This window comes from Homo sapiens, chromosome 3 (genome assembly GCF_000001405.40).
Source record: "Homo sapiens chromosome 3, GRCh38.p14 Primary Assembly".
NCBI classification, from domain to species: domain Eukaryota; kingdom Metazoa; phylum Chordata; class Mammalia; order Primates; family Hominidae; genus Homo; species Homo sapiens.
This window is the reverse complement of record NC_000003.12, coordinates 135939434-136148672: the sequence shown is the minus strand read 5'-3', so window position 1 is coordinate 136148672 and position 209239 is coordinate 135939434. Positions and strand designations below refer to the sequence as shown.

At 38.9% G+C, this 209239-nt stretch overlaps 1 protein-coding gene and 2 pseudogenes across 9 annotated transcripts, besides 8 other annotated features; 1 reads left to right on the top strand and 2 right to left on the bottom strand.

Annotated features, from left to right (window-relative positions):
• Positions 779 to 182945, bottom strand: PPP2R3A (protein phosphatase 2 regulatory subunit B''alpha). Of its 9 annotated transcripts, none has more exons than NM_002718.5 (14): positions 182824 to 182945; positions 145180 to 147614; positions 121575 to 121841; positions 107711 to 107814; positions 99312 to 99414; positions 78121 to 78195; positions 70220 to 70306; positions 66252 to 66408; positions 60742 to 60790; positions 58006 to 58095; positions 46491 to 46666; positions 45297 to 45415; positions 42351 to 42457; positions 779 to 3630 (listed from the first exon to the last, which is right to left on the bottom strand). In NM_002718.5, exons 2-14 carry the CDS (start codon positions 147172 to 147174, stop codon positions 3507 to 3509), a joined length of 3453 nt encoding a protein of 1150 aa, NP_002709.2. In that variant the 5' UTR covers positions 147175 to 147614; positions 182824 to 182945; the 3' UTR covers positions 779 to 3506. The 9 variants fall into 9 exon arrangements, 8 of the variants coding, with proteins under 8 accessions (NP_002709.2, XP_006713749.1, XP_011511258.1 ...); XM_006713686.5 differs by lacking the exon at positions 182824 to 182945 and adding an exon at positions 182045 to 182675; XM_011512956.4 differs by lacking the exon at positions 182824 to 182945 and adding an exon at positions 182252 to 182675.
• Positions 77558 to 78757: an enhancer, noted in NCBI's record as "MED14-independent group 3 enhancer chr3:135788758-135789957 (GRCh37/hg19 assembly coordinates)". NCBI's record gives its function as "activates an origin of replication core promoter dependent on BRD2, BRD4, P300/CBP and CDK7 cofactors, and independent of MED14, by STARR-seq in HCT116 cells {active_cell/tissue: HCT116}" and the evidence as "EXISTENCE:reporter gene assay evidence [ECO:0000049][PMID:35650434]".
• Positions 92909 to 93486, bottom strand: DONSONP1 (DONSON pseudogene 1; annotated as a pseudogene).
• Positions 141172 to 141466: a silencer, noted in NCBI's record as "tiled region #9179; K562 Repressive non-DNase unmatched - State 24:Quies". NCBI's record gives its function as "represses a minimal TATA promoter and a strong SV40 promoter by Sharpr-MPRA in K562 cells {active_cell/tissue: K562}" and the evidence as "EXISTENCE:reporter gene assay evidence [ECO:0000049][PMID:27701403]".
• Positions 162489 to 163124: an enhancer, noted in NCBI's record as "H3K27ac-H3K4me1 hESC enhancer chr3:135704391-135705026 (GRCh37/hg19 assembly coordinates)". NCBI's record gives its function as "activates a minimal SCP1, AML or CMV promoter by ChIP-STARR-seq in naive and primed H9 embryonic stem cells {active_cell/tissue: H9 hESC(naive and primed)}" and the evidence as "EXISTENCE:reporter gene assay evidence [ECO:0000049][PMID:30033119]".
• Positions 163125 to 163762: an enhancer, noted in NCBI's record as "H3K27ac-H3K4me1 hESC enhancer chr3:135703753-135704390 (GRCh37/hg19 assembly coordinates)". NCBI's record gives its function as "activates a minimal SCP1, AML or CMV promoter by ChIP-STARR-seq in primed H9 embryonic stem cells {active_cell/tissue: H9 hESC(primed)}" and the evidence as "EXISTENCE:reporter gene assay evidence [ECO:0000049][PMID:30033119]".
• Positions 182469 to 182748: a silencer, noted in NCBI's record as "silent region_14756". NCBI's record gives its function as "represses an Ori minimal core promoter by ATAC-STARR-seq in GM12878 lymphoblastoid cells {active_cell/tissue: GM12878}" and the evidence as "EXISTENCE:reporter gene assay evidence [ECO:0000049][PMID:35858748]".
• Positions 182469 to 183371: a biological region, named in NCBI's record as "H3K27ac hESC enhancer GRCh37_chr3:135684144-135684962".
• Positions 182553 to 183371: an enhancer, noted in NCBI's record as "H3K27ac hESC enhancer chr3:135684144-135684962 (GRCh37/hg19 assembly coordinates)". NCBI's record gives its function as "activates a minimal SCP1, AML or CMV promoter by ChIP-STARR-seq in naive H9 embryonic stem cells {active_cell/tissue: H9 hESC(naive)}" and the evidence as "EXISTENCE:reporter gene assay evidence [ECO:0000049][PMID:30033119]".
• Positions 182879 to 183108: a silencer, noted in NCBI's record as "silent region_14755". NCBI's record gives its function as "represses an Ori minimal core promoter by ATAC-STARR-seq in GM12878 lymphoblastoid cells {active_cell/tissue: GM12878}" and the evidence as "EXISTENCE:reporter gene assay evidence [ECO:0000049][PMID:35858748]".
• On the top strand, positions 189083 to 189398 carry NDUFS6P1 (NADH:ubiquinone oxidoreductase subunit S6 pseudogene 1; annotated as a pseudogene).

Below are 209239 nucleotides of genomic sequence, written 5' to 3'. Positions count from 1 at the left end.
AATTGTTGAGTCCTTGTTATTAATATAAATGATCAAATGATCTTTTACCTTAGGTAATAGTTTTAGAGCTGACAATTTTATCTTTTTGGTTAGCCTTATTAAGTCTGCATTTCCGGGAGGAGGTGTAGTATGGTCCTAGGGATAAAGAATTCCTTTTATTTCATTGTATTCTTAGTTAAAACAATTTATTGGTGACCTTGTTGAAGAAGAGTAAAAGTTTTATGGGAATCAGATGAAAAATAAATTGTCCATAACCATATCATAGATAAAAAACAGAAATGCTTTAGAAAATACTAAGTTCAAAGTATGGTATTTTATACTTTTCTCTTTTTAAAAAAATTAAAAGCTAGGCACAGTGGTGTGTGCCTGTAATCTCAGCTACTTAGGAGGCTGAGGTGGGAGGATCACTTAAGCTCAGGAGTTCGAACTCAGCCTGGGCAACATAGACCTTGCCTCTGAAATAAAATTTAGGTACCCCAAAACATGCCGTTACACATTCTTTTAAAATAATGCATTATAGATGAGGCTAAAGTCTACCTTGATTCCTGTGAACTCCGCCTCATTCACAAACCCTGGTCCTCTTCCCTATCCCCTGAAGAAATCATTTCTCAGTATATTGTCATTACTACAAAGACCTTTCTTTGTAGTTTTCACATGGGCTCAAAGAGTTATTCTCTGACATTCAAGCTTGTTTACAGTGTTACTCTTGCAGACAAAAAAATGAGGTGCAAATATGATTAAAAGCACAAGTGTGTAGTAATTACCTTAATGAACATGATTCATATTTGACAACTTTATTTAGTTTTGCTAAAAGGGAAAAACAAAGTCATGCAGCCTTCTCCAAACACATCTTAACATTTCAAAAAGCTGAGCAAATCTCATTTGATGAATCTAGAGTTTTATAAACACTTTGAATGGTACACAGTGACAAGATGCAGGGAAGATATATGGAATTTTATTAGTTTGATTACCTTGGTAATGTTATGCTATTAAACTCATTTCTCATTGAATTAGCATTAAGGTCATGATAACCCTCAGCTTTTATCAAGGGGCCTGGGATATTATAATAACTTGAAAATTCCAGTTTGGCAGTAATGATTATACTTAACCATGATCTTTACCAGAAAGTCAAATATATTCTACCTTAATTCCTCAGAATTCACATTCCTTGCATTCAGCTCCAAGGAAGGAGTACAATAAAACACATTCTTATAATTCCTGAAAATGTGATAATGTGGGTAAATTACAATAGCCCATTTTAAATGGAATGGTATTGATGGATGTACTTTTATAATAGAGACTTTGTAAGAGAATGGGGTCTTGCTCTGTCGCCTAGGCTGGAGTGCAGTGTCGTAATCATAGCTCACTGCAGCCTCGAAGCCTGGGGCTCAAGCGATTCTCCTGCCTCAGCCTCCCAAGTTGGTAGGACTACAGATGTGCACCACCATGCCCAGCTAAATTTATTTTTTGTAGAGACGGAGTCTCACTATGTTGCCCAGGCTGGTCTTTACTCCTGGGCTCAAGTGATCACCTCCCTTGGCCTCCCAAAGTGCCGGGATTACAGGCATGAGTCACCATGCCCAGCCAATAATTAAGAGACTTCAAAAACCAGATCAAAGTGAAAGCAAGAGGACTTCAGTAAGGAGAACCAAGGTAAAAAGGTAAAGCCAAATAGTTAAAAAAAAAAATGTATATTGTAAAATTGAATTTTTACTTTTTGGTGAATCTTATTAGTTTAGATCATTATGGATAATAAAACATTTAAACCATATCTGGCTTCTAAGAAAAGTATTTTTTTTTTTTTTGTATTTCTATCTGAAATGAAATAATTGCTTTTCTTCCCTGGTAAAGGCTGGATGGATTGGTAGGAGATTTCATTTATCACATAAATAATCTTAATCTTAATAATTTATCAGTGTGTTTAGATTTTGAATATTGTGTTTCCTAAAAATTATTTTTAAGCTTTTAATTCTTTTGTGTGAACTATTAGATAGTTGCAATAGTTACTGCTTTCTGTAATAGTTAAATGGAAGATCAGTTCTAATCATGAAGATAAAATGACAGGGAACTGGGAGCTTGTGACAGGCAGGATTCCTAGGATTGTTAACTCTCACTGTACTGTACCTTGTTTATAGCATATTTATTTCCTAAATTCTCCTTTTCTTTTTGCCTACCATAACTCTAACCCAAGGTTCATTTCACTGCTTGGCCTTTATGCCAGCAAGGAGGGAACCTAGGTAGGGTGGAAAGGGAAGCTATTCTTGACACTTTCAGAACTAGTTAAAAAAAAAATCTAGGGGAAAAGTTGATGACTGACAGATGGATATTAAGTTGCTTGGGGGTTTTACTTACATCAGAAATGTCTATCCTTTTTAATAGTTTCTTTTCAAGGATATTATAGGATTTGGCTGGACTGTGGCCTGCTGAAAAATGTAGGATTCTGTAGTGAATACATCTACAACTACAGTAAATAACAGCTTTCTTTTATAGCTGTATCATTTTCCATTTCCTTGATAAATACTGAGGTGGATGAAATATCTGTAGTAATTGTTTTCAACATGAAGTAAAGAATAACGTTGAGGCCTTTACTATTAGCTAGTCTAATACTCCTGGGAGGAAGGAATATATCTATCTAGTAAGAATTTTAATGTATCATTATTCCTTTATGTCTTCAAGCAGGCCTTCTGATAGGAAGTGAAAACAGTTATCAACTAATTTGGATATTAAATACATCATTCAATAGTTCAATGAATAAAAGATAAAAGTTAAAAGGGCTTTTTCCAAGTATGAGTCAAATTCTATACTTCATTTAAGAAGTGTTTTTTTATCTTGAGATTTTATATAAGATCCACAGTCAGGGAGGTTACCAGAGCTTGCCAGCAAAGTTGGAAGGCCCAGTGGTTACAATACCTGAGGATGTAAAGTGACTAGTAGTTTGGCAGGTAACTGTGAAATTACATTAAGCCAGGTAAGTTAAAGATCTTTGAACTCCAGTATACATAAAAGAAGTCTCTGAGATGTTTTGGCAGTGCTTTTATTACTAGGGCTAAGTCAATTCTGGAGGCCCTTACTACTTTTTCAAGTTCCAGAATTTTCTGACTCAAGTTTTCTGCAAGTGAAGGTTTCTTCTAGGCTCCATAGGAGCCCGGAGGGGACTCAGGGATGCCAGCCAACACAGAGGCAACTTCAGTCACCTGTGTAGAGAACCGTGCTTGGTACTGTCGCCAAGAGATCCTTGGTACATTCAAGAGTGTAGAGTGCTGACTTTGGAAGGCGATGGTACCACTTCTGAGGAGAAGCTCCGTAAGAGGTTTGAGGCAAATTGGAGGAGCCTCCTAAGTTAAATGTGTATCCAGACCTATTGCTTAAAAACAAAGTTCCTAGTGCAGATGATACACACTTGGAGAAATCAAAGTCTTTAAAAAGCAGTATGCAAACGAGAACATCTCTTCACAAGAAAGAAACATTTAAAATACACATCTTCGTTTCATTGTAGACACCGGCAGCTATTCTTCATCCACTGATTGAAGCTTTCCACATTTCTCTGGAAGGCTTGCACTTAATATTTTATTGCTTTTGTTTCCAAATTCAGAGGGAGAGGCAGGTTCATCTGTTTCATAATCTTCAAAGCTGAAATAACAAAGCAAAAGTGAATTAACTGATTGATTGATTAAAGTTTGGGTAGAAATCAATATGGCAAATCCGAGCCTCAAGACCAGCCCACAAAGGTACCTTGAATTGCTAAATGGAGGCCGTGAGCAACTCAACTGCCGTGAAGGAGGCAACACTCTAGAGCAGAAAACACATTCTTCTCCCTGTTCCTTAAAGCTTAAGTCCATGTCAGAATTTGTTGAAAATGTTCCGTATCAAGCTTTCCCTAGGGTGGTTGGTGGGAGTGAGAGAATTACAGATGGTGCTAGGTAAAGAAAAATTTGAGGTCCATGAAGTATGAGCATTACTTGACCTTATTAAAAGTGGTTTCCACTCAGAGTGGCAAACCTTTTTTTTTTTTGAGACGGAGCCTTGCTCTGTCACCCAGTCTGGAGTGAAGTGGCACGATCTTGGCTCACTGCAACCTCTGCCTCCCAGGTTCAGGCGATTCTCCTGCCTCAGCCTCCTCAGTAGCTGGGACTACATGCATGCGCCACCACACCTGGCTAAGTTTTGTATTTTTAGTAGAGATGGGGTTTCACCATGTTGGCCAGGCTGGTCTGGAACTCCTGACCTCAGGTGATCTGCCCACTTTGGCCTCTCAAAGTGCTGGGATTACAGGCTTGAGCCACTGGTCGGCCAGAGTGGCAAACTTTCTCAACTCTCAGATTGCTTTATAGCTTCCCTCCGTGGCTTCCAAGCAACACAAAAAGATGTTCAAGTATGTAGGTTGAACTGACTAAAGTGCATTTATGGATTTCCCATCATTCTACTTTTTAGGTCTCTATAGCATACCTGGACCTGGATACTCATCCTGGGAAGATGTCCTTCTGCTAAACCTTTTAGGTGTTGCTGGTATCCCCTGAATTCTGTATCCTCCAGGCTACCCCTAAGGTTGGCTTTAGGCAGAGATGAAATATTTTCTCTTGGAAATGATGTGGCTGCCTGAAATATTGATAAATATTCTGAGGCTATATCTCTGAGCCTCATATGTAGATATGTACATCAGAAAAATGTACATCAGCAATGTCTATTATAGTATTTGACATCACTGGCTTAGCCCTTGCAGGGATCTCCCACAATATTTAAGCAGGAATTTGTGGACATACAGTCCCTTCATCAAAAAGGTACCAATTGGGGCCAATTAGTGAGGGAAAATATGCTGAGGTAGGTATATACAGTAAGTGGCACCTATTCAAGTTCCTAAAACATTGTGTGTGTTTTTTCTTTTGAGATGGAGTCTCGCTGTGTCGCCCAGGCTGGAGTACAGTGGGGCCATCTTGGCTCATTGCAACCTCTGCCTCCCAAGTTCAAGTGATTCTCCTGCCTCAGCCTCCCGAGTAGCTGGGATTTACAGGCATGTGCCACCATGCCCGGGTAATTTTTGTATTTTCAGTAGAGACAGGGTTTCACCATGTTTGCCAGACTGGTCTTGAACTCCTAACCTCAAGTGATCCACCTGTCTCGGCCTCCCAAAATGCTGGGATTACAGGCATGAGCCACTGCGCCCAGTCAACATCTTTTTGTTTTTGAGATGGAGTCTTGCTCTGTTGCCCAGGCTGGAGTGCAGTGGCATGATCTTGGTTCACTGCAACCTCTGCTTTCTGGGTTCAAGCAATTCTCCTGCCTCAGCCTCCCAAGAAGCAGGGATTACGGACGTATATCACCACTCCTGGCTGGTTTTTGTGTTTTCTTAGTAGCAACAGGGTTTCGCCATGTTGGCCAGGCTGGTCTTCAACTCCTGACCTCAGGTGATCCACCCCCATCAGCCTCCCAAAGTGCTGGGATTAAAGGTGTGAGCCACTGCACCCAGCCTAGGCCAACATTTTTGAATAGAGGTTAGAGGTTTAAACCTTTTAAAAAGCTTACTTGATAGAAAATTGTTCCCTATGACTACCAGTTTATGATACTGTCAAAAGTTATAATTTGTTCATTTAATAAAAATATTCCATTCCATTCTTGTTTCCACTCCTCTTCCCCCATCTCCTTGAGGCCTCAATGCGGCATGGGATGTGCTGGATAAGGAGGCAATAGGAGAGGAACTTTCCGCTAATGCAAGTGAAATGGTTGATGGCAGAGCCTCTGTTCTGGGGAACAAAATTCTCAAAACCAATGCTGCTGATTTCTTGTCAGGATGGGAGCATCTTCCCCTTGGTGCCCTAACGTGTTGTCTGTAAGCTATCAGTGTTAAATACCTCAGTGTAGGTCTATGAATAACGCATATTTTCAGAGTTAAGTGTGAAGTGTGACTCATTCAGTAAATATTTGAACTCCTGTTGCTAAGTGTCAGAGCCAAATGCTAGGATTATAATGATGAAAAAGACTGAATCAGCCCTCTCCTCACAGCACTTGAAGCCTAATGGAGACCTTATGGAGTTAGGGGTTAAGTGATTTAGGCTTAGAGCACAGGCTTTGGAGTCAGACTATAAAAGTCAGGTTCCAATCTGGGTTTGATCACTTAATGTGATTTTGGGCATGTTGGTGAGTGACACCTAATCCTATATTGGGGGAGGGATTATACATTTTTGTGTATGTCATTTTTGAATAAAACATTTGCAAAAGGAAGTTCATTCAATAACCCTCCTTTGTCAGCATCCTGGAGACTCCTCTTAATTTTGGTGGTTCTCAACTAGGGTGATTTTGTCCCCCGCCGCCAGGGGACATTTGGGCATGTCTGGAGACATGTCTGTGTCTTGACTGTCACCACTGAGTGGGTCCTACTGGCATCTAGTGGGTAGAGTGCAGGGATGGTGCTAAACATCCTACAATGTGCCGTATGTCTCACAATAAAATTACCCATCTTAGAACTCTTGCTCCTTCAATGCCAGTGCGTCCCAGGTTCTGGACTAATAAGCTCTTCTCGTTTTGTACTTCCCTGGTAAGCTTAGTCTTTCCCATGGCTTTACTCACTGCCTACTCACCTGTGGTTTCCAAACTATGTCCAGCCTCAGCCTCTTTCTAAGCTGGAGAACTCCATATATCCAGCTGCCTACTATATAGATGGCTCTTTCAGAACAGCAGCATGTATAAACTTGAACTCATCTTTCCCACTGCCCTGGTTCTCCCTATTTTAGTCAATGGCACTGTCATCTGCCCACTCAAAGCCAGAAACTCGGTTATCCCAAGTTCCTCTTTCCTCACCTCACTACAGTTGACCATATGGATACAACCCTGCCTCTTCCTCCCTACCACCACTGGCTTAAGTTCAGGGTACCATACTTTCTTGTTTGGATTACACTCTTGCCACATATCCTTTGCTACTGCCATACCAGGCTGTTTATAGTGTTGGAATAGGTTATGGTCTTGGGACCTAATGCCACTGTACATGTTTTTCAATTGCCTGAAATGCCCTTCCCTCTTTGGCTAGCTTGTGTTCATCTTTTAATCTGAGATGTCATGTACAGGTTTTCTGATTATTCACTCCTGAATTAATTAACCACATCTCTGATTCAGATGTATGTAATGGCTTCCTTATTTGTCTCCCTACTTCTGTTCTTGCACTTCCACTAATCTGGCAGAATAATCTTCAGAAAACCTAAGGGGTAGGGATTATATCACTCCCTTGCTTAACAATTTTCAGTGGCTTCCCTAGGCCCTGCATGATCTGGCCCCTGCTAGACTTTGTAACCACATCTCCCTCTGTTGCTCACTATATTCTGGCCATACTAGGCTTTAAAAATCTCCCCAACATGCTGTTTCCTGCCTCAAAATCACTGCACACAGTCACATATTTTACTCCCTGCCTAGGACATTTTTGCTGTTTTTTCTTTTCAACCTTTTAGGTGTTATCAACTACTCAGAAAATTCTTCCCTCAGCACCATAAGTTGCAACTCCTTGTCCATTACTGGTTCATCTTATTTATTTGTCTCCTTCATATTTACATAATTAAATCTGTTCCTCACTTGATTGTAAAGTGTCCGTTTTGTAACTCACTAATTTCCTTGGGCTATAGTACAGTGATTGGCACTAGGTGCTCAAAATGAATTGCTGAATGGAAAGTGATGTCCTAATGCTCTTGTGAAACAATGTGTAGAGTTGCCGGGACAGGATTGGAGTCAGTAAAATGGTAAGAGTGCAGAATTCATTCATGATCATTCATTCATTCATTTATTTTTGAGACAGAGTCTCGCTCTGTCGCCCAGGAGGGCAACGGCGTGATCTCGGCTCACTGCACCCTCCGCCTCCCAGGTTCAAGCAATTATCCTGCCTCAGCCTCCTGAGTAGCTGGGATTATAGGCGTGTGCCACCACAACCGGCTTTTTTTTTTTTTTTGAGACTGAGTTTTGTTCTTGTTGCCCAGGCTGGAGTGCAGTGGCGCGATCTCGGCTCACTGCAAACTCTGCCTCCGGGGTTCAAGCGATTCTCCTGCCTCAGCCTCCCAAGTAGCTGCGATTACAGGCATGTGCCACCACACCTGGCTAATTTTGTATTTTTAGTAGAGACAGGGTTTCTCCATGTTGGTCAGGCTGGTCTCAAACTCCCGACCTCAGGTGATCCGCCCGCCTCGGTCTCCCAAAGTGCTGACATTATTACAGGCGTGAGCCACTGAGCCCGGGTTTTTTTTTTTTTTTTTTTTTTAAAGAGTCTCACTCTGTCACCCAGGCTGGAGTACAGTGGCATGATCTTAGCCTCAAACTCCTAGGCTCAAGGAATCCTCCTGCCTTGGCCTCCCAAAGTGCTGGGAATTATAGGTGTCAGCTACTGAGCTTGGCCTCACAATTCATCTTGAGTCAGATCTGTTAGAACCTTAATCTTTATCCTGCTCTCCAGGAATTCTTGAGAACGTGGAGAACAAAGTATGTTAACTGACTCCTTCTGCATGGCCACTTCTGGGTTCAGTGGTATTCCCCGGGGCTCAAATGAAGATTATTTTATTAGGTGTTTTCTGTTAACTGGCCATTTTTGAATGAACAGAGGGGTCAGAGGATTAAAGCAGAACTCACAGGGTTCACAAACAATTTACTAGAAATCATAGGTATCAAATTGAGAACATATTCTTTTTTTTTTTTTTTTTTGAGACAGAGTCTCGCTCTGTTGCTCAGACTGGAGTGCAGTGGCACTATCTCAGCTCACTGCAACCTCCACCTCCTGGGTTCAAGCGATTCTCCTGCCTCAGCCTCCTGAGTAGCTGGGATTACAGGCATGCACCACCACACCTAGCTAATTTTTTTTATTTTTAGTAGAGATAGGGTTTTCACCATGTTGGCCAGGCTAGTCTTGAACTCCCAACCTCAGGTGATCCGCCTGCCTCGGCCTCCAAAAATGTTGGGATTACAGGCTTGAGCCACCATGCCCAGCTGAGAACAAACTCTTTTTTTTTTTTTTTTTTGAGATGGAGTCTCGCTCTGTCACCAGGCTGGAGGGCAGTGGCGTGATCTCGGCTCACTGCAACCTCTGCCTCCGAGGTTCAAGCGATTCTCCTGCCTCAGCCACGTGAGTAGTTGGGATTACAGGCACATAACACCATGCCCAGCTAACTTTTGTATTTTTAGTAGAGATGGGGTTTCACCATGTTGGCTAGGATGGCCTCGATCTCCTGACCTCATGATCCCCCCCCTCGGCCTCCCAAAGGGCTGGGAGTACAGGTGTGAACCACCGCACCTAGCCTGAGAACAAATTCTCTAACATAGTTTTGTTAGCATGAGGGGATATGGTGGTTCATGTAATTTGGCCAGCAACACCACTGCCTTTAGAAACTTACTTCCCTAAGTAAGTCTTCCCTTTCAGATGAGCAGTTTCTGGGCAAAAGCATTAAGGCGGGCTCTGCAGATTCCTGGGATGGAAATATAAAAGTTGGAATGAGCAGAGATAATGACTGGGACATAAATTGTTTGACAAAGGATTGTATGCAGTTTCAGGGTGTTGTCTGGGAGTTATGTTTTGATTCCAGTTTCCAGGATTCTGACTATTTACAGGGACAAAGGAATAGAATATTTGATTCAGGGATTATCTGGGCATATCTAAGACACATGGTACCTATAGGCATAGAATAAAATGTTCAATATTTTGGCCTGGCATGGTGACTCATGCCTGTAATCCCAGCACTTTGGGGGAGGCCAATGTGGGCAGATCACCTGAGGTTGGGAGTTCGAGACCAGCCTGACCAACATGGAGAAACCCTGTCTCTACTAAAAATACAAAATTAGCTGGGCGTGGTGGTGCATGCCTGTAATCCCAGCTACTCGGGAGGCTGAGGCAGGAGAATCGCTTGAACCTGGGAGGTGGAGGTTGCTGTGAGCTGAGATTGTGCCACTGCACTCCAGCCTGGATGACAAGAGCGAAACTGTCTCAAAAAAAAAAAAAAAAAAAAAAAAAAAAAAAAAAATTCAATATTTCTCTAGTTTGGAGTCTATAATGCTTCAGAAATACAAGTGTGTGATTTATCTTTATACTTTTAAGTTAAAAATAGATATCCTAAGCCACTTATATAAAATGGATTAGCTGAAATTTTGGAAGTTGGATATTTGGTTCACTGAATTTCCTTAACCCATCCAGTGACCAGAAAATCTTTAGTTTCAACTCTTGTTGAAGTTTCCTAATATGTACCACTTGCTTTCCTGTCCCAGGAAGTAGATTTCACTTCAGTTTTGATGGTTAAAGGAACTCTTGCAGTTCTTCAGAATCATGAGCTATCAACTGTTAATTCTTACTCATTGTGGATGTAGACAGCATAAAAATGTGGGCTAAATATATTCTAATTATGAACTGGAAGGACGCGGTCTGAATTCATGTTTATTACCAAGCACAGTGCCTGGCATAGAGTAGGTACCAGTAAATATCTGTTGAAATAAATTAAAATTGGGCTTTGATATGGTTCGTTCAATGTGGAAAAAAATAAAACATTAACTTCAGGCCCACGTAGAGGCTCTGTTTATTAAGCATTAAAAAATAATTCTAAACTCATATATCTGTAATATTATAACTCATGTTTTAGAATATTAATTCATGTCATTCCTTCTTTTTCTTTCCCTATACCCTAATATATACACACAAGCCTCCATTCTCCCTGTTTCCCTGTTCCTCTCCTACATTCTCCCACCTCACTGAGGAGAGTTGGGCTTCATACTTCTCACTAGTTACATTCCTGGACGATTGCTCTAATGGGTTTCTGGCTGGCTTTCTTTACCTATAGTGCCTTAGTTTCCAGTGCTGATGGATGTAAATGTAGATCTCTGACAGAGGCCGGGCGCGGTGGCTCACGCCTGTAATCCCAGCACTTTGGGAGGCCCAGGTGGGCGGATCACGAGGTCAGGAGATCGAGATCGTCCTGGCTAACACGGTGAAACCCCGTCTCTACTAAAAATACAAAAAATTAGCCGGGTGTGCTTGCAGGCGCCTGTAGTCCCAGCTACTCGGTAGGCTGAGCCAGGAGAATGGCCTGAACCTGGGAGGCGGAGCTTGCAGTGAGCGGAGATCGCGCTACTGCACTCCAGCCTAGGCGACAGAGCGAGCCTCCATCTCAAAAAAAAAAAAAAAAAAAAAAAAATCTCTGACAGAGTAATTCATATATTTTTAATATAAAGGAAAAAGCTGCCTTTAAAAACATTCAATAGAAAACAGTTCTAATCTGCCCAAATGTCCAATAATAGGGAAATGGATGTGAGTTACTGCTTGAGAACACTGAAGCACTAAAATTCCTGTTTTTGAACACATTAGTAACAAGTGTTAAAAAGAAATATACCAAGTATAAAATAATGGTTATCCCTGGATCATTGAACCAAGAGTGATTTTAATCTCTTTATATTTTCCATTTTTTCAAGTATTAGTCAAATTGGCAGAAAAGCTTGTTTCTGATTATTGAGGGTCTCAGTTTCTTAGGATAGTAACATGGAAGACCCTTTAGCCTTCTTTACATAATTTCTGTGGTGTTTTTAATGTACTCCATTGCATAAACCATAAGAATGTTAATTATAAATATGGTATCATAACCTGTTATCTTCATATAGGTAACACATTTAGTTGACTTGGATTAAGTAACTGGTACCCTGTCTTTCTGGCTTCTCTTACGAGGGTTGAGTTTATATAAATGCTGTTGTATGCTGTGATCACTTTGTGTGCTAGACATGTTAATTTGCAATGTTTACAGCCTCATACTTACGGAAGCTTTGGTCTTGCTTCACCTCACTGAGACCTGCAGTGATTACGAGGTTACTTACTGAAGACATTACATAAGTACCAGTCTTGAAATCAGGAGGTACAGATGCTTAGCACAATGGCTACCTGTGATTGTTGTTAGATGGTAAAGTAGGTGGAGGATTTTAAGTTGTTTTTGGAGGGCCAAATCATCTGGACTACTGTAGATATCCTTGTAGTGAGGGTGGCTGCTGTATTGCTGTGGTCTGTGCCTTTCAGTAAACATTTGCTGAGGACCTCCTACGTAACAGTTTGCCAGGTGCTGGGACTACAAGACTAAGAAAACGTTCTTGGCCCCTGAGGAGCTCACAATCTAATGGTAAAACAAATAGCTCCATTTTTTTTTAGCATTAATATACCAGACACTGTTAGATTCATTATATACATTATCTCTTAATTCTCAGTACAATCCTGCTGTTCATGCAACAGATATTTACTGTGTCAAGCAGTAAAATGTGCCCTAGGAGTGAAGGGAACAAGATAAGGGATAGAATGCTAATGTTACAGCTGAATAAACTCTACTTCAGAGAGGTTAGGTAATGTGATCACAAAAGTGGTAGCAATAAATAGCCATTGTTTATTGATTACACAGACACTATGCCTAAGGGCCTTATATTATATACACTGTCTTATTTAATCCTTAAAACAGCTCAGTGTGCCAAGTCGTACCCTTATTTTTATAGAGGATGCTGAGGCTTGGATGCCTGAGATTACACAGCTTGTGTGATAAAGCAAGGATTTGAAGTTAGGTTCGTCTAACTTCAAATTTCATGCTCTTAACCATGATGTTTTTTATATATATATATATATATAATTTTTTTTTTTTTTTTTTTTTTTTTTTTGAGACGGAGTCTTGCTCTGTTGCCCAGGCTGGAGTGCAATGGCATGATCACAGCTCACTGCAACCTCCACCTCCTTCCTAGGTTCATTCAAATGATCCTCCCGCCCCAGCCTCCCAAGTAGCTGGGATTATAGGCACACATCACCACGCCCAGCTAACTTTTAGTAGAGATGGGGTTTTGCCATGTTGGCCAGGCAGGTCTCGAACTCCTGGCCTCATCTGCCTGCCTCGGCCTCCCAAAGTGTTGAGATTACAGGCGTGAGCCACTGCAGTGGGCCCATGATGTTACATTGTATTTCTCCTATATGGAGTAGTAATAGCTACTATTTATCATGAGCCATGTGCCAGGTGTTTACATATAATATCTTAGATTCTCACAACCACCTCAGGAAGTGGATGCTGATGCCTTCTGAAACTGAGCCTCAGGAGTCAAGTAACCTGCCCAGCTGGTGAGTGGACCAGATCTGTCTGGCTCCTAAGCCTCTGGTCTTTCTGTGGTACTAACATTCCTCCCTTTCTGATACCTGAGTCTGGCAATTTCTGTTTGACAATTAGACTCTCCCTGACATATCTGTGATTCTTTCTTGAGATGAAACCCTAGTTGATTTAGCCTTGGGAATTTAGGTCTGGCCTTGCTTTTGCACGAGTTGGTCAGTTGTTATTCCTGTAAACGGGCTTTTTCCTTTCCTTTCCTTTGTTCACATTCTAGTGCTTGCTCTATAGACTGTGGCTGTTGTAAGCCTCCTTGCCCCTTGGGACCTCATAACCCACATGTGTTCTGTGTAGGCCTTATCTTATCTCCCACAACAGAAGTGGGGTATCCAGCAAGCAGCAAGAGCCTCTCATATACAACGGTTGAATTTCACTCCAGCTGGTCTCTGCGTCTCCTCTTGTGACCCCTCCTCACCTGTGCTTCTGTCTGCAACCCCCTGCCTCCTCTTTCTTCCTTCCACTGGCACGTTCTCTCAGTGCTACCACAACTTGAAAAAAACTTTCGCTTGAGCCAATTATTTATTCTCTTTAGATGCCACTAGTTTCTCTTTTCAGATGAACATGTCTATTTGTTTAGATCTGCTATCTATTTCTTCTTCCTTTAAAGCAGGTTATAAAACAATAGTAATATTTTTTGTAAAATACATGATCTAGTTGCACAGAAATGTATAGAAGGGTATACTCCAAAGTGATAAAACAGCCTGTCTTTGGGTGGTGAATTTTAGGTGTAGATTTTTGTTTATATTCTAACTCTTCTGCAATGAACATGTATTACCTATATAAACAGATAAAGGAGAAAAATAATTTTTTCCCATTTGTTAAAGTAATACAGTACACGCTCATTACATGAACCTTTATAAATTATAGAACAGTATAAAAAACCAAATTACTTGCAATTCCACAGCCCAGAGTTAATGACTGTTAATATTTTGGGGTGTTATCTTTTAGCTTGTGTATATACATACACACATTTTAAGTACTGAGATTATATCACAATTTTGTAATCTGGATTTTTCTATGAAATTAAAAATTTTCAAGTACATTTCAATAGCTGCATGTTATGACACAGATACCATGACTTATTTAACCATTCTATATTGAACATTTGTGTTGCTTTGAATTTATTTTAGAATTACCTGTGACCAGTGCCAATTGTTTAGATTACACAATTCTATCCAAATTTCTGATTATTTACAATAGATACTCAGAATTACTATCAGGGAGTCAAAGGGCATAAATTCAAGTTGTTGCTACATATTGTCAAATTACTTTCCAGGGACACTGGGGCAATATGCTTTTACCAGCAATGTTTGAAAGTGCGTGTCTTCCTGCAGTAAGCCTAGAGTGAGGTGTTTCTGCAATTTGTTTCTTCTATGAGACAGCAGTGAAGACACTATATTTTAACTGCATCTGTCTGTCTTCCCATCCTGTCTTGCATTTGCCAGTATCCAATAATGCTTAATATACAGTAGTAATGCAAACATTTATTGAATATTATCCTTAAAACTTATGTTTTAAAAATTGCTGCCAATTTAATAAGCTGAAGTTTTTTGGCTCTTGCTTTTTTAAAAACAGCTTTATTTAGGTTAATTTACATACCATAGATTTTACCAATTTTAAGTGTTCAGTGCATTTTAGTAAATTTCTTTTTTTTTTTTTTTTTTGAGATGGAGTTTCACTCTTGTTCCCCAGGCTGGAGTGCAATGGCACAATCTCAGCTCACCATCATATGGTGGAATGTTATAAAAAATACATATATTTAAAAATATATATATATACATATTTATTTTTGTCCTTGCTTGAAAGTCTCTCATGAAAAGATGTATTTTGCTTTATCAGTTCACCAGTTTGATGGACATGTGGATTATTTCCAGTTTTGAGCTACTAGGAATAATGCTGTTATGAACACTGGGTGAGCTTTTCTCTTAGGTAGATTTCTAGGAGTGAGATTATTGATTCATAAGCCAAATGTATGTTTAACTTTTTAAGAAACTGCCAAACTTTTCTAAAGAAGCTGTATAGTTTTACATCCTTACCAGCCCAATGTATGAGAGTTTTGGTTTCTCCACATTACTGCCAACTGGTGATTTTAGTTGTTCAAGTGGCTGTGTAGTATATCTCACTGAGGTTTTAATTTGCAATTTCCTAATGTCTAATAATACAGAACATCTTTTCATACACTTATTTACTGTTTGTACCTCCTTTTTAGTGTGTATTCACATGTTCTATTTAAAAAATTGAGATATTAGTCTTTTTGTTATTTAGAGTTCTTTACATATTCTGGATATGAGTTCTTTATCAGAATGTTTTGGAAATATTTTCTCCTGGTCTGTTTTTTCATTTTCTTAATGGTGTCTTCTGAAGAGCAATCGTTTTTAATTTTGAAGGAAGTCCAATGTATCAATTTTTAAAAATTACTCTTGCCCAACCCAAGGTCACAAAGATTTTCCTTTGTTTTATTCCAGAAGCTTTGTAGTTTTAGCCCTTACAGTTAGTTCTATGATTCCTTTTTAATTATTTTTATATTTAGCACAAGATATGGATTGGGGTTCTTTTTGGCACATGGATATCCAATTATTTTAGCATCATTTTTGAAAAGACTATCTTTTCTCTTTTGGTTGAAAATTAGTTGGAGTGTTACACTGATCTCTGTGTATATATATACCAGTGCTACAATGTCTTGATGATTGGTTTACAGTACATTTTGAAATCAGGTAATCTAGTCCTTCAACTTTGTTCTTTTAAAAAAGTGTTTTGGCTATTCTAGATATTTTTCATTTTCTATACAAGTTTTAGGATTAGTTTACTAATTTCTACACCAAAAGTCTGCCGGGATTTTGATAGGGATTATGTTAAATCCGTACATCGATTTGGGGATAATTGACATTTTAACAACGCTGAGCCTTCTAATCTTTCCAGTTATTTAGGTCTTCTTTAATTTCTCTCAGCATTGTTTTTTTAGTTTCATTGTACAAGTATTATTATTTTATTATATTTATTCCTATTTTTCATATTCTTTTTGATATGACTGTGAATAGAATTATTCTTTTTATTTCAATTTCATCACTGGAGGGGCTCATTGCTAGTATATAGAAATACTGTACTACTGATTTTTGTGTATTGAGCTTGTATTCTGAGATTGTGCTAATTCACTTAATAGCACTGGTATCTTTTATGTAGATTCCTTAGTTTTCAATTTGTAGGTCACATCATCTGTGAATATACAGTTTTACATCTTCCTTTCCAATCTGAATGCCTTTAAAAAGTTTTTTTCTTGCCTTACTGCCCTGGCTAGGACCCCCCAGTTACAATTGTTGAGTAGAAACAGTGAGGAATAGAAACATCCTTGCCTGGTTCTTGATCTCAGGAAAAAGGCATTCGTTTTTTTTTTATTATACTTAAAGTTCTAGGGTACATGTGCACAACGTGCAGATTTGATACATAGGTATACATGTGCCATGGTGGTTTGCTGCAGCCATCAACTCATCATTTACATTAGGTATCTCTCCCAATGCTATCCCTCCCCCAGCCCCCCCCACCCCCTGACAGGCCCTGGTGTGTGATGTTCCCCGCCCTGTGTCCATATGTTCTCATTGTTCAATTCCCACCTATGAGTGAGAACATGCGGTGTTTGGTTTTCTGTCCTTGTGGCAGTTTGCTGAGAATGATGGTTTTCGGCTTCATCCATGTCCCTGCAAAGGACATGAACTCATCCTTTTTTATGGCTGCATAGTATTCCATGGTGTATATGTACCACATTTTCTTAATCCAGTCTATCACTGATGGACATTTGGGTTGGTTCCAAGTCTTTGCTATTGCAAATAGTGCCACAATATGTTTATATGTGTGTATGTGTCTAAGCAGCATGATGTATAATCCTTTGGGTATATACCCAGTAATGGGATTGTTGGGTCAAATGGTAATTCTAGTTCTAGATCGTTGAGGAATCGCCACACCGTCTTCCACAATGGTTCAACTAATTTACACTCCCACCAACAGTGTAAAAGCATTCCTATTTCTCCACATCCTCTCCAGCATCTGTTGTTTCCTGACGTTTTAATGATTGCCATTCTAACTGGCATGAGATGATATCTCATTGTGGTTTTGATTTGCATTTCTCTGATGACCAGTGATGATGAGCATTTTTTCATGTGTCTGTTGGCTGCATAGGTGTCTTCTTTTGAGAAGTGTCTGTTCATATCCTTTGCCTACTTTTTGATGGGGTTGTTTTTTTCTTGTAAATTTGTTTGAGTTCTTTGTAGATTTTGGATATTAGCCCTTTGTCAGGTGGGTAGATTGCAAAAATTTTCTCCCATTCTGTAGGTTGCCTGTTCACTCTGATGGTGATGGTAGTTTCTTTTGCTGTGCAGAAGCTCTTTAGTTTAATTAGATCCCATTTGTCAATTTTGGCTTTTGTTGCCATTGCTTTTGGTGTTTTAATCATGAAGTCCTTGCCCATGCCTATGTCCTGAATGGTATTGCCTAGGTTTTCTTCTAGGGTTTTTATGGTTTTAGGTCTAACTTAATTAAGTCTTTAATCCATCTTGAATTAACTTTTGTATAAGGTGTAAGGAAGGGATCCAGTTTCAGCTTTCTGCATATGGCTAGCCAATTTTCCCAGCACCATTTATTAAATAGGGAATCCTTTCCCCATTTCTTGTTTTTGTCAGGTTTGTCAAAGATCAGATGGTTGTAGATGTGTGGTGTTATTTCTGAGGACTCTGTTGTTTCATTGGTCTATACATCTGTTTTGGTACCAGTATCATGCTGTTTTTGTTACTGAAGCCTTGTAGTATAGTTTGAAGTCAGGTAGCATGATGCCTCCTGCTTTGTTCTTTTTGCTTAGGATTGTCTTGGCAATGCAGGCTCTTTTTTGGTTCCATATGAATTTTAAAGTAGTTTTTTCCAATTTTGTGAAGAAAGTCATTGGTAGCTTGAAGGGGATGGCACTGCATCTATAAATTACTTTGGGCAGTATGGCCATTTTCATGATATTGATTCTTCCTATCCATGAGCATGGAATATTCTTCCATTTGTTTGTGTTCTCTTTTATTTCATTGAGCAGTGATTTGTAGTTCTCCTTGAAGAGGTCCTTCACATCCCTTGTAAGTGGGATTCCTAGGTATTTTATTCTCTTTATAGCAATGGTGAATGGGAGTTCACTCATTATTTGGCTGTTTGTTATTGGTAGATAGGAATGCCTGTGATTTTTGCACAATTGATTTTGTATCCTGAGACTTTGCTGAAGTTGCTTATCAGCTTAAGGAGATTTTTGGCTGAGACGATGGGGTTTTCTCAATATACAATCATGGCATCTGCAAACAGGGACAATTTGACTTCCTCTTTTCCTATCTGAATACCCTTTATTTCTTTCTCTTGCCTGACTGCCCTGGACAGAACTTCCAATACTATGTTGAATAGGAGTGGTTAGAGAGGGCATCCTTGTCTCGTGCCGGTTTTCAAAGGGAATGCTTCCAGTTTTTGCCCATTCAGTATGATACTGGTTGTGGGTCTGTCATAAAGAGCTCTTATTATTTTGAGATTATGTTCCATCAATACCTAGTTTATTGAGAGTGTTTAGCATGAAGGGCTGTTGAATTTTGTTGAAGGCCTTTTCTGCATCTATTGAGATAATCGTGTGGTTTTTGTCATTGGTTCTGTTTATGTGATGGATTACATTTATTGATTTGCGTATGTTGAACCAGGCTTGCATCCCAGGGATGAAGCTGACTTGATCATAGTGGATAAGCTTTTTGATGTACTGCTGGGTTCGGCCTGCCAGTATTTTGAGGATTTTTGCATCGATGTTCATCAGGGATACTGGCCGGAAATTCTCATTTTTTGTTGTGTCTCTGGTAGGCTTTGGCATCAGGATGATGCTGGCCTCATAAAATGAGTTAGAAAGGATTCCCTCTTTTTCTATTGATTGGAGTAGTTTCAGAAGGAATGGTACCAGCTCCTCTTTGTACCTCTGGTAGAATTTGGCTGTGAATCTGTCTGGTCCTGGACTTTTTTTGGTTGGTGGGCTATTAATTATTGCCTCAATTTCAGAGCCTGTTATTGGTCTATTCAGAGACTCAACTTCTTCCTGGTTTAGTCTTGGGAGGATGTATCTGTCCAGGAATTTATCCATTTCTTCTAGATATTCTAGTTTATTTGCATAGAGGTGTTTATAGTATTCTCTGATGGTAGTTTGTATTTCTGTGGGATCGGTGGTGATATCCCCTTTATCATTTTTTATTGCATCTATTTGATTCTTCTCTCCTTTCTTATTAGTCTTGGTAGAGGTGTATCAATTTTGTTGATTTTTTCAAAAAACCACCTCCTGGATTCATTGATTTTTTGAAGGTTTTTTTTTTTGTCTCTATCTCTTTCAGTTCTGCTCTAATCTTAGTTATTTCTTGGCTTCTGCTAGCTTTTCAATTTGTTTGCTCTTGCTTCTCTAGTTCTTTTAATTGTGATGTTAGGGTGTCGATTTTAGATCTTTCCTGCTTTCTCTTGTGGGCATTTAGCGCTATAAATTTCCCTCCATACACTGCTTTAAATGTGTCCCAGAGATTCTGGTAGGTTGTGCCTTTGTTCTCATTGGTTTCAAACAACATCTTTATTTCTGCCTTCATTTCGTTATGTACCCAGTAGTCATTCAGGAGCAGGTTGTTTAGTTTCCATGTAGTTGAGCGGTTTTGAGTGAGTTTCTTAATCCTGAGTTCTAGTTTGATTGCACTGTGGTCTGAGAGACAGTTTGTTATAATTTCTGTTCTTTTACATTTGCTGAGGAGTGCTTTACTTCCAACTATGTGGTCAATTTTGGAATAAGTGTGATGTGGTGCTGAGAAGAATGTATATTCTGTTGATTTGGGGTGGAGAGTTCTGTAGATGTCTATTAGGTCGCTTGTTGCAGAGCTGAGTTCAAGTCCTGGATATTCTTGTTAACTTTCTGTCTCATTGATCTGTCTAATATTGACAGTGGGGTGTTAAAGTGTCCCACTATTATTGTGTGGGAGTCTAAGTCTCTTTGTAGGTCTCTGAGAACTTGCTTTATGAATCTGGGTGCTCCTGTATTGGGTGCATATATATTTAGGATAGTTAGCTCTTCTTGTTGAATTGATCCCTTTACCATTATGTAATGGCCTTCTTTGTCTCTTTTGATCTTTGTTGGTTTAAAGTCTGTTTTATCAGAGACTATGATGCAACCCCTCCTTTTTTTTTTTTTTGCTTTCCATTTGCTTGGTAGATCTTCCTTCATCCCTTTATTTTGAGCCTATGTGTGTCTTTGCACATGAGATGGGTCTCCTGAATACAGCACACCAGTGGGTCTTGACTCTTTATCCAATTTGCCAGTCTGTGTCTTTTAATTGGGGCATTTAGCCCATTTATATTTAAGGTTAATACTGTTATGTGTGAATTTGATCCTGTCATTATGATGTTCACTGGTTATTTTGCCTGTTAATTGATACAGTTTCTTCATAGCATCGATGGTCTTTAAAATTTGGCATGTTTTTGCAGTGGGTCGTTCCGGTTGCTTCTTTCCATGTTTAGTGCTTCCTTCAGGAGCTCTTATAAGGCAGGCCTGGTGGTGACAAAATCTCTCAGCATTTGCTTGGCTGTAAAGGATTTTCTTTCTCCTTCACTTATGAAGCTTAGTTTGGCTGGATATGAAATTCTGGGTTGAAAATTCTTTTCTTTAAGAATGTTGAATATTGGCCCCCACTCTCTTCTGGCTTGTAGTGTTTCTGCCAAGAGATCTGCTTTTAGTCTGATGGGCTTCCCTTTGTGGGTAACCCGACCTTTCTCTCTGGCTGCCCTTAGCACTTTCTCCTTCATTTCAACCTTGGTGAATCTGACAATTATGTGTCTTGGGCTTGCTCTTCTTGAGGAGTATCTTTGTGGTGTTCTCTGTATTTCCTGAATTTGAATGTTGGCCTGCCTTGCTTGGTTGGGGAAATTCTCCTGGATAATATCCTGAAGAGTGTTTTCCAACTTGGTTCCATTCTCCCCATCAGTTTCAGGTACACCAATCAGATGTCGATTTGGTTTTTTCGCATAGTCCCATATTTCTTGGAGGCTTTGTTTGTTTCTTTTTACTCTTTTTTCTCTAACCTTGTCTTCTCACTTCATTTCATTAGTTTGATCTTCAATCACTGATACCCTTTCTTCCACCTGATCGAATCAGCTGTTGAAGCTTGTATGTCAGGAAGTTCTTGTGCCATGGTTTTCAGCTCCATCAGGTCATTTAAGGTCTTCTCTACACTGTTTATTCTAGTTAGCCATTCGTCTGATCTTTTTCCATGGTTTTTAGCTTCCTTGCAATGGGTTCGAACATCCTCCTTTAGCTTGGTGAAGTTTGTTATTACCAAACTTCTGAAGCCTACTTCTGTCAACTCGTCAAAGTCATTCTCTGTCCAGCTTTGTTCCGTTGCTGGCGAGAAGCTGTGATCCTTTGGAGGAGAAGAGGTGCTCTGATTTGTAGAATTTTCAGCTTTTCTGATCTGGTTTCTCCCCATCTTTGTGGTTTTATCTACCTTTGGTCTTTGATGTTGGTGACCTACAGATGGGGTTTTGGTGTAGATGACCTTTTTGTTGATGTTGATGCTATTCCTTTCTGTTTGTTAGTTTTCCTTCTAACAGTCAGGTCCCTCAGCTGCAGGTCTGTTGGAATTTGCTGGAGGTCCACTCCAGACTCTGTTTGCCGGGGTATCACCAGCGGAGGCTGCAGAACAGCAAATATTACAGATTGGCAAATATTGCTGCCTGATCCTTCCTCTGGAAGCTTCGTTCTAGAGGGGCAGCCGCTTATATGAGGTATCTGTCGGCCCCTACTAGGAGGTGTCTCCCCGTTAGGCTACACAGGGGTCAGGGACTCACTTGAGGAGGCAGTCTGTCCATTCTTAGAGCTCAAATGCTGTGCTGGGAGAACTACTGCTCTCTTCAGAGCTGTCAGACAGGGACGTTTAAGTCTGCAGAAGTTGTCTGCTGTCTTTTGTTCAGGTATGCCCTGCCCATAGAGGTGGAGTCTAGAGGCAGTAGGCATTGTTGAGTTGCAGTAGGCATTGTTGAGCTGTGGTGGGCTCTGCCCAGTTCGAGCTTCCTGGCTGCTTTGTCTACCTACTCAAGCCTCAGGAATGGCGGATAACCCTCCCCCAGCCCAGCTACCACCTCACAGTTCAATCTCAGACTGCTGCGCTAGCAGTGAGCAAGGCTCCATGGGCATGGGACCTGCCGAGCCAGGCACGGGAGAGAATCTCCTTGTCTGCCAGTTGCTAAGACCTTGAGCAAAGCGCAGTATTTAGGTGTGAGTGTCCCGTTTTTCCAGGTAGTCTGTCACGGCTTCCCTTGGTTAGGAAAGGGAAATCCCCCAACCCCTTGTGCTTCCTGGGTGAGGTGCTTGCCCTCTGTGGGCTGCACCCACTGTCCAACCAGTCCCAATGAGATGAACCAAGTACCTCAGTTGGAAATGCGGAAATCACCCATCTTCTGCATCGATCATGCTGGGAGCTGCAGACCAGAGCTGTTCCTATTCGGCCATCTTGGAACGCCCCTCCTTTTTTTTCTTTTAACCATAACTGTGATGTTAACTACAGATGTCCTTTATCAGGCTTAGCAACTTCCCCTCTATCCTTACTTGGGTGAGAATTATTGTCAATGGATGTTGGGTTTTGTCAATGATAATGTGCTTTTTGTCATTTTTTCTATTAATATGGTTGTATTACATTGATTTTTGAATAAGCCAACCTTTCATTTCTGGAATAAACTGCACTTAGTTATGGTATATAATCTTTTTTATGTCATTGGATTTGATATGTTAATATTTTATAAGAAGTTTTATATTGATGTTCATAGGGGACATTGCTTTGTTTTCTTTCTTTTTTTAATAGGGATGGGGTCTCACTATGTTACCCAGGCTGGTCTCAAACTCCTGGGCTCAAGCGATCCTCCCACCTTGGCCTCCCAAAGTGCCAGGATTACAGGCGTGAGCCACCACGGGTGGCTGGAATATTGATTTGTAGTTTTAATTCTTTGTGATATTCAATACACAAGACAAGATGTCTTTGTCTGGCTTTGATATTAGGGTGATACTGGCTTTACAGAGTGATTTTGGAAGTATTCCCTCCTACTATTATTTTCTGGAAGTACTTGTGAAAGATTGGTATTTTTTTCCCTTAAATATTGGACAGAATTAATCAGTGAAGTCATCTGGACTTGGACTTCTCCTTTTTTAAATTTTTTATTTTTTGAGATGGAGTTTCACTCTTGTTGCCCAGGCTGGAGTGCAATGGCACGATCTCAGCTCACCACAACCTCTGCCTCTTGAGTTCAAGCAATTCTCCTGCCTCAGCCTCCCAAGTAGTTGAGACTACAGGCATGCGCTACCATGCCCAGCTAATTTTGTATTTTTAGTACAGACAAGGTTTCTCCATGTTGGTCAGGCTGGTCTCGAACTCCCGACCTCTGGTGAACTGCCCACCTTGGCCTCCCAAACTGTTGGGATTACAGGTGTGAGCCACCATGCCTGGCCTGGACTTGGACTTTTCTTATGGGGAAGACTTTTAATAACAAATTCAGTATCTTTATTTGATATAGGCCTATTCTGATTTTTCAATTTCTTCTTGAGTCAGTTTTTGTAATTTGAGTTTTTCTAGCATTTTTTCCCCATTTCATCCAAGGTGTGAAATTTGGATAAAGTTGTTCATAATATTCCCGTATAATTCTTTTAACTTCTGTAGTACCTACTGTGATGTTTCCTCTTCCATTCCTGATACTGTTAATTTATACCTTTTCTCTTTTTTTGTTGGTTTAGCTGAACCTTTATCTTTTAAAAAAATCTTTCTAAGGAACCAGGTTTTGGTTTAATTAATTATAATTTTATATTTTTTCCTGTTTTCTATTTCATTGATTTCTATTCTGATTTTATTATATCCTTTTTTCTATTTTTGGTCTTGTTTGCTCTTTTTTTTCTAGCTGAAGGTGGAAGCTTATATTGTTGATATTAGACCTTTCTAAGTGATAACTGTCCCTCTAAGCACTGCTTTAGGGTGCTTAGAAAACATCCCATATGTTTTCTTTCTTTTTTGAGACAAGGTCTCAGTTTGTCACTTGGGCTGGAGTGCAGTGGTGTGGATCGTAGCTCACTGTAACCTCAAACTTCTGGGTTCAAGCAATCCTCTTGCTTCAGCCTCTCAGGCAGCTAGAACTATAGGTGTATGCCATCCCCATGCCCGGCTAATTCTGTAGAAGTGGGGTCTCGCTGTGCTGCCCAGTCTGATCTTGAACTCCTGGCCCCACGCAATCTTCCCAACTTGTCCTCCCAGAGTGCTCAGATTACTGGCATGAGCCACTGTGCCCAGTCCATCCCATATATTTTCACATGTTCTTTTCATTCATTTAAAGATAATTTTGAATTTCCCTGTGGTTTTTTCTTTGACCTATGCATCTTAAGAGTGTGTCATTTAATTTCCAAATATTTTGGTGTTCCCAGATCTGTTTTCTAATTTAATTCAATTTTTAATCAAACAACATATTTATATTATTGTAATCATTTGAATTTATCAAGTCTTATTTTATCTGCCAAAGATGTGGTCTGGAAAAGTTCTGTGTACACCTGGATGAAACAGTGTATATATATTTTTGTTGTTTTGTGGAGTGTGCCCTAATAATGATTAAATCAAATGTGTTGACTATTAAGTCTTCTGTATCCTTGAGTGTCTGCAATCGTTCTATCAATTACTGAATGAGAAGTGTTGAAATCTCCAACTGTAATTGTTGACTTATCTATTTCTCCTTTCAAGTCTGGAAATTTTTATTTAATGTATTTTGTGGCTGTGTTGTTTGATACACATACATTTAAAATGATCACATCTGGCTACTGCATTTTAACACTAGTGAAGCAGGAATATTTATGTTTGTTTCCTGGGTAAAATGTCTGTCTTTTGAACTGGACAATATTTATGTTCTTACTATTGATTTTGAAGAACCCTATTTATAAAACAAAATATTGGTCATATGATGCAACCCAGTTTGCCCTTTGATTGTGATGCAGAATTTTGTCACTTTTTTGGGTTACTTTTAAAATTTACTCAAATCTATAAATAATTTCCTTATACATTTCTTCCATTACTTTTATGCTTTTAAAGTCTTTATTTTCATGCAGACATTAGTTTAATATGCATTTATTTTGCCCCACCATGGAGAACCAACATTTTACTGACTAGCCTTTTCCTGACACATTTAACATGCTATCTTTATCATATGCTACCCATTGCTATGCATAATTTTTCTGTTTTGACGTGAATAATATACTTGCTTTAATTATTACTATGGTTTTATATAGTCCATCTCTCCTGTACCCCACCATACCTTTGTTTCTTTTCATAACTCATTGCTATTCTGTGTCCTTATTATGCCATGGGAACTTTAAAACTAGCTTACTAAGTTCCACAACGTATTTTGGGGGATAAATTATATTAAATTAATAAATTAACACAGCAACTGGTCATTTTTAACTGGTTATTTCTGGGATATGGAACTAAAACCCTTTATCCATTAAAGAGTTACTTATCTTAGTTTGCTTAGTTTTAAGATTTTTTCCCCCAAACTACAAAATATATTAAATTTTATGAGATGCCTTCAAAGAATCAATTTAAATTTTTATAATTTTGTCTCCTTTAATCGCTAATGACAGATTTTGTAAGGATAAACTAATGTTCCAGTCCTGGGATAACACCCATTTACTTCTGATGTATTCTTTTATACATTGAGAGATTTGACAATTTACATAATCTTCTGTGGTTCAGTTTTCGTTAACTGTAACATAACAGTATCCAACACATAGGGCTCTGTGAGCACAATGAATTAAAATATGTAGAACAGTGCTTGTTACATAGTATGCTCTCTGTGTGTATGTATAAATAGATTTTTTTGTTGTTGTTTACGTAGAAGTGTTTGATTTCTTCCTAATATATACAGTTGACCCTTGAATAATATCGGTCTGAACTTCATGGGTCTTCTTATACATGGATTTCCAACAAAATGCAGGTAAAAATACAGTATTCAAGGGATGCAAAACTCATATATATTTAACTGCAGGAGGGTAAACTTTCATATATGTGGGTTTTTGCAAGGCTGACTGTGGGACTTGACTATATGCAAATTTGGGTACACACAGGCAGTCCTGGAATCAATCCTTCACATATATGGAGGGAGAGTTGTACTTTATTTTGTCATCCTGTTTCTTTTCAAGTCTGAGGCTCACTTTGTCACCCAGGATGGAGTGCAGTGGTGTGATCATAGTTCACCATAACGTTAAACTTCTGGGCTCAAGTGATCCTTCCGCCTCAGCTTCCCAGAGTGTTGGGGTTACAGGTGTGAGTCACCGTGCCCAGCTATGTCATCCTTTTTCATGCATCTTGAATGGATTGCCTAATTCATTTATTTCAGTATACAGGCTACAAATTTCTTCCTGTCCATATCCCACAGGTTGTAATAAATAGAATACTTTCATTGTCTGGTTCTAAAAAGATCGTAATTTGTATTTTTTTGATTTTTTAAGCAAAAGATTTCCTTTTTTGCTTAAAGGTTATCTTAAAATATATTTTTAAACCTTCAGAATTTTATGTTTTGAGAATTCTCAGGTATTGCATTGGAAGGGAACATTGGGAAAAAAATCAGCTAGACTTCTGTTAGATAATCAAGTGAAAACCTAGCATGTTGAGATTTGGAATTACAGTTTAGTGAAAATATTCTCAATTTCATCTTCCAAATCTTCTGCTGAGTTTCCATTTTTACTAATATATTTTTAATTTTCAGAAGCTCTCATTCCCTGACTTTTCATTAAAAAAACCATTCAAAATTTATTAATATAATCTCTTCTCTTTCCGAGAATATTAGTTACAATTCAGTTAGTTATTAAAGCTTTCATCTCTTAGAAATTGTTTTTGTTCCCTATGAAGTTCTTTTTTCTTTTTCAACTTTTATTTTAGATTCAAGGGGTACCTATGCAGGTTTGTTACATGGGTAAATTGCATGTTGCTGGGTTGTGGTGTACACATGATTTCACCACCCAGGTAGTAGCACAGTACTTGATAGGTAGCTTTTTGACTATCACCCTCCTCCTATCCTCTACCCTCAAGCAGGCCCTGGTGTCTACTGTTCCCTTCTTTGTGTGCATGTGTATTCAATGTTTAGCTCCCACCTATAAGTGAGAACATAAGGTATTTGGTTTTCTGTTCCTGCTTTAATTTGCTTAGGAAAATGGCCTCCAGCTGCATCCATGTTGCTGCAAAGGACATGATTTCATTCCTTTTCTTTTAATGACTGCATAGTATTCCATGGTGTATAGGTACCATGTTTTCTTTATTCAGTCCACCACTGATAGGCATCTAGGTTGATTCCATGTCTTTGCTATTGTGAATATGATGGACGTATAAGTGCATGTGTCTTTTTGGTAGAATCATTTATTTTCCTTTGGGTATATATACCCAGCAGTGGGATTGCTGGGTTGAATGTAGTTCTAAGTTCCTTGAAAAATATCCAAACTGCTCCCCACAGTGTGGCTGAACTAATTTACATTCCCATCCACCAGCAGTGTATGTGCATTCCCTTTTCTCTGGAACCCTGCCAACATCTGTGATTTTTTTTTAACTTTTTAAGAATAGCCCTTCTGACTGGTGTGAGATAGTATCTCATTGTGGTTTTGATTTGCATTTCTCTAATGATTAGTGATGTTGAACATTTTTTCATATGCTTGTTGCCTGCTTGTATGTCTCACTTTTGAGAAGTGTCTGTTCATGTCCTATGGGCATTTTTTAATGGGGCTGTTTTTCCCTTGTTGATTTTTTTAAGTTCCTTATAGATGCTGAATATTAGACCTCTGTGAAATGCACAGTTTGAGAATATTTTCTCCCATTCTGCAGGTTGTCTGTTTACCCTGTTAATAATTTCTTCTATTGTGCAGAAGCACTTTTTTTTTTGAGACAAGAGTCTCACTCTGTCTCTCAGGCTGGAGTGCAGTGGCACGGTATCGGCTCACTGCAACCTCCGCCTCCCAAGCTCAAGTGATTCTCCTGCCTCGGCCTCCTTAATAGCTGGGACTACAGGCGCACACCACCCTGCCCGGCTAATTTTTGTGTTTTTAGTAGAGATGAGGTTTCACCATGTTGTTCAGGCTGGTCTCGAGCTCCTGACCTCAAGTGATCTGTCTGCCTTGGCCTCCCAAAGTGCTGAGATTACAGGTGTGACCCACTGCACCCGACCAGAGGCTTTTTTTTAAAAAATTATACTTTAAGTTCTGGGGTACATGTACAGAATGTGCAGTTTTGCTACATAGGTATACACATGCCATGGTGGTTTGTTGCACCCATCAAACCCGTCATCCACATTAGGTGTTTCTCCTAATGCTATCACTCCCCTAGCCCCCACCCCCCCCGGACAGGCCTGGATATGTTAAGGTCCCTCTCCCTGTGTTAGTTTGCTGAGAATGATGGTTTCCAGCTTCATCCATGTCCCTGCAAAGGACGTGAACTCATCCTTTTTTATGGCTGCATAGTATTCCATGGCATATATGTGCCACATTTTCTTTATCCAGTCTATCACTGATGGACATTTGGGTTGGTTCCAAGTCTTTGCTATTGTGAATAGTGCCGCAATAAACGTATGTGTGCATGTGTCTTTCAGAATGATTTATAACCCTTTGGGTACATACTCAGTAATGGAATTGCTGGGTCAAACGGTATTTCTAGTTCTAGATCCTTGAGGAATTGTCATACTGTCTTCCACAATGGTTGAACTAACTTATACTCCCACAAACAGTGTAAAAGCATTCCTATTCTCCACACCCTCTCCAGCATCTGTTGTTTCCTGACTTTTTAATGATTGCCATTCTAACTGGTGTGAGATGGTATCTCATTGTGATTTTGATTTGCATTTCTCTAATGACCAGTGATGATGAGCTTTTTTTCATATGTTTGTTGGCTGCATAAATGTCTTCTTTTGAGAAGTGTCTGTTCATATCCTTCACCCGCTTTTTGATGAGGTTGCTTTTTTCTTAATTTGTTTAAGTTCTTTGTAGATTTTGGATATTAGCCCTGTCAGATGGATAGATTGCAAAAATTTTCTCCCATTCTGTAGGTTGCCTGTTCACTCTCATAGTTTCTTTTGCTGTGTAGAAACTCTTTAGTTTAATTAGATCCCATTTGTCAATTTTGGCTTTTGTTGCCATTGCTTTTGGTGTTTTAGACATGAAGTCTTTGCCCATGCCTATGTCTTGAATGGTACTGCCTAGGTTTTCTTCTAGGATTTTTATGTTTTAGGTCTTACGTTTAAGTCTTTAATCTGTCTTGAGTTAATTTTTGTATAAGGTGTAAGGAAGGGATCCAGTTTCAGTTTTCTGCATATGGCTAGCCAGTTTTCCCAACACCATTTATTAAATAGGGAATCCTTTTCCCATTGCTTGTTTTTGTCAGGTTTGTCAAAGATCAGATGGTTGTAGATGTGTGGTGTTATTTCTGAGGCCTCTGTTCTGTTCCATTGGTTTATATATCTGTTTTGGTACCAGTATCATGCTGTTTTTGTTACTGTAGCCTTGTAGTATAGTTTGAAGTCAGGTAGCATGATGCCTCCTGCTTTGTTCTTTTTGCTTAGGATTGGCTTGGCAATGTGGGCTCTTTTTTGGTTCCATATGAAGTTTAAAGTAGTTTTTTCCAATTTTGTGAAGAAAGTCAGTGGTAGCTTGATGGGGATAGCATTGAATCTATAAATTACTTTGGTCAGTATGGCCATTTTCACAATATTTATTCTTCCTATCCATGGGCATGGAATATTTTCCCATTTGTGTCCTCTCTTATTTCATTGAGCAGTGGTTTGTAGTTCTTGAAGAGGTCCTTCACATCCCTTGTAAGCTGGATTCCCAGGAATTTTATTCTCTTTGAAGCTATTGTGAATGGGAGTTCACTCATGATTTGGTTCTCTGTTTGTCTGTTATTGGTGTATAGGAATGCTTGTGATTTCTGCACACTGATTTTGTATCCTGAGACTTTGCTGAAGTTGCTCATCAGCTTAAGGAGATTTTGGGCTGAGATGATGGGGTTTTCTAAATATACAATCATGTCATCTGCAAACAGGGACAATTTGACTTCCTCTTTTCCTATTTGAATACCATTTATTTCTTTCTGTTGCCTGATTGCCCTGGGCAGAACTTCAAATACTATGTTGAATACGAGTGGTGAGAGGACATCCTTGTCTCGTGCTGGTTATCAAAGGGAATGTTTCCAGTTTTTGCCCATTCAGTATGATACTGGCTGTGGGTTTGTCATAAATAGCTCTTATTATTTTGAGACTGTGTTCCATCAATACCTAGTTTATTGAGAGCATTTAGCATGAAGGGCTGTTGAATTTTGTCGAAGGCCTTTTCTACATCTATTGAGATAACCATGCGGTTTTTGTCACTGGTTCTGTTTATGTGATGGAATTACATTTACTGTTTTGCATATGTTGAACCAGCCTTGCATCCCAGGGATGAGGCCCACTTGATCATGGTGGATAAGCTTTCTGATGTGCTGCTGGATTCAGTTTGCCAGTATTTTATTGAGGATTTTCGCATCGATGTTCATCAGGAATACTGGCCTGAGATTCTCTTTTTTTGTTGTGTCTCTGGCAGGCTTTGGTATCAGGATGATGCTGGCCTCATAAAATCAGTTAAGGAGGATTCCCTCTTTTTCTATTGATTGGAATAGTTTCAGAAGGAACGGTACCAGCTCCTCTTTGTACCTCTGGTAGAATTCGGCTGTTAATCTGTCTGGTCCTGGACATTTTTTGGTTTGTAGGGTATTAATTACTGCCTCAATTTCAGAAGTTATTGGTCTATTCAGGGATTCAACTTCTTCCTGGTTTAGACTTGGGAGGGTGTATGTGTCCAGGAATTTATCCATTTCTTCTAGATTTTCTAGTTTATTTGCATAGAGGTGTTTATACTATTCTCTGACAGTAGTTTGTATTTCTGTGGGATCGGTGGTGATATCCCCTTTATCATTTTTTATTGCATCTATTTGACTCTTCTCTCTTTTCTTCTTTATTAGTCTGGCTAGAGGTCTATTTTGTTGATTTTTTCAAAAAACCAGCTCCTGGATTCATTGATTTTTCGAAGGGCTTTTCATGTCTCTATCTCTTTCAGTTCTGCTCTGATCTTACTTATTTCTTGGCTTCTGCTAGCTTTTTGTTTGCTCTTGCTTCTCTAGTTCTTTTAATTGTGATGTTAGGGTGTCGATTTTGGATCTTTCCTGCTTTCTCTTGTGGGCATTTAGTGCTATGAATTTCCCTCTATACACTGCTTTAAATGTGTCCCAGAGATTCTGGTACTTTGTGTCTTTGTTCTCATTGGTTTCAAAGAACATCTTTATTTCTGCCTTCATTTCGTTATTTACCCAGTAGTCATTCAGGAGAAGGTTGTTTAGTTTCCATGTAGTTGTGAGGTTTGAGTGAGTTTCTTAATCCCGAGTTCTAATTTGATTGCACTGTGGTCTGAGAGATAGTTTGTTGTGATTTCTGTTCTTTTACATTTGCTGAGGAGTGCTTTACTTCCAATTATGTGGTCAATTGTAGAATAAGTGCGATGTGGTGTTGAGGAGAATGTATATTCTGTTGATTTGGGGTGGAGAGTTCCGTAGATGTTGCTTAGGTCCACTTGGTCCAGAGCTGAGTTCAAGTCCTGAATATCCTTGTTAATTTTTGGTCTTGTTGATCTAATACTGACATTGGGGTGTTAAAGTGTCCCACTATTATTGTGTGGGAGTCTAAGTCTCTTTGTAGGTCTCTGAGAACTTGCTTAATGAATCTGGGTGCTCCTGTATTGGGTGCATATATATTTACGACAGTCAGCTCTTCTTGTTGCACTGATCCCTTTACCATCATGTAATGACCTTCTTTGTCTCTTTTGATCTTTGTTGGTTTAAAGTCTGTTTTATCAGAGACTAGGATTGGAACTCCTGCTTCTTTCTGCTTTCCATTTGCTTGGTAAATATTCCTCCATCCTTTTACTTTTGAGCCTATATGTGTCTTTGCACATGAGATGGGTCTCCTGAATACAGCATACCAATGGGTCTTGACTCTATCCAATTTGCCAGTCTGTGTCTTTTAACTGGGGCATTTAGCCCATTTACATTTAAGGTTAATATTGTTATGTGTGAATCTGATCCTGTCATTATGATGCTAGCTAGTTATTTTGTCCGTTAGTTGATGCAGTTTCTTTGTAGTGTCGATGGTCTTTACAATTTGGTATGTTTTTGCAGTGGCTGGTACCGGTTGTTCCTCTCCATGTTTAGTGCTTCCTTCAGGAGCTCTTTTAGGGCAGGCCTGGTGGTGACAAAATCTCTCAGCATTTGCTTGTCTGTAAAGGATTTTATTTCTCTTTCGCTTGTGAAGCTCAGTTTGGCTGGATATGAAATTCTGGGTTGAAAATTCGTTAAGAATGTTGAATATCAGTCCCCACTTTCTTCTTCTGGCTTGTAGGGTTTCTGCAGAGATCTGCTGTTGGTTTGATGGGCTTCCCTTTGTGGGTAACCAGACTTTTCTCTCTGGCTGCCCTTAACATTTTTTCCTTCATTTCAGCCTTGGTGAATTTGACGCTTACAAGTCTCGGGGTTGCTCTTCTCAAGGGGTATCTTTGTGGTGTTCTCTGTATTTCCTGAATTTGAATGTTGGCCTGTCTTGCTAGGTTTGGAAAGTTCTCCTGGATAATATCCTGAAGAGTGTTTTCCAACTTGGTTCCATTCTCCCCGTCACTTTCAGGTTCACCAATCAAACGTAGATCTGGTCTTTTCACATAGTCCCATATTTCTTGGAGACTTTGTTCGTTCCTTTTCATTCTTTTTTTCTCTAATCTTCTTGTTTTATTTCATTAAGCTGATCTTCAATGTCTGATATCCTTTCTTCTGCTTGGTCGATTTGGCTACTGATAGTTGTATATGCTTCACGAGGTTCTTGTGCTGTGTGTTTCAGCTCCATCAGGTCATTTATGTTGTTCTTTAGGCTGGTTATTCTAGTTAGCAATTCATCTACCCTTTTTTAAAGGTTCTTAGCTTCCTTGCATTGGGTTAGAACAAGTTCCTTTGGTTTGGAGCAGTTTGTTATTACCCACCTTCTGAAGCCTACTTCTGTCAGTTCGTCAAACTAATTCTCTGTCCAGTTTTGTTCCCTTGCTGGCAAGGAGTTGTGATCCTTTGGAGGAGAAGAGGCCTTCTGGTTTTTGGAATTTTCAGCCTCTTTGCACTAGTTTCTCCCCATCTTTGTGGATTTATCTACCTTTGGTCTTTGGTGTTGGTGACCTTTGGATGGGGTCTCTGAGTAGACATGCTATTCTTTTCTGTTTGTTAGTTTTCCTTCTAACAGTCAGGCCCCTCTGCTGCAGGTGTGCTGGAGTTTGCTGGAGGTCCACTCTAGACTCTTTGCTTGGGTATCATCAGCGGAGGCTGCAGAACAGCAAAGATTGCTGCCTATTCTTTCCTCTGGAAGCTTCGTCCCAGATGGACACCCGCCAGATGCCAGCCAGAACTCTCCTGTATGAGGTGTCTGTTGGCCCCTACTGGGAGGTGTCTCCCAGTCAGGATACCTGGAGGTCAGGGACCCACTTGAGGAGGCAGTCTCAAACGTTGTGCTGGGAGGTCTGCTGCTCTCTTCAGAGCCATCAGGCAGGGATGTTTAAGTCTTTTGAAGCTGCGCCCACAGTTGCCCCTTCCCCCACATGCTCTATCCCAGGGAAATGGGAGTTTCATCTCTAAGTCCCTGACTGTAGTTGCTGCCTTTTTTTCCAGAGATGCCCTGCCCAGAGAGGAGCAATCTAGAGAGGCAGTCTGGCCACAGCAGCCTTGGTGAGCTGCGGTGCGCTCCCACTTCAAACTTCCCAGTGCTTTGTTTACACTGTGAGGGTAAAACCACATACTCAAGCCTCAGCAATGCTGGACCCCCCTCCCTGCATCAAGCTGGAGTGTTCCAGGTTGACCTCAGACTGTTGTGCTGGCAGCAAGAATTTCAAGCCAGTGGATCTTAGTTTGCTGGGTTCTGTGGGGGTGGGACCCACTGAGCCAGACCACTTGGCTCCCTGGGTTGAGCCCCCTTCCAGGGGAGTGAATGGTTTTGTCTTGCTGGCATTCCAAGCACCACTGGGGTATGGGGAAAAACAAAACAAAACAAAAAAAACAACAACTCCTGAAGCTCGGTGTCTGCCTGAATGGCTGCCCAGTTTTGTGCTTGAAACTCAGGGCCCTGGTGGTGTAGGCACTGGAGAGAATCTCCTGGTCTGTGGGTAGTGAAGACTGTGGGAAAAGCACAGTATCTGGCCGGAGTGTACCATTCCTCAGGCACAATCCCTCATGACTTCCCTTGGGTAGGGGAGAGAATTCCCTGATCCCTTCTGCTTCCTGGGTGAGGCGATGCCCCACCCTGCTTCGGGTCACCCTCCATGGGCTGCACCTACTGTCCAACCAGTCCCAATGAGATGAACTGGGTACCTCAGCGGGGAATGCAGAAATCACCTGCCTTCTGTGTCGATCTGGCTGGGAGCTGCAGACTGGAGCTACTCCTATTTGGCCATCTTGCCAGCAATTCCAGAAGCTCTTTAATTAGGCCCCACTTGTCTACTTTTGTTTTTGTTGCAGATGCTTTTGGAGACTTCATCATGAAATCTTTGCCAAGGCCTATGTCGAGAATGTTATTTCCCAGGTTTTCTTCTAGTTTTAGGTCTTACATTTAAGTCTCTCTCTTTTTTTTTTTTTCTGACACAGGGTCTTGCTCTGTTGCCCAGGCTGGAGTGCAGTGGTGCGATCTCAACTCACTGCAACCTTCACTTCCCAGGTTCAAGTGCTTCTTGTGCCTCAGCCTCCTGAGTAGCTGAGATTACAGGCAAGTGCTACCACACTGTTTTGTTTTTGTTTGGTATTTTTAGTAGAGATAGGGTTTTGCCATGTTGACCAGGCTAGTCTCGAACTCCTAGCCTCAAGTGATCCTCCCGCCTTGGCCTCCCAAAAAGTGCTGGGATTACAAGCATGAGTCACCATGGCCAGCCTTACATTTAAGTCTTTATTCTATCTTGCATTGACTTTTGTATATGGTGAAAGGAAGGGGTCCAGTTTCAATCTAATGCATATGATTAGCCAGCACCATTTATTGAATAGGGAGTTCTTTCCTCATTGCTTACTATCAACTTTGTCAAAAAACAGGTGGTTGTAGGTGTGCTTCATTTTTGAGTTCTCTAATCTGTTCCACTGGTGTTCCATATAATCTTGTTCCACGCAGTCTGTGTGTCTGTTTTTGTATCAGCACCATGCTGTTTTGGTTACTGCAGCCTTGTAGTATAGTTTGAATTGGGTAGTGTGATGCTCCTGGCTTTGTTGTTTTGCTTTGGGTTGCTCTGGCTATTCGGGCTTTTTTTGTTTCATATGATTTTTTTTTTCTTTTGTTGCCCAGGTTGGAGTGCAGTGGTGTGATCCCAGCTCACTGCAACCTCCACCTCCTGGGCTCAAGCGATTTTCCTGCCTCAGCCTCCCGAGTAGCTGGCATTACAGGTGTCTGCCACCACACCTGGCTCATTTTTGTAGTTTTAGTAGAGACGGGGTTTTATCATGTTGGCCAGGCTGGTCTTGAACTCCTGACCTCAGGTGATCCACCTGCCTCAGCCTCCCAAAGTGCTGGGATTACAGGCATGAGCCACCGCGCCCAGCTTCATATGAATTTTGTAATAGTTTTTTTCAAATTCTTTGAAAAATGATGTTGGTAGTATGATAGGAATAGCACTGAATCTGTAGATTGCTTTGGGTAGTATGCCCATGTTAACAATATTGATTCTTCCTGTCCACGAGCACAATGGGCAGCATGGTCATTTTAACAATATTGATTCTTGCTATCCATGAGCATAGAATGTTTTTCCATTTTTTAATGTTGTCTGTGATTTCTTTTGGCAGTGATTTGTAATTACTGTTGTAGAGAGATCTTTCACATCCCTTATTCCCAGGTATCTTATTCTTTTTGTGGCTATTGCAAATGGGATTGTGCTCTTCATTTGGCTCTCAGCTTGAATGCTGTTGGTGTATAGAAATGCTGCTGATTTTTGTACACTGATTTTGTATCCTGAAACCTTACTGAAGTCGTTTATCAGATCTAGGAGCCTTTGGGTAGATACTATGGGTTTTCTAGGTATAGAATTATATCATCTGCAAAGACGGATAGCTTGACTTTCTCTCTTCCTATTTTGATGAGTTTTCTTTCTGTTCCCTGATTGCTCTGGATAGGACTTCCATCACTATGTTGAATAGCAGTGGTGAGAATGGGCATATTTATCTTCTTCTGGGTCTCAAGGGGAATGCTTCCAGCTTTTGCCCATTCATTGTGACGCTGGCTGTGGGTTTGTCATAGATGGCCCTTATTATTTTGAGGTATGTTCCTTAGATGCCAGTTTGTTGAGGGTTTTTAACATGAAGGGGTGCTGAATTTTATCAAAAGCCTTTTCTGTGTCCATTAAGATGACCATGTGGTTTTTGTTTTTTGTTCTATTCATGTGACGAATTGCATTTATTGGTTTGCATATGTTGAACCAACCTCGTATCCCAGGAATAAAGCCTACATGATTGTGGTGGATTAGCTTTTTGATGTGCTGCTGAATTTAATTTGCTACTATTTTGTTGTGGGTTTTTGTGTGTATGTTCATCAAGGATATTGGCCTGAAGTTTTTTTTATTGTGTCTGCCAGGTTTTAGTATCAGAATGATGCTATCCTCACAGAATGAGTTAGAGAGGAGTCCCTCCTTGATTTTTTGAAATAATTTCAGCAGGATTGGTACCAGCTCTTCTTTATACATCTGGAAGAATTTGGCTGTGAATCTGTCTAGTCCAGGGTTTTATCTGATTGGTAGTTTTTTTTTTTTAATTACTGATCAAGTTCAGAACTCATTACTGGTCTGTTCAGTGTTTCGGTTTATTCCTGGTTCAATCTTAGGAGGTTGTATGTTTTCAGGAATTTATCAATTTCTTCTAAGTTTTCTAGTTTGTATGTATGAAGAAGTTTGGCTTATTGCTACTTTGAGCGGAGTTTAGGTAACTTGCCACCAGAAGAATGCTGATTAATGTACTTTCAAGTAGTTTGAGTTTTTACTCAATTTTTTTCAGTTAATAACCTTTTTCTGAAACTGATATGAAAGTTTTCCATTTTATTTTTATTCTTCTAGTGAAAATATCTTAAATTTTTAACAGACATACTTTAACCATTGTTGGAGAAATACAACTTTATCAATGTCTATATTTCTCTACTCTTATACAAATAAGAACCATAGGATATTACTCCAATTCCTTTTTCTCTCTTATATATCTGTGATCAATACTTATTTAGTCCTAAGAATAATTTTTACTATTTTTATTGCTCACAATTGCTTCTTTCCTCCCACTGTTTCCTCTAGGATCCATTTACCTTCTTGCTGAAGAATATCATTTAATATTTGTTTCAGAGATATTCTGTGGTATACTTTTTGCACCTCTTTTTACAAGCCTGAAAATGTCTTTATTTGTCCCTCACATTTGAGTAAGAACAGAATTTTAGGTTTGTAGTTATTTTTTTTGCAGTACTTGAATAATTTTGTTCCATTTCTTTTTGTGTACACTTTATGGATAATGTTTTTTTCTTTCTGGTAGATCTTCAGACCTTTCCTATCTTTCGTATTCTGAAATTTCACTCACAGAGGTTGACAACTATAGTCTGTGGGCCAAACCTATCTTGCCATCTGCTTTGGTACAGCCTGTGAGCTAAAAATAGTTTTACATTTTTAAGTTTGAAAAACAAAAGAATATTTGTGACATGAAAATAATATGAAATGAATAGCTCAGTGTCTGTTACTAAAGTTTTATTGGAACATAGCCACATACACTTGCTTACATATTATCAATGGCTGCTTAGTTGTGGCAGAGGCCCACAAAGCCTCAAGTATTTATAACTGGTTAGAAAAAAATTGCTGATTCCTTCTCCTGTGTATCTTTTTATTTGCTCAAACAACTAAAATTCTCGGAATTATTAAGCTATTATTTCTATTGCTTCCAAAGAGGATTTCTTACGCCAGTATCCCAAATCAAAAACTTTTCAGTTTTTTCCATTCTATTATTCAGTCCAATGGCTGCATTTTTTTTTTAATAAAACTTTCATTTCTAAGAAACTGGTTCTAGTGTTGGTTTAGGAGTGTGATATTCTCTCTTATTCCTTTGAAAATAGTAAATATGCTCATTTTGATGTCTTGTTCTGATTGTGTCTCCTTCCAAGGGTATAAGTTCTTCCATTTGTTGAGTATTTCATTGATATTTCTTAACTGTTTGATATTTGTCCACCTTTTAAGTAGTTGAGAACAGACTGCTGCTTCTGTTCTCACTGGCTGCTTAGGAAGGGGCGGTGGGGTTGTTGGGGTTTTTAATGAGAACAGGGATATGAGTTGGGGACAGAATGAGATGGGATGTGATATGTTGCTGAGGTGTAGCTATTTCAGTGACTGGGCTTTCTCTGTTCCAAGCTCCATAGTCAGGGCTTTTGTCTTTCCTTTAGGGGTAGGGTGGGATATACAGGAGTTGACCTACCTAGACACATCTTCTTCTGGTCTTCTTCTTGCTATTGGTTTCAGTCAAATTCAGGTAGAGATCATTAAGTGCTACTCCCATTACCTGTCTAATTATTTTATACATTCTACTATGAAGAATCTAAGCTGCTGGCTCCTTCATTTTGATCCCATCTGCTTTCCTTCTTTTAGTGGCCCGCTGAAAGTTTCTCTTCTAAGTGATATTCTGTATTTCTTACTTTTATGTGGTTTGAAACTGAAAACTATAGCATACTTTCAGTTTAACTCAGATGCTGAGTCTAATGCTGGTCTATATTACTATATTAATGCTAGTTTTTAGAAGTCCACTGAAGTGTTGTTTGTGGCCTAATATGTATTTTGTAAATGATCTATGAACATAAACCACAAAGGTATTTTTATCTATCTTAAGGGAATACTTTACTGTGTCTTCAAGTAATAGGTTTCAATTTCTCCTTTTTTGTTTTTGCTTTAAAAATCTGATGTTATCAAGACAGTTTTTTTGGGGGTCTTAATTATTTTTATATTCAACCTTTGTTGTTGTCATTCAATAATTGAATCTTTTTATTTTGATAAGTGACTTTATTCCTTTTACATTCACTGATCTAGAAATATTTGCGTTAGTTCTGGCATCTTTAGTTTATGCCGCATGGTCTGTGTTTTTCTTTTGTGTGTACATGTTTTCTGATTTAATTAGAATAGTTAGTCTGGCTTTAGTTTTGTAACAGCTTATTATAATTTTCTTAAACCCCAACTTATCAGCTTTTGAGAGCATCTGTTGAGACCCTGCTAATGAAACTTACACATATATTTACTTCCTCATTTTTACATCTTCAGTTACACTATTTTTTTCTTATGGAATATTATGTTCTGCTCTCTTTTAATGCCCATAGTTGTTTAGCCTCATTTCTACATTTAAATGGATTGAATGCTCACTATTATTTCTTTTCTACCATGGCTGCTCATTTCCGGCTTTTTATTTTGGCTTGTCTCTTGGTTTTATGATTATGTACTTTTTAAAGAAGAGCTCCTGGGTACTATATAATCTCTAGTTCTCGTATGTTTGACAATATCTATCAGCATCTTTATGCTTGAATACCATCTTGGCTTGGTCTAAAATTCTTGGGTATAGAGCTTCTTTCTCTGAGGAAGTTGCAAACATTGTTTCATGGTCTTTCAGTATTCAATTTTACTGAGGCATGCTGATTTATTTATTTATTTATTTACCAGTTGTCTGGTGACTTGAATTTTTAAAACTGGAAAAAAAAAACCCAATGATAAACCTTTATTCATCCTTGAGTTCTAGTAAATTCACAATGCAAATCTGGGGTCCATCACTATTCATTATCAGTATTTCCTGGATATGGCGTGATTTCTGACCTTTCCTATTCAGGTTTTCTTTTATTTCAAAAAAGCTTTCCTATTGTCTTTTAATATACTTTACTATTTCATATATTCTTTTGTCTAAAACACATAAATAAGATCCCATTTGCTTTCCTTACCTATACCTAATTTTCTTTTGGATACTTTTTTTGTTTCTTTTCTATTACATTTTACTTGATCTTTCATAGTCTTCTTCCTCATCCCGTTTTTCCTAATTAAAGTCCAGAAGTACACATCCACAAAATGATTTTAATGCTTAATGGAACTGTACTGGGTACATGTAGTATAATTTTATTAATCTTCCCATTAGATACCTAGATTGCCTCCAAATTTTCACTATTATAAACATCCACACTTGCTGTGTGTGTGTGTGTCAGGGTCTAGCTAGCTCTGCAGGCCAGGCTGGAGTGCAATGGCATAATCTCAGCTCACTGCAGCCTCTGCCTCCCATACTCAAGTGATCCTCCCACCTCAGCCTCCTGAGTAGCTGGGACTACAGGCACACACCATCACACCTGGCTAACTTTTGTATTTTTTGTAGAGATGGGGTTTCGCCACATTGCCCAGGCTGGTCTCGAACTCCTGGGCTCAAGTGATCTGTTTGCCTCAGCCTCCCAAAGTGCTGGGATTACAGCCATGAGTGACTGCGCCTGGCCAATCCACACATATTCTTAACTGCAGCATTGTTGCTTCTTAAGATTGGTATGCTAACCCTAATTCCTAGTATGGAAGCTCAATGCCAAAAAAACCTTTAAATCATGCTTGTGAATCCATTTTCCTATATTCTGATGCAGTCAGGCTTAAGATACTGAGTGCACGATGAATGATTTTAAGGGTTTCCAGGTCACTGCCATAAAAATGAAATCCTAGTTTTGTGGCTAAGCAGGTTAAAGAAATCTCTCAGTGAAAGAAAGCTCTTTGCTGATGGCTTGTTCAGCACCCTCAAAAAAGATAATATTTAATGAATGGTAGAGGTATAAAATGGTACAATCTATATTGAGGACTATTTGACTTTATCTATGGGGCTGGATAGTTTCTGTTTATCCCTCTAGACCTGCTCTTCCTCTATCTCTATGCCTCAGGAGGCTGACCTGAATGGACCACATCAGAGACCACATTTGAGACTGTCTCAAAAAAAAAAAAAAAAAAAAAAAAGAATTCATGTATCTTTCTAAATATACATAGATAGGTGGAGAGAGAGGCTCTTTGGAAGAGTAAGCAAGAACATGATGACACTTGTTGCTTCTGGGGAGGAGAAGTGGGTAGTAGGAAACTTTTTACTATTTCTTTTGTTTCTTTGAATATTATATGAATAGTGCCTGTTCAAAAAGTACACTACATTAATGAGAAAGATTAATTGAGGCCTTTACAGAAGCTATGACTAAGGAAGAATTAGAAGAATTACAAAAGGAGTTACTAGAAGATGATGGAAAAAACCAGCAAATTATAAAGTTGCTGAAGTGATCCAAGGAGTCAAATTCTTGGATAATTAAATTTCTTAACATGGTCCCTTTATGGAATTATGCCCTGACTAGTAGAAATACATGTAGAAGTTACTTCCTGCACAAAACCATGTATAATAAAGATTTGTTCTAAACATGATCATCTTTATTATTATTGAAGGAGCTTTAGTTTTTTTTTTTTTTTTTTTTTTTTTTTTGGAGACGGAGTTTTGCTCTTGTTGCCCAAGCTGGAGTGCAATGGCATGATCTCGGCTCACTGCAACCTCTGCCTCCCGGGTAAAAGCCGATTCTCCTGCCTCAGCCTTCCAAGTAGCTGGGATTACAGGCATGCACCACCATACCCGGCTAATTTTTTTGTATTTTTAGTGGAGACAGGGTTTCTCCATGTTGGTCAGGCTGGTTTCAAACTCCCGACCTCTGGTTATCCACCCGCCTCGGCCTCCCAAAGTGCTGAGATTACAGGCGTGAGCCACCGTGCCCGGCCAGAGCTTTAGTTCTTTTAGCCTCCTCCTTTATGTACAGGGTTTATCAATATCACTAAAACAGTAGTTTGATTGTTCAGTGATCTCGGTTTCCAGTGAAAGATGAGACTCATTAAAGGAAATGGACATGAGAAGACTCTGTCAGGAAATGAGTGAAGATTGCTGGAAAAAATAATCATTTAACTAAAGTTGGCTAAATCACATTTTTATGCTATTCAAAAATGGAAAAAACAGAAAAGGATTTTGTAAGGGGGTTTTAATACTCTGGACATGCGCATTCCTGTTAAAAATTCTATAAGACATAGGGAAACTTACTCACCCTTCCTGGAATTGTGCTTGGGCAGATTCCTCTGCAACAAGCGTCTCATACTCCTCAGCGGCAAACCGGTCCCAGTCTGAGGGCTCAGGCCCATCGTTCTCAACATCCTGATTGGAAAGAAGACAGCCACGAGAAATAAAAAAAATCAAAGACAAAGAATTGGAGATAGATCATCACACAAATGTATACTGCTGAAAAAATCCTACCTGAAAAATGTTTCATTTCAACAGGTTTAAAAGAGGTGCTAAGGTAAAACTCCTAAGGTAATTTTCTACACCTCAAATGGCAAAATTATAACTGTTTAGCAGCCAGGTTTTTTAGGTATAGATTCCATTTTTTTCTTTTTTCTTTTTTTTTCTTTTTGAGATAGAATCTCACTCTGTCACCCAGGCTGGAGTATAGTGGCACGATCTCGGCTCACTGCAGCCTCTGCCTCCTGGGTTCAAGCAATTCTCCTGCCTCAGCCTCCCAAGTAGCTGGGACTACAGGCAAGTACCACCACGTCCAGCTAATTTTTGTATTTTGTAGAGACAGGGTTTCGCCATGTTGGCCAGGCTGGTCTCGAACTCCTGACCTCAGGTGATCTGCCCGCCTCAGCGTCCCAAAGTGCTGGGATTACAGGTGTGAGCCACCGTGGCTGGCTGATTCCAACTCTTTTTTTTAAAAGAGATAGGGTCTCACTCTGTTGCCTAGTCTGGAGTGCAGTGGTGCACCAATAGCTTACTGCTAACCTCAGAATCTGGGCTCAAGTGATTCTCCTGCCTCAGCCTACTGAGTAGCTGAGACTACAGGCATTCCACCTACTAAGTAGTTGAGAATGCAGGCATACCACCATGCCCTGCTAATTTTAAAATTTTTTTGTAGACACAGGGGCTCACTATGTTGCCCAGGCTGGTCTTGAACCCCTGGCCTCAAGTGATCCTCCCGTCTTAGCTTCCTAAGTAGCTGGGATTACAAGCACAAGCCATAGCACCTGGTAAGTCTACTCTTTAGCCTTGTAATCAGAGACATTTCTCTGGTCCCCTCTCCTCTGGCACTTTGCACAGCAGCCACCTGGAGTGACTTGTGGTTTGCCACAGGCCCGCCTGAAATGTACCTTCCCCAAGCCCCCATTCGCTGGCAAATTTTTGTTCTTTAAAAGCCAACTCAGATACCACGCTGTCTGTGATAGCTTCCTGGAAACAGCCCTTCTCTCCATATCACTTCCTTTTTCCTAATGTAGATACTTTGGTTGCCACCTTTTGTTCTTGTATCTCTGCCATCTCCATATATCCAGTATCTCTTCAACACAGTGCCCAGAATTTATTAAGCACTGACTAATAATGTTCTTTGTAGATCAGAACAAATATCAATAATTATACCATTTATTAAAAAAAGTAAAATTTAAAGGTAATTTTTTTAGAGTAAAAATGGTAACACAAAGAAAATAAGTGAAGAGGGAAAAGACCACACACTTTTGTGAATTTTCTTGAAATTTTATGTTTCAGATAAAATGTCTTTCCAAGCCGAACATGAGTTAGTATTGCCCTAGGGTCTAGAGTTAGTTATGCCAAGAATAATGTTAAGTTCCTAAACAATGACCACTATTAATTACTATATTTAACTCCTTTTAAGACCCCATCTCTATCCTTCTAACATTTATAAAATTGCAATGCATTATAGGCTTACAACTGGCAATGTTTGGGGTTTTGTTTTTGCTTAGAGAACTATAAAACAGGCTGGGCACAGCCAGCTCACGCCTGTAATCCCAGCACTTTGGGAGGCCTAGGTGGGCAGATCACCTAAGGTCGGGAGTTCGAGACCAGCCTGACCAATATGGAGAAACCTTGTCTGTACAAAAAATACAAAATTAGCTGGGTGTGGTGGTGCATGCCTGTAATCCCAGTTACTCAGGAGACTGAGGCAGGAGAATCACTTGAACCCGGGAGGCGGAGGTTGCGGTGAGCCGAGATCACACCATTGCACTCCAGCCTGGGCAACAAGAGCGAAACTCTGTCACACACACACACACACACACACACACAAAGAAAGAAACAAATATAAAATTATGGAGCATGTTAAATTCAATGAACCATAACAGACTTTAAGCCAGCGATAATGCAACTTGATATGCTGAGGTCAGCTGCAGAATATTTGTTTTTGGAAGGCGATAAATTCTTATTTATCTTATTTAGAAGGTGATCATATTCTTACTACTATTTAGGTCAAACAGTTATGGAACATGCAGAAGAAAAAAGAATGCAAAAGCTTCTTATAGTTTACTGTTACTCAACTGCAACAGTCTGTTCTTAACATAATTTTTACTTCTTAGAGGAATGGTAAGAACAAGGGGTGACATTGTTTTTATTTTTAACATGGATCGTATGTATAGGGTTTTCTGAGGGTCCACAGGTTTGTGTGTCTGGGGAAGGATATTCAGCTTTATTCAGATGTAGAATGCATTCAAAACTGATAGCCATGAACGGCAATCATTAACACGTGAAAAGGCGTTATATTATTTGAAGGTTTTCTATCATGGAGAACTCTAGTTTTTACCGTGATGGGGAAAGCTACTTACCATGGAATCCTGGAAATGAATGGTACAAGTGAATCAAGGCCAATATAGTTTCTAATACAGATGTGCCTATTGATATATTTTTAAAAGTTAGAAGGACAATTTTTTTTTCAAAACTACTCTTTTGTTTCCAGTGTGTGTATCAGTAGATGAGCTATAGAGTCCGCTCAGTGGAAAGTGCTTACACAGATGCAGGTTACTTAGACCTGACGATCGGCTGTGGAGAGACATGTGCTCTAGAGGTCCTTTATTGTCTCTTTTTAGTCTTTAATGAAATGTTACAAATGTTACCTCTTTACCGAAATTCCAGCATGCAGAGACCATGTTAATATGTAGCACACACAGCCCCTGACACTGCAGCCCTCAAATAAAAGTTAAAATTATACTGTTACCTTCTGGACCGCAAAGGGATCTCTCTGTTCATGGTCTAAGTATTTCTCCAGATTAAAGAAAGTGTCATAGAAGATGTGAGCCATTCTGCACCTCTTCAGATCTCTTAGAGTTATTTTGCCTACATAAAAATAAACAAATCTGGTAAATTTCATCAAGAGCTGTTTTGGCAAGAGGAAAAAACTTTCCCTGACATCTAAAAGTATAGGTATATGTTTATTATAAAAGTCCTATTTTCAGAATAAAAAAATTTAAATCTCATTTCTTTTTTCAAGGGTATCAATTTCTCAAACCCATTTCTTTTATTGAGGTAAAATTCACTAATAAAGTTCACCATTTAAACAATTTTAAAGTGCATAATTCAGTGGCTTTTAGTACACTCACAATGTTGTACAACCATTACCACTATCTAGTTCTGTAATAATATCATCACCCCAAAAGGAAACTCTGTGCCCATCAAGCAGTCCCTCCCATCTCTCCTCATGTGCTTTCTGTGTCTAAGGAAAAATCTTCTTTCATCCCCCAAACCCCGCTTTCATTTTCTTTTTAAAAAAGAGATACAGTCTCGCTGTGTTGCCTAGGCTGGAGTGCAGTGGCTACTCACAGGAACAATCATAATGCAATCCTCCCACCTCAGCATCCTTAGTAGCAGGGACTACAGGCATACACCACTGTGCCTGGTGTAAAATCCTATTTCTTAAATAGCAGACTTGCCATCAATTGCTACACTAAGCCTGGGCATGGTGACTCACGCCTGTAACCCCAGCACTTTGGGAGACCGAGGTGGGTGGATCACCTGAGGTCAGGAGTTCGAGACCAGCCTGGCCAACATGGTGAAACCCCATCTCTACTAAAAATACAAAAATTAGCTGGGCATGGTGGTGGTTGCCTGTAGTCCCAGCTACTTGGGAGGCTGAGGCAGGAGAATCACTTGAACCCAGGAGGCGGAGGTTGCAGTGAGCTGAGATCACACCATTGTACTCCAGCCTGGCAGACAAAGCGAGACTGCATCTCAAAAAAAAAAAAAAAAAAAAAAGTTGCTACACTAATAGTCAAGGAGAAACTTTAAACACTTCTGTCCTAGGAAGTCTTCTATCAAGACTCTGAAATGTTAAATAATTTAGGACAATCTAGGATTCTTTGCCCTCCTCTGATACATAGGTGAACAGTGCATCTGTCCCATTGCTTGGTCTCACCATCAACAGCTGGCTTCACTAGGTCAAGCATCTGGCACAGTAAATCATGGAATGGCAAGGGCTCAATTCCCATGGCTTCCATCCGTTCACACTGCTCCTCATAGAAGTACTCCAGCTCATACATGGAGAGTACACCGTCTCCATCCACATCCATGCAGCGGAACCAATACTCAATGCTAGATGATAAGGACAATCATTATCATGGGCCTGGTAAAGACCTTTTATTTATCCAGATTTAGTATGTTTCTTTTAAAGTAAAAGTTACATATTACATACACTTCAGGCTTAGATATAGTTTTACAAAGTTTGTTAGAGAAAATGGCGGACCCCTTCTTCCCTTTATTTTTCCACCCAGAATCAACCGTGTTCAACCCCATTTTGCTTTTTACCTTCCTATTTTCAGATAACACGTCTATATCGCTCCTTTCTTGTATTTATTTTCAGAACTATTATTAGAGGCTGGGCACGGTGGCTCATGCCTGTAATCCCAGCACTTTGGGAGACTGAGGTGGGCAGATCACTTCAGGTCAGGAGTTTGAGATCAGCCTGGCCAACATGGTGAAACCCTATCTCTACTAAAAATACAAAAAACTAGCTGCGCATGGTGGTGCATGCCTGTAATCTCAGCTACTTGGGCGGCTGAGGTGGGAGGATTGTTTGAACCTGGGAGGTGGAGGGTGCAGTGAGCCAAGACTGCGCTGCTGCACTCCAGCCTGGGTGAAAGAACGAGACTCCCGCCTCAAGATAAAAACCAACTAAACAACCAACCAACCAAACAAAAAGTAGATTTCACATTATGAAAGTTGAACTTTAGTTCTTCTGTAATTTGTCACCACTTTACCTACACGCCCTTCTCATCCTCTTAACACAGTTAACTTGCTCAACATTCAGAATTTATAATTTTATATTTTTCTTTTATCTATTTGCTTAGTTTTCTGTGTACTTGCTACTAATTCAACCCCCAAATTCTGCCAGTTGTCTAAATCCACACTCAGTTCCATGAGGTGCTCTGTCAATTGCATGTTCTTGATGAAGTCTTCCTTGGTTGCTTCTGACCTACTCTAATCTGGGCTGCTTAGTCTCTAGGCCTCGCTCAGTTTCATCCAGGGATTCCTTTCGCCTTTCTCCTAATTCTTGTTTCTTGCATTTTCCTCATTCTTTGTTTCCTCATTATTTTGTTACTCTGCGCATTCTCTAGTAGCTTCTTGAATGAAAGAGCATGGCAGGTACATTTTTTGAGATCTTGGGTCTTTGAAAATGCCTTTTTTCTACCCTCTAATATGGTTGGTATTTTGGCTAGTTATAGAATTAGAGGTTTGTGGTGTTTTGCCTTCAGATTTTTTGTTTTAACTTTAGAGATGGGGTCTCACTCTGCTGCCCAGGCTGGAGTAGAGGCACAACATGGCTCACTGCAGCCTTGAACTCCTGGCCTCAAGCAATCTTCCCAAGTAGCTGGAACTACAGGTGCATGCCACGATGCCTAGCTAAATTTTTTTTTCAGATGGCATCTCACTCTATCACTCTATTGCCCAGGCTGGAGTGCAGTGGTGTGATCTTGGCACCGCAACCTCTGCCTCCCGGGTTCAAGTGATTCTTCTGCCTCAGCCTCCTAAGTAGCTGGGATGACAGGTGCCTGCCGCCATGCTCAACTAATTTTTTTTTTTTTTTTAAGGAGAGACGGGGTTTCACCATATTGACCAGGCTGGTCTCGAATTTCTGACCTCAGGTGATCTGCCCGCCTAGGCCTCCCAAAGTGCTGGGATTACAGGCGTGAGCCACGGCGCCTAGCCTGGCTAATTTTTAATAATAATAATAATAAAAGTTCTTTTTTTTTTGGTAGAGACAGGGTCTCACTATATTGCCCACACTGGTCTCGAACTCCTGGCCTCAAGGGATCCTCCTGTCTTGGCCTCCCAAAGTGCTGGAATTTTAGTTGTGAGCTCCTGCGCCTGGCCTTTTCCCTCATACTTTAAAAAGTATTGATCCATTGTTTATCCAGTATTGATGAGAAGTCTAAAGCTTTATTGGTATCTATTCCTTTGACTGTAACCCATTTTGTTTTTTGCCTCTTAGAAGCCCGCAGAGGTTTCTCTGAGTCCTTAGTAGTTTGAAATATCATGATGGCCTTGGTTGAGATCTAGCTCATCTATTTGGCTGGGCTTTTCTGAGAGCCTATTCAGTTTGGAAACTGAATCCTTCAGTCCTTGAAAATGTTTGTATCTCTCTTCCCTGCCCTTTCCCTCCTTCTCTTTTTTTTTTTTTTTTAAGAACTGTTATTGAGATCTACATAGCCCAGTAATGGTATAGCTACTAGCCGCATGTGGCCTTTTGAGCATCTGAAATGTGGCTAATCAAATTTGAGATGTTTTCTCAGTGCAAATACAAAACAGATATACAACAAAATTAATTTTACCTATTTTTAAATTTTTCCATTGTGGCTAAATTTTAAAATTACCTATGTGGCCTGTACCATATTTCATTTTCCAGTTATATTAAAATTTTTTTGATCTGTTTCTCCAATTTTCGTATCTTGTCTCTATTTCCTATTGTTTCATCTTTTTTGGGGGAGGGGGTTTCTTTCTGGGAGGGTTACACAGCTTTATCTTCTAAACATTGTTTTTTTATTTCTGCTATTGTAGTTTTGATTACTCAAAGAGCTTTTTGGTTTCCTGAATGTTCCTTTCATAGAAAGTATCATTCTGTTCATGTCCTGTACTCTAATTTCTTCTCATAGTCTCTCTGAGGATATTAATCACTGTGTTTTTTTTCTTGTAATGTTTTATTTTCTCTGAAAGTCTGTTTCATCCAAGTTATCTTTCCCCCTCTATTTGTCTGGCCTTTATCTTTTGTGCAAGAGGCTTTACTCAGGTATCTAGTGATCCTCTGTTCTCTGCTCATATTTGAGAGTAGGTGCTAAAAAGCTGATTGGAGGTTCTGATCTGTGGGTTTGTTGACTCTGGGCTTTACTGTAAAATGAATGGGCTGGTTTTTTTCCTTGGGGATGACCCAGTGTCGAATCTTCAGGTCTTTATTCTTGGGCAGGTCAGTTCCCCAGAAAAGCATTTCAGTTTCTTGCTTGGAGGTTCAGGGCAGGTAGGCAGCATTCTGTTAGCTGAGTGAGGAATGAAGACTGGGCGTCTCAGCATTCAGTATGCATACACTCATTTTATCTGTTTTCAAGATCACATTCACATCTCAACTGTGCCCAATGCTCCCCAGTCCGGAGACCCTCTGTTTTATGTTCTCCAGGGAATAAAGCACCAGTTTTATGCTAGGGTAGAGGACATGACCTGAAGATCAACTGTTCATTTAAACAAACTTTCTATAAACTCTCCTGTTTTGGCTTTACCTTTACCCCACCCCCACTTCCAAGGTTCCTAGTATCCCCAAATCCTGAATGTCTGCAGGTTTTGCTGGGTATATCTGGTTGCTTCTTGGTTTTTCCCTCAGCTGGCTTAGGATTCAGGCAGTCTGCTATGTTTATTTGCTTTCCAGTTTCCAATACTTTGTTATTATTTCTCATTTCCTTTATGAAGCCAACAACATTAATTGGTAATAGGGAACAATGTTTTTCTAAAGAACCACAAATTCATGGCAAAGTAAAACTTTTCAAGAGAAGGTTCTAGGAGACCGCTGTTCAAATTCCCACTTGTAGGCCTGAAACCATATTAAGAACCACACCTTTAATGGTTAAAAGAAAATCTCCTTTGGGGAGAGAAAAGTGAAAATAACTAAGTTGTAACTGTTGACTGTTTTCAAGTAAGTCACATTAAGATCTGTGTGTACCTTTTCTGAGAAAGATATAGTTTACATTATTGCAAAAAATTGAACATGTAATACTTGAAAAGTTTTTTACTATTTGTTTTTGAGATAGGCTCTCATTCTGTTACCCAGGCTGGAGTGCAGTACTGCAATCATGGCTCACTGCAGCCTCAACCTCTTGGGCTCAAGTGAGACTCTTGCCTCAGCCTCCAGACTAGCTGGGACCAGAGGCATGTACCACCACACCTGGCTAATTTTTTAAAAACTTTTTGTAGAGATCAGGTCTTCCTATGTTGCCCAGAGTGGGCAAAGTCTTTTTGAGAAATATATTTTAAAAATTGTACCAACTTGATGTTTAACATTATTATTAAAGAACAAAGGGGGACATTCATTGAACCTAATGAATGTGAGGTAATAGGTTGGCTATGGTGAGGTTCAGTCATATCATATCTACTCTCAGAATATAAAAGGGGCAGAATGCTGCCCCACTGTCAAACTATTCCTGATTGTGGGGAAAACCTTGAAGAGTTACATCTCATAAGCAGAGGGCTGCAATACATGTAATAATATCTGGTTGTTACACTGTTGGGACTTTTTTTTTTAAGTAATAATGGTTTCAGTACAAAAGGGGCAGGGGAGTGGCCTCTGGCCTCTAAGATCTCTTTGTGTCTTGAAATTCCTCATTAATTATCTTAAGAGAACCAAAATCAGGCAAAAGGGAATAAAGTAAATCTTGATTTTGACCAAGGATTTAACAGGACTGAAGTGAAAGACAACTTATTTTACTGTGAAATAGAAACTGAAATAATTTAATTACTTGCATTTTCAATTAAGAACTAAGACAATCTTCTCTTTACAATAAATAAAGCTAAAGCATACCCTTCAGTTCTTTGTTAATAGCCCGTAAGAGAGAAAGAAAGCTAGAATGCAAAGATAGATATACTGCCTGAATATTTGCCAAAAGCACATAACTGCTTTTAAATATCTGAAAGATGTGGTAGATCAAACAGATATAATTCTCTGAATATTGGAGACTATAAGGATCAATGAACGAAAGAGAAAAATGAACAGGCTGCCTCAGTGGATAGTTACTTGTCCCTGAAAAGTTTAGCAGCAGGGGCTGGATGGATAATACATGCAGGACATGTTCAGAGGGTATTTTCTTATTGAAAGTACTGGATACTCTCTAAAGTTTCTTTCATTGCAGATTCTTTTTTTTTTTTTCTTACCAAAGGTAACTGATCTTCTCAGAGCCTAAAAGTATTGACTATTTATTGTAGGAAAATTGGAAAACAGAAAACACAGAAGGAATAACTGACCAGAGAGCACTAGTGTTAGATTTCTGCTATATTTACCACCAATATTTGGTTTTTCAAAGCATAATGATATTAATGACAAATTATATTTCTAATATTGTAGACATAAACAAAATTACATTTTTTGTGTGTGTGTGAGACAAAGTCTCGCTCTGTCACCCAGGCTGGAGTGCAGTGACATGATCGCAGCTCACTGCAACCTTCCTCACCTCCTCCCCAACCCCCGGGTTCAAGCGATTCTTGTGCCTCAGCCTCCCAAGTAGCTGGGACTACAGCCATGAGCTAAGATTACTTCTTGTCCTTTCCTTGGACTGAATGAAATTAAGTGCTGAGCAAGTGATTTCTTACCCCTAATATAAACTCCTGTATGCTACTCAAGAAGAAAGTTACTGGAAACTCCATTATTGCTTAGGCAGTAATTAAATGTATATTCTGTTGCATATTCAATATACATATTTTATTATTTACTACTGTGAAAAGCACTGGCCTAGTGCCCTTAGGCATAACAAAGGTGAATGAAATAGCTCCTGGAGATGATATCTAGCCAGATGACTAAGGTAGAAGCAGAATATGATAAAAACCAGGACAGAGAGATTAAAGGACATACTAAAAGAGGGTTTGCAAGAGTTTGTCCACAGAAAACAATCTACCCAGATTCTTCCCATATCTACCTCTGTTACCAGGCATAGGAAAGACTCTAGATCCTAATTTCGTACGCAGCATTTCACGCAGGATTAATCACACCTTAGTGAATGTATTACTTTTTTTAGGAAATTCATTTTTTCAACCCATGTAATTCATAAGCCAGAAACCCCATTTCTGCAAAGTGGTGCCTGTTCCATTTTCTTAAATAAGAGTTTGATTTTCATTCTATAGACAGTCCCTGACTTATGATGGTTTGACTTAGAATTTTTTGACTTTACAATGGGGTGAAAGCCACATGCACTCATTAGAAACTGCACTTTAAGTACCAATACAATCATTCTGTTTTCACTTTCAGTACAGTATTCAATAAATTATATGAGATACTCAATACTTTATTATAAAGTAGGCTTTGTGCTAGATGATTTTGCCCAAATGTAGGCTAAGATGTGTTCTGAGCATATTTAAGGCTGGCTAGACTAAGGTATAATGTTCAGTAGGTTAGGTGTATTAAATAATTTTTGACTTATATTTTCAAGTGATGCTGAGTTTACCAGGATGTAGCCCTACTGTAAGTGGAGGAGCATCTGTACTGACATTTTTGCCAAAATGGTGGACACTATTTTCTGCTCACACTCTGCTTTAGTAAAGCAATGTGAACCACTGAGAATAACATGCAGGGTACCTAGTAAGTGCCACTAGAAACCAAGGAAACAAGTATCAATGGGCAAAATCAGTAGTTATTTTCTTATATAATTGGCCTAATTTTGATTCTCTTAAGCAACAAGCAATTTCATGACACAAAAAGAACTCTCTTTTAGGGAGTCTACAGCCTACTTGGAAAGAAGGTAGACATGCAAATGAATGGCATCTGGATGACAGGCCATATAGTGGTAGAGTCCAGGTTTGGGAGAGATACAAACCTGAGTCTGAATCCAAGCTAGGACACTTACTAGCTGCACAGTCTCTTAGAGCTTCTGTTTCATCAACTGAAAAATGGGACCACTGACACCTCAACTCATAGTGATATGAGGATTAAATAAGCCATTACATATAAAATACTAGTCACTGGCAAAGAATGGAATCTCAATATGTGAGCTGTTAGGAGAAAGGCAACATGCAAGGTAGAAAAGGAGCACCAAAGGAGGTCTAAGAAAGCTTTTGACTCAAAAAACCTTTGTTGGTAACATTCTATGAGAATCCAGTTATGGATCTCATGATGTGAAAAACTGATCTGAAGAGCTCCACTTCTGCTAATGATTACCTAAGTGGGATCATGCCTTCCACTGAGGAAACTGAGGGGACCTCCCCCCATAGAAAAAAAAAACAGTTCAAAGATGCTGGAGAATTAACAGGGCAGTGAAGAATTATGGTATCCAGATCTAGAAGAAAATCCAGAGAGGGGCACCTAGCATTTGGGACCATCTTTCCCTTGGGGCATCTGCAGATTCTGGAAGAGGGACCTGAAAGTTTGAGGAACTAAGCCTTGACTTACTAGTATTTTGTTACTGATTTTGGGTCTATATTCAAGAGGGATGTCAGTCTGTAGTTTTATTCTCTGGTATGTGTTTGTCTGGTTTTGTTTATAAAATGAGTTGGGAATTATTCCTTCCCTTTCTGTTTTCTGGAAAATGTGGTGCAGAATTCAGTATTATTTCTTCTTCAAATGACTGTAAGAATACAATTAAATTATCAGGGCTGGGAGATTTCTTTTTCAGGAGGTTCTAAACTGTGAATTCAATTTTCTTTAATAGACATCTGACTATTCAGGTTATGTATTTCTTTTTAGGTGAGTTTTATTAATTTGTGACTTTAAAGGAAATTGGTCCATTTCATTGAGGTCACCATATCTGTGTATGTATACGTTATTTGTAGCATTCCTTTATTACTTCGTGAATATCTAATTCCCCTTGAGTCATCCTTTTTAATCCATAGATTATTTAGAAGTGTGTTGTTTAATACCCAAGTGTGTGGAGATTTTCCAGTTGTCTTTCTCATATTGATTTCTACATTAATTCCATTTTGTTTACAGAACATACTTTCTAGTATTCTAAGTCTTTTTTTTAAACAGGCTTACCAAAATATATTTCACATATCATATAATTGTTCCTTTTAAAATGTACAATTCAAGGGTTTTTAACATTCACAGAGTTGTATAACCATCACTACAATTAATATAGGGACACTTTCATCACCTACAAAAAGAGACTCCATACCCATTAGCACTCATTCCTCATTTCACCACAGGCTCTCCACGGATTAGGCATCCATTAACCTATTTCCTGTTTCTATACATTTGTCTATTCTGGACAACTCATATAAATGAATTCATACAGTATGTGGTGTCTTGTGACTGGCATCTTTTACTTTACATAAGGTTTTCAAGATCCAGTCGTGTGTAGTATGTATCAGTATTTCATTTCTCTTTACTGCTGTATAATACTTGGTTATATGAATAGATCACATTTGTTTATCTTGGGCTGATCCCAACTTTTGGCTATTGTGAATGACGCTGCTATGAAAATGGGTGTACAAGTTTTTGTGTGGACATGTTTTCATATATCTTGAGTATATACCTAAGGAGTGGAATTGCTAGGTCATATGATATGTTTAACCATTTGAGGAAATGTCAGACTTTTCTGTAACGGCTGCACCATTTTACATTCCTATTGTAATGTATGAGGGTTCCGATTTTTCCACCTGCTTGGCAGCACCTGTTATTATCTGACTCTTTGATAACTATCCTAGTGTGAAGTGGTATCTCATTGTGGTTTTGATTTGCACTTCTCTGATGACTAATGATGTCAAGCATCTTTTCATGTGCTTATTGGCCATGCATATATCTTCTTTGGAGAAACATCTAATCAGATCCTTTGTCCATTTTTTAAACTGGTCAGTCTATTATTGAGTTGTAAGTGTTGTTTATATGTTCTAGATACAAGTTCCTTATCATATATATCATCTGCAAATATCTTCTTCCATGCTGTGGGTTGTCTTTTTACTTTCTTGATCATATCTTTTGATGCACAAAAGTATTAATTTTTTCTTTTTTTTGAGATGAGGTCTTACTCTGTCACCCAGGTTGGAGTACAGTGACGTGATCTCAACTCACTGCAACCTCTGCCTCCCAGGCTCAAGTGATCCTCCCACCTCAGCCTCCCAAGTAGCTGGGACCACAGGCGCGTGCCGCTGTGCCTGGTTACATTTCGTATTTCTGGTAGAGACGGGGTTTCACCATGTTGCCCAGGCTGGTATTGAATTCCTGAGCTTGGGCAATCCACCTGCCTTGGCCTCCCAAAGTACTGGGAATACTGGCATGAGTCATCACATCCAGCCAAAAATTTAAAATTTTGATGAAGTCCAATTCATTGACTTTTTCTTTTGATACTTATGCTTTTGGTGTCACATCTAAGAAACTGCCTAGCCAAGGTCGTGAAAATTTACTCCTCTATTTTCTTCTGAATTTTTTATAGCATTAGCTCATACATTTTGGGCTGTGATCCATTTGACTTAATTTTTGTAGTATGTGAACTAGGGGTCCAAAGGTAAGGTTGGTACAAAAGTAATTGCAGTTTTGGCCACCAAAAGAAATTGCAAAAACCACAATTACTTTTGCACCAACCTAATATTATTTTGTATGATATCCAGTTGTTCCGGCACTATTTATTAAAAACACTGTTTTTTTTCCCCATTGGATCGTCCTGGCATCCAGCATCCTTGTTGCAAATCAATTAGCCCTAAATGTGAGGATATATTTCTGAACTCTCAATTCAATTTTGTTTATTTTTATGTCCATCATGATACGAGTACCACACAGAGTTGTTTACTTTCACTTTGTAGTGAAATATTTTGGAATAGGGAAATATGAGTCCTACATTTTTTCTGTACTTTTTCAGCATTGTTTTGGTTACTGTGGTCCCTTTGTATTTCCATAGGAATTTAATATTCAGCTTTTCCATTTCTGGAAAAAAAATAAAAACCATCGAAAAACAAAAAAAGCTTTTGACTCAAACTAACTAATATTTTGTTAGGAATCTGTAGATCAGTTTGGGAATTACTGCCATCTTAACAATGATCCATGAACATGGGATGTCTTCATTTCATTTAGATCTTTAATATATATATTTTTTTGGTGATGGAGTTTTGCTCTTGTCACCCAGGCTGTAGTGCAATGGTGCGATCTCAGCTCACTGCAACCTCTGCCTCCTGGGTTCAAGCAATTCTCCTGCCTCAGCCTCCCATGTAGCTGGGATTATAGGCATGTATCACCACGCCTGGCTAATTTTTTACATTTTTAGTAGAGACAGGGTTTCATCATGTTGGCCAGGCTGGTCTCAAACTCCTGATCTCAGGTGATCTGCCCACCTCGGCCTCCCAAAGTGCTGAAATTACAGGTGTGAGCCACTGCAACCCAGCTGAAAATCCAAAACTTTTTGAGTACCAACAAGACACTCAAAACTCATACTCAAAGGAAATACTCACTGGAGAATTTTGGATTTCAGATTTGGGATGCTCACTGGTAAGTGTAACAAACAGTTCAAAATCTGAAAAAAATCCAAAATCTGAAACACTTCTGATCTCAAGAATTTCAGATAAGAGATACTCTACTCTGCTGGTATATGAAAAAGAGTAGCATATATATGAACTTTTAATATTTTTTTCTGGGTATTAAAATTACTGGTATTAAAATTTATTTTTCTTCTGCTCATTCATGTTTTCTAAATAAATTATTACTTTTGAAATGGAAAACAAAGTTATTTAAAAATAATCTAACAAGCTCTCCAAGAAATGGCTTATTTTTATTTCAACATCTTCTAAACAATATATTCAACATTTATTTTTTTAGAGTTGGTGTCCTGCTCACTATACCCAGGATGGAGTATAATGGCATGATCCTAGCTCACTACAGCCTCAAACTCCTGCCCTCAAGTGATCCTCCTGCCTCAGCTTCTCGAGTAGCTAGGACTACAGGTGTGCATCACCATTCCCAGCTATTTAAAACATTTATCTGTAGAGATGGAGTCTCGTTATGTTTCCCAGGCTGATTTCAAACTCCAGGCCTCAAGCAATCCCTCCTGCCTTGGCTTCCCAAAGTTCTGGCATTACAGATGTGAGCCACCATACCTGGACATATACAACATTTAGATAACTTTTCGAATCAATATTAAGATAGTTGAGTTAGCTGTACCTGCAAGTACCATCAAGGTCTATAACCCCTCCATCCCTTGGTACTGAGCACAAACTACAGTGCGTTGTGTTACACAAAGTAGGGATAAGAAGCGAGGCATCTAGATTTTTTGCCTAAACAAGACATGGAAAGAAAGAAATGTGTAAATTAATAACTCCAATCAAGCTATGTCTGGGAGTGCCAAGGAAAAGCATAGATGATTTCAACTGGCAGACTGAGGATGTGTTCTTATATACTAGTCATCCACAATTTGCTTTCCCTCTCTAATAGTAATGGTTTACCATTCAACCAGTAAGATGATAAAACAAGTAATTCATAGCATCTATTCCCATATTCCACATGAATGCTTACTAGCCCTACTTGTCATCAGCTTACATGTCACTTCACCTTTGTTTCTGTGGGTAACAGCACTTCTCTTGATATGCCATGAACATGGATTCAGTGCCAATCTCCTGAGACGGAGAGCTCCGAGACGGCAGAAACTAAGTCTAATTCATCTTAGTATTGCCACGTTGAGTTGGCCTCACTAGGTATAATATACACCATGACTTTTTCAAGCTTTGTGCATGTGTTTAACATCTTGGCAAAGGAAACTTAGAAATCATACCTGGTAGGATTCCTTTTGTCTTCTTCAGAGATCAAAAACCAAACAAAATCTGCATAGCTCATTCTTCCCTCTTTCTGTATTGTTTTTCCCCTAAAGAAAACACATGGTTATAAAATTTCCTGAGCAATTACTCAGAACCATTTATCAGGATGATAGGCTAAGAAATAAAGTAGTATGTCAGTTAAAATTTTTTAAATTATAATGCTAAATGCCTCATAAAGGGCAACCCTTCCACAGCCTATCTTATTTTCAAAGGTCTAGAGGGTGAAACCAGAAGGCATTTGCAAATATGAAGAAAAGAAATCTGGCTTTTAATATGAATGCAAATAATCACTGGGATAAAATGCTGTTACCTGTATTTAGATATAGGATTAATACTCATGTTAGGCATCAATGGAAGATACCTCAAAATAATAAGAGCCGTTATGACAAACACATAGCTAGCATTATACTGAATGGACAAAAGCTAGAAGCAATCCCCTTAAGAACAAGAACAAGACAAGGATGACCACTCTCACCACTCTATTCAACATAGTACTGGAAGTCTTAGCCAGAGCAATCAAGCAAGAGAAAGAAATAAAACACATCCAAATAGGAAAAGTCAAATTATCTCTCTTTGCTGACAACATGATTCTATACCTAGAAAAGCCTGAAAACTAAGCCAAAACGCTTTCAGAACTAATAATAATTTCATTAAAGTTTCGGGATACAAAATCAATGTATAAAAATCAGTAACATTTCAATACACCAATAGCATTCAAGCTGAAAGCCAAATCAAGAATGCAATCCCATTTACAATAGCCACACACACACAAAATAAAATACCTAGGAATACAGCTAACCAAGGAGGTGAAAAATCTCTACAGGGAGGACTACAACACTCTGCTGAAAGAAATCAGAGATAACACAAACCAATGGAAAAACATTCCATGGTCATGGATAGGAAGATTCAATATCGTTAAAATAGCCATACTCCCCAAAGCAATCTACAGATTCAATGTTATTCTTATTAAACTAATGTCGTTTTTCACAGACTAGTTTTTTTTTAAGAAAAAAAAAAAAACAACACCATTCTAAAATTCATATGGAACCAAAAACAAAGTCCCAATAGCTAAAGCAATCTTAAGCAAAAACAACCAAGCGAGAGGTATCATAGTACCTGACTTCAAACTACACTATAAGGCTACTGTATCCAAAACAGCATGGTACTGGTACAAAAACAGACACACAGACCAATGGAGCAGAAGAGAGAGCCCAGAAATAAAGCTGCACACCTACAACCATCTGATATTTGACAAAGTCGATAAAAACAAACAACGGGAAAAAGACTCCCTATTCAATAAACAGTGCTGGGATAATTGATTAGCTATATGCAGAAGAATGAAACCAGACCCTTACTTTTTACCATATAAAAAATTAATTCACAATGGATTAAAGACTTAAATATCAGACCTGAAACTATAACAATTCTAGAAAAAACCCTAGGAAATACCCTTCTTGACATTAGCCTAGGCAAATAATTTATGGCTAAGTCCTCAAAAGCAACTGCAACACAACCAAAAATTGATGATTGGGACCTAATTAAACTAAAGAGCTTTTGCACAGCAAAAGAAACTATCAACAGATTTAACTACCTACCTACAGAATGGGAGAAAATATTCTTAAACTATGTATCCAACAGAGGTCTAATATCCAGACTCTATATCGAACTTAAATCAACAAGCAAAAAACAACCCCATTTAAAAATGGGCAAAGGACATGAACGGACACTTCTCAAAAGAAGACATACAGGCAGCCAACAAACATGAAACAATCTCAACATCATTCATCATTAGAGAAATGCAAATCAAAACCACAACAAGATACCATCTCACAACAGCCAGAATGTCAACTACTAAAACGTCAAAATGTAACACATGCTGGTGAGGCTGTGGAGAAAAGGGAATACTTATACACTGTTAGTGGGAATGTAAATGGGTCCAGCTGTGGTGGAGAGCAGTTGATTTCTCAGAGAACTTAAAACAGAACTACCATTCGACCCAGCAATCCCATTACTGGGTATATACCCAAAGGAAAATAAATCATTCTACCACAAAGATACAGGTACTTGTATGTTTATCCAGCACTATTCACAATAGCAAAGACATGGAATCAACCTAGATGCCTACCAACAGTAGACTGGATAAAGAAAATGTGGTACATATATACCATTGAATACTATGCAGCCATAAAAATTATGAAATCATGTCCCTGCAGCAACATGGAGGCAGCTGAAGGCCATCATCCTAAGCGAATTAACACAGGAACAGAAAACCAAATACCGTATGTTCTCACTTGTAAGTGGAAGCTAATACTGAGTACACATGGACATAAAGATGGGAACAATGGACACTGGGGACTGCTGAAGTGGGTAGGGAGTGAGCACAGTGAGGGCTGAGGGACTGCCTGTTGGGTGTTGTGCTCACTGCCTGTGTGACAGGATCCTCCATACACCAAATCTCATCATCACCCAGTGTTCCCATGTGACAGACCTGCACGTGTACCCCCTGAATCAGAAAAGTTGAAATTATTTTTTTAAAAAAGAATTACTGTCTTGTATTAAGCCATAACTATGTTTTATAGGATATTATTTGGTCCAATAGCACTGCCAAATTATTCAGGAAGCTTTGCTAAAATGAGATGGTTATGGTATTACTTGTAGTTCATTTTTAAACACAGCATTAAACGTTTTCTTACCTTGTTACTGCACCAGAGAATATCCTTTCAATAATCCTGCTTGATGAAGCTAAATGTAGATAAAAAAAAAATTGCAAAGCTAGTTAGAAACATGCTCCATAAAGGCAATACTTTTCACAAATTTGCTTTTCACTAGCTACAAGCTAAACCGTAACCATCGTCCATGATGAGAATGTGAGTACATTTTTATTTACGCATAATTTTAATATAATTTTAAAAAATAACAGGCAAATGAATGTGGCTGACATCTGGGAAGTATTAATATAGTTGAATGCTAAGTTAGGTCTGAACATCCTGACAGCTAGGACAAAAATATATAGGATTTGTTTTGATCTTATCCAATGAGACCAATTTTCCTATAAACAAGACAAGTTTTATCCTTAAATTCAAGGGAGAACTGATTGTGTAAGCTCCTAAAACAATGTAAAATAAAACAAAACGAAGTTAAAACAATGGAGAATGCTTTCAAGTAGTTTTTTTAAAAGCTACTCAAACACACTACAAACATACTTTTCTTATATTCCCATTTTATAAAAGCCCAGGGTTTAACATGATATAACATAAGATTTTTAGAAATTCCATCAGGAAGTTTTATTCACATAGATAATCGTGGCTTAAGTTAGCATGTTGGTGAGAGAGAGAGAGAGAGAGAGAGAGAGAGAGAGAGAGAGAGAGAGAGAGAGAGACACGACTAGAGACCTGTTCTTTCATTTATTTATTTATTTTTGAGACAGAGTTTTGCTCCTGTTGCCCAGGCTGGAGTGCAATGGCGTGATCTCGGCTCACTGCAACCTCCGCCTCCCGGATTCAAGTGATTCTCCTGCCTCAGCTTCCCAAGTAGCTGGGATTACAGGCATGCGCCACCATACCTGGCTAATTTTTTTGTATTTTTATTAGCGATGGGGTTTCTCCATGTTGGGCAGGCTGGTCTTGAACTCACAACCTCAGGTGATCTGCCCACCTCAGCCTCCCAAAGTGCTAGGAATACAGGCGTGAGCCACCATGCCCAGCCTGTTCTTTAACAGATGCCCCAGGCAATGGCATGCACACTAAAATTTCAGGATCATCAATAAGGTCATTAGGGACTTAGCAGCTATCAGCATCGAATTCTTCTGCACATAGTTAGGTACAGTTAGCATAAAGGTAAATTGGTTTGGCCAAAGAAAGTTGGGAATATGTGTATTGGAACAGCCGTGCCTGGCCACACACCAAAGCTTATATAAAGACCTTCTATATTTTGCTGAACATTGGTTTATGGGGTTAATTTGTACTAGATAGAAAAAAAGAGGGCTATATAGGAAAGGCAAGGATATTTAATTGTAAAGCCAAAATCTTTTTTTAAAGGCATTTTTTAGCTTGGGAAGGTTTAGCTTCCTAAAATTGAAGATCATGTTATTCTATGTTGTCTCATTAGGGACAGTCTGGTGAGTGGATAATTATGGAGTATTCAGTGGCCCCTTCTCGCTCTGTCGCCCAGGCTGGAGTACAGTGGTGTGATCTCGGCTTACTGCAACCTCTGCCTCCTGGGTTCAAGCGGTTCTCCTGCCTCAGCCTCCCGAGTAGCTAGGATTACAGGCACGCACCACCACACCCGGCTAATTTTTGTATTTTTAGTAGAGATGGGGTTTCACCATGTTGTTCAGGCTGGTCTTGAACTCCTGACCTAGTAATCCACCTGCCTTGGCCTCCCAAAGTGCTGGGATTACAGGCGTGAGCCACCGCGCCTGGCCAACTTTATTTCTTAAATACGCAAAGCTCTATGAAACCTGACATCATATACAACAAACCTTTTTTTTTTTCTTTGAGACAGGGTCTCCCTGTCGCTCAGGCTGGAGTGTAGCAGCACCATCATGGCTCACTGCATCCTCAACTTCCCCAGGTTCAGGAGATCCTCCCATCTCAGCCTCCTGAGTAGCTGGGACTACAGGCATGTGCTACCACATCTGACTAATATTTGTATTTTTGTCATTTGAAAGACATTTTTTAATTTTTAATTTTTGTATTTTTTGTAGAGACAGGGTTTCACCATGTTGCCCAGGCTGGTCTCGAACTCTTGGGTTCAAGTGATCCACTCGCTTTGGCCTCCCAAAGTGCTGGTATTGCAGGCATGAGCCACTGCCCCCTGCCTGATGAGCCTTTTCTTAAGATGCATACCATTAGTAACAGCCATACCAAAAAACAAAAACAAAATTCAATGCATTTATTTAAGATTCATACTCTGCTATATCTAATAAGCTAAAGTATCATTTAAAAATCAACAGTGCCTGAGAAGGCATTTAAGGACAGAACAGGGACAATCTTATGAGAGAAGAATGAATCAATGTATCTTAGTGCTTAGTTAATATTAAATCAGGCCAGGTGTGGTGGATCATGCCTGTAATCCTAGCACTTTGGCAGGCCAAAGCGAGTGGATCACTTGAACCCAAGAGTTCGAGACCAGCCTGGGCAACAAGGCGAAACCCCATCTGTATTAGTCTGTTCTCACGCTGCTAATAACGACATACCTGAGACTGGGTAATTTATAAAGGAAAGAGGTTTAATGGACTCACAGTTCCACATGGCTGGGGAGGCCTCACAATCATGGTGGAAGGCAAAGGAGAAGCAAAGGCACATCTTACATGGCAGCAGGGGTGTGTGTGGGGGAACTCCCCTTTCTAAAACCATGAGCTCTCATGAGACTTACTCACTATCATGAGAGCAGCACAGGAAAGACCCGCCCCCATGACTCAATTAACTCCTACCTGGTCCCTCCCATTTCACTTGGGGATTATGGGAGCTACAATTCAATAAGAGATTTGGGTGGGGACACAGCCAAACCATATTGTTCCAACCATGGCTCCTCCCATATCTCAGATCCCCACACTTCAAAACCAATCATGCCTTCGCAACAGTCCCCCCAAAGTCTTAACTCATTTTAGCATTAACTCAAAAGTCCACAGTCCAAAGTCTCATCTGAGACAACCCAACTTCCTTCCACCTATGAGCCTGTAAAATCAAAAGCAAGTTAGTTACTTCCTAGATACAACAGGGATACAGGCATTGGGTAAATACACCTGTTCCAAATGGGAGAAATCAGTCAAAACAAAGGGGCTACAGGCCCGATGCAAGTCTGAAATCCAATACTGCAGTCATTAAACCTTAAAGTTCCAAAATGATCTCCTTTGACTCTGTCTCATATCCATGGCACACTGATGCAAGAGGCAGGTTCCCATGGCCTTGGGCAGGTCCACCCCTGTGCCTTTGTAGGGTACAGCTCCCTTCCTTGCTGCTTTCATGGGCTGGCATTGAGTATCTGTGGCTTTTCCAGGTGCATGGTGCAAACTATTGGTGGATCTACCATTCTGGGGCCTGGAGCATTGTGGCCCTCTTCTCATAGCTCCACTAGGCAGTGTCCCAGTAGGGACTCTGTGGGGGCTTCAACCCCACATTTCCCTTCCACACTGCCCTAGCAGAGGTTCTCCATGAGGGCTCTGCCCCTGCAGCAAATTTCTGCCTGGACATCCAGGTGTTTTTATACATCCTCTGAAATCTAGGTGGAGGTTCCCAAATCTCAATACTTGACTTCTGTGTACCCACAGAACCAACACCACGTGGACGCCACCAAGGGCTGGGGTTTGCATTCTCTGAAGCAACGGCCTGAGCTGTATGTTGGCCCCTTTAAGCCATGGCTGGAGCTGAAACAGCTGGGATGCAGGTCACCATGTTCAGAGGCTGCATAGAGCAGGGGGGGCCCCAGGCCTGGCCCAGAAAACCATTTTTCCCTCCTAGGCCTCCAGGCCTGTGATGGGAGGGGCTGTCATGATGGTCTCTGACATGCCCTGGAGACATTTTCCCCATTGTTTTGGTGATTAGCATTTGACTCCCCATTATTTATGCAAATTTCTGCAGTGGGCTTGAATTTCTCCCCGGAAAATGGGTTTTTATTTTCTACTGCATTATCAGGCAGCAAATTTTCCAAACTTTTATGCACTGTCACTTCTTGAATGCTTTGCTGCTTAGGAATTTCTTCCACCACATACCCCAAATCATCTCTTTCAAGTTCAAAGTTCCACAGATCTCTAGGGCAGGGGCAAAATGCCAAGTCTCTTTGCATAGCAAGAGTGACCTTTACTCCAGTTCCCAACAAGTTCCTCATCTCCACCTGAGATCACTTCAGCCTGGATTTTATTGTCCATATCACTATCAGCATTTTGGTTAAAGCCATTCAAGTCTCTAGGAAGTTCCAAACTTTCCCACATGTTCCTGTCTTTATCTGAGCCCTCCAAACTGTTCCAACCTCTGCCTATTACCTAGTTCCAAAGTCCCTTCCACATTTTCGGGTATCTTTACAGCAGCGCCCCATGCTACTGGTACCAATTTACTATATTAGTCTGTTCTCATGCTGCTAGTAAAGACATACCTGAGACTGGGTAATTTATAATGGGAAGAGTTTAATGGACTCATAGTTCCACATGGCTGAGAAGGCCTCACAATCATGGCGGAAGGCAAAGGAGAAGCAACAGCACATGTTACAGGGTGGCAGGCAAGAGAGCATGTGCAGAGGAACTCCCCTTTATAAAACCATCAGCTCTCATGAGACTTATTCACTATCATGAGAACTACATGGGAAAGACCCACTCCCATGATTCAATTACCTGCCACCAGGTCCCTGCCACAACAGGTGGGGATTATGGGAGCTACAATTCAAGATGAGATTTGGGTGGGAACATAGCCAAACCATACCACCATCTTTACAAAAAAATACAAAAAAATTAGCCAGGTATGGTGGCATGTGCCTGTAGTCCCAGCTACTTAGGGGCTGAGGTGGTAGGATGGCTTGAGCCCAGGAGGTTGAGGTTACAGTGAGCCGTGTTCATGCTTCTGCATTCCAGCCTAGGTGACAAAGTGAGACGCTGTCTCAAAAAAACCAAGGATATTAAATCAGTAGGCAACAGGTTCTAGATTTACCGCTGGCAAAAATGAAGTAAAAAGGGTATTATCATGTGATATGTAATTTTTTGTTTTCTGACAAAAGAAAGCACGCAAAATTCATCTGCAGAGACGTATCTTTCTGGAACAAAATTTCCAAAAGTAAATTTTTGTGAGTCCTTGAAAATAAAACTTGGCAAGTTAAAAACATTATTTTCATGCTTGGCTTTTTACAGAAATATTGTTAAGTGGGAAGGGTTATAAAGGTGTATACATATTCTCTTTCAAACAGATTTAAACAGGTGTGGATCTTATTCAATTCATCATCAGAAAATACACACCAGTATAAAGACTCATCGCTTTATCAAAACTAAGACTGTGATTGGTTACTTACTTCCAAACTCCTTCTCCTACATCTGGCCTTTTATTAATTTAATAAAAAATTATATTATCTTCACTCATCCCCTCTTAAAAATTATTGGCCTGTAAAGAGGACTTGATTAGGTTTAGAATTTAGCAAACGGGAATTTCTCATAATGAGTAGTGATAATTTATATAACTCTTTAAAATGGTTAAGTCTTAGCATCTACAGAATCACTTACCCTGGTCATTGTATCGAGACAGATCGGCCTGGCTGATGTAGAGGTCGTGATCAGTATCTAGTTCCCAGAATTTACAATAAATAACATAGAAATGTTCATAGGAGAAGTAATCTGTAATTTGGTTTATATCTTCCTCTTCTTCCAAAAGTGCTAGGGTCTGAAATTATATGAAAAGAAGAATTTAAACATTATGAAAAAGCAGCTTTGGCCACTGTGCAGAGTCTAGCGAATTTCTGTTTTAAACTGAATTTAAAATTTTTTTCTGGTACCAAATCAGAAACCCTTTAATAGGCAACCTCATCCTACCTTTAATCAACCAATCAATCTATAAGCATTTACTGAGCTCTGTAATATGCTCAGTGAAGGGCTGGATGCTGTGGAGGATGTAAAAGCAGGGGAAGGGAAGTACCATTACCTTGGGGACTATAGTTGGTCAGAGGTCAGAGACTGGCATGAAAAGAACAATTAGATCATAGTCTTAATTATTTGGCCAGAAACAAATACTGTTTTTAATTTTCAAAGTTATGTGAGCAACATTAAGAGGGGTAGGCATCAACATATAGGGTTTCATTTTGTAATAAAATTAAGTTTATATCACAAAGGTTACTCATATATACAATAGTGATGATACATGGTGGCCTGGCATAGGCATGGCAGGTAGAGATGCAGGGCCCTGAGCTGGAAGTAAACCTGGGTCTTCCCTGACTCACTGTACTCCCCTACGGCAAAATCCAGAATCAATGATACTGAACCCACAATTCTGTTGTCAGCCAAATTATTATGTAAGTGGGCAGATAAATAAAGACATATTCAGAAGTGAAAGATTCAGAAAGAAAAATAAAAGCACAAAAGAATGTAAGAAATATAAAAAAATGAAATGGCAGAAATAAAATCAGATATATGAATAGTCACAATAAAGATAAGTGATACATCTCCCTATTAAAATATTTTTTTGATTAAGTATCAAAACCATGCCCCCAAAACAGATCTACCTATATGCATCTATAAGGGATACATCTAAAAAAAATAAGGAAGGTTAAAAAAAAGATGGACAAACATACACGGTTAAATGTTAACAAAAATAAACAGGTATCAATATTAATATGGAATGCAAGGTGAAAAACATAAGCGGGCTGGGTGTGGTTGCTCATGCCTGTAATCCCAGCACTTTGGGAGGCTGAGGCAGGTGGATCATGAGGTCAGGAGTTCAAGACCAGCCTGGCCAAGATGGTGAAACCCCGTCTCTACTATAAATACAAATATTAGCTGGGTGTGGTGGCAGGCGCCTGTAATCCCAGCTACTTGGGAGGCTGAGGCAGAAAATTGCTTGAAACCGGGAGGCAGAGGTTGCAGTGAGCCGAGATCGCGCCACTGTGCTCCAACCTGGGCGACAGGGCAAAACTCCGTCTCAAAGAAAAAAAAAAGAAAAAAGAAACACATGAGGGACAAAGAGGACTATTTCATAACACAAATGTTAGTATTCTGACAAAAAATTATTTTTTAAAATATAAACACTGGAAAACCAAAGTGCTCTGGCAAACTAACAACAACATAAATTATTATTAAGTTATGGTAAATCTGCTGGATAGAAAATTATGCAGCTAGTAAAAATTATAAAGTTTACACTGAAGACCATGATATGGTAAGTACAAAATATAGGATACAAGATTGTACCCACTAAGAACTACATAAAATCCTAAAAATGCATATATACATATGAATAAGACTAGATGAATACAGACAAAAATGATACTAGTTGTATAAGGGTGATAAAATATGGTTTTTCTTCTGTCTTCCAAACTTGCTCATATTACTTTGTTTTATAAAATGTCCTTTGATATGTAAGAAGCAGAACACTTTCAATAAAGCACATATTTAGAAGCAAAGCGCTATTATTTTTACCCACTGGATTGGCATAAAATGAAGACGACAGCAACTTTTGTTGGTGAGTATATAAGTGAAAGTAGTGCAGGCTTTTTGGAGGGTAACTTGGCAGAATCCACCAAATTAAAAATGCACATACTATTTGATCCAGGATTTTCCCTCCAGTGGTCTATTCTACAGACATTCTTACTCATACCCCATACAAGGATGTTCACTGCATCACTGTAATAGAGGAAATCTGAAAACGATTTGGACATCAATAGAGGAATATGTAATTAATTACACTTTAGCCATGGAATTGATTATGCAGTAGTTGAAAGAATGAGATAGACTTATATGAATGGAAATGAAAAAAACCCTGAGACACTGTTAAGTGAAAAAACCAAGTTAAGAGAATAGTATGAACCCATATATTTTTTGAAAACCCTCAAAATAGCAGCCATACAAAACAAAACTATATACTACATGTATATAAGAGAATAAAACCACAGATGATATGGGTCCCCCTCTGGGGAAAGGGGGTAAAATGGTAGAGTGAAGAATAGTGACTTCTGTTTATTACTCTAGATGTGCTCATATTATTTGAATGTTTTATGAGTATTGTTTAAGTACGAAGAGGAAGACTAAGGAAAGGGGCAGGGAAGGAAAGCGAGGAGAAAATAAATCATGCTCTAGGAAGCAGAACACTTGAGTTCTTTTTCCAGTTCAGCAACTTACTTTTGTGTGATCTTATACAAATCATTTAAGTATATTTGGGCCTCAAATTTTATCACTGGTAAAAAAAAAAAAAAGGATTAATTTTAAAAGCCAAAAAAGAAAAAATATGGATTAGGCCAGGCATGGTGGCTCACGCTTGTAATCCCAGGACTTCGGGAGGCTGAGGCAGGTGGATCATGAGGTCAGGAGTTGGAGACCAGCCTGGCCAACACAGTGAAATCCCATTTCTACTAAAAATACAAAAATGAGCTGGGCATGGTGGCACACGCCTGTAGTCCCAGCTACTCAGGAGGCTAAGGCAGAAGAATCACTTGAATCCAGAAGGCGGACATTGTGGTGAACCCAGATCGCACCACTGCACTCCAGCCTGGGCAAGAGAGCAAGACTCTGTCTCAAAAAAAAAAAAAAAAAAAATTATGGATTATAAAAATGATTCAGAAACTACAACCTATAATGTGCTTCAGGAAAGTGGGGGATTATCATCATTACTCTTGAGGTATTATGGAATTACTGCCATTTTAACCCATCCCATATTACCTACTGAGAGCCCAGGCAGGCATCAGGTGTTCAATAAATATCAACACTGACTGTGATGATGACTGTTCATTTTAGAATAAAAAAATGTTTGTATATCCATCATGGACTGCTAATTTTGCCAAGTCTTCATTACTCTGTCTCAGATGAAGATAGGAAAAAATAAAGAGTAAGTAAGGTTGTATTATTAGCCTAAATTCCATTTAGTATGATTCTTAAAAATAAAACATTTCATTTTCTTCCAAGTGTGAACAATTTCACTTTATGTTTACAGAAGCTTAAACAATCAGGCATGAAGATTACTTCGGTAAAAGGCTCCCACTAGTGGTCAATACTTTCTCTCTCATTTGGTAATATGAATAAAATAATTGAATGAAATGTATTCTTTCTTAAAAGGAATTTTTAGTACTTTTCTCTAGCAGGTGCTGGATACAGAGTCATTGCTGAAAGGATCAAGTTTAAAATCTTCCAAGGCCTTTCCAAGACCCTTCCCAACCTAGCCCCAGCCCACCCCTCCAGGCTTATCTATTGTGAAGCCGCCTCTGTACGTTTTATCCATGTCTATGGAATTTATCAAGTCAGGTTTAGTGTCTGTACACTTCACTCTTTTGCTCCAGAGTGCATGCCTTCAGGCAGAGATCCCTTATTATTCTCTTCATTTTTACCCCCTCACCCAAAACATTCCAGCATCCCACGACAGGTATTTGATAAATGCTTAATGACTGAAAGTAGTGACAGTGCTTTGAATAGAGTAAGCGCTCAAATATTTGTTAAATAAAGTAAGAAAATTATCTAAATTGCTCATTACACATGAATTCTAATGAAAGGCATACTTGCAAAAAGTTGCTTTTTCTTATCTCTGTCGAAGTAATTTTTCCACTCCAAGATCTGTTGACTGTGTAGAATATTCTCTGAATAACCTGGTTCCAAAAGGAAAATAAAACCAAATAAAAACATTAAAGATCTCCACTACTTTCTCAAAGGCCATTTTATGAACATACTTGGGACCAATTTAACTTTTAGCTTTTTGATTATGTTAAGTGTAATTCCTAGTAAAAATCAGCACTGTATTTTTAAATCTACATCTATATATTTTGGATTTGCCTCTGTACTTCCAAGAAGAATAAAAAAAATTCTCTGCTCACAAGTCTTCACTTCCCAACTGCCTTCACATCACTTCTTTTGTTTACCTCTAATTTATACAGTGATGCCTGATTCAAGTAATGCTTATGGGGCTCAATGTTTTGGGAAGGCATATGAGGTGGGAAGTATCTCCTGGGTTGGCCTAATGATTGATTAACTGGTCAGAAGGGTGGCTATCAAGGTGGTATGATTCAAGAGGGCCTTATTCTGGTTATTATAGCCTTATTCACTTGAGTCTTGAAGACTCTCGGTCTTCTAGACTCTATGGAAATTCAAATACATCTGGGATAATTTATATCCTAACTTTTATTTGGGCATGAACATCTTTGTTATTAGCTGGTGTTTTAATGGGTTTAGCAGAATTGCAACTCTGGAGAAAACCTTGGATAGAATGGGAGAAGAGGAGATAAGAAGCAAATGTGTCTAGATTGAGGATGTGTGTGCTGTGGTGTAGGAGAAGACCAGAGAAGGAAGATGGAAGCTGCAATCCTGGAGGTAGGAGGTCACAGTGCATTCTTAACAATTTTACCTGCAGTCATTCCTACCCACTTCATTTCCCTTTCACTGATTATTTTTCTTCTCCCAAAGGAAGCAGTGGTAAAAAGAGCAATTTGAGCAGCTTTATTTTTTTGGGTGGGTGGGGGGGTGCATTCTGCTTTTATTTTGATAGTCTAATAATACAGAAATCCTGTATCTTTGGTGGTTTTATCATGGAAGAAATTAGATCTCTTTTTCAAGATATTTTGGTGCGAGAAGAACAAATAAGGCAAGATATTTGGACATCTTTCTCAATAGTAGGCCTAATGAGGGACTAAACCACCTTTCTTTTCTGGATTCTTCAGCAGAGAGAGTGATTCTTCAACTGTTCTAAACAGGGAAAAACTAGCATCAGGATGAAGGTCTAGATTTCAGCTGTCCAGCGCTCACTACCCCACCCCTGCTATCAGTGCTAACCCCTCTGACCCTACAGAATTGAGCTCAAGTGCCACGCTCCATGGGAGGCCCCAGGACAGGGACTGACTAGAGCTCTGCCTTCTGTGCTCCCACTGCCACCTGAGCCTCCTTTAGCTGTCCCTGTGGTTACATTCCAAACGCTGGTGCACCTGACCATCATCACCTCCAAACACTAAGAGACCAGGTCTTTCTTGACTTGTATTCCAGTAACTTATATGGTGCTTTTTTTTTTTTTTTCTTTCTGAGACGGAGTCTCACCCTGTCGCCCAGGCTGGAGTGCAGTGGCACAATCTCGGCTCACTGCAAGCTCCACCTCCCGGGTTCACGCCATTCTCCTGCCTCAGCCTCCCAAGTAGCTGGCACTACAGGTGCCCGCCACCATGCCCGGCTAATTTTTTGTTTTTTAGTTGAGACGGGGTTTCACTGTGTTAGCCAGGATGGTCTCCATCTCCTGACCTTGTGATCCACCCGCCTCGGCCTCCCAAAGTGCTGGGATTACAGGCGTGAGCCACCGCGCCCAGCCACGGTGCTTTCTATATATCAGGTGGTCCATAACTGCTTGATAAAATAATGAGGTTTGAAAGTTACATAACAAAGATTTTTGTATTATCTTTGTGTTAGAGAAATACGGGTTGGCTTCATAACTATTTGAAGAACTCTACTCAGAGTTTTGCATAGCAGATGAATGTCAACCCAAGAAAGGTCTCTAATTAGTATTTCACATATATCAGTATTTTTGTCTATTATTTATAGATAGAATCATATATAATGTGCAAAAACCACAAAACAGGTAAGTGTAACTATATTCAAAATGATTGTGAAAGATGCTACTAATGTAGTAATGTTTAATCTTGAGAAAAAATAAGACTAGAGTGTAGATGTGATCAAGATCTGAGTGGCTATTGGGCGGAAGAAGAAGCTGACTTGTTCTGTGTTTCACCAAAGGGAAGAATTACAACTGCTAGACAGAAATGCATTTATACTGAAATGCTTCAATATAAGGAAGACTTTCCTAAAATTAGCCCTATAAAGCAATGAGTTTGTATGAAGTGGCTGGGTTTCTTTTCATCTTTTCACCACAAGTATTTAGGAAGAAGTTGACAGGATTCCTGAATTAGGTGGGAGCTGGGACTAGGCAGTGCCTAATTTCTCTACTGGCCCCAACCACTCAGACTCTGAGGTCACTGAGGACAGAGAACATGTCTTACTCAATACTGTATTCTTAGCACTAGCTTGGCGGAAGTTCATGTAAAAACGATGGAGGATTTTTAGCACAGAAAATTTATGTACGAAAATAAACATTAAGAATTTGATTTATCATAATTCCATGTCCCCTCTCTCAAGTTAAAGTCAATTTCAATATATATTATTAAACCACATTTTTCTATTGAAGATTTTTGTCCTTATTTCTTGATTCTGAATGTAAATTTATCTTAAAGTATGAGTTTTCTATCTAAAATTTATATTTATATACTCAAATACTTTATATTATTTATGAAATTACTGTGTTAAAAATTATAAAACTTTATAATCTGTATCCATTCGTGCTTATTTTTCTCCTCTTCTTTTTGAATTTTTAAAATCTGCAAACAGTTTGACTGTTAGGCATTTCCTATTTTTAGCCTGTGCTAACCTACTTATCTAATACTATAAGACAATGTATTTGTATTCCATTTTTCCATAGCCTAAATCTCCTTATTCAGTGGCCACACTTCATCAGCACATTTGTTGGTTTCCACATCACTGATTCAGCACTTTAGATGGCTGAGGCAGGAGCACCATCTAGTGGTGAAGCATGTAGCTGCTGACTCTACACTAATTATTGTTTTTCTAACTGCTCTCTTCTAGGTAAATAAAATTCATCATCATTTAAAATATCAAATAAAATTTTACAATAAATCATAATTAGAATAACTATTTTCTGCTAGTGAAATAAATGAAATCTGACCATTTTTCACCAAGGGATCTTTAGTCAACTTGATATATAAGTTAAATTGTAAGTCAGTTTCCTTTCTTCTTGGTATCTATTGAATTAGAAATCTCTAATTCACAAGTATAGGTCACCAGGAATGGAAATGTTTGATGGCTCTGTCATATAGTTTTTGAAAAATGAATTAAATACAGACATAGAAGTTACAAATAATTTTTACTATGTATGTGTACAGAAGAACAAACTCCAATGCTGGAAGCCTGGCTCTCACTTGGCAGGAGTGGTGAACAGATTTCTAATTCACTCTTTGGTTAACATGGCTCAGAAAAGTATTTCCTTATGGTCTTCTGTAGAGTTAGGACTTTAAAAAATATATCTAACAAAAATTTTTTTTTCTCTCTTAAGAGGAAAAGTTTTCAAGGGGGAAGAGTTGGTAAGCTCTTAGTGTGAGCAGTCTCCACTATAGCTTAGTCATCTTAGGAAAATCAGTACCTTGCCCTCCACAAGGAAAATCCTGGCATTTCAGCCTACAGTGGTGGATTCTGGCCAATCAAGATACTGAATATATCACTAAGACACACCATTGGAGCAAGCCACAGAAATATCTCTACTGCCAGCACCAGTGTCATAAAGAAGTATTTTAAATCTCATCGCTTATTTTAAAAACTCAAGTTAGCACTTCTTTCCTCAAAAGTTGGCATATGTTGGTTTGGATAAGCAAAACCTTTTATTCACTGGCAATTTTTGCACAGCATGCAAAACTGCACTCAACGGCTATGATTTGCTGGTATTTCTAATCTTCATTTTCATTCAATATCAAAGGCTTATTTCTCAACTTCTAAATCTTTTTGGAAATAAGAATACAGACTGACTTTAGGTTCAATCTCTTTTTTTGGGTAATGATGTCCTTCTTTGCTGTACAAATAGCTGATGGTCTGTCTTTCCAGTCTAAAAACAGCTGACAAAATAATTAACTAAACAAACAGCCTTTCCTGTAACATAGATTTTCAATGATACATAGAAAATAAAAGTTTTCTAACTTTCCTTCATCATATATGTACCTCACATAAGCTAATACTTGGATCACACTCTATGTCAGTGGTTTCTTCCAAATGCAAACTGAAAGAACTGAGTAACACTAGCATGCAAACATATTAATTGTTCTTCTATACTGTATGCCACGAAGATTATATAACATTCAATAGAGTCACATGGTAACTGATTTTGCTTTTTCTGAGATATCTGTCATTAATTCTGAGGCTGATCTTTATATGTTTCTTAGAAATAGTGTGATCTTAACTGTTTTTGCTGTGAGCAGGGTAGAGAACGATGTCTTTTTAATTTGGTCACTTTTATGTCTAACAACAAAATTAATTTCATACTAGAAGGCCTTATTTTACATTTGTTCTAGAAAAACTCACTGTACTCTGAAATAATGCAACAGTTTCAATGACTTCATGCCATTATTTGACCAAGTTTCATAACAGAAAAGGCACTGAGGAGAAGATAACCAGTCTAATACAATTCTATTTCCAGATAATCGTTTTTATACTTTTTATTTGCCCTTTTTGTGAGTTTATCACAATGGCAGTTATTCACTTATCTCAGTACATATTCACGTGAAATGTTCCCAATTAGGTCTTGTTTACTATTTATGTTATGGTGCTGTTTTGAGTTGCCATATTATCATCATTTTATCACAAGTATTTTATACTTAAATGGCTAGTTCTGAGTAATGGATTCACTTTTGTGCATTGGAGATAAAGCAGCACAATGTTAATAACAAAGTGAAATTTAACAAATGTAAAGTTACATACAAATGCCATGAAAATATTACAGCAGAGATAATTAACTGTACTCTATTAATTCGCCAGTGTAGTTCATTTTGTTCAACTATTATTAACATGACGCTATTTCTCAGAAAATGTGAATTATATGTGAACAAAATGGTTTCATGGCTTTTCACTCTAAAATCATAAAACTTCCTGGGGATGGCTGGGTGCGGTGGCTCATGCCTGTAATCCCAGCACTTTGGGAGGCCGTGGCAGGCGGATCATGAGGTCAGGAGATCGAGACCATCCTGGCTAACATGGTGAAACCCCGTCTCTACTAAAAATACAAAAAATTAGCCGGGCGTGGTGGTGGGCGCCTGTAGTCCCAGCTACTTGGGAGGCTGAGGCAGGAGAATGGCGTGAACCCGAGAGGTGGAGCTTGCAGTGAGCCGAGACCGTGCCACTGCACTGCAGCCTGAGTGACAGAGTGAGACTCCGTCTCAAAAAAAACCCAAACAAACAAAAACCAAAAAACTTCCTAAGGACTACTTGCTAGGTGACCAAATACCATCGAATGTCCAAGTACTTCAAAAAATATCAAACTATGCGTTCATTAAGATCATGAAAGAAAAAAAAGAAATATCAAACTAGAACCATAAAGAAAACTTATTTCCATTTTACTCTTTTGTTCTTTAATATCTAAGAATACATGCCAACAGTTTGGACTAGTTTAATTCCAACAGTTTGGACTAGTTTATTTCTAAGATCTTTTCTAACTCTTAAGAATCTAAATTATGCTGTTAATATGCCCTGAGTTTTCAGAATAGTCAATATTCAGAACCCAATAATTCTCTTTGGGACTGCAGCCAGAGCTAGCGTAGAATTCTTTTCTTTTGAGACAGATCCTTGCTCTGCCTCCCAGGCTGGAGTGCAGGGGCAAGAATCTCAGCTCACTGCAACCTCCACCTCCTGGGTTCAAGTGATTCCCGTGCCTCAGCCTCCTGAGTAGCTGGGACTACAGGTGTGCACCACCACACCTGGCTAATTTTTATATTTTTAGTAGAGACGGGGTTTCACCATGTTGGCCAAGCTGGTCTTGAATGTCTCGCCTCAAGTAATCTGTCTGCCTCGGGCTCCCAAAGTGCTGGGATTACAGGTATGAGTCACTGTGCCTGGCCTAGAATTCTTAAACATGGATAATTTCATGTATTCACTCAGTACATATTGACTGTCTATTATATGCCAGGGAATATTCTAGGTACTGAGGACATAGACAAAGTTCCTGCTTGTATGGAGCTTATATTATAGAGACGGAGATGGACAAACAAAAAATTAAATATCAGATGACAGGAGATGGACAAACAAAAAATTAAATTTTATCAGATGATAGGAGATGGACAAACAAAAAATTAAATATCAGATGATAGGAGCTAAGAAGAAAAATGAAGCAGGACAAAGGAATAGAGTGTAGGGGGAGGGGGCAGAGGAAGAAGGGTTACAAAAACAGAGAGTGATCAGGGAGGGCCTCACTAAATAAGGGAACCGAGCAGATATCTGGATGAAGTGAGGGAGTGACAATGTGGAAATCTGTAGGAAGAACATTCCAAGCAAAGGAAAGAGGAAGAACAAAGCATGTGAGGCAGAAGTGGGTTTGGTTTGCTCATGGTGGCTGAAGCAGAGTAAGAAAATGAGTGGGAGGTAGGAGATAAGATGAGAGAATAGGGGTTGCCAGGGTATGGGAGGATTATGGAGAATCTTGGCAAGGACTTGGCTTTTATTCTATGTGAGCTGGGAAACTACTGCAGGGTTTGAGCAGAGGAGTGACATGATCTGGCTGATTTTTTAAAAGGACAATTGTTTGCTCTGTGGAGGCTAGACTATGGGGCAATTAGAGTGGTAACAGGGAGACCAATTAAAAATAAACCAAGTTTGATATCAGGGCGACAGGCCAGGTTGATTGTGGTAGAGGTAATTTAGTAGAGTGTCACGGTTAACAGGAAAAAATAACTTCTGAGATTGTCTTAGATAACAGTGACACCTTCTGGCTCAAATAAAATCTTACAAAGTTTTATACTGACATAAGAGAGCCAATGCAAAAGCACTGAATGAAAAATAAAGTTCCTACAGGAGAAAAAGAAAACAGTAGTATTTTGTAACTCGGCAGGACCTAACATATCTTTGGCTAACAAACTGTACCCTAAGTATAGGAGGGTGGTCCTCAGAGGAGACGGCCCTGTTTAGCTGAGGAATCTGAGCTACATGCCAGGGCCATCTCACTTGAGAATGTGTCTGGTGAATGGCCCTGGGGCTGGTCGGTGGAATGTCTCCAAAGATAATGTGGGAGCTAGAGCAGAGTGCATGAAATGGCTACTCCGTGCCCTGTGGGCCTGTGTGTGCTCACTTATAATTCCTGACCTAACTGGGACTGACCAAATGAGGCTGTGCCTGAGAAACAGGGAGTGCGAGCTCCTCACAAAATGAGATTGTGATCATGTTGTTTTAAATTCTTACATCGTTTTCTGATTACACACAAGCTATTTTCTCATTATCATGTCCAGTTCTAACTTTGAGGTACTAGAGACCAATCTTTTTTTCTGGGACAGGGACAGACTGTTGAAAATTCTTTTCAGTCTTATTTGGAAATGCTAAATATCAACTGGATATCAATATTCATAACACAGAAAAAGATATGCCTCATAAGACCAGATAGAAGGAATATATTACTTTAATTTTGTAAGTATTGGGCACAAACAAGAAGGAAAATAGATAAAAATGAAGAAATTATGAATTCAATTTTATTTTAGCTTCCTTCCACTTGAAATAATCATTATAACCCATGTTACCTTTTGCATAGATACTTGAAATTCTGGATAGCAGATGGTAATAAAAAGGTGACTTATGGAGTTATATTAAGAAAAAAGATGACTCAGCCTACCGTGGTGATGTAGCGGGAGTGGAATTCTGGAGCATCTTTCAGGAACGTGAGACCAGGGTGGGTATCCACCACATCCTGAAAAAGATCAAAACCAAAACTAAATTAACAAACATACAAAAATTATGCCTATGGAAGTTTTTCCTTCCTGTATGTTGCCAGTTGAGCAAACTTGCTATTTTACAATAATGAATAATGCACTTAAAATTTAATTCTTTATTAAATTCGTTTCATTATAAGCATACTTATGTGTGCTTTTCTGTATACACAGCATACTTCAAAAAAAGTTGAAGTTTGATTTTAGCTACGTTAGGTAATTTGTGAATCAAATGTCTCCGAGGTATGTACTGTAATTCTAACACATCAACAGCACATCAAGGCAATTCATCCCACAGATTATTGTCGAGGTATTATGTAAAGTGTATTTACACAGAAAGGATGTCGTGGACAGTAGATGCAAGCCAATGAAAATGATCCTCTTTCATAATCTAAAAACATGGAAAATTCTTTTTGGAAAAAAAAAGCAGCCATGTAGTCAAGTAGTTTGAATCTTTGTTAAGCTGTGCAAGCCAGTTAATGCCCATCAGATTTTATCATAATTGTGTGGATAAATCATTTCTCACATTAGAATTTTATTTATTTTTAAATCTTTAATCTTGTTCTCATTGAAGACTATTGGAATATTAAAACCTGAAAATACTGTTTTTATTTTCTAATTAGATTTTTAAAGCATTCTGAATGAGCCCAGAGGATCTAATAGAGATAATCACAATATTAATTAACCAGAGGAAATAGCTATGCCATTACAGATATAGTCTATTAACTGGCTTGTCATCAACAGACAGACATCAAGTATATCTCTTCTGTTTCTTCAGAGCAGTTAGCTATAATACCAATACATAGTCTCAAACCAATGGACTTATTTCTTTAACTTTTTTTAGGCTTATTATTATACATATTACATAATTTTTATTTTTTGAGACAGAGTCTCGCTCCGCCTCCCAGGCTGGAGTACAGTGCTACGATCTCAGCTTATGACAACCTCTGCCTCTCCAAGTTCAAGGGATTCTCATCCCTCAGCCTCTTGAGTAGCTGGGACTACAGGTATGTCGCACCACACCAGGTTAATTTTTGTATTTTTAGTAGAGACAAGGTTTCACCATGCTGGCCAGGCTGGTCTTGAACTACTGGTGTCAAGTGATCCACTCCCCTAGGCCTCCCAAAGTGCTGGGATTACAGGCATGAGCCACCATGCCTGGCTAACTTTTTATTTGGAAATAATCTTATACTTACAAAAATTATTATAGAAAAATTTCCTATGCTCCTCTCCCAGCTTCCCTTAATGGTAACAAGTCACAAACAATAGTATAGTGATAAAAACCAGAAAATGAACATGGATAAGATATGAAACTACTCAAATCTCACTAGTTTTTCCACTAATGTCTTTTTCTGTTCCAGGATCTTACACTGCATTTAGCTTTTGTGTCTCACTGGTCTCTTCCAATCTGTGAAAGTTCGTTAGTCTTTCCTTACGATTTTGATGCTTTTAATGAGTTTTGGTCAGTTATTCTGTAGACTGTCTCTCCATTTGGTTTTGTTTGATGTCTGGTCATGATTAAGGTTACACATTTTTGGCAGGAGAACCACAGAAGTGATGAGTCCTTTTCAGTGCATCACTGGGCATACGTAATACAGAGGGTATGTGATGTTGGTATGTCTTCATTTGGTGATGTTAACTTTAATCACACTTAGTTCAAGTGGTGTCTGCTGCGTTCTCCACTGTAAAGTTGCTATTTTCTCTTAATAATAGATAAATATCATGGAGGCAGACGCTTTTGAGAGTGTCAATATCCTATTTCTCCTCAAAAGTTCTCTCATTCATTTTAGCATCTATTGTTAGATTATGCCTGCAACATTTACACTGTAGTGTTTACTTAATAGTGATTTTGTTTCTATTCTGTCTACATTTCTTAACTGGAAATCTTCTATAAGGAAGAGCTGTCTCTTCTCTCCTATTTATTTCTTTTATTTTTTTGAGACGGAGTCTTGCTCTGTCATCCAGGCTGGAGGGCAGCAGTGGTGCGATCTCAGCTCACTACAACCTCCACCTCCTGGGTTCATGCAGTTCTCCTGCCTCAGCCTTCCGAGTAGCTGGGATTACAGGCGTGTGCCACCATGCCCGGCCTATTTACTTTTTTTTAACAGCGCAGACTCATGGGTATTTATTTCATTCTATGGGTTATAATCCTATACTATCATCATTTTGTTGCTCAAATTGATGTAGCTTTGGCCATTAGGAGCTCCTTCAGGTTGGCTCCTGTGTTCTCTTTTTATAAATGAGACAGGGTCTTACTCTGTCACCCAGAATGGAGTGTAGTGACTCCATCTTGGCTCACTGAAACCTCTACCTTCCAGGTTCAAGTGATCCTCCTTCCTCAGCCCCCTGAGTAGCTGGAACTACAGGTGTGTGCCACCATGCCGTTTTTGTTTTTTAGTAGAGATGGGGTTTCACCATGTTGCCCTGGCTGGTCTCGAACTCCTGGGCTCAAGCGATCTGCCTGCCTTCGCCTCCCAAAATGTTGGGATCACAGGCATGAGCCTGGCCACCTGTGTTCTCTTGATATGCCCCTGTGTTTTTATGGGGACTTTCATATTTTCTGGCATAAGATGACCCATGTTTATCTTGTATTTTCCTTGCCCCAGCTCTGGTATACGAACCTTTTGTCTAAGAAGCCCTGGCTCCTTTCATTGGAAAATGGTATTTGAAACCAAATCTGGGTGTGAAAGGTGCCCATTACTACTAGAATAGTATTTCATTGTGTACATTTTCTTTATGCCTTCATTCACTAATACTTAGGTTGATTCCATATATTGTTCAGCTTTGGTTAGTTTCCTCATCTATTTGCTGATCAGTACTCTGCTGAATACTCATGGAGGAACTTCTGAAGATCTCTGAGGATTGTTCTCCATGCAGTTCTCTCCTCTTTGGTACTCTGTCCAGAGAATTCTAGTCACCTTGGTTCTCTTAGACCCTTAGGCTCTGTCTCCTAAACTCAAGGAGTCCACTTAACTCAGCCTGGGTTTCCCATTCTTGCACTATGACTAGAAAACTTTCTCAAGGTGGTACGCTCTCTCAATCCTAAGACTCACTTTGTTTCTGTCTCTCAGGAATGAATCACTCGTTTGTTGCCTGATGTGCACCATCTTGAAAACCCATTGTTTTATATTTCCTGTCTGTTACTTTCCATTTGTTGCAAGTGGAAGGTAAATCCAGTCCCTGTTAGTCCTTCTTGGTCAGAAGTGGCAAATCTATTGATTTTTCTGTTAATTTTATTTCCTCCTACTTTAATATTTTATTGAGTTAGTTTTATTACTAATTTTTCTGAATTTTCAAACTTTACTGTCATCTGCAACAAGATACTTTTACTTCTTTAACCAATCTTATGCTTCTAATTGTTTTCTCTTATACAATTACTACAGTAAAATGCTGAATAGTAGTGGAGATAGTGGGCATCCTTGCCTTGTTCCTGATCTTTGTTGAAGTGCCTCTAGTGTTTTCCCATTAAATAAGATATTGGCTTTAACACTAAGGTATATGTATTTCATCATGTTAAGAAAGTATCTAAAATACAGAGAAATTTTTTTTCCTTAGATATAACATACGACATTAATAAATGATATGGTTTGGATCTATTTCCCTGGCAAATCTTATGTTGAATTGTAATCCTCAGTGTTGCAAATGGGGGCCTGGTGGAAGGTGACTGGATCATAGGGTGGATTTCTCTTGAACGATCTAGCATTGTCCTCTTGGTGCGGTCCTCGAGATAGTGAGTTCTCATGAGATCTGGTTGTTTAAAAGTGTGCAGCAACTCCCCCACACCTTGCTCCTGCTCTCGCCAAGTGAGATGCTGGCTTCCCCCTTGTCCTTCTGCCATGATTGAAAACTCCGAGGCTTCACCGTAGGCCAAGCAGATGCCAGCACCGTACTTCCTGTAAAGCCTGCAGAACTGTAAGCCACTTAAACCTCTTCTCTTTATAAATTACCTAGTATCTGTTATTTCTTTACAGCAATGCAAGAACAGCTTAACACAATAAATATCCTAATATTAAAACAATCTTGCCTTCCTGGAATAAATCCCACTTGGTCATGGTATATTGTTTGGTAATGTTTTATTACCTTTTATCATTCATCTTGAAGCTATATTTGTTTGCAGTTTTATTCTCTGGATGGTCTTTTCCTGATTTAGGTATCAGTGTTATACTTGCTTCATAAAAGGAGTTTGAAATTTTCCTTCCTTTTCAATACTCTGAAATAATTTATGGAGCATTTGAACTACCTGGTTGTTGAAGGTTTGGCAGAATTCCCCTGTAAAACTACCTGGGCTTTGTGCTTTTTTGTGCAGTTTTGTAATAAATATCTGTATTTATTCTATAAAAGCTAGTCTGTTTACCTTTCTAAATCAAATGGAGTCAATTTGGGTCCTATGTATTTTCCTAGGAAACTGTCCATTTCATCTAGGATTTCACATTTATTTTCCTAGGTGTCTGCAAAGTAGCCTTTTCTGATTTTAAAAGTTTCTTCTGGCTAGGTGCAGTGATTCACCTGCAATTCCAGCACTTACAAGGCCAAGGTGGGAGGGTCACTTGAGCCCAGGAGTTCAAGACCAGCCTAGGCAACATAGCAAGACCTTGTCTCTATAAAAAATGTAAAAATTAGCTGGGTGTGGTGGTGCACATCTGTTGTCCCAACTACTTGGGAGGCTAAGGTGGGAGAATTGCTTGAGCCCACATAGTTGAGGCTGCACTGAGCTGTGATGGTGCCACTGCATTCCAGCTGGGAAACAGAGCGAGATCCTCCTTGTTATTTCTTATTTTGCATATTAGTGTATTCTCCCTTTTTTCTTAATCAAATTAGTCAGCTGTTGGTTTTTGTTAATATTTTCCCATAACCAAAATTTCAATTTATTAAAAGTGCTATTGGTTTTTTATTCTCTGCCTTCTTAATTTCTGATCATTACTGGGACTAGGTGAGGGGTACATAAGGCTTTGCTATACCAGTATGTATGCATTTCAAAATTCTCCATAATAAAAACGTAAAAAATTTATATATACACACAGTATAAAAGCAAAAGCATATACAAGCATTTATATAAACAAACATTCTACTAACCTACCCCACCCTTCCATCTTTAGCCCCACTTCTTTCCAATCATTTACACTTTTAGGTCTTTTGCTGGTTATCTCTATAACTAAACATATATTTAATAAAAATGTAATTAAAAACTACATTATAATTAGTACTTTATCAACTTTAGAAAATATTGATTCTTTGCTAGGAAACATGTGGATTTAGCTCATTTGTACTGTCCTACTTTACTCCCCTATCCCAATATTTGAGGTTATGATGTTCAGTTCTTTGGTTGATTATCTTTGTAAGCTGCAAAACTTGTATTTATCCATCTAATTTTCATTCATCATAGTTCCTTACTTTCCTTTTACATAGGATAATATCAACCCATCCTTATTCTCTCTTCTCCCTTTTACCTTCATATTTTATTGGCAATATTTTGACTTTTATGTTGTGCAGGTTTTTTTCATACTGTTCTACAACCACAATAAAATTTTCTATAGATTATCCACACAGTGATTTTAGATGCTATAAACTAAAATGTTTTTGTGATATTTTGATTATATAAATATGGTTGAATGTCAGGTCAGGCAATCTATGAGGAACGTATTTCATTATGTGTAGGTCCAGCATCAGGGTCTTGGAATGTTCAAAGGAGATTGTTTCTGACATTGAGGTTAAACTGTCTTTTCTAACTGCATCAGCTGTTCATAATCATACCATATTTTATTCTGCTTCTTGTTTAGATCGTGGCTGTCTTATATAGTTTTTTCATTCTTCCTGGCATTTCTAATTGTTTTTAATTTACTTTTTTTCATGAAATTAGAAATCATTTTTATTTACACAAAAATTATGGAAACAATTTTCATTAGCTTTGACGAGTTTCCTTAAGCTGGAAAGGTGAACACAACCATTTCCTGACATATCCACAACAAGAGAAACACCCTGAAACACATTTGAAAAACACATTAGTATAGAACCCATGCACCCCTCCAGAGTCTTATTTTTTTTTTATACTTTAAGTTTTAGGGTACATGTGCGCAACGTGCAGGTTAGTTACATATGTATACATGTGCCATGCTGGTGTGCTGCACCCAGTAACTCGTCATTTAGCATTAGGTGTATCTCCAAATGCTATCCCTCCCCCCTCCCCCCACCCCACAACAGTCCCCAGAGTGTGATGTTCCCCTTCCTGTGTCCATGTGTTCTCATTGTTCAATTCCCACCTATGAGTGAGAACATGCGGTGTTTGGTTTTTTGTCCTTTTGATAGTTTGCTCAGAATGATGGTTTCCAGCTTCATCCATGTCCCTACAAAGGACATGAACTCATCATTTTTTATGGCTGCATAGTATTCCATGGTGTATATGTGCCACATTTTCTTAATCCAGTCTATCGTTGCTGGACATTTGGGTTGGTTCCAAGTCTTTGCTATTGTGAATAGTGCCGCAATAAACATACATGTGCGTGTGTCTTTATAGCAGCATGATTTATAATCCTTTGGGTATATACCCAGTAATGGGATGGCTGGGTCAAATGGTATTTCTAGTTCTAGATCCCTGAGGAATCGCCACACTGACTTCCACAATGGTTGAACTAGTTTACAGTCCCACCAACAGTGTAAAAGTGTTCCTATTTCTCCACATCCTCTCCAGCACCTGTTGTTTCCTGACTTTTTAATGATTGCCATTCTAACTGGTGTGAGATGGTATCTCATTGTGGTTTTGATTTGCATTTCTCTGATGGCCAGTGATGATGAGCATTTTTTCATGTGTCTTTTGGCTGCATAAATGTCTTCTTTCGAGAAGTGTCTGTTCATATCCTTCGTCCACTTTTTGATGGGGTTGTTTTTCTTGTAAATTTGTTGGAGTTCATTGTAGATTCTAGATATTAGCCCTTTGTCAGATGAGTAGGTTGCAAAAATTTTCTCCCATTCTATAGGTTGCCTGTTCACTCTGATGGTAGTTTCTTTTGCTGTGCAGAAGCTCTTTACTTTAAAAAGATCCCATTTGTCAATTTTGGCTTTTGTTGCCATTGCTTTTGGTGTTTTAATCATGAAGTCCTTGCCCATGCCTATGTCCTGAATGGTATTGCCTAGGTTTTCTTCTAAGGTTTTTATGGTTTTAGGTCTAACATTGAAGTCTTTAATCCATCTTGAATTAATTTTTGGTATAAGGTGTAAGGAAGGGATCCAGTTTCAGCTTTCTACATATGGCTAGCCAGTTTTCCCAGCACCATTTATTAAATAGGGAATCCTTTCCCCATTGCTTGTTTTTGTCAAGTTTGTCAAAGATCAGATGGTTGTAGATATGCGGCATTATTTCTGAGGGCTCTGTTCTATTCCATTGGTCTATATCTCTGTTTTGGTACCAGCACCATGCTGTTTTGGTTATTGTAGCCTTGTAGTATAGTTTGAAGTCAGGTAGCGTGATGCCTCCAGCTTTGTTCTTTTGGCTTAGGATTGACTTGGCAATGCTAGCTCTTTTTTGGTTCCATACGAACTTTAAAGTAGTTGTTTCCAGTTCTGTGAAGAAAGTCATTGGCAGCTTGATGGGGATGTCATTGAATCTATAAATTACCATGGGCAATATGGCCATTTTCATGATATTGATTCTTCCTACCCATGAGCATGGAATGTTCTTCCATTTGTTTAACTTATTGACACAGGCTTCATCATAGCCTTGTTTCCTTATTCTTTTTTTTTTTTTTTTGAGATGGAGTCTCACTCTGTCACCCAGGCTGGAGTGCAGTGGCATGATCTTGGCTCACTGCAAGCTCCGCCTCCCAGGTTCACGCCATTCTCCTGCCCTAGCCTCCTGAGTAGCTGGGACTATAGGCGCCCACCACCACGCCTGGCTAATTTTTTGTATTTTTAGTGGAGACGGGGTTTCACAGTGTTAGCCAGGATGGTCTCGATCTCCTCATGATCTGCACACCTTGGCCTCCCAAAGTGCTAGGATTACAGGCGTGAGCCACTGTGCCCAGCCCCCTTATTCTCAAATGTAACTGTATTGCATGGAGTTGCTCCTTGCCTCCCTCTCCCCCATCATGGAGAAGACCTGCTTGGAGGAATTTTACCACCTTCTCTCTTCTGAACTGGCTGCTCTTCAGTTATCCTGATGCTGCCCTTCATTACTTCTCTGGATTGAATCCACTGTGTCTTAGGTCTCATGTATTCCTCTTTCTTGGTTTACTTACTTTGCTGCAGTATATATGCAAGTAACCATTTAAGAAGCAAAGAGGTAACTTATAAAGGAGATAAACTTTCTCAGTCCATGAATGTCCAGGAATCAGGTTTATGTGAACCTCATTCCTAATTACTAGGTTAGCAAGATACAGAAATCTAAGTTCAAATCCATTTCCTGAGGGATGCCAATGAGAATCTAATACCATCCTAGTCTCTTTATCTACATTTTTCCAAAACTTCAAGGACATGTTTATGCATGTGTCTTAAAGAAATTCATAATTGTCAGGACTCAGTGTTTTTTTTTTTTTTTTTTTTGAGATAGAGTCTTGCTCTGTCGCCCAGGCTGGAGTGCAGTGGCGTGATCTCGGCTCACTGCAAGCTCCACCTCCCAGGTCCCGGGTTCATGCCATTCTCCTGCCTCAGCTTCCCGAGTAGCTGGGACTATAGGCACCCGCCACCACGCCTGGCAATGTTTTTGTATTTTTAGTAGAGACAGGGTTTCACTGTGTTAGCCAGGATGGTCTCGATCTCCTGACCTCGTGAGCCACCTGCCTCAGCCTCCCAAAGCACTGGGATTACAGGCGTGAGCCACTGTGCCCGGCCTCGCTTGCTTTTTGAGAAAGTCTTGCTCTGTCACCCAGGGTGGAGTGCACTGGCGCAATCTCAGCTCACGGCAACCTCTGCCTCCCAAGTTCAAGCAATTCTTCTGCCTCAGCCTCCCGATTAGCTGGGACTGTAGGTACGTGCCACCACACCCGGCTAATTTTTGTACTGTTAGTAGAGATGTGGTTTCACCATGTTGGCCAGGCTGGTCTCAAACTCCTGACCTCAAGTGATCCGCCCGCCTTGGCTTCCCAAAGTGTTGGGATTACAGGTGTGAGCCACTGTGCCTGGCCTCAGTGGCTCTTTTTAACCAAAGACTTATATATTTTAGCTCTGCAAAATGATTCTGTATTATTTTATTTGATGATTTCTCTCCACTTTTCCCCTTCTTTCTTCCCCACTCTCCAATTAGTTAGATATTAAAATTCCTGAAGTGGTCCTCTATATCCATCTTCTTTTTCTCTCTCTCTTTCTCTCTGAAAGATATCCTCAACTTTAGTTTCCAGGTCTTATGCTGAGCTTTTGGTACCTACATTTTAAAATTCTAACAGCTTTTTCTTGTATCAGCATTCTGTTTTCATACAGTTTATTCTTGTTTTTTTATTCTTTTTTACATTTATTTAAATTGACAAATAAAATTGTACAATTTATCATTTACAGTGTGTTGTTTCAAAATATGTATTTATTGTGGAATGGCTAAATTGAGTTATTAACATATGTATTACCTCATTATTTTGTAGTGAAAACACAAAATCTACTGTCTTAGCAATTTTCAAGAATAGGATACATTGTTATTAACAGTAGTAACCATGTTGTATGATAGATCTCTTGAAATTATTCCTATTTAGCTGAAATTTTGTATCCTTTGATTGACATCCTCCCAGCTTTGGTTATTAGTCCAGTCTCACATTGCTCTAAAGAACTACCTGAGACTGGGTAATTTATGAAGAAAACAGGTTTAATTGACCCACAGTTCTGCAGACTGTACAGGAGGCATGCCTGGGGAGCCCTCAGGAAACTTACAATCATGGCGAAAGGCGAAGGGGAAGCAAGCATATCTTCACATAGCAAGCAGGGGAGAGACAGAGAACAAGGGGGAGGTGCTACACACTTTCAAACAATCAGATCTCATGAGAACTGTATGAGACAGCACTAGGAGGATGGTGCTAAACCATTAGAAACCACCCCCATAATCCAATCATCTCCCACCAGGCCCCACCTTCAACACTGGGAATTACAATTCAACATGAGATTTGGGTGGGGACACAGAGCTAAACCATATTATTTGGTAATTACCATTCTATTCTTTACTTCTATGAGTTTACCATTTTTAGATTTACATATAAGTGAGATCACGTAGTATTTGTCTTTCTGTGCCTGGCTTCCTTCACTTAACATAATGTCATCCAAATTCATCCATGTTGCTGCAAATAACAGAGTTTCCTTCTTTGTTTAAAGCTGACTGGTATTTCATTGTGTATATATACCGTATTATCTTTTTAAGTTTTAAGTTCGGGTGCTCATGTGCTGACTTGTTACATAGGTAAACTTGCGTCAAGAGGGTTTGGTTGTACAGATTATTTCATCACCCAGGTATTAGGCCCATTAACTATTAGTTATTTTTCCTGATCCTCTCCTTCCTCCTACCCCCTCCAACCTTCAACAGGACCCAGTGTCTGTTGTTTCCCTCTATGTGTCCATGTGTTCTCATCATTTAGCTCCCACTTATAAGTGAGAACATGTGGTATTTGGTTTTCTGTTTTTGTGTTAGGTTTGCTAAGGGTAACAGCCTCCAGCTCCATCCATGTACCTGCAAAGGCATGATCTCTTTCTTTTTTATGGCTGCATAGTATTCCATAGGGTATATATATCACATTTTCTTTATCTGGTCTATCATTGATGGGCATTTAGGTTGATTCCACCATGTCTTTGCTATTGTGAACAGTGCTGCAATGAACATACATGGCATGTCTCTTCATAAGAGAATGATTTATATTCCTTTGTATACATACCCAGTAATGGGGCTGCTGGGTCAAATGGTATTTCTATCTTTAGGTCTTTGAGGAATTGCCACACTGTCTTCCATAATGATTGAACTAATTTACACTCCCACCAACAATGTATAAGCATTCCCTTTTGTTCACAACCTTGCCGGTATCTTATCTTTTGACTTTTTACCAACAGACATTCTGACTGGTGTGAGATGGTATCTCATTGTGATTTTGACTTGCATTTCTCTAATCATCAGTGATGTCGAGTTTTTTTTCATATGATCGTTGGCCACATGCACGTCTTCTTTTGAAAAATATTTGTTCATGTATTTTGCTCACTTTTTTATGTTTTTTTTTCTTGTAAATTATTTAAGTTCCTTATAGATGCTGGATATTAGACCTTTGTTGGATGCATAGTTTGTAAAAATTTTCTCCCATTCTGTAGGCTGTCTGTTTAGTCTGTTGATAGTTTCTTTTGCTGTGCAGAAGCTCTTTAGTTTAATTAGATCCCATTTGTCAATTTTTGCCCGTTACAATTGCTCTTGGTGTCTTTGTCATGAAAGCTTTGCCTGTGCCTACGTCCTGAATGGTATTGCCTAGGTTGTCTTCCAGGGATTTTATAGTTTTGCGTTTTACATTTACGTTTTAATCCATCTTGAGTTAATTTTTGTATATGGTATAAGAAAGGCATCTAGTTTTAATCTGCATGTGGCTAGCCAGTTATCCCAGCACCATTTATTGAATAGGGAATCCTTTCCCAATTGCTTTTGTCAGGTTTGTCAAAGATCAGACAGTTGTAGCTGTGCAGTCTTATTTCTGGGTTCTCTATTCTGTTCCATTGGTCTATGTATCTGTTTTTGTACTGGTACCACACTGTGTAGCCTTGTAGCATTGTTCGAAGATGGGTAGCATGATGCCTTCAGCTTTGTTCTTTTTGCTTAGGATTGCCTTGGCTATTATGGCTCTTTTTTCGTTCCATATTAATTTTAAAGTAGTCTATTTCCTATTTCTGTAAAGAATGTCAATGGTAGTTTAACACTGAATCTATAAATTGCTTTGGACAATATGGCCATTTTAGTGATATTAATTCTTGCTACCCATGAGCATGGAATGTTTTTCCATTTGTCTGTGTCATCTCTGATTTATTTGAGCAGTGGTTTGTAGTTCTCCTTGTAGAGATCTTTCACCTCCCTAGTTAGCTATTCCTAGATATTTTATTCTTTTTGTGGCAATTGTGAATGGGAGTTCATTCCTGATTTGGCTCTCGGCTTGTTTTTGGCATACAAGAATGCTAGTGATTTCTACACACTGATTTTGTATCCTGAGACTTTGCTGAAGTTGTTTATCAGCTTAAGAAGCTTTTGGGCTGAGACTGGGGGGTTTTTGAAATATAGGATCATGTCGTCTCCCAACAGGGATAGTGTGACTTCCTGATGCCCTTTATTTCTTTCTCTTGCCTGACTGCCCTGACTAGAACTTCCAATACCATTGTAGTTGATCATTCAGTATGATGCTTGTCATATATGGCTCTTATGATTTCGAGGTATGTTCCTTCAATACCTAGTTCACATTTTTGTTATGCCTCCATTCACTGATACTTAGGTTGATTCTGTATTTTGGCTATTGTGAATAATGCTGCAATGAACCTGGCAGTGTAGATATTTCTTCAACATACTGATTTCATTTCCTTTGGATATACACCCAGTAGTAGGACTGTAGGATCATATGGTAGTTCTCTTTTTAATTTTTTGAGGAAACTCCAAACTGTTCTTCATAATGGCTATACTAATTTACATTCTCACCATCAGTGTGCAAGGATTCCCTTTTCTCTACATCCTCTCCAACACTTGTTATCTTTCGTCTTTTTGATAATAACCATTCTAACAGGTGTGACATGATCTTTCATTGTGGTTTTAATTTGCTTTTCTCTGATAGTGATTTTGAGCATTTTTCATATACTTTTTGGCCATTGTTTGTCTCCTTTTATGCAATGTCTATTCAGATTCTTCACCATTTAAAAATGTATTGAGGTAAAATATAAATATAAAATTTACCACATTTACCATTTTAAGTGTACAGTTCAGTGGTAATAAATACATTTATATTCTCTTTTTCCCTTCATCTTCTCCCTCCCCTTTCCCCCTTCCTGGTCTCTGTTAACCACCAATCTACTTTCTATCTTCACAAGATCCATTTTTTAAACTCCTGCATATGAATGAGAACATGTGATATTTATCTTTCTGTGCTTTGCTCATTTAACATAATGGCCTCCAGTTCTATCCATATTGCTGCAAATGACAGGATTTCATTCTTTTTTATGACTAATATTCCATTGTGTATATATACACTGTATTTTCTTCATCCATTGATTGGCACTTGGGGGGTTCCATATTCTGGCTATTGTGAATAGTGTTGCAATAAACACAGAGTGCAGATATACTTATTTCCTTTCTTTTGGATATTTCCGGATCATATGGAAGTTCTATTTTTAGTTTTTTTGAGTAGCATGATGCCTCCAGCTATTCTCCATAGTAGCTGTATTAATTTACATTCCCACCAACGGTGTGTGTGGGGGGGGTCCTCTTTCTCTGCATCCTCACCAGCATGTTATTGCCTGTCTTTTTAATACAAGCCATTTTAACTGGGGAGAAGGTGAAATGATATCACTTTATGGCTTTAATTTTCATTTCTCTGATGATTAGTGATGCTGAGTATTTTTTCATATACCTGTTGCCTTTGCCCATTTTTAAATAAGGTTATTTTCTTGCTATTGAGTTGTTTTGAGTTCCTTACAAATTTTGGATATTAACACCTTGCCAGATATATGGTTTGCAAATATTTTCTACCATTCTGTAGATTTTCTTTTCACTCTGTTGATTATTTCCTTGACTGTGCAGAAGTTTTTTACTTTGATGCAATTCCATTTGTCTATTTTTTCCTTTGTGCTTTTGGGTTCATATCCAAAAAAAAAATCAATGCTAAGACGAGTGTCACGCAGCCTTACCCCTATGTTTTCTTTACAGTTTCAGGTATTACATTTAAGTCTTTAACCCATTTTCAGTTGATTTTTATATACGGTGTAAGATAAAGGTTTTGTTTTACGGTTCTTATTGTATATAACCTTCCTTAATATAGTACTTTTTAAAATAACTGGTTTTTTTTTTTTAGAATAGTTTTAGGTTTATAAAAAAATTAAGAAAACAGCACTGAGAGTTCCCATATACCCTGCGCCCAGATTCCTCAATTATTAACACCTTACACTTACTATATGGTCCACTTGTTAAAATTAAACTGATATTGACACATTATTTTTAAAGTCCATACTTTATTCACATTTCCTTAATTTTTACCTGATGTCTTCTTTCTATTCCAGTGTTCTATCCAGGTCATCATATTCTATTTAGTTATGTCTCCTTAGACTTCTTTTGGCTGTGACAGTTTCTTAGACTTTCCTTACTTTTGATGACCTTGACAGTTCTGATGAGTACTACTCAGGTATTATGTAGGATATTTCATTACTGGAATCTGCCTGATGTTTTCCTCATGATTAGACTGGGTTTATGGATTTTTGGGAGAAAGGCCAGAGAAGTAACATGTCCTTTGCACCATATCTTGCCAAAGGTACATACTAACAACGTGATTGATGACTGCTGATGTTGGCCTTGATCATCAGACTGAGGTAGTATCTGTCAGGCTCCTCCACTGTAAAGTTACTCCCCACACCCTGAAATCACTATGCATAGCCTACTCTTAAGGAATGGTGATTTACGCTCCCCTCTTTAAGACTGCAGTGTCTACTAAACTGTTTGCAATTCTGCATAGATTTGTTTCTTCTCCCCAATCATTTATTTATATCAGTATGTGCAATTTGTTTTTAAAAAATTCTCATCACCACATTCCATAAAGATGATTTCCCAAGTAGTGGTATTTCTCTAAGTTGCTCCAGAGTCTTAGGGTGCAAACCACAGTTAGTAAGCTCCTTATGAACAACCTCTGTATCAAGTACTTTGTCCATTGGCAGGCAGGTGTTAAATACAGCAGTTGGCTCGTGTGGATACAGTACTGCAGAGAAAGACCCGCTCTGTGAAGATTTGAGCAGCATGGTCAGTGAATGCAGAGAATGAGGCACGATAGAACCTGTAATCTCCAAACTAAACTGGTCTCTGTATCCAGAAAGAGCTGTGTCTTCACATTTACACTTTGTGCCTTAAGCATTTGCATTATGGCACCTCGGAGAGCAACAGGGGATAAGAGGGTCAGAGGAAGTCCTACCTGTGGACCTGAGGTAGCAACTAAACTCTTAGAGTTGATCAAAAAATTGAGCAATGTAAAGATGTTGATTCCTTTCACCAACACAACAGACTCAGGTCTGTGATCCATTTGTACTTCATGTTTCTTTTTACGCAGCTTGATAGAAAGTATGTCTGGCTTTTTAATTTTATCTTGCACAGTCATCTCTTCTATATTTATAACTGGAGATCCTGAACACCAAAGTAAGCCTAAAAGGAATCTTTGAGGAAAAAAGCCTTGTAGCAAGCAAAGTCAAAATTCTTGAAGTTAAGGAAATATACTTTAAAATATTGAAATGTTTATAAACATTAACTTTTATTACATGCACTGAGCAGTAGCATTTTAAGGTTTTAAATCAGTGTTTTCTGCTTTTACTATTTTCAGATTAAATTTTTAGATATAAAGATAAAAAACTCAGAGAACTCAAATGAGATATCTATATCCCTACAACCGAATTATATAGTGAGTAGAAAACTGAATTAATGCATTTCTTTGCAAACAGGAAATTGAGACTAAACACACAGCAGCTATCTCATGGCATTCTGACCAATGGCATCAGGGCAAAAATATGTTACTTTACCATTTACCTAAGACTGTTAGCAGGTTCTTGTTTTACAAAGGTAGAAAATAAATGTAGACAACATCTACTGAGCTGACTGATGATGCCTTTACCTGAACATCTTTCCTACTGATTTATAATTCCTTTATTTTCACATATACTAAATATTTTTAAATGCATGTTAATTCAGATAAAAAGGCATTTTGTATTCCACATAGAATAGCGTTAAGAATTGTGAAGTAGGCTGGACGCGGTGGCTCATGCCTGTAATCTCAGCACTTTGGGAGGCCGAGGTGGGCGGATCACGAGGTCAAGAGATCCAGACCATCCTGGCCAACATGATGAAACCCCATCTCTACTAATAATACAAAAATTAGCTGGGTGTGGTGGCGCGTGCCTGTAATCCCAGCTACCTGGGAGGCTGAGGAAGGAGAATTGCTTGAACCCGGGAGGCGGAGGTTGCAGTGAGCCAAGATCGTGCCACTGCACTCCAGCCTGGCGACAGGGCGAGCCTCCAACTCAAAAAAAAAAAAAAAAAAAAAAAAGAATTGTGAAGTATACCGAGCTGTCATGGCAAAGTAGTATTTAATGTGCTTATAGGTGTATGTGTATGTGTGTAGGGGGAATTATATAATTCACATTTTTAAAATAAAAGTGCTTAGAAATAAAAAGCACTGGGTAAAGAAATAATAGTATTTAAGTATTTGTTCACTTTATAATCCAGAAAATAAAACACCACGTTTATTTCCCCCCCAAAAAAATTCTCATTTCTTCTGTTTCCTGAATTAGTTTTGTTTCTTTTCTGGGCTACTTTTTCTGTGTATGTGTTTTTTTAACCTTTATTTTTCTTTAATGATGATCATTTTCCTCATATACCTGGTTGTCCATTCATGTTTAAGAAGGACAAGGTAGTTGATATAATTTGATATAATTTTCCTCTGTGGAAATATAAGTAGGTCTATTTTTCAACAGGTATCTTTCTTGAGTACCAAATCTGCCTCGGGGTTCTGTGCATTTAGGGTGGGTGTGTTGATTGACAGGCATTATTTTAGAGTAAACTGGTGAGACCTCCCGGGATCTCCAACTGCCAGAATAAAGAGAAATAAGGAGAATTTTAATCTGTGGCTGTCACATTAGAAGCCTTAGCATGCTTTATTGTCTTGTTAGTGTGTTTATGCTTGTGAATAAATGTCAGGCTGCACTTTATATTTGTGAACCAGGAAAGGAGTCAACTAGTGATTGTTGTGTATACCGACCTTCAGTGAATCCCCATTTCCAGTATCTCTCATTGGGTCAGTCAGTCCTGAATTTACAACTGCTCTGGGCCTTGATGAGCACAGGAGCTCACTTCACCACTTGAGCCCACACACAGCTCCTGATTCTGGGTTGTGGTTTTCTTAGCCTACTTCTGGTCACTTATTTTTTTTTCTTTTTTTTTGATCCATATAAATCCATTTATTATTAAACTATTTATTTACAATTTTAAGATCACAGAATCTTTTTTAAACTTTTATTTTAGGTTTGGGAGTAAATGTGAAGGTTTGTTACATGGGTAAACTCATGTCACAGGGCTTTGTGGTACAGATTATTTCACTACAGGTACAGGTATTAAGCCCAGTACCCAATAGTTATCTTTTCTGCTCCTCTCCCTCTTTCCACCTTCCACCCTCAAGTAGACCGCAGTGTCTGTTGTCTCCTTGTTTGTTTTCATAAGTTCTCACCATTTAGCTCCCACTTATAAGTGAGAACATGTGGTATTTGGTTTTCTGTTCCTGCATTAGTTTGCTAAGGATAATGGCCTCCAGCTCCATCCACAGTCCCACAAGACATGTGGTCACTTTCTATCTTAAAGAAATATGTTAAGATTTCTTGTACGTTGATTTTCTCTACCATTTCATTGGCTTCCGTGGATTTATTCCTTTTTAATTTCTACACTTTAACTTCAGAAGGGCTTGGGAAAGAATGGGAGGATAATGTCTCTATTTAGTTTGTCTCTTTTACCAGAAGACTCCACAAGTCCACTTCTTAAATACAAATAAGATTTCTCCTTAGATTTAAGGGAAGTATAAATGTCTGTTAACTCATAATTATGATTTTGTTGTTGTCTGTTTCTAATTTTCTTAGTCTAAACTTAATTTACATTCCTGTCAAAGCTTTTATTAAAGCTCTGATAAAATTCAGAACTGCATCAGTCAGCATAGGGTCCCCACAGGAAAAAGAATTCACTGTATGAAGCTTTCACGAAAAGATTACATGTGGAGTTGTGAGCAGGATGAAGGGAGCAAACAAGGGAATAATGAGGCACCCAGAGACTACTGACAGGAGGATACTGTTATAGTCCTGAGGGCCAAAGGAACAAGGGGAGGAGGAGAGCCTAGTAGGCACTAGGACCACAGACAAGGGGCTGTCCAGCAGAAGCTGTATTGTAGAGAGACATAGTTACTGTGCCGAGGCAGAGAGCAGGGAAGAAATGCCAGCTTTTCTTTCCTCTGTCCTCCCATTTACTGGCAATGCTTCCCACTGCCCAGATCCAACCAAAAGCTAGTCAGCAAGAGAGCCCCAAAGACGCACTTTGTAGGGTCAGAGCAAGGCCAAGAATGGATTGAGAGAGTGAGGATGGAGAGCAGTAGAGAACTGGTAATAAAACCTAATGTTTTATTACAATGCAGTTCAAATATTGAAGATTTGAGATTTCACAAAACATAGGAATATTTAATGTTGGATATTATCAGGTAAAATGGTCTTAATTAAATGCCAAAAACTATTAAGAATCTTCATTCTCATGAGTATTTTTTTTAGGGGAACAAAACCATGTAGCAGGTGAGTCTAAGGATAATCAAAGCCATTATGCAAATTAGACAAGCCCAAGGGCCCTGAGCATAAAATAAAATCAGAACCAAACTTCACATTTTAAACATGGAAGATTGTTACTATAATTAAAAGTCTATGTACTATGGTGTTATTAGTCAGGGTAGTGGTTATTGTTGGGTGGCAGTGACTGGGATGGAGCATGACAGGCTTTGCAGGTGCTGGTAATACTGTTTTTGGATCTGTGTGCTAGTTATACGGATATGCCCACATTGTGAAAATTCATTGACTAGGACACCTGTGATTTGGGTGTTTTGTGTGATTATATTTCAGCAAAAATCTTTTTAAAAAATCATGGCATGGCCAGGTGTGGTGGCTCATGCCTGTAATCCCAGCACTTTGGGAGGCTGAGGCAGGTGGATCACCGGAGGTCAGGAGTTCGAGACCAACCTGGCCAACATGGTGAAACCCAGTCTCTACTAAAAACACAAAAATTACCCGGGTGTGGTGGTGGGTGCCTGTAATCCCTGCTACTTGGGAGGCTGAGGCAGGACAATCAATTGAACCCAGGAGGCGGAGGCTGCAGTGAGCCAAGATCGCACCATTGCACTCCAGCCTGGGCGACAAGAGCGAGACTCCGTCTCCAAAAAAACAAACAACAACAAAACATGGCAGCCATGAATACAACTTAAAAAAACCTCAACTATTTCCATGTATTTTATGCCCTTCTTTAGGTATCCATACTAAGAGCTAACAAGGATTTACTGTAACACCTAAAATAATGATGCACATTCAACAGGCAGGAAAAGCTTATCTTAGCTTCAAAGAATTTGTGATCTGCTTAGAAAAACCAAATATTTAGATACGAAAACAAGAATATTAACAAGCAATATCTCAGGCTATGAAGAATGCTATAGTAGAAACAGGTGCAATACTGATATGTAACTGATTCCCATGGGAAGGCCTAGATAGAAACACTCCCCAGGTGGGCTCTTTCTGTTAGACATCTCTCTCTCTCTAAAACCTTAACAAAGGTCAACTAGGCCAAATGACTGTGGACCCTGCATTTAAGCCTACAATACGCACAGTGCCATAAAAGCCATGAAGATTTTGAGGTCACTTCTCTTCTCTGCCCTGAAGTAGTGAGTAGGGAGCTCACCCCTACTTGAAAGGGAAGCAGACAATACAAGCAAGGAGAATTGAAGGCAGAGATAGGAAAGCATAAGGGAACATGGCAGCAGGAGATTTCTGCAGAGTAGAAGACCTCTTAGTGTCAGGAAAAAGAAAGAGAAGTCTGTGGGTGATAGGAGCAAAGGGACCCTGCTGCCTGGCAACACCCTAGGGGTGCAGCTAAAACCTTAAAAGAAAACAGCTGTGTGTGCATCTAGGCAGACGGGCCATGGGTATCTTCACCAAAGGTTCTGGGGCTTGACACGTGGCACAGAAGCAGCAAAGACCTCTGGATCTGAAGGGAATCTGCTAGCCAAAGATGGCTGATGTCTCAGCAGTAACTCCCAACCCTAATGCTTTGGTACCGTGTAAGACCTCAGAACTGTGGCACAGCTCCAGGCTGAGAAACCTCAGGAAGGTCTGAGGTTAAAAATATCCGCCAACCTGGTAAACGAAGGCTAAAGTTAGAAATTCAAATCCAGAAACTTATACTTCTGATAGATCTGACGTTTATTCAGGTCTGAGACTTATCCTTTTTTTACATGTATAATATATGGATATACAACACACAGAGTTTAAAATTTCATACACAGAAAAGGAAAAATGAGAAGTACAGTGCCATTGTTTTATCTGGTTCCATCAGTGAAAGCTGCTCCCTATAAATGAGTTTTCTAGATAAGTACATATAGAGTCTATGCTACTAAAATAAATTACTAATCTCAGCTGAAATCTGGTAATGGGATTGGGACTACTGCCATTATCCTAAATTACTCCCACACTAGAGTACATTTAGAGCTTCTGGGTCTTTTTTTTCTCTTAGTGTTTCTTACTCTCCTCACTACCTTTGTAGTCTGGTGGTGTAGTCTGTTTTTTGCAGCTCTCCATGCACTTGATTCTAGTTATCCTCTTTCCCTTCTCCTATTCTAATTTTCTGTTTCAAATATATCTTGGGTTGAAGAATCAGGAAACCAAGCATTTAAAAACTGTACTTAAATAATGGGTCAGGAGGCAGTGAGTGAAGACCCCAGAGTTCGTGAGAGTGATCCTGGTTACATCATGACCTTTTCTTTCTTTCTACCAGGTTCTTAGCTATGTTCTACGCTAACAGAGAAGTTATCTTCTTGCATTCTATCATTTCAGAAGGTGCTTCAGTGATTGCTGTGGGTGGGCAAGGGGGAGGATGAGTGGCCCCTCTCCTCTGCTTCAGTGGGAGTAGCCCTGAAGGAGTAGCTCTTTTACTACTATGGGTTCTGTTTTAGATTTCATTTAACGAGATTTCATTTAACGAGATTTCATTTAACGAGAGGATCTTACTGCTAAAACAAGTTTGAAAACCACTCTTCTAGAATCTGATATCTAGATCTGTGTAGCTCAATTGACATGTTATAGTTGTAAATTTTAAACAAAACTGCTGAAACTCCAAAATTAGAACCCATTTTCAAAAGGAGATGAAAATTACCTGAAGTAGAGGGATGAAATCCTCCTGTTCTAGAGAGCTGCAGTTGGGCTTTGCTAGAAGACAGATGAATTTAGAGGCATCATCATGATGGTTATTCAGCAACCTATAAAAGAAACAACTGCTTAGGAAGATTAGTTCCTCTGAACAAACAATGACAATAACATCAATAGTTAGTAATTTCAGTTTGATCTGAAGGCCACTCAGATCAACAATCAAGTAAGGAATTTACATAATCAAAGGATGTTTTAGAATGATGAGCTGTCTATAAGGTTGGATGAGTACTGAAGTCTATTAGACCCTCTTCCCTTCCAGGGGTCTCAGCATGAAGTAATAAGGCCTTGACCTTGATGGTAAAACGGAAACAGGAAGGAACAGCTGTCTAAAGCATTTTCAGGAAACATTCCTCAGGACTCCAGTAACCTCATCTAGTATTCCAAGCACCCAATGGTTCAAGCTAGAAACTTGGGAGTCGTCATGAACTTCTCCCTTCCTTTTACCCCGACACCTATCAACTACCATGTTGTTTCATTTCTACCAAATTTGCCTCTTTCTGTCTCCCACTGCCAATATCCATGCTTAGGCTCTTGTTTGTTGCTTGATATTTCTGAGTAACATATTTGATCACGTCATTGTCCAAATTAAAATTCTTCTGTCAAGTAGGCTAAAGTCCCAGCTTTTTTTTTTTTTTTGAGACGGAGTTTTGCTCTTTTCACCCAGGCTGGAGTGCAGTGGCACAATCTCAGCTCACTGCAGCCTCCACCTCCTGGGTTCAACCAATTCTCCTGCCTCAGCCTCCAGAGTAGCTGGGACTATAGGCGCATGCCACCACGCCTGGCTAGTTTTTGTATTTTTAGTAGAGACGGGGGTTTCACCATGTTGGCCAGGATGTTCTTGATCTCCTGACCTTGTGATCCGCCTGCCTCGGCTTCCCAAAGTGCTGGGATTACAGGCGTGAGCCACGGCGCCTGGCCTAAAGTCCTAGCTTCTTGACCTGACATAGAAGGGCCTCCAGAATCTGATCCTACCTGCTCATGTCCCCTTCTCTTACCATTCCTGCACTTGTGGTTGCACAAATGTTCCATGCCTTCTCACACCAGGCATTTGTAAATGCTACCGTCCTTACCACAATACCCTTTTCCCTTACTTCACCTTCCAGGAACTCTTGCTGGCCTCCTGTGTCCTTCCATGTGCTTATTATTTCTGTCATGGCTGTTCCACAATAGCATAACCTTATTGGAATAACTTTTTTTTTTCAACTTTTATTATAGGTACAGGGGTACATGTACGGGTTTGTTACAAAGGTATACTCAGTGATGTAGAGGTCTGGAGTATGAACGAATCCATCTCTCAGGTAGTGAGCATAGTACCAATAGCTAGTTTTTCAGCCCTTGCTCCCTCCATCCCTACCCTTTCTTGTATTCCCCAGTGTCTACTGTTCTCATCTTTTTTTTTTTTTTGAGACGGAGTCTCGCTCTGTTGCCTACGCTGGAGTGCAGTGGCGCAATCTCAGCTCACTGCAAGCTCTGCCTTCTGGGTTCACGCCATTCTCCTGCCTCAGCCTCCCAAGTAGCTGGGACTACAGGCACCCGCCACCACACCTGCCTAAATTTTTTTTTGTATTTTTAGTAGAGACGGGGTTTCACTGTGTTAGCCAGGATGGTATCGATCTCCTGACCTCGTGATCCACTCACCTCGGCCTCCGAAAGTGCTGGGATTACAGGCGTGAGCCACCACGCCCGGCCTGTTCTCATCTTTATGTCCATGTGTACTTGATGTTTAGCTCCCACTTACAAGTGAGAACATATGGTATTTGGTTTTCTGTTTCTGCGAATTTGCTTAGGATAATGGTCTCCAGCTGCATCCATGTTGCTACAAAGAACAAGACTTCATTCTTTTTTACGGCTGCTTAGTAGTCCATGGTGTACCTGTACCACATTTTCTTTATCCAGTCCACCATTGATGGGCATGTATGTTGATTCCATGTCTTTGCAATTGTGAACAGTGCTTCATTGAACATATGGGTGCATAAGTCTTTTTGGCAGAATGACTTATTTTTCTTTGGGTATATACCCAGTAATAGAACTACTGGATTGAAATGTAAACTCTGTTCTTTGAGAAATCTCCAAACTGCTCCATGGAGTTCAGCCATGTCCACCTCTTTAGTGAGACTGGGGAAATTTCCGTGGACTATATCCTCATACGTTTTCCAAGTTGCGTACTCTCGCTCCTTCTCTCTCAGGAATGCCAATGAGTTATAGGTTTGGTCTCTTTACATAATCCCATATTTCTGAGAGTTTTCATTTTTTAAAATTCTTTTTTATTTTTGTCTGCCTGCATTGATTCAAAGGAGTGGTCTTTGAGCTCTGAGACTCTTTCCTCAGATTGATCTGTTGTTATTAATGCTTCTAGTTGTATTATGGAATTCCCGTAGTAAATTTTTCAATTCTAGAAGTTCAGTTTGGTTCTTTCTTAAAATGGCTGTGTCATCTTTCAACTCTTGGATCATTTTACTGTTTTCCCTGGATTGAGTTTCAACTTTCTCCTGTATTTCATTGAGCTTTCTTACCATCCAGATTCTGAATTCTGTCATTTCAGCTGCTTTAATTTGATTAACAACCATTGCTGGGGAGCTAGTGAGATCATTTGGAGGTAAGAACACACTCTGGGTTTTAGAATTGTCAGAGTTCTTGTGCTGGTTCCTTCTCATCTGTGAGGGCAGGTGTTCCTTTATCTTTTGATGTTGCTGTCCTTTGTCCTTTGGATGGAGCTTTTTTGTTTTTACTTTATTTCCCTTGAGGGTTTGACTGTGGTGCAAGCTGAGTATAGCCAATTGGCTTTATTTCTGCATGCTTTCAGAGGGCCAAGGCTCTGTATGGAATCTCTTCTGGATTTCTTTTTTTTTTTTTTGAGATGGAGTTTCACTCTTGTTGCCTAGGCTGGAGTGCAACAGCGCAACCTCGGCTCACTGCAACCTCTGCCTCCCAGGTTCAAATGATTCTCCCGCTTCAGCCTCCGGAGTAGCTGGGATTATAGGTGCCCATCACTATGCCCGGCTAATTTTTTGTATTTTTAGTAGAGATGGGGTTTCACCATGTTGGCCAGGCTGGTCTCAAACTCCTGACCCTCAGGTGATCCACCTGCCTCGGCCTCCCAACGTGCTGGGATTACAGTTTTCTGTCTTTCTTGAGACAAAGCCTGGCTCTGTCACCAAGGCTGGAGTACAATGGCGTGAACACAGCTCACTGCAGCCTCAACCTTCTGGGCTCAAGTGATCCTCCTGCCTCAGCCTCCCAAGCAGCTGGAACCACAGGTTCATACCATCATGCCTGGCTAATTTTTTTGTAGAGACAGAGTCTTGCCATGTTACCTAGGCTGGTCTTGAACTCCTAGGCTCATGCAATCTTACTGCCTCGGCCTCCCAAAGTGCTGGGATTACAGGTATGAGTCACTGTGCCTGGCCTGTATGGGATCTTTATTTGTGGCCAGAATCCTGTACTGGGTTTTCTCAGGCAATTCATGCTGGAATTTTTTGGTGCTGTAATTCAAGCTGTAACCTGGGAGATGGCATTTAATAGTAAGGGCTACCAGGTAGACTGCAGGTTAGGGGTATGTCTGTGGGTGGTCTGTTCATGCAGTAGGTCAAGGGTGAGGGATCCCTGGGTAGGGTGATGCTGCCTTGGCCGTGCAGCTGGTGTGGTGCCCACAGCCTAGGTTTTTTTGGCCAGCAGATAGCAGTGAGAACTTCCCAGCTTGTGCTTCCTTGACAGGTCTCCTGGTTACTGCCCAGAATTTGGCCCAACCAGCTAGTTTGTCACAAGACTTCTGCACCCAGATCACTGGGCTATTAGGTGTTCCAGACTGCCAGGCTCCCTTGGGTAGAGGTTGTGGCCCAGTTCCTGTGCCAGCCCATTAATCCATACCTCACTTTTCCCAGTGCTCTGAGAGTAAGGGCTCTTCCGCCACTTGAGTTCCAACCACAAGTCTCAGCTTGGCACTCCTGGACTGTGTGCTCTAACCCTGGGGGCCTGGGACCAGGCCTGTAGCTTAGTTCTCTGGCTCCCTGAGGTCGAGCACCAGCTGTGCTGGGTGAGCCAAGGTGCTCCCAGGCCACCAGTAAAAGCGCTCCACTGGGGGCCACTGGCAAAAGCGCTCTCGCAGGGGAGTGGAGGCTGTGCTGTGTGCCTGCTCCTATGGGAGAAGCCAGACAGGAGCCCTGGGAGGGGCTGGTGGACAGGGGAGTGCATGGATCAGATACGCCCTGGTCCTGTGGGAAAGACAGCCCTGCTCTCTCCAGGTCTGGCAGTCAACAAAGGTTAGAGCCTCTTAGAGGAATATGGAGAGCCTTGGGGGATAGGTGCCTATGGTTGTGTTTTGTTGCAGCTGTTCCCATGCAAAACCCCATGGGCTCTGTGTAGCCTCGAGCTCTGTCTCTGCCAGCTCTCCAAGCAGTTTTCCCTGCCAACTCAAACGTCCATGGTGGCTGTGGGATCTCTTGCAGCTAGAATCCCAGATGTCCACAGTGACAGTGGCCTGCTCTGCAGTTACTTCTTTCACCCCTTCCTTAGGAGCCATTCAGAGCCCATGCAGGGTTCTCAGTTTCCTCCCTCTTCAGCCTCAGTGACTGCATCATCTCTCCACTGACTCTCAGTGCTTTCTCTTAAAAGGTCTGTTCAAAGTATGCTGGTTTACTCAATATTTTGGTTTCTCTTGGTAGGAAAGAGAAGCTCTCCCTGGCTGTGTCTTCTTGGCCATCTTAACATCCTTGTCTTTTTTTTTTTTTTTTTTTTTTTTGAGACAGGGTCTCATTCTGTTGTCAAGGCTGTGGTGCAGTCTCATGATCATAGCTTACTGCAGCCTCAAACTCCTAGGCTCAAGCGATCCTCCCAAGTAGCTAGGATTACAGGTGCAAGCCAGCACACATGGCTTGGTGTAACTCTTTCACTAGACTGTAAGCTCCTTACAGGGTATAAAACTGTCTTACTTTCTTTGTATCCCAACCGCCCTCAAGACCAGACACAATACCTGGCATATAGTTAGCATTCAACAAGTGATTAAGGAAGAAAAATAAGAAAATGTTTTTGATCAAACAGATGTATACTTCATTTGTGCTTATTAGAGCTATACTATGATTTTTATACTTATTCTCCATAACATTCCTCAACATGCTTAAGGCTCCTAAAGTTAAATAAACACATGTTTCAGAAAAAGATTCACGCAATAGATGCTAATAGGAGCCACCTCTCAGGATTAGAAAATGGGTGGGATGATCACAATAGAAAAACAGTGAGGTCTTTCAAAAGAACTACTTATATATATAAAACAGAATAGTAAGATATAAAAACAGCAGAGACATGACAGATGAGAGCTACTCTGAGAGGACAAAGTGAAATCAGAAATGGTCTTTTGCTGTGAAATAGAAAGAAAAGGTGAATTACAATTTTCTGCCAGTGTTACTGGCTGGTCAACTCTATGGCAGGAGAAAAGATGATAAAAGTCATGAAAGCTAAAGAATGAAGGTAAGCATAGCTATTCTAAACTAGCATCTTTCAGAACTTTTAGGACAAAATGTTATTTTGTTAATGGACAAATGATACATTGATATGAAAAGGTAAAAGAAAGTAAAGCATAATAAAGCTGAAGCAATATTATTGATTCCATTTGAGATGAGTTCTGCCCAAAAGCTGATACTCTAGGACCTCAAAAAGAAATGCTATGGAGCAATGTCTTTCTCCTAAAAATGTCCTGACTATAAGAAGAATATATGTCAGAGTATAGACATGAAATGGGCAGCGGCACAGGGAAAGGAAGTGGAACAGAGCCCTTTGGAGGAGAGATACTGAGGCCTCCACCCCATGAGCAGTCTGACATGAGAGAAATTATTTCCCTATATTCTGTTTTTTTTTGAGATGGAGTCTCGTTCTGTCACCCAGGCTGGAGTGCAGAGGCGCGATCTCGGCTCACTGCAAGCTCCGCCTCCTGGGTTCCCGCGATTCTCCTGCCTCAGCCTCCTGAGTAGCTGGGACTACAGGTGCCCGCCATCTTGCCTGGCTAATTTTTTGCATTTTTAGTAGAGATGGGGTTTCACTGTGTTAGCCAGGATGGTCTCGATCTCCTGACCTCGGGATCTGCCCACCTTGGCCTCCCAGAGTGCTGGGATTACAGGCGTGAGCCACCACGCCCGGCCATTTCCCTATATTCTTATGACTTTTATATTTGACTCTTTTTTTTTTTAAGATTATGTAGAGCTACTGGAGCAAATCAGCATATATATGTATTTTCCAAAATGTTTTAATTCTGTATAATTACCTGTTAGCAATTTTTTTATTTGAAAGTTTTAATATACTATACTTGAGCCCACATTGCTTTATGCAAATGTTACAAAAAAAAAAAATTACAAAACTAAACACGTCTTCTCCAAGGTCAACGTGGTAACTCACACCACCATGTTTAGCTGCTTAGTCTCCCAAAATAGCCACACTTGGGGCTCCCTTCAAGCACCCTGGCTTTTAAAAGACATTTTAAGAGCTCAAAGAGGAGTTTCCACTAGAGGGCACTCAAACCATTTTAATATCTGACTGTAAAATAACACTTTAATTTAGAGACACACTTATCTATTCATAGAATTTTTCTGATGAAAAAAAGACAGGGATAGTTGCTCATGCTATATAACTTCATAAGCAATTTTCCTGCAGTTAACCAAAATGGAGACTTGTACTTCATGTCTTTCCCCCGCTTTTTGCGTTTTGCAGAAATGTCTTCCTTACAGATAAAATTTAAACAATTCATCTGAATAAAATACAGCTATTGTGGTGGTGGCTATGATCTATCCACCAACATACACTCTTTTTAAAAAAATTTTTTTATTTTTAAGTTCCAAGGTACATGCGCAGGATGTGCACGTCTGTTACATAGATAAACACGTGCTGTGGCGGTGTGCTGCACCTATCAACCCATCACCTAGGTATTAAGCCCAATATGCATTAGCTATTTTTCCTAATGCTCTCCCTTCCCTCACCCCACCCCAACAGGCCCCAGTGTGTGCTGTTCCCCTCCCTGTGTCCATGTGTTCTCATTGTTCAGTTCTCACTTATGAGAATACCCTCCACCAACATAGACTCTTTAGTTCTAATGTGATGTATGAAGAACTTGAACTTGACCTGCTGCTAGATTTTTAAAAATAAGAATACATTTATTAATCACCTACTATATTCTCAAGCATTATCCTATTAAGGGCTTTTAGCTGAAATGAAGAAATTAGAAAGAATCTGTCTGTTCAATCTGCTGCTATTATAGGTTGATGTTAAATAATAATAACAATAGGTGAGTAGCATTTCCCAATAGTTTACCAGGAAGGATATTTAGCTCAGAAAAGGCGAGAAGAACATGCATAACAAGGGTGCTGATCAGTTAAAAGAGGCAGAAGGGGCAAGCTGTGATACTTAGCTAAGATGTATAAATATACCAAAAAATAACTCCTAAAGAAGAAAGAAGGGAGAAAAAAGAGATAAAGAAGAAAGATGTTGGGTTTGAATTCAAGAAAATTTGTCAGAATGTTAGAATCCAGGAAAAGCTTGATAAATATACTAGTCCTTCAGTTCCTTAACTGGAGCTTTCAAAAGGTAATGATTAAAATCTATTAGAATTCAGTATTTCTAACAAATCAACTATATATAATTCTAAATTGGATCTATGGGAATGAAAATGTATTTCCCATGTGACACATCTGATTTGCCCCCCATAAAGGGGAGTTCCTTTTTGCTTATTTCACTGCTGCCAGATTCAAATCCTGAGACCCAAATTTAACAAGTAAAAGTGGCTGGGTGTGGGGTTCACACCTATAATCTCAGCACTTTGGGCAGCCGAGCTGGGAGGATTGCTTAAGGCCAGGAGTTTATGACCAGCCTGGGCAACAGAGTGAGATCCAGTCTCTATAAAAATTAGCCAGGTGTGGTGGTGCCTGCCTGTAGTCCCAGCTACTTAGGAGGCTGAGGTAGGATTATCACTTGAGCCCAAGAGTTTGGGGCTGCAGTGAGCTATGATTAGGTCTCTGCACACTAGCCTGGGCAAAAAAGTGACATTCTGTCTCAAAAAAAAAAAAACAAAAAAAAAAACAAAAAAAAAAACAAGAAAAACCAAGTAAAACTAATAAACTATCAAATAGTTTTTAAAGAAAGATTTCTGCAGATCTGCTTTACTGTTTTTTAAAGAGGTTAGATAAAGGCTTGTGGCAAAGAACTTGTATGTGAGTATAAATGGTTGTAAATCATTGAATTTTCCTTGTTGATATAAAGAGTAAAGGGAAAATGTATAAATGAGTAAAATAGGTGACCTTTAGAAAGCATGTCATGAGGGTCACACAATTCTTTGCCTAGCTCCAGAGAGACTGCTCACATACTTACTTTCTCCACATGGCAATGAATGACTGTGCTGTCACAAATCCTGTCTTCTCTCCCCCTGCAGCCCTGAACATGGGGGCTTTCCAATAGAGAGGACAGCCACAGACCTGCAAATAGAAAACACATACAGGGTAAGCCAACAGGGAATGAAGAGATGACACGGCCAAAGAAAAGATCTTTGTGGCTTTTACCCTTCATGCCACAGTGGATGGAAGAGCCCTCAGGAGAACAAAACTGGAGCATAGGAAAATATATCAACTAGGGTAGATTCAGAGAGAGGCAGAGGGGAAACAAAATAAGAGAACATGTTCAATGAAGAAAACGGAAATTCATTTATGTTTTCTCCAAGTCCATTTAAAGTGATTCCCTCCTCCAACCTGACAGTTAAAGCAAACAGCATCCCTTCCCACCACTTTCTTCTTTTTTGAGACGGAGTCATGCTCTGTTGCCCAGGCTGGAGTGCAGTGACACAATCTCAGCTCACTGCAACCTCTGCCTCCTAGGTTTAAGCAATTCTCCTGACTCAGCCTCCTGAGTAGCTGGGATTACAAGTGCCCACCACCACACCTGGCAAATTTTTGTATTTTTAGTAGAGATGGAATTTCACCATGTTGGCCAGGCTGGTCTTGACCTTCCGATCTCAAATGATTCACCTGCCTCAGCCTCCCAAAGTGCTGGGATTACAGGCGTGAGCCATTATACTTGGCTTACCACTCTTATAAATTTACTACCTTCTAGAAAGAAAAAGAAATGACTGAATGTCACAGTTGTAATATATGTCCTTCATTCATTCCTTAAGCAGAAAATAACTTCGTGTTAATATTCCACTACCTATCTCCTTCTCTCTCCTTTGCCTATTATGTTATTAAGTCCCAGGTTCAAGAAGAACCAGAAAATCCTAGACTGCTCAAGAAAACAGCTATCATATCTATTTAAATGGTTATAATTCAGGTAAAAGATGAAAGGTAAAATGCTATAATTTATTTATATATTAGAGGCTACCACAAATGATTACAAAGCCTTAGGAAAGACTGGAAATGAATATAAAACAATTTTAGTACCCTAAAAGGTATTGATTTTTCTCGATAAAAAGCTCTTCCTTTCAATTAAAAAAAACCTGAAGGAGAAAAAATTCTCTATGAAAAGGGAGGTAAATTTAGTAAGAACTCTCTTTCTCATGAGAGTAAAAGGACAATTTATTTTTAATTGAAAGGAAGAGGTCCCCAAGTCCCAGGCCATGGACACATGGAGAGGTAACAGTCCGTGGCCTGTTAGGTACTGGGCCACACAGCAGGAGGTGAAGGGCAGGTGAGCGAGCAGTACCACCTGAGCTCCACCTCCTGTCAGATCAGTGGCAGCATCAGATTGTTATAGGAGAGTGAACCCTATCGTGAACTGTGCATGCAAGGGATCTAGGTTGTGCACTCTATCTAACGCATGCCTGAGGATCTGAGGCAGAACAGTTTCATCCTGAAACTACCCCCACTCTACCCCCATCCATGGAAAAACTGTCTTCCACAAAGCTAGTCCCTGGTGCCAAAAAGGTTGGGGACCGCTGCTGTAAGTAATAATACAATCGTTACTATTAGCAAAGAAATAGTCTCCAAATCATCTCAATTTCTACACACACAGAAAACATATCCCAAATGTGGAACTCTTCAACAAGTCACATTTTGTTATGAGATAAATATGTTATTATTCACATTAGACCCAGGATCTGTTGCGCCCTCATCATTCTACAGAGGAAAAGCCTCTCCTCTAGAGGAAGACTAGATGTGCATCCACCTTAGGCTTAGGTGAAGCTGCTCCTGGTGTGAGACTTCAGTGCACAGGGGACCCCCACAGGAGCCTGAAGAGTACCTAGTCTGACATTAGTTATCCTGAAAGAACATCCAGGCTGCTGGGTTCATGGAGATATGGAAGGCAAGATTCAAGCCAAGGGAGGTAAGGACAGGGCAGAAATAAGAGGCTGCTACTGCCAGGGCCACTAAAGCATGTCTGCAAGCAGAGCAGAATTTAAGATTTTTTAAGTCCAGAGGTCGAATATCTCATACCTCCACTGGGGTCAAGAATGAGGGAAAGGTGTTGCTTAGCAACCATGTGATTTTGTTTATTGTATACATAATTATTACCAAGGTGCAAAGCTCACAATTAATATACTCTGGCTGTATAAGCTGTTGAATCCACTTTCCCCAATCCTAGACTCTCCTTTCATGCAGAATGGTGGTTTGCCAAGAAAATGCTCTTAGACAGTCTTAGTGATGGGCTAGTGGCAACTACTGGGAAAGAATCGTCTGTATCATGGAGGCAGGGTGAATGGAGCCACAAACAGACGGTGTGCGGAGACGCTGGAACTGGCTTACCAAAGTGCTTCAAACTCCCACCATTAGAGTCACTCATGAATTTTTCAGAACTGGAAGGGATCAGGAATCTTTTAACTTCCTGATCAGAAACACTTCCAGGGGCTGTGTGCTTACCACCTTCTGTGGGGTAACTTCCACTAACTAAGCAAATTTCATTCTCTTACAGTCTTTTCTCCAGAAGACTCCTATTAAAATGGATATACACCAGCTCATAAGGAGGATTAAGTCTCTGAAGATTAATAAACTTATTATGACCCAGAGGCAAAATCCTCAGAGACAGGGTACAGAACAAAGATGTTCTGAAGTAGACTGGAAAAGGTCAGCCTATTGTTCTCATAGTGGGGTACCCTGAGTAGCCAAGTGTTATACAGCAGGAGGGTATTATGCCCTTGGAAAAATGACAAAGGGAAAAAATGGGAAAGGCAGAATGGTAAGGGCTATGGACATTACACTCTATTAAAAAAAGTATGCTAGCCTGCATCTGCTTAAAAATCAAAGATTTAAGGTAAAAGGAGCCAGGAGATCAATAAGAACCTAAACAGTAAATGGTATTAATCTGAAGGCAAGAAAATAGCACTTTTATTAATAGAAGAGAGAACAAGCTTTTTCTTGTTGAAGTGTGAAGTGTGAATACTGACATTTTGTTTTTGTTTTTTTTTTTACAAAGGAAGAGTGGATAGCAAGTGGGTATACACAGAGATACAGAAAATAGATTTAGGAAACTTATTTTTAGAGGGGGAGGCGAGTCAATATATGGTAATCAAAGTTCTGGAGCAAAGAAAACTTGATCAACACCTACGATTTGATCTAAGAATGGCCAACAAAACAAATAATCCAAAGCAAGGTTGTCTAATGATACACATAGGAGAGGATGATTACCCAATGTTTGTAATCTTCTTTCAACATTTAAAGATGTCTCAGGCTTGTAATTTCATTTGGCCTTCACGTGATCCTCACATAGATGAGGGCAGTGATTTTTTTAATCCCATTTTACAGATGAAGAAATTCAGGTACAGAGAGGCTACCTTCCAGGCCACAGGTGTGATGGGTAAAGATGGTGCTATGTCAGCCAGAAGACAGGAGCTGCGGGGCTTTGTATGGTTCAGAAAAGAGTCTTATTCCTTTTCCTCAACTTTCTGCTAGAAGTTAAAACTCCATGATGAATCCTTTGGCCCAGTCTCTGAAAAATGCATTTCTTACTGTTTCTCTGTTTCTGTTCCTAAGTTGCTTTCATTTCTCTGAGATTCATTCTCTATTCTTTTCTTCTCTATCATTACTTAAAGCTGTGGAAAAACGTACAAACTACACACTGAGAATTTAACCAGATGTAAGCATTAAGTTCTTCAGGGCTGTTTGAGGTCTAAGATGAATGAGCTAAACTTCACCAACAGATGCAGATTCCATAAACACAGAGTTTTCTAGGCACTTAAAAACAGATCCCAGTCTTTACAGCTACACTTGAGTGCCACTAAGAGTAAGCGGCAAACTCAAGCTGGTCTTCCAAATAACTTTATAAACTACAAGAATCCATAAGAACATTCATTTATTGCTCTAACAAACTCTCTCCTCCTTACTCCTTAAAGGTTGCCTCTCTTCTCCTCTTTCCTATGCCAACCTATCATAAGAATATGAACAGTAAGTGCTGGAGACACAGAGCTCACTGCCTGGTACCAGAAAAGACTTGCATGCATAGTAAAGAACTGTCGAAAATAAGGATGACTTAGTGAGTACTAATAGACTGCAATAGCCAAGTAAAAGCTAAATTAAAAGAGAATTAGGAGTAATAAAAAGTCTCTGAGGACTGAGGGGATCATGGTGGACGGGAGGCAGGACTAGACTGCAGCTCCAACTTGGGACAGACAGAGCAGTGTGTGGAGGCTTGCAGTGAGAATTTTCGCTCCAGAACAACTGCAGGAATAAATCAGGAAACCTGAGAAGACCCACAGACCCCCTGAAGGAAGCGGACTGTTCCTGTGGGACCCAAGAGGCACCCCAAATACTGTGCTGGTATACACAGCTGAGAGACCCACAGAGGGTTCACATCACAGGACGCTGTGCAGACAACCCCCAGTAGCAGTCCAGAGCCTGGACTTGCTGGGCGGCTAGATCCAGAAGAGAGATAACAATCACTACAGCTTGGCTCTCAAGAAGCCACATCCATAGGAAAAGGGGGAGAGTACTAAATCAAGGGAACACCCTGTGGGACAAAAGAATCTGACTAACAGCCTTCAGCCCTAGACCTTTCCTCTGACAGAGCCTACCCATATGAGAAGGAACCAGAAAACCAACTCTGGTTATATGACAAAACAATGTTCTTTAATACCTTCAAAAAATCACACTAGCTTATCAGCAATGGACCCAAACCAAGAAGAAATCCCTGATTTACCTGAAAAAGAATTCAGAAGGTTAGTTATTAAGCTAATCAGGGAGGCACCAGAGAAAGGCAAAGCCCAATGTAAGGAAATCCAAAAAATGATACAAGTGAAGGGAAAAATATTCAAGGAAATAGCATAAATAAAAAACAATCAAAACTTCAGGAAACAATGGACACACTTATAGAAACGCAAAATGCTCTGGAAAGTCTCAGCAATGGAACTGAACAAGCAGAAGAAAGAAATTCAGAGCTCAAAGACAAGGTCTTCAAATTAACCCAATCCAACAAAGACAAAGAAAAAAAAAAGAAAATATGAACAAAGCCTCTAAGGAGTCAAGAATTATGTTAAACGACCAAACCTAAGATTGATTGGTGTTCCTGAGGAAGAAGAGAAATTTAAAGTTTGGAAAACATACTTGGGAGAATAATTGAGGAAAACTTCCCCAGCCTTGCTAGAGACCTAGACATCCAAATACAAGAAGCACAAAGAACATCTGGGAAATTCATCACACAAAGATCACTGCCTAGGCACACTCTCATCAGGTAATCTAAAGTTAAGATAAAGGAAAGAATCTTAAGAGTGGTGACACCAAAGTACTACGTAACCTAAAAAGGAAAACCTATCAGATTAACAGCAGATTTCTCAGCAGAGCCCTACAAGCTAGAAGGAATTGCGGCCCTATCTTCAGCCTCCTCAAACAAAACAATTATCAGCCAAAATTTTGTATCCAGCAAAACTAAGCTTCATATGTAAAGAAAAGATAGTCTTTTTCCGAAAAACAAATGCTGAGAGAATTCGCCACTACCAAGCCACCACTACAAGAACTGATAAAAGGAGCTCTAAATCTTGAAACAAATCCTGGAAACACCCAAAACAGAACCTCTTTAAAGCATAAATCCCACAGGACCTATAAAACAAAAATGCAATTTAAAAAACAAAAACAAAAAACCAAGATATACAGGAAACAAATAGCATGATGAATGGAATGGTACCTCATATCTCACTACTAATGTTGAATGTAAATGGCCTAAATACTCCACTTAAAGATACAGAATTGAAGAATTGATAAGAATTCACCAACCAATTATCTGCTGCCTTCAAGAGACTCACCTAACACATAAGGACTTGCACAAACTTAAGGTAAAGGAGTGGAAAAAGACATTTCAGGCAAATGGACACCAAAAGTGAGGAGTGGCTATTCTTATATCAGACAAACTTTAAAGGAACAACAGTTAAAAAAGAAAAAGAGGGACATTACATAATGATAAAAGGCCTTTTCCAACAGGAAAATACCACAATCCTAAACATATATGCACTAACACTGGAGCTCCCAAATTTATAAAACAATTACTAATAGACCTAAGAAATGAGACAGACAGTTTAACACAACAAGAGTGGGGGACTTCAGTACTCCACTGACAGCACTAAACAGGTCAAGACAGAAAGTCAATAAACAAACAATGGATTTAAACTATACCCTGGAACAAATGGACTTAATAGACATATACAGAACATTCCATCTAACAACTGCAGAATATGCATTCTATTCAACAGCACATGGAACTTTCTCCAAGATAGACCATAGAAGAGGCCACAAAACGAGCCTCAATACATTTAAGAAAGTTGAAATTATATCAAGCACTCTCTCAGACTACAGTGGAATAAAACCTGAAATCAACTCCAAAAGGAACCCTCAAAACCATGCAAATACATGGAAATTAAATAACCTGCTCCTGAATGATCACTGGGTCAAAAATGAAATCAAGATGGAAATTAAAACATTCTTCAAACTGAATGACAATAGTGACACAACCTATCAAACCCTCTGGGACACAGCAAAGGCAATGCTAAGAGAAAAGTTCATAGCCCTAAACGCCTACATCAAAAAGTCTGGGCTGGGCGCAGTGGCTCACGCCCATCATCCCAGCACTTTGGGAGGCCGAGGTCGGTGGTTCATGAGGTCAAGAGGTCGAGACCATCCTGGCAAACATGGTGAAACCCTGTCTCTACTAAAAAATACAAAAATTAGCTGGGTGTAGTAGTGCGCACCTGTAGTCACACCTACTCAGGAGGCTGAGGCAGGAGAATCACTTGAACCCAGGAGGTGCTGGCTGCAGTGAGCCAAGATCACGCCACTGCACTCCGGCCTGGCAACAGAGAGAGATTCTGTCTCAAAAAAAAAAAAAAAGAAAAAGAAAAAGAAAAAAAGTCTGAAAGAGCACAAACAGACAATCTAAGGTCACACCTCAAGGAATTAGAGAAACAAGAATGGAACAAACCAAACCCAAACCCAGCAGGAGAAAGGAAATGACCAGGATCAGAGCAGAACTAAATGAAATTGAAAAAAATAATACAAAAGAAAAAAAATACAAAAAATAAATGAAACAAAAAGCTAGTTCTTTGAAAAGATAAATAAAATTGATAGACCATTAGCAAGACTAACTAAGAAAAGAAGAGAGAAAATCCAAATAAGCTCAATAAGAAACAAAACAGGAGATATTACAACTGACACCACAGAAATACAGAAGATCATTCAAGGTTACTATGAACACCTTTACACACATAAACTAGAAAACCTAGAAGAGATGAATAAATTCCTGGAAAGATACAACCCTTCTAGCTTAAATCAGGAAGAATTAGATACCCTGAACAGACCAGCAACAAGCAGTGATATTGAAATGGTAGTTTAAAAATTACCAACAAAAAAAGTCAAGGACAGACGGATTCACAGCCGAATTCTACCAGACATTCAAAGAAGAATTGGTACCAATCCTATTGACACTATTCCACAAGACAGAGAAACAGGGAACCCTCCCTAATTCATTCTATGAAGCCGGCATCACCCTAATACCAAAACCAGGAAAGGAGGACATAACCAACCAAACAAACAAAAACCTACAGACCAATATCCCTGATGAACACAGATGCTAAAATCCTTAACAAAATACTAGCTAACTGAATCTAACAACATATCAAACAGATAATCCACCATGATTAAGTGGGTTTCATATCAGGGATGCAGGGATGGTTTAACATATGCAAGTCAATAGATGTGATACACCACAAAAACAGAATTAAAAACCAAAATCACATGATCATCTCAATAAATGGAGAAAAAGCATTTGATAAAATCCAGCATCCCTTTATGATGAAAACTCTCAGCAAAATTGGCATACAAGGGACATACCTCAATGTAATAAAAGCCATCTATGACAAGCCCACAGCCAACATAATACTGAATTGGGAAAAGTGGAAAGCATTCCCTCTGAGAACTGGAACAAGACAAGGATGCCCACTCTTACTACTCTTCTTCAACATAGTACTGGAAGTCCTAGTCAGAGCAATCAAACAAGAGAAAGAAATAAAGGGCACCCAAATCAATAAAGAGGAAGTCGGCCGGGTGTGGTGGCTCACGCCTATAATCCCAGCACTTTGGAAGGCCGAGGCGGGCAGATCACGAGGTCAGGAGATCGAGACCATCCTGGCTAACATGGTGAAACCCCGTCTCTACTAAAAACACAAAAAATTAGCTGGGCATGGTGGTGGGTGCCTGTAGTCCCAGCTACTTGGGAGGCTGAGGCAGGAGAATGGTGTCAACCCGGGAGGCAGAGCTTGCAGTCTGCAGTGAGCTGAGATTGAGCCACTGCACTCCAGCCTGGGCGACAGAGCGAGACTCCGTCTCAGGAAAAAAAAAAAATAAATAAATAAATTAATTAATTAAAAAAAAAAAGAGAAAGTCAAATTCTCGCTGTTTGCTGATGATATGATCGTTTACCCAGAAGATCCTAAAAACTCCTCCAGAAAACTCCTGGAACTGATAAAATAATTCAGCAAAGTTTTCGAAGACAAAATTAATGTACACGAATCAGTAGCTCTTCTATACACCAACAACGAGCAAGCTGAGTATCAAATCAAGAACTCGACCCCTTTTACAACAGCTGCAAAAAACAAACAAACAAACAAAAAACATACTTAGCAATATACCTAACCAAGGAGGTGAAAGACCTCTACAAGTAAAACCACAAACCACTGCTGAAAGAAATCACAGATGACACAAACAAATGGAAACACATCCCATGCTCATGGATGGGTAGAATCAATATTGTGAAAATGACCATTCTGCCAAAAGCAATCTACAGACTCAATGCAATTCCCACCACAATTCCTATAAAAATACCATCAACATTTTTCACAGAATTAGAAAAAACAATTCTAAAATTCATATAGAACCAAAAAAGAGCCCGCATGGCCAACGCAAGACTAAGCAAAAAGAATAAATCTAGAGGTGTCACATTACCTGATTTCAAACTATACTATAAGGCCATAGTCACCAAAACAGCATGGTACTGTTATAAAAATAGGCACATAGACCAGTGGAACAGAATAGAGAACACAGAGATAAAGCCCAATACTTACAGCCAACTGATCTTTGACAAGGTAAACAAAAACATAAAGCAGGGAAAGCATACTCTTTTCAAACAAATGGTGCTGGGATAATTGGCTAGTCACATGTAGGAGAATGAAACTGATCCTCGTCTGTCACCTTTTACAAAAATCAACTCAAGATGGACTAAGGACTTAAATCTAAGACCTGAAACTATAAAAATTCTAGAAGATAACAATGGGAAAACCCTTCTAGACATTGGCTTAGGCAAAGATTTCATGACCAAGAACCCAAAAGCAAATGTAACAAAAACAAAGATAAATTGCTAGGACTTAATTAAAATAAAGAGGTTTTGCATGGTGAAAGGAACAGTCAGCAAGTAAACAGACAACCCACAGAGTGGGAAAAAGTCTTCAAGATCTATACATCTGACAAAGGACTAATATCCAGAATCTACAATGAACTCATATCAACAAGAAAAAAATAATCCCATCAAAAAGTGGGCTAATGACATGAATAGGCAATTCTCAAAAGAAGATATACAAATGGCCAATAAACATATAAAAAATGTTCAATGTCACTAATGATCAGGGAAATGCAAATCAAAACCACAATGCGATACCACCTTACCCCTCCAAGAAGAACCTTAACCCCTGCAAAACCACAATGTGATACCACCTTACCCCTGAAAAAACAAAACAAAATAAAACAGTAGATGTTGGCATGGCTGCAGTGAACAGGGAACATTTCTACACTGCTGGTGGGAATGTAAACTAGTATAACCACTATGGAAAACAGTGTGGAGATTCTTTAAAGAACTAAAAGTAGAACTACCATTTTATCCAGCAATCCCACTACTGGGTATCTACTCAGAGGAAAAGAAGTCACTGTAAAAAAAGATACTTGTACATGCATGTTTATAGCAGCACAATTCGCAATTGCAAAAATGTGAAACCAACCCAATGCCCATCAATCAACAAATGGATAAACTGGGGCATGTGTGTGTGTGTGTGTGTGTATACATACATACATACATACATACATACATACATACATACATACATATATATATATATATATATGTGATGGAATACTACTCAGCCATAAAAAGGAATGAATTAATGGCATTCGCAGTGACCAGGATGAGATTGGAGACTATTCCATGTGAAGTAACTCAGGAATGGAAAACCAAACATCATATGTTCTCACTCATAAGTGGGAGCTAAGCTATGAGGATGCAAAGGCATAAGAATGACACAATGGACTTTGGGGACTAAGGGGTAAAGGGTGGGAAGGGGTGAGGGATAAAACACTACAAATAGGGTGCAGTGTATACTGCCTGGGTGACGGATGCACCAAAATCTCACAAATCACCACTAAAGAACTTACTCGTGTAACCAAACATCACCTGTTTCCCAACAAACCATGGAAATAAAATTAGAAAAAAAGAGAATTAGCTAACTGGAAGACATGATTAAATCAACTTTTAAATAAACAATTTTAAGAATAAAGAGGCAAAAAAAACAAACTGACACACTCAAGATATCTTTTCAGGTAATTATATACACATCCCCCTCAACTTCCCAGGTAATTATATACACATCCCCCCCGCCCCAACTTTTTATTGAGACAGGTTCTCACTCTGTCACCCAGGCTGGAGTGTGGTGGTATGATCATGGCTCACTGTAGCCTCAACCTCCTGAGCTCAGGTGATCTTCCTGCCTCAGCCTCCTGAGTAGCTAGGACCACAGGCACATGTCACTACACCCAGGCAATTTTTAAAAAATTATTATCTGTAGAGATGGGGTCTCACTATGTTGCCCAGGCTGGTCTTGGACTCCCAGGCTCAAGCGATTCTCCTGCCTCGACCTCCCAAAGTCCTGGGATTATAGGCATGAGTTACTGTGCCTGGCCACGCATCCTCATTTTATAAAAATGCAGTGTTGGTTTTAACTTTTTAAAGGTATGTGCAGTTTACTTTGCTACCTGAACTGACAATTAAGATCTAAGAGCAATGAACAAAAAGGCTTGGTGCCCATGAATAGAATTTAGGGCTATAATGAAGTATAATTCAGACAAGTTAATCAGACATATATATGTATAATGGCTATTGCACCACGATTATTAGGTATAAGTAGCAAATTGTTACGTAAATGACTGTCCCTATGGCTAAACAAATTAGTTTTCTATCTTTTTAAACTTCTCCATGTTATCTGTCAGTTTCAACACTGCTGTTTTTTTCTGATGCCACATACAGACTGATTCTCACTGCACATAAATGGCAAAGTCGTTCCTCCGGCTCCCCACCTTCCAGAGACCTCTATCCTGCCTTGACTATATTCTTTTTGACACCTCCCTTGAGCACTGTGGAGTCTTTAGGCTTTCTGCTCTCCTCTCACTGAATCTGTGGAGTGCTAGCAAGGCCCCGAGCCACAGAGCAAGGCAGGGCTACCATGCCACAGGAATGGGAGGCCAGACCATAAAGGATGTGGAGGCAGAGCAGTACAAAGACACAGGAGAATGGGCTCCTCAGTCAGCAGTTGGGAATATTCAGAGGAAGAAGGGCTCTCCAGACATGATGACCTCAGCACTGTACCAGGGAACTACTATGCCCTAATCTGGAAAGTTTCTCTTTGTCTGCTTACCTGAGGCAATCCATGAAACCTTCTGTCTCTTTCACACAAATTGCTCTCGTGTTAGAAATACCCTGTTGGCGTAATCTCAGCACTTTGGGAGGCCGAGGTGGGCGGATAACCTGAGGTCGGGAGTTTGAGACCAGCCTGACCAACATGGAGAAACCCCATCTCTACTAAAAATACAAAAATTAGCCGGGCATGGTGGTGCATGCCTGTAATCCCAGCTACTTGGGAGGCTGAGGCAGGAGAATCGCTTGAATCTGGGAGGTGGAGATTGTGGTGTGCCGAGATAGCGCCATTGCACTCCAGCCTGGGCAACAAGAGTGAAACTCTGTCTCAAAAAACAAAACAAAACAAAACAACAACAACAAAAAACAACAACAACAACCCTGTTGGCATTTATGTAGTTACCATATTACCTCCAAATGCAGATTTCATTCAGCCTTGTTAAATTTTATCTTTTGGATTTACAGCCATAGTTCCAGCCCATTCAGAAATTTTATCATCAGGGTTCTGTCATCTAACGCAATAGCCACCTCTAAAAGAATTGGGTAAGAAAACCCTGAATGCCTTAAAGAACTTGTAATATATTTGGGTGGCTATTAACTGGAAGTTAGTTACTGTTACCACATGTCCAGGGAGATGACATATGTAGAAACAGCACTGTGCTAGAAGTTAGACAACTTGTCTCCCGGCATGAACTAGCTCTGTGACTTCAGGTAAGTACTTGTAGAACTGCAGTTCCCTCATAAGTAAAATGGAATGGAAACAGATAAGCTCTTATTTCTGGAATGAGTTTGTTTTTCATTAGAAGCATCTAGGGTATCAACAAGCAATTTTTAAGAAGGGGGAATGAAGGAAGAGAACAAAGAATTCCTTTTCATTTCCTTTAAAATCACTCTAGTTACATATCATTTAACAGCAATGACAAATGCTCTGTGAGGTCAGAGGTAGGGCAGGGCATGACAAGTGAGGGTTCAGGGACTTCTCCAATAATACACAATGGAAGCTAGGTCTTCAACAAAGTGGATGCTGAGGAGGTTGGCAGGAGGGGAAGCCCACTCTGGAGGGAGAACTCTGAGAGCCCAAATGCAGAGGTGTGCCTATGAGAGGGCAAGAGGGTCACGCTTATACAGGAAAATTTTAGGCAAGTTTGGAAAGAAACTCTGGGGCCAGGCTGTGGAAGCCATGGAATGCCAGGAAGAGAAGTTTGAGGTTTATCCTGAAGAATGGTAGTTTTCCAACTTTTTAACATTACTCCTGAAAGCAGGGGAACCCTTCTCAGTGGAAGTGTGCATGGGCTCTTAGGTATTCTCACTTGGTCTCCTACTTGCCTCCATGCAGCCCTTAGCCTTCTAAACCCCTCTGCCTCTTGAAGCACAGCCTAAACTACTGCTAAAGCCTGAAGTGTGACCTGACTCTTCAATATTTATGCATAATAAAAATAAAGCCCAAACAAAACAAAGCACTGCTATAGAAGGTGGGAATTCTTGAATATTGCTAAATTGGGAAATGGCATAATCAAATATAATCTGATGGTTATGCTAAGTATTAACTGTTCTGGGAGGAGGCTGGAGGCACAGAATCAAGTCAGAGTAGTCCTGACATTAGGGGGATAAGATTTTAACTCAGAAGCAGTTGGATATATTTGAAAGTTCCAAAGACTTGCTTCCTATTGTCAAATCCATTTATTTCTGGGTAAAATGACTGTATTGAGATGGTCTAATGCTTCCTTGTCTGGCATTAGGGCAGTTATGATCAATGGGTGAGACTAAAAATCAGATTCCTATTCAGCACAAGGAAAAATTTTCTAACAAACAAGTATTTGACAATAGGCCAGGCTGCCTGGCAAGGTAGAGCTTCTAGTCTCTGAAAGCATTCAAGCAGAGAATGAATTTATGAGTTGGTGATGTCTTGGAAGGGATTCTTATATTAAATAGGAGGTTGAAATGGAAGATCACTATGGGAAAAACAACAACAATTCCATGCATGCTTAAAAACAGAGCAAAGAGGCAGTGAAGGGGGGTGGGATCCGGGTTTCTAGAGAAGGGGAGGGGATCAGGGTTTCTAAAGAAGGGGAGATTGTAAATCATTTAGTAGTTACATTACCTTTGCAATTTTCCCCATTTCATAAATGTCTGCTTTCTGTTCTTCAATATCCATGAAAGCAGTTTCAATTCTGCTTAGAGTTTGTTCATGATTACTACAGGTATCTGGGAGTCCTTCAGGAAAGTAGAACCGTGGAATGTTTATGGACAATGGCGCATTCACAACATTATTCACATGGGGAACCGGGGAGAGAGGTCGGGGACTACTTGGAGAGGTGGCTGGAGGTGGGAGTGGTGTTCCAGGTTTCTTTTCTGGTTTATTTTGAATCTAAAAGAAAAATAAGATTATGAGACACAAAAAATTTAAACAGTATTCATTTACTGAAAATTCTCACCAGCAATATAAGAAACCACAATCAGAGACAGGAGAGATTAAGGGCTCACTGTACTCTTAAAGGTGGTAAGCATGTTTCTAGGGAATGCTTATCTGCACTAAATTAATTAATTTATTAATTATCTGCCAGTACTCAAGTTTACATAGATTTACGTTTAAAAAAATACATAGGTTTCTCCATCAACTATTTGGCAGACATTTCAAAAGACTCAAAGAGCAATGTTAGTTGATATATTAAGAATCTCAAGGTGTATTCTCACTCTGTTGGAACTGGATTAATACATTCTTTTTGAAGACAGTTCTTGGTCTTTCTGTGACTTTTACCTCTCTTTCAACAGGCAAAAACAAGTTCCTTTTAAATATATATATCCGAAAAGTATTTGGGGAAGGGGCTCCTTTTACCTTCTCTAGTTTGACTTTGCTGAGGTAGAATCACTGCCAGCCCTTGATGCTGAGAAAATCTTTGTTAAGAAAATTAAAGCATTTTAGTTCTGAAATGTCCCCTACCTGGCTGATTTATTTGCCACTAGGGCCACGCCATTTTCTGCAAGATACACATGTATCTTATTTGTGGTTTGCTCCAATAGGCAAAAACCATGGTCATTAATTTCATCACAACCAAACTCCCTTTACAGTTTAATAACTCATTTACAGTTTATATTCTTCTTCTTTTAAAAAAATGATTTGATGTGGCATACTATAAAGAGACATTAGAAAGGTCAGTAAAGAGTGGCAGGGAGGCAACGAGGAAATTAAGATTGCCCATGATTTAGGAAAAAGGGAGGGGAGGTACACCATTATTCAGGTAGAAATTTATCTTACCAATAAAGACTAAATTTAGTTCTGAGATTCTTACCAGAAAAAGCAAAAAAGATTCCATGAGGATTTTCATAGTTCTAATTTCCACTCTTAATTAATGGCCAAATTATCAAGGCTCATGAGCATGGTACTGTATTAGATGCTACATAAAGTATGAAAGATGAACACAACTGTTGACTAGCTAAATACATTGTATAGGTATTATGAACACAAAGTATTATTCAAATTTCTTCCTTAAATTACCCTAATGCCATCTCTAAAGTTTGAACAATGATATATCTGTAAGAAATATATTTATCATATTTCTTAACATATAGGTTTATAACATAATTTTAAAAATCATGATAAAAATTTTAGCTACCCTTAAAAATGTGAGTTTTATAAAGAGATAAGATTTATTCATATAAATATATGAAAATGGTTAAATCTCCTATTTTTGTCATAATAGCCCAATTTCCCTGTGTTAATATCTGACATTAATACACAGAATGGAGTCTGCTCATATATTAAGACTATTAGGGATATGAAGGCCAGTTGTCACACCATGTCTTTGCTACAGTATCAGGATGTCACCCATATAAAGCAATAGTCAAGGAAGAAACAGAACAAAGGGAAGTGATACCAATGAAATATGAAAAACTTAAAACACTGATGGCTTACTACTCTGTGACCTCAAAATGGTTACTTAACCTTTTGGAATTTCAATAATAAAACAGAAATTACAATGTCTACTTCTTAGAAGGTTGTTGTGAGGATTAAAGGAAATTACAAGATGTAATATAGGTAAAAGGTTTAGAACAGTGCTGGGCAGAGATCCATCTATCATGTAAGAAGATGAATGACAAGACCAAAGGATGAGATTCTCAAAAAATTAGATGAAGCATAATTTGGCATAATCTTTCAGATTCAATAATAAAATAATCATTTGCATATGTAAAGCAATTTGAAGTTTACAAACCACTTTTGAGTTAACAAATTGACAATCCATTTTCAATAAACATTTCTCTCTGCCTTAATGCTAAATCTGTAAATATTACACAGTCCCGTAAGTCAATAAATTATTATTATTCTTCAAAGTGTTCTTAAAATTCTAAAGTAAGGCACAGAATTCTTCAGGGGCTTTACCTAGACCATTTATATTAGTGTCATTCCTTTTCCATTATTCTATGCTGAAAGAGATTTGTGAGGTTCAGGTGTACAATCACCAATGTTTTCTGTGGTGTCACATCTAGGGCAGTTATGCCCATAGAATTAAGACCACTGGTGCCAGCAGGGATGAAACCTGAGAGTCTCATGAATACATACTAGTGGGAAAGGTTTACAGCAAGGTCTTCAATGTTAACTCTATGCTTTTGCTTTGACAGAAATAAGTGATATTCAGAACACTGGCTGCCAAAGATTTTATTTGAATGGGAAAATATCTGATTATAAAATATTCTGTTCTGCTTTTCTTAGTGTACTTAACACAGAGCAATTCACTGATAGGCAACTATTAATCCACTGGTCAATTCCATATTTAATAAAACTGATGTTAATATTTAAAAGGAAAATAACATTAAAATAATGCATTTATTTTGAGCTTTTGGATACTCAATTTACTTTCTATTGAGTTCTACAGGAGATATATAATTTAAACCTTAAAGTAGCTGAATAAAACTGGTAGTTTACAAACATTATGGAAGAAAACCTAGTAACATAAATTCTGCCAGATTTACTAGCAAGTTTAGCATCTGCTCACTTTGGATACAGTGGTTTCAGTCCAGTCTAGGAGCAGCATTAGAATAGAATTAGCTGGGTAAAATACTTCAATTCTCCATTTGTCTTTCCCTATAAACACAGTATCATTTAGATATTCATTCAGAATAGTATCCTTGTGCTATTATGTCACTGTAGCATTTCCAATATTTGATCATTTTTGACCTACAAAAAAGCAATTTCATATTTACCCAAATAATTTGAGATTATTCTGGGTCAGAATAACCATAAAACTATGGTTTCTTGCTGGATTTTGGATGGCCAGCATTTGTACAGTCCTTGATTTATATTGTAGTCAATGTTAGGCACTTGTTTGGTGAAACACTGCCATAGGTTTTAAGCAAGAAAGTAGGGACTCTGCAAAGTACTCATCATAGGCAGAAATGACTCAATTGCACAGCTTGCTTAGGGAAGACATTTTTAATGATCTAGAAGTAACCACCAGTCTTTGTTATCTACATACATTACGACACACACATACACAATTGTCTATATAGACAAATACGTCTTGCTTTAAAAAAAGATTACCAGGATTAACATACTTTTTAAACAAACATTTGTTACAGATGTGTATGCACGCTAATATATAATCTATTGATTCAAAGTGCAAACAAGGCTTTTAATACAGAAATTCTAGTTTCTCAAGGATATTTCTATGAAAAATTCTGGTAATTTTCTACCTAAATTGTAAAATGTTCATTAAGTTGTATTTGTTGTCTCTAAAACTGGATTCCCTCTCTACAAGAGAAAAATGTGAGTACTGTACTCCAGGTCCAGAAGGTCTATTTTTAAACCTGTTGGAATCCCTCTGCAAATAGCTTTCTGCAAATAGCTGAATAGAGGACACACATTAATTCCTTGATCTAATATCAAGATACAAGGGAGCTGTAAAATTACTTGTGAGTTAGTTCACTGGATGGTTTTATTAGTAATAAAAATATTTTCAAAACAAAACAAAACAAAACAAAACAAAACACCCAAATTTCAAACCTGTGTCTGCTGAAATGACTTCAGCCGCTTCTTAAACCGTGAAGGGAGAACAAAATCACAGCCCCTTGCCAGGAAAGCTAGCTCTCCCCTTAAATCCGGGTCCCTTCGTAGAGATGTTTCCTTGATCATCATCTTTGAAAAGTAAATGTTTACTTCGCAACTGTCCAGCACACTTCTGAAGATAATCAGATTTAGCAAGTTGTCAATCTTGTCAGGTAGGAAGGTATTTTTTCTTCTTATCTCCCAAAGAAATGAAATTCAAGCATTGTGCTCTCCCAGCCTCCACAGACCACAATCTATGCTTGTCCTGACATGCAGCTGGTTCCCAAATACAGTCTGTGGCTCCCAATACCTGCTCATAATTTTCAAGTTATAAACACAGCCTGCAGTGGGCCTGTTGCTCCTTGTTGGTAGCTTTATGTCAAATTGACCTGCACATGTTGAGAATATGGAGCCTTCTGGGAAAGGGAGCACCCACTACTCTGTGTACCAAAGTTAGAAACATTACAGCTGGACCTAAAAATAGTACCTTCTCAGATAATGCTAACTTCTTAAACTCAGGGTATGTGAGGTGTCAATCCACATAAAGCAGTTTCTTCTCAAACTAGAAGAAAAAGAGTATGTAGAACATTTTCGGCTTTTTCTCTTTAATATTTTATAAAAAAAAGAACAGGCTACTGAACTTCGAATTTGAAACTATTAAGAATAGTTTTTTATTTTTTATTTGAAGGGAAGTAAATACCCAAATCTTTCCAGATCTCTCTAGTCAAAACAAGAGGAAAAACAGAAACTTTCATTCTCAAATGGGAATTTACAAAAAGATCTGTTGATCTCAGATGTAAAATTTTTTAAAGCAAAAGACTATCATAGTTATCAAACATTTTCTTGAACTGATGATGAACATATTTGAAAATTTGTTCTTGGAAGTATTAAGAAAGTAGAACAACTGAATGCCATAGAAAAGTTTTAGATACATATAAGCAAGTGAAATTTGGCTAAAAAAAGGACAAAAGATGATCAAACAGCAATGACATACTACATACTGAATTTGTAAGTTTTCTTCCTTTGAGAAGCTTTAATCAGTTAAGATTTTTAAAATACCTATTATTTCATCATATATTAAATATCTGCCTCATATAGTTATTTGTAAGTGAATCATAAAGTAAAGTCATCCTTTGGTAACTGTGGGGATTGGTTCCAGGACCCTCCACGGACCAAAATCCACAGCTGCTCAAGTCTCTTACATAAAATGTGTAATATTTGCATACAACCTACTCACATTCTCCCATATACTTTAAAGCATTTCTAGATTACTTGTAATACTTAATACAATATAAGTATTATGTAAATAGCTGTTATACTCTATTGTTTAGGAAATAATGACAAGAAAAAAAAGTCTGTACATATTCAATACATATGCAACCATACTTTTTTCCCCAAATATTTTCCAACTAGATGTAGAACACATTGATACAGAGGGCTGTTTTCTCACATTTTATATTTAGATTTCAATATTTATTTTCAATCAACCACATCATTCAATATTTTTCTATGTCTAGAAAATATACACCAAACATTATTAAAACAAAAAAATAGCTTACAACCCTCTTTTACTGAACCTTTGTCTAATTTAGTGGGAATTAAATTCTTTGGTTTTCCACTGTTTCCTACAAATTTAAGTCTGCTTTTTCCCACTGATTTCTTTTCAAGACATTCTGACAACTCTTTCTAATGTATACATTAGGCTTATATGTCTAAAGCTGTGTTTTAAAGAATTTCTTTTAAGTGGCAGAGTCTTCTGTTCACATCAAATTTTATCTGAAAGCTTTTGATACGTACTATGATTGAAAGAGGATTACAACTGAAAACCACTGGTCTTATGCTTCATCCTGAGTCGTTCCTTATTTTCTCAATTTTCTCTCTCACTGGGCTTCCATGTTAATTCTTTGAGGTGGGTAGCTTTCCCATATTTTTTCCTTACACTCCCGACTAGAATACTCTTTTTCTCCCTCATTATTTATCTCCTAAATAAAATGTCAAAAAGGTTTGTAGGAATGCAACTAGGCCTTTAGACTTACAATTTAATGCTTATTCTATTAAACCACACCTTAAATTTCCTCTCCTTCCCAACACCAACCTGTGGCTGTAGGTGAGTAGGTTCATTCCTTTCCTGAGAATGCTCCCTTTCCTCAAATTATACATTCTAATCATCTTTCAAGATCCATCTCAAAATTTAGCTATTTCATGAAGGCTTCCTGTTTATTTAAGTCCCCTTACTGTAATTCTTAACTTTATATATACAGCACTTAGTGAAATACTATGTAACGTCTCTCAAAGGAACTCCACTTAACATATTATCTTATTTAGCCAAAGCTCTCCATTTCTCCTCTGAAACAGAGCAACTAATGCCCATCACACACAGATTTGTGGCTAATAGTTTCTCTTACACTCTCATATTTCTTACCTTAGTAGTTGGGTTGTGTGTTTACTAAGAGTCAGCTGCATTTGTCCTCAGTCTGTTTATGCTGGTTATACTTTTCACAGTAATTATTCAATTCATTACATAAACTAACAAAATATAAGCGTGGAAAAGAAAAGCTGTTCTAAAATTAAAAAAAAACCCTAAGTTTTAGTAAAAGTAAACTACTAAAAAGATTTTGCTGTAAAATTAGGTAAGGGTGGGATGAAAGAGAAAAATCACTGAAGTTTAGAAGGTGTCTACATTCAAATTGCTTTACTACTATGTTCTCTCTCTAAAGAAACTAAAACTACAAATCAGACAACAAACCTATTATGAGTGTGATTTATCAAAGAAATATGTCACAGAACTCTAAATATGTATGAGACTCATTCTCAGAAAAAAGGCTTTGACCCTCTATCAAAAGACATCAGAATAAATTAATGCCTGAGTTAAAATGTTTATATAGACATTTTATAGTACACACACATATAGTTTATGATTCCCTACTATCAAACTCAATCATGTTCAGGTAAAAGGGCTTCTACTGTAATATTTTGTAACTTGATCATTATTTTCCAGTAGTGTCTAAACTCTTGAGGACAAGAGTTTAGATTTTAATTTTATAGTCATTCAATTACTCAACAAATATTTTTATATATAATCACTTATATGCCAGACACTTTGCTTGATATGAAGCTAGAGAGATGATAAAGATGTGGTCTCTTTCTTACTGTGCTTTCTAGCACAATGTTGGTTTGGAGCAAAGGACAAGAAATATTTTCATTTCATTTACTTCCTATAAATCTGCTAAGTTTCAAAGTCAGAACAGTGGTTAAAAGCCTGCCCTGTTGTTATACCCTTAAGCAAGAAAATATTTCTTCATGTCTTTTGATGAGGAAATAATTGGTAAGTTTTGATATATCAAAATGTTTTCCAAAAAATTCAGAGGCAAAAAGACCAGGATCCCTAAAGGGCTTAGAAAAGAACTGGTCTGTGGCAATGAGTTATTGACAGAGGAAGACTAGCATGAAGTTGGTTTATTTGCTTTTTACTTATTTACTTGTGTTTGAATGGAAGTATTAGTATATATGCTTGGTTTCTGAGAGGATCTGAGAACACGAGTTAGTTTCAAGGAGTTCATGACAACTGGAATATAGCACCAAAGAATATGGTTTTTAGAGTGACTTTCCAGGAAAAGATCAAACATAGGGGAATTTCACTACAGAGAAATATATGATCTGTGATCTACTCTCTTCTCTCTCTGCTTTGATGACAAGGGAATGTACAATCTATGGGGCTGGGAATTATAAGAGAAAAGCTGTTTTGGGGTGACAGATTTCTCCTGGAGGAACTAACCAGAATGAGGAAAAATAGAGAATCATAAACACATAGGTTATAAATTAAGTTTGAGCACGTGGAAAATTAGGAGCTGTGTGCAGTTACAATGGAAAGAGCCACTGTAAAAGTTTTCCAAATGTCTTTCTGGAATAAACTAAAAAATATTTTCTCCTGCTCCCTGCAGCATATAATTAAGTCCATCCTAACAAGCTAGCTGATTACCACCAGTAGGAACTTCCTGCACAGCTGCCTGCATCTCTTCTTGGCCTGCAGATCACTCATGAACTTTCCCTGTCTGAAGACACAGGCAGTCCTATCTGGACCATGTGCTCAATCTGAGTCTTCAGGATGACAACGATAAGAGAGCTTCATTAGGCAAAAGACTGGTGCTCTCTGCTGTGGGGGTGGCTGGAACACATCAGTTGTTAATTTGAGATCCAGCTGTCTTGGTCTGGGTCTGGGGTTCCTTTCCTGCCTTACCATTCCATATATCTTTCTCCAGAACAAGCATGCCTGGGCAAGGGAGACAGTCTTTCTCAAAAAGAACCGGGTAGGATAGGCTGCTGGGCATGAGTTTTACAGGTTCCCTCTGGCAGAGTTATATGGAAGAGAAGCTGGCCTCTCCACTATGACCCTAAAAACTAAATATTTTTTTTCTTTTTTAGGATAGCCTCTAATATCCCAAGCGAGAAAAGATGCTCCCTTACCCTATACTGAAAGGACCTACAAAACTGAGGAATAAGTTTAAAATGTACCCTGAAGGAAGGTGAGATTGGGTAGGAAACAGAGAATAAAACTGTGAAACACAACACATTCTGTATTTATACAATTCATTCTGTTAGGCTTAGTTTGAAATCCAAGACAGATTTCTTAGAACTTTCTGAACCCTCTTATTATTCCTTGCCCTTCCCCCTTTGAAAACGAAGACAATAGTGATTTATAATATTCTTTTTTTCTGGGGAAATCAGCTACATGGGATGTTTTAAGAAAAAATGGGTTGATTACACAGGACAAAGAAAATAATTTTGAACATTTGTCTGAAGAAGTCTCTTATTTTGATTTGTGTATAACTGTTAAAAAACAGTATTATATATGCAATGTGTTGTACCAAAGTAAGTCTACCCCTTTATTTTTTTGAGACAGGGTCTTCCTCTGTTGTCCAGGCTGGAGTGCAGTGGCATGATCTTGGCTCACTGCAACCTCCACCTCCCTGGCTCAAACTATTCTCCCACATCAGCCTGCTGAGTAGCTGGGACTACAGGCACATGGCACTGTGCCCAGCTAATTTTTGTATTTTTAGTAGAGACAGGGTTTCGCCATGTTGCCCAGGCTGGTCCTGAACTCCTGGGCTCAAGCAATCTGCCCACCTCAGCCTCTCAAAGTGCTGGGATTACAGGTGTGAGCCACTGTGCCTGGCCTAGCCCTTTATTTTATATATAAACATGTAAATCCATTCAACAGTCTCAGCTGAATGTGGTTATGGAGACTGAGATGATAGCATCAGCTAAGGCCTTAGAGTAGGAAAGGCAGTTGGAATAATGCAGGCAGCAAAGCTATAAAAATCTGGATGACAGAAACATAGCACAGTGAGGCTGGGAAATCAGCTCAGCTAAGTGAGGACCTGTATTGAGGTTAGTGTTAGAAGCAGGTCCAGAAAGATAGCATAGTCACTCTGAAGTGACACCAAAGACAGAGAGTCACTCTGAAGTGACACCAAAGGATTTTGCTCAGAAGATGCTACAGAAAAAAAGTTACATATCAAAGTGGAGGTCCTGGTATATCATGAGGGTGCTTCTGATTAACAAAAGCCAGCCAGCTGTTTGGAAAAATCTAAATACGTTAACAGCCTGTCCTTGTCCACACAAAAACTTATACACAAATGTTCACAGCTGCATCATTCATAATTGCCAAAAAGTGGAAACAACCCAAATGTCCAGAAAATGAATTTTATCTCAATTTTTAAAAAGCCTTCTCATGTTGTAGTTCTAACAGGCTGAGTAGTTTAAAAAGGTAATAACAGAGTGAATAATCAAGGAAAACTTCCCTGGCGTTGCTAGAGATCTAGATATCCAAATCACCTGAGAAATTCATTGCAAAAAGATCATCGCCTAGGCACAGTCATCAGGTTATCTAAAGTCAACATGAAGGAAAAAATCCTAAGAGCTGTGAGGTAAAAGCATCAGGTAACTTTTAAAGAAAAACCTCTCAGATTAACAGCAGATTTCTCAGCAGAAACCCTACTAGCTAGAAGGGATTGGGGTCATATCTTTAGCCTCCTTAAACAAACAATTATCAACCAAGAATTTTGTATCCAACTAAACTAAGCTTCATAAATGAAAGAAAGATAAAGTCTTTTTCAGACAAACCAATGCTGAGAGAATTCACCACTACCAAGCCTGCATTACAAGAACTGCTAAAACAAGTTCTAAATCTTGAAACAAAACCTCGAAATACACCAAAATAGAACCTCCTTAAAGCATACATTTCACACGGCATATAAAATAATAACACAATGAAAAAACCCCCAAGGTATTCAGGCAACAACTAATATGATGAATAGAATAGTACCTCACATGGCAATAGTAATGTTGAATGTAAATGGCCTAAATGCTCCACTTAAAAGATGCAGAATGGTAGAATGGATAAGAATTTACCAACCAAGTATCTGCTGTCTTTAAGAGACTCACCTAACGTATAAGGACTCACAGAGACTTAAGGTAAAGGGGTGGAAAAAGATAATCCATGCAAATGGACACCAAAAGTGAGCAGGAGTAGCTATTCTTATATCAGATAAAACAGACTTTAAAGCGACAACAGTTAAAAAAGACAAAGAGGGACATTATATAATGATAAAAGGACTAGTGGAAAATATCACAATCCTAAATATATATGCACCTGACACTGGAGCTCCCAAATTTATAAAACAATTACTACTAGACCTAAGAAAGGAGACAGATAGCAACACAATAATAGTGGGGGACTTTAATACTGCACTGAATGCACTAGACAGGTCATCACATCAGGAGGTCAACAAACAAACAATGGACTTAAACTATACCCTAGAACAAATGGACTAAATGGATACTTATAGAATATTCTACCCAACAACTGCAGAATATACATTCTGTTCATCAGCACATGGAACATTCTCCAAGACAGACCATATGATAGGCCACAAAACAAGTCTCAGTAACTTAAGAAAACTGAAATTATATCAAGTACTTTCTCAGACCAAAGTGGAATAAAATTGGAAATCGACTCCAAAAGGAACCCTCAAAACCATGCAAATACATGGAAATTAAATAATCTGCTTCTGAATGATTGTTGAGTCAACAATGAAATCAAGATGGAAATTAAAAAATTCTTTGAGCCAGACAATAATAGTGACACAACCTATCAAAACCTCGGGGATACAGCAAAAGTGGTGCTAAGATTAAAGTTCATAGCATTAAATGCCTGCATCAAAAAGTCTGAAAGACCACAAATAGACAATCTAAGGTCATACCGCAAGGAACTAGAGAAACAACAACAAACCAAACCCAAACCTAGCAAAAGAAAAGAAATAACAAAGATCAGAGCAGAACTAAATGAAATTCAAACAACAACAAAAAATGCAAAAGAGAAATGAAACAAAAAGCTGGTTCTTTGAAAATATAAACAAAATTGATAGACCATTAGAGAGATTAACCGAGAAAAGAAGAGAGACGATCCAAATAAGCTCAATTAGAAATGAAACAGGAAATATTACAACTGATACCACAAAAATACAAAAGATCATTCAAGGCTACTATGAACACCTTCATGCACGCAAACTGAAAAACCTAGAAGAGATGGATAAATTCCTGGAAATATACAACCCTCCTAGATTAAACTAGGAAGAAACAGAAGCTCAACAGACCAATAACAAGCAGAGAGAGTGAAATGGTAATAAAAAAAAATTGCCAACAAAAAAAAGTCCAGGACCAGATGGATTCACAGCTGAATTCTATCAGACATTCAAAGAATTGGTACCAATCCTATTGAAACTATTCCAAAATATAGAGAAAGAGGGAATCCTCCCTAAATCATTCTATGAAGCCAGTATCACCCTAATATCAAAACCAGGAAAGGACATAAAAAAACTACAGACCAATATCTCTGGTGAACATAGATGCAAAAATCTTCAACAAAATACTAGCTAACTGAATCCAACAGCCTATTAAAAAGATAATCCACCATGATCAAGTGGGTTTCATACCAGGGATGCAGGGATTACTTAATATACACAAGTCAATAAATGTGATACACCACAGAAAAAGAATAAAAAACAAAAATCACATGATCATTTCAAATAGATGCGGGAAAAGCATTTGACAAAATCCAGCATCCCTTTATGATTAAAACCTCAGCAAAATCGGCATAGAAGGGATATACCTTAAGGTAATAAAAGCTATCTATGACAAACCCATAGCCAACATTATACTGAACAAGGAAAAGTTGAAAGGACTCCCCCTGAGCAGTGGAACAAGACAAGGATGCCCACTTTCACCACTTCTATTCAACATAGTACTGGAAGTCCTAGTCAGAGCAATCAGGCAAGAGAAAGAAATAAAGGGCATCCAAATAGGTAAAGAAGAAGTCAAACTGTCGCTGTTTGCTGATATGATCATATACCTGGAAAACCCTAAAGACTCATCCAAAAGCTCCTAGATCTGATAAAGGAATTCAGTCAAGTTTCAGGATATAAAATCAAAGTACACAAATCAGTAGCACTGCTATACACCAACTGAGACCAAGCTGAGAATCAAATCAAGAACTCAACCCCTTTTACAATAACTGTAAAAAAACAAAATAAATAAAATACATAAGAATATACCTAACCGAGGAGGTGAAAGACCTCTGCAAGGAAAACCACAAAACACTGCCAAAAAAATCATAGATGACATAAACAAATGGAAACATATCGCATGCTCATGGATGGGTGGGTAGGATCAATATTGTGAAAATGACCATTCTGCCAAAAGCAATCTACATATTCAATGCAATTCCAGTCAAAATACCACCATCCCTCTTCACAAAACTAGAAAAAACAATCCTGAAATTTATATGGAACCAAAAAAGAGCCCACATAGCCAAAGCAAGACTAAGCAAAAGAACAAATCTGGAGGCATCACATTACCTGACTTCAAACTATACTATATCGCTATAGTCACCAAAATAGGCACATAGACCAATGGAACAGAATGGAGAACCCAGAAATAAAGCCAAATACTTACAACCAACTGATCCTTGACAAGGCAAATAAAAACATAAAGTGGGGAAAGGACACCCTATTCAACAAATAGTGCTGGAATAACTGGCAAATCACATGCAGAAGAATGAAGCTGGATCCTCATTTCTCATCTTACACAAAAATCAACTCAAGATGGATCAAGGACTTAAATCTAAGACCTGAAACCATAAAAACTCTAGAAGACAACATCGGAAAAACCCTTCTAGACATCGGCTTAGGTGAAGACTTCATGACCAAGGACCCAAAAGCAAATGCAACAGAAACAGAGATAAATAGATGGGACTTACTTAAACTAAAAAGCTTCTGCACAGCAAAAGAAATAACAAACCACAGCGTGGAAGAAAATCTTTGTAAACTATGCATCTGACAAAGGACTAATATCCAGAATCTACACAGAACTCAAAACAAATCAGCAAGAAAAAACCAAACAATCCCATCAGAAAGTGGGCTAAGGACACAAATAAGACAAGTCTTAAAAGAAGACGTACAAATGGCCAACAAATATATGAAAAAATGCTCAACATCACTAACGATCAGCAAAATGCAAATCAAAACCACAATGCGATACCACCTTACTCCTGCAAGAATGGCCATAATTTAAAAAATCAAAAAATAGTAGATATTGGCATGGTGGTGATAAGGGAACATTTTTACACTGCTGGTGGGAATGTAAACTAGTACAATCAATCTGGAAAACAGTATGAAAATTCCTTAAAGAACTGAAAGTAGATCTACCATTTGATCCAGCAATCCCACTACTGGGTATCTACCCAGAGGAAGAGAAGTCATTATATGAAAAAGATACTTGCACACTCACGTTTATAGCAGCACAATTTGCAATTGCAAAACTATGGAACCAGCCCAAATGCTCATCAATCAATGAGTGGATAAACAAAATGTGATACATACATACATACATACATACATACATACATACATACATACATACACACACACACACACACACACACACCATGGAATACTATTCAGCCATAAAAACTAATGAAATAATGGCATTCGCAGAAACCTGGATGGAATTGGAGACTACTATTGTAGGTGAAGTAACTCAGGAATGGAAAGCCAAACTCGTATGTTCTCACTTATAAGCTAGAGCTAAGCTATGAGGATGCAAAGGCATAAGAATGACAGAATGGACTTCGGGGACTTGGGAGGAAGGGTGGGAAGGGGGTGAGGGATAAAAGACTATACATTAGGCACAGTATACACTTCTCAGGTGATGGGTGCACCAAAATCTCAGAAATCACCACTAAAGAACTTATCCATGTAATCAAATACCACCTGTGCCCCCAAAACCTATTGAAATAAAAATAAATAGAAAATAAATCAAAAGGGTTAACAGCTTGGAATCACAGACTTTCTTTAAAATATCCCTGTAAATAGGCCTTATGAGAGCCAACTGATTATAAGCTAATTAGTTAATACTAGATTTCATAACCTTTCTGCTCTAACTTGGTGTTTTCTTCATTATTTAGTGGCTTGTTCTGTGTTACTATTTTTTTTTTCACTCTTAAATAATGAAACACTGGTGGGGGAAAGGAGGCCAGGTAGTGGTAGTTATCTATAGTTTATTTGTTCCCAGCCTAATTCTCTAGCCTTGACTTCACTGGCTGCAGCAAAATAGGAAAGCATGTGTATGATAGAGGAAACCTAATAAGCATTTTTGTGTCTTGCTCCAATTGCCTCCAAATTATGGGAACACATTCTATGACTAATAACAGAAAGAACCCACAAAATCTGGTGTTTTTGCTTTTCAGTGTTCCTAATACTTGGGGTAGATGTTGTTCTAGGATCTGGGGCAGCAAGGAAGAATTAGAGCCTAAAATGATCAGGAATAATAATTCTGGGATCCCTAGAATTTCTAGTGTCTAGAGTTCTCTGTACTTCTTAGTCTGCTTTTTTTCTTCCCTCTCTCCTTGAGGAATTAATTCAATTAGAGATTGCTCATTACAGACCATAATAATTCATTTTTGGCCTATAAATATGTTGGAGAAAAAAGAAATGAAGGGATTCTATTTCACTGACACTGCCATGTTAAATAAATGCCTGGTGACTGGTGCTATAAAATACTCTGCCCCAGTGTCTTCCTTGGTGGAGAGTGTGTGTGTGTGTGTGTGTATGTGTGTGTGTGTGTGTGTATGATTTCTCAGTAATTGTGGGTGGGAGTTGAACTCACAGATGTCAAAACAGGAGCTTGGAACTGATAGTCAAGGACGCTGGTGACAATGAGCATTATGCTGGAAGTACGACAAATACGTCTCTTGGATGCCAAAGCACCTCCCAGGGTAAACACCTTAACTGTGGTCTCCAAAAGTAGATCCATGAGAGGGGATGACAGAATAACTCCTCAGACCAAGGCTAGACTAGTTACGGTTTGCTGGCAATCTCAAGGGAGATGACTGATTCAAAGATCTCTATGTAATTCCCAGTTCTTATGAAGGACTGCAAGATATGGTATAATAGAGCTTCTGAAGTGATCAGTTTACACACGTAATTTTATCCAATTTCTGAAGATGATCATATTGGGAAGCCTGGTTTCAGGGGCTCAAGCCTGGCTAAAATAGTGGAATCTCTTAGGGTATCTAAGAGAATTTAGAAAAATTACCTTTATTATTTTTTTCTTCTTACAAAAGGATAAGGTTGGTTGTAAGGAAAAATTTAAATACTACAGAAATATAACATAGAAACAAAAGTCCCTATACAAAGTGACAATTACTAACAAATATCAATTGAACACTGAGTGCCAGCTACCAGGGATATAGCAGTGAATGTAACAGATAAAATTCCCTGTTCTCATAGAGGTTTCATTCTAGTGGTAGGAGTCAGTGGAGAAAAAGAAACAGTAATTGAAATAATATATCAGGGGGTGATAAGTGTTAGGGGAAAAAAAAACAGTAGAGGGGGAAAGGGAATGCCAAAGATTGTATGTGTGCATGAAATTTTTAGGGCAAAAAGGCCTCAGTGAAGTGATATTTTTACAAAGACGGATGTGGTGATGGAGTGAGTCCTGCAGGTATGGGGTGGGGGTGTTGTAGGAAGAAGGAACAGCAAATGGGAATATGTCTGGTATATTTAGAAAGAGGAGGGCTAGAGGAGGAACTGGAAACAATAATAACAGCTCTTTCAGAGAGCCCTGGAGTGAAGAAGAGCAGACAAATGAGTGTTAACTCAACTGGTATGTTGGAGCACTAGGGGTCTGTTTTGTTTTAAAGCTGGGAGAATTGTAGCATGTTTATCTGCTGAAGGAGTGATTGAGCAGAGGAGAAAAACTGATGACTGCAGGGGAGAAATGGGTCAATCTCTGCAGGAGTGTTTGTGAGTTGATGGGAGGGGATGGTATCTATTAATAAAGCCCCAGTGTAGGTCTGGCCTTAGACAGGAGTTTGGGGATGGGCGCGGTGGCTCACGCCTGTAATCCCAGCACTCTGGGAGGCCGAGGTGGGCGGATCACAAGCTCAGGAGTTCAAGACCAGCCTGACCAACATGGTGAAACTCCGTCTCTACTAAAAATACAAAAAATTAGCCGGGCGTAGTGGCGGGCGCCTGTAGTCCCAGCTACTTGGGAGGCTGAGGCAGGAGTATGGTGTGAACCCGGGAGGCGGAGCTTGCAGTGAGCCGAGATCCCGCCACTGCACTCCAGCCTGGGCGACAGAGCGAGACTCCGTCTCAAAAAAAAAAAAAAAAAAAAAAAAAAATTAGCCGAGCGTGATGGCATGCGCCTGTAGTCCCAGCTGCTCGGGAGGCTGAGGCAGGAGAATCGAGGGAGGCAGAGGTTACAGTGAGCCAAGATCACACCACTGCACTCCAGCCTGGGCAATAGAGTGAGACTCCACCTCAAAAAAAAAAAAAAAAAAGAAAGAAAGAAAAGAAAAAGACAGGAGCTTGGATGGTTCATGTATAGAAATAATAGAAATAGAAGGAAAGGGAGAAGATATTTAGTACTGATATGGGTAGGAGATGGATAAAGGTCTCTTCTGATTGCTTTAGTTGTCTCAGTAAAATAGGAAACAAGATTAGCTGAGGGTGAGGATGGGAAAGATGCTGGAGGTTAGAAGACAGGGAAAAAGGCACCTGCAGAGTGGAAAGTGAATGGACTAGGGAAACACAGTAGGACTGCCACACAGTACTAAAGACCCACTGGAGGTTGGTGGTCATGAATTTAAAGCAAGACCACTCAGCATGGTTGTGTGATCTTCTGTAGCCAAGTTCAGCTGCACGAATAAAAGCTCAAAGTAGACAGAGAACACAATTTAATCTGAGTTGGAGCTGTTCCAGGTGGGTACCATGAAATGAGGGGATGACAAGGAACCTCAGAGTATATTCAAGGGAATGATTTTAGTGACGAATTATGGCAGTGGTTCTCAAGCATAATCATGCATCAGAATCACCCGGAGGGCTTGTTAAAACCAAAAAATGTTGAGCCCTACCCCCAGAGTTTCTGATTTACTAGGTTTGGGTTGGGGTAGGAGAATATGCATTTCTATCAAGTGTCCAGGTAATGCTAACAGTATTAGTTGGGAACCATACTCTTAAAACCACTGACATAAACATAAGGCCAGAAAATGAACGAAGAAGGGCAGAGGACAGACTCATTAGAGGAGATCAAGGAATTGAGAAGCTCCTGTATTGGATACCTTATCTATCAAACACTCGAACAGTGGCAAGAGTAATATTGAAAAGTGTGTCATAAAGCCAGGAGATAAAACCTTCAAGAAATAAGTGACCTGGGTTGGTAGATGACTACAATCAGAAGAGGTAGTGGATAGCAGAGTCTAATGGTATTAGTTCAAAGTTGGGGCGGGGCTGGTTTCAGGGAGGCAGCCAGGAGAATAGTCTAGAGCAGCAATGAAATGCAAGAACCCTTACTGCCCCCTCCAGGCCCAGTGGGATAGGGGGTGGGAATGAGAAAGAATAGAGCCACCATTTCACTGGCTACAGTATCCTTAGGAAGAGACGAGTTTAAGTTATAATAGGAAGGGAAATGTTTAGAGAAGAGATATGACATAGGAAACTTTGCCGGTAAATCATCATGAATTCAGAGTGCAAGAGGACATGGTGAAACGATTTCAGGAGTTGGGAGGGTTGGAAGTGGACTTAGGAAATATATAAGAGCAGTGTGAGGAGGAAAGTGGGGTGGGGGATGGGGGGTGATCTGGATTCCTGGATTTCTGGTGGTGACTAATGTAAACAAGGATGAAGGGCATATTAGACAGATTAGTCCTGATGACCTTAAGTCAGAGAGTGGTGGTGAAGCTGTGAGGGTTGGACAGGCCTGTGGGCTTAATGGAGCAAGCTGGGTTCTGGGAGCTCCTCTTCACTCCTGCCAAGGGTGGAGTGGAGGCTGGGAGAGGGCAGACTTATCAGGAACACCTGGATATGAGATTCACTTTCTACTTCTGGAGGAACATGAATAATATTGAGCATATGTACCCCAAACTTTGTGTGCATAAAAATATATTAATAACAAAAAGGGATCATAATGGTACATCTTGCAATTTACATTTTTAACTTTATCTTGACCCTTCTACATCAGTACATATATATCTACCAGGCTCTTGTGAACATAGGTGGGGACATATTTGAGATACCTGATGTTAATCAGAAAGAATGCAGGTATTAATGCAAAGGTACCTGACGTCAGAAGCCACCAAATGTGGAGGGGGATATTCAGGTTGGGCTCATTCCACAAATTCCTATTTGCCACCAGGCAGATGTGTTTACTTTTATTAATCTGCTTGGTGGCAATTGAGAGGAGGAGAGAATGGTTTCCTATTGTATTGCTAAGTGTCTTGATTTCTACTTAAGCATTCCCAGCACTGAATCCAGGCACCATGAGCACCTACAAAGCCAGGGAAGAAACATTTTCCCTCAGTGACATGACTGGCTAATGTTAATGAAGGCATGGATATAAACCTAGAAAGTAAAGAGAGAAAAGTGTTTATTAAGGCTCCACAAGGAACGTTTAACAAAGTTCCTAAAATGTGCTTTGCTAAAATGTTAAATTTATTTTCCTAATTATTCTGCATTCAAATATGCATATAAAACTATACACTATACTATCTAAACAATGAGGAAACCTAAATGTTAGATCATTAACATAGGAAGGTTCTTTATTTCCTCTGGAATGAAATCTCAAATACAAATTCCTGCTCAGGGTTAGAAGAAAGCAAAGTGAGTTCTAGTAACAACAGAAATTATGCTCACCTTCAAAGATTTCTCTCGGGCATCCAAAAACAAATAAACAAACAATTGTACTAAAATTAAACGGCCAGAAATATCCTTTTCCAACCCAAATCCATGAGGAGGAAGATGGCAACTTCTAAGAATGGGCAAAAGGACAATGAATATATAGGTATTCCTTAAAGAGAAAGTAAATTGTTACAAAATTTTCAAAATTTAAACAAAGAGCTTGTATATAGCGTACTGTAAGAAAGCCTGTGGGAACAATGGTGATCGAGAAAGCACCCTCTCCTCAAAATGGCTACAGCATATTATCGAGGGATTTCTGCCCCCACAATAAAGTAAAACAATCTACACTCACATGATGTCTTTCCCTCTTGCCAGGAAAGGTGACCAGACCCTTCCTAGGGTACTGTCGTTTTTTAGGTGTTAAAGGCTAGAGGAATTAAAAGACTTAGAGGTCTAGGTAAGATACTTGAGTCTTGCTGAGGCACTACCCTGAAGTCTGAGAAGGGCACCCTGATGTCAGGTCCTCTTGTACCCATCCTTGAGAAGCAAAAAGCAGGGAAAGGGATGGCCCTCAGGCAAGGGAGCGGTTTCCATTTGAGGAGACAAAGCAGGAAAGTGAACATCCCCTCACTTGGTTATTCATCCACTTACTCATTTATTCATTCAACAAATAGCTATTTAATGCTAAATAAAGGCCAACAGAGGCTAGTAGCCCAGATGTGGAAACTTAAGAGAGATTCACACATCTCCTTCCATATTCTTATTTCACTATTTCATTTTTACCTCGGATACATTTGAGAGCTTGAGATAACATTTTTGGAGGCTGAATGGAAAAAGAGAAGATCAGATGTGAATTAGGTTGTCAGGCAGACTGCCTGCTTAAATTCTGACTTTAAACTCCAGAAAACCGATGGGAAAAGGTTACCACCTGAAGGACAGGTAGGCTTCTTACTCTCTATCCCTTATTGGTGTGGATTCTACTAACTTGGAATTCATAATAATATAAGCAGAGCAGTCTGCAATTTCCCTTTATATTCTCTAGGAAGGAAAGTTCTGTTAGAACAATTTTTGTTGCCCTTGATCATCAAGATAAAACTATTACAGAGCTTAGGTTTGAGAGAAATAATGGATTCATATATATCTATATAGTCTCTTGCTGAATTCCCCTGGGACAAAAGGTATTTGGAGAAGATTTGAAGCAAACAGTAAAATGTTAAGATTTGACAAAGCTAAATGGTGGGTGATAACAGTGCTTTTGTATCATTCACCATACTTTTCTATTTGCTTAAGATGGGTTGACAAACTTCAGTCCATGGACCAAATCTGGCCCACTGCCTGTTTTTCTAAGTCTTGGAGCTAAGAATGGTTTACATTTTTAAAGCACTGGGTTGTTTGTTTGTTGGTTTGTCTTGCAAAGGGCAAATAAGACTACATGACAGAGACTCTGACCCATAAAGCCTAAAATATTTACTATCTTGCTCTTCATAGAAATGTTTGCCAATTCCTCACTTAAACTTTTCATAAGAAAAGAAAGATTAAAAAAAGACAAGTAGGAAGGCAACTGAGTCAAGGAAGAATGGTTTGTCTTCTTGCATTAAGCATCTTCCTGAATTAAACATTTTATATTACCTGTCTCTTTGAATTAGCTTTTCATTAAGTACTTTTCCAACTTTTATCAAGAAGAAATCTCATCAAATTTTATTATATTCTGTGATATTGAAACTTATTTAAAAGAATGGCAGGAGACAATCTTTTAATAAGATTCTGATTTCAGTCCATTACTTGTCAAAAAAGTGGGAAGCACATTTAGAGCCCAGTGTGGCATTTTAAGGTAGCTGTACCTAGATTGGGGGTCACGGGGAACCCACTCATGAGGTGTTAGCCAGGAACACAGGACAGGTGATGCTCAGACATTTTCTACTTTATGCAGTCCATCTCTTTTTAGAGAATTTGTCTCCTTTTTGTCACAGAAGATAATGGGGGAAGAGGGTTGAGTAAAATTCAAAACACCGTATCACAGTGAGAGTTTCTGGTTATAATGGTTTTAAGATATTGGAATAGGTCATCAGAGAAAGCAGATGTTTCTTCAATGGGCAGACAGGTTATTGTGAGGGAAAATAGTGAGATAATACCTTTAAATGTCTTAGTATGCCTTAGTTCACAATAACTGGTAGCTCTTATGACATTATTATCATTTTGAAGTTGCTATGTAGGTATTTTCTTTCCTTTATAATAAACTATTAAGCACATCAGTATTGCCTGTGTACTGCAATGTGTCATGTGGGAAAAAAAACCATGTGAAGGGATTTTTCTTACTTTTGTGATTAATTCCAAGTTTCTCCCCTAGTGTTGACCCCAAACTAAAGATACTACCACCTGTGAACCAACAAATGAGGAGATTCACACAAAGTAATTTCACAGAAATGCTCAGGGAACATCTGTGATATTTAGACCCAAATAATCACTTAGTAACCTTATTAAAAGTATGTATTGTTTTAAACTTTAGTGTTGCTAGTGACTAAAAAAGTCCACAGAAGAATAGCAGCCACAAAACATACAGACTGAGTATCCCTTATTCAAAATGCTCATGACTAGAAGTGTTTTAGATTTAGAATTTTTTTGGATTTTGGAATATCTGCATATACATAATGGGATACCTTGGGGATGGGGCCCAAGTCTAAACACGAAATTTATTTGTTTCATATATACACATAGCTTGAAGGTAATTTTACACAGTATTTTAAAGAATTTTGTACGTGAAACAAGGTTTTGATAGCGTTTTGACTGTGACCTGTCACAAGGTCAGGTGCAGAATTTTCCACTTGTGGCATCATGTTGGTGCCCAAAAAGTTTCAAATTTTGGAGCACTTTGGATTTTGGATGCTCAACATGTACCAGGGAAAGAAAGATTCATCTGATGACAATATGCATTTGTTCCCCTGCTCAAATGACAGTTGTAATGAGAAGCCTAATATGTAACTTGTATTTTAACTTGGCCACATAAATGGCATCTCAAATATCCAATTAGTTTTTTAAAAAATTACTACGTAATATTTAAGAATATAAAAAAGCACAAAGAATAACATGACAAAATACTTACAGATCTACTACCCAGATTATGAAGTAAAATATGACTAATACTATTCAGGCCCCCTGTACGCCCTTCCTCAGTTGCATTTCCCTTCCTCCAGGATTAACCATTAACATTGGATTTTGTGTATCCATGTATTTCTTCATACTTTTTGTAAAAATGTATGTATCTCAAAATGATTCATATCCTTATTTTACAACTTGCTTTTGTCGATTTGGCTTTATGTCTGAATTCATACATGTTGATACATATAGCTCATTCATGTGGTAGGGGCAGTGCTTAACAAATATTCCATGTGCTTTTCTATGTTTCTTAGATTTTAGGTTGGGAATCACTGGACTGTGAACAGAAATGAAGTGTGTCCAAGTTTGGGACAAGGCAGTTAAAAGCATCACCCCTTTGTTCCCCTCCTTCAGTGAACTCAAAAGCCACATATCCTAGATGGGTCAATGGGCAGCAGTAAGAACATGGAGCCTCCATCAGACTGGGTCCTTGAATGAAGTAGAGCAGAGCCTCTTGCTAACCCATGTTGGACTTATAAAACGAACAAGGAATAATCTTGTTGTGCTACGACACACGTATGTAAATAAAATGGGAAGACAACTGCCTTTCTGGGAGTATTCAAAAGCAGTGCTTTCAGTAGGGGGATGGATTAAAAACTTTTGAAAATACTTCCGTGATTCTAGATTGATATTTATTCTCAGTTGCCTGGAGAATCAAATCTTACCCTTTAGTCTTTATCTTCTTTGAAGGCCTACTGTTATGACAATACTTTCAGAATGGTGTTCACATGCTCATGAACTGTTTCAGACATTGTCAGTTTTGTCTCTACAAGTGGATTTTAAGCTCTTAAAGAATCATGTCTTCTCTCCTTTTGTACTCTACACTAACCTTACACAGGTCTACACAGGCATGCAGTAACAACTGGTCTCTTGGTTGGCTGGGGAGGGTGACGACTAATATTAAATGCCTACTTTGTGTAAGGAACCTTGCTTATGTTTCACACAAGTTATTTTGATCCTTATTATTTCCACCATAAAGATGAGGATATTAAAGGTAAGTAATTTTTCTTTGGTCACAGAGCTGGGAAGAAGATGAAGGGTATGGGGAGGGCAGTAGGAACCAGTCTGAGTCTAAAGTCTTTGCTTTTTTTTTTTCCTCTATCATCTTGTATAATCTTTGCTTTTTACTGACTCTGAGCTGAGTGAGATCATTCCTAGTGTAGGGCAGAGCTTTAGTAGAACAAAAAATGGCTAACAAAAAAGTTTTTCTTTATAAAATTTTCAAACACTAAACATTTTTTAAAGAGTTCCTAGGACTCAAAATTGTTGGGTCTTACCTTGATCACCTCTGGAGTCTGCTGAATCAAAACTGCTGAAGTAGTATCTTTGGCTTTATCACCAACAGGACTTCTACAGACTGATAAATTGGCCTGGGAGGAAGTTGTCAAGGTTTCCTGTAGAATTTGCATCATTTCCTTTTCTTGTGATAGGCTCCCTCTGCTTGATTTGCATTCAACTAGTTCTTGAGCAAAGTCTTCAATGCTTTCCAGGATTCGCAGTAAGAGGGCTCGATCCTCTTCCTCTATTTTGTGTCCATTGGTTTCAATAATCCTTGTTAGACAGGAAGGTGAGACTTTTTCTATGGGTGAAGAGACTTTAGATTTAGGCTCAAGATCTACAAGGGTCTGACCGGTCAACTGACTGTGACTATTTAAAAAATTAGAGTTTTTACCCTTCGCAAGTGGCTCTCTTAGAGAGGTCTCCATCTTCTGTGAAAAAGATTCCAAATCCATTAACAATTTATCTATCTCTTCCTGGCTACTGGAATTTGTAAAATCTCTCTGGTCTCCCTCTTCAAATTTAGAAACTTTTGATTTACAGTCTTCCTTAGGTAGATTAACAAATGATTTCTCAAATATCTTACCAATTTCATTTTGCATTGGGGTGGGGCATTTTTTAAGATGAGTAGCATGTTCTGGAAATTCTGCTCTATGTTCATTTACCTTTAATAACTCATGACTAGGTCCATTCTCTGTCTTTTGTCCTTTATCTAATGCTTTCTTTCCATCTGACTCTTCTTCAATATAAAGAGTTTCCATTAAGTCGTCAGAAGAAACATTTTCTAAAGGATTCATGGTTAATGACTGTGATTGGACCTGGACAGCTTTTAGAGTTCTAGGATCATTTACCTCTAAGTTATATAAGGAATTTGTGGAGTTGTTTGGAATGGATTGTACAGTGTCCATCTTCCTAGAATTAGGCTTGTCATTTTGCAATTCAATAGTTTGAAATCGTCCAGAGTCAGAAGCTGAGAGCTGGACAACATCTTCATATTTAGGGGGTTGTTCAGTGCCAAACACTGGGGAGAAGGGAGTCAGTTGTAAGCTAGGCATATTACTGATCAGTTCTGTTAAATCTAGAGCCTCATTATTCCCAGACTGCATGAATTCAAATGGTAACTTTTTCAGATAGGATGCTAACCTGGTCATTACATTCATATAGACAGTTTCAGAGCTAGAAATTGTATCATTACCACTTCCTTCACTGATGCTACTCCCTGATTTTTTCTTTATGCATTGTTTTATGATGTCTGTGCATTTTTTTAAATCCTCGGAGCATTTCAATAAGATGTCCAAGCACATCTTTATGTCTGTCCCAGAAGAAAAATTATCTATTTTATGTTTTTCCAAAATCTGAGTAACCAAGTCTTCTTCAGAAAAGTTTTGAAGAAACATGGAAGTCAGGTTCGTATCCAGTGAGTTTCTATGAGACAAAGGTTTTTCCTCAACTGAGGAACTCCGCAGTAAACCAAAGGATGGGGCGTTCCCATCGTTGTTATAATGGCCACAAAGCAAGTCCAAATCAACTGACCTCCTATTAAATGAGTCAGACTTAACTTTCCTTCCCTTTCTGTAAGCTGCATGGTTAGAGTTTTTGAGTTTTTCAAAGGAAAATTCTTTTATTTTCCCACTGGCAAAACTGATTGCTTCTCCTGCAATATCCTTTAAGTTGTAGGTATTCTGAAATGTAGATCCTCTCTTGACCCTGGGTATGCCTGTGAAGGCCTGTTGGGGATAGTCTCCTTCAGCCGAAGAAAGCCCATTTTCATGGGGTAGAAACATAGAGTTCAGATCTGCATCTTTGAACTGAGACACAGGGATGTGCAAGAGGTCTGCACAAACACTATGGTGTACCACAATGCAGTCAATTCCATGTGTGAAGGTGTGGCAGGTTCCAGTGCAATAATGTATAGCTTGTTCAAAACGCCGGTCTATCACCACGCTGCTGTAGTGGTTCACAGTACTAACCACAAGTCTGTAAGTTGCTGCCATAATATCAAATCCACTTACTGGTGGGACTTGGAACTTTCTAGAACTTGTTTCATGAAAATTCTCCTAAATGACAGTTAGCTGAAAATATATTTAATAACAATGTTCAGTGGTTTCTTCCAAATATAATGGCTTTTCCCATGAAGGGAAACCATTTATATTTGAGGTTTGGTCACTATCAGGATACAGTAGCTGCTGCACATGTGTGGCAAATTTAATAATTTAATAATTGTGCTTTTTAATTTTATTTAGTAATATTATGATACTGCAGAATTATTTTGATGAAAGAATATCCTCTTTTAGTTCTTCAACAGTTCTATAACATGGAAATTTGCTCTCATAAATTTACTATCATAAATCTTAGTTGGTAGTAGAGAAGTATTGTGATAACTGAGTCCTCCAAAGGTTTAAATGATTCATTTTTCTGTGAATGACAGAGAAACCTGTAATAAAAAAAAAAATTAAAAGGAAATTTTTTTAATGCTGGAACTTTTGATTTCCTCTTTCTTTGCATCCCATTTGCAGTTAACCACCACGCTTTATTATCTGCAATATCCCTTACAGCTGATATTCAACTCATGCCTTTGTTTCATCACACCTTATACTCCTTATTGCCTAGAGTAATATTACCTCAACTCTGCCTTGTCACATCTGCCTCTGAGATGAATTTCTTATTGCATGCTCCTTGCCACCTTATATGATATTAAGAAGCTTAGATTTACACGGCATTTTCATCCCTCACAGCTTAAAAATTCACACTTCTGATTTCCTCATGGATCACAGCAAGTCTACCTCTTTTGACTCACTTTTAAGTCCCTCAACACCTGTTCCAATCCATCTATAATCATATTTTCTACTATGTCCCTGCACCAACCTTTTGCTTCCATCAACCTAGTCTTCTCAAAGACTACCAACACCTAGTACCTGTTCTTGAGTCTCAAACTTCCTCTACTCCTAGAAATTATTCTCCCATCATCTTCTTTTTGCTTACTGAAAGAAAACACAAGTTTCATTACTGATCTTGATCCCATCTCCCAGACCCTGCTCCATGTGGATATCTCTCTCTCTGCATCAAGTGGACAGAATTTACTTAATCATTCTTTTTAAAGAACAGCTTTTAAAATATACTGTAGTTGCTTTCCAAGAAGGTTCTGTCAATGTATTTATTCCGTCAACAAATACTGACTACCTACTGTGTGTACCAGGTTCTTTGTATACACTAGGGATAGAGCAGGAAATAAAACAAGGGGAAAAAACCCAACATACAAGTTAAACATATAAACTTATCATATGGTGGCATGTGTTGGGGAGAAAAATGATGCAGGGCAAGGGTTTAGAAATGCTGGGAGGGTGCTGTTTTATGAAGGGTTGTCAGAGAAGACCTCACTGACATCTGAAAAGCAGAGACCTGAAAGACTAGAGGAAGGAGGCCAAGGAGGTATTATGAGGTAAATCCTCCAGGGTAGAATAACCGCAAGTACAAAGGCCCTAGAGTGGAGCATGCGTGATTCACTAAAAGAATGGCAAAGTGACCAAAGTGGGTGGAGCAGAGAAAGCAAGGAGACAATGTGGGAGATGACATGGCCTGTAGTCCCAGCTACTCGGGAGGCTGAGGCAGGAGAATGTCTTGAACCCGGGAGGCAGAGGTTGCAGTGAGCCGAGATCACGCCACTGCACTCCAGCCTGGGTGACAGAGCGAGACTCCATCTCAGAAAAAAATAAAAATAAAAATAAGTAAATAAATAAAAATCTGATGAACTTTTCACGAGTCATCTTGCTGAGAAAGAAAAAGGGGATGGGGCAAGACTTAAAAGAACGAATCACAAATTTAGGTCTTTGAGTAAGTTTTGAAAGGACATCAACAGCAGAAAACCAAACCTCAAGGGGTAGCACCAACTATCAATGAGAAATTTACAGTCTAAAATCATTTGAGTTAAAAAAAAAATGCCAAAGAATCAAAGATTACTTTCCCTGCTATTTGTTTCAGACCCATGGGTGTCAAATTCTGCCTTTTTATTCAGACCATAATTCAATTGATGCCCAGTTAACTAGATGGAATCTTAGACATGGAATCTAATCCACTATTTTCAATCAGAGATCCAACCTAACTCAGAAGCACCATGCAGTCCTGCGTCTAAGAGAAAGCTAGACTCCATGGTTTTGAAGCCCAATCCTGCCAGTGTGGCCTAATATAAGGTGGTTAACCTTGTCAGTCTGTTTCAACGGCAAAATGGAGAGAATAATAATACCCATCTCATGAAGATTAAGTTAACATATGTCAGATGCTTACAACAGTACCTAAGACTCAGTAAATGCACAATAAATATTATTGCTGTTATTGCTCTAATTCACTTATCAAACATTTCCTACTCTGTGCCTGACCCTGGGAGAATGATGCCAAATGACATATAGTGATGTCTTCGGAGTGCTCAATGTTTAATGAGGGCAGTGACAGAAGCAAGCAAGCACAGCAGCTATTGGGAGTGAGGCCAAGTTTCTCCCATTTTGCTCCCCCAATTAATAAATGTTCTTTTCAGAAAAGCTGGACAATATTCACAAGCAGAAATAAACACTGTTGATATTCTTATGTATATACTTTAACTTTCTCTTACAAAAATTTATAAATGTATGTATTTTTTACAAAATTTGGACCATACTATAACTTACTTTGACAATATCTCACAAATGTACTTCCAGGTCAAAATAGACATAGATCATTTTAATGAATAACATTCTATCATATAAATAAATTTAGCCATTTGTTATTGCTGAACATTTAGGTTATTTACTATTTGTTTTCAAATAAGCAGTGATAAACATTCTTTTACATATATTTTACATAGCTCTCCAGTTATTTGCTTATAATATATTCCACACAGTAAAATGTTGAGTCAAAAGATGTGTGTGTGTGTGTACATATACTTTTTCAAAAAAAGTCATTAGATACATAGGGCCAATCTAGAAGAGGGCCTGTTTCTCCATGTTTTCTTGGACTGATTCCTCTCTTTAAATTTTTGGTAATTTGATTGATGAAAAAAATGGAAGTACATTGTTTTAATCTTCATTTCCTTGATTGCTGGTAAGTCTGAATATCTTCTCATTTACCTATTAGACATTTTGTCATTGTTCACTTGTGAAGCCTTTCTTCATGTCCTTTGTCTGTTTTGAGAGGGAGCATCTGAATCAGACTGAGGAGTCAGGAAAAGTTTCCTGAAATATAGCGATGTAGGTACATAATTTTGAAGGATCAATGAGAGCTACTTAGACAAAAAGGAAGGGAAGAATACTCCAGGTAGAGGGAAACACATATGTGAAGGCAGAGAGGCAGAACACTGCACAGTGAATGCCGAAGTACAAGTAGTTCCAGCCAGTTTCACTGGCGGGCGTATAGAGACAAGCAAGAGGGCAGGAAAACAGAGCAGCAGCAGCAGCAAAAGCCAATCACAGTTGGCCTTTGTATGCTAAACTAAGGAGTCTGAACTTTATTCTGAAAGCTATGAGAAAAACAAAGACTTTTAGGCTAGAGAGTAAGAGTAACACGATGAAATTTGTTACAGAAAGATCACTGTAGCACCTGAGTGGAGGATAGATAGGAACCAGACTGAAGACCTAGAAATCGATTAGGAGGTTATGATAATAATCCATGCAAGAAGTGATGAGAATCTAAACCAAGTAGGTGACAGTAATAACAAAGAGGAGGGCACTGATTAGCCCAGGAGGAAGAATCCATAGAACAGCAGGAGGGGAAAGTGACAGGGAGGAATCTTGGATTTCTGGCTTAAGTACTGGGAGACTTGTGTTGCTAATCCTAAAACAGACTTTTTGTTTTTGTTTTACAGGGGGTGGCCACAGGACAGATAAAGTTATTTTCTGAATGTGTTGTTTGAGGAGGTACCTGTGGAATATCTAAGTGGTGATGACTGAATGAAATGTGAACACAAAAACCTGGAGGTCAGCAGAAAGATCTGGGTTGGAGACGCAGCTCTGAGAATTTACTCAGGGTGAGTGCATAAAGTGAGGGGAGCTCTGGACTGAGGAAAAGTTGAGGATCAATGACATTTCTGGGTTGAAGAGAGGAACAGAATTCTTAGAGGGAGTCTAAGAAGAAAGAGAAAAAGATAACAAGAAAACCAGGAGAAAGCAGTTTTATGGAGGCTGAAGAAGGGACTTTCCAAATGGAGGTCACTAGCACTGGATGTTACTAAGAGGTCCAGGAAAAACAAAAAACTGGATTTGCCAATATGAAGGTTGCTGGTATCCTTATCACGTGCAATTTCAGGGACTTGGTGTCAAAAAAAGTGGTGTAGGTAGACTAGATTTTCCATTAGTTTTTTTGCTAAGAAAAGGAGGGCTATAAAACGGCAGCTAGAAGAGAATGGAGATATGAATTTTTTCTTAAAGGACAGAAGATATTTGAGCTTGTGTACATGTTGAAGGGAAAGATCCAGAAAAAGCTTTGAGGACCCAGGAACTAGTAGCCAAAGCCCTGGTGAGGGGATTAGTCTCAGAGGAAGGTGGATACCTTTCCTAGTGAGGCAGGGGGAAAGAAACCAGTTTATAAATGGAAGAAGAAAAATACAAGGAATTTTTTTCCATGACAGGTTCAATTTTTCTCAGTGAAACTGAAAGCAAAATTATTGATTAAAGTTTAGGGGGCAGGAGAGGTATTAAGGAATTTGGGAAGATAGTGAAAATCTGAAATAGATGTTAATGAAAATAAGGAGGTATCTGATTAGGAACAGGCAAAAGTAAGGATAGATCCTGAAACACTGAGCAGGACTGATGTAGAAGTAGAGATGGTACAAATGACTAGCTTGATCTAGGGCTTCTCGTGAAGGCCAGAATACAAAAAGAAGTATGAAGTAATATGTTTATTGATTAAATAATGCTGATCAAGAAGGAGCAAAGGAGAGAAAAAGTTCCTTAGCAATTTACTAAATATCTTCCACTAGGATGACATCTGTTTGTGCAATAAGCTTTAACTCTGTTAGATTAACCAACAAATATTTCTCTCTACATATCAGTGGACACTTCATTAAATCATTTGAGATGTAGAAGGTCTATTTTTTCATCAGGCTTCTTTTAAAAGTTGATAGAAATAAAAGTGCCTCTGCTAACTTTAAGCAAAAAAATGTGAAGACAAGAAAACTTCAAAGTAGAAAAGAAAACCTTAAAAATTTTCACAAAAATGACAGTTTAGAAGAAAAGTTTGGTTATAAATACATTTTTACAAAGCAGCAGCCTTTAAATAACAGGAACAAAGAGAAAGTTTCTGAGGCCAGAATCACATTAATTATTGAGCTACAGTATTTTTCAATTCTAAAATACATTTTTTTTTGGACATTTTAACATCACTTAAATGGAAATACATCTTATAGTTGGTAGCATCTTAAAATCCCTATTGGTCAGGCAGAACTGTGACATGGTTGTCATTTATTGAACGCACTCTAGTAAGGTCAAGAAAACACCATTGTAAAAAAACATGCAGAATAACTTGGCAGAAAATTCCCAAAGATCATAGCAGAACACTCTTTTAAGAAATGCGTCATCACCAAACACTCTGGATGGCAGAGAAAGAAAGTATAAACATCGGTGGCTCTAAATTGAAAAGTGATTTTAAAGAGTCTGAATCCGAATAGATGAAATTCTAGAAATATTTTAGCCAATTATTTCCACTGTATTTTATTTATATATGCACAAGAGTGATATATAGTTAAAAATATCCATCAGGCCAGGTGTGGTGGCTCATGCCTATAATCCTAGCACTTTGGGAGGCCAAGGTGGGCAGACTGCCTGAGGTCAGGAGTTCACAATCAACCTGGCCAACATGGTGAGACCCCATCTCTACTAAAAATACAAAAATTAGCTGGGCATGGTGGTGTGTGCCCGTAATCCCAGCTAACTTGGGAGGCTGAGGCAGGAGAATTAAAGGAACCCGGGAGGCAGAGGCTGCAGTGAGTCTAAGGCTGCAGTGAGCCGAGATCGTGCCATTGCACTCCAGTCTGGGCAACAGAGACAGACTTCATCTCAAAAAAAAAAAAAAAAAAAAAAAAATCTGTCAACGTAAGTCTCATAGAACTCTTTCAATGAGTAAAAAAAGTTCTAGAGGATAAGCACTCTATCATAATCAATAGAGTTTTTTCTTAATGGCATATGAAATAATGAGTTTTATAATCTTAGATGAGATAAAATATGAGAAAAATTTTCAGTCTAAACATCTGTTATAGTCTGCTTTATACCCCTAATACAACAGACTACTTGCAAAATCATAATTGTTCTGAATGTGTATATTTATGCACCTCAGGTCTGTGGCATGCTGCCAGCCCCACCCCCCCAGGCTTTTGGTCTCTGCTGGTCCTTTCATCTCCACAAAGGGCCAGAGTCTGTTTTCCTAATTTCTGGGTGAGTGTTTCATATGCATCTTTAGAGTTCATTCAACAGATATTTATCAAGCACTTACTATTACCACCACTTTAAGCAGATTACGATTACTCTAACACATACTTTCCAGTGCCTCTGGAAAGCTCCACAATAAACTGCTATATGGCAGTTCCTAATGAAGAAGATCTGCTGTAAAACAAAGGTTTAGAAGCAGCAGATAAGTTAGGATGGAGAGGAACTGGATTTTTGAAAGATAAGAGCCTTATCAGGTAAAAACAGGTTGGACTGCGCCTTGTAAGCAAAAAGGAATTCTATGAAGGCACAGAGACAGAAAAAGGCTGGTGTGTTTAGAGAGGTATAAGGAGTCTGGTATTGGTAACGCTGAAAATGTGCAGTATGGGTTTCACAGTTTTAAAGTCTCCTCCAAATAATAAGAATGAGAAACAGGAATGCAAACTCCATCTTCAAAAACCTAGGAGACACCTGTAACTCCAGATGAAGACAGAAAAGAGAAGTAGGAATGGTAAATGACAGCTTACTGATGACAAGCAAACCAGTTCATACCCTGCACAACCCAAAGAAAGCCAAGGTTTGTTGGTAGCAGGTACCACAGAAAATGGAGTAGGGTAGAGGATTAAACATAGGGGGACTGTTTGAAAGTCTGTAAGAGAATAGTTAGGTCTCCATACCCCCACTCCACAAGCTCAGAAATCATCCCTCTTTCACCCTGCTGAAGATAGAAAGTTGATGTGCTGGGAGGAAAAAACTGAAACAGAAAAGCACCAACATCAGGGGCATCAGACAAAGACGGTGGTAAAGGATTGAAAATAAAGGAGGCCCAGGTCACCAAAAACCAGGCTTACTAACTCCAGCTCCTAGTCTCCACTGTGGATTAAAGAATCTTTTTCTAGAGAAATAGAAATCTCATCTAGCTACATGATCATCTTACAGTGAAGCCCACTAATTGACAAACGCTGTCCACAAACACAGAGCTTCCCTTCAGCTTTTTAGAGCTTCACTTTTATTTTGAAATCAACTTTACTGATAATTTACATACAATAAAAAACATATTAAGTTTGTAATCCAGTGAGATTTGACAAGAACCATGTAACCACTGCCTTAAAAAAGACAGAACATTTTTATCACCGCAAAATTATCCCTAGGCCCTTTCTCAATTTCCCTTACCCATAATATCCAACAACCACTGATCTGATTTCTATTACTGTAGGTAAGTCTCGCCAGTTCTAGATCTTCATATTAGCATAATTACATATGTACTTTTCTCTCTGGCTTCTCTCATTTAGCACTTAGTTTCGAGATTTATCCATTTTACTGTATGTTATCAATTGTACATTCCTTTACACTGCTGAGTAGTATTCCACTGTATGAATGTACCAGAATTTGTTTTGTCTATTCAAATGTTCTGATGCTATTCAACAAATAGATAAAACAAATTCTGGTATATTCATACAGCTGATGGACATTTGAGCTATTTCTAGTTTGTGCTATTATGATTTAAAGCTATTATGACTAATCAAGTAAAAGTCTTTTTGTGGATATGTGTTCATTTCTTTTGGGTAATTAGCAATGGAATTACTGCATCATGATAAATGTACATTTAACTTTATAAGAACCTGCAAAACTGTTTTCCAAAGTGGTTCTACCATTTTATACCCTTAGCAGCACTTGAGAGCTCTAGTAGCTCTACATCCTTTCAGATACTTGTAAATTTTAGCCATCTTAGTGAGTGTGAAGTGGTATCCCACTGTGGCTTTAATTTGCATTTCCCTGCTGACTAATGATGTTGAGTATTTTTTCATATGCTTATTAAAAATTCATATATATCTTCTTTTGTGAAGTGTCTATCCAGAATCTTTTGGGTCATCTCTTATTAGTGAATTCTAAGAGTTCATTACATATATATTTTAAATACAGATATTATCTCCCAGTCTGTGGCTTCTCTTTCCATTTTCTTAGCAGTGGCTTTTGAAGAGTAGGAGGTTTTAATTCTGTAAGTTAATTTCATCAATCCAATTAATCATTTTTTCTTTTATAGTTAATACATTTATATATACTACCTTAAGATCTTTGCCTATCCTAAGGTCATATGGATTTTCAATGGCTTTATAGTTGAAAAGAATGAAACACTTCCCTCACTTGACTCCTGGGACATATTTGGCTGGTTCTCCACCTGCCCTTTGAAAATTCACTGTCTCCTTCCTTGCATCTCTCCTCTTGTCCCCTATGTGCCAGTCTTCCTCAGAGTTTTGTGCTTTGCCCCGTTTCTCATCTTATATATGCTCAAATCTTGTCCACTTTTGTGGCCTTAAAATCTTTATCTGGCGCTTCCTCTCAAATATTTATCTTTAACTCCGGTCTCTTCACTGCCAAGTATATTTAACTACATGGGGAATATTTTCTCCTGAATGTGTACTGAAATCCATGCCTGAAGCTGAATTCATCTCCCTGCAGATATTAGAGCTACATTTTTTGGGGTGTCTCTCCCTAATTTCATGGAGAAATTTGGGAAGTTAATATAATCTTAAACATTAATGTAATGATGGAAATTATAGAACGGTGTTACACATACTATGTTGCTATTTATTTGTTCCACTTCAGGAAACATCTGGAGCAGAGTATGAGGTAAAGAAATTCCACTGCTTATCTCAGCTGATGAAAGGGTTAAAGAAGAAATGATCAACATCAATCATAAAGAAAAGACAGAGTTGATTGAATGTCCATGCCACTTAGGTGGATCACTTGAAGACTAGGAGCAGAAAAAAACTGTAGAAAATTGTCTTGAAAACTTTTTATTTAACAGAGAACACAAGGTGTAATGATTCAGAAGTAATGAGTCATTTAGAAATAATAAAACTATTACTTTGCCTGGAAAACATAGGCAATCTTGGGTGGATGACTCAGTGTGGAAACTGCTTCCAACAGAACAGTTTAAAAGAATACCAAAAGTGTACAGTAAGGCCTATTTGTGGAATAAAAAAGGAGACCTGGAATATTTTATTTGTCATGTCCACTTCAAAAATAGTTGAGAAATTTAAAAAATAAAATAAATAAAATTAATATAGTTGAGAAAATACAACATCTCTTATAGAAAAGATTTTCTGATGCTCAAAGAAAGTGTATACATGGGTATGACAGAAAAATTAATGCTTTAGGTTTAGGGCTAATGTCTGAATGAGGCTAAGGGTAATATAAAAACATTCAGCAGTGGACCTGATTTGAACACATGGGAATTAGGAAGCGCTTAAAAACTAACTTTTATTTTTACCGCAGTGGAGAAACAGGAAATGTGTGGCTGAGGGGAAAAAGCACCAGGTGGGCAGTCAGCTTCTGCACTGACTAGCTGGGTAACTTGGTCAAGTCACTTCCCTCACAGGGATTTTATCTTTTCTTCAGGAAAAACAGGATGAAAAATGGCTCTGGGGTCTAGGGAACATGAGAAAAGCAAAATTTGTTTTTTCTTGGTTTGAATTAAGAAAGGGCTACATTTTACCAGAGAACTATTTTGTATTATTTGATATGGGAAGTATGATGAATAGGCTATTAATATTTAATGCATGTAATCTGCAAAGCTACTGCTTTCTCTGAGAACTATCTCCAAAAGGAATATTTGGGGTTAAACTTTTACCATTTTCTAATTTTAAAAAATTCTTTATTATATACTCCAAAATATCACCAATAGTTTTTGCCTCTGTCTAGCTATATTTTAAGTTACTTTAATTCACACAATTTCCTTTTCTAAGTATTTTTTTATTTTGGAGGAGAACATATAAAAATCAGGTAACATTCTATGGGTAAAAATCATTTAGACAATTCAGAAGAACACATGTATTTTACAACACAGTTTAATAAACATTTGAGTCCCACTACAGGCCAGGTACCCTTCAACATAAAGAACTATGAACTCTATGGTTTTGCCTCAAGCAGCTCACAGTCTGAGCGGGCAGGACAGTGGATACATAACCTTTACGCAAAAGACGACACACCAGAGAGGGGATCTGCCAAACCCAGTCCTGGAATAGAGTAGTGTAGTTGGCTGAAGGGAAAACGTCCTGTAAGAGGGAGCAAAGCAGAAAGCAGCATGGGATGTGTGGGAGCTAGCAGGAACTTGGTATTATTTGAGTCTCAAGTTTGAAGACAGGCTTCCAGGAGCCAAAGCTGAAGGAGTGGGGCAAAGGCAACACAGCATCAGAAAGCCCCCGAGAGGTTACAAATTGTGGCTGCGAGAGGAGACAAGATCAAATGTGCATTGTGGGATATTACTCTTTGTAGCATTGTGGAGGGCAGACTTGAGGACACAAGATGAAGCTAGGTAGGCCAGGTAGAAGGCCTCAGAAGAGTCTAGAAGAGAATCCGTGAGGCTATAAATGAAGGCAGCTCAGGGGCTTAAGTTGACTAATCATGATCACAAAACTGTGAGCGGGATCTAACGTAAGACTTTTATCTTTAAGTCCTGTCCCTTTCTAAATTCCTGTACAAGCACAAATTCTGGTTAAAGATAACAAGAAATCTGAAATTTATTTTTATTAAGTACGGATTTATTTTTAAAAGGACTTTATTCATTAATTTATATTAAGTACTCCAAATGTTCAGGGCATTACAGAAAACAAACACGGCTTGTTTGTAGGAATTTGTGAGATAAAATAAATGAGACAAAAAATAATAGGCCAATTCATTTAAGAGGTATTTATTGAGCTCCTCCTGGGTCCTGATGGAGATCACATTCTAGTGACAATTCCTTTTAGAACTTCATTTTTACATCCTCCTTCCCTTCCCTGACAAGTTCATTTTGATACAAGTGAGCAGAGAAGGTCTTCAGCGCCTAGTGGATTCTAGAGGACGGCCAAGAACCTATTGTAAAAGAATGGAATCATGAGATCAGGGAAAAGCTGCTCATTTGGGATAAGATAAGAATCCCAAAGAATGGTACGGATGGCAGTAAGCTGGGGTGGTGCCCGGACCCGCCTTCAAGGCAGTTTGGATTTGACAAACCAAAGTTACTGTTTTGTCTTTTTAAACAATAGTTTTAATCTTTATAAAAGTAATGACTGTAGAAATAAGACACACTACAAACAAAAGTGAGAGTGATACCAGAGAAATTACAAAGAGGAAAGCAAAGATCACAGCTAGAGGTAGTATCAATGTGAACATTTTTGTAAATATCCTTTTGGGCTTTAAATATACATATACACATAAACAGTCATGGAGATTTTTGTGCATATAACTTTTTAAACAAAAGTAAGATTATAGTTTATTGCCTGTTTTTTTCCACTTAATATAGAGAAACTTCTTTCCCTGAAAATAAAAATCTATAGTATACAACTTATAGATATTGTATGAGCACAGTAAATTTACTCATTTAACTCTCTAGTAAGGCAAGTTAGGCTGTATGGTAAGTAAGGTACAGAAAGGAAGCAAGCAACAAGCAAATGAGAAAACTGACTTCAGCTGTGGCAGCATTCTGACTATTTTAAAGGCAGAAAGAAGGTAAGACATATGGAAGCTCAGGAGATTTTTTTGTGTTCCAGACATAGATGAATAATGTCTGAATCTGGAATTCTTTGTGGATGAAGAATTTCCAAAAGGCAAAAAAAAAGGACTGCAACCCAACACACACTATAAATGAAGTAATTTCAAATCTTCACATCTGCAGAACAGATAGATAGAATGTCAAGAAAGCACTGAGACAACTAAAAACAGCGGGTGGACTGCCAGGGAAAAACCAAGTCTCATTCTAATGATCATTCACAACCACAGCTTTCCAAGGAAGTGGCAGAGCTCCCAAACTATGCTCTAATAGAAGGTGTACTGAGCCTTTCTCACGAGATGCTAGGTGGCTTTAAGACTTCATGTGTCCTCTGGGTCTCCACCTTCTCAAGTGTTTGGGTGGGCCTTGTGGGTTAAAAACTGTGCTTGTCAAAGTTCCCTTGGAAGCTGCATTTCCTACTGCAACAAAACAGCTCTGCTTTTATCTGTTTTAGATACTGGATCTCCAAAAAACGTTTTATTTGAAAAAGCATTTCCACAGCTAAAAAGTGTTCTTAAAATAACAGCGTTAAAAAAAAATAGCATTCACCCTTCAGCTTTTTTGTTAACCACGAAGGGAAAAATGTAAATATATAATGGAGAGATACGAACATTCCCATCTCAACACGTTAGACAAACTTGGCGTCACTAATGGTGAGATAATCAATAGGTGCCTCCCAAAATGATTCAATGTCAAGACTGTAGCATCATTGATGGAATTTCCTCACCAAAAATATTTAATTAATCTAATCAATCCTTTAGATCTAATGTCCAATTCCAGAAAATACAGGCTATAGAGAAATAAATTAATACCATGAGGAAGCAGAGAAATTCATAGTATGGATCATTCTATAAGACAACTGGACTGGTGTCTTCAGTGGGTGGGTTAGGGGAAAAGGAAGCAAAAGGAACACCAGATATAAAGGTTCTGAGGTGGGAGCATGGCTTGAATGTTTTAGCAAGAGTGAGAATGCCAGTGTGACTAGACTTTGCTCTTACCTAAGTGAGATGGAAAGCTACTGAGGAGTTTTAAGCAGAGAAATGACATGACCTGATGTTCTTCTTCACAAAATCATTCTGGCTGTTAGGATGAGAACAGACTACAGGGGACAAGAGTAGAAGAGAGAGACCAGAAGGAGGGCTATTAGAATAATCCAGGCAAAAGATGATGCTGGCTTGGACTAGGTGGTAGCAGGAGCAAAGTGGTCAGATTCTGGATATATTTTGAAAGTAGAGCCAATGGGATACATGAGTGGGTTTTATAGAAAACAGAGAGGTCAATAATAAATCTAAGAGTTTAAAAAAACTGTTTTTTTTTTTTTTTAATCCTTGAACAACTGAAGATGAGAACTCACATTAATTGAGACTGGAAAGACTGCAGAAAGAAAAGATTTGTTTGTGGGAGAGGAAGTAGTGGTTGCAAGGAGAATCGGTAGTTCAGGTAGTTCAGTTTTGGACATGTTAACTTTAAGATGCCTATTAAGACATTCAGGTACATGTGTCCAGAGGGCTGCTAGAGAACTGAGCCTGGAGTTTAGGGGACAGATCCGGGTTGATAGAAATTTGGGAGTCTTTTTTTAAAGTCATGAAACTAGATGAGATCACCAAGGGATGGAATACAGAAGTAAAAAGGAGATATCCAAAGGCTGAGCCATGGGGCACTTCAAACATGCAGAGTGGCACTGTCCAATGGAACTTTCTGTGATGATGAAATATTTTTATATCTGCACCATGCAATAGCAGCCACTTCCTACATGTGGCTATTGAGCACTTGAAATACAGCCAATTGAAATAACTACATGCAGCTAGTGGCTACAGTACTAGACAGTGTAGATCTAGAGTATGGCGAATTGAAGAAGAACCAGCAAAGGAGACTGACAAAAAATGGCCAGAGAGGGAAGAATTACTGTGAGTCAATTCTCCATAGGTCTCTTATGTTTCTGCAAATATTGTAAGTGAGGCACTATCTTGATAGTCGGTGATGTGACACATGACAGTTCTAGACTATCTTTTCAAGGATGTTTTTTATACTGAATAGCCTTGGAAGACTTGGTAGTGTCTCCCTCCAGAGCAATGGGTTACTGTCCAGCATAATAAAGATAATGTTTCCCTCTGAAACAAAGAGCAAGCATGCTTATGGCCCATTATAAAAGATTTGGGTTCCACCTAAGATCAAGTTTCCTTTCCAATAACACAGCCTTACTGTGTGTGCAGGTGTCATCTGGCCTCTTCATATTGCCCTAGGAGAACTTGGGATCAGGAAACCAGCACAAAAATACTGATACTCTGGTTATGTTACTGCTATAAGTAATAAACTGTCTTCTGTCTCTGATCCAGAAGTCTTGTGTCTTCTACCATTATACATCAAACTGTTGCATACTAACTTGTTAGTATACAAATACAGTAAACTCTTAGATCCTTCAGAGTTCTTGACAAGTATCTCAGAAGCCCAGTGAAGGTGTTTCAAGGAGGATAAAGTGAACGATCAACTCTGTTCCTGAATGTTAAGTCAGATAGGTGTTGAGAAATGACAGATGTGGACATCACTGATAACCGAAAAGAGCAGTTTTATTGGAATTATGGGGGAAGAAGTCTGACTGGCTTTAGTTAAAAAAAGAATGGGAAGTGAAAAATAAGCAACAGAACATAAATAACTCTTTAAATAAGTTTTACTACGATGTTTACATTAAATAAGGCAAAAGTTAGAGTGGAAAGTGGAGTCAAGAAGGATTGTTTTTAACATGGAAGAAATAAAAGCATATGTTCATGCACAAGAGAATGGTTCAGAAGAAAGGAAAGCTGATGACACAACAGAAAGAATTATAAAGCACTTAGGGTAGTTCTTTCACACTAACAGGAAAGAAAGCAGAGTATATGGATACTACTGCGGGTAGTGGGTAGCTGTGGTGATAAAGCTCCTTCCTGACTCAGTTTCTTGGTGAAATAGGAAGCAAGCCATCAGTTGAGAGCGAAGAGTGGGGAGGAGGTATCCAACATGAAGGAGACTGAAGAAATAGTCATCAAATAGGAGATGAAACTGACAGAAAATGGCTGGAGAAATCTAGTATAATAGCCAGGTAACATTAAGGGTCCACTTGAGGATATGATAATTAATATGTCAAGTTCAGCAGCATGGTTTTACAGGCATAGAATAGGCAAAGAACTGGATTTAACTGGCTCTGTGGGTTAGCCAGGCAAGGTTGCTGAAGTGAAAGAGGGTCAGAGGAATTGAGGATGTATGCAAGGGAGAGATGATGGTGACTGATGATGAAATCTAAGCCTCTACCCCTTCTACCTCCTGAAAACTTAACCCTTCCGCTGAGCCCTGTGGGACTCATGAGCAGTTATCAGCAAAATCCTCATATTCTTGACCTCTACAGCTTTCTTCAACTTCCTTTACCTTCATATTTAAATGGAAACTGAACTCTCCCCTGAGAACGCTGCTTTCCCTGTATCCCTTTTAGATGATGACTCTTTTTCTCTTCCATACTCCTCAAAATATGAGTCCTGGTAACTGCCTTTCTTGTTCCTCACCGCTGCTTCCAGATCATTCTCCCTGTGTGCTCTCCAAAAATCCTCTGCTCTGAGTTACATACCATCAGACTCTACTGCCTACTATCGTTCCTTATTGCAGTCATTTATGGCTCCCCAAAGTCATTCCCTTTCATTCCTTGATTTTAGTTCCTGGCTGTCACTCCAACACTATTTCTGTCATAAGTCTTACTGATTTTAGCATCCAAACAAATAATTCATCTGATATTCTGTCCTTAGTTTCTTGATCTTTTTTTCCCACAACATTAATCATGCTGATCTTGTTCTCTACCCTGTCTCAGTCACTTTATCCCATGGTCACATCCTAAGCCTTTAGAACATCTAAGAGTACATCTTAATAACCATACATCTGGAGATGCATCATTTGCCAAAAAGTTTACTGGTGAGTTCCAAGTAAGACAATCCGTCTGTATGCCTCCACTGGCAGGGTCAAAGGAACGGTTATACATTAGGTGTAAGACTACTCTCTGCAGAAATTCATGCTACCTTCATCAACAGATAAACAGCAAGGAGGAGGGAACTTGGCATGCATCCTCTAATCTTGGGCTTGTATTCCTTAGGTAGGGAAGAGTATGTGTGTGTGAGAGAGAGGGAGAGAGAGAGACAGAGAGAGCGAGAGAGAGAGGGAGAGAGGGAGAGAGGGAGAGAGGAAGGGAGAGAGGGAAAGAGGGCGGGGAGAGAGAGAGAGAGAGAGAAAGGGAAAGGGGGAGAGAGAGAGAGACAAAGTGAGCAGGACTGGGTTAGAGACGGAGGTGTGCTGCTATGCTGACCCTTCTTGTACTGGGCTTTCAAAGAGAAGATTAATATTATTACATCATCATTTTAAAGTACTTATACATGCTAGGTGTATTAGTCCATTTTCACACTGCTATAAAGAAATACCTGAGACTGGGTAATTTATAAAGGAAAGAGGTTGATATGGTTTGGCCTTGTGTCCCCACCCAAATCTCATATTGTAGCTCCCATAATTCCCACATGTTGCGGGAGGGAGATGGTGGAAGATGATTGAATCATGGGGGCAGGTCTTTCCTGTCCTGTTCTCGTGACAGTGAATGGGTCTCATGAGATCTGATGGTTTTAAAAATGGGAGTTTCTCTGCACAAACTCTCGTGGTGGTGCCTGGCACCATCCACGAAAGATGTGACTTGCTCCTCCTTGCCTTCTGCCATGATTGTGAGGCCTCCCCAGCCATGTGGACTGTAAGTCCAATAAAACCTCTTTCTTTTGTAAATTGCCCCGTCTTGGATATGTTTTTATCAGCAGCGTGAAAATGGACTAACACAGAGGTTTAACTGACTCACAGTTCTGCATGGTTGAGAAAGCCTCAGGACACTTACAATCATGGTGGAAGGGGAAACAGGCACATCTTACATGGCAGCAGGAAACAGAGGAAGCAAAGCAGGAAGAGCCCCTTATAAAACCATCAGATCTTGTGAGGACATACTATCGCGAGAACGGCATGGGGGAAACTGCCCCCATGATCCAATTACCTCCCAGCAGGTCCCTCCCTCAACACTTGGGGATTACAATTCGAAGTGAGATTTGGTTGGGACACAAAGCCAAACCATATTACTAGGATTGTGCTGAGTATTTAAATGCATCATCTAATTTAATTCTTATGTCAACATTGAAGTGTTATCTCTATTTCACAGATGAGGAAACTGAGGCTTACAGAAGAAAAAAATTTACGCATGTTACATACTCAGAAAGTAGAACTGTGATTTGAGTCCAGGTTTCTGTAAGATCAAAGCTCTTTTGTCATATACTATGTCTATATTAAGGCTAAAGGAGCTGGGGTAGTCAGTTCCTAAATCCCTGCTACAATTCCAGATTTCTCAACTTCTAGGGAAGGAACTCTCAAATTAGGAAATAAAAGAAGGAAAGAGAAGGAAGGGAAAGGAAGGGTAGTTAGAAGGGGAAGGAGGGAGGGAAAATCTATACAACACTGAAGTTGTTATAGTAACCTGGATAGGATGAACAAAAAGGTGGATTTCTGTTAAACTCCAATTTTGTTTTTCAAAAAGTTTGAAAACTAATAAACTGTGACACATAAAATAGCTATAAAAAAAGTCATAACAGATAAAGTTAATGGAGTAAAATTTACAGGTGACTCTTAAAAACCAATGAATAATGTTAAGTGCTACCTCTCTCTGAACTTCAGGCTATAAGTTTGTTGTCAAACTTTGTAAGTATACTTAAAACAATGAGCTTGTTCAATAATGTAACTGACTAGGACATAATTAAAAGCATGTTCACAAATGGCATCATATCCAGAAATAGAATTACATACAAAACATGCCATAAGGCTAAGCATAAAGCCTGACTTAAAAAATGACCTGTGAGATTAAATCAACAAGAGGCAAATAGAAGATGCAGAAGGCTCTAAATGTGGAAGAACACAAATATCAGGGCAAGACAAAGCAATTTAAAGAAACTTAACAGAAGAGTAAAACGTAGGATTTGATTTAGAGGAAACATATAAATAGAAAAGCAAAAATGCACTGAAAAGAAGAAACATTTTGAAGTAATTTCCACTTATTTGCAAAGTCTTGTCTTTTTAGTATTAAGCATTTATAACACTGTTATAGTTTTTCAGGAAGGGGGATGATGGGATTCAGGTGGCAGTGTGATGAATCAGGGAAGCAGACGCAGATGAGTCAGAAAGCCATCACAATTTACTCATCCTCATATCCCCACCACATAGCCAGTGCACAGCATAAAATATAAATTCAATAATATTTTCTTAATGGATAAACGGTCAGATTCTGTGAAGCACACCCCAAAACTAAACTTGGGTAGAGAAATGGGGCAAAAGCCCAGTGGAAATATCTGTAAGAAGAAAATGCAGATTACTTTGAGCTGATCCTTCACAGTCCTCACGTGTCCCTTGACAGAACCCATTGCTTAGCTCCTGCCCTGGATATGGCTTTGGAATCCTATTTCTTGACCCCACTGATGCCCTCTATTTAACCAAGCAAGACTATAAACTTATCACATCTAACGTTATTAGTTCATTTTTGCACTAAGCTTGCCAATTGGAAGAGTGCATGAAGTACTCATCTGTCTGTAAGACAAATGCAGGTAAAAAGTTATGATCCTGTGGGCTCAATAGTACCACCTAACTAAGCAAAATCACCCATAGGACACAAGCCTGAATTACCACCTCTAGTGGGGTTCTGTGGCCATAATTTCGGCAGGAAATTTTTCATTCAATATTATGAAAGGTGTGTGTGTATGCATGTGTTGCAGGGGTGGCTGGAGTTGGGGAAGATGATACTGAGATCAGATGGGAAAGCAGAACTGAGAGCAAGGTTCAACTTCAAGAATCCAAAGGGGAGTCCAAACCAAAAGACCAGAAGGGGTACAGAGGTTGACCACAGAGTCAGGAATTTGAGAGTGGGAGGGTTGAGAATAAATAGACTCATCTGCTGTAAGAGAGCCAGCAAGGTTGTTCATTATTTGTTTTTTATTTCCTGGTCATATATGTGGTATGTGAGGCTGAGCTGACAGGTCCAACTCTAGGGTCAGGACAGCAACCCACCCTGCTTCACCAACCTTTGACCGCCATTCAGCCTCAAGTGCCCTGAAGGGTATAATGAGAACCTGAGACACTTCCAAAGTTCTTCATTCAGCGGACATCCTACATGTGGGACTGCAGGAATCCCTGTATTTTGCAGATGAGGCCCAACAAGAGTTTGTTATTAATTACCCATTATATAGACAAAGAACCCGATGACCCAGTAGATGCACAACTGGAGTACATTATTGTGAAACAGAACTTTTTACAGATGTCTTGCTATGAACTTGTTTGCAAGTTCATAAAAGTGGAATGGCCAACTGCCACATGTGCAGCCCAGACCCAGGATATAAACTCATTCAGTAAGACCTGTCAACCCTATCTCAAAAATATCTCTTAATTTTGACCACTTTTAATTTCCACTGTTAGAATCACGATCCTAACCATCATCTTCTCTCACCTGAAGTACTGTCATGGACTTCTAACTGGTCTCCCTGCTTCCACTCTTGCCTCTCCAAACTCCAGTCATTCTGCAAGCAGCACTACCAGAGTAATACAAATCAGAGTGAATTGCTTTCCTGTTTAAATGCATTTTGAACAAAGTCTAAACTCCTCTCCCATGGCCTTTAATAGCTCAGTCTGCTAACCACCTCCCTGACCTCATCTTGTACTATTCTCCCTTGGCCTTCCTTTCTTCAAATGGCCTCTTCCTCTCCCTCGACCCTGGCCCCTTCTCATTACTCTCTGCCCTATTATGTAGTTTAATGTCTTCATAAAACTTATGAGTTCTTGGCTTTATTTACTGTTTACACGTTTACTGTCTTTATCCCTGCAATAGAATGTACACTCCAAAGGCAAGGATTTTGTTTGCTGTGGTCACCACTGCATCCTAACACTAAAACAGTGCCTAGTATATATAAGTACTCAATGAAGGAAGAGAAGGAAGAAAGGAGGAAGGCAAATTGCTAATATACCACCACTTCTGTTTCCTTGGCCAAGACCTGGACTAGAAAAAAAGGTCACTTTTTGTAATCAGTTTTAAGGAAGGGCTAACTGGCTCCATCTAGGATAAAGTGGCCTTACTGACCATTTCTGAGAGTTGTTCAGCTTCATTTGGCATTTTAACTGATGAAAAAATATAGCATTTTCTTTGAACCTAAGACCAGCACCCCTGGCCCCCATCCCAAATCCTCTAATACAGAGAGGCAAAGTAGAGAAGACAATCTGCTACAGCTCCAAGACCCAGCACAACTCCCCAACATACAAACCAAGAAACACCGCCAACAAGATGCTCAATTATGAATCTACTACAGCTAAGCAAGTTACTTTACAAAAGTCTAATTACTGAATAGTCGTCTGGCTCACCAGTAAGGTGGACCCACATCACCATGATCACCAAACTTAAAGAGCTTATGTCCAAATCCCCAGAGAACACATTCCTGCATAGGCATCTGGTTATCCAAACATTTTAGGACATTCTGTCAACCAGGCCTTGCTCCTTTAGGCAAAGTGACATACATGTACTGATGACTGGAAACCATTAAGAGCTTCTGATGTTACCACTGTCATTCAGTACACCTACACCTGGTGGTGCTCCTCCTTGTAAATGCCCCGCTACCACTCATCTGTGCTATGCAAGAACAGCTCAAGACAAACCAAACTCCACTACGTGGGTGTGGGAAAACTAAGACACTTGAACATCAGTGGTTACCAAGCTAGCTGAACTGAGTGGAACTTCATGGAAATCACCAGATTGATTAGGCATCAGCCTAAACAGGCTTTATCATGATGGCAACTGGCTCTTAAGGGAAACAGATTTTGGCCAAGATGGTCTATACCAATGTATAGGAGTCTATACACCTTATGGAAATTTTTGGTTATATACTTAAAGTTCCAGTCATCTACTTCACCTCACCTCCTAAAGTCCCTCGTTCCTGTTGGGTGGGAATCATCTATAAATTTTATTGGGGCAATAAAGCTGCCCAGTGCAAAAGTAGTTCATGTTATAAACTAATTTAACCTTCCTTTTCTATTATACACTTACCAACTTTTTTTTTTTTTGGAACATTTTATGCTCCTTTTTTTAATCCCCCAAGGCTTGGGGCAGCAATTAACTCCTTTTCAAACAAGTCTTCTGTCTTATGTACTGAGCAAGATATTTCGTTCATTTCCTCTTGACTTATACCCACTTCTTAGAGACCTGCCTTGTTCACAGGCAAGATGGGGAAACTATGTGTCACATGCTTTCCAATCTCTGGAAAATTTGGTTGGGACACTAACTCAAGGTAGACCAATTATATTTTCTGTCCTGGGGACTTTGAATTGAAGCACTGAAATGCTGTCAATTAGCTGAGAGCTCTGAGTCTCAAAGGTCCTATCATTTTGTGCCTGAGGCCACTCTTTCGGGGCATTCATGATGAGCAACATGGCAGGAGACACTGGTGTTAAGAAAACAGAGTAGACATAATACAGAAAGAGAAGCATGTTCATTTTCCATGATGGCGGCTGTACTTACTAAAATTGGAATGAACTAACGTGTTCCCTGAGTATTTTAACTATAAACAATATTTTACTTACAGTGGATTTACTTAAATGGATGTTTATTCCTTAAAACCAATCAATTTCTACAACATGCAAATATACATCTTCATTGATCATCTATTTTTCTTTCAGCTCTTGCTATCATAATACTCTGCCTCCTTCCCTCTCTTGGTGTCTCTCTTCATTTAATCTGTAGCCAAAAAACCCTTATCATATGTAATGGATACTTACCATATTTTTTTTTTGTCTGCCCAGTATGTTTTGGACATTCTGATCTTTTATTATAATGATGGCAGGATGAGCAATACATGTGCCCATGTGCCCACTTTTACAACCAAAGCAACAACATGGATTGAGAGGGGAAACTTGTTAGCCTTTTAAAATGAGCAGCAACGCTGTGTACTTCAGTTAAAGGGACCCATCATATGACACATCGTGTTCCCACACTCTGATGACGGTATGTCTTTTCCAGGCTGGCCAATCTGAATCCAGATCCAATCGGACATCAATCAGTACAATTTCAGTGGTCAGGCCTTTAATGCAGATCAATGTTTCTCAACCTTTTATTTGACAAATAAATCTTTTTTTTTTTTTGAGATGGAGTCTCCTTCTGTCACTGGAGAGCAGTGGCGCAATCTCGGCTCACCGCAACCTCCGCCTCCTGAGTTCAAGTGATTCTTCTACCTCAGCCTCCTGAGTAGCTGGGATTGCAGGTGTGTGCCATCACACCCGGCTAATTTTCGTATTTTTAGTAGAGACGGGGTTTCACCATGTTGGCCAGGCTGGTCTTGAACTCCTAACCTCAGGTGATCCACCTGCCTCAGCCTCCCAAAGTGCTGGGATTACAGGCATGAGCCACCACGCCTGGCCAAATAAATATTTTAAAAGTAATACTGCAAACTTCCTTAGAAATTTTTAAAATCATTTACAAAAATTTTATGACATATGATAAAGCAATTTCAGGTAAAAATATTTTATCTTAAATCAGCGTATCATTAAAGATTGTATTACAAAGTTTCTGTGGCATAATCTTTAATACTGATAATATTTAAGGAAAAATTTTAACTTCCATTCAGAGTAGATGAACTATTTTGTCATGTAAAGAAAATCACAGGTTGATGAGAAGATGGACTTAGCACCAAATGTATATTGAAATGTAGATTAAAAATTAATTTGTATTATAGCATCCAAAATAACAAACTGCATCTATAACCTGATACTTACATTTTCGAGCTTATAAAGATCAGCTGCTTATTTTGATAATTTGGGGGTTTAGTTTTTAAATGTCAAGGTAGAAGAAATGGTTTCACACTGCTCTTTGAGAGAATTTCTTTGTAACACATTGTAGATTTTTATTACCAATAAATGAAAAGCCAAACTGGATAGAATCACCCATATTTTTTCTTCTTCACATTTTCAAGTGTTTAAACCTTTCCTTTTTAGAATTTTAACTATCTAAAGGGTACAATTACAAAAAAAAAAAATCCAGTTGTCCACAACACCAATCATATACAAAGGTGAAAATGAATTATTTTTCAAGAAATCCACTTCCTAATTATTTAATACCACATTGGGTCTTTCAATTGACAATTCATTTTAGAAATTAAAGCCTCTTAATTTGATTAGGCCTATGCTATCTTTCATGAGATTCAACAGAGTACCTTTACCTTACTATTTGTATTTGGTGAACCAACCTGAAATTATTTTCTCTAGAACAGGCTTAAGAATAGGAAATAATAAATGCCAATTACATGCATATGTAAATAAATGTATAACTTTAAATATAAGGCATGCTTGGCTGATGTTTCTAACTTTATAATGATTTTTTTAAACTTTTTATTTTGAAATAACTCTACATTTCTAGAAAAGTTGCAAAGAGTACAGAAACACCCTTCACCTGGCTTCCTTTAATCATACAGTTTTAAAAATATTAGATATATCTTGATGTTTTATAAGAATGCTGATCAGCCAGGTGTGGTGGCTCACACCTGTAATCCTGGCACTTTGGGAGGCTGAGGCAGGCGGATAGCTTTTAGCTTAGGAGTTCAAGACCAGCCTGGGCAACATGGTGAAACCCTGTCTCTACAAAAACACAAATATTAGCCGGGCAGTGGTGGCTCACACCTATAGTCACAGCTACTCGGGAGACCGAGGCTGGAGAATCGCTTGAGCCCGGGAAGCGGAGGTCGCAGTGAGCTGAGATTGCACCACTGTACTCCAGCCTGGGCAACACAGTGAGACTCTTATCTCAAAAAAAAAAAAAAAAAAAAAAAAAAAAGAATGCTGATCAGATGAATGCAACTTATGTATTTAATAAAGAGCATCTTAAAATAATTTAGCACAATTATATTTTTTATGCTCTTTAACTTATATTTTGACACGTGTTGCACACATGCTCCATCTTTAACCAACAGTCCATTATGAGTACAAATAAAACCACAAATGCAACTAAAAACAATTAAAAACAGTGTAATGGTTAAAAACCAACAAAGCAGACAATAAACAATGATTACAGATCATGACCACATTCAAGCAATATCTTCTAACGACTGTATGTTTGCATCACACCACTCAAACTGTTATCTTTAAGTGGAAAAATATTTAAATATTTTATTGACACAGAACTATTATTAATGTCAATGATATAAATTGATTCTAAGAGCAATTTATAATCTAATTCTAAAATTTCACATCAATTAGAAAATGTGCCAGAAGAGTCAAGACAACTTTGGAGTGGGAGGACAAAGGGAATGGTAATGTTTTTTCCTTAACATTGAGTGGTAACAAGTGTTCATTGTATTGCTATGCTTTACACCTTATATATATGTTTTACAAATATTCTACTATAGCTATTTAATATTTAATTTTAAATATATTTCATTTTTTAAATAGAATGGAGGAGGACCTTGCCTTACCAAGAAAAAATATTATAAAACTACTGCAATTTGAAATGTATTAATGGTGTAGAAACAAAGATCAATGGGACCAAACACAGTCCTAAAACCAACTTATGCACATATGAGAATTTAGTAATTGATAATTTGACATGCCACCTATTAAAATTATTATTCTAAATGAATGGCCAACTGAACAAGATTCTTCCCTCACACTATTCACAAAAATAAATTTCAGATGAACTTAAATATCTAAATTTTAAAAATAGTATTAAAAAGTAAGATTTTATGTGTATCTTTGGGGCAGAAAAGAAGTATTAAAGTTAAGTAAAATCAAACGCCATATAAGGCAAAGATAGGGAAATTTGCCATCAAAATTAAAAACTACTATTTAACAAAAGATACCACAAAGGGAGAGGACTCCAACAGATTGGAGGAAATATGCCATTTTTATAATAAAGGATGAGTATGTAGAGTTTATTTACCTAGAGTTTATTTATTTAAGTTTATTTATCTACAACATAAATAAACAAGAAAAGGCAAGCACCTGTTATGTTGTGTATTCTAGAAAAATGCAATATGAGTGCTTAAACAAAATACAAGTTAAATTTCCTTCTCATGCTAAAGAAAGTCTTCCCTCTTAGTGCAGCAACTCTGCCAAATGCTCAAGAGAGCCAGCCTTTTTGGCTCACTGACCTACCATGACGGTCCTGATGGTTTATGATGGCCACTAGTGCTCCAGTCATTACATCTGTGTTCCAACATATAAGACACATGAAGGGATGAAGAAAGGAGTGCTTTCTCCCTTTAAGGAGACTTCAGAGAGTCACATTTAACCTTTGCTGCTTATATATCACTAGCCGAAACTTACAGTTATACTTAGCTCCAAGGAGGTCAAGTGTTCTACATGGGCAACAATGGGCCTGGGTAAAAGCTGGGGTTCCTATTACTAAAGATGAAAGAAGAATGGATCACAGGATGTAACCAGCAGTCTCTGCTATGCAACCCAACAGACAGAAAAATAAATACAAATAATCAAAAACTTTAGAGAAGATATTCAGCCCCAAGGAAATAAAAATTAAAACAAGGAGATACCATTTTGTACAACTTTTAAGAGAGGCAAAAATTCACAAATTGGTGAGGGTATGAAGATTTTTAGCCTAACAGTATGTTAATTACTCTTACAAAGAGAACGTATTCAATATTATCAGTGCTTTTAATTAGATTATATATATCTTATATATGTAATATTAGTACAGATAACTTGGGGACCAATTTGGCAGTTTTTAATTAAAATTTTAGCTATATGATTATATGACTCAGCAATTCCACCTTTCAGAATCTATGCAATATAAACATTCACACATTTGCCCAAGTACCAGGATGTTCATTGCAGTAATGTTTAAAACACGGAAAAATTGGAAACAACCCAAGTGTTCAGCATCAGGGGAAAAGCCCTCCACTTTATTTTCTTCATAGCACTATTACTACTATCTGAAATTATATTAATTTATCTACTTGTTTATTATCTAGGAAATCAGCTCATCTAGGAAAAGGAAAGCAAAGAGACTGTATTTATATAATACTTGTTTGGCTAAAATTCTTAGAAATAATACCTTTTCTTCTAAAACAACAAATCAGAACAGACACCATTCCAGATTTTAATAACATGAACCCACCAGAGGGCCCACATAAAGGCCTGTAGGTTTGCAGACAAAGGCTGAGAAACACTGCCCCTGATGAAGTGTCTAAACTTGCTATCTAGATAGACTGTCACTAGATGTGGCCTGTTTGCCCTTTTAAGGCCTGGGGCATTTCTCAGTAGAATCAACACACTCTTCATTACACAGAACCCTCAATTGCCTTTAATACTTGGATCTCAATACTGCTGCCAGCACCCAGTGAGCCTCCACTCATTGAGGGCCCACCATGGGAAAGGGGTCTCAACCTTCTACTAGAAGAATACCAAGACTGCCAAGATGTATCATGTTGAGAGAAGACAAAATGCTAACAGCTGGGCCACAGTGCTTGATGGAAGACTTGGCATTGGTAGGAGCACATCAGTACTCACAACAGCAGTATTCTGGGGCCCAATCCCCAAGGCTGTAAAATAGGAAATATGCCTACGATCTACAAAATGGAAGGGATAAGTGGCCCTTGCTAGGATTCCTAAGCCCTTAATGACATTTCCATTCACAACCACTAATCTCTGCTTTTTATTTCTAATCTCACAGAGAAGCAGTTTTCAAGCTGCTTTTTCAACTGGAGGAACTCTGTTCAAATGAAAGTGTAAGATGAATAAACAAACAAGAGGAAGGGGATAGCCTTAGTGCTCAGTCTAGGGGGTTGGGGTGGGAGGATACCCCTCCCTTTTACCCCAAAGTGCTGAGAAGCAGAGTTTGAAAGGGAAGGGAGACAGAGAACGAGGGAGGAAGCTTTACTAGGAGAAACAAAGGTCCTGTGGAAGGAACATACCTGGCTTGTTGGAAGAAGAAAAAAGTCCCCTTTTTGACTGGGACAAAGCAAGCACAGGGAAGAGCAGTAACAGATGAGGTCAGAAAGACAAAGAGGAGTTCAGATTATGTAGGGGCCTTGTAGGAAAGTGTAAAGCCTCTGAGTGGATAACTTACTTTTAACAAGATTCCTCCGGCTGCTGAGTTGGGAATAGGCCGTCAGAGAAGGACATAAGCAAGGAAAAGACGTTACTGCAGTTATTTCCTTCCTAACTTGGAGATATACATTTGGTAGTCAGCATGTAGTTGTTGGTGTATAGATGGTATTTAAAGTCATGAGACTGACTGAAATGCCAAGGAAATAAGAGTCAATAAGGAAGAATGGAGTATTAATGAGCCATGTAATGCTCCAACTTTTAGGCGTCAGGAAGATCATGAGGAACTAGCAAAAAGACTAAACCTCCAATAAGGTGAGAGGGAAATGCAGAGAATGCAGCAAAGCTAAATGAAGGACGCGTTTCAAAGAAAGAGGAATAATCAACTGTGTAAAATGCTGCTGAAAGGTCAAGTAAGAGGAAGACTGAGAACTGATTCACTAGAGCTAGCAACATGAAGGTCAGTGGTGAGCTTGACAAGAGTGCTTCAGTGGGGGAAGGGGCCTGATTAATGTGGACTCAAGAGAGACTGGTGGAAAAGGAACTGGAGTCAGTGAGTTAGATAACTGTAGAAAACAAATTGAGAGGGGAATGCAAAGTCAAGAGAGTTTGGTCTTATATTAAAAGGCACTATATCTCCGGTATCTAGAACAGTGCCTGGCACATAGTGATAAATTAGTAAGTATTTGTTGACTGAACTAAGTGAGATCACTAGCCATTTAAACAGTCTTAGTTCTGGAAGTTTAAAAGCTGATAGAGTGAAACATGAGGATTCTTGGTCCAATAAGAAGAAACTGCCTTTTAATTTCCTACTATGCCTGAAAACTCTTTAGGGCCTTTAAACACCTAGAATAGACATTCCTCAATATGAGGAATAGCAACAGAATTCAACAAACACATGCCCTACAAGAAAATATACTTTCAATTCTGGATAGCTGCAATCTCTCCAACTACCTCTTGCATCTGGGGCCCTGTGACTTTGGACCTAGGGATACAACATGGATCACAGTCCTTTAGTTACGTCGTGATTCACTATGCACTAAGAGGGAAGATGTGTGGTGGTCCCTGAAGGACATCAATCTATGCGGCCTTGACCAAATGAAAGCTCTATGTGGCATGCCAATAATAATCATGAGTATTTGTTTAATGATATATACTTTTCAAAGTGGTAATACATATATCCTCTCCTATTTAATCTTACAACAACTTTGTGAGGCAAGTGTTTTTATCACTTTCATTTTACAAATAAGAGTCTCAGACTTGCATAAATCACACAGCTCTTTCAACAAATTATGCTGGGATAACTGGATATTCACATGCAAAAGAATGAAGTTGAATCCTTACCTCACATACAATAATTAACTCAAAATCCACCAAATAGCTAAATGTTAAGAACTAAAACTATATATTGCCAGAAGAAAACACAGGAGTAAACTGGCAGGACCTTGGATTTGGTGATAGATTGTCAGATATAATGCCAAAAGCATACACAATCAAAGAAAAAACAAATTCAACTTCACACGAATTAAAAACTTCTGTGCAAAGAACACTAACAAGAAAGTGAAAAAACAGCACACAGTAAGACAGGAAATATTTGCAAATCATAAACCTGATTTGTATCCATATTTACATATGTAAAGAACTCTTAAACTCAACAACCAAAAGACAATCCAATTAAAAAATTGATAAAAGACTTGAACAGACATTTCTCCAAAGATACACAAATGGCCAACACATGAAAAGATGCTCAACGTCAGTAGTCATTAGGGAAATACAAATAAAAATCACAATGAGGCACCACTTCACACCCACTAGGATGGCTATAACCAGAAAACAAAAGTGCTGGCGAGGAGGTGGAGAAACTAGAATTCTCAAAAATTGCTGGAAAAAATGTAAAAGTGTGCAGCATCTGTGGAAAACAGTCTGGGAGTTCCTCAAAAACTTTTTAAACATAGAATTATTTCATAATCCAGCAATTCTATTCCTAGATACATGCACAAAAGAATTGAAAACAGGTATTTAAACAAAAACTTGTAGAAGAATGCTCTTAGCAATACTATTTATAAGAGCCAAAAGGTGTAAACAATCTAAATGTCAACTGATAAACAAAACGTAGTATATCCATACAATGGAGTATTATTCAGCCAAAGAAAGAATGAAGTACTGATACATGCTACAACCTGAGTGAACCTCGTATACATTGTGCTGAATGAAAGAAGCCAGGCACAAAAGGTTACATATTGTATGATTCCATTTATATGAAATCTTCAGAACAGGCAAATCCATATAGACAGAAAGCAAATTGGCGGGTGCCAGACGGTAGGGGTAAAGGGGAATGGCGAGTGACTGCTTAATGGGTACAGGGTTTCCTTTTGGGGTGATGAAAATGTTCCAGAATTAGCGGTGATGGCTGCACAACATTGTGAATGTACATACTGAAGTAACTGATTTGTACACTTTAAAATGGTTAATTTTACCTCAATTAAAAAAAATCACACAGTTCACCCTTGACAAATCCAGGAACTATACTCAGGAACTGACTCCAAGTCCTCTCCCCACTCAGCTATCCTGTTTCCTCCACAAACCAAAGGAGCTCTGGACCACCTTGGTAATGGACTTTTGCCTCTATATACTGCCAGCCAGGCATAGTACCTAACCATATTTGTGATGATGGAATTCCCACAGCTGTCCAAGCATACACAAGTTTCTAAATAAGATATTTTCTTATAATGGACTCACATTACAAACCATCTTGGACCAAGGTCTGCTTTCATGTCACAAAGTCATCCTTTATACAGAAGTTAACCATCATCCACCTAACTGATAAACCAATGACAGCTATGAAGTCTGGTCCCTCACAAGATGATATTCCTGTTTTCAAGAGTATAGCAATGAGGTTTATGCCTTCAATTAATCAAAACCATTCTTAACCAATAATTCTTGGCATTTTCCACCCCTTATATTTTCTGTTCTGTTGGCAGGCTACAACTCTTAGAAATATGAAGCACAAAATTGACCTTAAAAGCCTCTCTGCTAGGTTAAGGTTGCCAATGTGGCAGAAATGGATAAAAGACAAACTGGTTGTGACCATTTGCATTACAACCCATCCTAAATAGTCACTCTAACACCAAGTCTTCGAGGTAGAAGCCTTCACACAACTTTTTGGAAACCAGTTTGCTCAGTGCTTTCTTCTTTCTGAGCTCAATGAGGGCCTACATCTCCAACTTACATCCATATCCCTCAGGTACCATCAATGATAAATACTTCAAAGTATGAGAGTTTTTACATGCATGCAACTGGAAAATTAAGCTATAATATCAAGTTAATTGGAAAAAATACAGCTGCAAAAACTATTCCTGGGAATCTCACAGTTAGATACACATTCCCTAACATAGCCAAGTATTCCATTTTCAGCATACCAACAATATAGTCTTTGTTCATCAGCTCAATGGGAGGATGATGTCAGGGTCACTGGAGCCCAGATCACCACTGGCCTTTAGGAGCTCTACAGCTTTCCAGTTGAGAAAGAAACTTGTGGCCTAATCACCAACATCTGAGTCAGCCCCTTCAACAGTCCTGGCAAAATTTCTTCTCAGTAAAAAGTAGTCTCCAAAACAAGACCCCTAAGAACGTGGGAGAGGGGTAATCAGACACCATTGACCTACATCCCTAAAAAGTTAGGAGAAATGTTTGAGTAACCAACAGACTAACACCTACATTGTAGGCATGTAAGACACCTCATCCTCCCTCACCACTTCCTCTTTTTGGGCAAGCTTCTCAAAGGAATTTCCAACACTTGCCACTCCCATTTCCTTACTTTTTACCCACTTCATTTTGGTTTCTGCCTCTTCCAATCTAAAATGGTTCTTGCTGAGGTCAAAGACTCCATCTTGCTAAATTCAACAGATCATTTTTGTTCCACATCTTTACTTGATGACACCTCTCTATTTGAAACATTCTTCTCTCACCTTTTATGATGCATCTTAAACTAGAATTAGATTGTGAAGGAAACAGCTAAGACAAAAACCAAATATTGTTTAAATTACTCTTGAAAATCCTTTAAATGGCCCGTTAAATATCGCACACCTGTATACAAGTAAATAAAACTTTTCTCTCTCTCATTTAATAAAAAACATGGTAGAGCGCATTCAGTTAAGTTTGCACACTTTAATTCTGAGCAAGGCGTCATTCCACTGTACCTCTGTGGCCACTTCTCATTCTCTTCCTGGGCTATCCTCCTCTACTAAACTTCAAAATGCTGGGCCTGAGCCCTTTTTTCTTAATCTCTGTCAGTGGTTCTCAACTTCCACAGCTAAGTGGAATCACCTCAGATTCGTCCAAGGCAGCAAATCAGATCAAGTAAACAGAAAAAGAAATTTCTTAGGTGGACCACAGCATTAGCATTTTTTAATCATTCAGTGATTCCAATGTGCAACCAAGATGAGAACACTGTTCTATGCTCTCTTCCCAGACCAGGGATCACATGCTCAAAAGCCTACAGTCAGAGAAATAAATGAGCAAAGTGGGCCAGGCATAATTTTAGGGAGTGGTGGGCTCTGTAGTGAAATAGAAGAGCTGCGATCATCTGTGACTTAGCTCCAATTATTGCTGCCATATTGGAAAACCAACTCAGTAGTGCTACATTTTCTCATTTTTAAAGAGAAACCCCAAATCTGGATTTTTCATGAGAAATCTTCAGATTTTAAAATATTGGCAACTAATTCAAAATTAAACAATAACAAAACCACTGTATGGGCAAAACATCTGTGAGTCAGATTCAGCTGTAGGCTACTGCTTTGCAACCACTGCCCTAGATAATTTCATCCACAGCCTTTAATTTACACCTAAAAATTCGTGCCTCCAGTTTAGCCCTCTGCTCTTGGCTCTGAATTAGAATTGTCAAATGCTTATGTGACCTCTCACTTGAAAATCTCAGCAGTCCCAATGTAAACTGTGATTTAAACTCATCTCAAAACTATTTATCCTTAAATGTTCTTTACTTCAGGTAACACCACCACCATTCACTGGTTGGGCAAGCTAGAACCCTGGGAGTCATCTTAGGATCTCATTTCTCCCTCTCAACCCTTGTACCATATCAACCACCAAATCCTATCAATTACGCCTCCTAAATATATCTCATGAATATATGTACTTCTCTCCATCTCCAATACGACCATTCTTTTCTCTCAGCCACCACCTTTTCTCTCCTATGTTATCCACAGTAACCTTAATTAGGGGCAGCTGTCTCCCACACTCAATCTTGTTTCCTTCCAAAGCATTCTAATATGACCAGAATATTTTATAATCACAAATAATTACAAATATATACACATATACACGCATTACATAAATATATACTTATGTAAATATATGTGTTTGTGTGTTTATTTCACCCAACAATTCCATTTCTAGGAATTTACCCTATAAATATATTTATTCACATATGAAACAGCATATTCGTAGCACTGTTTACGGTAAATTACTGGAAACAATCTAAATGTCTGTCAGTGGGGGAATGGTTAAATAATCTATGGTATATCCATACAGTGAAATACTGTACAGTCATTCAAAAAAATAAGGAAACTATATACTGAAGTGGAAAGATTCCCAAGACATTTTTAAGAAAACAGAGTGTACAGTATGCTACCATTTGTGTAAAACAGTAAGAGGAAAGATATGCATTTCCTTGAATGCCCACAAAAAATGTCTACAATGATATACAAAACTAGTATCAGTGGTTATTCCTTTGGAAGACAGGGAAAATGGTAGCTGGGGGAGGGAGCAGAACCCACCAAAAATGCTCTGATTTGCTTGGAGGAGGGCCCAGGCGTCGGTCTTAAGTTCTGGTGGTTCTGATGAGAGTGTTGGACTGAGAACCACTGCTTAGTGGACAGCCTTTGCCTATTTTCCTAGCTTCATTTTGTGTCATCACTCTCCGTGTTCCTGGCTTCTGGGTTCCCAAAAGCGGCCCTGTTCCTTTCTTCCTCAAGGTATTCACATCTGTTCCTTCTGCCCGGAATATTGTTCCCGTGAGCTTCACCTAGTAACTCCTGTTAATCCTTCACCGTCCACCTCAAAGGTCACTTCCCCATGGAAACTTTCCCCAGTTTCCAAACTACATCAGGACATCTGTTTTATGCACTCAGAGCTGCCTGTACTTCTCCCAGAAATTAACACAATCGTAATGAGATAAATGTATATTTATGCATGTATACATCTGTCACCCTCCTTAGACTATAAGGTCCAGGCATGCAAAGTTGTTTTTACTAATCTATTTCCATACCTAATCTAGTGTCCAGTTGGCAAAACAGGCCTTCAGAAATCTGTTAAATAAATAACTGTTCCCGCCCTCAAGCTTAGTATAGTAAACACCTAAGCAAATGAGGACAATGCTGCGTCACTAGTGTTAAGGCAGCAGTCTGCTCACAACAGTGGTTCTTAACTAAGGGTGATTTTGGTCCTCCTGGGGGACATTTGCGATGTCTGTAAGCATTTTTGATGTTCACAACTGTGTGTGTGGAGTGCTACTGGTATCTATTCCTCAGTAAAGGTTAGAAATGCTGCTAAACATCCTACGCTGCACATGATAGCCCTCCACAACTAGAAATTACCTGGCCTAAAATGTCAACAGAACTACAAATGAGAAACTCTGACTCAGAGGACGATAACACTCAAAAGAGCTGTCAATTGCACTTCTGAGGGTGGTGATTTTTAAATATCTGTTTTCTTTTTGGGGGATGGGGGGTGTCAAGCAAAGCTTCAGGGCAGAGGTGAAGCTTCAGCTGTGTGTTTGAAAGGTAACAGGGGCCAGATCAGTGGGGACTATGTTTGTCAGGAGCAAGGAGGAGTCTCTGAAGAGTTTAAAAGCAAAGTTATGATTTGAACAGGTGCCCCCAAGTACCCTATACTCCAAAATTATTCATTTCCTTTTTTCCTTTCTCGCTGAAACAAAACTTCCATTCTCTCAGAGTAGCTGGTTTCAGCTGAACATTAAGGCCAAATTAATTCAGCCCAAGATAAAGTCAGATAGGCCCTTCACTCTCCAGAATGTTAAGCTACATTTTAAAATATGCAAATACTTATGAGTACAAATAAATCTTTAACTGCTCAATGTTCAGGTTGTCAGTGCATAAAGCTATTTTTGAACTCAACAGCCAGATTGGCCCCAGTAACACTTTCCCAAAGCTTTGTTTTTTAAAAACCTTTTTGATCTGTTTCCCCGTTCTCCTAGAAATCTCCTAGATTTCTGAGCTCCTAGATTGTATAAAAGATCTAAGTTTTTTTCCACAAGTATCTCATGCCATTAAGTTCTTCTGCCAGAGGTGATAAAAGGGCCATTTGGATGCAATAAATGTAAATAAATTGTGTGTGTAAATTAGCAGTGGCTTAGAAAATTTTTAAAAGGCTTTCATGGACTACTGAAAGAAACTGAGATAATTTTTAACATACCACCAAGAAAAAAAAACAACAGTTTTACTACAACACAAGCCGGCTGCCTACTGAACTGGACGCCCATGCTCTGACCTAGTATGGCAATTCTTAGGGTCTAGGCGCTGGGTTCTGTTTACAAGAAACTAAGGCCTGAGACTAAGGAAGAACAAAGAAAAATGCCTGGCACCAAAGGTGTGGGGGATGTTTTGTACATAAATGAAGATTTGAGGAGGAATACTTCCTCAGATGTTGGAAGGAATTACTCTTTTTTTGCTTACGTGTTAAGAATTTAATGTTTTCAGGCCATTTCCTAATTAGAAAATACCTTATAATTTACAAACAATAATTTGTCTTCCCCTACATTTGCTGACCACCAAGACTGGATAAAATTTCCTTAAGCTTTACCAGAGTGGGAGGACTGGGAATAACGGGAGCACAACAGAGTTCGGATGCAACATCAACTCCAAGCCCGGCCAGCTGGTTTCCATCGAGAGGTCCCCCAGGAGAACGCCCCTCCGCGGCGGCGGCGGCCAGGTCGGCGCGGGAGAGACCCACCGAGGCGCTCCAGCGCGGCCGCGGTGCAGGACCAGGGGCCGCCCGGCCTCCGTTTACCTTTGTTTCAGGTACCCCGGCTCCTGGCGGGCCGGGAATCCCGTCCGCGGCCCGGAGCTGGTGACACATCCTTCTTTGGCCAAGTCGGGCCGAGGTTGGGCAGGGGGCGGGGAAGGAAAAGAAAGCCTCAGCGCCTAACGACGTGACTCTCAGTTCTTCCAAAACGCTGGCATTTGTTTCTCTGCCAGGCTTTCCTGTTAACAAGTTCCCGAGGGCTGTGCGGGCGAACTGGCCCAGGAGCCCTGAAAAGTGGGAGGGCCCAGGCCGCCCCCGCCTACCCTCCTCCGCGGGCGCCCCTGGGGCAGGCAATTTCCACACCTCCCTGGTGCCGTGTCCCGGGACCGGCCGGCCGCGCCGAGGCAACGCACCGCACCGCACCGCACCGACTGGAATTCCGACTTCCACAGCCCAATCAGCTCCGTGTGGCCCCTCTGGCCAGGCCGGTCCCCGCCCCCAGGTCCCGGCCCCGCCCGCCCCGGCCTCCGCGCGCCGCCCCGAGCCTCGCCACCCCCTCGGGCCGGGACGAGGGAGCTGAAGGCTCCAGGCCGTGCGGCCAGTGTTCCTTTGCCTACCTCGTTGCCCGCGGCTCCTCCTCCGGCGGCTCAGCTCGCGGGCAGCGCTTGCCTCCAAGCCTCCCCGCGGCGCGGACTCTCGGGCTACGAATGCGGCGCGTGAAGAGCGGAGGCCCGAGCGCGCCCCGCCCAGCCACCCGCAGGCCCCTACCTCCTTCTCCTCCTCCTCCTCCTCCTCCTCGGCCCCACCCTCGGCGGCCGGCCCGCCCGGAGCCCCGCCCACGCGCCAGGCCCCGCCCACTCTCCGGCCCCGCCCCCAGCCTACGCCCCGCCCCTCTGGCCAAGGCAGGAAGGGGGCCTCCAGGGGCGCCGCGAGAGCCGCTGTGGCCTCGGCGAGGGCAGTCTCCTGTATGGCGGCGCCGCGGGGATGCGATTCGTGGTGGTCGCTGCTGTTTGACAGATTCGAGTCTCTTGCTCGGATTTATTACTGTTATTGTCATCGTCAATATTGTCATCGTTGTTATTGTTATCGTCATTAGTTGTGTTGCCCTCTTCAAGGGGCCTTCAAGGAGGCCCCTTGAGGGCAGCGCGCTGCTGGCCAGACATTCCCTGGCGCTCCTGTCTTCCCACAGTCCTGCACCTGCGCCACATTTCACTCAGCCCAAGAAGTTGTGTGAATTTTAAAAGAAGTGATACTTATTTTTAACTGTTATTGTTAACTGTTACTGTTAAATAAAACACAAATATAGACAGCCATATAAAACCAATGTACAGCTTAATGGATTATTCCGATACACACACCCTTATAACCACTCGCCAGATTTATTAATAACACCGTGTAATATGGTCTGCTCTGAAACAGAACCTCATTAATAGCTGGAAGGACATAGCCTGGAAGGGCCTCCCAAAATTGCCCTCCTTCTAACTGCCACAGTACTCAAATGTGACAGGTCCATAATCATGCCCTCTCCAAGAATATATTTGTAAAATGGAAATTTCTCCAGAATTAGGAACCTCCAATTGAGTATCTTCGTAAAAATCTTGATAAAATGATAAATCTATAAATATATAAGCATATAAATAACAATAAATAAGTCAATCAGTTGGGTTGAATACCATGAGTAAGGAGCATGGGGGTGGGGGATGGGAGGTATGTAAAGACTTAAAAGGATTAGGTGGGCTGTGAGGACAGGTCCTGGGCACCTGGGTTGTTCTCACTGTCTCCCCAGCACCTAGCATAGCACCAAGCATATACTAGGTGCCATATGTGTGTGTGTATATATGTGCATTGTACATATATGCACATATATGTGTGTGTGTGTGTATAGCACAAGGAAAGAAAAAATTATGTAAGATAACCCCAAACAAGCTTTACATACTGAAATTTCACCCAAGGTCAATCCTCCCAGTAGCTAAAGTGTGCTCTGTGAGATGCCTTGATGCCCTAGAGAGAAAGAGACCATTTTACTTTCAACTTTCTACTGCTTTTCCATTTCAAAAGCCCTTTCACATGCATATGGTATCTTATTTGAGACTGAGAGCAACTCTGTGAAAAATGCAGGGCAGGATAGGACTCTGCAAAGGTCACAGTGCAATGCATATCAGTAAGAAGGAAAAGTACACAATGTACCATAAAACAATGTTAAAACTGCTGACCCTGGCAACCTGGATTCTTGGTTTGTCTCAACAGTTTTATTGCCAATGTTTTTACATTAGGGCTCCTTTGGCCCTTTTGCCATGCATTTATACACATTATAACTTGAATGTATAAAGGACACAATACGTGACTGGAAATTTGATTCAATACAATAGAGTTAGTCTCTCTGTCATGAGGACCATGGTGAATTGGGGCTAGAGAGTTGCCAATTCACCACAATGTATTGAGTACTCAGACTGTACTAGGTGGTAGGAATACAAATGATATAAAATAAAGAAGATACAGGGGCTGGGCGTGGTGGCTCACGCTTGAAATCCCAGCACTTTGGGAGGCCAAGGAGGGTGGATCACCTGAGGCCAGGAGTTTGAGACCAGCCTGGTAAACATGGTGAAAACCCATCTCTACTAAAAATACAAAAATTAGCCAGGCGTGGTGGCACGCGTCTGTAATCCCAGCTACTCAGAAGGCTGAGGCGGGAGAATCACTTGAACCCGGGAGGTGGAGGTTGCAGTGAGCCGAGATCTCTCCATTGCACTCCAGCCTGGGTGATCAGAGTGAAACTCTGTCAATCTTTGTTCTCAAGGAGCTTATGGCCAAGTAAGGGAGAAAGATTTGAAAATAAATGTTTAAATTACATGACGGTAGGGGAGCAGTCATGAGCACAATTAATTCTATGAGGTATAGGAAGAGAGTAGGGCAAGTCTTATTAGACAAGAAAACATCTGAAATTTTTTTTAGTATAAAAATATCAAATATTGAAAACAGAGACAGAATAATATAATTAACTACTATGCACCCATTACTTGGCTTCAACAATTATCCCATGACCAATTTGTTCCATCTGTACCCTCACCTTTTCTTTCCCTCCTTGGATTATTTTAAGGCAAATCACATGGAGCATTATTATTTCATCCATAAATATTTCACTATGCATCTCTAAATGATAAGGTCTATTTTTAAAAACAACCACAAAATCATTAAATTGTCTTTTAAAGTAATAATTTATTAACATCTAGACAGTGTTCAAAATTTCCCAATTTTCTCATAAATGTTTCATGTAGTTTACTTCTTCCAGTCATGATCCAAACAAGTTCCTCACAATGCATTTGGTTAAAATGTCTTACACCTTTTTCTTTCCTTGTACTTTTATATTGAAGAAATAGATTGTTATAAGGAGTTTCCCACATTCTGCATTTTGCTGATTGCTGTGATGTTCTTTAACATGTGCCTCTAACCTTGTATTTCCCATAAAGGATAGTTACTAGAGGCTTGATCAATTTAGAAAAGTATAACCCATAATGAATAGAAAAATCAACAAATCAAAAATAGACCAGAACTATCACAGATGTTAGAATTAGCAGAGAAAGACATTAAAACAATTACTATGGCTGGGCATGGTGGCTCAAACCTGTAATCCCAGCGCTTTGTGGGGCTAATATGGGTGGATTACCCGAGGTCAGGAGTTTGAGACCAGCTTGACCAACATGGTGAAGCCCCGTCTCTACTAAAAAATACAAAAAAATTAGCCGGCCATGGTGGCAGGCGCCTATAATCCCAGCTACTTGGGAGGCTAAGGCAGAAGAATCGCTTGAACCCGGGAGGCAGAGGTTGTGGTGAGCCGAGATCGTGCCACTGCACTCCAGCCTGGGCAACAGAGTGGCTCCATCTCAAACAAAAACAAAAACAAACAAACAAACAAACAAAACCACAATTACTATAACTATATTCCAAATGCCAAAAAAGTTAAGTACATATTAAAAAGGGAAGATGTAAAAAAGACACAAATTGTATTTCTATAGTTGAAGACTATAATGTCTAGAATAAAAATACATTAGATTGGATTAATGGCAAATTAGACATTACCAAAGAAAAGATTAGTCACATCAATAGAAATTATCCAAAATGAAACACACAGAAAGAGAAATGTTAATGAAAAGAGCATCAGTGAGCTAAAGAGCAACTACAAGTGGCCTAATATGTGGAATCTCCAAAGGAGAGGAGTGAAGACAAAAAGTATCTGAAGAAATACTAGCCAAAAGTTTCCAAAATTTATGAAAACTATATACTCACAGATCTAAGAAGTGCAACAGACTTCCAATTTCCAGTACAGCAGACGATAGACTTACATCCAACCATATCAATAGTCATATTAAATGTGAGACTTCTGGTTCCAAAATGGCAGCATAGAAGCAAGCCGGCTCCCCCTTTTCCCCAGAAAAAGAAGACCAAACCCAAATACACAACACCAAGATTACCATCAATAATATCCCAAAACTGAAATATGAGGATGAGACAGTTTGCAGGGTCACAAAGAAGTGAAAAAGCTCCAAGCAGATGGTAAGAGAATGACTTCCATGTTCAGGATGCCCCTCCCCCTATTCTGTCCAGCACCAAGCATTCAAAAAGTTTCCTCCTAAATCAGTTTATACACTGGAAAAAGTGAGATCACGGTGGACAACCAGCTCCCCACCATCTTGGGATCCTTGGCAGGAGACTTGTCCCTGTCTTAGCCCACAGAAACATTGCAAGTCCCTTAAGGGAGAAATATCCCGGAGGATGGGCAAAGGCAAATCGAGAGGCAGAACTACCATCCCCAGAACTGGAAACTGCTCTGTAACTGAGCCAAAGGAGACATTAAATCAGAGTGTCTGTTCAGCAGCAACATGATGTAGGAGGTACATTCTGCAGATACTTTGGGCACAAACCCCTAGCCAGCCTTCCCACATTGCTGGGATATCCCAGGATACCTTCCATTTACTAGAGCTGAGGTGGACCTGGGCTTAAGACACCACCTAGAGCTGAAAAGGAGGCAGAAATGTAGCAGTGAAGAATCTTTAAGCAAATATATTCAATAAAACCCAAAACAAGTCAGACAGAGAAGACTGGAATAAACTACCCTTTAGTGCAAAGACATGGATATACATCACAAGAAACAATAGCAAACAGGGAACCACAAACTCCCCAAATGGGCAAAGCAAGGGACCAGTAACTGACTTTAATGAGATGGCAATATGTGACCTCTATGACCAATAGTTCAAAACAGCAATTTTGGCTGGGCATGGTGGCTCATGCCTATAATCTCAGCACATTGTGAGGCTGAAGCAAGAGGTTCACTTGAGGCCAGGAGTTTGAGACCAGCCTGGGCAACATAGCAAGATTCCATCTCCACAAATAAAAAATTAAAAAACCAATAGCTGGGTATAATGGTGCACATCTCCAGTTCCAGCTACTCAGGAGGCTGGGGTGGGAGGATCACTTGAGTCCAGGAGTTCGAGGCTGCAGTGAACTATGCTGGCACCACTGCACTCCAGCCTGGGTGACAGAGCGAGACCCTGTGTCAAAAATAAAAAAAATATAAAAAAGCAAAAATAGAAAAAAATCCTCCAAAATAGCACTTTTAAGGAAACTCAGTGATCTCCAAGATAACACAGAAAACCATTTCAGAAATTTATCAGAGAAATTTAACAAAAATATTGAAGTAATTAAAACAATCCCATAGATGTTTTGGAAGTGAGAAATACACTTGCTGTACTAAAAATTTCATTAGAGACCCTCAAGAGCAGAACGGATCAAGCAGGGGAAGAATCAGTCAGCTTGAAGACAGGCTATGTGAACATATGCAATCAGAAGAGAAAAAAGAATGAAAATAAATGAAGACCACCTACAAGATACAGAAGTTTACCTCAAAAGACCAAATCTAAAAATTATTGGTGTTCAAGAGAGAGTTGAACAAGGGGTAGAAAGCTTATCCAAAGAAATAATAATAGAAAACTTTCCAAAACATGAGAAAGAATAAATGTTGAGGTACAAGAAGATCAGAGAACACCAAACAGATCTAATACAAAGAACACTACCCCAAAGCATATAGTAATCAAACTCTCAAAGGCCGAGGACAAAGAGAGGATCCTAAAAGCAGCAAGAGAAAACAGGCAAATAACATATAAAGGAACTCCAGTTTGTCTGGCAACAGACTTCTTAATGCAAACCATACAGGCCAAGATGGAATGGAATGACATTTTCAAAGTGCTAAAAGAAAAAAACCCTTTCATGCAAGAATACTGTATCCAGCAAAGTTATCCTTTAACTGTGAAGAAGAGATAAAGTCTTTCCCAGAAAAACAAAAACTGAGAGAATTCACCACCACTAGAGCCATCTTACAAGAAATGCTAAAAGGAGTTCTTCAATCCGAAACAAAAAATACTAATATGCAAAAAGAAAACATTTGAAGCTATGAAACCCCTGGGTAAAATTAAGTACACAGACAAACCTAGAATACTTAAATACTATAATTGTAGTATGCAATTCACTCATAACTCTAGTATGAAGCCCCAAAGACAAATCTATTAAAAAAGAATAATAGTAACTAACCGCAGGCTGTTAAGAGATACATAATGTAAAACTATGTAAATTGAGACAACTAAAAGTCAAAATGTGGGAGGGATGGAGTTAACATGTAGAGTTATTTTTTATTTTTCCTTAATGTCTATTCTTTTATTTTTTATATAAGTTGTCATCTCTTTAAAATAACTTGTTATATCTATAAGATTTTTTTTAAGCCTCATGATAACCACCATATGCAAAACCTGTAATACAGTCACTAAAAATAGCAATTGAAGATGGCAGCAGCAATGATTTACCAGCTGTGGGCTGGAGCAGCATAGTGGTGTTGAGCCTGCCCTCAGGTGCCAGGTGTTTTGGGGTATGGGCCTTGCCAACTGGAGAGAAGGTCATGCATGCCAGCCAGGTTGATGATAATAAAGACTCCAGAAAAATTCAGTTTGTGGGTTGTCAGAAAGAGGTGAATGTAAACTTTGCCACTGATTTGATGACAGAGCAACCTATGAGTGAAGTAGAGAGTTGGATAATATTGTGTAACTGGTTGGGGAGCTCTTGGCTACCCAAAAGTGTGTGTAAACATAGACAAAGAAACAAAAACTGGGATATGTGGTTATTGTGGACTATAGTTGAAAAAACACCATCATTAGAATGAATTGTGAACCCATGGTCCTCTGAAGTATGTGGATGAGCATTTTGATTTTGAAAATAAAGCATGTGAAATCACTAGTTCTGTATAAAGGATATTCCTATTGCTAAATAAAGGGTAATGCTATCAAGAAAAAAAGACACAATGAATTAAAACATACTACCAGAGAAAATCACTTAACCACAAAGGAGGACAATAAGAACAAGAAAGGAAAAGGGGAGTTACAAAACCTGAAAATAAGCAACAAAATGGCAGTAGTTAAGTAATTTCTTATGAATAATAACACTAAATGTGAATGAACTCAGTCCTCCAATTAAAAGGAATACAGTGGCTGAATGGATAAAGAAACAAGACCCATCTATATGCTGCCTACGAGAAACCCATTTCACCTATAAAGATGCATACAAACTGAAAGTGAAGGGGTGGTAAAAGTCATTCTGTGAAACTGGAAATCGGAAAACAGTAGCAGTAGTTATATTTATGTTGGATAAAATAGACTACAAATTAAAGACTGTAAAGAGAGACAAAGAAAGTCATTATATAATGATAAAGGGATCAATTCAGCCAAGGATAAAACAATTATAAATATTTATGCACCCAAAACTAGAGCTTCCAAGTATACAAAGCAAACATTAATAGATCTAAAAGGGAGAGATAGACTGCCATACAATAATAGTAGGGATTTTTAACTGGACAGATTACCTAGACAGAAAATCAACAAAGAAACATCAGAGTTAAACTACACACTAGACCTAATAGGCCTGACATTTACAAAACATTTTACCCAAATGATGAAGAAAACATACTTTTTTCATCAGCACATGGAACATTCTCTGGAATAGATCATATCTTAGGCCACACAAAACAAGTCTGAACAAATTCAAAAAACTAAAAACCATATCAAGTATTTTTTCCTCACCACAATGGAATAAAACTAGAAATCAATATCAAGCAAAACCACAGAAACTACACAAACACATGGAAATTAACATGCTCTTGAATGACCAATGGGTCAATGAAGAAATAAGAAGAAAAAATTAAAATTTCTTGAAACAAACGAAAATGGAAACACAACATTCCAAAATCTATGGAATACAGCAAATGTAGTAGGAAGAGGGAAGTTTATAACAATAAATACCTACATCAAAAAAAGTAAAAATATTTCAAATAAACAATCTAATGATGTACCTCAAGGAATTAGAAAAGCAAGAATGTTGCGGGAAGTCAGGGACGCCAAACAGAGGAGCTGGCTGAAGCCACTGCAGAAGAACATAAATTGTGAAGATTTCATGGACATTTATCAATTCCCAAAATTAATACTTTTATAATTTCTTACGCCTGTCTTCACTGCAGTCTCTGAACATAAATTGTGATGATTTCATGGACATTTATCTCTTCCCCAATTAATACTCTTATAATTTCTTATACCTGTCTTTAATCTCTTAATCACGTTATCTTTGTAAGGTGAGAATGTATGTCACCTCAGGACCCTGTGATGATTGTGTTAACTGTACAAATTGTTTGTAAAACGTGTGTTTGAACAACATGAAATCAGTGCACCCTGAAAAAGAGCAGAATAACAGCAATTTTCTGGGAACAAGGAAAGATAACCATAAGGTCTGACTGCCTGCGGGGTCGGGCAGAATGTAGCCATATTTTTCTTCTTGCAGAGAGCCTATAAACGGATGTGTGAGTAGAAGAAATACCGCTGAATTCTTTTCCCAGCAAGGAATATTAATAATTAATACCCTGGGAAAGGAAAGCATTCCCAGGGGTAGGTCTATAGACGGCCACTCTGGGAGTGTCTGTCTTATGCGGTTGAGATAAGGGATGAAATACACCCTGTTCTCCTGCAGTGCCCTCAGGCTTACTAGGATTGGGAAATTCCAGCCTGGTAAATTCTAGTTAGACCAGCTGTCTGCTCTCGAACCCTGTTTCCTGTTAAGATGTTTATCAAGACAATGCATGCCCAGCGGGATGTGGACCCTCATCAGTAATTCTAATTTCACCCTTGCCTTGTGATATTGCTATTCCCTTTGCCTTGTGATCTTGTATTGCCCTTTGAAGCATGTGATCTCTGTGACCCACTCCCTATTCGTACACCCCCTCGCCTTTCAAAATCCCTAATAAAAACTTGCTGGTTTTGTGGCTTGAGGTCGCCATCATGGTCCTACCAATATATGATGGCACCCCTGGTGGCCCAGCCGTAAAATTCTTCTCTTTGTACTCTTTCTCTTTATTTCTCAGACTGGTCGACACTTAGGGAAAAATAGAAAAGAACCTACATTGAAATATTGGGGGCTGGTTCCCCTGATACAAGAACAAACCAAATCCCAAATTAGTATAAGGAAAGACATAATAAAGATGAAAGCAGAAAATAATGAAATTGAGACTAAAAAATACAGAAGATCAATGAAACAAAAAATTGTTTTTTAGAATGATAAACAAAATTGATAAACTTTAGCTAGACTAAGAAAAAAAGAGAAAAGACGGAAATAAATAAAAGAAATGAAAAAGGAGACATAACAACACAGAAATACAAAGAATCATCATAGACTATTTTGAAAAACAATACAGCAACAAATTGGAAAACCTAGAAGAAATGGATAAATTCCTAGACACATACAACCTACCAAGATTGAACCATGAAGAAATAGAAAACCACAGAAAACCAAACACTGCATGTTCCCACTTATAAGTGGGAGCTGAATGATGAGAAAACATGGACACAAGGAGGAGGAACAAGACATACTGGGACCTGTAAGTGGTGGGGGTAGGGGGTGAGGGGATAGACAGCATCAGAAAGAATAGCTAATAGATGCTAGACTTAATACCTGGGTGATGGGATGATTTGTGGAGCAAACCATCATGGTACATATTTACCTATGTAGCAAACCTGCACATCCTACACGTGTAACCCCTGAATTTAAAATAAAAGTTGAAGAAAAAAAAAGAAATAAAAAACCTAAAAAAAAACCAATAATGAGTAATGAGATCAAAATTGTAGTAAAAAGTCTCCCATCAAAGAAAATCCAAGGATCTGATGATTTCATTGCTGGATTCTATCAAACATTTAAAAACTAGTACCAATTATATTCAAAATCTTAAAAAATTGAAGATAAGGGGATACTTCCAAACTAATTATATGAGGCCAGCATTCACCTGATATTAAAACCAGACAAGGACACAGCACAAAAGAAAACTATAGGTAAATGTCACTGATGAACATAGAGTCAAAAGTCCTCAACAAAATACAAGCAAACCAAATTCAACAGCACATTGAAAAGATCATTCACCATAATCAAGTGGGATTCATCCTAGAGATGCAAGGACGTGTCAACATACGTAATCAACAAACATGATACATCACATTAACAGACCAAGAACAAAAACTATATGATTATTTTAGTAGCATTCGGTAAAGTCCCATATCCCTTTATGATAAAAATCCTTATGGAACTGGTATTGAAGAACTATACCTCAGAATAATAAAGGCCAAATTTGACAAACCCATAGTAACATAGTACTGATGAGGAAAAATTAAAAGCCTCTTGTCTAAGATCTGGAACTGGACAAGGATGTCCACTTCCACTACTTTTATTCAACATAATACTGGAAATCTTAGTGAGAGCAATTGAGCAAGAGAAAGAAATAAATGGCATTCAAATTGTAAAGAAATAAGTCAAATTAGCCTTGTTCACAGATGACATGCTATTGTATACAAAAAAACCCTAAAAGCTCCACCAAAAAACTGTTAGAACTGATAAGCAAATTCAGTAAAGTTGCAGGATACAAAATCAATATACAAAATTAGTAGTGTTTATATTTTCCAGCAGAAAACAATCTGAAAAAGAAATCAAGAAAACAATCCTATAAGTGCTTGAAGTGAAGGATACCCCATTTACCCTGATGTGATTAGTACACATTGTATGCCTACATCAAAATATATCATATACCCCATAAATATATATACCATGTACCCATAAAAATTAAAAATAAAAAATTATATATATATAGACAATGTATATCAGAAAAAAAGAAAACAATCCTACTTATAATCGTTACAAAGAATACAAAATACCTAGAAATCAATTTAACCAAATATGAAAGATCTATACAAGGAAAACTATAAAACACTGATGAAAGAAATTGGAGAGGACACACCAAAGAAAAGAGAAAGATATTCCATGCTCATGGATTGGAAAAATTAGTATTGTGAAAACAACCATACTACTCAAAGCAATTTACAGATTCAATGCAATCCCTGTCAAAATACCAATGAGATTCTTCACAGAAATAGAAAAAACAATCCTAAAATTTATATGGAACCACAAAAGACACCAAACAACCAAAGCAATCTTGAGCAAATAGAACAAAGCTGGAGGCATTATACTAATGGACTTTAAAGTATACTACAAAGCTATAGTAACCAAATCAGCATGGTATTGGTGTAAAAACAGACACATAGACCATTGGAATGGAGTAGAGAATCCAGACATAAATCCACAAGTTTGTAGCCATCTCATAGTCAACAAAGGTACCAAGAACATATAATGGAGAAAGGACAATCTCTACAATAAATGGTACTGGGAAAACTGGATAACTATATTCCAAAGAATGAAACTATACCCCTATCTCTCACCATACACAAAAATCAAAATGATTAAAGACTTAAATCTAAGATCTGAAACTATGAAACTTCTAGAAGAAAACATAGGGGAAATGCTCCAGGATATTTGTCTGGACAAAAATTTTTTGTGTAAGACCTCAAAAGCACACTCAACTAAAGCAAATACAGACAAATGGGACTATATCAAGCTAAAAAGCTTCTGCACAGCAAGGGAAACCATCAATGAAGTGAAGAGATGACCCACAGAATGGGAGAAAATATTTGCAAACTGTCCATAGTAATAACAAGGGATAATAACCAGAATATATAAGGAGACAAGGGAGTAATAACCAGAATATACAAGGAAGTCATAACCAGAATATATAAGGAGACAAGGGAGTAATAACCAGAATATATAAGGAGCTCAAACAACTCAATAGCAAAAAACCCAAATAATCTGATCTAAAAATGGGCAAAAGATCTGAATGGATGTTTCTCAAAAGAAGACGTATAAATAGTCAACGGATATATGAAAAAATGCTCAATATCACTAATTATCAGAGAAATGCTAATTAAAGCCACCATGAGATATCATGTCACCTCAGTTAAAATGTTCTTTACCAAAAAGATAGGTAATAATAGATCCTGGCAAGTTTGTGGAGAAAGAGGAACCCTTATACACTGTTGGTGGGGATGTAAATTAGTACAGTCTTTATGGAAACAGTATGGAGGTTTTTCAAAAAACTAAAAATAGAACTACCACCTGTCCAGCAATTCCACTACTGAGTGTACATCCAAAAGAAAGGAAATCAATGTACCAAACAGTACCCTGCAGTACAATGTACCAAACAGTACTCAGGAGTACAACATGGTGAAACCCCATCTCTACTAAAAATACAAAAAATTAGCAGGGTGTGGTGGCACACACCTGCAATCCCAGCTACTTGGGAGGCTGAGGCAGGAGAATCACTTGAACCCAGGAGGCGGTGGTTGCAGTGAGCCAAGATCAAACCATTGCACTCCCGCTTGGGCGACAAGAGCAAAATTCTGTCTCAAAAAAAAAAAAAAAAAGATAGGAGCCGGGGAAATAGACAAATCTATTATTATAGTTGTATATTTCAATACCCTGCTCCAAGTAATTGATAAAGCAAGTAGACAGAACATCAGCAAAGATATAGGAGACTGGAATAACACTCTCAAGCAACTTCACCTAATTAACATTTGTAGGACACTCCATGTAATAACATTATTCACATACTTTTCAAGTGCACAGGAAACATTTACCAAGATAGATCAGATTTAGTACTGTAAAACAAGTCTCAAATTTAAACGAATTCAAGTTATAAAAGTATGCTTTTTGACTACAGTGCAATTGTATTAGAAACCTATAACATGTCTAGAATTTAGTATATACCCTCCTCCCAACTCTAACTCCCAAACTTGCTCCTCCTCCATGTCCTTTTCTCAACTTAGGTCAAGGCCCCATTATCCATTCAGTCACTTAAGCCAGAAATTCTTAATTATCCTTTTCCTCATCTCTCTTAAGCAACAAATTACCACATTCTGCTGACTTTTCTTCCAAATCATTTCTCAAATCTCTTCCCAACTCTCTGCCTCGATTACTGCAGTCTCAGTTCAAGTCATTACCATCTCTCTTTATGGACCTGCACCAGCCACCTAACTGGTCCCTCTGCCTCTCATCTTCCCCTCCTTAAACTCATTTTCCACATGTAAGTGAGTGCAGTGAATAGTCTCTCACATTCTTACAGTCTCTGTTTCTCCGCATCTGTAGAACAGCTTTCCTGTATTTGGGGAATCTCTACTGTTAGGAGTCCTGACTCCCAAAGTGCAAACCAAAACTCATTTTCATCACCTCCTTTGCTGCTAGGGCAGGGTACATGACTTGGGCTTAGTCAGATGCACCACACAAGACTTTAAGACAAGTACGGAGTGAAGAAGCAGGACATTCACAACAGAATAAAATTGTTACATATATGTGCAAGATATTCCTAGAGATATTTTCCTGTAGGAGGGATTTATTTACTCTTTCTCTCTCTTTTCTCTCCTTCCTTCCTTCCTTCCTTTCTTCCTCCCTTCCTCCCTTCCTCCCTTTCTCTCTTTCTCTCTTTTTCTTTCTTTTCTCAGCTTTAAGAAGATATAATTCACATAACATGTAATTCATCCATTTAAAATGTAAAATGCAATGGTGGTTGGTATAGCCACAGAGTTATGTAATGATCATCAAAATCAATTTTAGAACATTTTCATCACCCCCAGAAGAAACTCTATACTCATTAAGCTACTCTTCATTTCCACCCATCCCCACTTCCAGCTGTAGGCAACCACTAACCTACTTTCTGTATTAACAAATATTCATATAAAAGAAGTCATATAATATATGCCTTTTTTGTCTCACTTCTTTTGTATAGGTAGCATAATGTTTTCAAGTTTCATCCATATTGTACTGATCCATTATCAGTAATTTATTCCTTCTTATTGCTATATAATGTTCTATGGCATAGCTACACAGCAGTTTGTTTATGCATTCGCCTGCTCATGGACATTTAGGTAACTTTCATTTTTTGGCTATTACAAATAAGACTGCTATGAACATTCATGTCCATTCTTTGTATGGACTTATGCTTTCATTTCTCTTGAGTATGTATCTAGTGGTCGAATTGCTGGGTCATGTGCTTTGCTTGAAGGTTTAAGGAGTTTTTTTTTTACTTTTAATTTTTATTATTTATTTATATATATTTATTATACTTTAAGTTCTAGGGCACATGTGCACAATGTGCAGGTTTGTTACATATGTATACATGTGCCATGTTGGTGTGTTGGAGATGTTTTCTTTTGTGAGAACCTGGATTGGGAAAAGTTGAACCTTTCATCATTTCATCATTTGAGTTTTTTAATGTATGAGGCAGGCTTTTGTACAGAGAGAGAGAGAAAAACCCCAAACACTTATAGCCACTTTTGCTTAATTAATGTTAAATTTATTAAAGACATCTGATTTTAAAATCTAGTTTTTATTAGGTGCTTAAGCTTAACTTTAAGCTGGTAAATTTTATTTATAAATATAGTATTCTGTTATAACTTAACAGTCACTTCTAAATAAGATAGATTAAATTCCCTAAACATTTATTATTAAGATGATGAAATTCTTAGATATTTCAAACTACAATTATAAATGTATCTGATTCTCTAAAGCACTTCAAGCACTCAACAAGCAAGCTTACAAATCTAATAAACCAATATTCCTAAGCACTTACATTCTATTTACGAACCTAATAACTCAAAAGTTGTAGATTTAATTCCTCAGATTCTCTGAAAAATTCAAACTCAATTTACAAACATAATCAATTCAACTTCAACACATCTTCAATTTAAATCCTCAATCTACCATCAATTATGTTCTTTTAAACATTTCAGATTAAAATCACAAGTCTAAATTCAATGTGTCAAATATCCCATCTGTCAAACAAAATACATGCGAATTGCCAAGATGGTTAAAAAATAGCTTATTCTTGAACTCAACACAAAAAATGTTAAATCTTGGGTTTGAGTAACTTCTTCACTCTTACTCAGAGCCTGCATAAGTTTGGCTTACGGAAAAAATTCAGCTAAAGTGAAGAATCATAAGTAATACTTCATACATAGTTTAACATTTTAAGTTAAATGTTTAGAATATATAAATGTTTAGTTTAGAACATTTAAATACACATTCTTTTGCCATACCCTTTCTTTGAGTATGAGTCTGTTAATCAGACTTCCAAGACACCTTCGTTGCATAAACTACTCCCATAGTGTATCCTCCGTAATTTCCAGTTTGGATTATGTTATAAGCCTCTGCAAAACAATGTAAATGTAAATTGATTTTAGGTTTTTATATTTCCTTGCAATCTTTCATAGTTGTCTCATCCACTTTTAGTTTAAAAAATGTTTTAGCAAGTTTCCATTAGCAAGTCTTTCCAAAGCATTTCTTCTAATTTTCTTTTTTTTTTTGGAGCAGGGGACAGTCTTGCTCTGTTGTTGCCCAGGCTGGAGTGCAGTGGTGTGATCTCGGCTCACCACAACCTCTGCCTCCTGGGTTCAAGCGATTCTCCTGCCTCAGCCTCCTGAGTAGCTGGGACACAGGTGGGTGCCAACATGCCCAGCTAATTTTTGTATTTTTAGTAGAGACAGGGTTTCGCTATGTTGGCCAGGCTGGTCTCAAACTCCTGACCTCATGATCCACCCACCTTGGCCTCCCAAAGTGCTAGGATTACAGGTGTGAGCCACCACGCCCAGCCTCTTCTAATTTTCATAGTAACAACTTTTTTCCTACACTTATATTTCATGGGATTATGTCATATTTAATCAAATTAGTAATTATAATAACAAAACTAATATCTGCAGGTTTGGGAACAAACACAACTTGGTAAGTGTTGTGTATGTGTATGTGATTCTTGGTATGTGTTGTGCTCAAGTGATGGGAGCAGAACACACCAGTATACTAGAGAGGGATCTACTAGCTGTAAGTACTCACCTGTATGTGCCCTGGGTGCCCGTTGGTATGTTTTACAGAAGGAATGGAGAATGTTGGTTAATTTAGTAATTGAGCTAGGTGGAGGTTGGCTTAAAAATCTTCCATTATTTTTCATGTTTAAAAAAATTGAGTTACGCGTTACATACAATAAAATATGCCCTTTTGAATGTGTAACCCTATGAGTTTTAAAAAACACTTGCAGTTATGTAATGACCACTACTACCCTGATCAAGATATGGAATGCCTCTGTCACCTCTCAAAATCCCCTTGTGCTACTCCTTTGTAGTCAATCCCTCCACCCCACCACACCCCCGGCTCCTGCAAATCACGTACCTCTGCATAATTCTCTGGAGATTCACCAAAGTTGTTGTGTGTGTTAGTTATTCCTTTCTATTGCCAAATAGAATTCTATATTGCAGATGTACAGCAGTTTGATGATTCACCTGTTGAAGGACCCCTTGGTTGTTTCTAGTTGGGGGTATTATGAAAAAAGCTGCTAGAAATATTTCATGTATAGGTTTTTGTGTGAACATGAGTTTTCATTTCTCTATGTAGTGCTATCTCTTTGTGGTTTAAATTTGCATTTCCCTAATGGCTAATGATGTTGAATGCCTTTTCATGTGTTTGTTTACCATCTGTATTAACATTTTCAGTAAAACAACTGTTCATGTCTTTGTCCACTTCTATTTGGATTGTATTTCCACTGTTAAGTTTGAGAGTTCTTTATATATTCTAGATACTAGTCATTTGTGGGATATGTGGTTTGCCGATATTTCTCCCAGCCTGTAGTAAGTTGTTTTTCATCCTCATAATAGGATTTTTCATGAGCAAATGTTTCTAATTTCGATGACGTCCTATTTATTAATGTTTACTTTTATAATCATGTTTTTGGTATTAAGTCTAAAAACGACTTGCCCAGCTATAGATTATAAAGATATTCTACCATTTTTTTTCTTTCTTTTTTATTTTTATTTTTTGAGACGGAGTTTCGCTCTTGTTGCCCAGGCTGGAGCGCAATGGTGTGATCTCTACTCACCGCAACCTCTGCCTCCTGGGTTCAAGTGATTCTCCTGCCTCAGCCTCTCATGTAGCTGGGATTACAGGCATGCACCACTACGCGCGGCTAATTTTGTATTTTTAGTAGAGATGGGATTTCTCCATATTGGTCAGGCTGGTCTCGAACTCCTGACCTCAGGTGATCTGCCCGCCTCGGCCTCCCAAAGTGCTGGGATTACAGGTGTGAACCACCTCACCCGGCCTCTACCGTTGTTTTTCTAGAAGTTTTGAAGAAGGATTTACATTTTATATTACATCCATGATTCACTTTGAGTTAGTTTTTGCATAAGATGTGAGTTTTAGGTCAAGGTCCATTTTTCTTTGGCCTATGAATGTCCAATTACTCTACACCTTTTGTTGAGATGGGTATTATTTCTCCACTGACTAGCTTTTGAATATTTGTCAAAAATCAATTGGGAATCCCAGTAGCAACAAGTACATGAGTACACCTAGTGTTCAGGTCATGGTTTCTAATACCATTCCCCAATGAAAGGAATCAGGGTTCCTTGGAGAAATGGCTGATTCTTGGACTGGGGCAAAAATTATACAAGATAATCCTAGAGCTCTTGCAGTATCAGAAAGTAAGGAAATGATAACAACAAAATCCACATTGATGTCAAAGGAGCACAAGAGCCAGCTGAAAGAGCTTCCACGGGCCAAAGTGGGAACAACTTGAGAAACAAAATTTAAAAGTAGCATTGGAGTTATAGACCAAAGTATAAAATAAATATTTTGAGTGTATATTGAGAAAAAAATTGAATAGTAAATATGTGGAGGAAAACATGGGAGGCAAATCTCCCATGCAGAATTCCAAATAATTTATACAGATACTCCTCCCTGAAGGAGGGGACCGTAACTCCCCACTCCTTATGTGTGGTTTGCCCATAGTGACTTCCTTCCAAAGAGAACAGTCTAGAAAAGTAACTTTACAATGGAGAAACCTGACAAACACTATCTTTGCCACGTGATCAAGGTCAATATCAATGGTCATAAATCACACTGGTAGTATTATTACCCTTGATATGATGTGATGAAAATGACACTTTATTTCTGTGATCTTCCTCCCAATAGCCCATACTCAGTCTTATCATGAGAAAAACACCAGACATATTCCCGAAGTGGGGCATCCCACAAAAATATATGACCAATACTCCTCAAAGCTGTCAAGGTTGTGAAAAACAAGGAAAGTCTAAGAAACTGTCACAGCCAAGAGGATCCTAAGGAGACATGACAATTAAAAGCTAAGGAAATCTGACTATACGCTGGCCATTAGTTAATAATAATGTTTCAATATTGGTTCCTTCATTGTAACACATGTACCATACTAATGTAAGACATTAATAACAAGAAAACTGGGTGCATATGGGAACTCTCTGTACTATCTGCTTAATTTTTCTGTAAACTAAAGAATAAAGTCTATTTTAATAAATCAGTTGGGCATATTTGTACGGCTCTATTTCTAGGTTCTCTATTCTGTTTCATTTGTCTATTTGACTATCCCTCTGCCAATACCACACTGTTTTGATTACTGTGTGGTATTGTCAGAGGGCTAGCTACCCAGTAGACCTTCATATTGGAGTAGATTTTGCCCATTTTTAATTAAGTTGTTTGTTTTCTTATTATTGAGTTTTGAGAAAATGGCAGAGTACTAGAAAGACGCCCACTGGCTGCCAGTGATCAGATGCCGTGGGACCAGTTGGTAGGTTTTATAGAAGGAATGGAGATTATTAGTTAATGTAATAATTTGATTAAGTAAAAGTTCTTTACAAAAGTTTCTATTATTATTATTACTACTATTTTGAGGTGGAGTCTCACCCTGTTGCCCAAGCTGGAGTGCATTGGCATGATATTGGCTCACTGCAACCTCTGCCTCCCAGGTTCAAGCTATTCTCCTGCCTTAGCCTCCCAAGTAGCTGGGACTACAGGTGTGTGCCACCATGTCCAACTCATTTTTTTTTTGTATTTTTAGTGGAGAAGGGATTTTGTCATGTTGGCCAGGCTGGTCTTAAACTCCTGACCTCAAGTGATCCACCCACCTCGGCTTCCCAAAGTGCTGGGATTATAAGCGTGAGCCACTGTGCCTGGCCAATGAAGGTTTGTATTATTTTTATCTCTGGGTTCCTTCCCCAGGTTTGGAAGGGCATATACCCAATTGAATTAACATCAATTACTTGGAGAAGATGTGGGACTACTATGTAGTTACAGATTTGGGTTATCTGTTGGAGGTTAGGGGACTGGACACTGGATCCTGCTTCAGCTTTCAGAATTACATCTCCTGAACCATCTTTTCACAAGCTAGATCCCCTCTTATATATCTGGGCTTTGTATCAATAAAATCCTCAAGCCCATGCCTTTCAGCTGGAATTTAACTTGTTTCATAACCTGGTGAATTGCACAGGCTCTAGGCATACCTAAAGTTATATTTTTATCCTCTCCTCCCATTTTTTCCCAAAACTTCTTGCACAACATTTTGAGATTGGGGTTGATGGGATTCTGCATGTCACCCTCACCCCACTAGTCTGCAACTGCCTATTGAAAGGGTTCTTAACTGTTTTTCCCCTACAGATATCTTTGGCAGTCTGATGAAGCCTATGGATCTCTTCTTAGAAAAATGTTTTAAAATCTATTTCATAAAATCCATTGGACCACAAAGGAAACCAACTATTGAAACACAGTTATCAAAATATTAAAGTGAATGTGACTTTTTTTTTTTTTTTTTTTTTTGAGACAGAGTCTCGCTCTGTCGCCCAGGCTGGAGTGCAGTGGCGTGATCTCGGCTCACTGCAAGCTCCGCCTCCCAGGTTCACGCCATTCTCCTGCCTCAGCCTCCCGAGTAGCTGGGACTACAGGCGCCCGCCACCACACCCGGCTTATTTTTTTTGTATTTTTAGTAAAGACAGGGTTTCACTGTGTTAGCCAGGATGGTCTCGATTTCCTGACCTTGTGATCCGCCTGCCTCGGCCTCCCAAAGTGCTGGGATTACAGGCGTGAGCCACCGCACCCGGCCTGAATGTGACATATATTTATACAGTCATGCATCACTCAGCCACAGGAATATGCTCTGAGAAATATGTTGTAAGTTGATTTCATTGTTGTGCAAACATCATAGAGTGTACTTATACAAACTTAGATGGTAGAGCCTACTACACACCTAGGCTATATGGTACAGCCTATTGCTTTTAGGCTACAAACCTGTACAGCATGCTACTGTTCTAAATGCTGTAGGCAATTAAACACAATGTTAAAGTATTTGTGTATCTAAGCATATCTTTTTTTTTTTTTTTTTTTTCTGAGATGGAGTCTCATTCTGTTGCCCAGGCTGGAGTGCAGTGGTGCAATCTTGGCTCATTGCAACCTCTGCCTTCTGCTTACTACACCTGGTGTGTGCCTTGCCCTGGGGGTGAATAGCCAAGGCTCCCCTTCACCCCTAAGTCACCGCTGAAATCAACCCAGGTCAGTGGCCTAACATCCCCAAGGCAAGCTGTAAGCAACTGTTACATAGACCTTTCCCTATGAGACCAATTGGAGGTGGAGCTGCTCTATTTACTCCTCCCCTTTTTCTCTCAGGCTGGAGCTGAAGCAATATCTTGCCTCCTGGGAAAATAGTATTTTGGCTGCTTAAAGTAGTTATACCTCTCTGCGCCTAAGTTGAAGCAGTGTCTACATCACAGGAAACTGCCTTGGCTACCCAAAGTGGTCATATACCCCACTACCTAAGCTGAAGCAGTGCCCTGCATCTTAGGAAAATGGTGCCTTGGGCCATGTGGAATAGTCATCCCCCCAAGGCCTGAGCTGAAGCAACACATTATCCCCTTAGGAACTGGTGCCCTGACCAAGCTGACAAGCTGCACACCCCAGGGCTAAGCTGATATAGTACCTGGAGTCCCAGGGAAACAGAGTAGTGAGCTGAGACACATTATGCTGTAGGCCAAACAACTCTAGTACTCTGATTCCCTGGAGCTGAACTAGACTTTTAGAGTCTGAGTTGCTCAGACACCCTACTCTCTGGGGAATACAGTCATTGCTGTACTATTCCCTGTCATCCCCAGGGCCCAAACAACAGCTGCGCTATACTATTCTGGGATACATGATGTCACTGCACCTGGCTTCACAGAGTCTTGGATACTGCCAACCCCACCATCCTACCGTTCACAGTCACTACCTACACAGTGCCTCATCCACTGGGACCCAAGTTGCCACTGAGCCCTAATGGTTCAGGTTCTCAAATTTTAGCCAAACCCTGCTCTCTGGACCCAAACCTGCAGAGCACCCCTTCTTCTCTGGAGTTAGTCCAGTTTTGTGCTTTGTTCTCTGGGTGTAGAATCACAGCTATGACCTGCCCCCTGGGCTTGAGCTTCTAGGGAGTGATTCAGAGGCACAGATCCTGGCTCTGTGGGCAACCAATATCCAAACCTGTGACAGAGAACAAACCTGTGACAAACAAACAAATGGTACCCCAAGACCCAGTTGCAACAATAGTTTTGTGAGAAACTGTTGAGCTTAGGACTGAGCTTAGGACTCTGGTCCTACAGTTGCTCTGAGCACCTGCACCTGGAACCTAGCACTGCTGTAGCTGCTTATAGGACATGTCAGACATGACACCAAGAGGGATGTAGTTCACTAAGTATCCTCATTGTGGGGAAAATGAGCATAGGAAGACTCCCAAAGCCCTTGACACCAAGAACATGAACAACCTTCACCATCACTGCAGCTGTCACAAACTTCCACAGCCTAGGCTATTGAGACTCCAACAGTTAATGCTGGCATTGAACACAGATGATGAAGCTGCATGGAGACTATACCACTGTGCCTATCTATAAACAAAACTGCCACATCCTTCCCAATTGGCACACTAAAATCCAACTGCAGGTGAAAGTCTTTCTCTATGAAAGCCACTCTAGAAAGTTTGAAAGGGCAATTGTTCCACCAAATGCACAGACAACACTGGGGCACAAGAAACATGAAAAAGCAAGGAAATACGACACTACCAAATGAACATAATAACTCTCTAATAACAGAGCCAATTGAAAATGAAATCAGAAAATTGCCAGAAAAGGAATTCAACATAATGATCATAAGAAAACTCAATGAGATACAGGAAAATACAGATAGAAAATTCAAAAAAATTAGGCAAACAATTCATGACATGAATGAGAAATTCAATAAAGAGATAGAAATAATAAAAAAGAACCAAACAGAAATACGGCAGCTGAAGAATTCAATGAATTAAATAAAAACTATTATACAGAGCTTCAGTAGTAGACTTGATCAAGAAGAAGAAAGAATATTTAAACTTTAAGATAGGTCATTTGAAATTACCCAGAAGGAGAAAAAGAAAAAAAAGAAATAAGAATGAAAAAGAATGAAGAAAGTCTACAAGACTTATGGGACACCATTAAGCAAACAAGTTTTTACATTATAGGAGCTGCAGAAGGAGAAGAGAAGGAAAAAGTCACAAAAAACTTATTTAATGAAATAATGGCTGAAAACTTCTGAAGTTCAGGGAGAGATATGAACATCCAGATCTGGAAAGCACAAAGATCCCCAAGTAGATTTAACTCAAAAAGATCCTTCCTGAGGAACATTATGGTCAAATTGTCAAAAGGCAAAGACAGGCTGGGTGCAGTGGCTTATGCCTGTAATCCCAACACTTTGGGAAGCCAAGGCAGGAGGATCCCTTGAGCCCAGGAGTTCAAGACTAACCTGGGCAACATAATGAGCCCTGTCTCCAAAAAAAGAAAAATTAGCTGGGCATGGTAGCACATGCCTGTAGTCCCAGCTACTTAGGAGGCTGAGGCAGGAGGATCGCTTCAGCCAGGAGGTTGAGGCTGCAGTCAGCCATAATTATGCCATTAGACTCCAGCCTGGGTGACAAAGTGAGACCTTGTCTTAAAAAAAAGAGGCAAAGACAAATAGAGGATACTAAAAACAGCAGGACAAAAGTGTCCAGTCACACATAAGAACATTCTCATTAGAGTAACAGCATATTTTTGTGCAGAACTAATAGCCAGGAGATAATGGGATGATGTATTTGAAGTGCTGAAAGTAAAAATTTGCCTGCTAATAATATTATATGCAGAAAAGCAGAAGCTGTTTTTCAAAAATGGGGTATAAATAAGGTCTTTCTCAGAGAAGCAAAAACTGAAGAAATTCATCACTACCACCTGAGCCTTACAATAAATATTTAAGGGAATCTTAGATCCAGAATAAAAAAGATAATAGTTATTATCATTAAAACATGTAAAAGTATAAAACTCACTGGTAGAGCAGATACACAAAGGAAAAAGAGAAAAGAATCAAATCTTATCACTATGGAAAACCACCAAACTTCAGTGATAAACAATAAGAAAGAAAGAAACAAGTTATATAGAAAACAACCAGAAAATAATTAACAAATGACAGGCGTAAATCTTCATCTATGAATAGTAACCTTGAATGTAAAGACATTAAATTCCCCACTTACTAGATATAGACTGGAAGAATGGATAAAAAAAGATGACTCAACCATATGCTGCCTACAAGAAAGTCACTTCACTTGTAAAGATACATATAAACTGAAAGTGAAGGAATAGAAGAATATATTCCACACAAATGAAAACCAGAAGTGAGCAGGGGTAGCTACACTTATATCTGATAAAACTGATACGGAAAGAATTAAGTCAAAAACAGTAAAAAGAGACAAAGAAGATTATTATATAATGATAAAGGGATCAATTCAGCAAATTATATAACAATTATAAATATCTATGCAGCAAAAACTAGAGTGTATATAAAGTATACAAAGCAAACATTAATAGGTCTAAAGGGAGACATAGATTGCCATACAATAATAGTAACAGGCTTTAGCACTCCATTCTCAGTAATGGACAGATCATTCAGACAGCAAATCAACAAAGAAACATCAGAATTAAACTATGCACTAGTCCTAATAGGCCTAACTAACATTTACAGAACATCATATACAAAAATGATGAAGAATGCTTATTTTATCATCAGCATATAGAACATTCTCCAGAAGAGATTATATCTTAGGCTGCAAGACAAGTCTGAACAATTCAAAAAAGTAAAAATCATGTCAAGTATCTTTTGGGACCACGATGGAATAAAACTAGAAATCTTTTCATGTATTGTACAAATACAAGAAAATTAAACAACATGCTCCCAAATGACCAATGGGTCTCTGAAGAAATTAAGAAGAAAATTTAAATATTTCTGGAAACCAATGAAAATTGGAATACAGCATAGCATAATCTATGGGACATAGCAAAAGCAGTACTAAGAGGAAAGTTTATAGCCAAAAATATCTATATCAAAAAAGTAGGAGGACTTCAAATAAACAACCTACTGATGCATCTTAAGGAATAAGAACAGCAAGAATAAACTAAATCCAAAATTAGTAGAAGAAATAATAAAGATTAAAAAAGAGATAAGTGAAATTGAGACAAAAAAATTACAAATGATCAATTAAACAAAATGTTGTTTTTTTGAAAAGATAAATAAAATCTAGAAGCCATTAGCTAGAGTAACCAAGAAAAAAAGAGAAAAGACAGAAATAAAATCAGAAATGTAAAAGGAGACATTAAAACTGATGCCACAGAAAAAGAAAGGATTATTAGAGACTATTATTAACAACCGTATGGCAACAAATTAGAAAGTCTAGTGGAAATTAACTCCAGGACACATACAACCTACCAGGATTGAATCAAGAAAAAAATAGAGAACCTGAACATACCAATTATGATTAATAAAATGGAACCTGTAATAAAAAGTATCCGATCCAAAAAAAAAACAAAAACAACAACAAACAAACAAACAAACAAAACAACCCCAGGTCCCAATGGCTTAACTGCAGAATTCTGACAGACATTTAAACATGAATACCAATGCTTTCCAAACTATTCCAGAAAATTGAAGAGGAAGGAATACTTCCAAACTCATTCTACAAAGCCAGTTACCCTGATGCCAAAATCCGATGATGATACAACAAAAAAAGAAAACTATAGGTCAGTATTCCTGATCAACATAGATGCAAAATTCCTTAGCAGACTACTGGCAAACTGAATCCAGCAGCACAAGAAAAAGATCATTCACCATCATCAAGTGGGATTGATCTCAGGGATGCAAGGGATGTTTCAACACATGCAAATCAATAAATATGATACATCACATAAACAGAATGAAGAATGTGATACATCACACAAACAGATGATCACAATATGATCATCTCAATAGATACAGAGAAAGTATTTGAGAAAATTCAATGTCCCTTCATAGTAATAACTCTCAAAAAGTTAGGAGTAGAAGAAACATACCTCAACATAAGGCCATATATGACAAACCCACAGCCTACATCATATGGAACAGGGAAAAGTTGAAAGAAAGCTTTTCCTCCAAGATATGGAAAAAGATAAGGATACCCACTTTCCCCACTTTTATGCAACATAGTACTGGAAGTCCTAGCCAGAGCAATTAGGCAAGAGAAAGAAATAAAGGGCATCCAAATTGTAAAGGAGGAAGTCAAATGATCCCTGTCTGCAGATGACATAATCTTATATATAGAAAACCTTAACAGCTACACCAAAAAGCTCTTAAAACTGATAAACAAATTCAGTAAAGTTGCAGGAACATACAAAAATCAGTAGCATTTCTATACACCAACAACAAACTAGAGGAAGAAGAAATCAAGAAGGCAATCCCATTTATAATAGCAACGAATAATATAGAGTACTTAAGAATCAATTTAACCAAAGAGGTAAATTATCCCTACAGGGGAAACTATAAAACACTGACAAAAGAATTGAAGAGAACACAACAAAATGGAAAGACATCTCATGTTCATGAATTGGAACAATTGAAATTGTGAAAATGGTCACACTATCCAAAGAAATCTACAGATTCAATGCAATCTCTATCAAAATACCAACGACATTCTTCACAGAAACAGAAAAACAATCCTAAAATTTGTGTGAAACAACAAAAGACCCTGAATAGCCAAAGCAATCCTGAGCAAAAAGAACAAAGCTGGAGGCATTATACTATTGAACTTTAAAGTATACTACAAAGCAATAGTAACAAAAGTAGCATGGTACTGGCATAAAAACAGACCATAGGCTAATGGAATAGAATGGAGAACCTAGATATAAATCCACACGTTTACAGCTGACTGATTTTCAACAAAGGCACCAAGAATATTTACTGGGGATGGGATAGTCTATTTGATAAATGGCGTGAGAAAATTGGATGTCCATAGAAGGAAGATGAAACTAGAGCCCTATTTCTCACCAAATGCAAAAAATCAACTAAAATAAATTAAAGATTTAAATGTAAGTTCTGGAATTGTGAAACTACTAGAAAAGAAAACACGGGAAATGCTTCAGAACACTGGTCTGAGCAAAGATTTTATGGAGAAGACCTCAGAGCATAGGCAACAAAGGAAAATTAGACAAATGGTATTGTATCTAACTGAAAAGCTTCTATACAACAAAGCAAACCACCAACAAAGTGAAGAGAAAACCTACAGAATAGTAGAAAATACTTTCAAGTTACTCATCTGACAAGGAATTATTATCCAGAATATACAAAGAACTCAAACAACTCAACAGGAAAAATGAAAATAATCCAATTTAAAAATGGGCGACCGGG

What these genes read in the sequence shown, in the direction of transcription:
- PPP2R3A (NM_002718.5), bottom strand. Translation starts at nt 147,174, where the DNA reads ATGGCAGCAACTTACAGACTTGTGGTTAGTACTGTGAACCACTACAGC. An exon ending in GTCTCGATACAATGACCAGG is followed by an intron (nt 60,791 to 66,251) that starts GTAAGTGATTCT and finishes ATCTACATTTAG; the next exon opens with CTTCATCAAGCAGGATTATT. An exon ending in AGTGAAGCCAGCTGTTGATG is followed by an intron (nt 45,416 to 46,490) that starts GTGAGACCAAGC and finishes ATTTTTATGTAG; the next exon opens with GCAAAATAACTCTAAGAGAT.